Source organism: Anabrus simplex, chromosome 2 (assembly GCF_040414725.1).
Source record: "Anabrus simplex isolate iqAnaSimp1 chromosome 2, ASM4041472v1, whole genome shotgun sequence".
NCBI classification, from domain to species: domain Eukaryota; kingdom Metazoa; phylum Arthropoda; class Insecta; order Orthoptera; family Tettigoniidae; genus Anabrus; species Anabrus simplex.
The window spans coordinates 1,151,725,955-1,151,940,912 of record NC_090266.1 but is presented as its reverse complement, the minus strand read 5'-3'; the positions used below and the strand labels follow the sequence as shown (position 1 = coordinate 1,151,940,912).

Sequence of the window (214,958 nt, the reverse complement as noted above, 5' to 3'; positions counted from 1 at the left end):
AGACGCCGAGGTGCCAGAATTTTGTCCCACAAGAGTTATTTCGAAGATTTCTCCAACTAATCTTCCAGCAAATCTACCAACACGAGCCTGACGTATTTGACCACCTTCAAATACCATGGGAATAAGCCAGGATCGAACCTGCTAATTTGGGCTCAGAAGGCCAGCGTTCTACCGCCTGAGCTACTCAGCCCGGTTTGCGAATTAAAAGGATGAACTCAGAAAATTCATGTTTTGAGGAAAATACATTTGAAATTATTTCGTTCGGGTGAAGTCAACAAAATTGTGCACCTTTCAGATTTAAAATATTTTTTCAGAAAATGTATACCTGAATCATTTCCAGTTTATGTATTCTACAATTTTTAATAGTGTTCTACTCTGAGTAACAAAAAACGGTTGGCTGGACACCCCTGTTATAGTGAGGGATGAAAAGAGGGGTGAAAACCGGTCTAGAAGACAGTAAGGCGCGACCTTCACACCAGTTTTTTGTCCGATCAGGGTTGACTGTGCTTGATCACCCTCCATACTGAACCATTCTGTTCATGGTCGAAGAATGCTGATTTTATAATTATTATGGGAATTATATGAGACCACAAAGAAAGCGCCTTGGGTGGCATTTTATTGTGTCAGAGTATCTAAGATTGCGCGCTTTTCGTGAGAATGTAGCATCAGACGCGAGCTGAAATTTCTAGATGCTTATTAAAATTTATTACCCCAGCGAACCTCTTCACTGAAGCTTGGGAAGCACGCAGCTCCGAGAGATATCGCGGGAATTTTTACATTGGAGGGAAAGGAATTTATTTAGTATCTTCGATTACAAGATGACTACAGAGGATCGGATACCAGAACCGCACTCAGGACATTTTTCTGAAAATTTTGATATGCAGCATGCCTATAGTTATAATCATAATAAAAGTATGAGTACTTAATATGCATCTCGCGGGAGAAATTTTCCATACCGCGGGCGCGCCTTGGAAGCCCACCCACGCAGAGCTTGCTAGCGTGGATGCTAAACTGCTAATATATACGACCGACGAGCGCACTAGAATCATTTCACTGTGTGCATCGCTGTCTGTCACGCCTCTGCTCCGCGCAGAGAAAACCGCCTTTATCTACAAGCAACGCAGTCAGGGTTCACCTTATACTTGGGAGATGTAAGTAACAACATTGATAATAGAGATCAGAACTTTATAAGCAAGTGTTCACTTGTTTCCTTATGAGAATATTCTGCTGTTAGTAATGCTGTTCGTGCATAGTCACACTGCATAATCTGAGGTTCATATTGTCCTAAACGAATGACACATACTAGTGTAGGCTCAGATGATTGAAATGAATGTAATTCGGTCAGTAGAGAGAGCAGTCAAGAGTAAAGTGCAGAACAGTTGAGAATTGTGTATCTATACGGCTAGGCTAACGCTCAGAATGTGACCTGATATTACGAGATTAAAGGAAAAGGTTAGAAGGGAGATATAGGCATCGAACGGAGGACACAATTTAATGTGATTTTCCTTACAGTTTCTCCTACATCACGAGTGGATGGGACACTGCTCATACATCACGGTGAAGCGGTAATTGGGACCGAAGCTGTCGAGGATTCTTCACGGCATCGAGGTGCGAACCAAGACCGTTGGCGACGTCCAATCATCACGACATCGAGCAGGCGATCACCACGTCACCTGAACGAGCTGCAGAGAACATCACATCCGACCAGAATGTCACCAGTCGTCGAACCACGAGTGCAGTCACCAGCTTCTAACGCCGACATGATGGCGTAAATTCGCAATGTCCACTAGGAGAGCTGTTCAGTTATTTCGTCAGACACAGGTCAGATAATTCCATTATTTAAGCATGCAGCACCGCGATAATGGTTAAAGTTATAGATAGAGTTGGCTTTCTGCCAATATGTACATAGGTTAGGCTATTAATGCCCGTGTATATAGAATTTATGCTTCAGGATGCAAGTTTGGTTAGTTTATTAATTTGCATGTTTTTAATCTTATGTATTTCGTGTGTGTCACTATTGCAGATATTCTATTCAGGGTAGGAAAATTGAGTTCGTGTATTTCATTTCACCGGGACTTATACGGTCTTATATGAGTGTAACCAAGACAATCAGTTTAGGTACGATCCAGGTGCATGTGCAGTGTAGACTGTAATGTTAGTTGTCATATGAAGAAAACCTAAGATCTTCTATATCTCCTAAACACACTCGGGTTGGCGTATCAAGCTGAGCCAGTCGTATCATACGAAGCCTATCAGAATTGATAAATAATGTCATTGTGCCCAGAGTATTGAGTCGAGGCCCTAAAGAGAATAATAATAATAATAATAATAATAATAATAATAATAATAATAATAAAGTGATAATTTATGAATGTATGTGCCCATAAGAAGGCCGAGATATATATAGGAATGTGCCGCTGAGAGCACTAATGCTAAATACTGATCGGACCTGTTGTATTTGATTTTATCTGCGATAGAATGTTGAATTGGTGATATAAGGAATAAAATGGCCTGTAGTAATTATATTATAATGAGGGCAATATGTATGTTAGACTCATGAGCCGGAAAGAAGGGAAGAACGCACTCCCCTTGTCTCTGTTTACGTGCTGTCAGCTAAGGGAGATATTTATGGCCGAAGGGAGTGGTGGCTCAGTTGGTACAAAAAACCGAGGCGGTGAGAGGCTAATATAGGTCGTTTTTGACGTCAGAATACTAAAGTTAGAATGTTGAAACTGTAGGTTTGTCTGTCAAGAACTCAGGAGAGCAGTGACCTTTTTTATATTGGTCTGGAAGATTAAATTTTATACACGCTAGCTGATGTCATTCATAGAAGCACATAACTCGTACATGTATATGCATGTAGTAAAATATATGTTCTTCTCATATGTGTGTTGTCAAATGGTGGTACTTGGGAGAGTCTCGCGATCGACTCCCAGATAGTTCTGTGTATATTGGATGCTTGTTTAGAATTTGTAGGATAATTAGGAGCACTGAGGCATAGATTCACGTTAGAAACAAGGTAGGTTCTTAGCAGATAGGAGTTGCCCACGAGCAGATTTATATTTAAATTCATTTTAATTAACGTAACTATTATGGTGTTGTTGCAGCGCTTAACCTTTACATGAGGCCGACATCTCTTCCACAACGTTTACATGTGACGCAAGATACCCGTTTTGTAAAGAACTGATTAATTTCTTTATGGACTATCATGTCAGTTATATATATTTTTGATCTTTGATAATTATCAGAATTTTTAGATTATTGTAATAAAACAATTTGTTAAAATCGAATATGCAGCTCAACCGTTATTATTTTTTTAGCTATTGTTAGTTAACACGCACATTTTTTTCCTCTTCATTTATTTATTTTATTACGGTAACCCTTTCCTTACCCATTACCCCTGAAGATTCTGTTACGCCGGAGCCGATGGAGAGGATAGTCATGCAAGGTAAGCTATGTGCCAGATTGATTCACTTGGCGGTGAATGTATTGTTCACTATAATGCACTTGGTCCGATCTCAGCATTGGTTTGACGTGGACTAAGTCATTATAGGGCACAATACAGTCCTGATCTTGTCCCATATGACTTCGCACTCTTCCCAGAAGTGAAGATGAAGCTGAAAGGGCGGCGTTTTGCATCCGACGATGAGCTTCTGGCAGCATGAGATCAAGAGTGTGAAAATGTAACCGAGGAAAAGTGGCAGAGTTGGTTCAGTGACTGGTTTCGACGTATCGAGAAGTGTATTGAGTGTGGGGGAAATTATTTTGAAAACGTCTAAAGCGTTCACTCACATTGCAAAAGTTTCCTAGTGCCTTTTGTAGGTTTTCTCCAACTAATCTTCAATTAACAAAAACAAAACAAATCATGTCGCTTATGCGTAGTCAATCATGTCGTCAATCTTGTCATTTTCTTCTTGTTGTTCACGTGTTACAGTCGACCCTGCGGCGTCAATGCTGTCGATAAGAAACTTAATTAACGGCAATAACTCACGTAAGTTCTTTAGTTTCGCAGGAGGAATGGCAATGGGACGGTAGTTCAATTTTTGCAGATTATTGCCTTTCACAAGAGAGAATTGTTCAGGGACATAATTTTTGTATTTTTCCTTTTGAATTTCAACTGGTGTAAACGTAAACTAGAAGAACTCGCAGCCACACTGCACAAAAAACCTTTGCACCGTTTTCTTCAATGTTTATTATCATAAAGAAGTCCAGTCAGCGTAATGGCCTTCGATTCAAAGAGTCCCGGGTTCGATTCCCGGGTCTGTTGGGGATTTTAATCTTAAATGGTGAATTCCTTTGGCTCTGGGATGAGGTATTTTGTTCCCGACACACCATTGTCCCCCGCCGCTATAATACGCTGTTTCCTATACAGGGCAGATTCCGCCCACGCTCGTCGAAGTGTGTGTCTTACAATGGCTGAACCAGGGTAGCAATAGCCATAAGTTATTATTATTATTATTATTATGATTATTATTATTATTATTATTATTATTATTATTATTATTATTATTATTATTATTATTATTATGCTATTTTGCGTGGAGTGTTGGTAAGGATTGCAACAACTATCGAGGTATCTCATTGATTAGTATACCAGGCAAAGTATTCACTGGCATCTTGGAAGGGAGGGTGCGATCAGTCGTTGAGAGAAAGTTGGATGAAAACCAGTGTGGTTTCAGACCACAGAGAGGCTGTCAGGATCAGATTTTCAGTATGCGCCAGGTAATTGAAAAATGCTACGAGAGGAATAGGCAGTTGTGTTTATGTTTCGTAGATCTAGAGAAAGCATATGACAGGGTACCGAGGGAAAAGATGTTCACTATACTGGGGGACTATGGAATTAAAGGTAGATTATTGAAATCAATCAGAGGCATTTATGTTGACAATTGGGTTTCAGTGAGAATTGATGGTAGAATGAGTTCTTGGTTCAAGGTACTTACAGGGGTGAGACAAGGCTGTAATCTTTCACCTTTGGTGTTCGTAGTTTACATGAATCATCTGCTGAAAGGTATAAAATGGCAGGGAGGGATTCAGTTAGGTGGAAATGTAGTAAGCAGTTTGGCCTATGCTGACGACTTGGTCTTAATGGCAGACTGTGCCGAAAGCCTGCAGTCTAATATCTTGGAACTTGAAAATAGGTGCAATGAGTATGGTATGAAAATTAGCCTCTCGAAGACTAAATTGATGTCAGTGGGTAAGAAATTCAACAGAATTGAATGTCAGATTGGTGATACAAAGCTAGAACAGGTCGATAATTTCAAGTATTTAGGCTGTGTGTTCTCCCAGGATGGTAATACAGTAAGTGAGATTGAATCAAGGTGTAGTAAAGCTAATGCAGTGAGCTCGCAGTTACGATCAGCAGTATTCTGTAAGAAGGAAGTCAGCTCCCAGACGAAACTCTCTTTACATCGGTCTGTTTTCAGACCAACTTTGCTTTACGGGAGCGAAAGCTGGGTGGACTCAGGATATCTTATTCATAACTTAGAAGTAACAGACATGAAAGTAGCAAGAATGATTGCTGGTACAAATAGGTGGGAACAATGGCAGGAGGGTACTCGGAATGAGGAGATAAAGGCTAATTTAGGAATGAACTCGATGGATGAAGCTGTACGCATAAACCGGCTTCGGTGGTGGGGTCATGTGAGGCGAATGGAGGAGGTTAGGTTACCTAGGAGAATAATGGACTCCGCTATGGAGGGTAAGAGAAGTAAAAGGAGACCAAGACGACGATAGTTAGACTCGGTTTCTAACGATTTAAAGATGAGGTGTATAGAACTAAATGAGGCCACAACACTAGTTGCAAATCGAGGATTTTGGCGACGTTTGGTAAATTCACACAGGCTTGCAGACTGAATGCTGAAAGGCATAACGGTCTATAATGATAATGTATGTATGTATGCATATATGTATGCTTTACGTCGCACCGACACAGATAGGGCTTATGGCGACGATGGGATAGGAAAGGCCTAGGAATGGGAAGGAAGCGGCCGTGGCCTTAGTTAAGGTACAGCCCCAGCATTTGCCTGGTGTGAAAATGGGAAACCACGGAAAACTATCATCAGGGCTGCCGACAGTGGGATTCGAACCCACTATATCCCGGATGCATGCTCACAACTGCGCACTCCTAACCGCAGGCCAACTAGCCCGGAATAATAATAATAATAATAATAATAATAATAATAATAATAATAATAATAATAATAATTCGATAAAGTTGACTCACAATATTTTCTGTTCTCCATGGCTCTTTTTTTTATGAATTAAGAATATTTTCGTCCCATTTTGAGATTGCCCTTTATATTTGAAACATCTCATGTGCTGCTCTTCCTTTACCAGTTACCTGCGCAGATATTCGAAGCTTTAAATATTAATTTATAATGCCACTTGTATAACGTCCTTTCAGTTGTGTGTTACACCACATTACGCAGTCTGCAACGTGACTTCAAGGCCACTACTTAAACACGCAGTAAAGATAAGTTAAATGGCAAATAACGCGTTTAATCTGGCTAAATGACTCAGTTCATACTTTACGAGGATATGTTATTCTACTTTTCAGTCAATTCTTTTAAAAATAAGCAGGATAGCTTAATACGTTTCACCTACCATAGTTGATTACGCTTTATGTCACACTCCATGACATGACTAGGACGCTGTACCGTTTGGCAATCACAATGGGATACTTGTCAAAAGAAAAGTGCAAAGTGGTTCGAACTCCACTGTTATCAGCCCTCAAGATGGTTTTCCGTGGTTTCCAATTTTCACATCAGGCAAATGCTGGGGCTGTACCTTAATTAAGGCCATGGTCGCATTCTTCCCATTCCTAGATCTTTCCTATCCCATCGTGGCCGTAAGACCTATCTGTGTCGATGCGACGTAAACAAATTGAATAAGGAGCAAAGTGTCAAATTTATAAACAGTATGTTGTGTATGTTGGGAATTCAGCCCGAAGGCTGGTTGGATCCTCAACAGGTTCACCATTAGCTGTCATAAATGGCCTAGGTGTCACTGAAGAGGCGTACTAGGGAAATGAGGAGCGAGGTAGTTTCTCGTTGCTTTCCTCACTGAGCCAGAAGTTGCTATTGCACATCAGTCTGCCAAGCCCACTGAAATGCGTGCACCAACCGACCCTATGAGCGACATTTTCACACCATTCATAGCAGGGACTGGCTGCATAAGGAATGGCATTACTAGCGTCACTCACACCTCAGCCACTTTCATATTGTCAAAGCCAAGAAGAAGACTGAAACTGGTCAATGAAAGTAACAAATTTATTCTAGCCGATACCAGAAGACATAGTGCACTGTAAACACTACATCTTGCCAGCATAGGCCTAAAATGTTATCAATAGAAAATTGCCCCTGACAAACAATATAATGGATTTATTTTTAGTATTAAATCTGTCGCCGGCCCCGTGGTGTAGGGGTAGCGTGCCTGCATCTTACCCGGAGGCCCCGGGTTCGATTCCCGGCCAGGTCAGGGAGTTTTACCTGGACCTAAGGGCTAGTTCGAGGTTCACTCAGCCTATGTGATTAGAATTGAGGAGCTATCTGACGGTGAGATAGTGGCCCCGGTCTAGAAGGCCAAGAATAACGGCCGAGAGGATTCGAAGTGCTGACCACACGACACCTCGTAATCTGCAGGCCTTCGGGCTGAGCAGCGGTCGCTTGGTAGGCCAAGGCCCTTCAAGGGCTTTAGTGCCATGAGGTTTGGTTTGGTTATATTAAATCTGTCTCTCTTTTCTTTCTTAATCTGTTTACACTCCAGGGTTGGTTTTTTCCCTCGGGATCAGCGAGGGATCCCATCTCTACCGCCTTAAGGGCAGTGTCCTGGAGCGTGAGACATTGGGTCTGGAGATACAACTGGGCAGAAGGACCAGGTTCTCGCCCAGGCGACCTCACCTGCTATGGTGAACAGGAGCCTTATGGAAGATTGGAAGGGATAGACAAGGAAGAGGGAAGGGAGCGGCCGTGGCCTTAGTTAGCTCCCATCCCGGCATTTGCCTGTAGGAGAAGTGAGAAACCACGAAAAACCACTTCGAGGTTTGGCTGAGGAGGGAGTGGACCCCGTTCCAGCCCTGCCTGCCTCTTACCCGTAGTCCGCGGGTTCGATTCCCGGCCAGGTCAGGGATTATTATCTGTACCTGAGGGCTGGTTCGAGGTCCACTCAGCCTACGTGATTACAATTGAGGAGCTATGTGACGGTGAGATGGCGGCCCTGATCTAGAAAGCCAAGAATAACGGCCGAGAGGATCCGTCGTGCTAAACACACGACACCTCGCAATCCGCAGACCTTCGGGTTGAGCAGCGGTCGCTTGGTAGGCCATGGCCCTTCGGGGTTGTTGAGCAGTGGGGTTTGGTTTTGTTTTGGACTTACAGTAGATTGAGCGTCCGGCTCCACCGCGTGCTGGCCTTTGGTCACAGGGGTCCCGGGTTCGATTTCCGGCAGGGTCGGGAATTTTAACCATCATTGGTTAATTTCTCTGGCACAGGGGCTGGGTGTATGTGTTGTCTTCATCATCATTTCAACCTCATCACGACGCGCAGGTCGCCTACGGGAGTCAAATAGAAAGACCTGCACCTGACGCGCCGAACATGTCTTCGGACACTCCCGGCACTAAAAGCCATACGCCATTTCATTTTTTTCAGTAGATTGAGCAGTCCAATTACCAACTATTGTAAATACAGCACGTTCAGATACAAATTCACACATACCTTAAATAATTCAGATGCCTTAATACTACAATTTACAGTGGGTTGAGCGTTGCCTCACTATCACATAGAAATGTGTACGCAATTTACAGAATGATGATGACTATACTTGAAGCATCTTACATTTTTGGTAAGACAGCTGCAGGTAATGCATTCCAGTCATCAATTCCCCGATTTACGAACTTAGGTCTGAATATCTTCCTAGTCATAATGCAGTCTATTTGATACTTTCCAGCGTCCCCAGGTCTTGTTCACGTATACAGCCTTCATTTTTGAAGTTTGAACCAAGTATTGGCAAGGACTAAATTATGATCGGTGCAGAATTCTACCAGTCGAATTTTCCTTTCATTCCTCTGTCCCAGTCCAAATTCTCCTACTACATCATTACTTTTCTTCCTTGGCCTAGCACTGCATTCCAGTCTCTCATTACAATTAGAGTCTCATCTCCTTTTACATACTGTATTGAATCATCTATCTCTTCATATATTCTTTTTATTTCTTCATCGTCCGCTGAACTAGTAGCCATACAGACATGCGCTCCGTGGTGGGCATCGGCTTGATGTCTTTGACAACAATAATCTGTTCACAATGCTGGTCACAGTAGCTTACCCGCTACCCTGCTCTCTTATTCATTACTAGCTGATGTGCCCATGCTTCGCTACGGAATTCTAAATTGTATACAGAATTCTAGGTTAGGTAGTGTACACGTTGTGAGCAAGACTGTATTAAATTGCATAGCTCTTAACGTTACCCTGGAAACGCGACGGAGAAAACACCAACGTCTTTTCTCATATGAAGACTGCGTTAGGGACGTTTCATTGTAATGGTAGGCCCGCTTGCCTACCATCAGTCACAATCAGGTTGTGGAATTGCATTATAATGGCAGACACTCACTCTCCACCTGCCTTTTTACATTGTCAGAAAGACGGTCTTAGTGGTTTTCCCAACTGAAATGAACATAGGTCATGACGTCAGTAGGAATGGCTCGAGTAAAAGCAATGATTTCACATGAAATACTCAATCAAATGAAAAACCACACATTTTATCACTTTGAACGAACAGTACTACGCTGGTGATCTAACAGTCCAAAGTTCCAGAGCTGGAATGACCAGGCCGCAGACAGCCATGATCCGTGAACACTCTTAGTATTTTTTCGGAGTGGGGGGTTCGAATAGTGGAGAGTCCCAGGGCAAAAGCTATGCCCCTTTACTAATCTGTTTCCTAGGAGTACCCGATGAGTCGGAAAATCGCAATTCACTACACTGGCGGCGGAAAAATCTATCTGACTTGGAGGCAGTTTTTTCCTCTAAGCCAGAAGAGAAACCCCCTCTTCACTGCTAATTTGATTAAAATGAATGTAGAATTTAATAAAAGTAAAGAGGAAGAAGCTCTTTTAAGAAACGGCTCTTATCAGGGTTGAATTTTGAGTTATTTAGTGAATTGTGGTGCTATAATTTGGAATATGCCTAAATTGTAATTCTAAACCAGGTCATACTACTACTACTACTACTACTACTACTACTACTACTACTACTACTACTACTTGAACCTCTGCCTTAAGAGTGCACACTGCTCATTCAAAACAGCGCGTCAGAGTAGGGATCGAATAACTGGAATACCATGATGAACCAGTGAGTTACGTACCAGCAGTACGGTATCAGAAAATGTATGAACCAGAGGAATGGCATGCTAAAGAAGAAAGTTTTCTAATTCCCGAGCTATTTTCCGCCAATATTCATTCAGGTTGTTATACTCGGTACGCAGCAGTAATCCCATCTATCGGAGTTAAGCGACAGCATAAGAGGCAAAGAACATCACCACAAACAATGGTCAATGTAATGTTATTGTTGATCAATGTCATGCTCTTTCAATGTTGTAGGCCTTCACATTTAGTTTTCTTCTGACTCTGAAATACCACTCTTATCATAGTCGGGACGGTAAAATTGAATAAAACATAAATGGTCGGAAATTGTATTCTCTATAACTTTTGTTATGTAGTACTTTTCGATAGGACCAATAACATAGGTATTTAAAAATTACATTTTAGGCGCCTTCCCCTAAACTACAATTACATACAGGGCGAATAAAATTGTTTATAAGTTAGACTGTAGCTTTTTATTCCCCAAGTCTATATACCGACTTTCATTAAATTCGGTTAACCTATTTTCTCGTGGCTCGACGTTGATATGAACTTGGCAACAAAAATACAAATTCATGAATATCTGTTATCAAAGCCGGTACGGTAACAATGTATGATGTAAATGATAGGAAATTTAATTCTATATAACTTTAATTATGTAGTATTTATCGATAGGACCACTAATAATATAAATATTTGAGAATTTAATTTTAGGCCTTCCCCTAAACTACCATTTCACTCAGCATGAGTAAAATGATTTATAGCCTAGATTGTAGCGGCTCAACCCCCGACTTCACATACCGATTTTCATTAAATTCTCTTCCGCCGTATTCTCGTGATGCGTGTACATACATACATACATACATACACTGACTGACAGAGCAAATGCAACACCAAGAAGGAGTGGTCAGAACTTTATGCCAATTGCAGGGTAGACTGACGTCACTGAGGTATGCTCATGATGTGAAATGCGCCGCTGTGCTGCGCACGTAGCGAACGATAAATGGGACACGGCGTTGGCGAATGGCCCACTTCGTACCGTGATTTCTCAGCCGACAGTCATTGTAGAACGTGTTGTCGTGTGCCACAGGACACGTGTATAGCTAAGAATGCCAGGCCGCCGTCAACGGAGGCATTTCCAGCAGACAGACGACTTTACGAGGGGTATGGTGATCGGGCTGAGAAGGGCAGGTTGGTCGCTTCGTCAAATCGCAGCCGATATCCATAGGGATGTGTCCACGGTGCAGCGCCTGTGGCGAAGATGGTTGGCGCAGGGACATGTGGTACGTGCGAGGGGTCCAGGCGCAGCCCGAGTGACGTCAGCACGCGAGGATCGGCGCATCCGCCGCCAAGCGGTGGCAGCCCCGCACGCCACGTCAACCGCCATTCTTCAGCATGTGCAAGACACCCTGGCTGTTCCAATATCGACCAGAACAATTTCCCGTCGATTGGTTGAAGGAGGCCTGCACTCCCGGCGTCCGCTCAGAAGACTGCCATTGACTCCACAGCATAGACGTGCACGCCTGGCATGGTGCCGGGCTAGAGCGACTTGGATGAGGGAATGGCGGAACGTCGTGTTCTCCGATGAGTCACGCTTCTGTTCTGTCAGTGATAGTCACCGCAGACGAGTGTGGCGTCGGCGTGGAGAAAGGTCAAATCCGGCAGTAACTGTGGAGCGCCCTACCGCTAGACAACGCGGCATCATGGTTTGGGGCGCTATTGCGTATGATTCCACGTCACCTCTAGTGCGTATTCAAGGCACGTTAAATGCCCACCGCTACGTGCAGCATGTGCTGCGGCCGGTGGCACTCCCGTACCTTCAGGGGCTGCCTGCCCAATGCTGTGTTTCAGCAGGATAATGCCCGCCCACACACTGCTCGCATCTCCCAACAGGCTCTACGAGGTGTACAGATGCTTCCGTGGCCAGCGTACTCTCCGGATCTCTCACCAATCGAACACGTGTGGGATCTCATTGGACGCCGTTTGCAAACTCTGCCCCAGCCTCGTACGGACGACCAACTGTGGCAAATGGTTGACAGAGAATGGAGAACCATCCCTCAGGACACCATCCGCACTCTTATTGACTCTGTACCTCGACGTGTTTCTGCGTGCATCGCCGCTCGCGGTGGTCCTACATCCTACTGAGTCGATGCCGTGCGCATTGTGTAACCTGCATATCAGTTTGAAATAAACATCAATTATTCTTCCGTGCCGACTCTGTTTTTCCCCAACTTTCATCCCTTTCGAACCACTCCTCCTTGGTGTTGCATTTGCTCTGTCAGTCAGTGTACATACATACATACATACATACAGACAGACAGACAGACAGACAGACAGACAGACAGACAGACAGACAGACAGACAGACAGACAGACAGACAGACAGACAGACAGACATTACAGAAAAGTAAAAAGTGCATTTCCTTGTTACTATGGACATGACCGATACAGAAATACCATTTTTTTTCAAATTCTGAGCAATGTACAGACAAAACTCTTATCTATCTATATATATAAAATAACTTGTCCTGACTGACTGACAGACTGACTGACTGATTCATCATCGCCGAGCCAAAACTACTGGACATAAAGAAATGAAATTTTGGGGATATATTCATATTAAGGTGTAGGTGCTCGCTAAGAGAGGATTTTAGGATATTCCTTCGCTAAAGGGGTGAAAAGGGGGGTGAAATTTTAAAATGAGTGTATCTATATCTCAAAACTTTAAAAGTTTACAGATGTAAAAATTGGTATTTAGAATCTTCTTTAAAAACAAGGAAACACGTATTTTTTTGTTTTCAGAAAATCCCAATAGGAGGGGTGAAAAAGGGTGAAAATGGGGAAAATGGGTTGAATGCCTTTAATCAGGATACCGGTACTTATATCTCAGAAACTGAAGGTATTACAGACCTGAAAATTGGTACTTTTGATCTCTTTTAAAAATAAAGAAACACGTATTTTTTTTGTTTTTGGAAAATCCAATTAATGGGAGGGTTAAAAGGGGATGAATTTTTAAAATGAGTGAATCTATATCTCCAAACTTTTAAAGTTTGCAGGTGTAAAAATTGGTATTTAGAATCTTCATTAAAAATAAAGAAACACGTATTTTTTTGTTTTCGGAAAATCGCAATAGGAGGAGTGTACAGGGGTGAAAAAGGGGTTGAATACCTTTAATGAGGCTACTTATATCTCAGAAACTGAAGATATTACAGACCTGAAAATTGGTGTTTGGGATCTCCTTTAAAAATAAAGAAACACGTATTTTTTGTTTCTGGAAAATCCAATTAAGGGGGGTGAAAAGGGGGTAATATTTTAAAATGAGTGTATCTATATCTCAAAACTTTTAAAGGTTATAGATGTGAAAATTGGTATTTAGAATCTCCTTTAAAAGTAAAGAAACACGTATATCGTATATTTTGTTTTCGGAAAATCCTAATAGGAAGGGTGGAAAAGTTTGAAAAAGGGGTCCAATGCTTTTCATGAGTCTACTTATATTTCAGAACCTGAAGATATTACAGACCTAAAAAATTGGTGTTTGCGATCTCCTTTAAAAATAAAGAAACACGTATTTTTTGTTTTTGGAAAATCCAATTAAGGGGGGTGAAAAGGGGGTGATTTTTTAAAGTGTGTATCTATATCTCAAAACTTTAAAATTTACAGATGTAAAAATTGGTAGTTAGCATCTTCTCTAAAAATAAAGGAACACGTATATTTTTGTTTCCTGTAAATCCCAATAGGAGGGGTGTAAAAGAGTGAAAAATGGGTTAAATACCTTTAATGAGGATACTTATATTTCAGAACCTGAAGATATTACAGACCTGAAAATTGGTATTTGGGATCTACTTTAAAAGTAAAGAAACACGTATTTTTTCGTTTTTGGAAAATCCAAATATTGGGGGGTGAACAGGGGGGCGAATTTTTTAAAATGAGTGTGTCTACATCTTAAAACTTTAAAATTTACAGATGTAAAAATTGGTATTTAGAATCTCCTTTAAAAATAAAGAAACACGTATTCTTTTGTTTTCGGAAAATCCCAATAGGAAGTGTGTAAAAGGGTGAATAATGGGTTGAATGCCTTTAATGATGCTACTTATATTTCAGAACCTGAAGATATTACAGACCTGAAAATTGGTGTTTGGGATCTACTTTAAAAGTAAAGAAATGCGTATTTTTTCTTTTTTGAAAATCCAATTATTGGGGGGTTAACAGGGGGGGGTGAATTTTTTAAAATGAGTGTGTCTACATCTTAAAACTTTAAAATTTACAGGTGTAAAAATTGGTAGTTAGAATCTCCTCTAAAAATAATGAAACACGTATATTTTTGTTTCCTGTAAATCCCAATAGGAGGGGTGTAAAAGAGTGAAAAATGGGTTAAATGCCTTTAATGAGAATACATATATCTCAGAAACGAAAGATATTACAGAACTGAAAATTTGTATATGGGATCTCCTTTAAAAACAAAGAAACACGTATTTTTTAGATTTTGGAAAATCCAATTAATGGCGGTTAAACAGGAGTAACAAATTGGGGTGAATTTTTTGAAAGACTATATCTACAGAATATCTTGGAAACGTAAAATGTTACAGACGTAAAAAGTGGGTGTTTGGAATCTCCTGTAAATGTAAAGAAACAAAGGTGATTTGTTTTTGGAAACTCCACTTAAGGGGAACTCAAAAGTGGTGAAATTTTAAAATGAGAATTTTTACAGTATATCTAAAAAAACTTAACATGTTACAGAAGTGAAAAATGGTATTTTTTTCTCTATTAAACATAAAGAAACATGTATTTTTAGTTTTCGGAAATACCACTTGGGTGGAGCGGGGGGGGGGGTAAATGTGACTGAAAATGGTGTTGAATTCTTTTAGTTAGGCTACTGATATCTCAAGAATGAAGATGTTACAGACGTGAAATTTGATATTTGCAATTTGCTTTAAAAGTAAAACACGTATTCTCGGAAAATCCAATGAAGGGGGGGGATGGCAGAATTGAAAAATTGACTTATTTGTATGAGAATACATACATCTAATAAAAACTAAAGTTGTTACAGACGTGAAAATTCGTATTTGGATCTCCTTTAAAAACAATGAAAAGCGCGTTTGGGGGGGGGGGGGACCATCTTGGAGTTCGGGAGTGTAAAGCAGTTGAATTCCTTTCATGAGGACAGATAAATAAAAAACTGAAGAAGTTAGAGTCATGATAATTGGTATTTAGAAGATCCCTTATTATTAAAGAAACAAGTATTTTTGCGGGAAAATTCACTTGGGGGGGGGGGGGAGTAGTGTGAAATGAGGTGAAAAAAGTAAATTATTTTTATGGGGATACTTACATCTCAAAACTGAAGGTAATAGACGTGAACATTGGTGTTTGGAATCTCCTTTAAACATAAAGAAACAAGCCTTCTTTTAATTTTTTTGGGAGGGGGGTGGCGGTAAATAAACTTAACGGCGGTGGGGTGTAGAAGGAGGTGAGACCAATTGATTTTACTGTTCTTAATGTACTTATAAGGATCCTCTGTTGATCAGGCGGCAGCGCGCAGGCCTCTCACAGCTGGGTTCCGTGGTTCAAATCCCGGTCACTCCATGTGACATTCGTGCTGGACAAAACGGAGGCGGGACAGATTTTTCTCCGGATACTCCGGTTTTCCCTGTCATCATCCACTCCAGCAACACATAATAATAATAATAATAATAATAATAATAATAATAATAATAATAATAATAATAATAATAATAATAATAATGTTCCGGACCGTCGTCAAATGTGCGGACTGCGCTGGAAAAAGCTCCTGGACGGGTAATGACTAAGAATTCAGTCCGACCGCGGGTTCAGTGCCGCCAAGGCACCCAATATGACACCATACCGGATCTCCTGAAGGATTTTATCCATATTAAAAATGATTATCGGAAAAGATTGCAAAGATTTACGGACCCAGCTGACCGGGAGGAATACCTGAGCCTTGCCCGGGAAGTACGAAATCGATTGCTGGAAATGAAGATTGAAAAATGGGAGGAAACGTGCCGTAATCTAATAGATAACGAGTCAGATCGCGAATTTCGGCGGATTATATATCTAAAACAATAAGCATTCAATTATAAATTTCAGTATAATACCGTAGCGAAGCACGGGTATCTTGCTAGTATATATATAAAGTAGCTTGTCCTGACTGACTGACTGATTCATCATCGCCGAGCTAAAACTACTGGACATAAAGAGATGAAATTTTGGGGATATATTCATATTAACACGTAGGTGCTCGCTAAGAGAGGATTTTTGGATATTCCTTCGCTAAGGGGGTGAAAACGGGGGTGAAATTTTAAAATGAGTTGCTCTATATCTCAAAACTTTAAAAGTTTACAGATGTAAAAATTGGTATTTAGAATCTTCTTTAAAAATAAGGAAACACGTATTTTTTTGTTTTCAGAAAATCCCAATAGGAGGGGTGAAAAAGGGTGAAAATTGGGAAAAATGGGTTGAATGCCTTTAATCAGGATACCGGTACCTATATCTCAGAAACTGAAGATATTACAGACCTGAAAATTGGTACTTTTGACCTCTTTTAAAAATAAAGAAACACGTATTTTTTTGTTTTTGGAAAATCCAATTAAGGGGAGGGTGAAAAGGGGGTGAATTTTTAAAATGAGTGAATCTATATCTCCAAACCTTTAAAGTTTACAGATGTAAAAATTGGTATTTAGAACCTTCATTAAAAATAAAGGAACACGTATATTTTTGTTTTCAGAAAATCGCAATAGGAGGAGTGAAAAGGGGCTAAAAAGTGGTTGAATGCCTTTAATGAGGCTACTTATATATCAGAAACTGAAGATATTACAGACCTGAAAATTGGTGTTTGGGATCTCCGTTAAAAATAAAGAAACACGTTTTTTTTGTTTCTGGAAAATCCAATTTAGGGGGGTGAAAAGGGAGTAATATTTTAAAATGAGTGTATCTATCTCAAAATGTTTAAAGGTTATATATGTGAAAATTGGTATTTGGAATCTCCTTTAAAAATAAATAAACACACGTATTTTTTCGTTTTTGGAAAATCCAAATATTGGTGGGGGGTAAAAAGGGGGGAGGTTAAATTTTTTAAAATGAGTGTGTATACATCTTAAAACTTAAAAATTTACAGATGTAAAAATTGGTAGTTAGAATGCCCTCTAAAAATAAAGGAAAACGTATTTTTTGTTTCCTGTAAATCCCAATAGGAGGGGTGTAAAAGGGTGAAAAATGGGTTGAATGCCTTTAATGAGGATACATATATCTCAGAAACGAAAGATATTACAGAACTGAAAATTTGTATATGGGATCTCCTTTAAAAATAAAGAAACACGTATTTTTTAGTTTTGGAAAATCAAATTAATGGCGGTTAAACAGGAGTGACAAATTTGGTGAATTTTTGAAAGACTATATCTACAGAATATCTTGGAAACGTAAAATGTTACAGACGTAAAAAGTGGGTGTTTGTAATCTCCTGTAAATCTAAAGAAACATAGGTGATTTGTGTTTGGAAACTCCACTTAAGGGGAACTCAAAAGGGGTGAAATTTTAAAATGAGAATTTTTACAGTTTACCTGACAAAATTTAACATGTTACAGAAGTGAACAATGGTTTTTTTATCCCTATTAAACATAAAGAAACGTGTATTTTTAGCTTTCGGAAATACCACTTGGGTGGAGGGGGGGGGGGTAAAAGTGACTGAAAATGGTGTTGAATTCTTTTAATTAGGCTACTGATATCTCAAAAATGAAGATGTTACAGACGTGAAATTTGATATTTGCATTCTGCTTTAAAAATAAAGAAACACGTATTCTCGGAAAATCCAATGAAGGGGGGGGGGGGTGAAAGATTATTGATAAATTAATTGAATTAATTGAATGAGAATACATACATCTAATAAAAACTAAAGTTGTTACAGACGTGAAAATTCGTATTTGGATCTCCTTTAAAAACAAAGAAAAACGCGTTTTGGGGGGAAACCATCTTGGAGGGCGGGAGTGTAAAGGAGTTGAATTCCTTTCATGAGGACACAAAAATCAAAAACTGAAGAAGTTAGAGTCGTGATAATTGGTATTTTGAAGATCCTTTACTATTAAAGAAACAAGTATTTTTTGCGGGAAAATTCACTTAGGGTGGGGGGGGGGGGAGTAATGTGAAATGAAGTGAAAAAAGTAAATTATTTTTATGGGGATACTTATATCTCAAAACTGAAGGTAATAGACGTGAACATTGGTGTTTGAAATCTTCTTTAAACATAAGAAACAAGCCTTCTTTTAATTATTTTTTTTTGGGGGGTGCCGGTAAATAAACTTAACGGCGGTGGGGTGTAGAAGGAGGTGAGACCAATTGATTTTATTGTTGTTAATGTACTTATAAGGATCCTCGGCAGCGCGCCGGCCTCTCACAGCTGGGTTCCGTGGTTCAAATCCCGTTCACTCCATGTGACATTTGTGCTGGACAAAACGGAGGCGGGGCTGGTTTTTCTCCGGATACTCCGGTTTTCCTGTCATCATCCATTCCAGCAACACATAATAATAATAATAATAATAATAATAATAATAATAATAATAATAATAATAATAATGTTCCGGACCGTCGTCAAATGTGCGGACCGCGCTGGAAACGGCTCCTGGACGGGTAATGACTAAGAATGCAGTTCGGCCGCGGGTTCAGTGCCTTCTAGGCACCCAATATGACACCACGCCGGATCTCCTGAAGGATTTTATCCACATTAAAAATGATTATAGGAAAAGATGGCAAAGATTTACGGACCCAACTGACCGGGAGGAATATCTGAGCCTAGCCCGGGAAGTACGAAATCGATTGCTGGAAAAGAAGATTGAAAAATGGGAGGAAACATGCCGTAATCTAATAGAAAACGAGTCAGATCGGGAATTTTGGTGGGTTCTCGCAGAAAACGAGTCAGACCGCGAATTTCGGCGGATTATATATCTAAAACAATAAGCATTCAATTATAAATTTCAGTATAATACCGTAGCGAAGCACGGGTATCTTGCTAGTCTTATATATATAGATTAAACCAACTCCTGCATTTCCCCTCTTTGATTTTGTGTTGATAATTCTGTAGCCTGGCCACAAATCCTGCTCTCCCTGCTAACATACTTCACTTATACCAACTACATCCAACTTTAGTCTATCCATTTCCCTTTTCAGATTCTCTAACCTACCACAACGACTCGAACTTCTAACATTTCATGCTCCGACTCGCAGAATGTCACCAAATCTCTAACCTGAGGAAGACCCAGTAGATGTAGTACAGATTCAGAGCGACAGAAATTGGAGGACAAACTCAACAGCATACAGTAGACATTTTAGTTATTTTTTGTGTTCTCCGCACAAAGAGTCACCTTTGCAGTAAATAAATGTAGAAATAGAGCAAAGTTAGTTATTCTTTTTTTTTTTGCTAGTTGTTTTACGTCGCACAGTCACAGATAGGTCTTATGGGGACGATGGGATAGGAAAGGCCTAGGAGTTGGAAGGAAGCGGCCGTGGCCTTACTTGAGGTACATTTGCCTGGTGTGAAAATGCGAAACCATGGAAAACCATATTCAGGGCTGCCGACAGTGGGATTCGAACCCACTATCTCCCGGATGCAAGCTCACAGCCGCGCGCCTCTAACAGCAGGGCCAACTCGCCCGGTGTTAGTTATTCTAAACTCTAAACTCTTATTCGAATATCAAAAGTCTCACCATCGCATCGTTCTGACTGACAGTTAATTTGTTCATTGTTTATAGTAATATTTTGACCGTGATCTTGCGACATCACAACACATCCGCAAGTTCTATGGGAACGTATTATAAACTATATAAACTGTTATAATAAACGTTGTCATATTATTTATTTATTTATTTATTTATTTATTTATTTATTTATTTATTTATTTATTTATTTATTTATTTATTTATTTATTTATTTATTTATTTATTTATTTATTTATTTATTTATTTATTTATTTATTTATTTATTTATTTATTTATTTGCATGAAGTGTTATAGTTTTTTGGAGCGTGAGGATGAATTAATTTTAAACTGACTTTATGCAACAGTAGAACCTACTTATGTAAGTAGACGCAATGAAATAGCTAAATTTGCTGCATAATAATATTTATACATTTATTTGTGTACGCGAGTAATGAAATATTAATTACCTTTTCTTACCGAAGTTTCTACAACACGGTCAAAAAGTATAATATTCCCCATTTAAGAAAGTACGTATTTGTGAACATATTTATAGGCCTGCTAAAATGTCAAAACAGGTATGAACAAATTATTGCCTGCAACAACATTATGTCAAAAGGCAACGTTTGACACTTACGAAAAAGAAGAAGAAGAAAGTAATTATCCTCTTCTACACATTAAAAGAATTTAATTCCTGACAGATAGACTTGAAGAATGAAGTGAAAGTGATAATATAATAAGTCAAAATAGGTGTAGTGGCCCCCTACTTCACCAACATTACCGCAAAAGTTATGTACTTGAATAGTAGTAAATGAAATATATTTTGGCTGCAGGAAACTTTACAAATTCAAAACATTAAGAAAATTCTAAATACATTGATTTTTATACAGTAGGTATTTAAAAATTCATAACTCTTATGTGCAAGTTGTAAATGAATGAAATTAGCGTATAATACTGAGCCGGTATATCAATAAGAGCAAACTAAATATGACACACGGACAGCAATTTTTTTTATTTTAAACAATCACTTTTAATAACCATACAGAAATGTTTTCATGTTATCGAGCAGCTGTAAGATTGTTCAAACATGTATCAAACCCGTAAAGCCGCAGTTGTAAAACGACGCTGTGACGTCACGCGGGACCTACACGCTGAGCCAGGTAGAGGTAGTTCGAATAAGAATTGCAGTGCACGCAGAAGATAGGAGCTAATAATATACGGCAGTAGCATATCTGCGAAATATTCTATGATACGACATAAAAGCCGTAATAGTGTACAGTTTACAACATGGCTTGATACGCCATCGTAGGCTGCACAAATCACAGAACACACGCAAATGAACGGAATATATCGTTTCATTCGTTCGCTGAAGACACTGGCCTATATAAATGGTGGATCCATGCTTGTAAAAGACGTCATTCGTTTTCAAGAAATAATGCAAGGGTTTGTTCCGAATATTTCGCAGATGAATATTATCAACGAGATTTATAGTCAGAGTTATTTCAGTTAATCTCCAGACAAAAACTGTACGCAAACGCTGTTCCACACTTGAAGTTGCCATGTAATAAAGGTATCATAGATAATAATAATAATAATAATAATAATAATAATAATAATAATAATAATAATAATAATAATAATGTTATTTGCTTTACGTCCCACTCACTACCTGTACGGTTTTCGAAGACGCGGAGGTGCCGCAGGAGTTTTTTTACGAACCAGTAAATCTACTGACACGAGACTCACGTATTTGAGCACCTTCAAATACCACCGAACTGAGGCCAGAATCAAACCTACAAAGTTGTGGTAAAAAAAAGCCAGCGCTTCAACCGTCTGGACCACTCAGCCCGGCCAGGTATCATAGAGGCCGAGTTTCAATGAATACTAGACCGATAAAAATGACTAAGAAAGGAAGAAAATCAAAGAAACAATCAATTCCATTGATGCTATAAATCAGCGTGTTCAATAATATTATTTAAAACATATCAGCATAATTCTTTATGTACACTCTTCTTCTTTTTCTACCGCTTTTCCCACATCTGTGGGGTCGCGGGTGCGAACTGTGTCGCACATGTGGATTTGGCCCTATTTTACGGGCCCTATTTAGAATTTATTTCCTGTAATTTTGGTTGTTTCATTACTCGATTGTGAACATTCCCATTGGCATCCGGTTATGCATTATCCTCCTAATTTGAGTCTGTATGGGCTGTATGGAGGTACTAGGACCGTTTTTGTAATATCAGGAATGCTGCTTTGCATGCTTTTTGGTTGCATAGTATCAGTAAGGAAACTCATTTGGTTTGGGAAAGCCCATGTATTTAACGATTCTCTACCACTGCCAGATTTTGTTTTGTTCATTTTTTTTAAATTCTCTCCTAAACGAATCCCTGAGATTCCTCTTATCTTTTCTTAACTTCCTCAACTGCAATAGAAAGGGAAACCGCAGTGAAATTATACAACAGTCAAGTGAAAAGATAAGTAACTATTGTAACAGATCATTTGAGGTCCTGTCCGGCTCGTTGGCTGAATGGTCAGCGTACTGGCCTTCGGTTCAGAAGGTCCTGGGTTGGATTCCCGGTCGGGTTGGCGATTTTAACCTTCATTGGTTAATTCCAGTCTCGGGGAACATCCCTGCAACTCACACACCATACTTAACACTACTCTCCACCACAATAACACGCAGTTACTTACACATGGCAGATGCCGCCCACCCTCATCGGAGGGTCTGCCTTACAAGGGCTGCACTTGACTAGAAATAGCCACACGAAATTATTATTATTTAAGGTCCTGAAATTTACTTTACTATAATTCAAACTTCTATGCCAGGGATGGGTCACTAAGTGACACGCGATCACAATTTCGGTGGCACTCCTCATGAACATAATAATGTTTACGTCTTGTACTATAGACAATACATATCTTATTGTGTTTCACGTGTAAGAAGTGAATATCGAAAATCTCAATACTAGTTCCATCCGGACGTGCAATATGGCAACGCTGCTACACTGATAGGTCCGAAAGTCAAGTAAGATAACAGTGTCGTTTTCTGGTGGTTGTATACGGACCTCGAAAACATGTTTTCGGTGCCGAAAAGAACAGAAATTTAACAAAGGTAGTGACCAGATTTTTCAGGAACAGTGGACGAGGGAATTCGGACTGATAGGAAACTGATAGGACTGTTTGAAAACAATATTGTGTCCCTCACATTTAATGTAAAGCGAAATTTCGAGACTAATCATTCACATGTTTTTTCCATGCCAAATGAAGAAAGAAAAGAGAGTTCGTGTCACAAAATATCGAACATTACACAAAACAAACTAGTTCTTTTGTATCATCTTTTCGGCCAAGGAATAATATCAGTGCAGCTGTTTCCATGTGACTCACTGCATAGTACAGCTTGCATAGAAAACCGCTTTCTGACAGTGAGTTCTTGAAATAAACTTCCTTATTAATGTCCGACACATTATTTGAAAACTTCTCTAACAAACTACAAATAAGTAACAGAATGAAATGAATGCCAGCCAGCTGAACTGCTGCAATAAGAATGAGTGAAGGAGTTTTGGAGCAATTGAAAGCTAAGTTGGATAACTCCCAGATGTATGCAGTATATTTTGATGAAAGCATGGATCTGACCTGTGACCTTACAAGCAAGGATAGCTGTTTTCTTCTGATTTACTTGCGGAAATGTGATGAGGTAGAAATTAGTTAAATTGTTGAGCATACGAACTACGACAACATGAACAGATAATGAAGCTAATGGAGGAAGTGAAGTCCATTGGCAATATTAGTGTTTTGGATTTTTATATCTGATACTATTCATCTTTATACAATTTGTTTTGCGTCGCACCGACAGAGATCGGTCTTATGGCGACGATGGGATAGGAAAGGCTTACGAGTGGGAAGGAAACCGCCGTGGCCTTAACTGAGATACCTGGTGTGAAAATGGGAAACAACGGAAAACAATCTTCGGGGCTGCCGACGGTGGAGCTCGAACCCACTATCTCGCGGATGCAAACTGACAGCTGCGCGCCCCTAACCGCGCGGCCAACTCGCCCGGTAGTAATATTTAATGACGACGTGTGTTACAACTGGTGCTTTTTATTTACTTATTTATTTATTTATTTATTTATTTATTTATTTATTTACAAATAATATGTTTATTCAAAACTTACAGTATTAAAAATGTATTTTTTCAGTATTTGCGAAATATGAGCACGGAACATATAGTCAAATGTATTTTTAAGATATGTATCTAATAAATAAATAAATAAATAAATAAATAAATAAATAAATAAATAAATAAATAAATAAATAAATAAATAAATAAATAAATCAGTAAATACACAAATGAAATAAATAACATATTATGAAACATAATTAGGAATTCGGAAAGGACGTCGCCGGGGGGGGGGGATTCCTAAAGGAAAATAACAAGTGGCACAGCCAACAGTTGAGAATAATACACCAGACTTAAAATGGCACACTAGTTGGAAAAGGTTCGCCATCCCTGTTCTATGCTAATCACCTACACAAAGAAACTCAAATAAATTCATTTCATTAAATCACAAATAAAAGCCAATGAAAACATTGAACATGCTAATTTTTAAATAATAGCCGCTAAGTTTTTTAATTAAATTATATTGTAACTAGCTCACAGTGGATGCAACATAACCACGTGCTTTGTATTTTGCAGGTATTTAGCAACTGGCTCATCTTTCAAAGCACTGGGTTATTCTTATAGGATATCAGATGCTACAGTCGGAAGAATTATTCACGAAACGAGTTCTGTGTTATGGAAAACATTACACAGTGACCATACCCCATTCCCTTCTGGCGAGCAAATTGATGAGAGTGAATCACAGTTTTGGAGAAAATGGAAATGTCCGAATTGTGTTGGGTGTATAGACGGTAAACATATAAGAATCAAGTGTCCGAAGCAGTCTGAAAGTATGTATTACAACTACAAAACATTTTTCTCTATCGTACTGCAAGTAGTGGTAGGAGCAGACTACAAATTCATTTGTATTGATATTGGGGCCTATGGAAAACAGAGTGATAGTGGGATTTTTGGGTACTCAAACTTGAATAAACAGCTGGATCATGGTGCGTTAAAGGTGAAATGCTTGAAAGAACTTCCTGGTAGTAATGTAACTGTCTGATAGGGGACGGAGGATATCCCCTGAAACCCTATTTGATGCACCCTTATCCTATGACACATTTAACACCCGAACAAGACATGTTTAATAAACGTTTATCGCATGCGAGACAAATGGTCGAGTGTGCCTTCGGAATAACAAGCAATATATGGCGCATATTAATGAAAGCAATAGAAGGTTCACCCGAGAGAGCGGAAAACATTGTGGAATGTACTTGTTTATTGCACAATGTGATAATAGACATAGAAGGCTCACCAGAAATACGTCCTTCAACAGAATCGACTAAAAACCACTCTAGGTTTGCTAGCAGGGGTGAGAATAGGAGCAGTCTTAAAGCTACTGATGTGAGGGAAAAATTAAAGGCCTATTTTGCTAATAATCCATGATGATCATGAATGTTAACAAAAACTGTTAATCTGTTAATAATGTAAATAAATCTAAATATGAAATGAATAACATGGTAATTGCATAATATAATGTACCTGATTCTTCCATTTCAAGTGCAACTTCCTTCCACAACTTCAATTGCACATTCCTCATGTGATACTGAGGCTCCTTCTAGTACCACAGATACTTTTGTTCTTGAATTAAATTAATGAGTTTCTCACAATCCATTGTTGTCGTGTGTTGTCGCACAGAAAATTCCAACTGGACTGGATGTAATGCGGCGTCGCACATGTACGTACTACCAACCAGCTTCCAATGGACGAGCTCCCATCCCTCTCCATCTGTTTGGAACAGTCCTGCGTTGTCATGCGTATGCAGACGACACTTCATCGCTACTTGTCGCATGATTACGCATCCAAAGGACGAGAGGCCTAAGAAGCAGGCACGCTACCCCTACACCACGCGGCCGGGCTTTATGTACACTGCCGGGGGGAAAGAATATGCAGCATACTCGAGGACTATATTCCGTGGCTCCAGAGTATAATATGTGCACGCTGAGGGGTTGTTATGTTAGTGATTCATTTGTCACGGACATCGGTGATCAGATGGCACTCAGGAGGTTTGTCCGTGCGCACTCTGTTTTGACTCTGCAGGCAAACAGTGTTTGCAACATTCACTTTAAGGTAACCCATGAGTGAATTTTCGTGAAAATCGATGAAAAAAATTGAAATTTTGATTTTGACGTTATAAGATACCCCAGGCCTTCTTCTATCGAAATATTGCATCGCCGAACCGCAACCGCCATTTTTAATGTCCCTGCAGCGATTTAAATGTCTCGCGGAGCCCACTTCTTCAGTCCATGCATCACTTAGTTTTCATTTACATTTTCGTTGCATTGTGTTTGAATGCAAGAAGCGAGGTTCTACCAGTGGAAAGGACCAGAGAAAGAAGAAGAAGATTGCTAAAGCATCAGGAGAGCAGGAGAAAAAGAAATTTGAGGGCCCCACATATGTACCAGGAGGATTTTAGGGTGAGTAGTGCATGCAGATCTTTAATTGCTGTTTTCTCATACTTCAAATTTTCAGTACCTTCCTGCATATAAAATGTCCCTTGCGTTACAGTTTTTGAGATAGGCAGTTCAAACTTGCTACATTAGTTCACAGATGTACGATGAATTAAAATTGCGAACAGTTTTCTTCTGGGAAAAAAATTACTATTATTCTTTTTCAAATTACTATTTTTTTGCTGATATTTAAGGAAAAGTTTATGAATGCTAAATTTAAAAAAATTCTAGTGGATTATCTATCATTAGCACATTAAAACCAAAAGCAATTTTAAAGAGTGCATGTTTGATGAACATGTTGACAAAATATGGAGTTGAAAAAATCAAATTTGCAATACGAGGAACCTTTTCTATGGCATCCCATAAAAATGAAGTAATTTGACCATATCTTCTGAACCATTAAAGCTACAGAACTGAAAACTTATAAACAGTCCTCTGATATCATATTACATCTTTGGTATAAATTTGAAAAAAATAGCTTTGATAGTTTAGGACTTTTGAATTTCACTCATGGGTTACCTTAAGGTTCTTACAACCATGCCCCGTCGACGAGTACGTACTGCAGCCATTTGAACGGATTCGCATTGTGAGCCTGCGGAAAGCTGGACGAACGTATCGACGGACTGCTGCACATGTTGGGCGCAATGTATCACGGGTGTGTCGCTACTGTCAGCAGTGGTCTGTGGAACATTCCCACACCCGTAGACCAGGCTTAGGACGTCCACATAGTACAGACGCACCTCAAGACTGACGCATTGTGCGAACAGCGGTGGCCGACCGAACATCATCCAGGAACGAAATCCGGTCACCTGTTGCACCTGCTGTGTCACCAAGGATCGTTGGGAACCGGCTGCTTGCAGCAGGATTACGATAACGTGTGCTTCTGGCCAGGCTACAACTGACACCACGACACCGCCAAGCACGGCTACTCTGGTGTCGTGAAAACTGGAGAGGGAAATGGCGCTTTTTTGTCTTAAGTGACGAGCGTAGGTTCTGTCTGTGTGCAAGATCTACGGCGTAGATCTGGTGAGCAGCCTATTCCAGAGTGCATTCGTTCACGACATCCAGGTTCCACCGCTGGCTTCATGGTGTGGGGGCATCAGTTACAAGTCGCGGTCACGGTTGGTGTTTCTGCAGGGTAACGTAACCAGTGCCCGCTACATTGCACAGGTTGTTGTCCCTGTGCTACTGCCATTTGTTGACAGGAAGGTGACGTGCTTTTTCAGCAGTACAATGCACGTCCATAAACAACTGCTGCGACGCAACGTGCTCTTCGTGGCGTGCAACAAATGCCCTGGCCAGCAAGGTCACCGGAACTCCCGCCAATTGAACACGTATGGGCCGCGATTGTTTTTCGAGTGTATTTAAAATGCCCAAGTTAAAACCATCTAGGGCTGTTCATTTCAAAGTAATAATTTCGGAATTCAGTGAGGATATATTTTTACCACCGATGATGAAATTCTTTTCTGCAAAATATGTGAAATGAAAATGGCAGGAGATAGGAGATATATCGTTCAGCAACATACCGGTCGAGAGAAGCACATACGTGGAGTCCGAAATAGTAGCAAATGAAAAGTTTCTCAACTGTTACAGTCACAGTCATCCTCCGATGGCGATACTTTCTCTTCGCTTTGTAAAGACTTGTGTGAAGCTTTGGTTTCTTCGAACATTCCACTCTGGAAATTGAGCAACATTAAACTGAGAGATTCCTTAGAAATTCCGGATGAGTCTACTCTGAGAAAGAACTATGTATCCCAATGCTATGACGGCACAATAAGGAATATCAGAGAAGAAGTCTCCGGAAACAAAATATTCGTTTCAGTCGATGAAACTAGTGACGTAGAGGGCCGTTACATTGTCAGTGTTATCGTGGGTACGTTAGAAGTAGATAGGCCTGGAAAAATATTTTTGCACACGACCGAAGTTTTGCAATCTGTGAACCATTCTACAATATGTCGCCTCTTCGATAAATCGATGGGACTACTATGGCCTGAGGTTGTAAAGTATGATGATATTCTGCTTTTTCTGACTGATGCAGCGCCTTACGTAGTTAAAGCTGCCGATGCAATTAAAGCATTTTACTCAATAATGGCATATGTAACCTGTCTAGCTCACGCTTTTCACAAAGTGGCCGAAGAAGTCAGATTAAATTTCCCTGAAGTTGACTGCTTGTGTCCCTAACTAAGAAGGTATTTACTAAAGCTCCATCACGCAGGGAACTTTTCAGATCCCAAGCACCCGACATTCCATTACCACCGCAGCTTTGGTGGGGTTGGATCGACGCCTCAATTTTCAATTGTGACCAATTTCAGACAGTGAAGCATGTAATAGATTCTTTCGACGTACAAGATGCCAAGGCCATTCAAATGGCTCAAGAATTGTTTTCGGATACGCAAATGGAGGGAAAACTAGCGTGTATCAAAGCAAATTTCAATTCCTTGTCGCCAATTATTACACGTCTTCAGGAGAGAGGCGTGGCTCGAGAAAAAATTATCACTTTAATCAGAACAGCCACAGACGAATTAAATTGCATTCGTGGCGATTCTGGTGTGGCAGTGTCAGACAAACTGAAACGTGTTCTTGACAAAAACTCGAGTTTTAATGTTTTGTGCTCCATCTCTCTAATTTTGGCGGGTGAAGATTTCAGCATTATTGGCATTGAAGAAGAAACATCCAGTGATTTGGTGCACATCAAGTATGCTCCTATAACATCCGTAGACGTTGAAAGGAGCTTTTTAAAGTACAAAAACGTGCTGGTCGACAATCATCGTTCTTTTTTCTTGTGAGAATCTACGAATGGTCACAGTCATCTACTGTAACGCGGAGTGAGGTAAGCCTGAATAGCCTGTTATGTATTTTAAATGCACATTTTTCTTATTAATCCGATAAAGAATCCGAGTCACCTACCTAACGGTGAAATTCTCTCTTTTTTGTTCTTCAGATGTTGCAGCCTTAAAATTCCACATCCCATGAAGTGTTATTTTCCTTGAAGAAAACAACACGGAACTTGGAGTGCCAAACAATAGACTAAAATAATAACCAGTATTTGTGTGCAAATAATTCGTATTTGTCAAACTATAATTCAACTAGCAATTACCCGCGGCTTCGCTCGCGTGGATTTCGTAATTTGATCAAAGAAATCGTTCCTCGGCATTGTACTAAGGCATTATCTGCAAATTCCTAAAGTATAAAAGACTCACACAAAAATTGAGTTTCAATTACCCCAGAAATTCTTTGTAAACCATGTTTGACAGAGCTCGATAGCTGCAATCGCTTATATGCGGCCAGTGTCCAGTATTTGGAAGATAGTGGGTTCGAACCCCACTGTCGGCAGCCCTGAAAATGGTTTTCCGTGGTTTCCCAATTTCACACCAGACAAATGCTGGGGCTGTACCTTAATTAAGGCCACGACCGCTTCCTTCCCAGTCCTAGCCCTTTCCTGTCCCATCGTCGCCATAAGACCTATCTGTGCTGGTGCGACGTAAAGCCAATAGCAAAATAAACATGTTTGTGGTATTAACTTTTGGGGCTAAGACGACCATGCGGCAAAGGACTGCACATGTGAGAAACAGTCTTCTCTCAAGTCGAAAAAATAAATAGATGTTTCCTTATTTTTAAAGGAGATTCCAAATACCTATTCATACATGTGTAGCATATTCGATTTTTTAGATATACATAAGTATCCCCACAAAAGGAATTCAACGCCTTGATCAGTCCTTCCCCCACCCCCACCTCCATATAAGTGTATTTTCGGAAAACAAAAGTACGTGTTCCTTTATTTTTAAAGGAGATTCCCAATACCAATTTTCACGTCTGTAACATCTTGAATTTTTAAGATATAAGTATCCTCATAAAAAATAATTCAACTATTTTTCACTTCTTTTCGTCCCCCGTTAAGTGTGTTCTCCGAGAACAAAGAGGTACATGTTCCCGTATTTTTAAAGGAATTTCCGAATACCAAGTTTATTGTGTCTAACATGTTAAGTTTTTGACATATAATGCAGATATTCCGGTACTCATTTTCAAAATTCACCCGCTTTTCAAATTCTTATCAGCTCCTTAACTGAATTTTCTGAAAACAAAACAGAAGCGTTTCATTATTTTTGAAGGTGATTCCAAATACCAGTTTTCATGTCTGTACGTCTGTAACACCTTCAATTTTTTTAGATAAATGTATACTCATAATTCAACTTCTTCTTCTGGACTTACTTACACACCACTCACGCCTTAAGTGGACTTCCGAAAACACAAAAAAGTGTTTCTTTATTTTGAAAGGAAATTCAAAATAGCAACGTTCACGTCTGTAACAGATTCACATTTTAAGATATCAGTTTTTAATATTAAGTATCCTCATAAACATATTTCAACTCTTCATTTACTTATTTTCGACCCCACACCCCTAACCTCGATTGTCCGAAAACAACTGCGTGTTTCTTTATTTTGAAAGGAGATTCCAAATACCAATTTTCACGTCTGTAACATCTTCAGTTTTGAGATATAAGTATCCTCATAAAAGTAATTCAACTCCTTCTTCACCCACCCCCATTTCCTACCCGTTAAGTTGATTCCAACCTCCCCCAAAGTGCGTGTTTCCTTATTTTTAAAGGAGATTCAAAAACCAATTTTCACGTCTTTAATATCTTTAGTTTTTTAGATATAAGTATCGTCATACAAAGAATTCAACTAATTTTTTAATTATTTTTCGAAGACAAAAGAACACGTGTTTCTTTACTTTGAAAGAAGATTCCAAATACACATCTTCATGCCTCTTAACATCTTCAGTTTTTTCAGATGTGATTATCCTCATAAAAAGAATTCAACTCCTTTTTCACCCCAACCCGTTAAGTTGATTCCCCACCCCTTCCAAACAATGCGTGCTTCTTTATTTTTAAAAGAGTTTCCAAATGCAAATTTTCACGTGAGTAACCTTAAGTTTTAGAGATATAAGTTTCTTCATAAAAATAATACAATTTTTTCACTTCCTTTCACCCTCCCCCATTAAGTGAATTTTCCGAAAACCAAAAAACTTGTTTCTTTATTTATAAAGAAGCTAAAAATTCCAATTATCACGACTGTAACATCTTCAGTTTTGAGATATACGGCTCCTCATAAAAAGGAATTAATCTCCTTTTTCACCGCCCCCGCCCCCAAGTTGATTTTCCCTCCCAAAATGCGTGTTTCTTTGTTTTTAAAGGAGATTCCAATTACTAATTTTCACATCTGTAACATCTTAGGTTTTGAGATAAAAGTATCCTCATACAAAGTATTCAACTAATTTTTCAATGAATTCACCCCCCCCCCTTAAGTGGATTTCCCAAAGACAAAAGATTACGTGTTTCTTTACTTTGAAAGCAAGTTCCAAATACAAACTTTAATGTTTGTAACATCTTCAGTTTTTGAGATATAAGTATCCTCATTAAAAGAATTCAACTCCTTTTTCACTTCACCCCCGCACGTTAAATTGGTTTTCCCCCACCCAAAAAATGCGTGTTTCTTTATTTTTAAAGGAGATTCCAAATACCAATACCCAAATCTGTAACCTTCCGTTTTGAGATATACGTTTCTCCAGAAATAGAATTAAATTTTCTTACTTCCTTTCAAACTCCCCACTCAAGTGAATTTTCCAAAAACAAACAGTATCCGTTTATTTAACACAGTCTCCAAATACCAATTATCACGACTGTAACATCTTCAGTTTTTGAGATATATATCCTCGTTAGAGGAATTCATCTCCGATTTCATCCCCCCTTCTACCAAGTCCCCCCAAATGTGTGTTTCTTTATTTTTAAAGGAGATTCCAAATACCAGTTTTCACGTTTTTAACATCTTTAATTTTTTTGGTATGTATACATTCTCATACAAATAATAACTGAACTAATTTTTTAATTCTTTCACACACACCCCCCCCCCCCCCGTTAAGAGTCTTTTCCGAAAACCAAAGAATACGTGTTTCCTTACTTTAAAGGAGATTCCAAATACTAATTTTCACGTCTGCAACATGTTAAGTGTTTGAGATATACTGTAGATACGCTAATTTTAAAAATTCACCCCTTTTTCAGTTCCCCTTAAGTGGATTTTCTGAAAAAAATATATATGTTTCTTTACGTTTACAGGAAATTCCAAATACCAGTTTTCAAATCTGCAAAATGTTACCTGTCTTAGATAATTTGGAGATATAGTATTTTGAAAAATTCACCCCCATTTGTCACTCCTGTTCATCCCCTATTCATCGGATTATCCAAAAACACAAAAATACGTGTTTCCTTATTTTCAAAGGAGATTCCAAATTTCAATTTTTACGTCTGTAACATCTTCAGTTTTTGAGATATAAGTCTCCTCATAAAAAGTGTTCAACCTCTTTTCCCCATTTTCGCCCCTCTTAATGGGATTATCCGAAAACAAAAAAATACGTGTTTCTTTATTTTCAAAGAAGATTCCAAATACCAATTTTTACATCAGTAAACTTTTCAGTTTTTGAGATATAGATATCCTCATTTTAAAAATTCACCCCCGTTTTCACCCCGTTAGCGACGGAATATCCAAAAATCCTCCCTTAGCGAGCACCTGCATATGAATATGAATGTATCCCCAAAATTTCATCTCTTTCTGTCCAGTAGTTTTGGCTCGGCAATGATGAATCAGTCAGTCAGTCAGGACAAGTTATTATATATATATATATACACACTGACTGACAGAGCAAATGCAACACCAAGAAGGAGTGGTCAGAACTTTATGCCAATTGCAGGGTAGACTGACGTCACTGAGGTATGCTCATGATGTGAAATGCGCCGCTGTGCTGCGCACGTAGCGAACGATAAATGGGACACGGCGTTGGCGAATGGCCCACTTCGTACCGTGATTTCTCAGCCGACAGTCATTGTAGAACGTGTTGTCGTGTGCCACAGGACACGTGTATAGCTAAGAATGCCAGGCCGCCGTCAACGGAGGCATTTCCGGCAGACAGACGACTTTACGAGGGGTATGGTGATCGGGCTGAGAAGGGCAGGTTGGTCGCTTCGTCAAATCGCAGCCGATACCCATAGGGATGTGTCCACGGTGCAGCGCCTGTGGCGAAGATGGTTGGCGCAGGGACATGTGGCACGTGCGAGGGGTCCAGGCGCAGCCCGAGTGACGTCAGCACGCGAGGATCGGCGCATCCGCCGCCAAGCGGTGGCAGCCCCGCACGCCACGTCAACCGCCATTTTTCAGCATGTGCAAGACACCCTGGCTGTTCCAATATCGACCAGAACAATTTCCCCTCGATTGGTTGAAGGAGGCGTGCACTCCCGGCGTCCGCTCAGAAGACTACCATTGACTCCACAGCATAGACGTGCACGCCTGGCATGGTGCCGGGCTAGAGCGACTTGGATGAGGGAATGGCGGAACGTCGTGTTCTCTGATGAGTCACGCTTCTGTTCTGTCAGTGATAGTCACCGCAGACGAGTGTGGCGTCGGCGTGGAGAAAGGTCAAATCCGGCAGTAACTGTGGAGCGCCCTACCGCTAGACAACGCGGCATCATGGTTTGGGGCGCTATTGCGTATGATTCCACGTCACCTCTAGTGCGTATTCAAGGCACGTTAAATGCTCACCGCTACGTGCAGCACGTGCTGCGGCCGGTGGCACTCCCGTACCTTCAGGGGCTGCCCAATGCTCTGTTTCAGCAGGATAATGCCCGCCCACACACTGCTCGCATCTCCCAACAGGCTCTACGAGGTGTACAGATGCTTCCGTGGCCAGCGTACTCTCCGGATCTCTCACCAATCGAACACGTGTGGGATCTCATTGGACGCCGTTTGCAAACTCTGCCCCAGCCTCGTACGGACGACCAACTGTGGCAAATGGTTGACAGAGAATGGAGAACCATCCCTCAGGACATCATCCGCACTCTTATTGACTCTGTACCTCGACGTGTTTCTGCGTGCATCGCCGCTCGCGGTGGTCCTACATCCTACTGAGTCGATGCCGTGCGCATTGTGTAACCTGCATATCGGTTTGAAAGAAACATCAATTATTCTTCCGTGCCGACTCTGTTTTTTCCCCAACTTTCATCCCTTTCGAACCACTCCTCCTTGGTGTTGCATTTGCTCTGTCAGTCAGTGTATAAGGTACCTATTAAAATCACTTGAACATACGACATTGTCTGTTGGCATTTTTGTGTGATGTAATTATGTCAGTTTCAATGAAATTTTTAGGTCTTTTTAAAGTTTCTTCTTCTGTTATATATGTTTCGGCTAACTCTTCTCCATTAGAAATTTTAGGTTTCATTTTTGTTAAAATTCGTATTGCAAAATTTACCTGGAGAATAAAATTGTTTTTTGCTGAACACTTGTCTTGCCTTGTAATACTGGGGGCTGATTTCATGTCTTATACTGGTCTCGTGCTCGACATTCAGAGCAAGTCGTGTGCCTTCAAATTTGCTCGTAACCATAACATTCCTCTTTTAAAGTGTAATTCTGTGTCATGTTCTTCTGTTTCGTCTACCCAGGATGAGATGTTGTTAGATCTTAGACATCTACCTGAGGAACAGGCTGAAAGTATTCGTAAACTATGTCAGTCCTTTCCTGATGTATTTTCTGATACTCTTGGTGTTACTGACCTTATCTAATACAAGATTGAGGTTACGGATTCAATTCCAGTTAGTTTTCCGCCTTATAGACTGTCCCCACCTAAAATGAAGGCCCTTAAGGAGATTAGCGATCAAATGTTGAAGGATGGTACAATTCAACCTTCTAAGTCGGCATATTCATCGCCCATTTTTCTTGTGCCGAAACCGCAAGGTGGCTACAGACCTGTGATTGATTACAGGGCTTTGAACCGTAAGGTGGTGTTACAATCTGTGCCCCTTCCTCATCTTCACTCTTGTTTTTCATGGTTTCGGAAAGCCAAGTTCTTTACCATCCTGGATCTTAATCAAGCGTACAACCAGATACCTCTAGCTGAAGAATTGAAACATCTAACTGCTTTTGCCACGGATTGGAACTCGTATGAGTACAACCACGTGACTTTGATGCTCCCCACGGGGGCAGCTGTTCTTACTAGATTGCTAGATAGGGTCTTCTCGGACACCAAATTTGAATACTTGTATCACTACCTTGATGATGTCGTTGTATTTTCTGAGACCTTTGAATAACACCTAGATCATCTAAAGGAAGTACTCAATCGCCTTCGTAAGGCTGGGTTGACTGTGAAGTTATCCAAGGTAGCTTTTGCTAAGCAATCTATGTCATTCTTAGGGCATATTGTGTCGCCCGATGGTGTCTCCATTGACCATTCCAGAACACAGGTCATCCGTGATTTCAAACCTCCTATGGACATCAAAGGTATTGCCAGGTTGATCGGTATGGTGAATTTCTTCAGGAAATGTATTCCTAACTTTGCCAACAGAGCGGCACTGCGTAGGAGAGGTGTCAAATTTGAATGGAGGCTGTCTCAACAAGCCGCTTTTGAAGATATGGAATTGGGTCCTTGTAATGCCCCTGTATTAGCAATGCCAGATTTTTCGAAGAAATTCATTGTCCAAACCGACGCCTCGTCACCGACGGTTGCTGCTGTCCTTCTTCAGGAAACGGAACTCGGAAGGCGACCCATTTCCTATGCGTCTAGGACCTTATCAGCTCAAGAGTCCGAATATTCCATCTATGAACTTGAGGGTTTGGCAGTTTTGTTTGCACTCGAGAAGTTATGCTTCTGTCTGGAACATGTCAAATTCGACCTAGAAACGGATAACCAAGCCTTAAGTTGGGTATTAGCTAGGCCTCGTCGTACTGGTCGTATAGCCCGCTGGGCCATCAGGATTTCTGCTTTCCAATTTGATCTGATGCCTATTAGAGGATCTGAAAATGTAATTGCGAATTAACTAAGCCACATGTTTTCTCCCGAAGTGGAGAACGCCGAACAGGAAAATTGTTCTTCTCTTCCCACGCCCATACCTTCGGGTATTAATGCCATTCTAACTGATGCCCTATGTTATTTCGGGATATTGAAAAATACCCACTTGTAGATCCTGTGCTGGCTCCAATTATGGAAACCCTTTCTTCTGGGGAATATGTCGTCCCTTATGTGTCGAGAAACGGGGTTTTGTGTTGCCCTTCGAGGCACGCTCAAAAGATGAAAGTAGTAGTTCCAGCTGTGCTTGTACCTATGATCTTCAAGTACTATCATGAGACCCCATTGGGGGGGCATTTAGGCATCTTCAAAACTCGGGAAAAGATCCGAGAGATGTTTATTTGGAAAGGTATGGACGGTGAAATCAGAGAATTGGTAAAAGCTTGTAAATCTTGCTTGCTTAGTAAGCCCACCTTATCCACTATGCTAGGGCTATTGTCATTTCATCAAGCGTCGCGCCCCATGGAACGTCCATATATACGTCGGACCTTTCCCACAATCAAAGGGGAACGCAAGTAAATTTATTCTGGTGTGTGTAGACGGCTTCACTAGATTTTCCTGGTTATTTCCAACTAAGCTGGCAACCGCTCAGTCTACAATATCTTGTTTGAATACTATTTTTGCTTCCTTTGGTCCTTGTCAATTTATAGTTTCGGATAACGCTAAGGCATTCACCTCTAACTTATTCCATAGATTTTGTTTTGACCTGTCTATCTCACACGAAACTACTTCAGCTTATTACCGTCAACCGTCTCTGGCTGAGTGAGTCAATCGTAATCTCCGTTCTTCCTTAATTGCATCATCAAGATCATTCCAGTTGGGTTACGTCCCTGCATTGGTTAGCATTCGCTATAAATTTGGCTGTTCATGAGTCTCACAAGTTCACTCCAGCATATCTCATGTTTAAACTTGTTCCTAACACGCCACTCTCTAATCTTTGGTCACTTAATGATATATTACCAGAGACAATAGATCCCGATAATATTATAGATCTATGGAAGAAGGCTAAAGTCAATCTTAAAGCTTCCCCTGAAAAGGTTAGAGAAAGATATGATCGTGGACGGAGGCCCACCAATTTAAAAGTCGGAGATCAAGTCATGGTTAAAAATTTTGTTCCTGCGGGCAAGCTTGCCCCCAGATTCCATGGGCCGTGCTTTATTTTATATTTTCTAACACCGGTTACATTATTGATCAGTAACCTAGCCACGGAGAGGATATTTAGGGTACACCTCTCTCAGGTGAAACCTGTGTAAATTCATGGTGGGTTTGAATTCACCACTAAGCATTGGCAGAAGTCGAAGATTATCTTTCTTTTTAAAGAAGTGTCGTTTTGCTTAAAAATTATGTAATTAAATATGGTGGCCTCCTGCCCCTATTATTATTAGTAGGCATTTTGTGTTCACTATTGTAAAACCGTCCCCTCCAAGAAATTCCCTGTCAGCCTGTATCTGGTGGCCATTACCAAGCCCCGTCTTCTTAATCCTCGCATTGCTGACACGCACTATCCATCAACGCCGCCCGGCCCTCTGCCTCCAACGAATAAAAATTGTACTCGCATGCTCCAACAAAACTTCTCTGTCGCCCAGATAGTATTGTTTCAGTACCCCCTCAGCTGTCGGCGGCCGTACTTCAACATCTGGCGAGCGATACCGGAGTGAGGAATTGGCCCACTCCACTCAAGTGAAGACTTCTTCTGAACGGCGCGCTGGAGCTCCATCTTTCCGGCAAGGTCTGAGGTGCGGTAACTCTACCGCCAACCCATCTGGGGACTGATCATGTACATCTAATCTGCGGCGACCATCACCATGACTACACCTCTCACAGTAGCGGGAGAAGTGTATTTGAGGGTACTGGGGGGGGGGGGGAGTCCTGGCGACCTCACCTGGGTATCGGCAGCGGCGGCAGGTCTTGCTGTCAAACTCAATCGGCATATCCAAGAATTCTACGACGGCCAAAAGACTTCAAATATGGTTTTCCAAATTAATTTGCTAAAAATGGACTGTTCAGCAAGTTTTTCTCACCTATAAAAAATTTTCTGTGCAAATCTTCTTCTTTCAAATTTCTTCTGTGTCACCCCAAGGAAGGACCTTTGGAGGGGGGGGGGGAGGACTGTATCGGGAGGTACACCTCAACTCCGCACATTCAAAAGAAGCGCCTTAAGGAACGCTATCTCTCTAACAAAACGTGAAACCCCTACGGCATGAAGTTGAGCCATTGACTTGAAGATGTCACCATGGAAGTATTGACTAATTGTGTTATTGTGAAGTTGCCTAAACTGTCTGGATTTATTTGCTTTGAGTTTGTTTACTTCAAGAAATTTGAACTTTTCTCCATAGATGTCTTAACAAAACCTGTGGTCATGCACTCTGGTGTAAGACGGACTAATTTATGGTTTAAAGAAGTTTTGTGTTATAATGTTTTCTCAACTAAATTAACTTTCATTTATTTTGTTATTTCAAGGGTTGCAACACTTCCTTCTCATTCCGCCAGTTATGAATCTGGCCAATCAGGAATTTTCTGTAATAAATTTTCAACCAATCACGCATTTCTGGTTCATTTTGAATTTGCCAATAAAATTGAGAGGGTGAGTCGGGATTAGTCCAGAATTCTCTCGAACAATCCCCTCGGGTATATAAGCTGAGGCTTTTCTGGCTACCTTGTCTCATTGATCGTCGAAGTTCTGAGTATGTATGTTAAGACAGGAGGTGGGGCGCCTCATTCTACGGCAGGTAGAACAACAGCCCAGGTAATGGCCACCAATATTCTATCTTTCTAGCCGTCTCCGCAAACTTCTCCGAGGGGAAGTTTCGAATTTCTAACTATGTAACCAACCTTTTTCAAATGTAAATTTTCTTTCGAATAATGTAAAATTTCATAAAGTCTTTAACTGTAAATCAGGGATAGAGAGTGCGTTACCCTCTCGAGTTCCCCTTCAACTTGGTTTGAGGTGATTACAATTTTGTAACCGTTTTTCTTTCCTGTAATACATTAAATTAACCTCCATTCGAGTCACCTCAGTAGCTTAGGATTAGCCCCTGTATCATCGGGCTGAGAGCCCAATTAGGGTTTTAATTTTCTAGGAGTGCAAGTGTACGCCTCCATTCATTTTGTGTTCGGGCCAGTAATTTAAATTGTTCTTCTTTCCACGAAGGCCCAGTAGTTTGGGTAATTGAGACCTCTTGTGTAAACAAAAAAAAAATTAATTGTGCCTAGAGAGGTCAGAGATTGTAAGGTTTTGTGTAATGTTGCATTAAGCGGGCTGTAAGAAATTCGTTAATGTCGGAGAGCATGTAAGCTCTTTTCTAAGTTTACTGTAATATTGAGGGGTGCCTTTGGAAGGCCGTAAATTATTACTGCTCGTCAACGCTGTGTATTGGGAGATATCTCTCCTTATCTGACTAACGCAACATTTGCGAAATTTGTAAATTTGGAGCCTGAAGCTCAAAATTTGTAAATTACCTATTGTTGGGTTTCCCAATTTTTGTATCTCTATTGCTATTTTGTACCTAATTACTAGTACCTGATAATATTGTTTGTTAAATTTGAGATTATAAAAGAAATATAACCTTTATTTAAAGTTTTAAAATAAGTTTTGATATCGTAGTTAGACCCATTTAAGCCCGCACTTTGTTTCACCTCTCTGCGTTCCACAGATACCTAGGAACAATTATTATTATTATTATTATTATTATTATTATTATTATTATTATTATTATTATTATTATTATTATTATTACTTCATACAGATGAAAAGGCGCTGTGAGATGTCTGGGTTCAGATGACGTCTCAGATGGCTAAGCGTGGTGGGGAGACCTGGGCTGTATAGCCCACTAGACCACTGTGACTTTACCTTTTCACTTAACCCGTTGAATTGTAATTTGTAGTGCTCTAAAAATGTTTGAACATTTTTCAAACATTTTTATTCGATTAAATTTATATGATACCGTTTTAATTGCACAGTGGTGGTGATTATAGTTTTAAGAGGAAGTTCAAGTATGCAACATCCGTCTTCATATCGTAACTGTTAACGCTATTAGCTGCCGTGACCGGAGGCCCTGGTTCAAATCCCGGTACAACCAGAGATTTAATGGCAGGAGGGCTGGCATGGGATTAAAATGGCACATGCAGCTCACCTCTGAAATGAGCTGCACCATCTCGGGACGAGAACCGGGGTTTTGTCCGGCCCCATAGCTGAATGGTTTGATCCAAGGAGCCCCGGTTTCGATTCCCCGCCAGATTGGTGATTTTAATCTTCATTGTTCTGGTACAGCGTCTGCGTGCTTGTGCCGTCTTCAGCATTAGAATTCATCTTAGGTAGAGCCCCATCCTCGCAGACGCGCCGGTCGCCTGAAAAATGTCGTCTCCAAAGAACTGTATGAGGCCTCGCCGTAGGCCATACGCCACTATTATTATTATTATTATTATTATTATTATTATTATTATTATTATTATTATTATTGTACCGGGAGGTACACTTCAACTCCGCACATTCAAAAGAAGCACCTTAAAAAATTATATGTAGTAAATAAAACGTAAAACTGCTACTGAATGAAGTTGGGACATTAATCAGAAGATGTCACTACTGAATAATTGAGAAGATTGTCATTTCTTAAGTTTCCTAAACTGTGTGAATTCATTTTTGTTTTGTTTAGGTTTAAATCAAGATGTTTGAACTTTTCTCCATAAATGTCTCTACAAATACTGTGGTCATGCACTCTGGTGCAAGACAGAAGAATTAGTGATTTAAAGGAATGTTTTGTTCTTATGTTTCCCAACTAAACTAAGGTTCATTTATTTTGTTATTTCAAGGTTGGCAACACTTCTTTTTCAATCCGCCAGTTTTGAATCTGACCAGTCACAATTTTTCTGTAAATAATTTTCAACCAATCACACATTTCTTGTTCATTTTGAATTTGCCAATGAAAATGAGAGGGCGTGTCCGGATTAGTCCAGAATCCTCTCGAACAATCCCCTCGGGTATATAAGCTGAGTCTTTTCTGGCTACCTTGTCTCATTGATCATCGTCTTTCTGAGTGTGTGAGTTAAGACAGGAGGCGAGGCGCCTCATTCTTCGGCAGGCAGACCAACAGCCCAGGTAATGGCCACCTATATTGTATCTTTCTAGTTGTCTCCGCAAACTTATCCGAGGGGAAGGTTCGAATTTCTAAATATGTAACCAACCTTTTCCAAAGGTAAAATTCTTTCGGCTGATATAAAATGTTATAAAGTCTTTAACTGTAAATCAGGGATAGAGAGTGCGTTACCCTCTCGAGTTCCCCTTCAACTTGGTTTGAGGTGACTACGATTTTGTAACTGTTTTTCTTTCCTGTAATGCATTAAATTAACCTTCATTCGAGCCATCTCAGTAGCTTGGGATTAGCCCTTGTATCATCGGGCCGAGAGCCCAATTAGGATTTCCTACTTAATTTTCTAGGATCTCTAGTGTACGCCTCCATTCTGTTTGTGTTCGGACCAGTTATTTAACCTGTTTTTCTTTTCCACGAAGGCCCAGTAGTTTGGGTACTAGTTACCCCTGTGTACTAAACTGTAAAGTATAAGTTGGGCCTAAAGAGGCCAGAAATTTATAAGATTTTTGATGTAATGTTGCCTTGAATAGGCTGTAAGAAATTGGGAGCGAAATCTCCTTGGTTAATGTAGGAGAGCAGGTAAGCTCTTTTCTAAATCCATCTGTAATATTGAGGGGTGCCTCTGGAAGGCTGTAAAATTGTTGGAGCAAAGTGCTCCGTAATTGGGATTTTCCTGTCCTTATCTAAACATTGAGATATTGCAGACGTTGTAAATTTTGTAAACTGGAGCTTTTAGCTCAGAACTTGTAAATCTGGGGCTTGAAGCCCAAAGCTGTTAAATTCCCTATTCTGGGGGTTCCATCCTTGTAACAAAATTTGGCATTGTACCTGAGATGGTTTTTTTTTTTTTTCACTCGGTGGAAAATTTGTTAAGTTTGTGATTTGTAAAGAAATATAATCTTTGTTTTAAAGTTTTAATTCTTTTTGATATCGTAGATAGAGCCATTCTACCCAGCACCTTCTTTCACCTCTTTCTGCTCCACGGACACTCCGTAACAATTATTATTATTATTATTATTATCATTATTATTATTATTATTATTATTATTATTATTATTATTACCGGGCGAGTTGGCCGTGCGGTTAGGGGCACGCAGCTGAGAGCTTGCATCCGAGAGATAGTGGGTTCGAACCCCACCGTCGGCAGCCCTGAAGATGGTTTTCCGTGGTTTCCCATTTTCAGACCAGGTAAATGCTGGGATTGTACCTTAATTAAGGCCACGGCCGCTTCCTTCACACTCAGGCCTTTCCCATCTCACCGTCACCATAAGACCTATCTGTGACGGCGTGACATAAAACAAATTGTAAACAAAATATTATTATTATTATTATTATTATTATTATTATTATTATTGTTGTTGTTGTTGTTGTTGTTGTTGTTGTTGTTGTTGTTGTTGTTGTTGGGTAACCAGCCTCTATTAACATCCATCAGGATTGTGGAAGATGCCCTATCTTCGAAGAATGAAGGCATAGGGAAAAGAAGGGTCATGAAGGGAGTGAAAATAAAGACTCCTTAGACCTCGCAAAACTAATAACGTCGCGGTCGGAAGAGAACAAGAGTTGGCCAAGGGGGTCACATAGGAAAGATAAAAATGAGAAGACTGATACAACTGGAAACATTGCCAGACTCAGCTAGGGGAACCGTGGTTGACAACCTACGCTCCCAAACGGAGAGCCCCAGGCCCCCCTTCCAGTCACCTCTTACGAAGGAGAGAAGGTACCGTGGGTTTATTCTACCATTCCCATACACAAGATTTTTTCATTTGCTCCAAGGGTTTATTTAAGCCCCCTCTGCACCCCGAGGGTGGGCTATGTCCATCGTACGGTAAATACGTGCATAATACACTGACTGACAGAGCAAATGCAACACCAAGAAGGAGTGGTCAGAACTTTATGCCAATTGCAGGGTAGACTGACGTCACTGAGGTATGCTCATGATGTGAAATGCGCCGCTGTGCTGCGCACGTAGCGAACGATAAATGGGACACGGCGTTGGCGAATGGCCCACTTCGTACCGTGATTTCTCAGCCGACAGTCATTGTAGAACGTGTTGTCGTGTGCCACAGGACACGTGTATAGCTAAGAATGCCAGGCCGCCGTCAACGGAGGCATTTCCAGCAGACAGACGACTTTACGAGGGGTATGGTGATCGGGCTGAGAAGGGCAGGTTGGTCGCTTCGTCAAATCGCAGCCGATACCCATAGGGATGTGTCCACGGTGCAGCGCCTGTGGCGAAGATGGTTGGCGTAGGGACATGTGGCACGTGCGAGGGGTCCAGGCGCAGCCCGAGTGACGTCAGCACGCGAGGATCGGCGCATCCGCCGCCAAGCGGTGGCAGCCCCGCACGCCACGTCAACCGCCATTCTTCAGCATGTGCAAGACACCCTGGCTGTTCCAATATCGACCAGAACAATTTCCCGTCGATTGGTTGTAGGAGGCCTGCACTCCCGGCGTCCGCTCCGAAGACTACCATTGACTCCACAGCATAGACGTGCACGCCTGGCATGGTGCCGGGCTAGAGCGACTTGGATGAGGGAATGGCGGAACGTCGTGTTCTCTGATGAGTCACGCTTCTGTTCTGTCAGTGATAGTCACCGCAGACGAGTGTGGCGTCGGCGTGGAGAAAGCTCAAATCCGGCAGTAACTGTGGAGCGCCCTACCGCTAGACAACGCGGCATCATGGTTTGGGGCGCTATTGCGTATGATTCCACGTCACCTCTAGTGCGTATTCAAGGCACGTTAAATGCCCACCGCTACGTGCAGCATGTGCTGCGGCCGGTGGCACTCCCGTACCTTCAGGGGCTGCCCAATGCTCTGTTTCAGCAGGATAATACCCGCCCACACACTGCTCGCATCTTCCAACAGGCTCTACGAGGTGTACAGATGCTTCCGTGGCCAGCGCACTCTCCGGATCTCTCACCAATCGAACACGTGTGGGATCTCATTGGACGCCGTTTGCAAACTCTGCCCCAGCCTCGTACGGACGACCAACTGTGGCAAATGGTTGACAGAGAATGGAGAACCATCCCTCAGGACACCATCCGCACTCTTATTGACTCTGTATCTCGACGTGTTTCTGCGTGCATCGCCGCTCGCGGTGGTCCTACATCCTACTGAGTCGATGCCGTGCGCATTGTGTAACCTGCATATCGATTTGAAAGAAACATCAATTATTCTTCCGTGCCGACTCTGTTTTTTCCCCAACTTTCATCCCTTTCGAACCACTCCTCCTTGGTGTTGCATTTGCTCTGTCAGTCAGTGTATAAACGATCGGAAATTGTAACTGCTATGACTTTTGTTATATAAAGCGCTTCGGTAGATCTAATATTAACGGAGATATTAAAGAATAACTGTTTTGATCCTTCTATAAACCCATGAACATAGTAACACGGTTTTTAGTGACCTCAGATTGTAACATAATAATATTCAGTTAATTTATTTTTGCCTCATATTACAGTAAGTTTTACTTTAAGCTACTTTAGTTAGTAGATATGTTCTTTAGTTATCAATTTGATATATTTCTCTTATTGTACACTCTCTATTTATCCCATGATTTTTATCAATAGTAATCTAAATTAATTGTATTACTTTTACCCCTTATATAACTTACTCGTCATATCTCATAGTCAAACTATGATTACCATGATCTTTTAAATTAATGCTGTAAAAGTCTAAACATTAAACATTGTATGTAGTTAAGTGTAAGAGGGGGCCAAGAGCCCTAACTTCACCACATTATAAATAAATAAATAAATAAATAAATAAATAAATAAATAAATAAATAAATAAATAAATAAATAAATAAATAAATACTCCATGCGAAGAACTTGAAGTCATATGCACCCTACAACACACCCCTGAATGAGATTCTGAGTACGAAGTTTGAGTGTCTTATGTCACGCCGTTTTCCACTTTCAGAAACCGAAGCAGCAGACTCCAAAAGTAAAATCCTTCAGATGATCAATATTAGGTATGAAACGAATAATTATCAAGAAATGTTGTTGAAATAGTAAATGTACAGACACGTAAAACTTCCGACTTAATGTATATTGAAATCATATTAAAAGTCTGTGTTTTCAACACCAGTTTTACCGAGTGAGTTGGACGTGCGGTTAAGGGTGTACTGCTGTGAGATTGCATTCGGGAGACAGTGGGTTCGGATTCCACTGTCGGCAGCCGTGAAGATGGTTTTCCGTGGTTTCCCACTTTCACACCAGGCAAAGGCTGTGCCTTAATAAAGGCCATGGTCGGTGTGACATTAAGCCAATTGAAAGGGGGGGGGGGGAAAGCAATTTTCAGCGCTCGTTTCATCTTCATGGCCCTGCGGACACTGTTCTGAGTGATCTAACATTCACATCACCCCGTACTGTAAACGGCTTGCAGAAGGTTACAATGTAGGTTTTTACGCTGCTCTTGTATGTAAAGTAAAAGCTAAGTCATCTCCATAGAGGCTGTGAAAGCCCATGGAGGGGTGGAAGGTAAAGGTTTCCACTATCCGTAACCTCGACACTTATGGGGTATAGTGGTTAGCTCTACGTCCGGCCTCCTTTGCCCCCAGGAATTAAAATTAACCTAGTACTCATTTCTGGTGTAGGCTGAGTGAACCTCAGGGCCATGTGCACCTCCGGAAGTGGAAATCTCGTTTTTTACATTTTTCCACTTCCTGGCGGGGAACACTTTTAAATGCTACATTGTTATTACCTTGATCTATCATTTGGTCACAGTCAATCACAGCTACAATATCATTTCTTCCCTCTATTTGTACTACATATACATCATTCCTCCTGTTTGCAATAAACAATGTTTCATCTTCATTCTTATCTACAACCACTGCTTTCTCACCTACAAATCCTACTTTGAAACCTTTGCTGGTTAACTTACCAACTGTACTAAATTCGCACCTAAGTTTGGTACATACAACACGTCTGTAAATGTAATTGTGCATCGTGTTGACATTTTTACTTTCACCTTACCTATACCTTTAATATCCAGCTTACTTTTATCTCCTATTTCTACATTCCCGGTTACATTTGTTAACATATCTATAAACATCTCCTTTGTTGGAAACATATGATAGGACGCACCTAAATCGAACATCCAATCTCTAATTTTCTCAGTTCCTACAGAAACTACCATGCTCATTGTTTTATCTACTACATGTATAATTGCTGAGCTTACCACTTTTCCACTCGCATCCACCGCATTCACTGATTTACTCTCCTGCGATGATTCGTCACTCTTCATTGTTGGACATTTTGAATAATGTCCTGACTTACCACAATTGAAGCACTTTTGGGTACTGCGACAGTATTTAGATGCATGTCCCTGTTTACCGCAATTGTAGCAACTATATTTTCCTCGTCCCACGTCTTCTTTCTTGATATCTCGCTTCTGTTGAACAACCATGGCTTGAGCTTCATCCTCCTCACGTTTTCCAGTGTCGTAAGCCTTTCTTCCATTTTGCTGAAGTTTCCTTCTGCTTTCCCCCGTGAGTAATCTCGCCTTCACCTTCGAGATGGTCAGTTTCGTCAAATCAGCTTCCAAGGAAGGGATTCGAACTGCACATTCCTCTGTAAGATTTCCGATGATCATTCCTGCAACTTGTTGATCTGTGAACTCGTATCCAGATTTACTCGTTCTCCTCCACAGTTGATTTATTTTTGCGAAGTATTCTTGAACACTCATGTCCTTGGGCTTCACAAAATGAGTTAACTGTTTCATGGTCATAGTACCATTCACTAGCCCTCCGTCATTGCACAACTCGTCCAGTTTTTCCCATGCCTTTTTCGCTGATTCAATATCTGCAACGTCACTTTCAAAATCTTCTCCCACATATTTGAAAATAACCGCTAACGCGATCACATTGTTTCGCGCTCGCCGTCTTGTTTCTGTCTGAGGCAGTTGACAACCTGGCGTATCCTCATACCCTATTACTGATTCCCATATATCTTTCAACAACTGCTCTTGTTTCACCGTTAATGCCCACGAAAAATAGTTCTCCACTGTAACTTTGGCTAGATTCCTATTCAGTGTTTCTTCACCGGTCCACGAGGTCGCCATTTTCCCCGTCAATAATGTCACAACTTGCTCCGTCCGTTAATTCTCGTTACTCATTTCAACTTATATTGTCCGAAATTTACTGCGGCGTTTTGGCGCTCTGGAGCTCTGGCCCATAACCTGTTGATATTGTCTTCATTTCAGCTCACTTACACTGGTTTTATTTTACTTTTTGCTATTTGCTTTACGTCGCACCGACACAGATATGTCTTATGGCGACGATGGGATAGGAAAGGCCTAGGAACTGGAAGGAAGCGGCCGTGGCCTTAATTAAGGTACAGCCCCGGCATTTGCCTGGTGTGAAAATGGGAAACTTACACTGGTTTAGGACATCAGATTATACCACAAACACCAGCTTAATCCCACACATCCATTTATTACGAGCTGTTGACTACAACTAAGCATCACACCATGGCCAGACTACACTAAGGCCGTGACACTGAAGCTTGGCAACACTGTACTGCTGCTCCTTGGAGTCTTACTTGTAAAAAATGAGGAGTTAACCTTCAATTAGGTTTTCGCAAATAAAACGTTGCTGGAAGAGCCTTTTTTCATTGGATACATATGAAACAATGCGAAATTTGAAATAAATACGTCAATGTAAATATGAGAATAAACAAACATATGGCTACAACCAGAAAAACAGTACAATCATATGTCCCATGGACTTTGAAAATTCAACAACCATAACCAACGACAGGATCAAATTAGGGATAAAAGAAGGTTTTAGCTTCATCATACATATTTAATTAATTATTTATGACAGATTTAAGGGAATGAACAGTATCAAATAAAAAGTAAATAACAGAATAACATATTTTAAACTTCCATTTAGAAGAGAAAATATGTTGCGATTTATCTTATTATTATCAGAAATAATGCTAAGCACAGTAAAACCGCAATTTTGGACAGTACTTATAGCTTTTTTGTCAGGTTAGCTAAGTCATCACCTGTTAAATTGTTTATTGGCACCAGTGCATGTACAGCAGAAACACTGGCACTTTTATTGCTACCTCAATCTTTGGTACTGTACCTCATTGATTGACAGAGTGTAAAATTCAAATTCATTTTCACTACTTTCTGTCAACCATCTGTTTCCTAAACAGCCAGCAAGGGGTGTTTTACAATCTTTTAAGGCTACAAAATCTACAATTTTGTCTTGCTCAAAAAGTTTTTTTGGAATTCTTCCTACTCTCTTTTCTGAATTTCTTTACGCCTGTCATCTGGAATTTTTCTTGTAGATGGACTGGGTTTGGTTAAGTAATAGGGAAGGTTTGGGAAAATCCTAGCGAGAGCACCAGACTTTAATGTAGGGCTGTCTTTTGCTTGTTTTCCTTTCAACATTGTGATCAATGTAATTCTGAAATATTTGCATATCTTCAGGAGCAAAGTGTTTCGCACAGACTACACTAGATGAAGTAGGCTTGCAGTTGTCTCCGGGGATATATTTCAACAACGAATCTTTCACAGAATCATCCATAGAAAATCTGAACACTGAAATGTATCCTTCTCGATTAAAATCAAAATCATAATTGCTGGTGCACGAAGGAACATCTGAAATTATGTCTGGATTTATTTGTGTTGGTCATACTTGTGAAACGTAAAATAAAATAAGACAATCATGCCGAACTTTTAAACTACTGTAATTTGAAAAATAGAAATACAGAATGGCTTTAAAAACGATGTAGATTGTCACTTTTATACACACTGCAACATGGGAAAGCTCAAATTTGCCGTAATTTAATGTCGTTCCGGGATACCAAATAGCGTGTAGCTTCATTTTTTAAACTATAAAACACAAAATGTATTCAGTATACTCTGACCTTCAAACAATGCCATCAAGTTAATTCAAGCACAACACAAAATATAATGATATACCGCGTTAGACTTGTTCACAAATTATGAACACAGAAGTCACAGGCTTGACTTCAAGCGACGTTGTCTGATCTCCACTGTCACGGCCTTATAGTGTAGTCCGGCCATGATCACACACATCAAGCAGTTCAAACGTTCAAAGAACAACAGCAAACAAAGATAAACCACTCCACTCAATTATCTGAGCTACTGACACATAACCTCAATGTTGTTTTCCTTCAGATATTTACATGACATTTTATTTTTATGAGAAAACCACAGCATTCCAACAGAAACACTCCCTCTCCAGGAAGTACAGGAGTGGTGGAAGCTCGAGCTACTTAGAGCAATGACAAGGGAGGAGAGCTTCAAGCACGTTACATTTTTTCCCGGGTTTCAGATGGACTTGCCAGAGTGAAACAGGAACAATAAGCTGCAGGTGCGGAGTTACCACTGCTACGTTGCTTAATTGTTCGTGCTCTGGCAGTCATTCTATTATTTCTATATTATGCGTATTATTGCTGATGTGTCTATGAAAAATGCACAATAAAAACAAATTTCAGTAATATAGGCCTATGCGTTATGCGTTTTCCTCATTATTATTTAACGAAAGAATCCTGCCCGCGCAATTTTAGTGGGAAGAATCTTTGAGATAAAATTGTCATGGGGTGGGGGAACCCCCTCTTCCTTTCCCCCTCCCTGTGATTTCGCACCCTGACCGAGTATGCTGAAAAACGCCTCGGCCAGTGCTATTGCACGTGGCTACTCGAAGTTGGGATGTGCAGTAGACCTACCGTTAAGGTACTATGACATGTGGCTGATCAAACAATCCACCCTTGACTAAAATGTAGAGAGCACTTATTCTTGTACAAGAGGACAACTTGAGGCGCGATTCTTAATTCGGCTACTTGTCTCATGTGGGGATAATCGAGTACGCACAACCGTTATGTTCTGAAAAACTTCCAGGTACAAAAAAAAATTTACATCTCGGCTTGAACCAAATATATAATTTGAGACATTGAAAAATTCGAGTGCGGTAATATAACTTCGAGTTACAACGTATATAAAGGTCATTGCTCGTGAAAACATCTCATCTGGAGACATCTCCAGAAACAACATTGTTTAGTCTGTTGAAAACAGCTGTTAAGGCTTCCAGCTACCCGTATATCTTAATATTTACGGTCAACTGTCGGCATTTACTTGTCTGAATGGTCAGCGTTGAGGCCTTCGGTTCAGATGATCCCGGGTTAGATTCCCGACCGGATCGGGGATTTTAATCGCGTCTGATTAATTCTTCTGGCTCGAGAAACATTTTCCTCTTCATATTCAGACAGCACACCACACTACCAGCCACCACACAAACACGCATGAGATATTACATCCCTCCATAGGGTTGGCGTCAAGAAGGGCATCCGGCCGTAAAACAGGATCAAATCTATATGTGCTAAACATTTCGCAGTTAGCTTAATTTTCATCCTCTGAAAATTGCTCTCTGTTCCAACATTCAGCTCAGTTTGATCGTCGAGGCTCGACAGATTCGTTAGATTCTACCGATACCATCAACGGTTGGATGAATAACGCAGCAAATTACGATTTCGCATTCTGCACCCAAGGTTGCGTAATGGAATCCCAGAAGAGTTGGTCTACTTTTCAGTGCCTTCATTAAAAAGGACCCAGCGTCAATATGTTCATTGGAATGTTAGAGAATCTCTGTTAGGGAAAGATTAAGGTTCCCCATCATATCTTAAAGATTAGATCCGTGATAGGCGTAACGTCTATGCGTCGTACCTGAAGACCCTAGATTCAATTTCCGAATTGAATACCATGTTGCTGAAAGATTGATCTTGTTACGTTAATGGAAAAGCCTTCTTTTACAATTTCAATTTTTTTCGGAAACCTCTCCACCTCCTTTTTAGGAACAGCTTCAGAATTTTCCATTTAGTGGGATGTAAAACCAATTATTATTATTATTATTATTATTATTATTATTATTATTATTATTATTATTATTTGCTTTACGTCGCACCGACATAGATAGGCCTTAGGGGCGACAATGGGATAGGAAAGGACTAGGAGTTGGGGGGAAACTACCATGGCCTTGATTTCCCGGTGTGGAAATGGGAAACCACTGAAAGCCATTTCAGGGCTGCCGACAGTAGGGTTCGAACTCACTATCTCTCGAATAGAAGCTGACAGCTACGTGTCCCAAACCGCGCAACCACTCGCTCGCTCGATTATTATTATTATTATTATTATTATTATTATTATTATTATTAAAGCCAGATCCATATCTAGTGTAATCTACTGTAGTTTTCACAGTGCACCATGCCTTCTGGTATGGGCTAGAAAAAATTTGTTATTTACATCGATCAGTCTTTCTCATCTTTGACTTTCACAATGTGGAAGTAGCAGAGATATGAGCAATCGATAGATTAGTGTAGAAGTAATACCATTCCTCATTTTAGGATCGGATGGTGTATCCATTGGCAGACTGACGTGCAATACCACCTCGTTAGATGAGGAAGATACGTGGAATCTGTTTCATTAGTCAATTGTGTCCCTAGTAGGCCTATGCCTCTTCCAGCTGCCGAGAGAATTCGTCGCACTGACCATGCGTCACCTCGTAAAGCCTTCAAGCTGGCAGTGTAACAGTTGGCAATCTGGCCAGTATTTGGACTGAGGACTCAATGTACACATATTACACATAATACAACACTACTCATCTGGTCGCGTTGCTTCGACACAACACTGTTAACTTCTAGAATTCAGGGAAACGTAGGACGGGGAGCGGTGAGCTATCGGTGTCAACATTATAGCGTTACTTCATTGTGCGCGGCGAACGAGTACGTTTTGCTAGCCGTGAGAAGAGCTGGGTGGCAAGGGGGGCCCGGGGGGAGGGGGAGACCGCAGCCTTCACCTAGCAAGCAGCCTAAACAGGAGAGGTTAACTTAGGACGATGCCTGAGTATACGGGGCGTTCATGCTTACCTCGACAATTCCTTCGCCGGAAATGTACTTGTTTTGTTGTGGTTCTACTAGGTCTTTTCATCTGTATAACACTTTTAGCATTCCTAGCATTCGGAAAAACAGGAAAAGTTAGTTCCAGTCTATTACAGGTCAGCGTTGTAAGTATCTTAGATGATATCCTGACATCTTTCGGTGCATTTTTATTTAAGCAGGCAATATTTGTTCCTTCATTTTTAACGTGTTATCATTGTTCAGAATTTTAAACACTTTTCTGAAGTAGAGAAGTTCAGTCAGAAAAATCATTTGAAATCTATTCGTAATGTAGATCTGTAATATTTTGTTTGATGCAGCTCTTTCGGCATGGAGACCGGAATCCTACGGAGACATATCCAAATGACCCCTACAAGGAGTGGGCAGAAGGCTGGGGATCACTAACCAAGGTCAGTTACTCGTGACTCACTCTAAAGACTTGATGGAATTATTTTCACTTCACCAGATGTCGCTACCTGTTAGCGTGGCAATGAAGTGACGAAACCGTGACATCAGTGGCGTCAATTTCGAATAACCTCGTCATGACGACGAAATTATTTCTTTCGTCGCCATAAGACCTATCTGTGTCGGTGTGACGTAAAATAATAATAATAATAATAATAATTTTTTGCTAGGGGCTTTACGTCGCACCGACACAGATAGGTCTTATGGCGACGATAGGATAGGAAAGGCCTAGGAGTTGGAAGGAAGCGGCCGTGGCCTTAATTAAGGTACAGCCCCAGCATTTGCCTGGTGTGAAAATGGGAAACCACGGAAAACCATCTTCAGGGCTGCCGATAGTGGGATTCGAACCTACTATCTCCCGGATGCAAGCTCACAGCCGCGCACCTCTACGCGCACGGCCAACTCGGCCGGTATTAATAATAATAATTTGTTTAAATTCTTGATAACTTACCTCACATAATCCAGAGGGTGGTCAGGCTTGAAGGCTCTGCCCACTTTCTGAATGTCACATCTTCGACGGTTTTCCTTAAAAATAAAATGAATATCCTGCTTTAAATGGTAACATGTTGTTCTAATTTATAGGCCTACATACAGGAGTGTAGCTTAATGCATTAAATAACCCAAATATACTATATTTAAAGTGCTGAGCAGTGAAGAACAATTTGGAAGTTCACCCCCAAATTGAAAAAAAAACCACCTAAGTCCACTAGGCCTACTGTTCATACCATCATGCTATTGTAATAACGAATAATACTTAAAATGTATTATTATTATTATTATTATTATTATTTTATTATTATTATTATTATTATTATTATTATTATTATTATTTCTGCAGCCTTTGTGTAGGTGCATGCATATTTTAGAGATCACATATATAGTCTCGTATCCCATCTTTGTTTCCTTTGTTTGAATAAGAGGCTTTTGTGATGGAATAGAGAGACAATGAAAAACTTTTCCTTCTCTCTCTTTTTTTTTTTCTGTCTGCTTAAGTTTACATTAATCCTAGGCTTGCCATATTTTGACCTGCTGAAATAAGGACAAAGTCCATATTTCACTCTGACAAGGGACCCTCACGATTGCAAGTTCGCAGGTCACAGGTGCATGTCTAATAAGGGGCGTTTGAAAGTGCTGTAGTAACAATTGAGACAGGAAACAACACTAGCTGGTAATGAAGCACCATGTACAGAGGAGGGCGACAGTAAATGAGTGTCCAGGTGGTGCAGAGATCAACCTTCTATGGAAAGTATGTGTTACACTTCACAAAATGAACTTAATCAACGTTCACAAAATGTTAAAAACAAACCTATAACTTGCACCGTGAGCACTGAATGAAAAATGACACACCACAGTGATGACAAAAGTTAGTGGCAGGAAGATCAAGTGCGAATAAATCGTTCAGGATGATCTGCTAGGTATCCACTCTTACATAATGCATAGATAATCGTATTGATATAACGTGATGACAAACCTGATGGAAAGTGATGGCGTGCAACCGAATGCAAACCAGTCTGTCATGCAGTTTATTGTGAAACTGGCTATCCTTTATGGCGTAGCTGTAGATGGTGCGACAGTATGTTTTGTAGGTACATAAAAACAGACATCCAGAGGTTGAATTTGTTCTGCATTTCCAGTTAGTATGAATTCCATGAGGTATGGTTTTCTCTAACACAGTACAATATTATTTTTATAGGCAGAAGGGTAGCAAGTTATTTTCACCAGCTATGGGCCAAAAGCAATGTTCACACGATAGCTGTAGTTCTGGTAAGCCCATTTTCCCACTCTAGCTGTGACATAAACATTCCCCTACTGCCCTTGCTAGGTCCTGACACATGACAGAATCGTTGGAGGCAGACAACATCCAACTTCTCGCAGCACAATAAATAACTTCCCAGCTAATTTGTCATCCAGACTAAAAGTAGACATAATTGTATATGAATGTGTTAGGGCACTGATGTTCGTGGCTCATGCTATAACACTCTTGGTACCTTTAACCACCAGGGTGCCTTTCGTATGCATTTCCTCGTCAGATCCCGATTGGTCAGTGTTCAAAACAAATCTTATATGAAATCTTATCTTATAAAAGATGCTGGAAGTGTCGTCCTTCCTGGGTTATGCAGGCATTGTATCTGGTAACCACATTCTGACTGACGCGAGTGAGTTCTGCCACTGTAATGTTTCTGATTTCATTTATAATATTTCCTTTCAGTTCCTCCAATGTGTGAGGATTTGTTTGATACACTTTTTCTTTCAGTTTACCCCACAAGTAAAAATCACACACTTTCAGATCTGGAGAATGAGGGGAAATAGACCAGCACAGATCACTCGATCACTCTGTCTGCAAACACTTCCGAGATTGTAAGAAGGGAATCTTCTGCTGTATGAGCAGGGGCTGAATCTTGTTCCAGACACCCACGCGATTTTTCTTTTTACGTTAAGTGATGGAAGAACGGCATCAGAATGTCATCTTGGTACCTCTCTGCATTTACTGGTGTCTCGGAAAAAATAGGCCCAATTATTTGTCTTGCTGTAACAGCACACCAAACACCAATCTTCCTAGCATAATGAGGGACTTTATAAACACCATTAGGATTTTCTGCACACCAATAGCGAGAGTTATGACTGTTCACATGAGCGTTAAGATGAAACCAGAACTTTTACATACGAAAATACCGTGTTGCAATGGTAACCGTCTCACCATGTTAACAGCTGAGATTCAGACTGGCAACTTATGCTCACCAGGTCGAACACATGCAGACTGCTTGCAAGGTCAAGAACTATGCGTGCGCCTCCCATACTGCAGCTGCCGTAGTGCAGAGTACAAATACCATGCGTTCGGTCTGGGTTTATATGAGAGACCCTGTATATCAAGCTTGACAGCACAACATCATTCTCCATCCTGAAAATAGCACTGTCTTAAAAGCAAGTGGTGGACACTGAAACTCTGGTTTCAAAAAAAATTTTTTTTAAATCTCATGCACAAAGGTGTGTTTATTTAGTCCACGATGTCCATGTTCCATGCATAAAAATATGCAGTTTGCCATAGGTATGTGTTAATATGCATCTCATGTGAAATATGACATTGTTTTTACTGGAAATTTTTATCTCCAGTAAATCTTATTTAAAGTATAAGTAAATATTATAATGTTACTATGATAAAACCTAATACTTGGTCTCCTCATTTTCAAGAGCAATCCATGTAGTTTCTTTATCATTTGAGTTGACCCTACATAAATGTCGAGTTTGACCTTCCTACCAGAACTAATCCTTTGATCATACAGGAAGAAATTCAATGGATGAAGGCCTGGTGAGTCATCCCTATGGTGTAGGAATAGTGTACCTGCCTCTCACCCGGAGAACCCTGGTTCAATTCCTGGCCAGTCCAGGGATTTTAATTCAGAACCGAGGGCTGGAATAGGGTTCATTCAGCTCATGATACCAAATGAGGAGCTGCTGATACGAGAGGCAGCGGACCCAATCGAAAAAAACGCGCAACATAATAAGGATGTTGTCGCACTGACCATGTGGCATTATAGCGTTCTGCAGGCCATGTGACTGGGCAGCAGTCATCTTGGTAGGCCAAGGCCCAAATGGGCTGCTGCACTACGGGTTTATTTCTGTTGAATGCCTTGCGAATGAGACGGTCAGGAAACTGGCCTACCTCGTTGCAAGGCACAACAGTCCTATCATGAACACACCTGGCGACTAAAGGGTACTAGAGCTTCATTGCGCCTGAACCAGCAATAAGGGAATACAACCTATGGAATTATACCTAGCAGAGGGAAGTAATATTCTCAGGGGAATTGCAGCTAGTTATGGACTAATGCCAACAATGTGCAATGAACGCCTTCTTAACCAGTCTACCCAGTGATTAATGTTGCTTCTGGTTTCCCACAGTCACGGAAGAGCAAAAAAGGTTCGTCCACTATAGACGTTATGTTTACAAGGAAATGGTGTGGCTTCACCTAACAAAAAAAAAAAAAAAAAAACAATAAATGGTCACAAAGAAGCAGAAGATCATTTTAGATTACTTTAAGTAAATTCAGTTTCATTTTTTAACTTCATTTAATTGGTATTATAGTTTTTAATAGTTTAAAGACAGAATCTAGTTGTTGTTTTTTCCAGAAGTTTACTCTAACAAATAAGTGATTAAGTTGTGAAGTGAAAAATACAGCTGTTTGACATGACTGGATCTAATATTTCATATCATGGCAGATAATCACATTATATTTCTTTTGTGCTTAAATAATTTGTAATATTATAGATTACAGTAATTATACAAATGTTTTAAGGCTAATATGTATCAAAATATTATTTAAACCATGATAAAATACCTTAGATTAAAGTATATCACTATAAATTATTGGATAGTCCCTTTATTTTAATACTGTACTGTTGATTAAATCAGCCATTTTGTTATGTGACCAAGTCTGGTTCTGAACAGGCCGGTTTATTCCTTCTGAATTTTTAGTTTTATTTGAAACTTTGTTCCTTTGAGATGGCAACTCTCTCAATCATGTTTTGTGTCAGTCTTTCCGTATTATTGTTTTGTTATGTACAGATTTGTTCCTTCTGATTATGATTTTGGGAATACTATTTTTTCCAAAGGGCCAACATAGGTTTATATACCTTACAACTAATATAGAACTTACTTGTTCTAACACTAGTGAGTAGTTCATGTTCATTTACACAAAAAGCTGTTACTGGTAAGACTATTTTTGTTAAATTAATGTCTATGCTGATATGGGTTGAGATTGATATTTTAATTACTGGGTGAATCTGTAATTTTGCAGTCAAGACTTGTAATATCATTTCTAACAAAGGACCCTCATGAGTGCGAGGTCACGAACGGCCAATGGCATTGAATGTGTTCGAAGGCCCATCTATCATCTATGACGCATACGCAGTATTGGCTGCTAATGTCAAGAGGGGACGAACTGTAGGTATCCTAAAGTGAACAGAGTGTGAGGCTATGAGGTGCAGTTAAAACGGCACAGTCGACACGTACATCACAACAGTGCTATATTTCTCGTAGTCTTGATATAAACCAGTGCAATAGCAACCATAAACAAAGCAAACATTGCCTTATATCTACAGCAACAGTTGTGGACATTAACATTCTGCCAGAAAGGAACACAAGACCTTTTAGAGAGTGAGAAGGAAGTGGTAGATGATATATTAGCATTTTTGCAAGATGAGTCAATGGAATGTGTAGTTTTGTATACTCTCGACTATGTGGACACTGCACATGTGGACTGCACGGATAACAATACGAGTGAAAGTGATATAAAATTATATGTTCAGGCGTGTAGTTCATCTTTCACATTGGCAACACAACTCCAGGCTTCAGTGAAGTGTAGCAAAGAACAATCGTTGTCCAGCAAGCAGGTATAAGACATAATTATATACATGAATGACTATCCACAACACAGTAAAAAAACAATTACAGTACTAATAGATTTCGAATAAGTCCCCAGCAATATGACCATGTGGTGCATAAGAAAAACTATAGTACTTCAAGGGATGACAAGGGGAACCTGCTAAAAGATTGTCGTTTGCACAATTCAAGGATGCTTGAGACAATACAGGATGTGCATGATAGTGACCTACTACACTATGGGCATCAAATTGTGCAGGACATAGGTTACAGTGACAGTGGATGGTTGCACAATTTCAAACGGAGCTACAGCATTGGACGAAGCAAAATAACGAGATTCCAAACAAAGCGGCAACTTGGCAATGCACAGCAAACTGCAGGATTGGCTTGAGCGTTTGTAGATGAAGTAAACGACTTAAAGCAGGGCGGCTGCGCACGACATAAGTTTGACAGAGCAGCTCCCGTAGTGCAGAGTACATACACCGTGCGTTCAGTCTGAGTTTATATGGAAGACCACGTATAAGCAATTCTGTTAGCGATTATAAGTGAAAATGGCTGTTCAAAGATGTGTAAGAACCAAAGTTAGCTAATAACTTCTTAAGAAATAGTGCATTTCTAAGTATTTGCACAGTACAGACATCTGACCTGTACTTTCACAGACTCATCCTTAGTTGTCATGACAAGAACTGTTCAACAAGTACTGGTAACCAATAAGAAAATACATGGGAAAGAACTCATCTGGGAAGCCAGTTTGATATAGGGATTATGGTTATTAATTCAACTTAATTCCACCTACCCAAAGTGCTGTGCTAATCAATCAGTTTTAATTAAAAACTGTGTTCTTCTCTAGCATAGAACCTATGGACCATCTCTGCTCTGAAACACTTTTATTTTTCTGAAAGATAAACCTACAATTCTACCTCTACTTTTACAGCAGTTCTCATTATTTCAGAATTGAGGGTTTGGAAAAGGGCTTTTCCCTTTTAATGTCACTGTTGGAACATAACAAACATGATGGTTATTTTCATCAAACCATGCATATTATATACACATAGGCCTAGGTTATTTAACAATATGACTCAGAGTTACTGGTAAAAATATTTTATGATACTCTTTGACATCTGAGCAGATAGCAGATTGTTAGTTCAAGGATATTTATTTTAAATTAAGTATAAATATGTTTGGTATTGAAGGCATTATTATTATCATAGTCAATAATTAAACCTGAAAAAGAGGACTTATTTCACAGGTGGCCGGGACTACATATTTGACATGCCTGGTCTAGTTGCACTACACCAGTAGATATGCGAAAGAATCTTTGCCAAAGGAGTATGCATGGTATGGATGTTGTTCATGAAACATCACTGATAAAGGAACATGTACAAGTATCTAAATAATGCTGTGTTCTTGCTGAAGGAGGACATTTGGCAAATGCAATATAAATGCAATATTTACAAGATGGGCTTATTGGTTCAGTATCACTGGAGGCAAAAAAATGCATTTGTGAAACACATTTGCAATTTCTTCTCCAGTTTGAACATCTTCTAGCTACACAGATGGACTTTGTTGCAGAAAGCGATGATAATCTTGCCTGGAAAGGTGCACTGGGAAAAGATGCAAACTGATTACATAACTCTCTTCATTATCGCACAGGATGTTGATGTGAATGGGACCTCATAATTGCTTTCCATAAAAGTTAATTTCTGTCACCCATATGTGCATGTTGTGAATGTCTATGAAGTCAAAATGGATAAAAGAATTTTTTCTTTACATTCTGCCTTATGTTGCACAACACAGATATGTCTTATGGTGGCAATGGAACAGGAAAAGGCTATGAGTGGGTAGGAAGCAACCATGGCTGTACTTAAGATACAGCCTAGCATTTGGCTGGTGTAAAATGGGAAACCACAGAAAACCATCTTCAGGGCTGCCGACAATGGTGGGTTCGAACCCACTATCTCTTGAATGCAAGCTGATAGCTGTGCGTCTGAATCTGCACAGCTACTTGATTGGTATGGATAAAAGTGTCTTCTTAAGTAATTATAATATTTGGCTATTAAGGACATATCTCTTGTGTATCCATCGACAGAATTCCTGTCACAGTGGACTGAGTAGCTCAGCCGGTAAAGCACTGCCCTTCTAAGCTCAAGTTCATAGGTTTGATCCTAGCTTAGCCTGGTGATATTTGAAGCTGCTCAAAAACATCAGCGTCGTGTCAGTGAATTTACTAGCATGTAAAAGGACTACTGCAAATTTCCAGCACCTCGGTGTCTCTGAAAATTGTAAAGGTAGTTTGTGGGGTGTAAAACCAATAACGTTATGTTAATTCCTGCCACTAAAGATAGTTAATGGTCATTCATGCATCGACCATCTGTCCGGGATTTGGCTGGAATTTTTTCTGCAGAAATTTTGCCGCTCCAAACATGTGATATGTTTAAAAACTGCAGCTGTTGGGCACATGTTTCACTAATGATCTTTGGCACACATTAACAGATAGCACGATCCTCATTTGGATTATTTTCCTCTTGACAAAATCGATCAACACTGCAGACAAATGGCCCATATTTCTCTTGTTTCCTCTCTGAGCTGTAGAGCATGCAAGCACCTGGGTTCTCTACAAAAATCTTCTGTAGACAATAGCCATATCTCCTCTGTCATTTCTGCATGTCTGTGTATCCTTTCCAGAATGTGTACAATAGATGAGGAAGGCACAATGTTTTATGATCTCAGCACACCCTGAGGGAAGGACAAGTTCAGGAAGTCCATTTTAAATTTATTTCCCTATACCCTTAATAGTCTTTGGTCTGCATGACAGAAAAAATGAGGTAGAAATTGAAGAGCGAGCACATAAATATCGAAACAAGAAGTTGGCTGTCATCATCATCATCATTTTTTTTTCATCATCATTTCCCAACTCCAGTTTCCCGGGTGTGGTGTACAAGCGCTCGCCATCTCCTTCTGTCTTCATACATCTTCTGATCCAGTACATCCTCCCATTTGTATCCTCTCCCCTCCACATCTGATCTTACAGTCTCTATCCAACGTTTTCTTGGTCTTCCCTGTGGTCTTCTTCCTACGAGATTAAGGTCGAAATATTTTCTGGCAGGTCTTTCCCTGTTCATTCTCATTATGTGCCCATACCACTGAAGTCTGCGTTTCTTTATGACACTGATAATAGGAACCTCAATACCAGCTACTTTCCTCTTCACTTCATTTCTGATCTTGTCCTTTCTGGTTGTTTGGTTCATGGTTCTAATGAATCTCATTTCAGTTGCTTGGATTCTACTGAAGTCTTTGTTTAGTAGGGTACATGTCTCTAAACTGTACGTGAGGATTGGTACGAAGTAAGTGTGGTACATGATTGTTTTTGCTTTCTGTGGTATTTTGCAGTCCCAGAGGAGATTTCTGACTTGACTGTAGAAGTTCGATGCTTTCTGTGTCCTGCTGAGTATTTCCTGCCTAACAGTGTTGTCTTTCGATATTGTGCTTCCGAGGTACTTGAAGTGGGAGGCTGATTCGATTTTTTCTCCTTCCAGAAATATATTTGAGCTTGTTCCTTCCCTATTGATGGCCATTTCCATTGTCTTTGTTTTGCTCATCTTCAGTCCAAACTTTTTGAATGTGTTGTTCCATTCATTAAGTTTCTTCTGAACTTCAGCTTCTGTCTCTCCCCATAAAAGCACATCATCACCAAATACCAGGGCGTTTGGTTCACTGTCCATTTTCTTGATAGATTTGATGACCTAGTCCATTACTATTACGAAAAGGAGTGGTGACAGAGCACTTCCTTGTTGGACACCTCTCTTTGTTTCAAACCATTTTGATCATCTGTTGCCTATCTGGACACAGCTGTAGCACTTCAGGTATAGCATCTTGACTTTGTCAATTAAGTACTTTGGCACCTTTAGGTCTTCCAGACATTCCCATATCTTGTTTCGAGGAACACTATCATATGCTTTTTCAATGTCCACAAATGCAATCACAAGATTTCTTTTGTATTCCCAGTACTTTTCTGTCAGCATCTTTACTGCAAAGATAAGATCCACAGTACTTCGACTTTTCCTGAACCCGTGTTGTTCTTCCTCAAGCAAAGGTTCCACTATCTTCCTAAGTCTTGTTTCTATGATTTTTTCCAGCAGCTTCAGTGAGTGTGACCACAGTGTGATGCCTCTGTAATTTCCACATTTCCGTCGGTTGCCCTTTTTGAGCAGTGGGATGATGACTCCTTTACTCCAATCTTCTGGAATTTTGTTACTTTCCCAAATCACTGATAACACTCTATATAGCCAATTCAAGCCTGGTATCCCAGCTGCCTTTATCATGTCTAAGCTGAGATCATCAAAGCCTGGGGACTCTTCCCATTTTGCATGCTCGTTAGTGCTGTTTCTACCTAAAGCCATATTAATGGGTATTTGTTGTTTTTGGCTTCATCTACTCTACAATCATTGGTGGCGGTGTTGCCCCCATATCCATTTAACAGCATGTTGAAGTACTTCTTCACTTCATCCCTGATCCCTGGCTGTAAAATGACTAATCCAAGAAGAAAAGAAAAAAATGTTAGGATGACTTTACTACCAATACACTCAAGAAAGTAGGAAGCTACTGTATAAGGTGGTAAAATGTAAAAGAAGTGAATGTATGGAATCCTCGTTGCACTGGAAACAAATAATGGTAGTTTGAAAAGAACAGAGGAAGGGATCAGAGATGAAATGAAGAGGTACTTCAACATGTTGTTAAATGGAGATGGAAACAACACCACCACCAACAACTGTAGAACAGATAAAATCCAGAAATACCAACCCCATTAATGTGGCTGAAGTCAAAACAGCACTAAAGAACATGCAAAATGAAAAGTTCTCAGGCTTTGATGATCTCACCTCAGATATGATAAAGGCAACTGGAATACCAGGATTAAATTGGTTATATAGGCTGCTTTTGGTGATCTGGGAAGAAAACAAAATCCCATAAGATTGGAGAAAAGGCATCATCATCCTACTGTTTATAAAAGGCAACAGGGAAACTATAGGGTCATAGTGCTATTTTGACACACCCTGAAGCTGCTGGGAAAGATCATCGAAATGAGACTTAGGAAGAAAGTGAAACCTTTACTTGAGGATGAAGAAAGGTCGAAGTACTATGGATCTCATTTTTGGTGTAAGAATGCTTACAGAAAAGTACTGGAAACATGGAAAGAACCTTGTGGTTACATTTTTGGACATTGAAAAGGCCCACAACAGTGTCCCTCAGAACAAGATCTGGGAACGTCTGAAAGACCTCAAGGTGTCAAAGTACTTGACTACAAAGTAAAGATGCTATACTAGAATTCCTATAGCTGTGTTCAGATAGGCAGTGATGATCAAAATGGTTTTAGACAAAGAGAGGTGTCCAAAAAGGAGTGCCTAATCACCACTCTTGTTCATAATAATAATGGAAAAGATCATAAAGTCTATCAAGAAAATGAACAGCAGACCAAATGCCCTGGTATTTGCTGATGAAGTGCTGTTATGGGGAGAAACATAAGCTGAAGTACAGAAAAAAGTGACTGATTTGAACAATGTGTCTAATAATTTTGAGCTGAAGATGAGTAAAAAAAGATCACAGAAATGACCATCAGTGTACCACACCTACTTTGTAACAGTTCTCACATATGGTTTAGAGGCATGTAGTCTACTAAACAATGACTACAGTATTAGGCAACAGAAATGAGATTCACTGGAACTGTGAATCAAACTACTCGAAAGAACAAAATCAGGAACGAAGTCCCTAAGATAGCTGGTATTGAGGTCCCTATTAACATAGTAATGAAGAAATGAAGAAGCATAGACTTCACTGGCATGGGCACATTATGATAATGAAGAGTGAGAAACCTTCCAAAAGAATACTTTGACCTTACTGTCCTAATAATAAACTTCATTCCGGTTCCATATTGACTTTAAATATCTATATATATAAAATAACTTGTCCTGACTGACTGACTGACTGACTGACTGACTGATTCATCATCGCCGAGCCAAAACTACTGTACATAAAGAAATGAAATTTTGGGGATATATTCATATTAAGATGTAGGTGTTCGCTAAGAGAAGATTTTTGGAAATTCCTTTGCTAAGGGGGTGAAAAGGGGGGTGAAATTTTAAAATGAGTGAATCTGTATCTCAAAACTTTAAATGTTTACAGATGTAAAAATTGGTAATTAGAATCTTCTTCAAAAATAAGGAAACATGTGTTTTTGTGTCTTCAGAGAAACCCAATAGAAGGGGTGAAAAAGGGTGAAAAGGGGGTTGAATGCCTTTAATCAGGATACCGGTACTTATATATATCTCAGAAACTGAAGATATTACAGACCTGAAAATTGGTACTTTTTGATCTCTTTTAAAAATAAAGAAACATGTATTTTTTTGTTTTTGGAAAATCCAATTAATGGGAGGGTGAAAAGGGGGTGAATTTTTAAAATGAGCGGATCTATATCTCAAAACTTTTAAAGTTTACAGATGTAAAAATTGGTATTTAGAATCTTCATTAAAAATAAAGAAACACATATTTTTTGTTTTTGGAAAATCCCAATGGGAGGGGTGAAAAGGGGTGAAAAGGGGGTTGAATGCCTTTAATGAGCATACTTATATATCAGAAACTGAAGATATTACAGACCTGAAAATTGGTGTTTGGGATCTCCTTTAAAATTAAAGAAACACATGTTTTTTGTTTTTGGAAAATCCAATTAATGGGGGGTGAAAAGGAGGTGAATTTTTAAAATGACTGTATCTATATCTCAAAACTTTTAAAGTTTATAGATGTAAAAATTGGTATTTAGAATCCCCTTTAAAAAGAAAGGAACACATATTTTTTTGTTTTTGGAAAATCCTAATAGGAAGGGTGGAAAAGGGCGAAAAAGGGGTTGAATGCCTTTAATGAGGCTACTTATATTTCAGAACTTGAAGATATTACAGACCTGAAAATTGGTATTTGGGATCTATTTTAAAAATAAAGAAACAGGTATTTTTTTGTTTTTGGAAAATCCAAATATCGGGGGTGAAAAGGGGGGTGAATTTTTAAAATGAGTGTGTCTACATCTTAAAACTTGAAAAGTTTACAGATGTAGAAATTGGTATTTAGAATCTCCTTTAAAAATAAAGGAACACATATTTTTTTGTTTTCTGTAAATCCCAATAGGAGGGGTGTAAAAGGGTGAATAATGGGTTGAATGCCTTTATTGAGGATACATATATCTCAGAAAATGAAGATATTACAGAACTGAAAATTTGTATTTGGGATCTCCTTTAAAAATAAAGAAACACATTTTTGTTTTGTTTTTTGTTTTTAGAAAATCCAATTAATGGCAGTTAAACAGGAGTGACAAATTGGGGTGAATTTTTTGAAAGACTATATCTACAGAATATCTGAGAAACGTAAAATGTCACAAATGTAAAAAGTGGGTATTTGGAATCTCCTGCAAATGTAAAGAAACATAGGTTGTTTGTTTTTGGAAACTCCACTTAAGAGGAAATAAAAAGGGGTGACATTTTAAAATGAGAATTTCTACAGTATATCTCAAAAAACTTAACATGTTACAGAAGTGAAAAATGGTATTTTTTATCTCTATTAAAAATAAAGAAACGCGTATTTTTAGTTTTCGGAAATACCACTTGGGTGGAAAGGGGGGGGGGGTGTAAAAGTGACTGAAAATGGTGTTGAATTCTTTTGATAAGGCTACTGATATCTCAAAAATGAAGATGTTACAAACGTGAAATTTGATATTTTGAATCTGCTTTAAAAGTAAAGAAACACGTATTCTCGGAAAATCCAATGAGGTGGGGGGGGGGGCGGGGGTGAAAGAATTGAAAAATTAATTGACTTAATTGTATGAGAATACATACATCTAATAAAAACTAAAGTTGTTAGAGATGTGAAAATTGGTATTTGGATCTCCTTTAAAACAAAGAAAAGCGTGTTTTGGGGGGAAACCATCTTGGGGGGTGGGAGTAAAAAGGAGTTGAATTGCTTTCATGAGGACACATAAATCAAAAATCGAAGAAGTTGGAGTCGTGATGACTGGTATTTAGAAGATCGTTTACTATTAAAGAAACAAGTATTTTTTGCCAGAAAATTCACTTGGGTGGGGGGGAGTGTGAAAGGAAGTTAAAAAAACAGAATTATTTTTATGGGGATACTTATATCTCAAAACTGAAGGTAATAGACGTGAACATTGGTATTTTAAACATAAAGAAACACGTCTTCTTATATTTTTTTTTGGGGGGGGTGTAAATAAATTTAACGGCAGTGACATGTAAAAGGAGGTGAGACCAATTGATTTTACTGTTCATAATGTACTTACAAGGAGCCTCCGTTGATCAGGCGGCAGCGTGCCGGCCTCTCACAGCTAGGTTCCGTGGTTCAAATCCCGGTCACTCAATGTGACATTCGTGCTGGACAAAATGGAGGCGGGACAGGTTTTTCTCTGAATACACCAGTTTTCCCTGTCATCATTCATTCCAGCAACACTGTCCAATATTTCATTTCATTTGTCATTCATCAATCATTGCCCCAGAGGGGTGCTTCGGCAGCCGGCAAAATTCCTATTGTCGCCGCTAGATGGGGCTTTATTCATTACATTCCTGACCCTGTCGAATGACTGGAAACAAGCTATAGATTTTCAATGTACTTCTTCTGATCATAAACCGATCATTTTTAATCTTTCCTGGGTTCGTTTTCAACAGCCATCTTTTCCTTTGGAGAACGTTCTTAGATTACAGTAGATTCTCCTGGCATATAAATAAAAATTTAAACACATTTGAAATAAACGATAGGAATGAGATTGACCGTCAAATTTTCACCTCTATAATAAGGTCAATAATGCATGGAAGTATGTCATTCGTATCGCCAGAAATCCCACACACTTGCCTACACGCGACAATGGTGCTGGTCACATAGTCAACAATGACAATGGCAGCAGATGTAATTTACCGCCAAGTAGCGGTCTTGCATCTTGCTGTGGGGTCCAGAACATCTATAATAATAATAATAATAATAATAATAATAATAATAATAATAATAATAATAATAATAATGTTCTGGACCGTCGTCAAGACCGTCGTCAAATGTGCGGACCGTGCTGGAAACGGATCTTGGACGGTTAATGACTAAGAATGCAGTCCGGTCGTGGGTTCAGTACCTCCAAGGCACCCAAGACGACATCACGCCGTATCTCCTGAAGGATTTGATCCATATTATAAAAGCTTATAGGAAAAGATGGCAAGGATTTAGGGACCCAACTGACCGGGTGGAATATCTGAACCTAGCCCGAGAAGTACGAAATCGTTTGCTGTAAAGAAAGATTGAAAAATGGGAGGAAACTTGCCGTAATCTATTAGAAAAGGAGTCAGATCGCGAATGTTGGCAGATTCTCGCAGAAAACGAGTCAGTTTGCGAATTTTGGTGGATTATATATCTAAAACAATAAGCATTCAATTATAAATTTCAGTATAATACCGTAGCGAAGCACAGGTATCTTGCTAGTCTAAGATAAAATTCTAAAAGAATTTAAATGTATAATGTCCACCTGTTCAATACAAGATTGCCATTTGATAAATGGTCTGTCTAGAAACCTACATAGGACATGTTTTGATCTACCCTAGCTAAAATAACACTTGTATTCTCCATGAAGAAACTTTACAGATTTTAAAACTTCACTCCGTTTCCAGAAGCATGATAAATAGATAACATATGACATTCTTCAAAATTTTTAAGTATTCCTCCATCAGCCAGTAGTTATGATAAATATGGTTGGACCTAGACCTGTTACAACTAGATTCATCCAAGACTGAAGCTATGTTATTGCATTTGTTGATTGTATTTTATGTTTAAGTTTTTTATGTATCACTGTTTTTGTATATGTTTGTAATCTTTGTGTTATTGTCGCTGATGGTGACCTCTAGGCTAGGTCAAAATATGTCCTATGTAGCTTTCTAGACAGACCATTTATCAAATGGCAAACTTGTATTGAACAGGTGCACTTTATGCAATTAAATTATTTTAGAATTTTGTCTAACTGTCCAAGAAAAAAGTCCGAGAGGAAGAGCAAGGACATTCTGGATAGAGATAGCAAAATCAGATGTGGAGGAGAGAGGTTTCAGATGGAAAAATGTCCTGCAACAGAAGATGCATGCAGACAAGTAGAGACGGCGAGGGCTTGTACACCACACCCAGGGTATATTAGAGTTGGGTTGGCAAATGATGATGATGATGACCCTTGTATGGCTTTGACATAGTGGGAGATCCATGCCTGCTTGTCCTCTCTGCGTACCAACAGCTCAGCACAACTAAACAGCTGGTGTCGTATGGTCAATAATTGTGTGTTCATGTCCGTGCACTGTTTACAAAGAGGCATGTCCTATGCTTTGTCCTTGGGAATTCTGAATGTTAATATTAATGCTTTTCACTACTATTTTGTTGTTGCCAATTCAGTGAATTACATTGCAGGATCTATCAGATATGAAGCAGTTATGACTGGCCATTATCCAAAAAGTTCAAGGAAAAATATATGACTGTTGGCAGCCCCGAGGATGGTTTTCTGTGGTTTCCCATTTTTGTACCAGGCTGTGCCTTAATCAAGGCCATGGCCGCTGCCTTCCCAATCTTAGCCCTTTCGCACCCTTGCATTGCCAAAAACCTTTGAAGTGTTAGTGCGACATTAAACCACTAGCAAAAAAAAAAAAAAAAAACTGGTTGACGGATCCTGTCGTACATTATTGAGTACATATGCGCATAAATTTTCCATATCTTTATACAGCGGCAGCTCATGACCAAATTTTCAGGGGGGTTCACAACAAAATTTGTGTTCATGTCTCAAATATACTAAAGTAGAATGCAAGTATGTACAAAATCATTTACTTAAATCATTTGACTAAAAGTTCCATGTACGGTTGCTTCTCTACTCATAATATGGTAGAACCCTTATAACCGAGGATACATTTTTCCGAGACTAATTTGCGAGTTTACAAGAAAATTAAAGTTAAAATTACGACTGCTGGCCTGAATCGCTCAGGCTTTGGCTGAGGGTACGGCTCTCTGTTCCTGTGATTACGAACACCTGTTCAGAATTAGCTACTAGCGAAATCTTCCGGCGATGTAATGCAATAGTAACTTCTGAGAGCTGTGGCCAAAAGTAACAAAGGAGGTGGTGGACCCTTGTGGTCAACTGTAATACTATCTCCGGTTTGAGGGTGGTTATAGACGGAAAGCCACATTCCATACCGTGCTCCTTGCTTATGGAGATATCTGTGCATAAACAAATTACGTCATCTCTATGCGAATGGGTATAGTCTTAAGGCTCATAGCAAAATCCCCAGTGTGCTCCCTGGCGTTGTCAGCCGAAATGAACAGTTGTCAGTGTAACAGAGCTTCGATATAAGTTGACTGCTTTCGATCGATTGACGAAATCAGGTCGAAAAAAGGAAACAATTTTGAATACATGAATATGCGTTAGAACTGGGTGTTCACGTGCTCATGTGCTCTTAAAAGACCACCGCCACTGTCTTTGTAAATCAATTTATAAATATGTCTGTACACTTCAAAGTTTTACCTCATACCTTGTATTTACTGCAGATTTTTTAAAGGTTGAAAATAGGTTCAATTCCATTGTTTTTAATTTATTGGGGCAACAGCAAGTGAAAATGGTTTTACAGAATTTCTTGAAACTTGGTATTTGGGTTCAGGGGAGATGGTGGGTTCAAACCCCACTCTCAGCAGCCCTGAAGATGATTTTCCATGGTTTTCCATTTTCACACTAGGCTGTACCTTAATTAAGGCCATGGTTGCTTCCTTCTCAATCCTATCCCTTTCCTATTCCATCATCACCATAAGGCCTGTCTGTGTTGGTGTGACTTAAAACAAATAGCAAAATTAAATAAGTTAATAGATCTCAGATTGTGTTCGATGATACCAAATCCAGTGGTAGGTCTTACTTCAGCAACACCTGAAAACATGCTAAGAGGACAGGTAAACTGTTGATTGAGCAAATATAAACAACAAAATTATATAATCTACAGCCCCCACAAATAAATAACATAACAAAAATTACACTACTTATTGCATGAAATTGCCTGATATGCCACTATGATAACTTGTGGCTCAGTAGTAACACTTACAAAGTAGTTCCAGTCAATAAGTAAGCTCAGTGAGTTAGTAGCGCACTCATAGGAAATCTCCTTTCTGAAGATGGTATTCAAATATTTCTTCAGCTTATCCCAGGTATTTCTGTGGTCGCTGGAGCTACCCAGGCTCATTTTGGTTTTGGCAGAGGATTCGAGGCTGGATACCCTTCCTGACCCCACATGAATATTGAGATGAAAATCTTAACCCAGGATGGACCAGGATTCGAACCTCAGCCTCCTGGGTGATAAGCCAGCAGCTCAGCCACTGAGCTAATTACGTCCCTCTTTTCGAAGATGGTGTTAAGATTTCCAGCAGCACTAAAGCTCACTTTACAGATTGACTTGATGATCTACATGATGAGCACAAACTCCCATTACTCCCTATCTGTTTTCCTTGTATTAATGTGGAATCTTATAATGACTTATTCGAGAGTTTGTTATAGTGGGAGCCATTTTCTTTCCAGTTTCAGCTCAGTTATCTTCACTGTCTATCCCCTTCCAACTGTTAGGTTATTCAGTCTGCTGAAACTAATTTATGAATAAATAAAATTTAGAAACTACCTAAAAAAGAAAACATTTAATAAGATAATTATAGCTGAAAGAAAGAAACAATTCAATTAAAATAGAAGGACATGTTTAGTTCTTGAAAGAACATCATCAGATTCTAACAAACTATCAGTACAGTTCTACGAACAGCATTCATGCCACTGAAAAATGGTGAAATGGTAAAATTACCAGTAAACTAACCAACCTATTAAACACTCATTAAACAACCATAAATAATTCTTTCTTTCTTTCTTTCTTTCTTTCTTTCTTTCTTAATCTGTTTGCCCTCCAGGGTAGGCCTTTCCCTCCAACTGAGCGAGGGATCGCACCTCTACCGCCTCAAGGGCAGTGTTCTGGAGTGTGAGATTTAGGGTCAGGAATATAACTGGAGAGGATGACGAGTACCTCATCCAGGCGGCCTCACCTGCTTTGCTGATCAGGGGCCTTGTGGGTTTGGTTGGGAAGATTGGAAGGGGATAGATAATGAAGAGGGAAGGAAATGGTCGTGGCCTTATGTTAGGTACCATCCCGGCATTTGCCTGGAGGAGAAGTGGGAAACCATGGAAAACTCCTTCGAGAATGGCTGAGAGGGGAATCAAACCCCCTCTACTCAGTTGACCTCCCAAGGCTGAGTGGACTCCACTCCAGTCCTCGTATTACATTTCAAATTTGGTGGCTGAGTAGTTAATCGAACGTCGGTAAAATGTACAGAATGTACAGAAAAGAACTACGCGATTCAACCCAGAAAAAGAACCAAATATGACCCATTATTGACATTACAACTCCAATCTTACACTCCACCAGTAAGAAGCTCAACACGGGAAAGAAAAAATCCCATTTCAAATCTAACCTACTTCCGAAACCAATGATGAAATGTGGTTCATTTCCCAATTTCAAGCTGGTGCATTTGACACACAATAAAAACAAAGAATTTTCTCGTTGACACACCACCTTTGACAACATTCAGCTGCCACCTTTCAATCTAAGGGAACTAAATTGAAACAAGGATATTTAGGGAGTCTATTGCCTCTCAAACACTTGATATTTTAGAAAGTGTTTGTTATAGATTTATACTTTATTCACCGATAGCACTATATTAAAAATGATAGGCTTCATTCACATTCACTAAATTAGATAGCGGATAAATTCCTACCACTATTAAAGTTGATGTAAGTTTGAGTGAAGAGTAAGACTCTTAAAACTGTATTTTGATGTGTTTTAATGTGTTTAATGTGTTTTTCATAAAAGTCTAAGACAAACAACAAAAGTTTTTTTCAGTTTAAAAATCAACATTTAAATGGTATTCCTAATTCAAGAAGATGAAACCTAAAGAGTTAGGACTGTAAATTTATAATACAGAGCTTTTATCATTTATATCATTTGTAGTGAGTTTTTAAGGTTATTCATTTTAGCTGAGGATTGTTTTATTAAGAGACCAAAACAGGTACTACTGTAAAAATGAGATAGAATAAAATTCTACATAAATTTTAAAAGTGTTGATTAGGTGGAAGTGTCCTAATTTAAAATTGACTGATGCGGAATATCATGTCATTACAACTCCTTCCAGCTTTACTCTGTCCAGGGTTATATTAGTAGATATTCTATTGACTGACTGGCAACACCACTGTCTTGAATTGGCTTATTTTGAGACTGAAATGCTTGATTGAACTATTAGGTGGATTCTGAAATAATCAAAAGTGTGTATTGCACCTAATTGATAAATGATTTATTTTTTATTTCTTTTTATTTCACAGAAGGGAAAGATGCAGATGTTTGAAATGGGTGAAAAGCTGCGAACCTACTATGATGGATTTTTGAGTGATATTTATTCACCTGATGATATTCTCATATTGAGTAGTGACAATGATCGCTGCCTTATGAGTGCTGAAACATACCTGGCTGGATTGTATCCTCCTCATGAGTCACAGAAATGGCACCCAGACCTAAATTGGCAGCCAATTCCAGTACACTCAACTCCTAGGAATTTAGACTCGGTAAGAAACTATTTTTTGTTTATGAAGGAAAATTATTAAACTACCTGTAGTCAATATTTTTCAGTGACTTGACCCAAATGATTAAAAGAACTGATTTAAATGAATTTTGCAGGGCTGCATTACATTAACAGGAACTATTCAGTACTTCAAACTTCTGCTTGCTCAGTATTTCTGTGCTGTCGCTCATACTGAAAATGTAGATGATTGTTCACATATACAAGGCCATCTACCGAATCATGATGAAGGCCTTGTCATCTGTTGATTAAAATGTTTCCAGTAATACTGAAACATAATTTAGACAATGCATTAGTAAGAGGAATGCATAAAATACCACATGCCACACAGGAAAAGTTTGGAAGTCTGTTTTCTTGATTTTTCCAAAATTAGAGCCATCATATACCGCTTTCAAGTAAACGTCAACTTCATCTTCATCATCGTACCATCCATCGTAGCTTTCTGCACGTAACAAACATGCCTCTTTAACGGCGGGTTCTCAGTTCTCTTCTAGGACGCATATTTTCGGAAGGTCTGCACATAGAATGCAGGTCATCTATACAGGATGGTTGGAAACAATGTGATCTGAGCGAGTATATGAGCATTAGAGCATTGGTCATAACGGTAAGCAATTTGAAAAAATTACATTGATATCTCGTGCCATTGTCTTTTTATGAGCTGCTGAAGTTAGCCAATCAGATCGCTTTGCGGGTGAATTCAAGTGTGCTTTATGATGCGGTGTTGCTAATCTGCATGTGACTTGGTCGGGCCTGGGAGCCATGTTGAGAAATGAGCATCGAACACTAACACAGTGTGGGTTTCAGCCAATGTCACCATAGCGTGCTTGCTATGGGCTGAGCCTATCAGCAGGGAGGTCCTTGTTCAAGTCCTACCCCTGGAGAACTTTATTTCTTTTATTGTCGCTCTCAAGCCAGTCATGAGCCACGTGCAGATTTAGCAACACTGCCTCGTAAAACCCATCTGAAATCACTCACAAAGCGATCTGATTGGCTAACTTCAGCAGCTGGTAAAATGACAATGGCGCGAGATTTCTAATTATTTTTTTACTATTATTTATCAGTATGACCAACCCTCTAAAGCTCAAATACCCAGTTCACGTTGTTTCTGACCACTGATCACTGTCATTGTCATTCCTCTGGACAGAGTGAAGAAAGTCACAATTTCTTGCTTCTCTATCACGTGAATCCTTTTATTACATGAAAACAAAGCATGATCGGCAGTTTTGGAGTTCATACTATGGAGTTCGCATGTTTCTCCGATTGAACCTTCATGAGAGTGCATATGATGCTGCTGGTTGCCTATCTACCTGGAGTATATCTGTTTGGGACCGGAAAAGTTTAAGAAAATCAATGACATTATGCACTAGACTAGAAAGTTTTTGATTGTTTATTTCTCTGAAGCAGGCCACTAGTTATAAATGGATTCCAGCATGATTACTTTTGTGTCCCAGAAAGTCTTACATTCTTTTTGAAGAGTTCTTGGAAGCATCTGTATTAGACCACTGTGCTTCAAGAGTGTTAACAAGTTAATAGAGTTCAGGATTTCTGCGACATTTGGCATGTTCACGTCCTTTTCCCAAACATCAGCTTGAAAATTAAGATGCAGCACAGTTGAAATGCAGTGAGCTAAGCATGATGATCTGTCAAACAACTAATCTAGTGTTTCCTTAATATTTGCATCTTCTGTCACAAAAGGAGATTTTGTAAAAAGATGTGTCCAAGCCTAATTCTGCAGCCTTGTCAATTAGAACATTATGAATATCTTTTCCTGTATGTGGCTCACCTTTGGGAAACTCAATAGAATACATATCTCTACTTTGAAGTTTCCATCGAAAAATATAATATGCAGGTAATGTGATGATGCAGTTGCACGTGTGTTTGTCTGTCCAGCTATCAGGGGCACGCAGCTGTGAGCTTGCATCCAGGGGATAGTGGGTTGGTACTCCACTGTCGGCAGCCCTGAAGATGGTTTTCCATGGTTTCCCATTTTTACACCAGGCAAATGCTGGGGCTGTATTTTAATTAAGGCCACAGCCGCTTCCTCCCCATTCCTAGGCCTTTCCTGTTCCATCGTCGCCATAAGACCTATCTGTGTCGGTGCAACGTAAAGCAAATAGCAACAACAACATCCATCAGTTGTAAAAGCAAACACCATTTTTGCAGTCCGGTTTACACTTCTGACACACCTACTAATAGTGCCCCCTGGAGCATTTCGGGCATTGCTGTAGATACAGTAGTCGCATGTGGAACTAACTCTTCAGCATTAACCCTTCCATGTTGTATGCCCTCATCTATAGCAGATATAATTAAATTCAGCAACCTATGACTCTTCAGGAACACCAAAATTCAAAGATTTTTACAGAAGTAACTGCTCTGTTAAGAATTGCAATTTACACATACTGTACTTCCCTCAGAAAAAATTTCATCTCGTTCTAGGCTGACTTTTAATTCTGTTAAATCATGTTTTATCTGTAAGATAAACTCTTGCTTGCCTACAGAATTTTGGCAGATATATTTTTCACAAAAATCAATAAGGCTCTTTAACTCACTCCAGTGCAGTGCTGTACAGGAGGGATTTATAATTCGACAAGTGTACAGCTCTATTGTGAACATACATTCTTACTGGTAGATTTATATCAGTCTGCAAACTACACTGAACTGTTGGCACATTAGAAACATGTAGCTTATTATAAAACTAAACATAAACCCTCAGATACATGAATTTTAACCAATCAACACCTTGAAGTCTGTTATGTGTTGCTCATTTTCTTCCACCAGTCCATAATTCTTGCAGCTCCTTCTCTTCTTTCTTCTGCACCTCGTTTTCTTTCTTTCCTCTGGGTCTGTACATTTACATGTAGATGATGTAGGTCAACTTAAATAATGATGTACATTAGCAAATACTCTTGGTATGGTATTTTTATGTAAAACTAGTTTTCTTTGTGGGAATTCCTTTTTATTTCCATCCTTGTCTGCAAAAACCTCAGTGAGCTCTAATAGTCCTGATGAAAGTGCTTAATACACAAAAATGACCTTTCAGACAATTTCTGAGAATTGCTCAAAGCCACAATTTGCGTAGTTCCTCATTTTTTGGAAATAGAAAACATTGCACATATCCTACTCTTTGTGCTATAGTAATTGGATTTACACCAAGGAGCTGCACATGCATCAAGCATCTAAAACATGTGTAATAAAGTTATGTTTTGAAATGCAATTCATTTTCTGGATCCTGTAAATAAGTTATGATGAAACAGGCACTCATATTTTAAAATGGGTCTGATGTTTAAAAATTTAACTGAAAGAAGCTGAGGAATAGATTAAACAGAGTGGTGTGGCAGTTGGTTATGAGAATGATCAATGATTGGCTTATTACAACTTAATATCATAAAATATTGATGATATGTAAGGATCTGTACTTGTTAACAAATGAAGAATCCACTGCAAAAATGATGGATGTCATTTGGATCCACTTTCCCAGAAAATGAAAATATAAAAGCAAAGACTCATAATTCCAATCATAGGTATTTTAATGGTTAACTACTTAACCCAATCAATCACTACTGATCTGCATTTAGGGCAGTCGCCAAGATGGCAGATTCCCTATCTGTTGTTTTCCTAGCCTTTTCTTAAATAATCACAAAGAAATTGGAAAATTATTGAATATCTCCCTTGGTAAGTTATTCCAATCCCTAACTCCCCTTCCTATAAACAAATATTTGCCCCAATTTGTCCTCTTGAATTCCAACTTTATCTTCATATTGTTATCTTTCCTACTTTTAAAGACACCACTCAAACTTATTCGTCTACTGATGTCCTCCCACGCTATCTCTCCACTGACAGCTCGGAACATACCACTTAATCGAGCAGCTCGTCTCCTTTCTCCCAAGTCTTCCCCGCCCAAACTTTGCAACATTTTTGTAACGCTACTCTTTTGTCGGAAATCAACCAGAACAAATCGAGCTGCTTTTCTTTGGATTTTTTTTCCAGTTCTTGAATCAAGTAATCCTGGTGAGGGTCCTATACATAGGAACCATACTCTAGTTGGGGTCTTACCAGAGACTTATATGCCCTCTCCTTTACATCCTTACTACAACCCCTAAATACCCTCATAACCATGTGCAGAGATCTGTACCCTTAATTAACAATCATATTTATGTGATTACCCCAATGAAGGTCTTTTCTTATATTAACACCTAGGTACTTACAATGATCCCCAAAAGGAACTTTCACCCCATCAACGCAGTAATTAAAACTGTGAGGACTTTTCCTATTTGTGAAACTTACAACCTGACTTTTAACCCCGTTTTTCATCATACCATTGCCCACCGTCCATCTCACAACACTATCGAGGTCTCTCTCTGCAGACGCTCACAATCTTGTAACTTATTTATTACTCTGTACAGAATAACATCATCTGCAAACAGCCTTATCCCAACCCATTGCATTTAGTATATCCCCAGAAATCTTATCAATTCAAGCTGCTTTTCTAGTTTTCAACTTTTGTATCTTACTGTAAATGTCATTATTATCAGAGGTAAATTTTAATACTTCTTTAGTATTACTCACCTCCCCTATCTGGACATTATCCTTGTAACCAGCAATCTTTACATCCTGCTGACTGTATACTTCTGCCTTGTGAAGATCCTCGCATACACACTCCCCTTGTTCATTAATGATTCCTGGAATGTCGTTCTTTGAACCTGTTTCTGCCTTAAAGTAACTTATACATACCCTTCCATTTTTCACTAAAATTTGTATGACCACCAATTATGCTTGCCATCATGTTATCCTTAGCTGACTTCTTTGCTAGATTCAATTTCTTAGTAAGTTCCTTCAATTTCTCCTTACTTCCATGACCATTTCTAACTCTATTTCATTCCAACCTACACCTCCTTCTTAGTCTCTTTACTTCTCTGTTATAATACAGTGGATCTTTACCGTTCCTTACCACCTTTAAAGGTACAAACCTATTTTCACATTCCTCAACAATTGCTTTACACCCATCCCAGAGTCTGTTTACATTTTTATTTACCATTTTCCAGCGATCATAGTTACTTATTAAAAACTCCCTCATGCCTGTTTTATCAGCCATATGGTACCGCCTAATAGTCCTAATTTTAATACCTTCCTGGATGTTGCCAATTTCTGGGCAAAAGTAGTATAGACTTTTTTTTTTGACAAGTATGACTTTGTTTATAATGTAGGGCCTATATAATTCAGTAAGAGTATATTTGTATATGTATTTATAGTATTAATGCTTCTGATACGAATGAATGAATAAATAAAAATACCTTCCTTTTTTTTCACATTTAGTTTGAACTACGATAAAAACAGCTTCGTGATCACTAATACCATCTATTACTTTGTTTTTTTTATATAGCTCATCTGGTTTTATCAGCACCACATCCAAAATATTCTTCCCTCTAGTTGATTCCATCACTTTCTGAATCAGCTGCCCTTCCCATACTAAATTATTAGCCATTTGTTTTTCATGCTTCCTGTCATTTGCATTACCTTCCCAATTGACATTTGGTAAATTGAGATCACCTGCTACTATCACATTCCTTTCCATATCATTTCCAACATAGCTGATTATCTTATCAAATAATTCTGAATCAGCGTCAGCGCTACCCTTTCCCTGTCTGTACACTCCAAAGACATCAAGTTGCCTATTATCTTTAGAAATGAGCCTTTCACCCAGAATTTCATGTTTTTCATCCTTAACTTTTTTGTAGCTTACAAATTCTTCTTTCACTAGAATGAATACTCCCCCTCCTACCAGATATTTGTCGCAAGTGCTACAGGTATCACTACGATGGTATCCAAATGACATATTAAATTTCTCATTAAATATCTTCCTATAAAATTTGTAAGATACTTCAGGTAAATTTTTGTCTTTGTAAATTTCATACATCTTATGTTGTTAGCCATTTTGGAGGTATTTTCAGCAGACAAATAGTACAGAAAGAGCTGCAATATAAATTTTATGTTGTGCAATTTTGACACATACATTGTTTTTAGAGACAGTATCAAAATACAGAAGGTTGTTCGGGATCTCTAGGGGCGTTGTTTGAAGGGTAAGTAGCTCATAAATAGCCATGTCTCCATCAGCGATCATGCTCAATTGGAAAGCCAGCATTTCTAGCTATGCCCGACTAGCTAATGGTATTGAATAGGTGGACATTTCTCTACCGTTTGATAATGTAATTTCCATTGTAGCAGACTTTTTCGCAGAGCTAGCACATCTAACTTATCCCTGTCCTCCTGACAGGCTTTCCAGAGGCCAGTGATAGTGCGTAGATGTCTATTTCCTAAGGGCCTTTTTAATAGTCTAAATGCATAGAAGTCCATAGGTGACCCATCAAGTGCACACCAGAATGTCAGTAAAAGGAATTGCATGGATTCCAGTTTGCATCTCCATTCTCTCGAACGAGAGGTGTGGCTGTATGCTTTATCTTGATGTATCCATACCTGACTTTTTGCCTTCCCATACAGTGTTGGGATATCTGTGTTTTAAGTAGGTGTTTAAACCTCTTGCTGATATTATCTAGAGTTCACCTTCACATTATTACTGACACGGTGAATGGTTAACTTGCCATTGTAGCACCATCCAGCGATGATCATGAAACCCCTTGGGAAACTTTCCTGGCATTCTTTATACGATGTTTGATACACTTTTCTGTCTCTGGGGCAGTAGTAAATTGAGGGGGGTTTGTTACAGTCACTAAGGTACACATATGCTTCGTCTGATGTCATCCATCACATTTTTCCATTTGTCCCCTGCCAGATAGCCCTCATACAGCTTTCTTGCTTTAGTGAGACATTCCAAAATGTGACGAGGCAACAGCTTGTGAACTCAGCGCATATGCTGCTTTTCTAATTGCAGGTCCTTGTTCATTATGGTGTTAACTGTTGTCCTTTAGGGAGCATAGTTACCACCTAAGACAAGGACCTTCACTTTCCTCACCACTTCTGGTGTGGGGCTGGTGGCTGGTAGTGAGTTTGCCTGTTTTTCCCTCTGGAGTTAAGCCCAGTCAGCCTTTACCTTTTTTATTCAATATAGCACTGATCTTGTTCTTTGATATCAAGAAATCATGCTTCTTGCACATTCCTTGGATTGCAGAATAGCTATATTTAGTATCAGAAAGGGCTGTTATGTAGCCCTCCCAATAAGGGTCAATCCGCTTTGACATCGTTGCAACTAATGTCACAAAACCCTACTCACATATTCTCAGTACTGACATGAATCATTCTTCCCCATTTTGACATGCTCAAACTGATAACAGCGCCGCCAGCGGCCTTCAAACTCGTCACCAGAGATCCCAAACAACCTTCAGTATTTTAAGATTTTTTAAATTGTAATTTTTTAATTACATTTGGATGACAATTCCTGCATTTTAATTTATAATGTATTTGATAGTATATTGTTAATATGTATCATGTCCACAGATTATTTGGTGGCTTTTTTGGTCGCTGATGATGAGAATGAATTTGGTTCTCAAAACATATACGACAGTTTAATTAATACGGATTAAATAGCTTTTTATTATATTGACAAAGCAGACATATAACATTATCAGTGATTTTCCAGTCGTATGAACTTTACCATTTCTGGTGCAGTTCTGTCATGGACAGCAGCTGTTCCCAGCTTCATCTTTTTAACAGCTGTTCTCATTTCTTGATGAGTAATACATTCTGCATCATTCGCTTGCACATCTTCATATGGGCCATTCTCTTCTTCTGTTTCTCCTTCACAAGTCAATAATTTCCTGAAGTACTCTCTCCATCTTTCCATAATCTGTTCCTCATCAGTCAGGAGATTCCCTTCTTCAGAATAAAATTTAGTGCGTATTGCTTTGTTTCTGGAGATTTTTCAAAACTTTATAAAACAATTTTTGGTTTTCATAGTGTGACTTCTCCATGAATTTTCCAAACTTCTCGCAGGAACTCTTCTTGGCTTCCTCGACTGCTTGCTTGTGATGATCCTCTGAGCCTTATATGCACCATAGTCCTCAGATCTCCCTGTCCCCAGGTATTTCTTCCATTGTGCCTTCTTCTTTCTAACCTCAGTTTTCACTGAGTTGTATCACAATGCTGTCTGTTTCTTTCTTGCCAGATCTTGATGTTCTACAAGTTTCCTTTGCTGCCTTCACCAAAATGGTCTTAAAATTTACCCATGCTTCTTCCAGATCTTCTGTTGCTACATTCTCAAGTCTCTGAGCTTCCTGGGCTATATAATCTTGATACTGGATCCTGGTATCTGGATCCGTTAGCTTATACACCTTGATCTTGTCTCTTTCCTTTTGTTTCTTCCTCCTCTTTCTTCTTCTCTGTGAAGTAACAAGTACCATTGTCAATAAGAGATGTTCTCTGAATATCTGGGGACCCCATCTGACCAAGGCCAACTAGATAGACAGGCCATAAGGCTCCCCCTCCACCTTGGGCGCTACGTCACACAAGTGGCCGGCCGCTTCACTTCTCACCGGTGACCTGTAGGCTGAGCTGAACCTCACAGCAGTGAGGCTGTCAGTGGCACTGAATAACTTAAACATGTGTGAACATTGTTAACTATGACCACGTTGTGATGTGTACCTGGTTGTAGAAGCAAGTATAATTCAAAACAGCCTAATATATATGTGTTTAAATTTCCTACAGACTAGTTTTGGAAATGAAAGTGGATGTTAGCCATCCATCAAACCGAATTTGTCCCTTCAGCAAGCTCAGTTGTGTGCATAAAACATTTTGATGAACATTTCATAATCAGGGAGGATTCTGTTGAAAGACCTGATGGGTCTATTTTAAATGTTAAATGGAACCATTTAAAACTCTCAAACGATGCTATTCCTACTAAGTTTGAAAATGTGCCTGCATATCTGTCTAAAAATCTTCCAGCACTGAGGTAAACTCCTATTTAAAGACAAGAAGAAATTGAAAAAGGGGAAGATATACGTGCATTAGGTGACGGGGAGCAAGATATTAAAATGGTCATATTTGAAAAGTATCTGTAACTTCCTGTTTAGTCCTGCTTGTGACTCAAAAGTGACTGTCCACGACAAAATAGAAACTGTGAACAAAACAATCAATAAAATTGAAAGTGAAGTTGATGACTGTATCATTACTGATAAACTAGAATTTTGCAAGGAACAGTTAGATTTAGCCTCTGCAGAGAAAGTATCATGCTCCTGTATACTAATAACATGTATATGTGCCTTTGTCACAACTAGCAATCAACAGCCAGCGGCTGATATTGTTGTTACACTCATTTAAAATACTGAATATTGTATTCTTTTTCCTTAGACTGCTCCTATTGTAAATATGTTAGTATTAAACTTAGTAATTCTATTTCCTAGCATTCCAAATAATGTAATATTTAAATTTTCAAATCAGACCACTGCCACTAAGCACTGTATATGTACCTTACACAACTAGTAACCAATAGCCAACGGCTGATATTGTTGTTATACACATTAATACCGAATATTGTATTCTTTACCTTAGACTGCTCCTATTGTAAAAATGTTAATATTAGATGTTAGTAATTATACTTTAATTTTAAATCAGGAGCCTGATTTAATCCTGAGGAGGTACAGTGACTGATGATGCCTTCTATGAAAGTCGAAACACGTCTCACATTCTTAAGGTAACAATAATCAATTCCTAATTGAAAAAAAAATGTTAATGTTTTGAACAGGTGGTTAAACAATAAATTAATTAGCATCCTACAAGTATAGTATCTTCAATACGGAACCACAATGATATTTATCACTTGCAACATCAAAGCCAACCAGGCTACAGTAAAAACCAATAAGTACCTAAACCTCAAGATAAAAATCAGCAAAATTTTCAAAAATATCAACTTCCTAAAGGAATGTTTGAAACCAAGTTTAGTACCTACATTTTTGAAACCATTTCAAAGGAAAAACATTCCATCTCAAAAATTAATAAACACTCAAAACAAAGTTAATAACATCTGGTTGAAAAACGAAATTAAACAATTATACAGGAAAAAAAATCATTTTTGAATTTAAAGTTATATCGCACTCACTTAACTATTGCACATCATTTATCCCCACTCGAATGGAAATCATTCCTGAGACATACTGATTACAAGTTACCAAATGTACTGGGAAAGAAACAAAGAACATTAGACCTCAAACTAGCTTTCTGAAAGGAACTAAACCAAACATATCAGACCATAACAGAAACATCAAAACTACAACCACTATATCAAACAATACACCTACTACCATTAATTTGTCTGATAACACCTTCTCTGACAATGAAATGAGCCTCCTAAACCGAGGCTTAAAATACAATTGGCCAAACCCCCATGTAAGCTTTAGGAAAGCATTCTTTCTGATTATATTAGACATGTTTGCAAAATTAATAACTGGTTTGACAGAAGGCAGTTTGGGTTTAGGAAAGGTTATTGCACTGAAGCTCAGCTTGTAGGATTTCAGCAAGACACAGCAGATATCCTGGATTCAGGAGGCCAAATGGACTGCCTTGCAATTGACCTATCTAAGGCATTTGATAGGGTAGATCATGGCAGACTACTGGCAAAAATTAGTGCTATTGGACTAGAAAAAAGAGTGACTGAATGGGTGGCTCTGTTTCTAGAAAACAGAACTCAGAGAATTAGAGTAGGTGAAGCTTTATCTGACCCTGTAATAATTAAGAGGGGAATTCCACAAGGCAGTATTATTGGACCTTTATGTTTTCTTATATATATCAATGATATGTGTAAAGAAGTGCAATCAGAGATAAGGCTGTTTGCAGATGATTTTGTTCTCTACAGAGTAATAAATAAGTTACAAAATTGTGAGCGGCTGCAGGGTGACCTCGATAGTGTTGTGAGATGGACAGTAGGCAATGGTATGATGATAAACGGGGTTGACAGTCAGGTTGTGAGTTTCACAAATAGGAAAAGTCCTCATAGTTTTAATTACTGCGTTGATGGGGTGAAAGTTCCTTTTGGGGATCATTGTAAGTACCTAGGTGTTAATATAAGAAAAGACCTTCATTGGGGTAATCACATAAATATGATTGTTAATAAAGGGTACAGATCATTGCACATGGTTATGAGGGTATTTAGGGGTTGTAGTAAGTATGTAAAGAAGAGGGCGTATAAGTCTCTGGTAAGACCCCAACTAGAGTATGGTTCCAGTGTATGGGACCCTCACCAGGATTACTTGATTCAAGAACGGGAAAAAATCCAAAGAAAAGCAGCTCGATTTGTTCTGGTTGATTTCCGACAAAAGAGTAGCGTTACAAAAATGTTGCAATGTTTGGGCTGGGAAGACTTGGGAGAAAGGAGACGAGCTGCTCTATTAAGTAGTATGTTCCAAGCTGTCAGGGCGTGGGAGGGCATCAGTAGGCGAATAAGTTTGAGTGGTGTCTTTAAAAGTAGGAAAGATAACAATATGAAGAAAAGTTGGAATTTAAGAGGACAAATTGGGGCAAATATTTGTTTATAGGAAGGGGAGTTAGGGATTGGAATAACTTACCAAGGGAGATGTTCAATAATTTTCCAATTTCTTTGCGATCATTTAAGAAAAGGCTAGGAAAACAACAGATAGGGAATCTGCCACCTGGACGACTGCCCTAAATGCAGATCAGTAGTGACTGGCTGATTGAAATCGATGATATAGTCACCACAATCGCGGAGGTCGAATCCAAGATTAATAAACAAATCAACTTAGAAAACCAAAATGATGTTAGGTACGAAATGAAAAAAAAAAAAAATTAGCCACCATAGTTAAAGAAATAAAAACCAACAAAAATACCATCCTACAAAAAGAAAGAAAGCCGAGGAAGAAGATGACAAGATCAAGGACTTCAATGACATTAAATGTATTTTGCTGGATTAAATGTAAATTAGACTTTGGCAAAGTTTTCGTCAATTTTGACAGCCAAAGTCTCTGTATTTTCTAAATGTATATGACTGAGGAAAATATTCCAAAAATTGGTACTTCTTTGACATTAAACGAGGCTCTTAATTTTAAAGCCATAAAGCATATTTTCATCAATGATAACCCATATATACGTGCATTAGGTGACGGGGGGCAAGATATTAAAATGGTCATATTTGAAAAGTATCTGTAACTTCCTGTTTAGTCCTGCTTGTGACTCAAAAGTGACTGTCCATGACAAAATGACAAAATAGGAACTGTGAACAAAACAATCGATAAAATTGAAAGTGAAGTTGATGACTGTACCATTACTGATATACTAGAATTTTGCAGGGAACAGTTAAATTTAGCCTTTGCAGAGAAAATGGCATACTCCTATATACTAATGACATGATTCACTTCAATATTTTTTGCATTTCCTGAGGCATATAAGAAAAGACAGTAAGTGTTCTTATAATTCCTCACCCTGTGTATTTACGGTCTTGTACTGCAAAACTAGGGATGGGAAATTTGGGTATAGATGATTCACATTGGAATTATTTGAAAAAGAAACTAAAATTGTTAAATGAACATGAATGATTTTATAACTTGTTGTTGGATGAAGTCTATGTAAAACCTGAGCTTAACTACAAGGGAGAAAAGGTACATGGAATTGCTTTTAGTAGTAAAAGTGGAAAAAATAACACTACATTAGCTACAACTGTACAAACTTTCATGTTGTCATTCATTCTTTAAACAAATACTTTGTTGGTTTGTTCCCATGTCATATTTCTTAGAAGAACTAACTTTGCAAGTCCTTACAGTATTAAGAGATATAGGTTATAAGGCAGTATGCATAATTTCTGATAATAACAGTGTTAATAGGAAAATGTTTGAAAAGCTGTGTACACGCAATTTACAAACCACTTTTCAAAACCCATTTTGACGAAAGTACCCAACTTCATTAGAGCGACTAGATGTAAACCTTTGTTCTAAGCTGTTCGATGAGAAAAATGTCGCCGCTTTAAAACACTTTGATGAAGTAAAACATACAAATGATTTTATAAGCACAGCTGTATTTTTAGAAATAATTCTTCAGTAGTGGAAGATTGTTAATGTTTTCAAAGGTTATATATTTAACAACCCTCACTGTATCACAATATTTTCAGTTCATGACAACAGTGTTTTTAACGTGGATAATTAGGTGGGATAATCTGTCTGTTCAAGGGGAGATCACACAAAAAACAGTGTCATTATGGAAAACTTACTAATGAATCTCAAATAGACTTAGTTCACACTATAAAAACTATTTTGTAGTTAATAAATTTCTTGAAAACAAGTTTAGAATTTAAGTATGTATTGTTAAGGAAATTTCAAACTGACAAATTAGCCGCAAGATTTGGGCTGTACAGGGAAATGAGTGGTGCCTGCTACCATATTTCAGTGAAGCAAGTCCTTGAGTCAGAGCAAAAATTAAAAGCCCTAAAAGCTAAACACACAACCATCCCTATTAGCGATATTTCATTCAGTAAACAGGTCTATGTGGATTGCAAGAGCTCAGATTGTAAAAGTTTCAAATGTACAGACATTTCACATTTTGAAAATGTGGTAGTTGAGTTAAATGATTATATTGTATTGAAAACATTTTGTTAGGTCTAGTTTATATTTGTGGATATACAGGGTTATTAAAAAAAAAAGGAAATATACATTGGATATGAACAATCTACATACCAATGAACAATGGAAGGCTCAGAGTTTTGTTGACCAGCACTGCTTGGGTGGTGATAGTTGCTTACACGGCCGCTAGGGTGGTAGTTGCGTAAAACCGCCGCTTGGGTACTCGAGCCGTCTTGCTTCATCATCAGTTGTGAATAAGATGGCTACTATGCAGCATAAGGTTTTTTGCGTTCTTGAGTTTGCAAAATTTGAGTTGGTAGTTACAGTGCAGCGGGCTTTTCTATTCCAGTTCGGCATTGAACCACCAACAAGGAAAAGCCATTGTTCCAACATGCTCAGGTACGTTATTCCACTTACATTGTGTGCTGCGAAAATGAATGGTCAATACACTTTTGTTCATTATAAGGCACAGAACACGTTTAGCTTCGGCGAGTTGCTCTTGTGTTTGAATGCGAATATTGTGTTTATTCACATGTCCACTAAGATGCAACGTAGCTTCATCGCTAAAAGTTATGCACGATAGAAACACGTCATCTTCCATCATTTCTAGCATATCACCACAAAATTCAATATGCTTGGTTTTGTCATTTGGACAGAGAGCATGCACAAGTTGTATGCTCTGTTGGTTGATTACGTGGACTACAAACATAACTTACTTCTATTCGTCTGACATCATCCTCTGACACACTTGGTCAGGCCGGGCGTTTTCCTTTGCAGAGACATCCAGTTTCATGAAATTGCATACGTCTTTTGCTTTTTCTAATTGGTGGTTCAATGCCAAATCAGAGATGCAAAGCCCATTGGACTGTTCCTACCGACTCACATTTTTCAAACTCAAGAACACAGAAAACCTTTTGCTGCATATTAGCCATCTTATTTACAATTGATGGTGATTACAAGTGATGAAAATCATTTTTCGTCCGTATTGAAAGTTTCATAAACTGTATATAGGATAATATCTTTTGTTTATTTCCACCTATTCAATACATTACAAGAAGTTGGCATTTACTTTAAAACATTATTCAGATGAGACATGTTTCGCCTCTCACTGTGAGGCATCTTCAGTCATTATCAAAAACCTTATTATTTTACCAGGCATCTGGTTAAAGATATTCAAAAATGTGTTTGATGATTATAAGAGAGTTAAGATTTACGTTAGTTATAAACATGTTCATGAAGTAACTAAAAATGTAATATATTGATAAAAACATAAGTAGTTCTTTGTTGAATAGGACTTGTTTGATTGTACTATATAGTAAAAGAAGGTGGCTTGAAGCCGTAGTCATTAATAGATGTCTAATACATAGTGGAAGGCATAAAATATCAGTTCTATGAGAATATACATTACATTCAAATGATACTAAAAACTAGTGGATTCAAAGGTAGTACATATAAAATGTTCAATGAAATAATTATAGATCTAATAAAAAGATAAACACATATGTAGTTCTTTGTTAATTAGGACGTTGTAAGATTGTACGGCTTAAAGCCGTAGTCATTAATAGATGTCTAATACATAGTGGAAGGCATATGAAATCAGTTCAATGAGAATATATAATACAAACAATTGGTACATAAAAACTGGTAGATTCATAAGAGGTACATTTAAAAATGAAGGCGTCATGTGACTATAAAAGACAGTTGATGGCTTAAAGCCGTAGTCAAGGTTTGAAATGTAGGTCAAATAACTGCTAAATATATGGTAAAAAGATATAAGTCAAAATATACAGCTTAGTATAAAAAATATGAAGGAAAAACATTCCAATTGCTTGACAAAAGTTACTTGACGTTGGCATGCGTTTGTCCGTGATATTTATTGGTCAACATTTCGTAGGTTATTTTACATTTATTCGGCAAGATTGCGTTGACAAGAAGTTCACCAGATGTTTATAGTTGGCCTAATTTGTAAAAAGAAAGATGCAGAGATGATGATGGGTGGAAATTCTCAACGTTGGTATGGTTTTCTGACGTGAAGGTTGGAGAGCTGTTGTGTTCTTCTTCGATGACAATATATTTATAAAACGTTGATTGTAAATAATTTATACTATTGAAGAGTATTATGGAAGTTTGATGAAGCTGTTGAATTATTGTTGTTATAGAATGGTTCTGTGGCGTTGTAGTATCCTAATAGCGCCTCACACAGCTTGTTAAATGGGCCTACAACGCCATAGAACCATTCTATAGCAACAATAATTCAACAGCTTCATCAAACTTCCATAATACTCTTCAATAGTATAAATTATTTACAATCAACGTTTTATAAATATATTGTCATCGAAGAAGAACACAACAGCTCTCCAACCTTCACGTCAGAAAACCATACCAACGTTGAGAATTTCCACCCATCATCATCTCTGCATCTTTCTTTTTACAAATTAGGCCAACTATAAACATCTGGTGAACTTCTTGTCAACGCAATCTTGCCGAATAAATGTAAAATAACCTACGAAATGTTGACCAATAAATATCACGGACAAACGCATGCCAACGTCAAGTAACTTTTGTCAAGCATTTGGAATGTTTTTCCTTCATATTTTTTATACTAAGCTGTATATTTTGACTTATATCTTTTTACCATATATTTAGCAGTTATTTGACCTACATTTCAAACCTTGACTACGGCTTTAAGCCATCAACTGTCTTTTATAGTCACATGACGCCTTCATTTTTAAATGTACCTCTTATGAATCTACCAGTTTTTATGTACCAATTGTTTGTATTATATATTCTCATTGAACTGATTTCATATGCCTTCCACTATGTATTAGACATCTATTAATGACTACGGCTTTAAGCTGTACAATCTTACAACGTCCTAATTAACAAAGAACTACATATGTGTTTATCTTTTTATTAGATCTATAATTATTTCATTGAACATTTTATATGTACTACCTTTGAATCCACTAGTTTTTAGTATCATTTGAATGTAATGTATATTCTCATAGAACTGATATTTTATGCCTTCCACTATGTATTAGACATCTATTAATGACTACGGCTTCAAGCCACCTTCTTTTACTATATAGTACAATCAAACAAGTCCTATTCAACAAAGAACTACTTATGTTTTTAAAAATATATATTAGATTTTTAGTTACTTCATGAACATGTTTATAACTAACGTAAATCTTAACTCTCTTATAATCATCAAACACATTTTTGAATATCTTTAACCAGATGCCTGGTAAAATAATAAGGTTTTTGATAATGACTGAAGATGCCTCACAGTGAGAGGCGAAACATGTCTCATCTGAATAATGTTTTAAAGTAAATGCCAACTTCTTGTAATGTATTGAATAGGTGGAAATAAACAAAAGATATTATCCTATATATATACAACTGATGGTGAAGCGAGACAGTTCAAGTATCCAAGTGGTGGTGGTCAGCAAAACTTTGAACCTTCCACTGTTCACTGATATCTAGATTGTTTAGTCTAAGGAATATTTCATAAAATATAAATTAATTAAATTGGGTCCATCTTTTTGAATAACCCTGTATTTGTAAAATAATTATGAAAAATTGTACATGTAGAAATTGTCAAAATGTTTTATTGTTAAATAATGTAACGTCAGATGTTTTAAAGCCAGAGGACAATTATTATTTCAATATAATCAACAGGGGAGCTTTGAAAAATCCATCAGATTTTATTGTTAACATTTTGATCACACAGTTTAAATTATTTAGTTTACTTATAAGTGATAAATTTGAATCAGTGTTTTTACATGGAGATTCTGAGAGAAACATACTGATTTTGCTTGTCAACAATATTCTGGAAAATGGAAACGTCGCATTTGAAACATGCAGTGATTGCAGAAGTAGTTTTAAACATTTTGTTGACAAATGTATATACATCTTTTGTAATATATTATTGAATTACTATAGAAAAGTTGTTGCAGACAAACTCATGGCTAAGAAGAAGAAATCCTCAAGTAAAGATACCTATAAATCACCAAAGAAAAGAAAAATTGATAAACTGAAACCTTAGGAATTGTTAGATAAGTTTTTAGCTGAAGCCTATTTTCTAAGAACGGTTCCAGACTATTGTTGTGAATTGCTATCATGTATTTGCCTAGTAACATTCAAACTATTTTTATATACATTATGGATTTTAATCTTTTACATGAAACCATGTTCCGTTACAAATGACAGGTGTCAGCTTAATTTTACGTAAAGAAATGTACATAAACTGCCCTGCCAGTCCCCACCCCCGCTGCATAAAACTCATGTAGTACCCAAGCCTAAATAAAACCACAATTGAAGGCATGTTCAATTATATCATTAATGTTCAATAAATGAACAATATCATGGTGACAGTGAGTGCGGTCCGTGCACTGCCATACTGAACGTGGGGCCACTTTTGTGACATCACAGTCCGAGCCTTGCGGCCTTGTTCTGACCCAAGCATCACTCACTCTTCATTATAATGTAGTCACCATTGGATCTCTCATCTTTAGATGGCTCGACTTGGGTGTATTTGTGAATATCATGTTCTTGAACTTAGTGTTAGCAATGACCAAGTCATTTGCCGTACATAAATTAAGAAGTCACTCTCCGTTATTGTTAAGAACATCCTCTCCCTCGTTACCTATCACGTGCTCCCACCTTTCCAGTTCATTACCAGCATGTCTACTCAGATCTCCAAGGATTATCATTCTCTCAACATTTGTTTAATCTATTGTCCGCTGCAACAGTCCGAGGTTCTTGTCTTTCTCACCTTTATTTGGTGCATATGTTCTGATGAGTACCATCTCTAACCGGTCTTGTTTGATATTCACGTTCATAATCCTCTCACTGACAAACTTCTACTCTATCTAGATGCTCCTTGGTCACCATACAACCTACTCCTGCACATGCTTTATCACCATAGGTACCCTACTGTACAGAAAAGTCACATCACCTTCCAATGTCTCAATTCCTTTCCCTTTCTTATTCATTTCAGTTACGGCAACATATTTTCTTTAGTCTTCAGGATTTTGTTAACCAATTCGACCTCTTTTCCATTTATGCCTCGAATATTTCATGTACCAAAATTCATAGTCTATAATCCATGCCAGTTTCATCATAGAATATGTCCAGTGTATTTCTCTCTTTGACTTCTAATGAGGGGAAATTCAGGTGAACGAGTCTTTAGCCCATTGCACCCAAGGCGAGGGAGGGGCTGCCTCTTAACCGGTCTAGACTGCAGGATTCCTCTCCGGGTTTTCTCCCATAGCCTTTGGAGTCCCCCTACTGACTGCAACGTAGCATGTTGCCTCTAACACCAGTTATGCCATACCGAAGCCTATCTTCTCCCCCATCCCTGCTGTAGAGGACTTCACCCGAGCCCTGTTAACCGTCACTTTTGAAGGTTTCTGTAGGGCTTTCACAGTTACCATGTCTGCTCCAGGGCACATAAAGTCTCCCACTGCACATCACCCCTATAGGCCATCCCCTACTTCATGCCATTGTCTGTCTCCCATCACGTGGACGAGGGGTTGGTCTTCTGGGAGATACACCTAATGAGACGAGTGTATAATAGTGACATATAGCTACGAGAAAGTTATGTCATACTGTGTCTACTGCTATTTAGTCAGCAATGATGCTTTACTAAATGTTAGATGCCATTTGCAGGTTATATACATGTTTTGCATCAAATATAGCCAGTATGTAATCCAGTATCCTTGTGACACGCAAGTTCCATGGATGACCATACTTCATGCTTAATCCTTTTGCTGGTTTTTGCAGTCGTAATATAAGTACCACCCTTCACCTTCTCCGTCACAGCTTGCTTGTCCTCTTTTCTCTCCACAGACTTAAGGAATATGTGAACATGAAGTGTTAAAAATGAATTTTGGACATGTCCCCCCTTCCAGGATGGATTGCTACTGTACAGATGATATGAATATTATCGCCCCATTAAGTTATAAGTCCTGCTGGACAAGCAAACACAGCAGTGACACTGCTCATTTCTGGCAGTGCAGGCACGACTTGCTTTACTATGAGGGTAGCATAGCCTGTGACCTGAGATATTACCCATCCTTAGGAAGACAGTGAGTGAGAGACACGGTGAGTCATTCATTCCAACTGCTAACTTATGAATGTACCTGAGGCTGTACTAGACGGGTTGGCCCATTGCAGGTGTTAGGACACGACAGTCACAACATGATACTGCATTGGTAGAATATCTTATCAGTTCCATAATGTTATGTATACAGCTGCAGTGCTCTTTTCATGATTTCTGTTAAGTACACGTAGAACAGACATGGGTGCCTCACTTATTCTGTGAACCAAATGAATTCTTTGGTTATCTACCAGATTAGTGAAGAATGTTATTTAATGGAACCAGTCTAGAAAGCCAAGAATAACCACTGAGAGGATCCTTCATGTTGACCACATGACACCTCATAATCTGCAGGCCTTCGGGCTGAGCAGCAGTCACTTGGTAGGCCATGGCCCTTCGGGGGCTGTTGCGCCATGGGGTTTGGTTTGGTTTATATAATGGAAATGCATTATATACCGTATTTGCTCGCATATAACTCACCACCGTGTATAACTCGCACCCTCTTTTTAACATTTCAAATTGCAGGAGGAAATCCCCACACATAACTTGTATTCATTTCTGACGTTGTCATAAAGATATACGGTACATACACGAAATAAAGTTTGGGTATTCCGTGGACATGCCTACATTGAATATCAGGACTGTACCAATTGCTGTTACGGTACTTTGTATGTGACAGTACAAGAAGAAGCTGCATTTGTTTCTACCTGCAGAACGGTCAAGAGTAGCTGTTGTAACAAAAATACCTAACCCGCAAACCCCCGCCCCAAGGCCGCATTCCTAGCCAGTCAGTCACTGTCAGCCATCCCTCTCACACTTCCGTCTTTGTCAATTTGGTTATCGCTGCCCATTCGGAAGAGCTGATCACATGAACTGGGAGTGTTTCCCTGTCCAGGCAGTCAGGTGATCACGGTATTAGGTACCGTCCATCTGTTGTATTGTCAACAAGTACCAGTATTCTGTCTTAACGTTTCATTGTTGTTTCTCAGTTAAGTTTTCTTGTGTAGGCCAATCTTTAATTATGGAGAAACGTGTGAGTTATATGGCTGGGTTAAAACTCGAAGTGATGAAGTATGCTGAAGAACATGGTAACAGAGCTGCCGGTCAAGAATTCAGTGTGACTGAGTTTAATGTTCGCTAATGGCACAAACAGAAAGCTGCGCTAGAACATCTGAACACGTAAGGCATTCAGAGGGCCGAAAACTTGTAAGTTTCTTGAGCTGGAAGATGAGTTGCTTATTTACGTTACAGAGTTGCGAAATGATCGCTATAGTATCTTGCACGTACTAGCGATTAAAGGAGGATTCAGCTGTTCGGATCTGAAAGTGAGCCGGAGTTGGATCCGTAGATTCATGACACGAAAGGGATTGTGTCTGTGAAGCCGAACATCTCTCTATCAGAATACCAAGTGATTTCAGCGACAGAGTCATAGATTTTCAGTGCCATCTGATAGCAATGCTGAAGAAAAACAATTACCTCTTATCTCAAATTGGCAATGCAGATCAAACCCCGATAAACTTCGACATATTCACAATTAAGTATTTTTTATTTTCCACCTTGTCGATACATTAATTGCTTAAAGCAACTTATTGGTTAAAAGTGGTACATGTTTCATATATTATTAATAGGGAGCGGATTTTTATGTGCTAAAAATGTGAAAAATATTTATTTTTTATGTGCTGAAAAACTCTAAAATATGTGATAAAAAATTGAAATTATTTTCCTTTAAATATCACATAACTACTCGCGCTCAAGAAGTAAATAAGTATAATGTTTTGTATTAGAATATGGTGCTACCAAACGTGCTCCTTAAGGCAAAATGATGTCTGTGTATGGAAACGTGCTGTATGGTATATTCATTTTTGATATTCCAGAGTAGATATTATGAATGGTTATTTTTTAAAGGTAATGATTTGTTTAAATATGGCAAAAGCAACCTATCATCTTTGAAAAAATAGTACCAGTTCGTACTCACCCATCACCCGCTGGAATATTAGTTGCTAGAAGTAGTCTCAGAATTTCAGTGAACAACAAAGGTCATCTCCAAATTGTCCATCACAAATGCATGCCGATTATCTGTAAAGAACGCCTTATACTGCGAAAACGATCGCTCCACATCACAGGAAGTCAGACGAGCATAGTTAAAAAGAGGAATGTCACCAACAATAACATCATCAATTTCGCCAACATGAGCACCCTCTAATACATTAGAAATTTGGCACATTGTTTGAAATCCTCTGTTTTTCCTGAACAACTTTTGATATTTGACCTTTAACAGTCCCTGTACCTGCGAAGCCGGGAGTGAATCTAATTTATTTTCAACAGCGCGCACTTCCTTCACTGTTTCGGACAACAGGTTAGTGGATTTTTCAAGTATGTCTATAGTTTTACACAAGGAGCTTAGATTGGCAGATATAAACGCCAAATCATTTTTCAAAGAGCTGTCTTTTAGTATCTCTTGAAGAATCTCAATTGACGACGTGTCGTTTTTATCTAGCACGTTCACAACGGATGCAAAACTTTTCGAAATTGTCTGCGTAGTATACCACAGCGCTAAGCCAGGTACCCCACCGCGTAACAATAGGCAGAGGAGAAAGCGCAAGATCCGGGTTTTTCTCTTTAAAGAAATCGATTCTTGAGGGTGCTATTATGAAGACTTTTTTGCCATTAGACACTAATTTATCCACTTGAGGATACTGAACCCGCACAGTTTCACATAACCTGTGTAGAGCATGAACAACGCAAGTTACGTGTATCATTTTCGGAAAGCTTACAGAAAGGCCTTCAGCTGCCTTTTTCATGTAAGCTGCACTGTCAGTAAGGAAAAGCAATACATGGTCGTATTTTATACCTTTTGGCCAAAGTAAATGCATGGCTTCATTGAATAACCTAGCTACAGTGACATGGTTTGCAGCAAGCATTTCTTTACACGCTGAGCCCGCACAGTTTCACATAACCTGTGTAGAGCATGAACAACGCAAGTTACGTGTATCATTTTCAGAAAGCTCACAGAAAGGCCTTCAGCTGCCTTTTTCATGTAAGCTGCACTGTCAGTAAGGAAAAGCAATACATGGTCGTATTTTATACCTTTTGGCCAAAGTAAATGCATGGCTTCATTGAATAACCTAGCTACAGTGACATGGTTTGCAGCAAGCATTTCTTTACACGCTGAGCCCGCACAGTTTCACATAACCTGTGTAGAGCATGAACAACGCAAGTTACGTGTATCATTTTCAGAAAGCTCACAGAAAGGCCTTCAGCTGCCTTTTTCATGTAAGCTGCACTGTCAGTAAGGAAAAGCAATACATGGTCGTATTTTATACTTTTGGCCAAAGTAAATGCATGGCTTCATTGAATAACCTAGCTACAGTGACATGGTTTGCAGCAAGCATTTCTTTACACGCTAGCAAATAAGAATGTTCGCAAGCAGTTTTGTCATTCTTCAACACACCAACTACAACATTTCCTACTTTTCTACCACTTGAACAGGGCCGGATTAAGGCGGGGGCTAAAGGGGCTGCAGCCCCGGGCCCCGCGTGCCAAGGGGCCCCGGCCCTTGGCCGAACCTAAAATTGCATAGAAAAGCCTGCTGCTCCATCTCCGTGCATGTATATGAATATTTACGCTCGCAAAATATCGAACACCCACTCTTCCTTCCTTCTTATCAGCTGTCCGCATTAGTATTTCATCACTGCTAGAATCAGTATTTTGTAAAGTAAATGTCCGGAGACACGAATCCTCGCTACTTATGCACTGCAATTATTGTAAAGGTTATTGTTGACGAAAATTTAAATCTGGCAGCTTGCGAGTACGGGTAGAGTGGGAAGGGGGGGATAGATAGATAGATAGATAAGAAATGGGTGAGCCCTGTTTTTGCAGAGCTCCACACGTAGGTCTATGAAGACCCTTTGTGCCCCTTAAACGGGTTTGCCTAGTCCAGCCCTAGTGCTCCTATAAAGGATACCAGTGTCCGGATTTTGGCGTTCCTGATGTCCTCCAGGCTCACAAAATGTGAGCCCAGGAATCGATGTCTAGTGCTTGCAAAAGCCTCGCACTGACATAACACATGCGCGGAGGTCTCCTCCTCCTTACCGCATCTTCTACACATCGGATCCTGGGTGATTTTCATGATGTGTAGGTGTCTCTGTAAGGTATTGTGGCCTGTTAACAGTCCAACTACCATTCTCATTCTGGTCCTATTCAAATTCATTAGGACCTTTTTATAGCTTTGAATAGGCCCTTTGATAAGTTCACGTGCCTGTCTTGCTATGGTTAACCTCTTCCAAATATCTAGGTGAGACTGGTTTATCCATTGGGATATTGCCAGTCTCACACTTCGGAGTGACACTCCCAGGAAAGGCTCTGGTCCTATGAAGGAACCCATTGAGCCCTGTTTCGCTAGTTTGTCAGCTTCTTCATTTCCACTGATACCTGTGTGCCCAGGAACCCATAATAGGGTAACTGAGCTAAGCTCACACAGCTGATCTAACATCCTTTGGCATTCCCATACCAGTTTTGATGTTGTTTTAACTGCACATAGTGCTTTTAGCGCTGCCTGGCTATCACTACAAATAGTGATATGTCTTCTATGTCCAGGCATATTCCATATATTTACAGCACAGGCTAGTATTGCGTATACTTCAGCCTGGAAAACAGTAGCATATTTACCCATAGGAAGGGAGAGCCTTGTCTTAGGCCCCCAGACCCCAGCGCCTGTGCCCGTCTCCGTCCGCGAGCCGTCCGTGTACCACGTACAGCCCCCAGACTTAAGACGGGCCCCAGCGTCCGCGGCCCACTCCTCCCTTGTGGGTATCACCACTGTAAATTTATAATTCAAATTAAAGCTAGGCTTCATCAGATCCCCGATCATCATTGTCATAGGGCAAGTCTGGTGAAGCCTGGTAAGAATAGAGGCATGACCTCTATTCGGGTTTTTGAACGACCATCCTCCGAGTGACCAAAGGCGATAGGCACTCATTCCCGCTATTACTTTAACATATAAATGTAATGGGGGAAAGCCTAGGATGGCCTCCATTGCACATAATGGTGTAGTATCCAGTGCCCCTGTTATTCCTAGACACGCAAGTCTTTGGACACTGTTTAACTTGGTACTCACAGTTTTGCTCTCTGAGCCTGGCCACCAAACTATAGATGCATAGGTGATCGTGGGCCGTACAATGGAGATATAGAGCCACTGGACCACCTTAGGTCTTAGGCCCCAAGTCTTCCCGACGGCCCTACGACAGGCCCACATAATTTTGCGAGCCTTATCCACCTTATGATCTATGTGTTTCTTCCAACTCAGTCTTGCCTCAAGGATTACCCCTAGGTACTTAACCGAAGTTGTCTTAACTAATTTTTTCCCAAATAGGAAAGGCTCTGACAGTCCGTCTAGCCTCCTCCTCTTGGTAAATACCACGAGCTCCGTCTTATCGGGATTAACCGACAAGTCTGTCTCATGGCACCATCTTTCCACCCTTCGTAGAGAGCCCTGTACGAGTTCAGAAACCGTACTGGGGAAATTTCCTACCGCCATCAGGCTTATGTCGTCTGCATAGCCTTGGGCGTAGATTCCTCCAACATTTAACCTGGTAAGTAGTTCATCCACTACCAGACACCATAATGTTGGTGATAATACTCCTCCCTGTGGACACCCCCTGTCTATATTAGCTCTCAACATTACAGCGTTGAGGGTAAACAGAACTTGACGGCCCTGCAGTGAGGCCATAATCCATTTTATGAGCATGCTGCTCACTCCTCTTCTCTCTAGACTACGTTCTATGGAGCCCAAAGATGTATAGTTGAAGGCCCCTTCTATATCTAGGAATACAACCATGGCAAGTTGTTGTTGATCCAAGGCACTCTCCAGCCTAGAAACCAGCTGGTGCAGTGCCGTCTCAACCGACTTTCCTGGTTGATATGCATGTTGGTGGGAATGCAGGGGAAAGTCTCTTAATACTTTCTCCCTGATATGTCTATCCACCAGTCTTTCCAAAGTCTTAAGTAGAAAAGACGTTAGACTAATGGGTCTATAATCCTTAGGTCTAGTATATGAAGACCTTCCGGGTTTAGGTATAAATACCACCTTCGCCTGACGCCACAAGGAGTACACGTACCCCATAGTGAGACAGGCTCTAAAAATTCTAACCAGGTATGGTATAAGGACCTCTCCCGCCTCCTGAAGAAGCGCCGGGAAGATTCCATCCACACCTGGGCTTTTATAAGGGGCAAAGGATTCTAATGCCCACTTAACCCTTCTTGGGGTGACAATCTCTGCGGCTTCCCTCCAGCCACTTTTATCGGGTCTGAAGGATCCGCTCGATTCTACCTCACAATTCGTGATTACCGAACCTGGAAAGTGGGCATCAAGCAATAAGCTCAGGGTCTCCCCCTCTGTGGATGTGTATCCACCAGAAGGAGTCTCCAGTGAGCCCAGCCTTGCCTTTTTATCCAAGGTTAAAATTTTATGAAACCTTGCCGCTTCATGTTGACTTTCAATGGAGTCACAAAATTGTCTCCAAGATTTCCTAGAAGCCTTTTTGACTTCTGACTTGTACATTCTTTGTGATTCTTTGTAAGAATCTAGGCTTTCTTGATCCTGAAGTTCCCTGTATTTATTACAAAGCCTTTGTGTATTTCTCCTCAGGTGTTGAAGATAACTATTCCACTTGAAGCTTCCTGTTACTCTCTTTGCCTTAACAATAGGGCAGTTTAATTCATAAGAGGTAACCAGTGTCCGTGTGAGAAAACTCACACTGAGCTCCAGCTCCTCTTTGTTTTTAATTATGTTTGAGGGTCCTCCCTCCAGTCCCCTTCTCACATCCTCCCTAAAAGATATCCAATCAGTTCTTCTAGGGTTTCTGTAAGACGGGATCTCGATGGATCCCTCTATATAGAACACAATGTGTCTATGATCTGACAAGGAAGGCTCCAAAGAGACCTTCCAGTCTTTAAATTCCTGCATGATTCCCATGGAACCCAGGGTAAGATCTATGATCCCTTCGCTCCTATTATTAATGAAGGTAGGGGTATCACCAATATTCATGATCTCAAGATCAGTTGTACATAGAAATTCTATGAAGTGCTCTCCCCTTCGGTTTGTATTTTTGCTTCCCCAAATGCTATGATGAGCATTGGCATCGCATCCTACTATGAGGTTTAATCCTTGTTTCCTACAGTATATCACCAGTCTCTTGAACTCCTCCGGCGGGGGTGGAGATTCAGAGTCTCCTGGGAAATATGCAGAACAGACAACTAAGTCTCTTGGCTGTCCTCCCTCTTCATATCTCATTAGGACTGCTACCAGGTCTCTACTAATGAAACCCGGTATAGCCCAAGCGTTATGATCCTTAACTAGTATACAAGCTCTAGGCTTCTCCTCTGCTATTCCACTGAATAGAGTGAAACCTGCACATTTTAGTCCCATGATATGTCCCTGTCGAAGCCAGGGTTCTTGTATCAGGGCGACCGAAAACCCACCTCTCTGGATACTTCTATTAAGTACCCTAGAGGCCGCTATACAATGTTGTGTATTTGCTTGTATGAAAGTAATCATTCTTTACTTTCATAGAATACTTTACCTTATGCGGTCTCCGGAACTTGCAGCTCCGTCTCCCGCGATGGATCCTGGGGCTTGGCTGGCCCTGGTTCCTGTCCGGGCTCCAGCTCTTCGCCCCTGCTGGTCTCGGTTTTATCTGTGGTGGGGTTGGTCCTCTGCTTGTCACGCTTGCCCTCCACCAAAGTGAAGGTAGCCACGTGCACCCCGCAGAAGATCTTCCCCACCACTTTCTCCACATCCCTGGAGTCCATGCTGACCACAAGGCGGACACCTCTCTTCTCCTCCTTGCGGTCGTAGACCCTCCTGCTGGTGGGATTTAAGCCATAGTTCTGGCGTGCCATTCTTCCCAAAAGGACATTATTGTCCTTTGGTTGTCCTGGTATCCAGACCATGACTCTCTTGTAGGAAAGGAGTTTGTCCATGCCCACAATTGTGAGCCTGGCTCCTTCCCACGGTTGTATACCTGCAACAAGACTAGAAAGCCATGCTACAGTTTCGTTGTTCTCTGCTATGATGACGGCCGCACCCCTCGACAGATAGCAGTCCAGGAACTGAGGCTTAATAGGCCCCTGCTTCGGAAGCCCATCTATCAGATTGGTGATAGCCTCTTCCACAGCTTCCACCTGTTTCTCGGATAGCTGCTGGTCAGGATATCCCACAGGTACTATGGCCATCCTGATCCCAGCTCTGGCTATCCTAGCGTACTCCACCTTGGGTCTCTTGCGGGTCTGCCGATCTTCTTCTGGGGTTGCCCCCGACAGAAGTCGTTTCCCCGCTGGCATCATAGTGGGTGGGGTCCTCTGTGCCCTAGAAGCAGAGCCCTTTTCAGGGTCCCGCCTCTTGTGCCCATTGGATCCCTCCACTGTTGACGCTGTTGTGATAGCAGAAGTCCCCTCAGCCCCAGGAGTCAGGCCCTCTCTGGCCTGCTCCCGGGCCTTTAAGGCCTTCTTATATCTCCTTTTTTCAGCGCCAGAGCGCTGTTTCTTCTTCTTCTTCTTCTTCTGGACCTGTAGATTGCCCACCTCTTGAGTGAGCCCTCTAACTGTCGAAGATGAACTATCCGAGGGTATCTCCGAAGAGTCCCCTTCGGTCGTTGTTGTAGTGTTTCTCTCGGAGGCCCCAGAAGGGCTCTCCGGTTTATGGATGGCTACCGTATTCATACAAATCCCACGAGTAGCTAGGGAAATATATGTCCGCCCAGGCAGAGCCCCGCATACCTGGGTAAGGCTACTTACTTCGAGAGGGCGCCAAGTATCTCGAAGGCTCCGTCTAAGACACATCTCCCATGTGCCATGCACCCCATCGGCACGGGTCGCGTTACAGGAAGGGGGGGAAGAGGTCTGGGAAGTGAACGGGAGGGGACAGGGGAAGCACGGTGGAATGCGCAAGCTATACTAGGCTATATCTTTGCATCAGGAAGAGAACTTCCAGTTCACCTCTAATTATTGAACCATTCCTAAGTTACAACTGTAATGTTCTTGTAAAATGGATAGAAAATATCCTAGTGGTGCCAAAAAATGTAAATTAAAAGAACAACATTTGAAAGAAATTCAAAAGTTGCCAAAAATATCAACATTTTTTGACAGGAAGACTACAAGTGCTTTGACGACTGAAGAGACTGTTACTGGTGAATTGGAATCTTCTACGGTAAGCGAATAGTGTAATATCTGAGTCTTCTGTTTTAAGATAGATTAGGTCTTTACGGAATTGAAAGCATGAGCATTAGGAAGATAGTTTTAGGAACAATGAAATGGGAGTTCTAATGTGTATGTTAAACTTCAGTCACATTTTATGGAATACTCAGGGTCGTAAATAATAAATTGCCGATCTCGTTGGTGTAGTGGTAGCCACACCCGAAGACCCAGGTACCTTCCCTGGCACTGCCTGGGGGGGGAGCTTGGTATGGGGTCTCATTAACTTGTTCAGGGCATTCCGAATTAAACCCAGACCCGACACGGTGTGGTCACACGTTTACTTACTTAGTAATACCGGTACATTATTTAATAAATGCGCGAATTAAAAAAACAATGGTCTACAGCCGCGGAGGACCTTGCCTTACCAAGTGACCGCTGTCCAACCTCTAGGACCTGCAGATTCTGAGCTGTTGTGTGGTCAGCACAATGCATCATCTCGGTCGTATTGTTCGTTTTCTTGCCTGGGGCTGTCATCTCACGTCAGATGACTCCTCGATTGTAATCATGCAGGCTGAGTGGGCCACTTACCAGCCCTCAGGTACAGCTGAAAATCGCTGACCTGGTCGGGAATGGAACCTGGGGCCTCCAGGTGAGAGGCAAGCATGATACCCTTACACCATGGGGCTGGCTAAATACACGAACACACAAGTAAAATTTTACTTGTATTCTTATGTTGCAGATTCAGGTTTAGTAGGCTTACTCAAGAATAAGGCTATGTGTGTCATAGAGCCTGGTTGCAGCTCTGCCACTGCTAATGACAGTCCTGCTTCAAATCTTCCTTCTGCTGATCTTGGTTATCGGCCTAAGTGCATGATGGATGGGTTTAGAGAGCAATGTATTCAGGTTGGGCCTCAATACTTCCAAAACCATTCAGTTACGGAAACGTACCTTGAATCTAAACAAGTGCAAAAATCACAAAATCGTTCTTTGTCAGACAGTTTGTTTATGCGCAAACTCAGAAATGGAGACTCTGTTGAAAGGATTTGGCTTGAATATTTGCCATCTGCTGGAAAAGTGTTTTTTATCATTGCAAATTACTTTCAAATGACAAGATGAATTCTGCATTTTCTTCACATGGTTTTGTAATTGGAAAAAAGCAGACGAAGCTGTCAGTAGCCATGAAAACAATATAGAACATAGGAATGCAATTAATTCTTGGCTGTATAGGAAGAAAATTTCCTCACGAGTTGATAGTCAGTTAGTTAAACAGATAACTTTAGAGTCCCAGTACTGGGGCGAGGTGTTGAAACGAACTGTGGCAGTCATAAAATTTTTGGGTGTGCGAGGACTAGCATTTCATGGAGAAAATGAGATTTTTGGAATGTATAATAATGGGAATTACTTAGGAATCCTTGAACTAATTTCCCAGTTTGACTCTTTTCTGAAGGAGCCCATTTCAAAACACGGTAATGAAGGAAAAGGGAAGCCTTCGTATTTATCAAAAACAATTGCCGAAGAACTAATTCATTTAATGGGGGAAAAGGTGTTAAACACAATCCTAAGTGAAATAAAAGAATCAAATACCTATTTACTGATAGTAGACTCTTCCCCGGATTGTGCTCATGTAGACCAATTGTCAATTGTATGTATGTATGTTCAGTCCGTTAGCGATTCCGCTGGTGGGATCCTCAATAGCTCTGCCATCGGCTGTCATAGATGGCCTAGGCTTCACTGAGGAGGCATACTAGGGAAATAAGGAGTGAGGTAGTTTCCCATTGCTTTCCTCACCGAGCCAGAGTTGCTATTACATATCAGTCTGCCAAGCCCACTGAAATGCATACATCAGCCGACCCTATGAGCAACATTTTCACACCATTCATAACAGGAACTGGCTGCATAAGGATTGGCACTACTAGCATCGCTCATATCTCAGTCACTTTCATATTGTCAAAGCCAAGGATAAGACAGAGACAGATCTATGAAAGTAACAAATTTGCTCTTCTTTTTGCTAGTTGCTTTACGTCGCACTGACACAGATAGGTCTTATGGCGACGATGGGACAGGAAAGGGCTGGTGTGAAAATGGGAAACCAGGGAAAACTACTTTCAGATCTGCCGACAGTGGGGTTCGAACCTAGTATCTCCCGAATACTGGATACAGGCCGCACTTAAGCGACTGCAGCTATCGAGCTCGGTCAAAATTGTTCTAGCCTATACCAGAAGACATAGTGCACTGTAAACTCTAGGTCCTGCCAGCAAAGGCATCAATTGTATGTAGATATCTTTATTCTGGGGAAGTCAAAGAAAGGTTCCTTTGTTTTAAGGCTATAGAAAGCCACACAGGAAACTCATTGTTTAATGAAGTAAAATCATTTTTGGATAGCAAAAGCATACCTTTGGGTCAAGCTAGAGTTCTTTCTTGTGATAATGCGGCAAATATGTCTGGCCAGTACAATATGTTTCAGGCACAACTAAAGAAGGAAAATAAATTTGCCCCATTCATGCCTTGTGCAGGACACTCATTAAATTTAATCGGAGTAAGTGCTGTTGAATCCTGTCGTGAAGCTTCAAAGTTTTTCGCCTACCTGCAATGACTGTATGTTTATTTCTCAAGCTCTCCTCGTAAATTTGTTATGTTGTCGAGAAATTTGTAACTGCACATAAATTACAAACTTCTTCACCTGAAGAGTTTGAGTCAAACCAGATGGTGTTGTCATTATGACGCAGTGAGAGCCTTGCGTATCAACTATGACAATATTTTGTGTTTTAGATATTATGTGTGAGAATGCTGAAGAAAAACATGAGTCCCGGAGAGAAGCAAAATCACTGAAAAATAAGTTCATGGAATTTGAATCGGCTTTCATGTGTGTCTTTTGGCATGAAATTTTGGAAAGATTTGATAAAGTTAGTGTGAGTTTACAGAATCCTACACTAGACTTGTTAACAGGTTGTAAACTTCTGGAGTCTGTGGTTATTATTCACAGCCAATGAAAGAGGTAAATTTGACAAATATGAAGAGGAAGCTAAAAGGTTATGCGAAAAATATCCTACAGGTTTTGAGAACACATCTGAAAGACAATCAAAGAAGAGATGTGCTGGTGGTAATGCCCTTGACAAAACTATTTTGAAAGGAAGAAAAGAATTTGAAGTAGAAACATTTTTGGTGATAATTGATAGTTTATGTAGTGGACTTAATAATCGTCTTCAGTCTTACAAAACATTTCAGTCATTGTTCCAGTTTCTAGTAGACTGTAAGTCTTCATGCACTGTGGATGAAACTTCCCTTAATAACTGTTTACGTTTTTATTGAGATGATCTTGATGAATCTTTGAAACTAGAAATTAAACATTTTTATGATTTCGTTAAAAGTGTAGATGTAGTTACTTGCCAGGAGATAGCTAAAACATATAAAAATGATTTGATTAGTACATTTCCAAATGTATTTGTGGTATAAAAATTGTATTTGGTAATTCCAATAACCAATTGCGAAGCAAAGCTTTATTTCTCTAAACTGGCACTAATCAAAAATAAATTACAGTCAACCATGCTTCAATCAAGACTGGACAGTTTGAGTATCATGTCTTTAGAACATGACATAACAAATGAGTTGTCATTCGGTGATGTTTTACAGTCATTTGCAAATCTGAAGGCAAGGAAAAAGACGCTTTTAATGTAAAAGTTATTCAACTACAAATTAGGTCAGTTCAGTACAGCATCGATTATCCAAAAGAATTCGGGAATGGGAACGATCAGATAAGTGAGTTTTTGGGTAGCCGATCATTAGCAAAAAAGTCTGCTCCTGCGCCATAAGAGCAATGCAGTAGTACTGAACACTTTCAAAGTTCTTTTGTTTCAAGCTTCCATCCTTATTGTCAAATGCACTTATAATTTTCGAATAGGTATCACTCTTCATTTATATTTTCTTTACTATGTCCTTCCAGCTCCAAATTCTTGAACTAATCTTGATCTGCCAACACCAACTTTAACTAGTCTATTTTAAATTTATCGGAAAAACAGAAAATGACCTGTGTTCCTTTAGACGTCATTGCGAATTGTACAATCATTCATTTTATTTCAATACCTGCCACAAGCGAAGATTCATGCACCACTGATGGCAACGGCAGTATTGTTAACTACGTCGGAGTAAAAATTAGGTAAGCTTTGGATGAAAAGAGCTACAATTGGCTGAAATGGACCTAGATTACATTTATAATATGTTTTCATGATATTTCTGTATTTTTAAATGCAATGCTGCTGATGTAGGAAGGAGGAAACGTTACTTTGTCACAGCACTTGCGGATATACATAACGCAGATATTTGAATTTGCTGACTGGGACACTTTCTGTTAGCCGATATTTCTATTTATCGACAATCGGGTAATCGATACTTTACTGCACGCAGGAATGAGTTCGCCAATGACATAACGAAGGACATTGTAGTATTATGACTTGTAAGAAAGAAGTACAAGTCATAGTACTACAATGTCCTTCATTATCTCATAATACCACTTGTGCTAGCTTTTACATGTTGATTTAGTTTTAAATTTCAGATTTTAAATACACGTAATGCCAATAAGATAATGAGAATGAGATCGTCGTAAGTTCTATTTTGTATTTCGATTTGATAGTGATGATGAGACAAATGTAAAATATGTTTTGGCATTATGAAATATTAACATGAAAAATAGAGAAAAATTGTAATCTATTTCAACACTTCCCTATCCATCAATTTAAGTGGAAGTAGTTCTATAACGACTTCAGTATGCTAGTCTTACGTGATGTTACAAATAAGGGGCCCCACATTTTTAAATAGCCCAGGACCCCCAAACACCTTGATCTGGCACTGCACTTGAATCAGTGGTTTCGTCAATGCTCACCCACAGTTTTTCGCTATCACATGCTGCCCGAATTCTCTGTAAAGTTTCTTCGTAACATTTTGGGAGATAGTTTTTCCTTAATGTGGATTCGTCTGGAGGCTCAAAATTAATGTACTTTGTTAGGAAATTTCTCAGTCCCAGATTATTTATTTTACCAAGAGGAATGTCGGCGCAAACAAATGCTCTGCACACATCTAAATAATACTGGGAATATTTAGATGGGCCTGCATTTGAAGTAGCTGATTCAGCTATTAGTAATTGTCGCGAACGCACACGCGAAGCAGCCGCAGTATGCTTATTTCCAGACAAATGCTGGATTACTTGAGAACGTTGATCTGCACGTACTGTTTTACCACACGGTTGGCAAAATAATACTTTTCCATCGGTAGTGAAAATGCTTTTAAATTCCACTACATATTGTTGAAGACGTGACCTTGTACTCGACTTCTCTTTTGGCGTTATTTTGCAGGTTATGACACACGCATTTACGGTGAATCACTGTTTCAATAAAAAGAATAGCAGCGGACACTGAAGGAAATATTTCTTATAAATCCATACAAAATCACACGACCACGGGAATGATATATGGACCCGAACAGCTAACCTTACTCTTAGGAGTGATGAAATTCCACTACCTAATGGTGGGGCAATATTCTTCCGAGTCTCCCATGTCGTAACGGAATTACGTCACCTTATCTCTCCGTGATTGCCTTTCTCTGATATTCTATAAACAAAACCCGAGAGGGCTGACTCATAAAGAGTTGGAATGACATCATGCAAGGAAACATCTTGTGCAGCAAATCAAATCGCTGTCTAAATGTAACGACGTAGCCAGTGATCAGCAAGTTTTAGAACTTATGGAGGGAAGTCCATAAATAGTCGAAACATTCAGATATATTATGTTAAATACACTGTTAAAAACAATACCGTAATCATAAAATGAAAATATGAGCATTGTTTTATAACACAGAAGCATTTTAAATTTTATTGATCAACAAATATTGGCGATTTATGTGCTTATTATAGATTTTCTTAAAATATGTATTTACATTTTTAAAATGTGAAAATATGTGTTTTTATGTGAAATAAGATTCAGTTTTTACACTTGGGGATGCACAATAGGAATAATGAACTTCATAACTTGCGTTAAAACTTACGCAAAAAAAAATATGTAATTACATAAAAATCCGCTCCCTAATTATTAACATCTCCAGCTACATAACACTGTTTAGATGAAAAATTTATATACTGACGAAGTATCAATGCTTGAGAGGAAGTGTCCTTAAAATTAACATATGTTATGTTCTTATATTCTTGTGTTAATTTTAAGGACACTTCTTTTCAAGCATTGATACTTTGTCAGTATATGAATTTTTCATCTAAACAGTGTTATGTGGCTGAAGATGTAAATAATACACTAAACATGTACCACTTTTAACCAATAAGTTGCCTTAAGCAATTAATGTATTGACAAAGTGGAAAATAAAAAATACTTAACTGTGAATCTGTTAAAGTGCGATACGGACCATGAAGCTGATTTTATGTAAACTTCGACATGTTATGCAACACTACCATCAACAAGAAGGGAGAATCTAGCGTGCTTCTACGTACAACTGGATGTGAAAAATAGCGTTGTACTGTCATGCTAGCAACAACCGCAGTTGGAAGAAAGTTGCCACAGTATGTTATTTTCAAAAGAAAAACAGTGCCCAAAGCAAAGTTTCCCAAAGGCATTCATATACGGGCTCAAGAGAAAGGATGGATGGATACAGCTCATGTCCAGGACTGGGTCCGTACGGTGTGGGGAGCACGGCCAGGGGCACTGCTTCGACGCCCAGCAATGCTAGTGTGGGATAGTTCCCGCGGACACTTGGTGGAAGACATGAAGGAACGTCTTCAGGAAATGAAAACTGACCTCGTTGTAATTTCTGGTGGCCTCACACATTATCTACAGACCTTAGATTTTTCCATCAACAAGCCCTTCAAGGACAACATGCGTAAATTGTACGCCGAATGGATGGCAGGAAGGGACCACGAGCTGACACCAGTAGGCAAAATAAAGAGGCCATCAGTTGAACTCGTGTGTGTGATTGGGTTATGCGGTCATGGGTTATGGTGTCGACAGACGTTATTGTGAAGAGTTTCTTGAAGACGGGCGTTGCAAATGCGTCAGGATGATGCAGTATAGGATGGTGACCAGAATGATGCACGCAAGAATAGCTCGGAGATTGAAGACAGTAACAGTGAATAGGGTAAGTATGCCAGTTGTCTTGTTTCGACAGCCTAATGCAATTTTTTTTTTTTTTTTTTTTTTTGGAATACGACCTTTTGCATACAAATCCCCACATATATCATGCACTGAACTTTATTTATTTACTTATTTTTGGTCAAAAAAGTGTGAGTTATGTTCGAGCAAATATGTTATTGCCTTTTTGTATGGGCTACCTATTGCTTGTCACTTTCTGCAAGCCAGGCTTTGTGGCACAGTGGTTAGTCGTTGCCCTGCTGTTCAATCATGGCTGAGATCAGTTACATTGGATGGTTTTTAAATGCAACAATTTTATGTTGATTTCTCGTACGTTAAAAAACTCTTCCGGGACAAGACTCTGATGCCTAATTTCTCTTAAAACCTGTAGTATATGAAGGGACATAAAACAACTAACATTGTTATTTCTGTCACTTTCTTCATTACAGTTCAGCATGTATCCAATGAATTTAATTTCAATTTAACATACCATTATATATTCCTCCAGAGACCTTCTTGGGATGTATAGGGATGACTTTGCTTTGCTTTGTGATAATGAAACTCAAAAGTTGTTGAATCTCATATTCACTAATTGGAACAAAATACAAGTGGCCCAATTACCTCACCTCTCATGTTTTCTTATGTTGTAGCTTATTGTGGTAAAGAAACCATGTCCAAAATACGATGAAGATTTGAAAAATGCCTACAATTCTCCTGAAATTGCTGCCCTTAATGAACAGAATCAAGAACTGTATGACTACCTGAGTAAGAATGCTGGTCAGGAAGTGCACAATATAACTGCTGTGGAATTTCTGTTTAACACGCTTGAGATAGAGGTAAGAATAGATTTCAACAATATTATTTGGTGAATACATTTGTAAGTGGAACCTTGTGTGAGATATAATTGAAGCTATGAATTCCATTATTTGCCAGGTCTATTTCTATTTTAGTTTTAAGAAAAAAGAAAATAGAGTCCTTGAAATGAGCACATATTAATTTTTTCCAATAAAGTTTACAGATACAAAATTTGGAAAATTATAAGTATTGGAAAGTAACAAATGTCAAGTCAAGTCATGTGTCTCTCTTTATATGACTTAATTTGATATGGCTGTCTCATATGATGTGATTTGATATGGCTCTCTTCATACGACTTGATTTGATATGGTCTCTTCATATGACTTGATTTGATATGTGTCTCTTCATATGACTTTATTTGGTATGGCTCTCTTCATATGACTTGATTCGACACTTGTTTGTTCCCTTCCAATATTTATATTATCCCACTGGGATCCTTTTTTCTCATTTTGTGTTTGTCCTGTGTTCCTAGTCTTTTGCTGCCTGCTTTTATCTTTATCTCATTTCTCTTCCCTTTTCACATCTTTTGTCTTGCCTTCTTCTTCTGTTATACTTCCTGCATCAATACTGGAGATCTGTCAACATGGTCCCTCAGTGAGTGTTGATGCCTGTCCTCTTGATGAAGCTGGGAAGCAAAAGCAAGCTCTTCAGGGTCTGAGAAGAGATGGATGTAGAGGAACTTTGACTGAAGAGGAAAGAGCCAGTCTCTTTTTGAAGGCAGCAGTGTATGAAGATGTGGAGTTTGTCTGATCCATATAATCAAATTCTTCTGGGCTATTCTGCTGTGGTCCACTCCTCTCACTCCTGCCAGAAGTTTCGACTACTGCTATGGTAGTCATCTTCTGTGGCGTCATCTAAATACTCTCTCCTGTGTCTCGCTGGTGACTGAGATGGTCGCTGGGGAGGTAGCTGTATTTATATCCAAGCGTGCGGCCTCCGATTGGTTCGGGTCGTGCAGTCTATCATCTGATTGAATATCTGAGCGCATGACCTCCGATTGGGTCGCGCCAACCAGTCTGTCATTTGATTGGATCTCGGAGACAGACAGACTGCTCGGTGTGACCCAATCGGAGGTTATGCACTCAGCAATTCAACCAGACGACAGACTACACTGCGTGAAGCAATCGGATGTCGTGCACTCGGATATTCAATCAGACGACAGACTGCACGGCGTGAACCAGTCGGAGGCCGCACACTCGGATATAAATACAGCTGCCTCCCCAGCGACCATTGCAGTCGCCAGCGGAACACAGGAGAGAGTACTTAGATGATGCCACAGAAGATGACTACTGCAGCAGTAGTCAAAATGTCTGGCAGGAATGAGAGGAGTGGACAACGGCAGAATAGCCCGGAAGATTTTGATTATATTGACTCCATCTGTGAAAGCCTTCATACTTTGATTGTCTGATCCATTTGTGTTTAGACCAATGACCTAGATGTTAGGCCTCTTTAAACAACAAGTATCATCATCACCATTTGTGTTATCTTTCTGGTGCTCCCTCTTCCTACACAGACCTGTTAGTATGTCCATATTCCTCTTTGTATGACTTAAGTTGGAGAATTAATGAGTTCTTGAAGGCTGCAAACTAAATTCTATCTGCATCTGAGGAGAAGTCACAGCAGCTTGTAGGTACAGCACGAGTAAACTTCAGTCATGACAAAAAATGAATCGATGCATATTCATTATCAAACTGTTCATTATGCAGTAAATGTGTGTAACTAAGGCACAATTGCACTGCCACTTTGAAACTTCACGACAGCACCTCGGTTCGTGAGAGTCACCGCGGACGGAACAGATGTTTATTGTCGGGCCTCGAGACTTGACACAGATGCATGCGCGGCAGCCACGCTTACCCCTCGCATTTCTTACCCTGCAGCTTCTCGTCAGATGACCGTAGTACTCTAACACCCCAAATTCTACATTGGACTATGCATCCAAAATTTCAAAAAGCAGAATATTCAAATCAAGCAAAACATAGAATATTTACATGATGCAGGACATGAACACATGGATATTTAATTTTCTTAAAAGAAAAAGCATCAAATTCACACAATATCTCAATTAATTCAGAATGATCAAACATTTTCGATCAATTTTTTTTTTTTGCTAGGGGCTTTACGTCGCGATCAAAATTTAATTAATCGCACAGTCACCCTTCATTTGCGGTACTGTCAACGTTCTTGACAATGAAATAGTCACCTTAAAGAATGTTGTACTTCCTCTTAAAACAATAATCACCACCATAAACAATGGCACACATTATTAATAATAGTATTTAAATAAACCTTCATTATGAAAATTGTACAAAACAAAGAATCCTGCCTTTGATCACAATTGTACTGCTGGTGGTACAATTCTGATCACACAAAGTACAATTTTGGTCACACACATTTTCCATACACAAAGTATCTCTTTCCTTTTTCCCCAATACATACTTCATAATACCACGCATTGCAGCCCTGGCATTGAATCCATGGTCCTTTTATCATGTAATTCTCATAATTATAATCTAAATGACAAAATCCCACTCTGGTTGTCTTTGAATGCTCTTGTTAAGATTTATCATCTTGAAGATTTGTTCTGCTTGATATGCTCGTTATATTTTGATTTATGTTTATGCTGTTGTCATTCTTAAAGAGAGATTTTTTTTAAAATTTAGCAATCTGAAAATTCTGATCAAATGTTCATTGGGATGAAGATTTAACCTTTCATTTTTTTGGGCTGGATTTCTTTTCAGATGATGGTAACATTTTTTTCATAGAGTCGTCAGCTGATACAGCGCTTGTAGCATTAAAAGTGAAGTTCAAGCAGTTTCCATGATGGTTGAATTATATACTGTTGAATTAGTACTTAATTGCAGTCATTCATTACATTCAGCAACAGGATGATGATTCATTTTGGGTTGACTGTTTGAAGGAGTCTCAGGAATTTTAGACAAGGGTATTGTTTCTTTGATAAACAAATGACTGAAGGTCAATGAAGGTGCATAACTGACCATTTCATATAAACATTCTTCTCTGACTTTCTCTGCGGCATCTCCAGTGAGAAAAATACAAACATTTATGATCGAAATTGTACCATTCCATCCGATCGAAAATGTACCGCATGTACTTCAACAATGGATCCATAAATTAGTTACAGAGAAATATAAGAGATAGTGCTTGCAGTATCATACTCCTGTCTTGAAGTGCATAAATATAAATTATAAATAGCACTTTAAACTTCAAGGATAGGTCCAAGAGTTTAAATAAGATGGCTGCAAACTTATAAAAACATGAAATATACACACGTTCATGAAAAACAGAACACCTTGAAAGACTAGAGATAGGAAGTTCATATTCACAGGACATGTTCATTAGTATGTTCTGCAGAAACGATTAGGATTTCAGTCACCTAGGTTCAGCAAGTGTCCTGTTGCCTAGTAGGCACTGGGTCCTCCATGGGCACTGATAACTTGTTCTATGCGTGAAGGCATTGATGGGTATAAGGTGCGAATGGCATCCTGGGGTATAGCCTTCCATGCTGCATTCACCTGGTTCCACAGTTCATTTTTGGTGGTTGGCATTGGGTCACAGCGCCGCCGCACCAGTCGTTTCACCATATCCCGCATATTTTAGATTGGCGACAAATCTGATGATCTGGAGGGCCAGGGCAACTGTCTGACATCCTGTGACAACAAGAAGGCACGTGTTCATGCAGCAACATATGGTCGCGCATTGTCCTGCTGAAATATGGCGTCCGGAGTGTCGTGCAGAAAGGGTATGGGTGTGGGTCGCAGGATGTCATTCACGTAGGTCAAACTGGTCACAGTGCCCTGGACACGCACCAACTGTGATTTGTGGTTGTACCCAATAGCACCCCACACCAAAAGTCCTTGAGTTGGTGCTGTATGTCTTGTGCAATTTCAGTCAATGTGATGCCCCTTCCCCTGTCTGCGGTGAACCAAAATGCGGCTGTAATTTTCAAATAAACGGAACCTGGATTCATCCGAAAACACTATCTGTTGCCATTCCTGTCCCCAGCGACGTCGTTCCATATACCATTGCAGTCTAGCAAGTTTATGCACATTAGTCAAAGGTAGGCGGAGAAGTGGATGACGCGCCGGTAACCCAGAATGTAATAAACGGTGACGGACTGTCATTCCTGATAGTGTACGATGTGTTACACTGTTCCAGAGCCGAGGAGGATGCAGATTTGTCCTGCAATGCCATTAGGATGAGGTATCGATCTTCTCGGGGTGTGCTCTGGGTGTTGCGACCAGACAATCTCGTCATGTTTTACGGCCTTCTGTGAACCATTCTGTACACACCCGTTGCACTGCCAACACACTTTGTCCCACACGAGCAGCAATTTTCCAGATGGATGTATCACATTCTCTCATGCCAATAATGCACCCTCTTTCAAACTCACTCATTTGACGGTACGGTTCTTGCATACATCTGCGAAGCATCCTGCACATCTGCTCAAGTCACACTGATCCATTATCTTCGCTTTATAGTGATGAGAGCCACAGGCACATTTAACCAGTCGGTGGTGGTGCCCTGAGATATCAATGTGGACCTTGAACCTGAGGGCCGACATGGTTCAAATGCTAATCATTTCTTCAGAACATACGACTGTACATGTCTTGTGAATATGAACTTCCTATCTCTAGTCTTGCAAGGTGTTCTGGTTTTTATGAAGATTAGTGTGCAAACAAATAGAAACAGATGTATTATTTTTCAGATTCACAAACTACCTACTTTACTCTTCCCACAACTGGTCACATGTAAGTGATACTAACAATGAAGAATGAAATATAGTGGGTTTTCTAAATTTGACCGGAATTGTACTTGTACCAAAATTGTATCACCCTACCCTAATTCAAATCTTTTACACAAAATGATTTTATCTCGTCACCATAAAACCTATCTGTGTCGGTGCAACGTAAAAGCAGGTAGCCGAAAAAAAATTTTTTCGTATACTGAAAAGCTTAAAATCATGGGGTACTTGTCGTATATTGTCTAGGGATAACTTTAGTGTGAAAAAGTTCAGCAACTCGACATGGCATTGATTCTACAAGTAGACAGACAAACTCTAAAGAAATGTTCGTCCATGCTCTCCAGAAAACTTCACAATATTCATTGTCATTTTTGGGTGCAGGATCTTGGGTGTAAATGGATCTTCTACCACACCCTATAAATGCTTGATTGAGTTGATTTATTTGAGATGTACGGAATTCTCCTTGAATCAGACTTTACCAGGCAAGCTGGCCGTGGGTTTAGGGGCACGCGGCTGTGAGCTTGCATGCGGGAGATAGTGGGTTCAAATCCCACTGTCGGCAGCCCTGAAGATGGTTTTCCATGTTTTCCCATTTTCACACCGGGCAAATGCTGAAGTTGTACCTTAATTAAAGCCACGGCCGTTTCCTTCCAACTCCTAGGCCTTTCCTATCCCATCATCGCTATAAGAACTATCTGTGTCTGTGCAACGTAAATCCACTAGAAAAAAAAAAGAATCAGACTTGGACAACTTTGGCCTGATGAAATGGTGTGTAACAGTTTCTGAAATGTCTCGTTGTTGTCAAGAAAAATGTATTCCATGAAGGGCTGCAAATGGCCACCAGGAGGGCTTTATACCAGTACCAGACATGGCTTGACGGAGCAGTGGATCAAACTTGTGCCATATAAACACATCTCACACCAGTGCAGTATCACCACCAGCTTAAATGATGCTTTGTTTACTTGAAACCATCACCTCATTGGGTTAGTGCCAGACTCAAACCAAGTGATGAGCTTGAAACAATTGTATCTTGACTCATCAGTCTATGCCATAAGTTTTCTGTCCTCCAGAAACCAAATAGCAGTCTCACAAATCCAGGTGAGGTGTTGTTCCCTGCATCATACTGTTAACAAGGGTACTGTGGTGGGCCTTCTACTCCCACATCCCACAGAGGCTGCTGATACCTACCTCATTGAATGTGGCAGTGATTTGAGCCATGGTTGCTGTTCTGCTCCTCAGGATATTTCTAGGATGATGTTGCTAGTTATGAGCATTATGTAACTCTAATCAGCCACTGCACTATCCTGCGATGTATCATAATGCCCTCAACGAGCTATTCCAAGAACTTGTGTAAAGATATAAAATGAGAAATACTGAATGCATCCATATCTTCAGATACTGAATGTTCCATCCATCTTGCTCTGTTCAAACTTGGAAAACTCAAGTCTTTGTCTTGTATACATATATTTTAGGTATCACATGATGTGTTTAATTTTTATTTGGCTGAAAATGGCCACTAAGTGGCTGAAACTAGTCCCAAAACTGATGTAATATTATTCAATTGATATATTGTATTGAAAAGGTGGGACCCTCTTGTCAATTTATTTCTTATAATATATATTGTGATGAACAGCTGACTGATTTTGAAGCTAAATAGCGTGAGCACTTCTTGACAATTAAATACAGGTTTAGGTATTTTAAAGAAGTCTTGGCATCCAGAATGATAAACAATTTCAAGGTGGACTGCCTGTTTGTTCATGAAAAAAGGAAATAGATTGACAGTACCACATCAATGAAAGAAATACCACAAACTTTATTAAACAGAATGCAATACTTTACAAACCTATGTAGGCCCATAAAAGTAGCAGTAGAATTCTTTGTTATAAAGTCACAAATTTAAAAACATAAACAAAATGTCTACCATCATTCCTCAATCAATAAAGTATGTCACTGATGAAAATAGTCCACACATCATTGTACAAGTTACTAAAAAAGCTGCTCTTCCCAGAGAGTAAAAGGTAATTAATACTTAATTACAATATAGTCCATCAACACCCTCTAATCTGAATTTTGTACGTTAGACAAACTTCTACTCTGATGGGTCACAATCACAGAATTTTACAAATTGAGTTTCTTCAGTAGCTTGACTAAGTGTCCTCATACAGCCTTTTTCAGCTCCGGTGAACAGTCACATTCGGAGCATTTGATATCCTCCTTTTTCGAGTTTAAGGCATCACTGTCAGTCCACAATCCAAATCCACTTCATCAGCAGGGCTGCATAGTCAAAGCACCTGAGCTTTGCCATTCTTCCGTGGGATCAGTTCTTTAACAGCAAGAGGGCATTCTAGATTCTTTACGTTATTGGCACCAACCAACACAGTTTCTTTTGGCTCATGAGTGGGTTTCCTCTTGTCCCAAGTCAACTATCCAAAGAACTCAGAGCAAAATCTCTTCCTTAGTTGGTCACACAAAGTTTGCATCTATCACAGCCTCCAATTCCGGTTACTGCTTCATAGGTGTCACAGTCTGGGATATCAATCTGCTGCATGTCTCGAAGGAACTTGGTAGGCATCAGTGGTAAAGGATCCTTGTCACTCTGTGATATACAGGTTAGTGGTCTTGAGTTGACCTGAGCTTCCACCTTGGAGAGAATGATCCTCAACTCCTTAACATTTACTGCTGCCTTGCCGAGAGTTCTTTTCAGCAGATTCTTCGCAACTCCAGTGAACTGCTCTGAATGTCCTCCCCACCAACTCACAGAAAGGGGATTGAATCTGCAGTCAGTCCATTTGGCACTGCTGTTCTCCTGAATTTTTTTCCTAATCTCAAGACTGAAAAACCATGTTTGCACCTCTAAAATGGATCCCATTGTCACTCAAGGTCACATCTGGGCATCCTCGTGTCACAATGAACTTGTGCAGAGCCTGGTTAAAGGCATCTGTTGACATCTCGAAGTGTACAGCTCTGTACACAGAACAAGTGAATAGCAAAATCCAGATATTCTGTTCCTTCCACAGAATCAGTGGCCCAGCCATATCCATTCCAATGGTTTGGAAAACTAATTAATCCTGAATATGGTGTTGGAGTAGAGGAGGGTGACTCCCCATCAAAGTAATCAGCATTGTACCGGTTGCAGAAGACGCATTTCCTCACCACTTGATGATTGAACAGCCACCTTTTCAGAATCCACATCTTTTCTTGGACTTCATCCAACGACATTTGGGCTCTGATATGGTTGTTTTTGTGCAAGTCACTTGCACATTTGATTGCAATTGGACTATTTTGAATCAAAACCGCTTGGAATCAAAAAAACTTACTCGTCGTATCGGTTAGTTATTTTGGTCTGAAGTTGAATCACACAGGGAGGATCAATATAGGGTCATAGTTTGTATAGTCTCTCATCTTCTGAGGAAAAGAAAGCATCTTCTTGTGCCCACCTCAACACAATGAATTCTGCAGCATTAAGTTGCTACACTGACAGATTTCCTTTTCGTGGACCAGTCCTACTTCAACAGTTGCTCCAAAACCTGATGAATCTTTCCATCAAGTGGCAGTCCTCTTGAAGCTCTGAAATGGTTTGTACAATCATGTCTCAGTTCTTAGGTTGTCGATCATCACCAAGATCTCTTCAACCTCCCTTCTTTGATTTCTGATGCCTTGTAAAATCACATCACTGAGAGGCCATTCACTCTCATCAGATTTGAGCCAATTGGGGCCCATCCACTATTATGGGCTCAGAAACTGCTCAATACTACACCTTCTTGAAGGTAGGCTAGCTGGGTTGAGTAATCCTGGAACATGGCCCAGTGTACATCAGAGGTAAGCTCTTATTTTTCCTTGATATGCCTTTGTACAAACACACTCCACTCTTCCTTATGCTTTATCCAGGCCAAAACCGTTCTCGAATCATACCAAGCATAGATGAAAATTGCAGAGCATCTTTCTCAGATTTCAGCAATCGAGCTCCAATAACTGCACCCAACAGTTAGGCCCCTTAAAACAACAAGCATCAAGCAAGCACCCAACAGCTACGACCTTTCCTTTTCGGAGGCATGACATGTAACTTGACTGGCACCAACATAACTACCACATACCCTACTGCAATCTCACACTGAAGAAAAATGCAGGCAGCATAGGCCTTGGAATTTGCATCTGTGAACAAATGTAGTGAAGCATTGAATCCAATTCTGGCATATCGGGGGATAAAAACCTGCTTCAGCATCAGAATACTTTGTACCCAGTTCTCAGAGATTTTCCTGATATCAGTCTTCAGAGGTTTATCCCAGTTAACAACCTTTCCCTCTCACAAATATTGAATCATTATCTTGACGAAAATCATGGCCAGTGAGCTAAAACTAACAGGGTTGAAAATGCATTGACATCGATTGCACGGTTCATTTTGTGATAATGCTGCTCTGCATCCATTTCTCCAACCAATCCAAACTGAAGCTCAAGACTTCTTGCTCGCGATCTCATGTGAAGCCAACTAATGAACTTTCATGGTCTCTCTTTCTATTATGGGAGTACTCCCACAATCTGAGGTTTAAATCTCTTCTAGCCATCACATTAGCAGAAATCTTCCTTATATCTGCCAGCAACCTCAGACAACTTGACGCTCATTGCCAAATTATCCATGTAGACAGTCTCAAAGCACACTCAGCCACTCAACTTCTTTTGGGATTAGATCAACTAAGTTCTTGCCATATTTACACACTTGTACAACTAAATATATGTTTTTGAATTCCCTCTATGTCTCATAAAATTTAAGTATGTCAGTAAGAATATTTCTTCTGACAATTATTTTCATCTGCTGCATGTAACTGTAAGCCCCAGAGTGTCAGTAACACTTTTTATTTTGAAAACTTTTTCCTTTGTGAAAAGCTATGATCATGAATATGTCTTTCTATAAATGAAACTCAGATATTGATATCAAACAATTTATTTGCATCATTTCACAGAGATGGGTACTGAGGTTCTTTTTAACATTTTTTCTTCGGTATAGCACGCCTTGAAGCAAACATCTCAATGAAAGCCTAGTTTCACTGCAAAAAGTTTGGAGAAGAAGTGGATTTCTCTTTGCCTTTCTTTGTTCTGTCTATTACTGTACTGGTAATATTCCAAGTGTGTGTCTACATGAAGTGTGGTCAGTTGCCTTTCATCTTGACTGAAAAAAAAAATACATTCCACAGACCATAAACTGGTACTTTATAGACGTGATATTTTTCAAGGGTTGTTAAAAGCTTAAATGATGCCATTAATGTGTGCTGTTCTTCGAATAAACATTTTGAACATATCCGGCATACGAGTGCAAAAGGTTAATATTTATGTGGCTACCATAGCCTGGGTGCTGACCTTCTTAGCCAGACCATCCATGGAGGGTGCATGATGTCTACTGTGTGAGATACTGCATGTATTTGTGGTGGAGAAACATGTTACATGTTATGTGTGAGTAAAAGAGAAGTGTGGAAACAGTTCAAACATTCAGTCCCTGAGCCGAAGGAATTTACCGCCCATGATTAAAACGCCATGTCTTGGCCAGAAATCAAACCTGAAACCCCTTGGATTAATGCCAGAATGTTATCACTCAGCTTTGGAGCTGGATATATGGAGCTGAAGTAGAGAAAGAACAGAAAACAACTTCTAAGATTGGGTGCGATTGGGATATTTTCTCACATCTCTACTCAGTTGTATTGCCTGAGGCTGAGTGTATCCAGTTACAGTCCCTGAAAGCAATCTTTATTCTCTCATTATTGGCTGAATCAGTTGCAACTGTTGTACGAGGCAGATGGTACATATTAATTTAATAATAATAATTATAATCCAGGTCTAGAAATCCAAGAATAACAGCCGAGAAGATACATCGTGCTGACCACATGACACCTCGTAACCTGCAGGCGTTCGGGCTGAGCAGCAGTCGCCTGGTAGTCCAAGGCCCTTCAAGGGCTGTAGTGCCATGGGGGTTAGGGGTTGGTTATAATTATAATAGCACGTGTAGGTCTGTCTGTGTGAATTACATCCATTTGGTATGTCCTAAAAAGAACCTTCTGCTGGCGCTTACTCTGGGGCTTACAGTAACATGCAGCAGATGAAAGTAATTGTCAGAAGAAATGTTTTTTGATGTACTTAAATTTTATGAGACATAGAGAGAATTCAAAAAAAATATTTATTTGTACAAGTGTGTGAATATGAAAAGAGTGCCGTGCCTTATTATTGCAAAATATTTTGAGTATTCAGACAAACATCAGCTGGTTTTGAAATGTATGACCCTCAACAGGAGTCCAGGCATGAAATATCACAATTTCATGTTGTCCACAAATCGCTCAGTAATGTCGAACTGTGTGATAGAGTCAGAAACTTTGGAATACACAAAGTGCTATGTTGCATTCCTCGCAGCTTTAGACAGTTTTCCATTATCTTTTTTTGATAGTCACCCAACACATTGTTTCCTAACTCCAGTTGGGGATTTTCAGATATAAAGTTCGAGCAGTAGTCATTGCATTGACTCTTCTGAAGTTCTCCCAGGATATTCTCCCAAGATTTTCAAACTTCTCAGACTATAGTATTCGTGCCAACTACACGGCTGACAGTTATAGGAAAATATGTAAAAAGGCAAGTTGTGGTCTGCTCTAGGATAGATTAAGTCTTTTCTCAAACACACTAATAGATGGCAGCAGTAATTATGAGGGGGGGGGGGGGTGTCAGATATAAACGGGATTTTATTTTTTATTTAAATTTGTTTATTGAAAAACACAAGGCAATTACAATTTATTTTTCCACATAGTTTCCTGCTTTGGAAATGCATTTGTCCCAGTGCGTGAGCAACTTTTTGATGCCCTCATCATAAAAAGAACAGGGTCGTGTCACCTGCCACTTGCGCACGAAGTCTTCCACTTTCTCGTCATCTTCAAATCGTTGCCCTCCTAGAGCTTCTTTAAGCGGTCCGAACAAATGGAAATCGCAGGGCAATAAGTTTGGGCTGTAAGGAGGATGATCAAGTGTAGTCTAGTGCATTTCCTATAACTTGGAGACAGTTAGAGCTGCAATATGGGGCCGCACATTGTCGTGGAGGAGGATGACCTGTCGAATCGGTTGGTCTCGTCTTTTGCGGCGATATGCAACCCTCACCTTGTTCAACACCTCGCAGTAGTAAGCAGTATTGATTGTGCATCGCTCATGCAAAAAGTCAATCAGCAAAATGATCGAATAAAACGGTTGCAAGAACCTTGCCAGCTGACAGTCGAGTCTTGGCTCTCACTGTTGATGCTTCCCCTTTCTTCTGCCACTCCTTACTGGCTTGTTTGGATTCGGGAGTGTAATGGTGGACCCATGTTTCGTTGCAGGTGATGATCCAACTCAAAAATGCATCACCTTCTTCCTCAAACCTTACTGTAAGCTTCTGACAGACCTCCAAACGTCTCAACTTCAGATTTTCGGTCAAAAGGCGAGGGACCCATCTGGAACACACTTTACAGAACTGTAGGTCATTTGTGATGATTGATTGACAGCTCCCATAACTGATTCTGACTTGTTCTGCAATTTCTGATCCTCTCGCCCGTCGATCGTTGTCAATAATGTCTTTAACCGCACACATTTTTTCGTCTGTAATGCTGGTCCGAGGACAGCGATCGTGTTGCTGATTTTCCACACGTTCTCGTCCTTCCTTGAACTTTTTATGCCAGGCAAACACACACGTCCTTGACAAGGTTTGATCACCGAACTGTGCAGTCAATCTCTGGCAAATTTCTGCCGCTGTAACTCCTTCATGAGCAAGAAAGTTTATAATTATGTGTTGCTCCGTCATCATGAACATTACTGACGAAACGGCAGGAAATATCTAATAGCACACTCTCCCCACTCCTAATGGTCCTGCCTAAGCATAGCAGAAGTGCGGGGCCAGTCCTACCAACTGTTGATGTTCAGGAACAAAAGTCCCGTTTATATTTGATTGACCTTCGTACAAATAGCCAGACGCCTTTAGGCGGCTAACCCAACATAAGAATATGCTGGAATGTTACTAACACCTAAAGGTGTGAAGCCCAAGACAGTTGCAAAACCTGTGAACGCCTATAGCTTAAAACTGAAAATTCCTAGAATGGGATAAGCATTACTATCTCATTCTCCTACCCTATACTATTTACTTGACAACCATGCAAATGAAGTGATTTTGAATCACATTATATATGCTTATAGAAATGTTCTAATGGAAGTTTTCAATTGATCATTTCATAGATAATTATGCTTTTTGTACCTGCCATTTCACTGCATTAATTCATTACTTCCCAACATGGCCTCTCAGTTTTATCCATTAACAGTTGTATGATTTTCATTTTGTGTAGGCTTCTCATCATCTTAAACTTCCAGACTGGACAGCAAGTGTTTTTCCTGATAAAATGAAGACTCTTGCAGCTAGGAGTTTGGCAATATTCACCGAAACAAATGACATGAAGAGGTCAAGAGGTGGTACGTATATAACTTTCCCTTATAAATTTAATTTCTAATGTGGTAAGCGACCTTATCAACCCATTCACCAGAGAATATACCATATAGTTCTCATTCTGCACGTCTTACAATATTGAATGTAAGCAGAATAAGCTTAGTCCTAAAATGCCCTTCCCACTCAAATCTGAAAACATCTTTCTGCCAGTCGATGTGCCAACACTGGTTTTCACCATCTCCCTACTTCATTATCATCATCTCACCCCCTATTGCACAAGTCGCCCATGAGTGTCAAATACAGGGTCTCTCTTATAAAACCAGACCGAGTGCACGGTGTTTGTACTCTGCACTACAGTAGCTGCCTCAGCCCAAGTTACATCGCACACGGCTGCCCTGCTTTAAGCATGTATACAATATCACGAGGCGTGTATTTAAGTGATGTTTTGATATAGAAAAAAAAGTAATGCAATTTTTTATTTTTTTTTTCATTTCATGTAAGCCTGTACCTTAAACTACTTCTCAACATAAGTTCCAGGCATATTAAGGGACTTTTCATATCCTAAAGCCAGCTTCTGAATTCCATCCGCATAGAAATTTGCCGCCTGATGTACAAGCCACTGCCGCGCGGTCCTTTTTAGGTCATCATCATCGTCATCGTGGCACTGACTTCCTAAACGCTTTTTCAGGTGCAGGAACAAGTGGTAGTCACTAGACACTAGGTCACGACTATACGGAGGATGATCAAATTGTCCCCAACCAAATGAAGCGATGAGGTCTCAGGTTCGATCGTCCGTGTGAGATCGCACATTGTCATGAAGCAAAAGAATCCCCCTTGTGAGCATGACAAACCGTTTGTTTTGGACTATGTGGGCACAACTTCAATAATCTAAGAATCCTTACACAATTTCATAATGAACACTCCTTGAAATTTAATGTCGAAATCTCAAAGCATCTGTTTTCTCAAACCTTTGTATCAACTTTTTGCACCAAGTCTTCAGTATTGACAGACGGTCGCTCACTACCCTTCTCGTCGTGGACATAAGTACGGCCTTCTTTAAATGCTCTGACCCATTTTCTTACCATTCCTTTGCTCATAGTGTGATCTCCATACACTTCACTAATCTGCCGATGAATTTCAACAGCTTTCACACTTTTTCCATTTAAAAATCGAATCACAGTGCGTACTTCACACTCGGCGGGACCGTTAATTGTCAGAGGCATTTTCAATACACGCAAACAATCATAAATATGGGCGAATGTTTCCATAATGGCGGTTGTGGCTAGCCTACAGATGTACGTACAAAGCACGCATGCTCTGAATGACGATCGAAGTGCTGCAGCAGCCATATTTAAAAATGGTACTTACTTTTAAAACATGCTGCTTATATGAAATCTTACCTGATAAAAGATGCTGGAAGTGTCATCCTTCATAATGAGGGACTTCATAAACACAATTAGGATTTTCTGCACACCAATAGCAAGAGTTACGACTGTTCACACGACCATTAAGATGAAACTGCTGTCATTGTTGCCATTCTCAACATAAGTTCCAGGCATATTAAGGAACTTGTCATATCCTAAAGCCAGCTTCTGAATTCCATCCGTATAGTAATCTGCCGCCTGATGTACAAGCTACTGCCGCGCGGTCCTTTTTAGGTCATCATCATCGTCATCTTGGCACTGACTTCCTAAACGCTTTTTCAGGTGCAGGATCAAGTGATAGTCACTTTGTCACTAGGTCACGACTATACAGAGGATGATCAAATTGTACTTAACGACCTTTCGTTTCAACTACCCCGAAATTTTGCCCAAACATTACGACACCCAAACAAGTTTCCTTCCACGCCAGCCAAATTCATCGTTGCTTATGGAGCCATATTCACGAACCTGGGACTTCAACCAGACAGCTTCCAATATGACTATCTCCTAATAGAACCTCATTGGCAATTTTTTAAAATGTTGGAATATTTTTCCTAGCATTCCAATAATTATGAAATGAGGTCAAACCACACTGCATTTTACTGGGTAGTTGCCTTGTCAATACTGCAATCATCAACCAACGGCAGAAATAATGTGATGCACTTTGGTGCCAGACATTTGGTATCCTTTCTCCCCAAACTGCCCCCATGTAAATATGTATATAAGCTTGTAATTTCCCAACTTTTCAATAGAGTAACGTCAATATTACTGTGTAGTTGCCCTGTCAAACTGTGATCGTCTACCAACGGCAGTAATTATTGTTATGAACATTGGTGCCAGACACTTTGTATCCTTTCTCCCCATATTGCTTCCATGCAAATATATATATAAGCTTAATAATTTCTTAAGATTTTCTAATAGAGTAACGTCATTGATTCTTCAGACCACCACTGCTGGACACTGCTAAAATGCCCTGTGGTTTTACGCATTGGTGCTGACTACTGTATCTGTAAATAAGTTAATATAACCCTCTTTTAACTCCATATATTAATGAACATTGTTTCTCATTGAAATTTTAGTAACTTTTACCAACATTTCTGATAATGAAACATCAATACTTCATATGGACCACTGCTGCTGGACACTGTCAAATAACCTGTGGTCTTACCTATTAGTGCAAGTCTCTTTCACTTAGACTGCCCCATTGTTAATATGTTAAGTTTCCTTTGTATCTCTGGTAATTTACAGCCAACGGCGGATATATTGGTATCTATATCATCAATGAACATTGTTTTTCTCTTTGACTATCCCTACTGTAATATATCAAATGAAGCGGTCCGTTCCAAAACTCGTCTTATCCTTTAAAAAAAAAAAAAAGATTTAGAGGTAGCGTTGCCTTCTTGGTGATGTTTGTGATAGTTCTAACACAAAATTAAGCTCCAAAACTCGCCTTTTCCCATATTAATCTGTCACCAAACTTAGGCTGTTGTTCCATAACTCGCCTTATCCACGGCGCTTGTCGTTCCAAAACTCGCCTTATACAATCAACCAATAGGAAGGGATAATTTCAGCACGTGACTCACGCTACAACTTACCCGCATTTTGTGCCATTCTTTCCACTCTTTGAGTTGTTCTTGAAACGTGTTAGTCTTTCATGCAGTTTTGTGCTGTGAATAGAGTGTATTAAGATGACGGAAAATATTGCTCCGGTTGCGGAAGGTAAAGGGAGAAGAAGGAAGAGTGATCCTGATTCATGGAGAAAAACGAAGGGAAAAAAAGACAGGTCTGCTATGAATGTTACATCCTAATAGTTTAGTTGAGAGCTGCTACTTTTAAAATACAGTGAAACCTCATAACATGTTTCCTCAGGGAACAATCTTGTCTACTGGAAGTATTTTAATTTTGTCTTCATTAGTTAACGATATAACAATTTCTCTTCTACATCTCAACTTTCTTGTCAGAACACTGAATACACAAACCCATAGGAACAAGGTGTTATAGTATTCACAAACTCGACGAGCTTCAAGGTCAAGCTACCTGCTTGTTATCTCGCAAACTTCGTCCGTCCTGTGGCTTAGACAAGAGATCAAGGGAGGTTCACATTCCACAAGGGATGGACAAAGAATGCTTTCAGGGCTGCATAAAATGTTATCACACTAAGCAATAAAACGTATGAGGAAGGAACGAGGTTTCACTGTAATGAGAAGTTGCATATTGTTGTATTATGAAATCTTAAACATCAGCAATTTTGCGATATACAGTACCTTGATGAGAAATCATTCATTTTCATTGCAGGCAGACTACCCACAATGTAGTCACAATGGTCCAACCTTCAAATGTCGTAAATTGCGGATGATTGACATTCAGCAGTTTCATGGAAACTTTTATGAATGTAACAATAAGATTCAACAAGATATATTCATTTTAAAGTGTCTGAGTATAGAGAAGCCCAAAAGGGAAAGAACTGTCAAGGAGGGAAGTTCAAGAAAAGGTGTCAGTGTTCAGTACTATATAAAACTTGCTAATACAGAACAATTTCACATTCAGGTCTGCCAAAAGACATTCTTGAATGTAATGCATGTCAGCAAAGATCAGGTTCAGAGGATTGCCAGAAATCACTTCACGACAGGGAAACTTCCAACAGAAAAGAGGGGAGGGGCTAGGATCAAACCAGAGTACACTGAAAAGAGGCACTCCGTGAAATGTTTCATTGAAAGTTTGCAGTGTTGTGAAAGTCACTATTGCCGCGGAAAGTCACCGGTCAGACAGTATCTACCCGGAAATTTAAGCATCGCTAAGCTTTACAAAATGTATAACAACAAATCGCCTGAAGAACTCAGGGTGAAGCGGTGGTTCTTCCGTGAAATTTTTACGCGTTGCTACAACATAGGATTCGGAACACCAGTTACTGACGCTTGCTCAAAGTGCATAGAGCTCAAGGAAAAAATTAAACTTGAAAGTTTGAACGTAGCACTGAAGAATGATTTAATCTTGGAACTTAGAGTACACAAACTAAGGGCTGCAGCTTTCTTCAAAAAGCTCCAAGAAGAAAGGGACAGCATGGCAATATTTTCATTTGACTGCCAAAAGAAACTTGTGAATCCAAAAGTTCCAGATCAAATTGCATATTACAGTCGTCAATTGTACACCTATAATTTTACCATTGTGAGGGGTACCTCACATGCCAAGTTGACAAAGGAGAATGTTTTTACATACACATGGATGGAGCATGAATTCAAGAAGGGGTCTAATGAAACGTCATCTGCAGTTTACCATCGGTTATCACAAACTGATTTGTCAAACTTCACAACATACGACTTTGTGCAGATGGCTGCGGAGGACAGAACCGCAATTCTACAATGATTGCAATGTGCTCATATTTTTTGACACACACAGCTCTGCCTAATATAGAAAGTGTTGAATTGGTCTTTCCTATAACAGGCCACTCATTTCTGCCCTCTGACAGGGTATTTGCTCAAGTCGAGAGAGAGATACGAAAATGCCCTATAATCTGTAATCCAGCAGAATATGAAGACATCTTTAGCAAACATGCTGAAGTCTTCAAGTTTGGCAGAGACTGCTCGGTGAACAATTGGAAAATGTTTGCTGAAAATATGATGAAAAAACCTGTATCTTGGCACTTTAAATTTTCTTCAGTGAAACGATTTGTTATTAGCAAAGACTCACTGGGAAATGTCACCCTTAGAGGAGAACCTCATTACAACTCAGACATCGGTTTAGGAAAATCGGTAATGAAAAAGGGAAAACGCCTGCGAGATCTGCTAACGCCACCTGAATTATTGCCAGGAGTAAACTTGAATCCCGCCAAAGTAAAGGACGTAAAAAGTTTGCTTGAAAAGCATTTTGGAATGGATTGGGAAAGGAATGAGTTGCTTTCTTTTTATAAGAATCTGTTCACCTCAATTTCTGTAGACAAAAACAATCTTGTTGAAGAAGCAGAAGTTCTTTGTGATGGATCTCAAGAGGAGAGAACAGATTTGAGAGTTTGATTAACAACAAAGTGATGTTTTATTGTTCAAGTTACTTCTATTGTGAGTGCAGTGTAGCCAATAAAGGAAGAATTCTCTCCAAATACTATGGATAGGATGTAAATATGATAAATCATACTGTTGTGTTTAATTCATTAGTGAATATCATTATACTGGTAGCAAACAAGTGGAATAGTGTACTGGTGAGTTTTATTACAACATTGTATTCCCAATTCTTTCATTTTCCTTGTTTTAAAATAAGTTATCCTTATCCAAAATACAAATGTAATTTATTGACGTTCTACTAATCTATATATATAAAGTAGCTTGTCCTGACTGACTGACTGACTGATTCATCATCGCCGAGCCAAAACTACTGGACATAAAGAAATGAAATTTTGGGGATATATTCATACTAAGATGTAGGTGCTCGCTAAGAGAGGATTTTTGGATATTCCGTCGCTAAGGGGGTGAAAAGGGGGGTGAAATTTTAAAATAAGTGTATCCATATCTCAAAACTTTAAAAGTAAAAATTGGTATTTAGAATCTTCTTTAAAATTAAGGAAACACGTATTTTTTTGTTTTCAGAAAATCCCAATAGGAGGGGTGAAAAAAAGTGAAAATTGGGGAAAATGGGTTGAATGCCTTTAATCAGGATACCGGTACTTATATCTCAGAAACTGAAGATATTACAGACCTCAAAATTGCTACTTTTGATCTCTTTTAAAAATAAAGAAACACATATTTTTTTGTTTTTGGAAAATCCAATTAATGCGAGGGTGAAAAGGGGGGTGAATTTTTAAAATGAGTGAATCTATATCTCCAAACTTTTAAAGTTTGCAGATGTAAAAATTGGTATTTAGAATCTTCATTAAAAATAAAGAAACACGTATTTCTTTGTTTTAGGAAAATCGCAATAGGAGGAGTGAAAAGGGGTGAAAAATGGGTTGAATGCCTTTAATGAGGCTACTTATATCTCAGAAACTGAAGATATTATAGACCTGAAAATTGGTGTTTGGGATCTCTTTTAAAAATAAAGAAACACATATTTTTTGTTTTTCTGGAAAACCCAATTAAGGGGGGTAAAAAGGGAGGAATATTTTAAAATGACTGTATCTATATCTCAAAACTTTAAAAATTTATAGATGTAAAAAATGGTATTTAGAATCTCCTTTAAAAATAAAGAAACACGTATTCCTTTGTTTTCGGAAAATCCCAATAGGAAGGGTGTAAAAGGGTGAATAATGGGTTGAATGCCTTTCATGAGGCTACTTATATTTCAGAACCTGAAGATATTACAGACCTGAAAATTGGTATTTTGGATCTACTTTAAAAGTAAAGAAACACGTATTTTTTCGATTTCGGAAAATCCAAATATTGGGGGGTGAAAAGGGGGGGTGAATTTTTAAAATGAGTGTGTCTATATCTCAAAACTTCTGAAGTTTATAGATGTAATAATTTGTATTTAGAATCTCCTTTAAAAATAAAGAAACAAGTATTTTTTGTTTTCGGAAAATCCCAATGGGAAGGGTGAAAAGGGGTGCAAAATTGTTCGAATGCCTTTAATGAGGATATTTTTATCTCAGAAGCTGAAGATATTACAGACCTAAGAATTGGTGTTGGGGAGCTCCTTTAAAAATAAAGAAACACGTATCTTTTTCTTTCCGGAAAATCCAATTATTGGGGGGTGAAAAGGGGGTGAATTTTTAAAATGAGTGTATCTATATCTCAAAACTTTTAAAGTTTATAGATGTAAAAATTGGTATTTAGAATCTCCTTTAAAAGTAAGGAAACATGTATTATTTTGTTTTCGGAAAATCCTAATAGGAAGGGTGGAAAAGGGTGAAAAAAGGGGTTGAATGCCTTAAATGAGGCTACTTATATTTCAGTACATGAAGATATTACAGACCTGAAAATTGGTGTTTGAGATCTCCTTTAAAAATAAAGAAACACGTATTTTTTTGTTTTTGGAAAATCCAATTAATGGGGGGTGAAAAGGGGGTGAATTTTTAAAATGAGTGTATCTATATCTCAAAACTTCTAAAGTTTATAGATGTAATAATTTGTATTTAGAATCTCCTTTAAAAATAAAGAAACACGTATTTTTTGTTTTCGGAAAATCCCAATAGGAAGGGTGGAAAAGGGTGAAAAAGGGGTTGAATGCCTTTAATGAGGCTACTTATATTTCCGAACCCGAAGGTATTACTGACCTGAAATTGGTATTTGTGATCTACTTTACAAATAAAGAAACAGGCATTTTTTTGTTTTTAGAAAATCCAAATAATGGGGGGTGAAAAGGAGGGTGAATTTTTAAAATGAGTGTGTCTACATCTTAAAACTTTAAATGTTCTTAAAGATGTAAAAATTGGTATTTAGAATCTCCTTTAAAAATAAAGGAACACGTATTTTTTTGTTTTCTGTAAATCCCAATAGGAGGGGTTAAAAGGGTGAACAATAGGTTGAATGCCTTTAATGAGGATACATATATCTCAGAAACTGAAGATATTACAGAACTCAAAATTTTTATATGGAATCTCCTTTAAAAATAAAGAAACACGTATTTTTTTGTTTTTGGAAAATCCAATTAATGGCGGTTAAACAGGAGTGACAAATAGGGGTGTAGTTTTTGAAAGACTATATCTACAGAATATCTGAGAAACGTAAAATGTTACAGACGTAAAAAGTAGGTATTTGGAATCTCCTGTAAATGTAAAGAAACATAGGTGATTTGTTTTTGGAAACTCCACTTAAGGGAACTAAAAAGGGGTGAAATTTTAAAATGAGAATTTCTACAGTACATCTCAAAAAACTTAACATGTTACAGAAGTGAAAAATGGTATTTTTATCTCTATTAAAAATAAAGAAACGTGTTCTTTTAGTTTTCGGAAATACCACTTGGGTGGAGGGGGTAGTTAAAAATGACTGAAAATGGTGTTGAATTCTTTTAATTAGGCTACTGATATCTCAAAAATGAAGATGTTACAGACGTGAAATTTGATATTTGGAATCTGCTCTAAAAGTAAAGAAACACGTATTCTCGGAAAATCCAATGAAGGGGGGGGGGGGGGGGTTAAAGAATTGAAATATTTAACTGACTTATTTGTATGAGAATACATAAGCTAATAAAAACTAAAGTGTTTACAGATGTGAAAATTGGTATTTGGATCTCCTTTAAAAACAAAGAAAAACGCGTTTTGGGGGAAACCATCTTGGGATGTGGGGGGGGGGGGCTGGAGTGAAAAGGAGTTGAATTCCTTTCGTGAGGATAAACTGAAAAAGTTAGAGTCGTGATATTTGGTATTTAGAAGATCCTTTACTCTTAAAGAAACAAGTATTTTTTGCTGGAAAATTCATTTGGTTGGGTGGGGAGGGGGAGGAGTGTGAAAGGAAGTGAAAAAAGTGAATTATTTTTAAGGGTATACTTATATCTCAAAACTGAAGGTAATAGACGTGACCACATTGGTGTTTGGAATCTCCTTTAAACATAAAGAAGCACGCCATCTTTTCATTCCTTTTTGGGGGGTAAATAGACTTAACGGCGGTAGGGTGTCAAGGAGGGGAGACCAATTGATTTTACTGTTCGCAATGTACTTACAAGGAGACTCCGTTGCTCAGGCGGCGTCTCACAGCTGGGTTGAGTGGTTCATATCCCAGTCATTCCATGTGACATTCGTGCTGGACAAAACGGAGGCGGGACAGGTTTTTCTCCGGATACTCCGGTTTTCCCTGTCATCATTTATTCCAGCAACACTGTCCAGTATCAATTCATTTCATTTGTCATTTAATAATCATTGCCCCGGAGGAGTGCGACAGGCTTCAGCAGCCGGAACAATTCCTATTGTCGCCGCTAGACCGGGGGCTTTATTCATTCCATTCCTGACCCTGTCGAATGACTGGAAGCAGGCTGTAGATTTTCGATGTACTTATTCTGATCATAAACCAATCATTTCTAATCTTTACTGGGTTCATTTTCAAGAACCATCTTTTCCTTCGGAGAACGTTCTTAGATTACAGTAGATTCTCCTGGCACAAAAATAAAAATTTAAACACATTTGAAATAAACGATAGGAAAGAGATTGACCGTCCAATTGTTCACCTCTATAATAAGGTCAATAATGCACGGGAGTATGTCATTCGTATCGCCAGAAATCCCGCACACTTGCCTTGGATCGTCGTCAAATGTGCGGATCCCGCTGGAAACGGGTCCTGGACGGGTAATGACTAAGAATGCAGTCCGGCCGCGGGTTCAGTACCGCCAATTCACCCAAGAAGACACCACGCCGGATCTCCTGAAGGATTTGATCCATATTAAAAATGCTTATATGAAAAGATGGCAAAGATTTAGGGACCCAACTGACCGGGTGGAATACCTGGACCTAGCCGGGAAGTACGAAATCGATTGCTGGAAAGAAAGATTGAAAAATGTGAGGAAACTTGCCGTAATCTATTAGAAAACGAGTCAGATCGCGAATTCTGGCGGATTCTCGCAGTAAACGAGTCAGATCGCAAATTTCGGCGGATTATATATCTACAACAATAAGCATTCAATTATAAATTTCAGTATAATACCGTAGCGAAGCACGGGTATCTTGCTAGTTATATTTATAATTCTTCAGTAAGGCGACCCTATGACATTGGACTTGAACGCGTCGTAATACATTTAAGCAAGTGAGACTTATATTACAAAAATTACAGGTTTTTCGCTTTTCCTGAAAAATCACTTATGGTGGATAAGACGAGTTTTGGAACGGACCGCCTCAAATATTATATCTTAGTATTTACAATTTAATTACAAATCAGGTACCTGATTTATGCCTTGAGGTAGTACTATGACTGATGATGCCTTCAGTGAAGGGTGAAACATGTCTCATTTGGAAATAAAATAAATTCATAAATGTTAAAAAAATATAATGTGACCTAATAAACTATTTAGCATCCTACATGTGATAGTAATGCGGAAGAAAAACAATTATCTCTTATCTCAAATTGGCAATGCAGATCAAACCCCGATAAGGTTTGACATGCGATGCAACACCACCATCAACAAGAATGGAGAATAAGTGTGCTTGTACGTACAACTGGGTGTGAAAAACAGCGTTGCACTGTCATGCTAGCAATAACTGCAGATGGAAGAAAATTACTACCATACGTTATTTTCGAAAGATAAACAGTGCCTAAAGCAAAGTTTCCCAAAGGCATTCATGTACGGGTTCAAGAGAAAGGATGGATGGATACAGCTGTTCTCCAGGACTGCTTAGGTGTGGTGTGGGGAGCACGGCCAGGGGCACTGCTTCGATGCCCAGCAATGCTAGTGTGGGACAGTTTTCGCAGACATGTAGTGAAAGACATGAAGGAACATCTTCAGGAAATGAAAACTGATATTGTAATTCCTGGTGGACTCACACATTGTCTACAGCCCTTAGATATTTCCATCAACAAGCCCTTCAAGGACAACATACGTAAATTGTACGCTGAATGGATGGCGGGAAGGGAGCATGAGCTGACTCCAGCAAGCAAAATAAAGAGGCAGTCAGTTGAACTCGTGTGTGATTGGGTTATGCGGGCATGGGTTATGGTGTCTACAGACGTTATTGTGAAGAGCTTCTTGAAGACGGACATCGCAAATGCGTTGGACGGAAGTCAGGATGATGCAGTATGGGATGGTGACCAGAATGATGCACGGAAGAATAGCTCGGAGACTGAAGGCAGTGACAATGAACAGGGTACGAATGCTAGTTGTCTTGTTTCAATAGCCTAATGCAAATGATACTCTTTTGGGGGGGAAATACAATATTTTGCACACAAATCCTGGCATATATCACACACCAAAATTGTTCACACTTATTTTTTTGTCAAAAAATTGCGAGTTTTATGCGAGCAAATATGGTAACTTTTACATACAAAAATACAGTGTTGCAATGATAACTGTCACACCATGTTAACAGCTGAGATTCAGATAGGCTACTGATGCTAGCCGCTAGGTCGAACACGTGCACACTCTTTGCAAGGTCAGGAACTATGCGCGCACCTTCCATACAGTTGCTTAGGTCTCCGAATGTAGAAATGCCGCCGGACGATCTGGGTTTATAAGAGAGACCCTGTAGAATGTTCTGCACTAGGTGAACCAAACATGTCATCGGACACTTCCAGCCCTAAAAGTCATATGCTAAATAAACTGAACAAGAATATAATTTTTGATAAGGAAAATTGAAAACAAAGCAAGCAAGCTTGTAGGTTAACATATTTTTGTTATTGTGATCATAGCCATGGGACTTCCAATTTTATATGGAATTCAAAGTCAGAGTAATGTGAATTTCCATTTCCAAAATCTCCCACATATGGCTAGGATTTAAATCACAGTTAGATAGATAGATTGATAGATAGATAGATAGATAGATAGATAGATAGATAGATAGATAGGTAGGTAGTGGCAAAGTTAGGGCTCTGGGCCCTTTATTACACTTTACCACTTACCTCTATGAATGGCCACTTTTTCCCAAGAAATTAATTTGGTACTCATTGCTTGTGAAGGCTGAGAGAACCTCAGGGTTTTGTACATCTCCAGATGTGGAAATCTTGCTTCAATATTTTTTGACTTCCTGACAAGACAGTGGCTCCATTGTCGGATGCGTCTCAGTGAATCCACATCCTACTGGCAAACCGAGTATGCCTTTACTGACTCGGCTGGACATCCTTATATTTCATCACTAGACAACTCCCTTTGTACAGTTATCCCTAGTTATAATGCCCTTTTTTAAAAAAAAAGTGTAGTTGGCACATTAACACGTTCAATGCGGATCACGCGCTGGGCGCGTGACGCTATTTTATAAGCAGGTGCGGAGCACGTGCCTAGTGCGTCATGGGACGGCTGCTAGGAAATGTAAATCACAGGTTTTCCGCATGGTGAGAAAGGCTTTAATTGTCATCCCGCACATCGTGTAAGTCCAGTCTACTAGCAGATTCATCCGTAGCCATATTTGCGCATGCGTATTCCATTTCCCGCATATTTCCTCTCCAGAGTTGTCGTCATATGTCATCATTCATTTATGGGATCTTTGAGCAGCAAGACCACTTCAATGCGAGCTAAGACACCACATTTTCTGTTTATTAATTCTTCAGGAGAATTACGAGTGGTTCCGCTTTTGAAATAAATAAATTTCACTACTGCAATACGTTCAGTAAAAGAACTGAACTTGTAATTGTCATTTATTCTTGCATCATATATGTGTATAACACGAAAGAACTTCTAATTGTCGTTTATTCCTAATCACATTTATATGTAACTTGAAAGAACATGCAGTAATCATTTTTGACTGCGTCGTGATGCTTATGTTATAATTTTATTTATATTTATTTTTTTGATGGCCGACAATGTGGTTCTTTCAACATCACGAGACCTACCCAATTAGCCAAAGTATTTCATTTTTGTTTGTCAAATTCTGTAATAGAGAAGTCTAATTTCATAATTTATGTCTGTAACATACTTTATGCATTTGTTTGCTATCCGAGGTACATAATGCACAGTAATCTACTGACGCGCGTGGCGCGTGATCCGTCTGGTGATCAGTATTACTTCGCGATTTCAACCACCGTGCGGGTCATGCACCAGGTGCGTGAGTGGGATAAGTCCACGAGTTCAATAGAACTTGTCCCACCAAGGTACAAAACTTCGATAATTACAACTTTTAAAGAGTCCCTCGTAAATATTTTGCTCAGGTTGGCGAGTGTGTCACGCTCTGCTAATACGCAGTGAATGTGTTAAAGAGGGTGGTGTTGAGGTCACCTTTTAAAACATTAATTTGAATGACTTATGCTATGTAGTGATATACTATACAGGGATTTTCTGGAATAGTATTACTTCAACATTTAATTTACGTAGGTATTTTGTATTCATACAATACCATGACAGATGTTACATGCAAATTTTATACAGTTATGATAAGCAAAGCAAAGTACATTTATTCAGTGTGAAAAATGATTTCAGTTGAGCATACAGATACGCAGACAGGACTGAAGTTTGTAATAGGTCAGAGTGAGCTACTGATAAGCTCTTTACCTTCAAGTTGGTTTGTTCAGGGTTCCAAAGCTATTCTCAGACAGCCGACAGTGTTATGCCATAAGGAAATTCCTGTTCTATGCCATTATTATACTATTATACTGTACATCCAGAGCAGGTACAGTAAATCCCCTGGTCTATGCCCATTGTCATAATGAGCTGCTAATGAGGGTCTGTAGCATCCAGCCTGTTCACATTCCTAAAGGATTGGGTAAAACCCATGTTCCCATTTGAAGATAAATCCTCTTGGCTCCTGCTGATTTTTAAATCAACAGTTGGCAATATATTGAGTACACTTTTAACACTGTATGACAGTTCTGTACCTGTACTGCGGGTGGCGGTTGGCAGGGGTGGCATTATATCGAGGTAGTTACTATGCTACTTTAATTGGGAATATCTATTAGTTGTTCATCATGGGCGACAACTGAGGGTGGCGGTATATAGGGGATTGACTGCATTTAAATAAATCCTTGTCAAATTTGAAGGCTGACCACTCTATTCTACTTTGTGCTGAGGTTGCAGGTAGTGGAAGCATTAACTTTCTACTTCTCCAAGGGCCTTCATGGTCTGTATGGAAATGAATGTTCTCATATTAATTTTAGACCTACGGGAGGGTAGTATAGGTTGGCTTTTAAGAACTATGCAATGCACTAACACAAGGCTGAGAATTCCAGTAAATTCAGATGTTTTGTGGTAAAGAACACACAGTTTCATTACATAGATGAAGTACATTTGTTTGTTTACAATTTGCTTTACGTTGCACTGACACAGATAGGTCTTATGGCGATGGCGGGATAGGAAAGGCCTAGGACTAGGAAGGAAGTGGTTCTGTCATTATTTAAGGTTCATCCCCAGCATTTGCCTGGTGTGAAAATGGGAAACCACAGAAAACCATTTTCAGGGCTACCGACAGTGGGGTTCCAACCCACTATCTCCCGGATGCAAGCTCACAGCCACGTGCCCCGAACCACACAGCCAACTTGCCCAGTGAAGTACTTTGCCTGAGGTAACCTATTGAGTTTTATCGCATATTATACTTCATTGAATTTAGCTTTAAACCATTCTGTACTAATGGCTTGGGGTCTATAGGCCAAATCAGATAATGTGAAGGGTTGTGGGGTAGGATTGGCTGCATAAGGAATAACCTTATGATAGACTAATGTTAAGAATCTAGGATGTTTAACTTTTCCATAATAGTTCTCATTATCTCTGTTATTCAGACACATTTTCCCTACAGGCTCTACTGTCAATCTGAAAAATTGTACTAGCACATCGTGTTACAAAGTTCATTAAACTGATTTGGAAACATTAAGTTGTGGTGAACAACAACAACAACAACAACAACTACTACTACTACTACTACTACTACTACTACTACTACTACTACTACTACTACTACTACTACTGTGAACAAATATTTGCCCCAATTTGACTTCTTAAATTCCAACTTTATATTGTATTATGTTCTTTCCTACTTTTAAAAACTCCACTCATATTTATTCTTCTACTGATGTCACTGCACACCATCTCTCCACCGACAACTCAGAACATACTGCTTAGTCGAGCGGCTCGTCTCCTTACTCCCAAGTCTTCCCAGTGGCATTTCTGTAATAGTACTCCTTTGTCGGAAATCATCCAGGACAAATCATGCTGCTTTCCTTTGGATCTTTTCCAGTTCTTGAATCAAATAATCCTGGTGAGGGTCCCATACACTGGAACCATATTTTGACTGGGGTCTTACTAATGACTTTACTACAAACTTTAAATACCCTCATAACCACACAGTCCACACAGAGATTTGTAACCTTTATTTACAACCTTATTAATATAACTACCGCAATGAAGATCCTTCCCCATATTAACACCTAGTTACTTACAGTGATCCCCATGAGGTACTTTCCCCCCATCAACACAGTAATTAAAACTGAGAGAACTTTTCCTCTGGATGAATATTACAACCTGTGGAAGCCTTAACTTTCTGCTTTTCCAAGGGTTTTCACAGGTATATCAAAATTACTCTGTTTTTTTAAATCATGTGATATACAGAAAGCATTATTAAAAACAAAAGGCAAATAATAATAATAATAATAATAATAATAATAATAATAATAATAATAATAATAATAATAATAATAATAATAAGGCCGGGCTGAGTGGCTCAGACGGTTAAGGTGCTGGCCTTCTGACCCCAACTTGGCAGGTTCGATCCTGGCTCAGTCCGGTGGTATTTGAAAGTGCTCAAATACATCAGCCTTGTGTTGGTAGATTTACTGGCACATAAAAGAACTCCTGAGGGATTAAATTCTGGCATCTCGGCGTATCCAAAAATCGTAAAAAAGTAGTTAGTGGGACGTAAAACAAATAACATTAATTAATCATTAAATAATAATAATAATAATAATAATAATAATAATAATAATAATAATAATAATAATAATAATAATAATCCTCAGCTTGAATGTTCCATTTTACTCTAAGGAAAGGCAGAGAAATTGGAATTTTATTGGGTAACCTATTGCTGAATTTTAATTATTTAATGGAAAGGAACAAATGAGTGCAATTCAAGTCAAATGTAGAAAGACAGGAATAATGAAAGAATTTTAATTAGCCAGGCTGAGTGACTCAGACAATTGAGGCACTGACCTTCTGACCCCAACGTGGCAGTTTCAATATTGGTTCAGTCCGGTGGTATTTGAAGATGCTCAAATACCCCAGGCTCATGTCGGTAGATTTAATGACAAGTAAGATAACTCCTGCAGGATAAAATTGGCATTTCCAAAAAACGTCAAAAGTAGTTAGTGGGACAAAAAAACAATAACATTATTAGAATTTTAATTATTAGGTAAACTTGAAATCTCTTACACACCAACATTATACAACATGACTAGGGCCCGGATTTATATGCACTAAAAAACCTGAAAATATGCATGCAAATATGCACTAAAAAGTTACAATATATGCCCGTAAAATAAGGAAATATGCTCTTAAAAACATGCAATTTTATTCACTTACCTATTTACAGGTATCATTTATTGCAAAAAGAAGCATCACAATAGGTAACTAGTAGTCTTTCAATGTTTTCTGGAGACAAACTATGTCTGTTGTCCATCAAAATGAGTTTATAGGCTGAAAATGATCGTTCTACATCAACTGACGAAATTGGACAGTACTTATACATGGGCACCAACGTTTCGGAGCATACATCTGGCAAGGATACCCTAGTTCCACTCAAGTATTGACTAATTAACTTAATCTTCTTCAGTCCTGGGTTCGAATTCAACACCTTTTCTAACTTGCATTTAATCTTCTCGCCAATTTCGCCTGGAGCGTAATTCAACGAAGATGCAGCTTTTTCAACGAGATCAAGTGATTCATGGAGGGGAGTGCCAGAAGATTCTAAGCTCTCAATGGCTTTTGGAAGTTTAGAAAAATGTGCATGAATGAAATTCACAGCTTGATAAACAGTAGCGGTTTCAAACACACCTTTTGCATTACGGACACACGCAATATGTTCATCTTCAAGTTTTGTAACCACTTCTTTCACTGCATTAAAATGTTCCTGATAAAATGATACTGCAGATAACCATGTCCCTCACCTAGTCAGGACAGGTTCAGGTGGCAAAGGAACTTCAGGTAGACAATCTTTGTAGAGCTGGACATGAGCTGGTGCTTTCAGAAACAGTTTCTTCCCACATCCAATTAAATTGTTAACAGCTGGGAACTGTGTGCACGTATTTCTTCTGCAATGCGGTGTAATCCGTGCGCTAAACAGGTTACGTATATGAGTTTTGGATAAAATACGTGGAGGGCCTTTGCTGCTTTCAACATATACGAAGCTGCATCTGTGAGCAGTACAAGCACTTTACAACAATTAGTCTAAATTTCAGATGGCCACAATAGTCGCAGAGAATCATTTACAAATTTTGCTATTGTGCTATGGTTGGTTTTCTCTAGTACTTTACAAGCAAGAAGATGTGGCTTACCGGGTTCGTCTGGATGTAATTTACCAACCACGAAATTTGCTATGTAACGGCCACACGAATCCGTTGTCTCATCCACCGATATCCAGACACAGTTCCTTCCGATATCAGAACGGATCAATTCCAGGGTAGATTCATATAGCGGAGGTAGGTAATTTTTCCTAAGAGTTGATTCATCTGGTATTTTTTGATTTACGCAATATTTCTCGAGAAATGATCGCAGCACTGGATTGTTTAATTTATTCCATGGAATGTTGCTGCATACGAAAGCCCTACAAAGATCATTTGAAAATGTATTAAGACTACAGGACTTGGGCTTTACCTGTGTAAGAAGTAGTTGTTGTGGTGTGCTGTTCTTCTCCTCCTTTGCTTTAATATGTGCAGTTGTTTTTGAAAGCTGTTCAAGCTGAAATTTCTTTTCACATTTCACTTCCTTTGAGCAAACTTGACAGTACACGATGACACCATCTGTTGAATAGTCCCTATTACCCGACACCCACTGATTTAGTAAATCTCTTCTGCTGCTCTTTTCCTTAGGCATTTTTTAAAAACTAACACTTTTAGAAATGAGATGCAGGGCATTAAAATGGAACGTAACTAGTGAACTGAAGATACTTCTGTCCTGACCAAGTGCCCAGCCCCCTGAGATTATTATCTGCTGTGGTAGAGAAAGGAATTCAGGGAAGTCCAAGCCTGCCTACCCACACCTAAGCTATCTGTTGCCATTGTCAGTTGTGAAAGTAAAGTGCCATTACACAGACAGTCGAAAATACCAACTAGCGAGGGATGCACATAAAATAAGCAACTAGCTAGGGATGTACAAAATAGTTTTATTTTAGTACTTGTAATTATCCTTAAATTCAGACATTATATACCGGAATATGCTGTTACGTCTAGAATATGCACTAACCCTCAAAATATGTCAAAATATGCAATTGCATATGCGCATATGCATTTTTAAAAAATCCGGGCCCTAAACATGACATACTGAATGGACATGTTCCAGCCCTTTCAACTGCCAGGTTTGAATACAGAATCTTGGGATGCTGAAGCTGGCACTCACCCTCTCACTCACAGAGAAAATTTGGCAAGTTAAGTGAAGTTTTTCCTTCAGTTACTTAATGGGTGGATGTATGACTACAGCTCCTCATCACATTAGACAGATTTTTCCTCCTTGATATCCTCTGATGTAGAAATCCCATATACAAAGTATAGGTTGAGGTTAGCAAGCAGTGGCGTGCGGTGAACACATTCGTTACCCCAGCGGCAAAAATGTTTTTTAAATATAAGCAATCATAGCCCCACTACACTCTCTAAAGTCAACATTACCATGTTATAAGGCTGCATTTTTCATGGAAAGGTCTACCTCAGAAAGGTCTTTCAAGAATATTTTCAACCACAAACTTGCACATATTTCCAAATTGATATTCATGGCAGTGATGACGCCATCATAACTTAATCTATAGCAGATTTTAAACAATGTACTTACAGTTTCACCCGGTGACACTTTGTGATAGCACAGTACAGTCATGGTTTTCACGAAAATACACTAGGACTATTTGTTTTTAACTTAAAAACCTAACCGAAACTGAATCAGCAAAATTTAACTGGTATTTTAGTGTCGCCAAAGTTGTATAGCTTCAGTCGCTTATGAGTGTACATGCATCAACGACAAACATGGGACGATATTCGTCATGTCGAATAACACGTTATATTCATGAAAAATGGCACAGAACTCATGGAAACTTTACTTATAATTCAAGAGGAACACTAAAAAATTCACTATATACCACCATCACAGACAACCAAATACAAAATTATTTTACTTCGCGCTTAGTTCTGTGTTCATGCTGGGCAACCTAAATATTTTTCTGCAGCTATCGGAAAACATACTCTACACGTGGCATCAATGAATTGTTCACAAAAACTTTATATATGCCGAAATCCAGAAATAAAATATATTCTTCTATATTACAATTCATTTCATAAACTGGCTCTATTTTTCTTAGCAAGACAATGTGCAAGTGGCCATACTGTTTACATGTTGATATTTTTCTTGTAGTCTCTAGGGTGTGGTGCTGAAGTCTTCGAGTGTCAAGTATTAAAACTAACATACCTTTCCCAAGCTAACTGGCCTCTCCCCGTAAATTGCTGTCGGGGGAGTGCCCACAGCCCTGCTCCGCTCCCAGGACAATGAAGCTTCAAGTGCATGCGTCAACCAAGCAACTTAAATTTCACTTTGGAGCTCTCCTTCGCGCCTGCAAGAAAACCCAGCTCGCTGGAGAACCTGAACTGTGGTAGAGCAAGCGGATTGATGAGACAGCTGTACTTGGCTTTTTAAACTTTATAAATAGTGTTTGAAGGAATAATAAGAAAATGTAAATACAAAGTTATTTACCCCTGCAGCGCGGGGTAGATGGAGTTCTGTGCACGCCACTGTTAGCAGGTGAGTTAGGCTTTAAGGGTTTCCCATTTAAATGAATTTTATTTAAAAAGGAGATACTAAATGTTTGTACTTTAGAGAGATACTGTAGCTTAGTTTGAAATAGGACAGAGTCCCTCGACTACTAATGTTCTTATATACTGGGATAAGGGTGCTATTCAAGAGTTAGTGGACATGCAGACAAACTTGAAAATGTTTGGCTTTCATATTTGCTATATTCTTGAAATAATATCAACCTGAGCTTGAATCAAGCCTGCAATTTCTTGGTTTTAAAAACACATTGTCAGTCAATGGATGCACTGAAGCCATCTGTAAGAATGAAAGGCATGAAAACACACTTCTTGCCTTAGCCATCATAAAATATTTTTATAGACATTATGAACTTACATTCCAGTCTCCCGATACTATAAACTGAATTTTAAAATCAAGATGCTGCACTTGTATGAATGGAAAGAAAGTGAGGGTCTCTTCAAGGAGGAGTTAGTACATCTCAGTAGAAATTATGGTGTTGGGAATTAATTGTTTTCAATAATGTACAGTACTGTGAAGAGTTCTTTAATCCTCATAAAATTTGCTGTTTGTTTTAAGTGACAGTGACACAGATAGGTCTGATAAATGGGAAAGCATGGGAAACCATCTTCAGGACTGCCAACAGTGGGGTTCGGACCCACCATCCCCCGAATGCAAGCTTACAGCTACATGACCCAAACCACGTGGCCAACTTTCTCCGTAAACCTCATGAAATGTATGAAACACAAGAACACGTATGAGGTAAACACGACGATGTGTCCGTGTGGGAAGAGGCAACATGGACAAACATACTGGTATTTCTATGTATGACTATTTATATCTCCTTCTGTGAGTGCTCTGTGTTCCTAGTCTTTTCCCACCTATATTCGTCTTCAGCTTTTGTCTCTTACCTTTTCCTGTGGCTCATCGAAACTGAAGTTCTATCAAAATGATCCATCAGTTAGTGTTCGTGCTTGCCCTCATGATGAAGGTGGAAAGCAGAAACAAGTTCATCACAAGCAGAGAAGAAATGGATGAAGAAGATCTGGGTTTGATGAGGAAATAGCCTTCTATTTGAGGATGACAGTCTGTGTGTGAAGATGTGTCAATTATCCTTGTCCTTTTGTGTTTCCATATTTGTTCCTGTCTCCTTTTCTATTGTTCCCTCTTCCAATGCTAATCTGTCATTGTGTTTATCACATTAAGTGTTCCCATCTTTTTAAATATAACTTGATTTGTCTCTTGTTTGTTCCTTTCCATTACATATAGACCACATAAAAATAAACTAGAGTAAAATCTCGATAAGATGCTGTCCAAGAGACTGCTTGAATACAGGACATTAATCTGCATTTAGGACTGTCGCCCAAGTCGCAGATTCCCTATCAATTATATACCCAGTCTTTTCTTAAATTTCAAAGAACTTGAACATTTATTGAACATTTCCGTTGACAAATTATTCCAATCCCTAATTCCTCTTCTGTAAATTAATATTTGCCCCAGTTTATCCTCTTGAATTCCAACTTTATCTTCATATTATGATCTTCCCTATTCTTAAAAACTCCACTCAAGCTTATTCGTCTACTACTGTCAATCTATGCCATCTCTCCACTGACAACTCAGAACATACAACTTAGCCAAGCAGTCAGTCTCCTTACTGCCAGGTCTCCCCAGCCCAAAGTTTGCAACATTTTTGTAACACTACCCTTTTGTCAGAAATCATCCAGGACAAATCTTTCTGCTTTCCTTTAGATCTTCTTCAGTTCTCATATCAAATAATCCTGGTGAGGGTCCCATACACTGGAACCATACTCTAGTTGAGGTCCTACCAGAGACTTATACACCCTCTTTATATCCTTACTACAACCCTTAAATACCCTCATAACCAAGTGAAGAGATCTGTGTCCTTTCTTTACAACCTCATTAATGTGATTACTCCAATGAAGATCTTTCCTTATACTAACACCTAGGTACTTAGAGGAACTTCCACCCCATCAACACAGTAATTAAAACTGAGAGGACTTTTCCTCTTGGTGAAACATACAACCTGACTTTTCATCCCATTTACCATCATACCATTACTTTGCATCTCACAACATTGTTGAGATCTTCTTGCAGCCACTCATAATCCAGTAATTTATTTACTAACTGTATACAGTATAAAATCATAAGGTCCGACTCGTTGGCTGAATGGTCAGCGTACGGGTTTGATTCCCGGCAGGGTTGGGGATGTTAATCGCTTCTGATTAATTCTTCTGGCTCGGGGACTGGGTTTATTTGTCTGTCCCAATACTCTCCTCATCATATTCAGACAACATACCACACTACCAACCACCACAGAAACACGCAATAGTGATTACATCCCTCCATAGAGGGTTGGCGTCAGGAAGGGCATCTGGCCGTAAAACGGCCAAATCCACATGTACTACGCACTTCGCACCCGCGACCGTACAGATGTGGGGGGAAAAAGCGGTAACAAAAGAAGAAGAAAGAAGACAGTATAATATCATAAAGCCCGCCTGGTGGCCATGATCGTTAAGGTGTAAGTCTAAATGGTCTGACACCGTGGTTAGCCGGTTCGAATCCCGTTGGTCGAAAAAATTTCTCCATCAGAATGTTGGCCGGCAGGGTGGAGGAGGTGGTGGTATACAATTTCTAATCACTAGATTGTGTGCCAAAAGCCTGGATTAATTCCAAACCTCTCCACAGTGCTCATGTGGAGTGAGGGCATATGATGCTGTTGGTGGTGATTCGTCTGTCGGATGGAGACGTTAAGCCTTGAGCAGCCCCCTCGGTGTTATTTGACGGGAACAGGCAATGTGGTGACAATGGGTTTCACCCTCTTCCTTCCTACTATCATATATCACGTCATTCATTTCATCTCATTAACTCCTCTGATGGGGTTGACATCATGAATGGCATCCGGTCATAAAAACCTGCCACGACAGATACACCATAGAGAAACGAGACAAGGATTGGACAAACAAACAGTACCTACAGTAAATATGTGGTGAGGTCATACTACAAATCCTAGAAGACCAATTGCTATTACAGCATAAATTATATTGAGTGTACCCAAAGCTTCTTTCTTTCCAATTTCTTGGCTAATAATGTGTGATACTACACCAAATCCTAAAAGAGTTGAAATATAAACTTCTGGGTGACCAAAAAATCAGACAAGATCCCCTGGCTGGATCAAAGAATGAGGTGTTTAAGTTTCAGTCAGTGAGCAACATAGTAATTGCTCCAACAAGGATGGGTAGAGATAATAGAAGTAATAAAGCTGTAATAGCTACTTTGATATCATTTATATAGAGAGTTTGGAAATAACTGAGTGCAAGTATTCAAACTACTTGTAAGAAATACATATCAGTAACTTTTCTTCTTCTTCTTTCCAATGAGGCCAATGAGACCACGTGCCGATTTCATTTCAATTCTTCATACTTTGTTGTTTTCTTTTCCGTTCCTTCCAATATTCTTTCATCCTTTCGCTATGCTGTTTCTTTCTGTCCTCGGACCACATCGCACCAGGTTTCTTGTTCAATCTTCCTTGGAATCCTTCCATATTTACTACCCTCTTTCTAAAAATCTCTCTGTCCATAGCTTCTTCTTCTTCTTCTTCTTCTCTTATATTATTTCTTTCTAAATCTTTCTTTACTTCTTGAATCCAGCTAGTTGTTGCCTTTTTGTCCCGAAGGTACTTGAAAATCCTTTTTGTTAATCTGGAATCATCCATTCTGTAAATATTCTGTAAATAGTAAGTTTTATTTATAATTGCTACATTTTACAAAATGTAAATTTTACTCATAATTTATTTCTTGAAATAGAACTTTAATCGTTGTATTCTAGTAATTGATATACATCACATGGAAGCAGAAATATGAAAAAATTAAATTTACAATGAAGTTTTCCATTTCTGATAAAGCAGAACTAGTAGCTTCACCAGTGCTGGATGAGGTACTTTCTTACCTCTCCAGGCTTCAAAAGCCATCAAACTTATCCCACAATACCCACCACTGCTGAGAATGTCCATAAAACTAAACTCAGGTATTTCTTCAAGTGCCCCCGTAGAGTGTCTTTTCGGCAACCCAGGATTTTTGGAGAGGACGTTTGTTGCTTTCTGTTTCACTGTTTCTTCTACAACCCCTCGAACTGTTTTTGTCAAATTTAGCAAATGACTGGTGTAAAGGAATCCCAACTGCTTCCAATGATGTAATAGCTTCAGGAATAGGCCTACAATGAAAATGAGCCGTTATAAACACAGGGTTACTTTCTAATTCAGTGCTTGACAAGGTTTGTTGAGCCAACTCAATAGAGCTGCTTCATTAGAATCAAATACCTTTACAACTTCTTTAATTTTTGGTAAATGTTCAGAATAATAGAGCGCAGCCTCAAGCCATGATCCTCAGAGTATTAAAACAGGTTATGGTGGTAAGGGATTATCAGGTACTATTGCTCTGAATATCTCAACCGGTGACGAAGCTTTTACATATAATTTCTTAACAGGCGACACTAACTTGTCCACTAATGGATAACATGAATGAATAGTTTCTGCTGTCCGATGGAGTCTATGTACAAGACATTTTCAAGTGAATTAAATTAGGGAAAATACCTTTTAATGTTGTCCCCTATGTAAACATGTAACTGTGTCCGTTACCATGAGGAGTACATTGATGTATCTAATACCATCAAGCCCCAACAATTTCATTGAATCAATGACAAACTGGGTTACTGTTGTGTTTTTAGTGACCTCTAGCTGTCCTACATTAAGAAGATATGGAGTAGTTGGCTGTACTTTACTAAGGGCTCCAACCACTATACTTGTTATGAAACAACCTTCATTGTCCTTTGTTTTATCAACACTATCCCACATGTATTGATTTCTTAGACTTCTCAATATTGGACATTACTTTCTCGTAACACAGGCTGACATAGTTATGCATAAAGTGCTTTTATCTGGAATATGTTCATTGGTGTATTTGTGAAGGAAATTTCTGAATGTTGGATTGTTGAGCTTAAATGGAGGAATATCTGCAACTAGAAAGGCCTGACTGAGATCTGAGGAAAACTATGGTAGCCTACTCCAGAAAAACTCCACAAGCTGTTTTTGCATAGCAGAATTTGTATTATGTTTCCTAGCGACTGATTCCTTAATAATGTTATTGACTTTACGCCCCACTAACGGCCTTTTTTGGTTTTTGGAGACGCCAAGGTGCCGGAATGTTGCCTCGCAGGAGTTCTTTTACGTGCCAGTAAATCTACTGACACGAGGCTGACGTATTTGAGCACCTTCAAATACCACTGGACTGAGCCGGGATCGAACCTGCCAAGTTGGGGTCAGAAGGCCAGTGCCTCAACCATCTGAGCCACTCAGCCCGGCGACTGATTCCTTATGTTTGGATATGTTTATATTTATATGCTGCAATACTTGCTACCATTTTTCACTACCTACTTTCTTATCGCATGCCTTACAATATTGTATTTTAGAATCTGTAGAAATAAATTCAGAAGAAGCCTTGTCATAGTAACCTTTAAGCCTACCTGCACTACTAAATTGAGTTTTTGGCATGATGTACACTATGTGAATATTAAATAACACTGCATAGACACATTTAACACTTAGCCACATTTCATAACTCACATGTAATGCACTCAGCATTGTTAGGACAAGTAGGCTAAGCAAAATATCCAATCAGCCACAACCGAAGCTGCGTCACGACTGTTGTGAAAGACCGATTTCCACATGAAGCCCTCACATTGTGATCCCCAACAGTGTTGTCAACTTCCATAAAGAGAAAGTTGCTGCTCGGCAATGGAAAAATAGCTTAATTCCTATACCAACAATGATAAATCAATTTTTTGTAGCTAAAATGTCTTCAAAAAGTAGCTAATTCCCTACACAAGCAGTATTGAATTTTCAATTTCTTGAAGCTAAACAATAACTGAAGGGTACACGGGAAAAAGGGGGAATCTACTACAAACTGAGATAATTAAATTTGAATGTTTCAACCTTTAATACTGTCTACAATAATACATGTACATAAAGTATTATATTATGTAATGTTAGCCTTATGTATTGGTATTGTAAATAGATAATAATGAAAATATAGAATTAAGTTTTATAATTGAAAAAAAAAATGGAAAATGAAGTAAATACACATTTGTCACGAAAATAAAGGGGAATGTCACTTTTAACAAAACCTAACAAATAACCTGTCAATTAATAGTGAGGAAGTGTATCAATGAATGATCTTCCCTCTGGTCCACAAAATGATCTAAGGACGCGCAGATCAGTAAATTTTGCTGTAGAGATTGGATGTAAACCTGAAATAGAAATAAGTTACATATTTAAAATCTCAATCTTACCAGCATGTTTGCAAATGTAGAGCAACTTCATGTACACTAACTCTTGCATTTACGTTCATAAGATGCCTCTGGAAGAACAAACTCACTAACTGGTGTTTCTGGGAAGTGTGGAGTTGATTTTGGAGCATTTACAACAGGTTGTTCCCAATGGCCATTGTAACTGTCTCTGTATTCCATGAATCCTGGATGCTCAGTGGAGATGACAAGTTCCCTTATAGGTCTTGTTTTAAAAGGGCAAACTTTTCTGTACAAGGGAATAAAAAACTTGGTCCATAGACGAATCATTGGTTGATCAACTTCGATTACATGGAAAGGGAAGGGCTTATTTCTGGCACTTCTAAAATGATCCGCCCAGTCTTCTGGCATTTCAGCTGCAAATTTCTGATTAATTAGTGCCATGTTTCTATCGTACTCTAAGTACGAGTGCCCATGAAGTGGGAATATTATTTTCACAGACTCGAGGCATTTGGCATGATGTACTATAAAGTGGAGACATCTAAAAACAGTCCAGTTCTTGTTCTGTCCACATGCAGAATCACAGAAGATTGTCAAGTGTTTTACCTCGTCCCCAAGTTCACAAAATATAAAAAGATGTAACACAGAACACACTTCATCTGCTGCTTTATGTCCAACTGTATCTGGGTATGTATAGAATACGGAGTGTCCACTGGACAAAACATGTATATTGAAGGAGAACAGTGACAGCTGTCTACGGTAATCATGTCGTTAGTGGATAAATTAGGTATGCGTAAATTCTTTTGGAAATCCATCGCTATTGCCACATACCAAACTGACATTCCCCTTTTATCAATTGTACTTGTATTCTTAAACTTGTTATATTTCCGTGACAATTACCTTTACTTGGTTGTACATTGTCTTAAACTATTCTCCTGACCAATCAAGTATATATGGGTAGTGTTAATTCATTTTTTTGTTTTACATTGACATTCCCCTTTTTTCCCATGTACCTTTCAACTCAAAACCATTTGGTTTAGTGTAAAATAGCAAGATTAGCAACACTGATTCCCATGCGTGTGTGGGGAAACGTCGGGATTGCATCATAGACAAGACATCCAGCTTTGCGTGTCAAGTATTGTTCGTGAGTCACGCTATCCTGTTGTTCCTTGCTGAAGCATATTTCCCACACCTCCATACTGTGCAGCTAAATGCTCATTTCCTATCTGAATGAGCCCTCTTATCATTGTCATTAATCGCATCCCTTGCACTCATGGAACATTTTACACATTAGTAGAAACTGCCAGGGAATGCATTTATAAGCATAATATCTTTTTTAATGTGCCACTTTATGGCATAAAACCCAAAATATGGTGCAGCTATTAAAAATGCACTTTTATGCACAATGAAAATGGTCATATTCCGTTCAGATATTAGTGATTTGCATAAATAAGCTGCCAGCATATTCATACATGTTGTTGTTTGAGTCATCAGTCCATAGACTGGTTTGATGCAGCTCTCCATGCCACCCTATCCCGTGCTAACATTTTCATTTCTACGTAACTATTGCATCCTACATCTGCTCTAATCTGCTTGTCATATTCATACCTTGGTCTACCCCTACCGTTCTTACCACCTACACTTCCTTCAAAAACCAACTGAACAAGTCCTGGGTGTCTTAAGATGTGTCCTATCATTCTATCACTTCTTCTCGTCAAATTTAGCCAAATCGATCTCCTCTCACCAATTCGATTCAGTATCTCTTCATTCGTGATTCGATCTATCCATCTCACCTTCAGCATTCTTCTGTAACACCACATTTCAAAAGCTTCTATTTTCTTTCTTTCTGAGCTAGTTATCGTCCATGTTTCACTTCCATACAATGCCACGCTCCACACGAAAGTTTTCAAAAACATCTTTCTAATTCCAATATCAATGTTTGAAGTGAGCAAATTTCTTTTCTTAAGAAAGCTCTTCCTTGCTTGTACTAGTCTGCATTTTATGTCCTCCTTACTTCTGCCATTATTAGTTATTTTACTACCCAAGTAACAATATTCATCTACTTCCTTTAAGACTTCATTTCCTAATCTAATATTTCCTGCATCACCTGCCTTCGTTCGACTGCACTCCATTACTTTTGTTTTGGGACTTATTTATTTTCATCTTGTACTCCTTACCCAAGACTTCCTCCATACCATTCAGCAACTTCTCGAGATCTTCTGCAGTCTCAGATAAAATAACAATATCATCGGCAAATCTCAAGGTTTTGATTTCCTCTCCTTGGACTGTGATTCCCTTTCCAAATTCCTCTTTGATTTCCTTTACTGCCTGTTCTATGTAAACATTGAAAAGGAGAGGGGACAAACTGCAGCCTTACCTCACTCCTTTCTGGATTGCTGCTTGTTTTTCAAAGCCCTCGATTCTTATCACTGCAGACTGATTTTTATACAGATTGTAGATAATTCTTCGTTCTCGGTATCTGATCCCTATCGTCTTCAGAATCATAAATAGCTTGGTCCAATCAACATTATCAAATGCCTTTTCTAGATCTACGAATGCCATGTACGTGGGCTTGTTCTTCTTGATTCGATCCTCTAAGATCAGACGTAAAGTCAGGATTGCTTCACGTGTTCCTACATTTCTTCTGAAGCCAAATTGATCTTCTCCCAGCTCAGCTTCAACTTGTTTTTCCATTCTTCTGTAAATAATACGTGTTAAAATTTTGCAGGCATGAGATACTAAACTAATGGTGCGGTAGTTTTCACACCTGTCAGCACCGGCTTTCTTGGGAATAGGTATAACAACATTCTTCCGAAAATCGGATGGGACTTCTCCTGTCTCATACATCTTGCACACTAAATGAAATAACCTTGCCATGCTGGTTTCTCCTAAGGCAGTCAGTAATTCAGAGGGAATGTCATCAATTCCAGGTGCCTTGTTCCTATTGAGGTCACTCACAGCTCTGTCAAACTCTGACCTCAAAATTGGGTCTCCCATTTCATCAGCATTAACAGCCTCTTCATATTCCAGAACCAAATTATCTACATCTTTACCTTGATACAACTGTTGGATATGCTCCTGCCATCTTTCTGCTTTGTCTTCTTTCCCTAGAAGTGGCTTTCCATCTGAGCTCTTAATATTCATACACCTAGATTTCCTTTCTCCAAAGGTTTCCTTGATTTTCCTGTATGCAGCATCTACCTTTCCCAGGACCATACAGCCTTCAACATCCTTGCACTTCTCCTTCAGCCATTCTTCCTTAGCTAGCTTGCACTTTCTATCCACTTCATTCTTTAATCGCCTGTATTCTTTTCTGCCCTCTTCAATCCTAGCATTCTTGTATTTTCATCGTTCATCAATCAGGTCTAGTATCTCCTGAGTTATCCACTGATTCTTGGTTGATCTCTTCTTCCTTCCTAACATTTCTTCAGCAGCCCTACTGACTTCATTTTTCATGACTCTCCACTCTTCCTTTATAGTGTTTCCTTCAACCTTTTCATTTAGTCCTTGTGCAACATGTTCCTTGAAGCAATCCCTCACACTCTTTTCTTTCAACTTGTCTAGATCCCATCTTTTTGCATTCTTTCCTTTCTTCAATTTCTTCAACTTCAGATGGCATTTCATGACCAACAAGTTGTGGTCAGAGTCCACGTCTGCTCCTGGGAAAGTTTTGCAATCCAACACCTGGTTTCTGAATCTCTGCCTAATCATAATGAAGTCTATTTGATACCTTCCAGTGTCTCCAGGTCCCGTCCACGTATACAGCCGTCGTTTGTGGTGTTTGAACGAAGTATTGGCAAGCACTAAATTATGATCAGTGCAGAATTCAACCAGCCGACTTCCTCTTTCGTTCCTTTGTCCCAGTCCAAATTCTCCTACTGTACTACCTTCTCTTCCTTGGCCTACCACTGCGTTCCAGTCTCCCATCACAATTAGATTCTCATCACCTTTTACATATTGTATTAAATCTTCTATCTCTTCATATATTCTTTCAATTTCTTCATCATCCGCTGAACTAGTAGGCATACAGACCTGCACTATTGTGGTGGGCATTGGTTTGGTGTCTATCTTGATGACAATAATTCTTTCACTATGCTGGTCATAGTAGCTTACCCGCTGCCCTATTTTCTTATTCATTATTAAACCAACTCCTGCATTTCCCCTGTTTGATTTTGTGTTGATAATTCGGTAGTCGCCTGACCAAAAATCTTGTTCTTCCTGCCAATGTACTTCACTTGTACCAACTACATCTAACTTTAGCCTATCCATCTCCCTTTTCAGATTCTCTAACCTACCACAACGATTCAAACTTCTAACATTCCACGCTCCGACTCGCAGAATGTCAGTATCCATCTTCCTGATGATCGCCCCCTCTCGTGTAGTCCCCACCCGGAGATCCGAATGGGGGACTAGTTTACCTCCGGAATATTTTACCCGGGAGGAAGCCATCATCAGAACATCATTCATACAGAGAGAGCTGCATGTCCTTGGGAGTTAGTTACGGTTGTAGTTTCCCGTTGCTTTCAGCTGTGTAGCAGTATCAACACAGCTAAGCCATGTTGAGTATTATTACAAGGCCGTATCAGTCAATCATCTAGACTGCCGCCCTTGCAACTACCGAAAGGCTGCTACCCCCTTTCGATGAACCATTCGTTAGTCTGGTCTCTCAACAGATACCCATCCGATATGGTTGCACCTGCGGCTCGGCTATCTGCATCATTGGGACATGCAAGCCTCCCCACCGCGGCAAGGTCACATGGTTCGCAGAGGAGGATTCATACATTGCTAGGAAAAATATATGCAAATGCATGAACTTCTGATCCCTAAAGTTACATATAGTAATTTGTATATTTCTCCTTGTAAAGGAGGCTATACAATGACAGATCATTTAATTGTAATTGCATACCCACCAGTTGCTGGGACGTGATTGGGTTGCTCTTCGGTGCACGAGGATCTCTCACAAAATTTTCAGTTAATTTCTGTTTTGCTTTTAAAAGATATTTCTTTAGATGTTTGCCGTATTTCACTGTCAATGGTAAATCACCGTTTATATGGTATATGCAAAGAAAAATAAAGTATTCATTGTTGGGGATAGCTGAACAACAGGGTAATTCCAGAATTAAAAATCTATAAGCTCTTTTAACCTATACGGTAAATACTGTATGAAAATTTGACTGGCATTACAGTACTTACTACCACTTTGATGTTGTTACCATACAGTTCCTGGCATCGCAGCTGTAGCGATTGAATTACAATTTTGAATGTCTTTTGTTTTTTAAATATAAGGGATGGAATTCCTAATGAATCAGCAAGCTGTTCCTGGTTAAAATTGGTGTTTCTTCATGATTTCACAACATTTCTAATTTATCCGACACTCATAATCGCAGACAAGGTTCAATACACTGAAAACAATTGAAAAGCAATTTTAGAATTGTCCAGGTAAACCAGTAAGGGATGTGATGAAAAGGTTTCTTCTCTCGCTTCCTTGCCTGTGATTTCTTGTTTCCTGGAAATCCTAAATTGGCCTCAACTCACCTCTGCAGTATTAGTCCATCTGTACACACTACAGACTCCCTGTGGCAAAATTAACATAAGCTGATTGCCAAGTCTGAATGTTAGTATAGTCTACAGTAGAACCTTATTTGTCCAAACACTGTAAGTCCAAAAACCTGCATAGTCCAAACCAAAATCAGCAAAAATTTTAAATTACAAATGTGCTGAAATGGATAAATACCAATGACAAACTCAGATACAGTTTGAAAATATATATAGTATATTTTACAGAAAAATGAACAATAAAGCAATTACATTTACTTACAGATGATTTTAGATGATCAATTTACAGTAACATATTGTACCGTAATACTTTTTTTGGTACAGAATCAGTCATTTTGGGTTAGGCGTAAAGAATCAAACATAGCAGATGACACAATGTTCTTCCATCGCCTCATAAATATGACGTCAACAGCTGTAGCATTAGCATTCTGCTCTACTTATTGCAGGGCTGTTTCTAATGCCTTTGCCATTTCAGAGTGGGAAATCAGCTGAGTTGAATCATTTGCTTCATCAGCTGCATCTGATTCTTCATCAGATTCCCATGTAACAAGAGAAACAATTACTTCTTCTGTCATAACTTGATGATCTTCTGTATCGATGCCTAACCTTTTGTCCACGTCAGTTTCTTTTGTCCCTTCACACCCACGAATTTTTTTGCATATCTTGCACATCTGCACGCTCATTAATTTATTCAGTGCTCTCATTGTACGTTGAGGAGGGCCATAACTTTGGCCATGATTTTCTGTTTAATTATTATTTAACATTTCCCCATGCTTCATCCACCCAGTAGATCACATTTTTCAGATTGACCTTCCCAAGGACTTGGAATATGCTTAAAAAAGGGTCATACTCTCAATCAGACATCTAAGAAGCATTTTTTTATATGCATATTTTGGAAGCACCTGCTGATCCATTGGTCGCTGCAGTGGAGTAACATTAGGTGGCAGAATAACAACTTTGATATCTCCATTGGTAAGTTCATCTGTTGTATCAAGACCAAGTAATGCCCTTGGTGATAAACTATTTTCTTTATCGAACTTTGGTACTGAAGGGAAAAACTGATTATGAAACCAATCCTTGAATAATTCATTGGTCATCCATGCTTTTTTTTTATTTTTATGCATGTAGATCACAGGAAATAAATTGACATTTTTTTAAACCTCTGGGATTTTTAAATTTGCCAATGTCCATAAGCAGTAACTTCTTATTCCCAGCTGCATTACTGCACGCCAGTGCTCTCATGTGCTCCTTCCTCATCTTGAAACCAGGTGCATTAAGTTCTGTCTTTGCAGCAAAGCTGTTTCTTGGCAATTGCTTAAGATTAAGTCCAGTCTCATTGCAGCTGTACGCGAGTAGTTTTAGTTTGAAATAATGTTGGCAAATTCTGAAAAATAGGCTAATGCAGCCGGATGATCTGACAACAGTGACTCATCAGTAATTGAAAGCTGGCATATTTTACCATGCCTCGTTTTCCACCGGTCTAACCATCTTGCAGTAAAATTAGGGTTGCCATTCATGAGTTTATTCAACTGTCAGGCTTTTTCCTGAATTAACGGGCTACAAATAGGGGTGCCTTTTTCCCTTTCCTGGGCATACCGATCTATTCAAACAATCATGCATAAGAATTTGTAGCGCTTAACATACAATAATATTTAATACTGCACTGTTATTTGTACAATACATAAATATGGGTATACAATATTGTACAATGTAATACTGTACTGGAATTAATTTATGGTTTTATGTCCTATTTAGGATTGTAAAGATTCAACAGTGAATTAACCCCGGTAATCCAAATTTTTGCCAATCCAAACTGGTCTCTGTCCCAATTAATTCAGACTAGCGAGGTTCTCCTGTACTTAGCCTTCAGCTCCAGGTAAACGTTACTGTTTTCTTCAGGTCTGTTAGTATACTTATGATGAGGGAGTAGAATTTTCCATTAGTTCTGAACTTAGCTGAATTTAACTAAAAATATTCCCGGAAAAAAGTGTCTTATACAACAGTGAAGCTCGATGTAACAGAATATTTTGTAATGCCTTCCTATAGGAAATGACTGGGGATCAAGCCAAAAGTATGTATTACCTGGGATAGCCTCATGAACGGGAGCATCTTATCGAAATTTTACTGTATTAAGTAAATTGAGTGTTGTTTACTTTGAGAAAGTAGCAGAAGTTACTTTGAGAAAGTAACAGTCTTCTGGAAATGTCGTAGTTTGTAAGTCTTTTGTACTGGTCATGGACAAGTAGCTTAACTCAACAAGTTTGCAGGGTCAATGCATTCAACAGTCCTGGCTGCTTTGTAGTTCCAATATCAAGAAAATCAATATTATTTTAGGGAGCACATTTATTACTTTCAGTGTCACTGGAAATTCAACTTGTAAGATTCCAGCAAGATATAGCAGATATTTTAGATTCAGGAGGTCAAATGGACTGTATCACTATTGACCTAACCAAGGCTTTTGATAGGGTAGATCATGGAAGATTACTGACAAAAATGAGGGCAACTGGACTAGACAAAAGAGTGGTTGAATGGGTGATTACATTTCTAGAAAACAGAACTCAGAGAATTAGAGTAGGTGTAGCATTATCTGATCCTATAATGATTAAGAGGGGTTCCTACAGGGCATCATTATTGGAACTTTGTTTTCTTATATATATCTAAATGATATGAGTAAAGATCTGGAATCACAGATTAGGATATTTGTGGATGTTGTTATACTCTATAGCAGGGCCTCTCAAACGCCCAAAATCTCACGCGTGCAGATCGAGGTGCAAGAGCTCCATGCACTGTGCATCGGTGCCGCTCGGTATGGCTCGGATCAATGCTTCGTCTCCGGGCTACTTGGCTAAGCTCGGCTCTACTCGGCTATACTCGGCTCAACTCAGCCCGAATTTGGTGCGCTACGGCCCAAGTGGGGCAGAGGGAGACAGGCGGAGCGAGCAAGACAGGCGTGAGGAAAGAGAGAGTAAGCGCTGTTGCTCCAAATCGAGGAGTGGGGGGTCTGCACTGGTCAACCAGGCCAAATCGTCTTTTGCACCGTGCACAGTGCATGCACCACGCGCATGCACCCTGAGAGGCCCTGCTCTATAGAGTAGTAAATAAGTTGTACTGGGCAAGTTGGCCGTGCGCGTAGAGGCGCGTGGCTGTGAGCTTGCATCCAGGAGATAGTAGGTTCGAATCCCACTATCGGCAGCCCTGAAGATGGTTTTCCGTGGTTTCCCATTTTCACATCAGGCAAATGCTGGGGCTGTACCTTAATTAAGGCCACGGCCGCTTCCTTCCAACTCCTAGGCCTTGCCTATCCCATCGTCGCCATAAGACCTATCTGTGTCGGTGCGACGTAAAGCCCCTAGCAAAAAAATAAAAAAATAAGTTGCAGGATTATGAGCGACTGCAAGGGGACTTAAACAATGTAGTGATATGGACAGCAGACAATGGTATGAATGTAAATGGGATGAAAAGTCAAGTTGTAAGTTTCACCAAGAGGAACCTCTTAGTTTTAATTATTGTGTTGATGGGGTGATAGTACCTCATGGGGAACAATGTAAGTACCTAGGTGTTATTATAAGGAATGATCTTCATTGGGGTAATCATATTAATGAGGTAGTTAGGAAGGTTACAGATTTCTTCACATGGTTATGAGAGTATTTAGGGGTTGCAGTAAGGATATAAAGGAGAGGGTGTATAAGTCTCTGGTAAGACCACAGTTAGAGTATGGCTCCAGTGTATGGGACCCTCACCAGGACTACTCGATACAAGAACTAGAAAAAATTCAAAGGAAAGCAGCACAATTTGTTCTGGGTGATTTCCGACAAAGGAGCAGTGTTACTAAAATGTTGCAAACTTTGGGCTGGTAAGACTTGGGAGTAAGGAGATGAGATGCTCGGCAATGTGGTATGTTTCATCATCATCATCATCATCATCATCATCATCATCATCATCAGCCAATTCTATCATTACATGATGTGGCCTCTTTAAGTCGTGAACTCAGGTAGGTTTTTAACAGAACTCTCCAGGTAGAATGGTCTCGAGCAGTTCTCTGCCAGGTAGCACCAGCTATTCTCTTTATGTCTTTGTCCCATCTGTCTGGCGGTCTTCCTCTAGGCCTTTGATGATCTCTTGGACTCCATTCCAACACTAGCTTCGTTCATCTGTCATCTTCCCTTCGAGCAATATGTCCAGCCCATTGCCATTTTAAGGTGGCTATTCTCTCAAGAATGTCATTAACTTTAGTGATTGATCTGATGTCATCTCCTCTCTTCTTATCTTTCCTTGTAAAACCCAGCATTGACCTTTCCATGCCTCTCTGCACTGTCCTAAGTTTCCCTTTCGTAAATTCGTTCAGTGTCCAGGTCTCACAGCCGTAAGTCAGCACAGGTAGAATGCACTGATCATAAACTATTTTCTTCAAATTTACTGGCATATTTGATCTGAAGACAGTTGAGTTTCTTCCATACGCCTGCCATCCTAGCTTAATGCGTCGAATAATTTCTGGTCTTATATCACTTTTCATATTCATCAACTGGCCCAGATAGATATATTCATTGACCTTCTCTAATGGCATGTTGTTGATGTTCACACTTCCTGCTGTGACCCACTTGTTGGACATGACTTTTGTTTTAGAAAGGTTCATCTTCAAGCCGACTGACTCACATTCCATGGAGAGATCAGTAACTAATGTCTGGAGTTCATTATTGTCGTTTGCCAGTAATGCAATGTCATCAGCAAATCTTAAGTTATTAAGCCTTCTGCCATTGATCCTTATACCCTTTCCTTCCCAATTTAACTTCGACATTGCCATCGCCAAAACAGCTGAGAACAGCTTTGGAGAGATTGGATCACCTTGTTTAACACCTCTTCCGATAGGGAATTCCAGAGTTGCTTCACCGACATTAACAAAGGCTGAAGAGGACTTGTAGATGTTGTTGAGAACTTTGATATAAGCCACCTCAACTCCCTACTCATCTAAGGCTTGTAAGATAGCTGAATGGCTGATTGAATCAAATGCCTTTTCAAAATCAACAAAGGCTATGCACGGAGGCATCTGGTATTCATTTGCTCTGCTAATCACTTCACGCAGAGTCAGAATGTGGTCCATTGTGCTAAAGCTGCTGCGGAATCCTGCTTGTTCAACTGGCTGGGCTGAGTCAAGGGTAGAGCTGATTCTGTGTAACAAGATCTTCATAAAAAGTTTGTACAAAACAGAGAGTAAGCTTATAGGGCGATAGTTTTGGATATTGTGAGTACTTCCTTTTTTATGCAATAATACTATCTTTGCTTTATTCCATGATGCTGGGATTGAAGCATTGTGTAAACAAGAAGTGAAGATTTTAGCCAAGTGGTTTACTGTTTCATTACCTGTAAGCTTTAGAATATCAACAGAAAGATCGTCATCACCGGCAACAGTTCCTTTCTTCATGTTGTCTATAGCATATCTGACTTCCGAAGGAAGTATATCTGGAACTTTAGTTACATTTTTTTTTTTAGGTCAGGTGCTATAGAAATTTCCTTTGTTTTGCTATACAGACTGCTATAAAAGTCTCTGATAAAATTCAAAATCTCCTCCTTTTCAGTAATTCGACCATTGTCTCCATCAGTTGCTATGATCTGTTTTTTTTTTTACCAATTGTGAGCTTACGTTTAGCTGCCTTTAAACTTGTCTTTTTGTCGCCACAAGACCTATCTGTGTCGGTGCGACGTAAAGCCCCTAACAAAAAAAAAAAAAAACTTGTCTTGTTCTCTACACTTGTTCTTAAGGTTTCTTTGTTGAACTTCTGTACATCAGCTTTCATTTCTCTTCTTAAGGTCTTACATAGCTCAGAATATTCTATTGTGTCTCGATCAGTTTGAATTTTCATTTCTCTTCTCCTCCGTAGGAGGTCTTTGGTTTTGTCACTGAATTTATTTGGTTGGTCGTTATTCTTACATAAGCCACCTACTTCTTGTGCACTTACAACTAACATTTGTGCTAGGTCTTCTTCCTTTGTTATCTGAAACTTTCTTTGGATGACTTTTTGGAATTCTTCTTTGTTTTCTTCTAAAATTTTGAGATTGATTACGTTTCTCTTCCTTTTTAAGAGTTTTTTTCTTTCATCTCTTACATTGATTTCAATTCTTGCTCTTACAAGTTGGTGATCACTGCCAGTATTGAACTTGTTTAAAACCGAGACGTCTTTCACAGTATGAGGCGTGTTTGACAGAATAAAGTCTATCTCGTTTTTGACTCCATGTCCATTTTCAGTTAGGATGCTTTTTGAAGAATGTGTTCATTATTGGCATGTTGGTATAATCTGCAAATTGGACTAGTCTCTCATCTCGGTCGTTACTGTCATCAATCCCGTAGTTGCCCACCACTGAATCGCCAATTTTATAGGTGCCGACTTCTGCATTAAAATCACCAATGATCAGTTGGAAATGACAATTTCTTCCTTTTTCACAGATTTTTTCAAGGCTCTCATAAAAGGACTCAACTTCTTCATCGGAATGGCTTGAAGTGGGAGCATAAACTTGTACAAACTGCACTTTGTACCTTTTTGACACATTCAGAACCAGTCGAGCTATTCTGCTGGATACTCCTTCTAGTACCGATATCTTGTCAATGATGTTCCTGTTTACTAGAAACCCAACTCCATTCAGTTTTCCTTCTGGCTCGCCACAGAAATAAAACAAATTTCCCGATTTTAAGAGGAGACAGTCTTCTCCTTTCCGATGTATTTCACTTAGACCAACAATACTCCAGTTGATCTTCCCAAGTTCTTCTTCAATCTTTGGCATGTTTCAGAACTAATATTTGGTTTAATGATCCACCCAATCAATACATTTCACTTTACGAGTGACAATACACTTAATCCTAAAATATTTTGTGTTCTATGGCACATGTTTCGTCTTTTATTTAAGACTTCTTCAGCCATAACATCTCAAAAATTATTTTATCTAATTAAAATACAAAAATATTACTGTCCAATAAATTGATGAACCCTTGTCCTTTCTAGAATGTTTAACAAACACACAAAAATCAATACACTCTGTTTTTCTATAATACCATCCACCACCTTCTTGGAAAAATAATAATTTACATGTTAAAATTTGATTCATAGCATTAATATTGCTTGAGGTTTGCCATAGCTTCAGTGTACTGAATGAGGTAGAAGTTAAGCTTTGGCCTCGGGAATGGGAGAAAAGGACCTTATCATTTCTTAATTCGTCAACTGGAGAATACTAAATCTTTCAGTCTGATGAAATTCAAGAGAAAAAGTCCTCAAATTTATGTTCCTCCCTACGGCTGGTTCCTATCCGAGCCTAGCTCTGACCTGCTTCTTGCCACATTACACACTACACATCAATTTGAGGACCTTGTCTCTTGAATTCTATCAGATTGAAAGCTTCAGTATTCTCCAGTTGACGAATTAAGAAATGATAAGGTTCCTATTCTCCCATTCCTGAGGCCAAAGCTTAATTTCTACCTTATTCAGTACACTGAAGCTATGGCAAACCTCAAGCAATATTAATGCTATGAATCAAATTTTGACATGTAAAATATTATTTTTCCAAGAAGGTGGTGGACGGTATTATAGAAAAACAGAGTGTATTGATTTTTGTGCGTTTGTTAAATATTCTAGAAAGGACAAGGGTTCATCAATTTATTGGACAGTAATATTTTTGTATTTTAATTAGATAAAATAATTTTTGAGATGTTATGGCTGAAGAAGTCTTAAATAAAAGACGAAACATGTGCCATAGAACACATAAAATATTTTAAGATTAAGTGTATTGTCACTCGTAAAGTGAAGTGTATTGATTGGGTGGATCATTAAACCAAATATTAGTTCTTAATTAAGCTGTATTGATACGGACCTATATAATGACATTTGCAAATTGCAAATATACGGTATGTTTCGAGCTGTCAGTGGTGAGTTGGAGTGGAATGACATAAGTAGAAGAATAAGCTTGAGTGGAGATTTTAAATAGCATAATATGAAGATAAAGTTGGAATTCAAAAGAACACATTGGGGAAAATATTCATTTATAGGATGAGGAGTAAGGTATTGGAATAAATTCTCGAGGGAAATGTTCAATAAATTTCCAAGTTCGTTGAAAATATTTAAGAAAAAGCTAGGTAAACAGTTATAAATAAATGTAAATATGAGGTAAGCAATTGATAGGGAATCTGTCACCTGGGCAACCACCCTAAATGCAGATTGATTGATTGTCCGGCTCCATGGCTAAATGGTTAACGTGCTGGCCTTTGGTCAGAGGGGTCCCGGGTTCGATTCCCGGCAGGGTCGGGAATTTTTACCATCATTGGTTAATTTCCCTGGCACGGGGGCTGGGTGTATGTGTTGTCTTCATCATCATTTCATCCTCGTCATGACGCGCAGGTCGCCTACGGGTGTCAAATCAAAAGACCTGCACCTGGCGAGCCGAACCCGTCCTGAGATCTCCTGGCACTAAAAGCCATACGTCATTTCATTCATTTCATTGATTGATTGATTGATTGACATGGTGGTAGTTCAGAATGGAAAGTCTGGAGAGGGTTTTTGTCAGTATTTGTAACGTCTCTGTTTTCCCATGTTCTTATACCTTCCTTGGTGATAAAACAAATGCTCTTCTCTTTGGAGAAAGACAATTTTTCACAACAAAGATGGCTGCCAAGTTTAAAATTACATACTTTTCAGAAATATTTCAAATTAACAAACAATTCATTTTTAGAAATATAGTACAGATTTTTCTCTTTTAATTAATGTAGACCAAAAATCAATAATAACAGAAAGCTTAAAATCAACTGTCAAGTTTCATTGCCATGAATTATATTAAGTACTGGTTCACTTTTGAACATTTTGTCTGTCTCCATAGAGTAGGACATATGCCACATACAGGATTAAAGGAAAACAAAATATACTACATGCCTTGTTCATGGTTATTTAATTCTCTCATAATTCTCACAAAGTAAATTAATATATTGAATGCAATTTCAGGACCACTGGTGAAGCTGATGACTGAGCACATGACTGCAAAGAGGGCAGGTACTCTCAAACCTAACCGAAGAATGTTCCTTTATTCTGCACATGACATAACTATCGTTAATGTGTGGCGGACACTTGGCTTCTCTGAGCTTCTCAAACCAGGATATGGTGCTTCTCTTCTACTGGAATTGCATCTAGCCAACCATGGAACTGACCATGAAGTGAAAGTATGTTTTGAAATAATTTGCTTTTCTTTAAATATGGTTATGTGACAGTGTGCAGCCATTTCCTTTGTTCTCTAATAATTGCTTAATTGATATTGCCTTTAGAAAGTAGAGACCCAACGTCTGTGTCTTTTGTTGCAACTTCCCTTTTTAGCAGACAGTGTTTTGTTCAAACTTTGAGTTTTCTCATCACTGACTACCATTCACTCTCTGGTTTACTACTGATGTTAAAAATTATTATATTCACCATATACTACAAGAAAGTCAGAAAAATATCCATGATATAAATTCTTATGTTGAGGTAGTTTATCAGTACAGACTGTGCTGTCCAATCAGAGGCTCTGCAGATATTGGAAAATCATGTGGTCAGAATGACGACTTCCTTAGCCATATTGCATGCTTTACTTGACTAAGTCTGCTGTTTCTCATATTAGACAACTCAATTAGTTGGTCCCATGAGGCTGAGTGAACTTCGTTCATCCCTCAGTCCAGGATTAAATTCCTTGGAAAGGTTGGGGATGGAACCTGGGGCCTCCAGATAAGAGGCAAAATGAGGAAGTGACATGATTTTAGATTATAACTTTACTTGAATAGCTTTTCAGATAAGAAACAAGGTCAAAAAATGACATGATTTTATATGACTGCTTTCTTTAAATTAGTCAAGAACAATTCAAAATTCTGGATATCCTCAGGCCTTCATTCTGTATCCATATGGTTTTCTAGATGGACAGTGCTACTTCAACTCATTATGGAGATAATTTTGTAGTTCTGTTAACCATATAGGAAATGAAAATGTTTTAAAATGGAGAATTCAACTGGGAAAGAGTTGTTGTTGCAATGTCTACGAAGTTTGAATTATTTCCATACGTGCAATGACTGCTCTGAATTCCGTCTAGCTTGGACCAGATCCCTCTGGACAGATCACAGTCAGGTACCTTCAAGTCAGTAGATGGCATGTCATGGAATTCTGAAGCAACGAACAACCTCCAATCAGATGACCCCGGTTTTATCAAGCAAAATGCCTCAGCAACTAGTTGCTGGGCTGTACAAGTAGGTGGGTGCTCTGATTGGAGCCCAGATTGCTGTGAATTCATAGATACTGACTTCTACAGATATTGTGGTTCCCTCAACGAAGGGGTGTCAGAAAATAACCGGAATGATTTTTGTGTTTCAATAATCCCACGCTGGAGTTTGCAGGTGGTAGTACTGGAATGGTCTCACATTGAGTGATACAGTGCGAAGCACATCACTCACCTCAGGCTTCTCAGTTGCAGGGGAGCAGCTGACGAAGAAGACCGTATTCGCTGTACCCAACATGGATCTCAAGTTGCAGCAGTGTGCTTCAATTAATTTTGTGTTCTCCTGGACAGAACTCCAACACAAACAGTGGAAATGTTGCAGCAAGCTTACAGAGAGGATGCAGTAGGAAAGACGCAAGTTTTTGAGTGGCACAAGCGCTTTAAGGAGGGTAAAACTGATCTTGAGGATGCTCCGTGCCCCTGAAGACCCTCAACTTCGAAAACCAACATCAATGTGAACACAACTGATGTCATATTGCGGGAAGACTGCCGTTTAACCATTGAACAGATTGCTGAAATGATAAACATCTATGGATCAGCCAAAGACATTATACGCAATGTTCTAGAGCGTAGAAAAGTTTCAGCGAAGTGGGTGCCAGGTGTGATGAATGATGAACACAAGGTTCATCGTGTGATGGCATGTCAAGAATGGAAAGGGAGACTTCGGCGAGAACCAGATATTTTGGACAGGGTTATCACATGTGATGAGTCCTGGTTCCATCATTATGACCCAGAGACAAAACAGTAAATTGCTCAGTGGAAGCATCCTTCCAGTCCAAGACCAGAAAAGGCCAAAATTTAGGCGAGTGCAGGGAAAGTCATGCACCCTGTCATTTTTTATAAGCAGGGTATTGTGTACGATCATGTAGTGAAAAAGTAATGTACTGTTACTGCAGATTACTATTGTGAAGTGTTAAAGGGGCTACTGAAAAGAAAAATTGCAGGGAAAAAAGACCAAACTTTGCTCAAACGGGATGGATCCTGCACCAGGAAAACGCACCTGTGCATCAGGCAATCAAGACACAATAAACGAATTGGGCATTGAGGTGATGCCTCATCCGCCTTATTCACCGGACCTAGCACCATGCGACTTCTACCTATTACCTGCAGGGAGAAAGGAACTTTAGGTAGTCATTTTCAAAGTGATCAAGAAGTAAACAATGCAATTTCAGGTATACTCAACAGACTATCAAGAAAGGGCTTCGGGGAGTGTTTTGAACAGTGGACTGAACGTTGGAACCGGTGTATTTTGTCTGAGGGAGAATACTTTGAAGGTCTGTTAGTGAATTTAAATAAAGGTAGCCAGTATTTTACTGTAATACAATCGTTCTGGTTATTTTTTGACACCTCCTGGTACAAAGCATTGAGTCATAAGCAATAAATTTTGTTGTGGTCCGTATTGACGAGCGATCGCTAACAAAGAAGGGGAAAGGAAGGTCCACCTATTCAGTACCAGTTAAATAAAATCTAATTATCTTTGAATGATAACATTTGTTAGTAAGCATTGAGTCTATGAAGGTGTGACAGATGAATGTGACTCAGAACAGGAAGCCACTGATTTGTTGTGGATTTTATTGTTCAATCAATCAATAAGTCACTACTGATCTGCATTTAGGGCAGTCACCCAGGTGGCAGATTCCCTACCTGTTATTTTCCTAGCCTTTTCTTAAATGATTGCAAAGAAAATGGAAATTTATTGAACATCTCCCTTGGTAAGTTATTTCAGTCCCTAACTCCCCTTCCTAAAAATGAATATTTGCCCCAATTTGTCCTCTTGAATTCCAGCTTTATCTTCATATTGTGATCTTTCCTACTTTTAAAGACACCACTCAAACTTATTTGTCTACTGATGCAATTCCACAAAATCTCTCCACTGACAGCTCAGAACATACCATTTCTATAGATGTTGATTCCCATAGGGAACCTGAAATATTTGTCCAGAATGAGTAAATTTATAATAATATATAAAGTTATAATGTCCAATAATGGACCATTTACATACCACTTAGTCGAGCAGCTAGTCTTCTTTCTCCCAAGTCTTCCCAGCCCAAGCATTGCAACATTTTTGTAATGCTACTCTTTTGTCGGAAATCACCCAGAACAAATCGAGCTGCGTTTCTTTGGATTTTTTTCAGTTCTTGAATCAAGCAATCCTGGTGAGGATCCCATACGTTGGAACCATACTCTAGTTGGGGTCTTATCAGATACTTACATCCTTACTACAACCCATAACCATGTGCAGAGATCTGTACCCTTTATTTATAATCATATTTCTGTGATTTCCCCAATGAAGATCTTTCCTTATATTAACACCTAGGTACTAACAATGATCCTCAAAAGGAACTTTCACCCCATGAACGCAGTAATTAAAACTGAGAGGACTTTTCCTATTTGTGAAACTCACGATCTGACTGTTTGGATAGATTGTACAGTTGAAACACAAATTTTTAACTACTGTTGGCATTTACTTGCAAATTACCTTAAAAAAAATGGAAAAAGAAACTTCTAATATAAAACTATAAATATAATACCTCAAATATTGCCATAATAAGCCCGTAACTTTCAAAGTATGTAGAGTAAAGGTTCACAATCACTGTAGTTTATGTTGCATAAAAATACCTGAAGATACTAATTGTTTTCCAATTAAATGCGCAGAGTGAAACCACAATGCCTATTGGGCAACGTGCTAGCACCAGTGGGAGATTTAAGTGGGTAACAGTGAATGGGTTAATACTTTCCTCTTTTCCATACTCATTTTTGTCACAATGCTATGGTTGTTCTACCAGGTTTTCCTAGAGCTCTTGTATACTGTAGTTTCTGTTACTCATGAAACCAAACCAAACCAAACCCCACGGCACTACAGCCCTTGAAGGGCCTTGGCCTACCAAGCGACCGCTGCTCAGCCCGAAGGCCTGCAGATTACGAGGTGTCGTGTAGTCAGCACAGCGAATCCTCTCGGCCGTTATTCTTGACGTTCGAGACCGGGGCCATTATCTCACCGTCAGATAGCTCCTCAATTCTAATCACATCGGCTGAGTGGACCTCAAACCAGCCCTCGGGTCCAGGTAAAAATCCCTGACCTGGCCAGGAATCGAACTCGGACCTCCGGTTAAGAGGCAGGCACGCTACCGCTACACCACAGGGCTGGATTCTGTTACTCATAGCTGAATATATTTGACTTTTCCATATCTATCTTGTGTTGTACCTAAGAAGGGAGACAGATCCTGTTTTATAAAAATTCGCTATCTTACTTAACGTACCACACTGACTCGCTGGCGACACAGGTTTGTAAAAACTAGCAACGGTTTCAAGTGTTTACTATAATGCTGTATGGAAATATGTACAGTACCAGGCTTACGTGTCCCTTCCCACCACAGTGAAATTGTGGCTACTGGTGAAATATACTGTTACCATCTAGTGGTGCAGCATGAAGGGAATGTGATAATATAGCCTGAAGAGCCTGTCGAGGGAAGGACCATATTACATTTTAAGTGTTCTGATCCCACGATATCATCGCATTTTGAACCAGTCATACCTCAATGTCCCTCCTCATCAACATCCACCTGCTATTGCTAGCCCTGTTCTTACATCACTTAATGTAATCAGCCCTGCAAGTTTTGTTCAGTGCTCTGCCAATGACAAAACCAACAATGAATGTCCTTTCATTGATTATCGTCCTTTTCCTCTTCCTAAAAACAAGTGTCTTTTTGTTGTGTCTGATTATGATCTAAATTCTCCCTCTGACTTGAAAAACAGTTCAAAGGTTCTATCATCCAATGAAAAACAAGGAGGAAAAAGCACTGTGCTAGATTTACCAAAAGAAATAATATAAATGAAATGAAATGAAATGAAATGAAATGAAATGAAATGAAATGAAACGAAATGAAATGAAATGAAATGAAATGAAATGGTGTATGGCTTTTAGTGCTGGGAGTGTCCGAGGACATGTTTGGCTCGCCAGGTGCAGGTTTTATGATTTGACCCCCATAGGCGACCTGCACGTCGTGATGAGGATGAAATAATGATGAAGACGACACATACGCCCAGCCTCTGTGCCAGCAAAATTAACTAGTAATGGTTAAAATTCCTGACCATGCCGGGAATCGAACCCAGGACCGCTGTGACCAAAGGCCAGCATGCTAACCATTTAGCCATGGAGCCGGACAGGGCATCTGTTAAAAAAATATTTACTGAAAGAAAACTTGATGTTAATTGGGAGGTTGTTAGGAAATACATTAGAAAAACAGAAGTCAATCAAAAAGCTGCTAGGAAATACAATGGAAGTAAGTAACTGATCCCATGGGAAACAAAATCTTCATAGGGATTCAAGTATGACTGCAGTACAGATTACAGCAGTGACATCGTTGTTGCTATTGGCGAGAAAGTCGATTGCAAGTGGTGTCATGCAAAGACAGTGGAAAGAAGAAAGCCTCAGTCTGTATTGTAGGAAAGGAAAGGTACATCTCCCTCCTATTGAAGAGCCTCCCCATCCTCTACATAGCCTCCTTACTAATGACCATCCTCAGTCTGAGCATTTCTTGAGAAAAAAACCAAACAAACAAGAAAACAATCTCAATAGCTTCATCACGTATAGCTGCAACTTTGTTGGACGGTAGGAAAACCGCACATTCACCTTTCAAATTCCGTTTTAACTTGAATTTCTCTGAAACTCCTCTGTTTAATACTTCAAAACAGAGTGATACTGCTTGGGTACTTAAAAGCGTGCAAGTTGGTAGTCTGGGATGAGTATATTATGGTACACAAGGGAAGAATTGAAGCGTTGGACAGGACTCTCCAGAACATCAGAGTAGTAAACATCTGATGGGTGGGATGACTGTATTACTGGCCAGGGACTTCCAGCAGACACTAGGCACACACACACACACTGGTGAGGTAAAAGCTTGCCCCAGTCCACGTACTATCCTTGCAAGTCAATATGAGGGTCCATCTCAACGGCACTTTGAAGGCTGAAGAGTTTTCCAACTTCCTTCTTGATTTGAAAATTTTGTGGGATAAAATTTACCTTGGCTTGACCGATTCACACTTCAAAGGCCCAAATTAGCTTTAAGAGTGAGCTATTCTCATGCCTGGGAATGACACTGCAGTAAGCATCATTGATTCCTTATTGGGCAAACTTCATATTAAGATGGTGAGATATAAGTCTGTGGACTCCATGGTGAAGATAGAGGATATGGTCTACTACCCTGTGAAGTTCCTCCACACTTCAAATTCACCAGGTTTTCCACCTCACAACCTCAGTCTGAAAGTTGGAGCACTTATAACAATGCTGCTATGGAATCTGATATCTGATATCTCCTGCAAGTGAAGTCTTTTCATAGTAACATAATCAAAGCAACCGTCTTCATGGGATGTGGTGTGGGAGAAACAGTTTTCATCCCTTGCATTCCTTTGATTCCCTCCAATTACCGCTTCTTATTCAAACAATTGCAATTTCCTGTTAAACTTTGCTTCGCAGTGACAATAAACAAAGCTCAGGGGCAGTCATTAAAAGTTGCTGGTGTGAATTTAAGAAATAATTGTTTTTAACATGGGAAGTTATACATAGCCTGATCACATGTAAGCTCTTCTGAGAGCCTTGTGATTCTGCAGCCACAGGGGTGAACGAAAAATGTAATTTACAAGGAAATTCTGTGAAACAACCTAACTTCAACAACATAATTTGAGCAGCGGTAGAATTGAGTTGTGACTGGCTGTAGGCAAGGGAGCCTGCCTTTATAATGAGAACTTCAAAGTCGAGTGTGACCGGCAGTAGGCTGGGGACCTGCCATTCTAATGAAAATACCCAAGCTTGACTGTGACTGGCTCTAGGCATTCTAATGAAAACACCTCAGCTCGTTGGTGACTGACAGTATTCAAGGGGCCTGTTTTTATAATGAAAACTCCAGAACTGGATTGTGACTGGCATTAGGAAGTAGGGGCCTGTCATTATAATAAAAAACTCCCCAACTCAAATGACTGAAAGTAGGAAAGGGGGCACCTTTGTAATGAAATCTTCCCAAATCAGTACGCAAGGGGGCCTGCCATTATAATCTTAATTTCCAAACTCGACTGTGATTGGCAGTAGGAAATGGGGCTTTCCATTATAATGAAAACTCTCCAACCTGGACATTATCTGAGAAACGACGTATGGTGACCTGCCCGTGGTGTTTTTCGGGTAAAGCTAAGAGCGATACAATGTAATAAAATCTTACTTACAACATGCATTGTATTTTACCTAGAAACCATACACAGTGTAGAATTCTGTAGCAAAGCACGAGTACATGACCTAGTACTGTATAAAAATGATCAGATGAATTAAAATTAAACCTGTAAATTTAATTATTGGCTTCTTATACACTGGAAAATATAGCAAATGATACATAATTTACATACGGAATAGAATGGGTCTTCTTGATACCCTCTGTTAAATATTATATGAAATAGAGACAGAGTATATTCGTTAGAAATACACTCCTCATCTGAAAATATACTTAAAGGCATCCTCACAGTACTTATCTGAAGATTGAATTTCATTCACCACTTGTTTATTTTGAAGAATGATACAAATTCTAGTTGAAGTAACACTGCACCACAACTTCTATAGTCACTCAGAAAATGAAAGAGTGCATTGTATTGCATGTTCCTCACGTTTAATATTTTATCAGACTTAATTTTAATTATTATAAAAATATAATTCACCTCCTATATAGATACAAACCCTGTGGATACCCACAACAAACTTTATATCTAGAGATTCAGCTTTTTCTGAGAAAAGTGTACCTGCGAGGTGCTTACACAATACTGTGGACTCATTCTTTTTTTGAGTGACTGCACATTGCACTTTATCAGTCCCACCCAATTGATAACGCTTTCTCAAAAATGCGAACTGAATTTTTAAATCATTAGTAAAACCACATATTCTCTTTGACATTTACTGCACTTAATTTAATCCAGTGCCTATACGAAATTCAATAAAAGGTTAACAGCAGTTATAATGGTGATTAATGTTTATCAGAAATCAGCAACCTCGTTCCTGTACATAAAACAGTTTCTTCTATGCATAGTCAAAATAACAGTGCTTATGCATTTTGGTAAAGTTAACACTATACCTGACACTAACCTTGAGAACATAATAAACAATAGTAGGAAAATAAAAGCCATCTACAATGGTACGTACAAAGACAGACAGCAGTGTTGGCAATTTTGTCTTTTAGTCTGGATCTACAAAAGTCCTATCTGCAAAAGTATGAAGCCATGAAAGTTAGATGCTTTACATCGCACCAACGCACATAGGTCTTATGGCGATGACGGGTTAGGAAAGGGCTGCGAGTGGGAAGGAAGCGGCTGTGTACTTAGTTAAGGTACAGCCCCAGCATTTGCCTGGTGTGAAAATGAGGAAATCTTGGAAAACCATCTTCAGGGCTGCCGATAGTGTGGTTCGAACCCACTATCTCCCGAATACTGGATACTGTTAGTACTTACAATTCTTGTATTTATTATCCACACCAATTCAATACATAAAATGTTTACTGTTCTAAAGGGACATTACAATAGAAACATTAATTGGTACATGTTTCGCTTGCTGTATCAAGCCTCTTCAGCCATCTTTTATACTATTGTCTCAAGGTTAAATCTTTCATTAAGTCCTATTTACAATAAATTTACACATTAAAAATGTTTTACCCAATAAAATTTGTCACAATTAAAGAGAAAACAAGAAAAATTGACAGTTAAAATGTCTCATTAATTGACTAGATGTTAATAACATTATATTGATGTCCAAGTCATAGTAAATATGCCAATTACATTGGAAGATTTGGCTAATTCTCGTTTGATTCTTGATTTTTCCAAACACTGTTAGTGTATTTAGCCGGCCCCATGGTGTAGGGGTTGCATGCCTGCCTCTTGCCCGCAAGCCCTGGGTTCAATTCCCGGCCAGGTCAGGGATTTTTACTTGGACCTGAGGGCTGGTTCGAGGTCCACTTAGCCTACGTGATAAGAATTAAGGACCTTTCTGACGGTGAGATAGCGGCCCCAGTCTAGAAAGCCAAGAATAATGGCCGAGAGGATTCGTCGTGCTGACCACATAACACCTCGTAATCTGCAGGCCTTCGGGCTGAGCAGTGGTCGCTTGATAGGCCAAGGCCCTTCAAGGGCTGTAGTACCATGGGGTTTGGTTTTTTGTTTTGGTTAGTGTATTTATCGAAGTTTCAATGTTCATACGAAAATAGTGCAATGGTTGTAGCGTCCGCTATGTCGACTTGTTATGGGTCGGGCTTGTCAACGTATTGGCCCACCTGCTTACGCTTCGACCCCACCAATCACGAGCGAGAATTAAGTGGTAGATCGGCCCCCTCTCTCTTCTGTCCGTGGTCGCCCGGCTTGGGACGATGGAAATAACAAGACGATTAATCTGGAGTCTTCCATCTCGCGAGGTTCCTGGATACATCTAGCTTTTTTTTTTTTGTTATTTGCTTCACGTCGCACCAACACAAATAGGTCTTATAGCGACGATGAGGCAGGAAGGGGCTAGGAGTGGGAAGGAAGCGGCCGTGGCCTTAATTAAGGTACAGCCCCAGCATTTGCCTGGTGTGGAAATGGGAAACCACGGAAAAATATCTTCAGGGCTGCCGACATTGGGGTTCAAACCCACGATCTTCCGAATACTGGATACTGTTTAATGTCAAAAACTTCATTTTTAGTCCTATTGAATCCAGATTTACATTAAGGAGTGAGGGTAATTGTTTCCACCTATTCAATACTAAAACAGTGTGACGTCATTAATACATCACGTATTTATTACATTTCAACATTGGGACCGGTTTCGGCATTTGTGTTTGCCATCATCAGCCAAAGGAAAATTGTTACAAGGCTTTATACAAATCATTATTAACATAATTTTAAAATATATGTATATACAAATTGAACCATAGTCTGAAATTATTTTGTAATTTGGTGTAGGGCCTATACCATTAAACTTTTTATTTGAAATTACTAGCATATTTCTTATACGATATATTATAATTTGTTAACTCTGTACAATCTTTTTGGATATGAATAGTTAAAATGTTGTCAAGTCCTATATAGTTATTACAAAATGCTGATTAAGCATCTAGTTCAATTAAAATCAATCTCTTAAAAAGTTTTTTACAACTGCTTAGACCTTAAGGGCATATGGTTTTTCTTGACCAATTATACTTTCTAGTTACTAATATACATTAAAATAAATTTGCCTACTGTCATATTTGGAACATTAAACATATTTGTACTTGGTATGGAAATTCATTGCAGTATAAATCTTTGGTAAAATCTATCTCTTAAAAAATTACAGGTGCTTTTGACATTAAGAGTATTCACTGTCTCTTGGGCAATTATACAACTTGGTTATTGACATGCATTAAAATAAATTCGGCTGATGTTATTTTAAAAACATTAAACATTTTTATGTTCGGTATGGAGGTCCATACATAACATGCTCTGCCCCTCCGCTAATGCTCGCGGTCTGTTGTCTGCCATTTCGGAAGTCAGTTCCTCTCTGGCTTTACTCTTGACAACTTAGTGCTTGAGGTGAGTTTCTACTTACAAATAAAAGTAGTGCTTTCCTTATCTCAGTTTCTGTTACGCTAATACGTTATATATTTCTACTCTTAGGTCCGTCTTGGATCGGGATATTTCTAGAATCTCAAATCCTTCGAACGTAATGTTTCCAAGAAACCAGGTTCACCAGTCTACTGTTATCAAGTCTATCCACAATTAAGAACACTACAATGAAAACATAGAATATTACGCACATTAATATTATTTAACGGCATTGTATTACAAAGGATTGGCATTTAACTTTGCATTCTACCAAGACAGAGTGAATCCTTTTTATAGTTCGCTAACATTCATTTTATGAGGAACTGTTTTTCACTGAAGATCTTTACTACAATTGACCTCCATACTGAACATAAAAATGTTTAATGTTTTTAAAATAACATCAGCCGAATTTATTTTAATGCATGTCAATAACCAAGTTGTATAATTGCCCAAGAGACACTGAATACTCTTAATGTCAAAAGCAGCTGTAATTTTTTAAGAGATAGATTTTACCAAAGACTTGTACTGCAATGAATCTCCACACCAAGTACAAATATGTTTAATGTTCCAAATATGACAGTAGGCGAATTTATTTTAATGTACACTGACTGACAGAGCAAATGCAACACCAAGGAGGAGTGGTTCGAAAGGGATGAAAGTTGGGGAAAAAACAGAGACGGCATGGACGAATAATTGATGTTTATTTCAAACCGATATGCAGGTTACACAATGCGCACGGCATCGACTCAGTAGGATGTAGGACCACCGCGAGCGACGATGCACGCAGAAACACGTCGAGGTACAGAGTCAATAAGAGTGCGGATGGTGTCCTGAGGGATGGTTCTCCATTCTCTGTCAACCATTTGCCACAGTTGGTCGTCCGTACGAGGCTGGGGCAGAGTTTGCAAACGGCGTCCAATGAGATCCCACACGTGTTCGATTGGTGAGAGATCCGGACAGTACGCTGGCCACGGAAGCATCTGTACACCTCGTAGAGCCTGTTGGGAGATGCGAGCAGTGTGTGGGCGGGCATTATCCTGCTGAAACAGAGCATTGGGCAGCCCCTGAAGGTACGGGAGTGCCACCGGCCGCAGTACATGCTGCACGTAGCGGTGGGCATTTAACGTGCCTTGAATACGCACTAGAGGTGACGTGGAATCATACGCAATAGCGCCCCAAACCATGATGCCGCGTTGTCTAGCGGTAGGGCGCTCCACAGTTACTGCCGGATTTGACCTTTCTCCACGCCGACGCCATACTCGTCTGCGGTGACTATCACTGACAGAACAGAAGCGTGACTCATCGGAGAACACGACGTTCCGCCATTCCCTCATCCGAGTCACTCTAGCCCGGCACCATGCCAGGCGTGCACGTCTATGCTGTGGAGTCAATGGTAGTCTTCTGAGCAGACGCCGGGAGTGCAGGCCCCCTTCAACCAATCGACGGGAAATTGTTCTGGTCGATATTGGAACAGCCAGGGTGTCTTGCACATGCTGAAGAATGGCGGTTGACGTGGCGTGTGGGGCTGCCACTGCTTGGCGGCGGATGCGCCGATCCTCGCGTGCTGACGTCACTCGGGCTGCGCCTGGACCCCTCGCACGTGCCACATGTCCCTGCGCCAACCATCTTCGCCACAGGCGCTGCACCGTGGACATATCCCTATGGGTATCGGCTGCGATTTGACGAAGCGACCAACCTGCCCTTCTCAGCCCGATCACCATACCCCTCGTAAAGTCGTCTGTCTGCTGGAAATGCCTTCGTTGGCAGCGGCCTGGCATTCTTAGCTATACACGTGTCCTGTGGCACACGACAACACGTTCTACAATGACTGTCGGCTGAGAAATCACGGTACGAAGTGGGCCATTCGCCAGCGCCGTGTCCCATTTATCGTTCGCTACGTGCGCAGCACAGCGGCGCATTTCACATCATGAGCATACCTCAGTGACGTCAGTCTACCCTGCAATTGGCATAAAGTTCTGACCATTCCTTCTTGGTGTTGCATTTGCTCTGTCAGTCAGTGTATGTTAGTAACTAGAAAGTATAATTGGCCAAGAAAAATCATATGCCCTTAAGGTCTAAGCAGCTGTAAAAAACTTTTTAAGAGATTGATTTTAATTGAACTAGATGCTTAATCAGCATTTTGTAATACCTATATAGGACTTGACAATGTTTTAACTATTCATATCCAAAAAGATTGTACAGAGTTAACAAATTATAATATATCGTATAAGAAATATGCTAGTAATTTCAAATAAAAAGTTTTATGGTATAGGCCCTACACCAAATTACAAAATAATTTCAGATTATGGTTCAATTTGTATGTACATATATTTTAAAATTATGTTAATATTGATTTGTATAAAGCCTTGTAACAATTTTCCTTTGGCTGATGATGGCAAACACAAATGTCGAAACCGGTCCCAATGTTGAAATCTAATAAATACGTGATGTATTAATGACGTCACACTGTTTTAGTATTGAATAGGTGGAAACAATTACCCTCACTCCTTAATGTATATACTGGATACTGGCCGCACGTAAGCGACTACAACTATCGAGCTCGGTAAGATACATCTAGCATCCGGACTGTTCTAGAAGAGACAGCGCCGGTATATAAGAGAGGACTGGCTTGCCTGGAGTGAGTGAGTGAGAGTGAGATTGAGTTTGCTGGTGTGAGTTAGTGAAAAGTGCAGGTGTCAGCCTGATAGAGTATCTGTCTGTTGGAGCCGAGGACTTGTTCCTGTTTCCCGCATGTCGTGTTTGTGAGTCTCTTGGGGCCGGCTGCTGGAGAAGAACCTTGGGTGTTCTGGAGCAGCGCGAGGGGAACACTGGGTGTCGACGTGTGCAGACTGCGAATGGAGTTCAACAGATTGAGTGAACAGTGCATACTATCCCGAGCTGCGAGACTGACGTGTAGGCTGTGGACCGTGACAGCGCTAACGAGTGTGACTGAGTGAGTGTAGTGTAAATAATCGAAGACTCTGTGTGTGTGCCATTGCAGATGGAACATGAGAAACTAAGAGAGAGAGAGTGAACCATGTAAGTGTGTATCCATGTACTTGTGTACGTTGTAAACTCGGCAATTTGTATGTGTGTGTGTGTGTGTGTGTGTGTGAGTGCGCGTGTGTGCAAAGTAATTGTAGTGCTTAGTTAATAAATCTTAGAAATAGGACGCTACCATGTTCTGTACTCATTTATTTACCCCGCCAACACATCACAATAGTAAAAGTTAAAAGATTAAACTTGCAGTATTTTTCCATTGTGTTTTCATTAGTTGAGATCTATGCCATTATTAAGGGATGATTCATTGGATATTTATACCCTGTTGTATGCATCATTCTTGGATTCAACTGATTTGAGTCAGCCTGTTATTTACTGGTCAGTTTGTTATTAAGCTTGGTTTAAAGGGACGTCATAATTATTACACAGACATGATGTGTTGTATACTGTTAAGGATGAATGTGTCCCTTTGTTTCACGCTTGTTTGTTTAGTTGTGCTTGTTGCAGTACTAAGGCTATTTGTCCTATAGTCCTACTAAACAAACACAACTAAACAAAAAAGGGTATAAACATCCGATGAACCATCCCTTAATAATGGCGTAGATCTCAACGAACAAAAACATAACGGAAAAATACTGCAAGTTTAATCTTTTAACTTTTACTATTTTCATATTGCACCCATATTCCGAATTAATGTATAAATACAAAATCTTTTTATCCAGCATTTGGTAGATAAGACAGCTAGCACTGCAGATGTTTCACTCAGGCGGCGTGTGAGGTCCAATATAATTTTGGGGACCGAAAATTGAGCTCCAACATGAGTCTTAAGGCACGTTCTGGGACACAGCAAAGTAATTGCACTTGCTAACAGCCCTCTAATAAACTGAGGAAACTGACAACTGCACACTTCTATTGTCACTTTCTCACGGGAACCAGAAAGTAAAATCAAATCAAAAGCTCTTTATTTGCAAATGAGGTGTCTACCTTGGTGGCAAATGGTACACTAAAATACATTATTGTCAAGCACTAAATTTTAAATTAACAAGAGACGAAGAAAATTTTCAAAGAATACACTATTATACAATTTATGCTACTAATTTTTTCTGTTAAACACACACATCATCCTTAATAAATTTATATTGTTTACAAAATTCTACTTATAATATCTCCTCTACTTACAAACATAGTCAACTCATATACAGTATGTGAAATTACTTCTAATAATACTATACAACTGGTATAAGATTAAAATTAACATTGTATATATTTACATATTTATATTTTACCCATTTTGGAACCTAAGTAGCATAATGACCTGCTGCATCTTAACCAGAGCCCCTTTTGCCACCACTTTTCAGAGTTCTGTAGTCATAAACCGCACCCTCGAACTAACAAAGGAGCCGGGGATGGAGAGAGACAAAGCAGTGTGAGGAACATTACCAAACACCCCTTGACAACAAGCGGTTGAGTCCATCCAGAAGTACGTCGCATACCTTCAGGAAATATTCATCCAATGGGAACGCTTAAAAATACGCATTTGAACCAACACCTTAAATAATTTAGTCAATCTTGGATATCTGAACAATGTAAAAGCCAAAGCAGGGTGATCCCGACAGCAGGAGAAAATTGCAGATTTTCCATGATATTTTTGTAATTAATTACTTGTATAATAAGTTTAATTGAGAAAGTGCGTTGGTGAAAATCAGATCCCGTGCTCTGAATCACGTGTTGTCAGTTTACGCTCAACTACAGTGCATCGTCAAGAGAAAATAGTGCCATGGACGCTTACAAGTCAATTAAAAACACTACGATCGTTGGTTAATGTAATGTCCATCAGAGTGTTTGCAGTAATATTGTGTCTTCGGAAATACTTGTAAAAATAGGTGTACGACATGTATGAGAAATATTATTTCTGCTGATGAAAGCCACACGCAAATGCGGACGGATACTAGTACGTAAAACCCCTTAGGGCAGGAAGCGGAGCCCCGTGGTGGCCCAGAACAAATAAAATAGAACCGCCTACCACACTCTCTCTCAGAACCTCAGTGTCGTTCAAGAGTCTCAGTGGTGCTTCTCTGCGCAGAGTGTGCTGTATCAATGTATTGTAATTCGCCAACTCAAAATATTTTCAGCTGTTGAGTAACCTACTTATAAACTTTAAAGTATGGCTGTGCTATAACATAAACTGTGAGGGGAGCATTCATTTCTAATTTGCTGTGATAACACCTAGACAAGGACTGAAACGTTATCTTTAGTCACAAATGCGACAGCACTTCATGCTGCCAGGTCTCCAGTAGAAATATAAGACAGATCCAATAATAGGACGGTGGACGAGCAACAAAATATGGAAGGAGAGACTTGCTAACTATTATTGTTTCGTCAAGTCAGGTAGCTGCCAGAAAAGGAATGTGTAATTTTTAGACAGTTCATTCAGGCTATCAGAGTTCCGGGAATTGTGAGGTGGTCAACTTCAACACATAAACAAACAAGCAGGAACCTCGTGAAGGGGTAGGTAAGCCGAGATACCATTACTACAGGGGATAGCTATTGCCCAGCTATGCAGAACGGCAACGGAGTATTTTTGTACTGTCTTCATGGTCAGTGTATTAGGGAAATTGTATGCGAAGCCCAATAATGCCAGTTATAGTGTTAATCAAAAATTTGTAATTAGTGTATAAGCACTAAGAGCCAGTGCCATGTGTGTAAAAAATAAGTGTGTATTTCAATTATGCCTGGATACAGCAAGATTCTAAAGGCATCCTACATCTCTACAGCCATGGTTTAAGCTAGAATTGCCACTGGAACGATGAGAGAAACGACCGGCATATCTACAATCAGTAAGTGAAAATACAAATCTAAGATGTTGTTTATTTTAATCCTGTAAATACAATTAGTTTAGGACGCGAGTTGTCTAAGATTTTAGATCTGTAATTTAATGATCACTTACGGTTAGTCATGTAGCATTTACGTCGCAGTTGTCACCTTGTAGATAGCTTTGTTTACAGTTCACGCACAAGTATAGTGATGGTTATATTGTACTGGAGATATATATTTCCACATCAGCATTTAACTCTGATTTTGTACTATGAGTTACGTATATTTCATTATGGTGATTTTTCCATTAGATGGTACATTCAAATATGTTAAGTTCTGGAATTTTTATTATCGTGGTGTAATGTGATTTTCATTCTTATGGTGGAATGTGGTAATTGATGGTGATTATACAAATTTATTTCGCGCAGGGAGATATATTTTTGTTGTTGTGATTTTCCAATTTGTTTTGGGTAGGCAATCCCTCTACTTGCGATTGTGATAGTCAGATTAGCATATTTTACGCGATTTCCAATGATCACAGTAGGCCTGGAAACCAACTGATATTGTTTGTTGTCCTTTTAATATGAATTAAGCTCAAGAAGCTATTGCTGCTTCATCCAAATTGATGAATTGGCTGTGGATGGTTGAACATTATTTTTGCCCGTTATGAGGAAGAGTATGAGGATTCGTCGCGACTTTAGTATCCTGAGAGAAATAAAGATATTTCTAGGTCAGCAGTGTAGCTGAGAAATACGTGATATAAAATGAGAGTAAAGAAGGAAACTATGTGTACACCAGCGGTCAAGCTGTGAGATAAGTGATAATTCGAATAATAAAGGTATAAGAAATGTGCGGAGCTCTGAATATGATGAAGTACGGTAGCGCAGTTGTTTATGAACTCGAGATAATGAGTGTAATTAGATGTCTTTGACTATATGATTTTTTTTTTTTTTTTTTTTTTTTTTTTTTGCTAGTTGCTTTATGTCGCACCGACACAGATAGGTCTTATGGCGACGATGGGACAGGGAAGGGCTAGGAGTGGGAAGGAAGCAGCCGTGGCCTTAATTAAGGTACAGCCCCAGCATTTGCCTGGTGTGAAAATGGGAAACCACGGAAAACCATTTTCAGGGCTGCCGACAGTGGGGTTCGAACCTACTATCTCCCGAATACTGGATACTGGCGGCACTTAAGCGACTACAGCTATCGAGCTCGGTACTATATGATTAAGGATAAATAAGAATAAGTGGAGAATTAGGAAGTTATGAGAATGCTCAATACTACGATGCAAGGCATCAGTTGAATGATCATCCAGCACAACTAATTATCGAACATTTAATTGTGTGGTGGATAAATAAGGCACACAGACACATGCAGCATAGATAAGATGGTGTTTTACAATAATATCAAATGGTTTCCATTTTTATTTTTTATTTTGAAATTTTAGATAGACTGGGATGTGCCCAAGATCCACTAATTGAGGTTGTGTTAACGTCATTCGAGTGATTTCTATTGCGCCATGTCTGATTTTGCACATTACCCTTCATTTTGCCATGAGATGATATTTGAGTTTTATAGAGCAGCCGACAGCCATGAATAAAATGAATCTGGATCATGGTCGCCGCAGATTTCAATGAAGGCATCACTGGACATTGAAATCAACACGCGGTGTAGAATATTATGTAAATTACTGTCTACTTAAATCTTGTCTTGGTTTCGACTATGTGCGTGAATCGGTGTGTATATAAATCAGTGTAGAATATTTGCATATTCTTGTCCTTTATTTCAGAGGTATTTCCTTGATGGGGTTTTTGTCTTATTTAGCATAGGTGGTGACTGACTGTGATTTGAATTGTAGATAGCTTTTCTGTGATTAAGACGGAATAATTTTCTCTGTGTTTAATTTAAGGTTAGGGTAATGACAGTTCGCATCCACAAAACTAAACAACATTTCAGAATCACTTTTTGATTAGATACATGTAATGGCAAGCATAATAATTTAGACATCACTGAACAGCGTACCTTATGATAATTTTTTTAAATTATGTGTTGAGTAAATAGAGTTGATCCAGAAATAGTGAATATGTGAAAGATATTTCGTAATATCTAGATACGCTAAATTTGGGCCCCTGCGAGGCCGAATATGATTGACATTTGTCAGGTAGAAATGTTTTAAATGCAATAGCTGTTCAGTTGATTAGATACTTAAATTTAACTTGAGGTAATTGACCTCCCATCTTATGATTTTACACAGTGATGTCTACATTAAATTTGTAAACTTAACATAGCCATTTATTGACCATTTTTGTTCTGAGTAACTTTGAAATGTCAGATGGAGACATTCAGCCATCAGAGATCAGTAAATAAATGTAAAGATTGATCTAATTTTCTTTTAGGTGAGGTTGGTAAAGCGGATTATTTAATCCCAGAAATTATTGAATGTTCTGAGTTATAGAATATGTGTAACCCTATTAATACTTAGTAAAATGGTAAAGAATAATGTTGTTTTTAAGTGAACAATCTCATTAGGATTTCAGGCAAGATACAGAGAAACGAGTAACCATTGAGTTAAAGTTACCGTATAAGGACGATTGGTGTGCGTCATGCATTTGTAAATGATGTGATTACATGGAGTATATTTCCATTTGATTAACTGCTTTTGAGTGTATTTAATTAATGAGATAAGTCATTTTAGCTATCGTTATCCTACTTTGAATTCATCTGGTATGGAATCACTTGCCTTTGTATATGTTAGTGGTTGGTTTCTCTGTCAGGTGCACAGGTCACATCACACACACACTTGACTTAATATTTTTTTTTGTATTTATGTCATAAATATGTCAATCTTTTTTTTTCTCTTTTATAACAAATTATGTACATATTTTTAATCTCAGTCTGAGCCAATCGTTTAGTTATTTCAGTAGTATAGTTAGCCTGGTAACCTTATATCCCTATTGCTGTAGCACCCCGACAGTCTAGTGAACGTCACCACCCCTGAGGAAGAGGATCATCAACGGTGAGTATTTTTACTTCAGTGCAGCCAAGGCAGAACCCAGGATGAAGGAATCACCGATCAGGTCATCATGCAAAGGGTGCAGTATGAACATTGAAACTTTGATAAATACACTAACAGTGTTTGGAAAAATCAAGAATCAAACGAGAATTAGCCAAATCTTCCAATTTAATTGGCATATTTACTATAACTTGGACATCAATATTATGTTATTAATGTCTAGTCCATTAATGATATATTTTAATTGTCAAATTCTCTTGTTTACTTTTTAAGTAGTGACGACATTTTATCAATTTTATGTAATTAACATCTAGTCCATTAATGAGACATTTTAATTGCCAATTTTTCTTGTTTAGGCCTACTCTTTAAGTGTGATGACATTTTATTGTGTAAAACATTTTTAATGTGCAAATTTATTGTAAATAGGACTTAATGAATGACTTAACCTTGAGAGACAATCGTATAAAAGATGGCTGAAGATGCTCGATACAGCAAACGAAACATGTACCAATTAACGTTTGTATTGTAATGTCCCGTTAGGACAGTAAACATTTTATGTATTGAATTGGATAATAAATACAAGAATTGTAAATACTAATAGTAAGTTCAATACGGGTAAAAACATGAAATTGGTCTTATGCAATACTGGATACTGGCCGCACTTAAGCGACTGTAGCTATTGAGCAACGTTAAAGAACAAGCAGCCATCCCGAAAATGTTTTCGGGACAACGGGACATATGAGCGGAAAACTGGACATTCCTGAGAACTATAATGACTATTCCTGTATGGTTTACTGAATAGGAATAATAATTTAGACATCACTGAATGTGTATGAGACCACTCCTGACCCTTCCCTTCGAGAGTGTACAGAAGAGAAGAAAGTAAATTCTACAAGGTTAACTTTGATCTGCTTGGTCTGATTTGTTACCCACTGAATGCCAGCTTCCTTCATGTCTGCTTAATGATGAATTTAAGCATTGGTCCAATAATTGTGGGTAAATCTGCTACAGGATAACTTACAGTGTCTGTTTGATTTCATGTCTCATTGTTTCAACATAGTCTTACTGTATATTGTGTTATGCACAATGAGATCCAAGGTGATGAAATGAAATGGCGTATGGCTTTTAGTGCCGAGAGTGTCCGAGGACAAATACGGCTCACCAGGTGCAGGTCTTTTGATTTGACGTCCGTAGGCGACCTGCGCGTCATGATGAGGATGAAATGATGATGAAGACAACACATACACCCAGCCCCCATGCCAGCGAAATTAACCAATGATGGTTAAAATTCCCGACCCTGCCAGGAATCGAACCAGGGACCCCTGTGACCAAAAGCCAGCACGCTAACCATTTAGCCATGGAACGGGACATCCAAGGTGATGATAAAGGTTATCTCATTCTGCACTGTGAGTGAGTAGAACATGGCCCTGATGTAATGGCATTGTTACCAAACCTTTCTTGTGTCTATGCCAGCATTTCTCAAATGTTCAAGCCTGTAACCCACAAAACATAAAAATAAATAAAATTAATATTACACGAACCCCATGAAAAAGCTTTTCCCGTTAATAATAATACGTCTAATAATATCAACAACAAATTACATGAGCAACTAGTTTTAACTGTTTATATGCCTTGATAGCGAAGTGTTTGAATATGCCCTGTTTAACTGTGATTGTTAGGAGAGGAGCAATACAGGAGACAGCGAATGATTGAGATCTCAGCTTTTAGTGTGTACTTAGTAAAAATACTGAAATATCTTTTCTTTAGTTGTCAGTGCGATATGGATAAATTTGTGACAAAATGAAGCAAGCCACCTACATCCTGTGAATTGGTAAATAAGAAGAAGAGACTGTACAATGATCTTTGTTTTTGTTTTTTTTTTGTTTTTTTTTTTTAATGGACTTATTTCATAGATGTTAAGCCACAATGTGTTGTTTGCTTTCAAGTCCTATCTGCAAAAGTATGAAGTCATGAAAGTTAGTTTGACACTTGGAAATCAAACATCCATCTTTTCAAAACTAAACTTAGGAATTTTTTGAAAGTGAAATACATATCTTGTTATTTCAACAAGCTTCTGTTTGTAAAGCTAGCCAGAATGATAATGCAACACTTGAAACATCCTGCCATATAGGATTAACAGTAGCTAAGATGCGTAAACCCCACACAATTGCAGAATGATCACAACAAACTCAACCATCACATGTTAAAAAGTGGGATTTTGGACTATAGTTTTAAAACAAATTTGTTCTTAGAAACGTGTTTTAAAGTGTTGTTGTAAATGCATTTTTCCAATTATACCTAGGAAATGTATTCTGATATGTATTCATATTTTTTTTCGGAAAATCTTCTGCATTTCCTTCACATATATTATTTTTTTATTTCGTGATCCCCTTTATATAATAACCCTCGGCAAAGTGGGGCTCCCAGTTTGAGAGATGTTGGTCAATACTGTACCATTTAACTACTAGAACTTCGTTTCAATCCAACAGCACCTTCATGATATTTAGTCTTATACTATGAGTAGTTTTTATGGAGTTTACATCTGACCTTTCAAATATTCTTATGTACAGTTTCTTTATTTAAGGTTGGTCAGGTCTTCTGATCAGCATGTAATAGTATTTTTAAAGCCTGAAGGTGTATATTCTTGAATCCTGCAGATAACTGAAAATAACAGGATATAATATGTATTATATGATCTGTTCCTTCATTTGTTGCCAGATTCTGTACATCAATGATACAACTACCAAAGATCCTCAAGCCTTAAGTATACCAGGATGTGAATCTCCATGTTTGCTGGATTCATTTTTGGAGCATGTGAAGCCAGTGATTCCTGATGACTGGGAGAAGGAGTGTAAACTTACTTGAAAACAGACTGTGAAATGAAGTGTAGCTCACAAAAGAATGAGATCCTCGGCAGTAAAGCCAGCCAAAAGTTTGTGAGCTTATACTTTTAAAGAAACCATAAATATATATTGCTGTAACATCCACAACCTTTTTGTACACATCACTGTATTACATACTGAGTTGTAATTAGAAAAAACACTTTCTTCAGTATCCACTTGACTATTTTTAGAGACATTTCATCTGTACCATTTGAAGTGCAATTAAACAAAGGTGCTCTTGTATTTGAATCTTTAGTTCAAGAAAGAAGTTCCATTCTAGTGTTGTTATTCCATCCTGACTGAAAAGAATCACTAGTTCTCTCAGAAAATTACTGATATAATTCAAAAGTTAATTTAATTATTGTAAAGATATTACAGTAATTAGATGTAGAAACCTGAATGCTTTAAAATCTGTAATTACAGCAAAATAATTTCAGTTTTCAGTTTGAAATCAGATAGAAAAATTACTAACATGACTGACATCGATGATAAAGTCAGTGAGCTTGATTATACCAATATTCCTGAAGAAGTCATTCCAAGTCTCTGCACTTTTCTCCCAGAAAAGTTATTCTAGTGACACGAGTTTACAATAATTCTATAACTTTTCAGATGATCTGATGCCAAGTGATGACTAGAGTAAGGAATTTTAGCTTATCTCATTATCTTCTGGAACTGCTCAACCCCATCCAGATTTTGGCTGGAGGTTTAAGTCCAGATGCTTCTTTTTGACACCATGTGATTTGTCAGGGAATAATTGCACCCTTCAGTCACCAGGATTCAAATCTCTAAGGAAACAGAAAATGGTTGTCCACTATTTTGAAGTTGTGCAAGTTGATTTTAGTGTAGGAAAGATTGACAATACTTCCATAAAATGTTTAAATATTTGACGAAAGGAAGCAAATTTACCATCTTGACTGTAAAAACAAATGTGCCTACTCTATAAAGCATAACTTCCTGTGAATGAAACATCTAATTATGGTCTTCTTTCAAGGCTGTACCCATGGGTTGGTGGGTAGTGGGAAGGGGGGGGTCAAACCCCAAAGTGAACTTGACAAATTTAAACAGCACACATGGGTTTTCGAAAATTCAATTTTTTGCTAGTAGCTTTACATCGCACCGACACAGATAGGTCTTATGGCAACGATGGGATAGGAAAGGCCTAGGAGTGGGAAGGAAGCGGCCGTGGCCTTAATTAAGGTACAGCCCCAGCATTTGCCTGGTGTGAAAATGGGAAACAACGGAAAACCACTTTCAGGGCTGCCGACAGTGGGATTCAAACCCACTGTCTTCTGGATGCAAGCTCACAGCTGTGCGCCGCTAATTGCAGGGCCAACTCGCCCGGTTGGAAATTCAACCAATTAAGTCAAAACTATTATGAAATCAAGAATTTGGAAAATAAATCAGTTGAATTTAATGTACAAAAACTGTACAGTTTTTAAATGTTTCTCTATGAATATAGTTGACAAATTTACTGGGGAAAGAAAAGTAAGTGAAAATTTTAATCTGGTGAGATTTGTTCGTTTTTAATTTTCAAAAAATAGATGTTGAACTATCATTCAATTTTTCACTCCGGACCAACTTACTTGTGTCTAAAATGTATTGCTTGGGCCTTTTATTAGCATTGTATAAATACAGAAAATGTAAAATAGAAAGTACCGGTATCTTGTCTTAATATTATAAGTGTTGAAATACATATTTGAATGGTTATAAGACAAGAAACTTATGATACATTTTGTCTTCAGTTTTAGACACATTTGTTATCAGTCCGTGTGGATCATGTTTCATCTACACTTAGATGCCTCTTCCTTTCTGGCCTTATCTGGGAAAAATGAAAACCCACAACCTGTTCTCCAGTCAGTGAGCAGGTCAGGGATGGAATGAATGAAGAATTGTGTCGGTTGCCAAGACCTGTCGCACTCCTTTGGAGCAATGATTAATGACTGACAGATGAAATGAAATAATAGTGGAGAGTGTTGCTGGAATGAAAGATGACAGGGAAAACCGGAGTACCCGAAGAAAAACCTGTCCCACCTCCACTTTGTCCACCACAAATCTCACATGGAGTGACCGAGATTTGAACCACGGAACCCAGCGGTGATAGGCCAACACGTTGCTGCCTGAGCTACGGAGGCTTCAGGCCTTATCTGGAATAGGTACCAATGTCGATTAATCCCTGCTTAACGGATGTCGGATGTTCTTCCCAATGCCAACCCTATGTTGGAGCGATGTATTCACTATTTGCGTGCTTCTGTGGTGGTTAGTAGTGTGATATCTTGTGTGTTGGTGAAGATGTGGAGTAGGTTGATCACAAACACCCAGTCTCCGAGCTAGGAGAATTAACTGAACGTGGTTAATGTACTCGGCAGGTCCTTGAAACAAACCCATGGCCCTAAGCCAGTAAGCTGACCATTCATCCTGGGAGATGGACTTTCAGTTAAGAGCCTGAAATAAACATTCTTAAGATAATTTTCTATACTTTATAGCAAAGAATTAAAATAACGATTTATTTTGGTAACACAACATTCAATTCTTAATCTCAAATTTTTTAGTCCTACAAGACTTCGTCCCCAATAGTTATTGCCCATTCATGCCGGTAAATAAAGTTTATTATTTTTGAACAGTTCGTGGTGGTCACTAAAAAGTTCATCATTTTGAATTTTCCTCAGAATAATTGAGTTTATAAAACCATTACCTGAGTCAGTTGATTAACAAAAGGCCAATCCATGACTCAGAAGCATGAATAAATGCTTGCAGAGGGAACCTCTTAGCATAATAAAAACCCAGCAGATATAGTACAGATTCAGAGCCACAGAAATTGGATGAAGAACCTACAGATGTGACACATCCATTTCCTAGCATACATATTTTAATTCTTTTTATTATTCTCACCTTAAAGGTCATATTTTTAGTAAATAAATGGAGAAGTCTAAAATTGTATTGCAACATCACAAGTCTCACCATAGTATTGTTCTGACTGCCACTTAACTTGCTAATTCTTCATGTTCATAATTTGATAGTAATCTCGCAAATTACTTATTCTAACATTACAACACAACCACAAGTTTTAATGGAAACATATTTTAAATTATATGAATTGATATAATAAACCTTATTATCATATATATTTATTTGCGTGAAGTGTTATGCTGTAGTTTATTGGAGTGTGGGGATGTACTGATCTTAAACTGATTGTATGTAACAATATACATATCATGGAAGTAGACACTACGAAATGGTTAAATTTGCTGCGTAATGATATTTATACATTTATTTGTGTACACGACTGATGAAATATTAACATTTTCTTATCAAATTTTCTTCTATGCAATCAGAAAGTATAATTCTTCCCATATATCCAGGAGCTTCTATCAGCAGTGTTGTGGAAAACGTAGAAGCAGCAACTAGGAACTTCGGGAGCGGCGATGCAGTGCTTATCATCGGTGGGACGAACGACGTAGCTCATGACGACGCCAAGAATGTAAGATCACAACTTAAACATACACTAGGGAAACTGATCCACACTAACATTTTTGTAGTGAACGTGCCCCATAGGCATGATTTGAGTAGAGACTCGTGTGTGAACATTGAAGTGGACGAGGTCAATACAGATATTGTTAAAATTTGTAAACATTTTCAGAATACTCAGGTTATTGAATGCAGCAGTTTTGAGAGATACTGTTATACAAAACATGGCCTCCATCTAAACAATTCAGGTAAATGAAAGATAGCAAATATTGTTCTAGATTTTATTAATCTTAAGACATGTACTGTAAAACAGGCAACTCCCTTGAGTTATAATACTGACCAGGAAAACTAGTAGAAAGAGCCAGCTGTACTTCAAGCTGGCTCAGTCAACTAGAAAAAGAAACTCAGGATAGTAAGGAATTTCAAGTTACCCAATTGCAACAGTCAAGTTTTAGGGAGGAAGGGGGTCTGAGATTGCTCTTGGTAAACTGTCAAAGTGTAGTAAATAAACAATTAAAATTCGGTACATTGATGGAATCTTATGAGACTGATGTGGTGATAGGAGTGGAATCGTGGTTGAGAGAAGGGGTGGGTAATAGAGAAGAATTTCCAGAAGGGTACACAGTCTATCGTAGAGACCGAGGAGATAAAAAGGGAGGGGGGGGTGTTTATTCTGGTGAAGGAAACTTACTGTTCACACGAATGGTTTACCGATGAAAGGGATGAAATATTAGGGATAAAATTAGTTTGTGATAATATGAAGGAGGTGGGAATTATAGGAACATACAGGCCTGGAAGAGAGGAAAGAGACATGGAAATCTTTGAGAAAATAATAGATTATACTCGTAAAAACAATAATAATGATATGGTAATAATTGGGGGAGATCTAAATTTGCCTGAAGTTGAATGGAAAGGAGCTGCAAGTGAAGCCCATGAACAGAAACTGGCAAATAAGTTAATTTGGGAGGGAGGATTTACACAAGTAGTACAAGAACTGACTCGTCTCAATAACTTACTAGATGTATTCTTGGTTAAACCATGGGAAATTGTTGATAAAACTGAGGTAATTGAAGGAATAGGAGACCATAAGGCTGTAATAATGGATGTAGGACTCGTACCAAAAAGGCTTAATAAGAGGGTTACACAAGACAAGAAATTGTACAGAAAAACTAAAGTTGATGAATTTGGGACTTACCTTAAATCACAATTCAGTTGTTGGATAAGTGAAGGGAGTAACGTGGATACACTTTGTGCTAAATTTAAAGGAATCATTTGGGAAGGAGAGAAGAGATTTGTACCTGTTAAGAAGGGTAAAATGACCTCAGACCCTGTTTATTATACAAGGAAAATAAGAAAATTAAAAAGAAAATGTAGAATAGTAAACAGGAAAATCAAAGAGGGTAGGGAGAGTAGAGAAACTAGAAAACAGCTAATGAGGGAACTGAACAGAGTGAAAAAGGAAGCAAAAGAGAATTATATGAATGGCATACTTCAAGAGGGTAATGACCACAAAGGGAAATGGAAAAAGCTGTATTCATATATCAGGAAACAAAAAGGAAAAGGAATCCAAATTCCTACACTGGTGAGAGAAGGGGGTGAACACTATTTAACAGATACTGAGAAATCAAACCTATTTAGTAGGGAATTTAGAGATTCGGTAGATGATTGTCAAGAGTTGGAAACCGAAACAGAAGCTTCTCATTCACAAATGAAGATATTTTCAGAGAAATCCAACTGCTTCAGCAAGGAAAAGCAGCAGGAAGTGATCAAATTACTGGGGAGGTATTAAAGACAATGGGGTGGTACATAGTGCCTTATTTAAAATTTCTCTTTGACTATGTCATAAATAATAGTGTAATACCAAAGGAATGGAAGGAATCTATAATAATACCAATTTATAAAGGAAAGGGTGATAAAAGGAAACCAGAGAACTACAGACCAATCAGCCTGACCAGTATAGTTTGTAAAGGAGCCAGTATGGATTTAGAAAGAAATTTTCTTGTGAGGCACAACTGGTGGGATTTCAGCAGGACATATCAGATCAGTTGGATTCAGGAGATCAGTTAGATTGCATAGCCATAGATCTTTCCAAAGCCTTTGATAGAGTGGAACATGGAATATTATTAAAGAAATTGGAGGGAATAGGATTGGATGTAAGGGTTACACGTTGGATAAAAGCAGTTCTAAATTCAAGGGTTCAGAAAGTCAAAGTAGGAAATAATGTATCTCAGGAAGAGAAAGTTTGGAAGGGAATTGCACAGGGTAATATAATCGGTCCGTTACTTTTCTTAATATACGCAAATGATTTAGGGAACAATATAACATCAATAATAAGATTGTATGCAGATGACATACTCGTTTATAGGGAAATAAACAACATTGAGGATTGTTCAGAATTATAAAGGGACCTTGAAAGTATCCAACAATGGGTTGAAGAAAATAATATGAAGGCTAATGGAGGCAAATCAACTGTTACAACTTTTACAAACAGGCGCTTTAAAACTGAATTTGAATATACTTTGGATGAGGTAGTTATCCCAAAAGATGGCAAGTGCAAATACTTAGGTGTGAGATTTGAAAGTAATTTGCACTGGAAGGGTCATATTGATGACATTGTTGGGAAAGCATACAGATCGTTACATGTCATAATGAGGCTACTTAAAGGATGCAACAAAGAATTAAAAGAAAAAAGTTACTTGAGTATGGTTCGTCCATTATTGGAATATGCAAACAGTGTTTGGGATCCTCACCAAGAATACCTAATAAAAGAAATAGATAGTGTGCAGAGGAAAGCAGCAAGATTTGTAACAGGGGATTTCAGGAGAAAGAGTAGTGTATCAGAAATGTTAAAGGAACTGGGTGGGAAAGTTTAAGTAAGAGAAGGGAGAAAACTAGACTTATAGGATTATATAGAGCCTGTACAGGAGAAGAAGCATGGGGAGATATCCGTGAGAGGCTTCAGTTGGAAAATAATTATATCGGCAGGACTGACCACAAATATAAAATTAGAAGGAATTTTAGCAGAAGCGATTGGGGTAAATTTTCATTCATTGGGAAGGGTGTGAAGGAGTGGAACAGTTTACCAGGGGTAGTGTTTGATCCTTTTCCAAAATCTGTACAGATATTCAAGAAGAGAATAAACAGCAACAGAGAAAATAAATGAAGTGTTAGGGGGCATTCGACCAGTGCAGGTTATTGTAAATAAAAAAAATGTGTGTGAATAAATTAATTCCATCCCCTGGTCTAAGGAGTTTGGACAGCCAAAGTAGGGGACTGCCTGTAGGAGTGAAGTACAGTGGGGACTTTGAGGGCCCTGGGACCTCTACGGTAGCTGTGAAGGCCCTTCAGGAACTCTGAAAAGTGGTGGCTAAAGGGGCTCTGGTTAAGACGCAGCAGGTCGTTATGCTACTTAGGATCCAGAACGGGTAAAAAAAAAGGTAAATAAATAAATGCAATGTAAATATTAATCTTATACCGGTTGTATAGTATCATTTGAAGTAATTCCACATACTGTATATCAGTTGACTATATTTGTAAGTAGTACAGGAGATATTATAAGTAGAATTTTGTAAACAATATAAATTTATTAAGGATGAGCTGTGTGTTTAATAGAAAACAATGTTAGCGTAAATTGTATACTGTAATATTGTATTATAGGAAAATTTTCTTCTCTTGTTAATTTAATATTTAGTGCTTGACAATAATGTATTTTAGTGTACCATTTGCCACCGAGGTAGACACCTCATTTGCAAATAAAGAGATTCTTGATTTTAAAAAGTATGTCTTAGCAAATATATTTATACTTAAATCTCAAAATAGATATGAATAAATTAATGCATACAACATTATGTCAAAAGACATCTGGTACTTACAAAAAAAAATGAAAAGGAATTGTCTTCATGGACATATTATTTGAAAAATTAATTGGAGACATATGGACTTGAAGAATGACATGAAAATAAAAAATATAAATGAATCAATTTTTTTTGCTAGTTTGCTTCACATCGCACCGGCACAGATAGGTCTTATGGCGACGATGGGACAGGGAAGGGCTAGGAGTGGGAAGGAAGCGGCCGTGGCCTTAATTAAGGTACAGCCCCAGCATTTCATTGGTGTGAAAATAGGAAACCATGGAAAACCATTTTCAGGGCTGCCGACAGTGGGGTTCGAACCTACTATCTCCCGAATACTGGATACTGGCCGCACTTAAGCGACTGCAGCTATTGAGCTCGGTATATATAAATGAATCAAAATTATATGAATTGATATAATAAACCTTATTATCATATATATTTATTTGCGTGAAGTGTTATGCTGTAGTTTATTGGAGTGTGGGGATGTACTGATCTTAAACTGATTGTATGCAACAATATACATATCATGGAAGTAGAAATTACGAAATGGTTAAATTTGCTGCGTAATGATATTTATACATTTATTTGTGTACACAACTGATGAAATATTAACATTTTCTTATCAAATTTTCTTCTATGCAATCAGAAAGTATAATTGGAGCATTACCCAAATGCAAAAATTATATACATTAATAGTAGTAAATGAAATATATTTTGGCTATAGGTGTATGTCCAACCCTTGTCCCGTTTCTCAACGGAGTTGGGTATGAAGTGAGATGAATCTTCGTAGCGAGTATTTTAACACTAGCCAAACCAAACCAAACCCCATGGCACTACAGCCCTTGAAGGGCCTTGGCCTACCAAGCGACCGATGCTCAGCCCGAAGGCCTGCAGATTACGAGGTGTCATGTGGTCAGCACGACGAATCCTCTCGGCCGTTATTCTTGGCTTTCGAGTCCGGGGCCGCCATCTCATTGTCAGATAGCTCCTCAATTCTAATCACGTAGGCTGAGTGGACCTCGAACCAGCCCTCAGGTCCAGGTAAAAATCATTAACCTGGCTGGGAATCGAACCCGGGGCCTCCGGGTAAGAGTCAGGCACGCTAACCTTACACCATGGGGCCAGCATATTTAACACTAGCACCACCGGAATATATTATATACCTTGAACCGCCGATGCAGTCATTTTGACCGCTATTGAAATTATTATATTTTTGTTCTCGATACCCACAGTTCCTCATTATTATCATTTTGCCTCTGTTTCTGTACATTGCTTTATGAGTTTTAATATTGATTCGTCAATAAAAAGAAGCCATGCACTCGTTACATTGTGGTCAGAAACATGCCGCTTTGAATATGGATTAAGTCCTGGATTTTCTTTCGAGGGGGTATAGCAAGCAAGCCTACCAGGTGTAGTCTTCCCAAAGTCTGCTACAGTCCACTTTATGATGCCATGACGCATTATCTGGCCATGAGAGACTTTTACCTTGGTTGTCACATCCCCTATGATACCATGCTTTATGGGTTACTGTTTCTACGCCTGTAATAGAATAATTGAAAACTTGTCAGTACTCAGCCTATGCGAGGCATTATTATAATTTGAATACGGTATAAATCAAGGAAGTTTACCAAAGTTGTTATGCTGATAGTTATAATAATACAAATATCAACTTACCTCCAGCCTGAACAATCTGGTTTTAAGCATGATCTGAATCACTGCTTTCCGAGTTATCCTTTGATTGGTAGTAATCTCGTATATATTTTCTCTTCTTAGGTCCTTTGTATCTGGACCACATTCTACATCAGACATATCTTCAGAAATGTCATGCAATAGCCTCAGCAACTGATGGATTACGAGATATATTTACTGTACTGTAACAAGCTTACGAAAGACAACACTACCGGAGATGCAGCGAAAATAATGTTTGTACAATTCGTAATATATCAGAGTTCCATTTTTTAGTTTTTGGACATTACCCTTGTTGATAGGAGAGCAGATGATTATATCTCAACGAGAGATATTTGTTATAATACCTTTTATTACGATAATTAATACAGTGGTCAAAATGTCCGCTCCGGCGGTAGTAAGTATACTCGTTAGTTACATTGTTGCAAAATTAATTATACTTAATATGGATTTTTCTGACCACTAATTAGGAAAAGTTACTGCAGTTCAATATCCTGTAATAAAAACTGTAGTCAAAATTGAGTTTAGAAAATGTGTAGCGGTCCTTTTGACCGCTCCGGTGGTTCTAGTGTTAAGATCGCATGCCCTTCCTGACATCAACTGGCACTAAGCCTACTTCTGTCGAATAGCACCTATGGGGTTGCTCAAGGCTTGGAATTTAATCCAGGCTTTTGGCACTTAACCTAGTGATTAGAAATTGTATACCACCACCCACCTCTCCTACCCAGCCGGCCAACATTCCAATGGTGAAACCTTTTTTTGACCAACAGGATTCGAACCAACTAACCACGGTGTCAGACCACATAGACTTGATGCCTTAATGATCACTGCCATCAAGCGGCTTTATTTTGGCTATAGGTAACATTGCAAATTTAAAATATTATAAAAATTGTAAACAAATTCATTTTTATGCAATGTTTAAAAAATGCATAAATCAATGAATGCAAGTTATAAATTAATAAAATCTATATATATAAACAAGAACAAACTATTAAATATCTGCAGATCTGTGTGTTCAACACTATATGGGACTTTTCAGGATGTGTCTCTGTTCACATGCGCATGCACGCAATGTTAGCTACACCTTGTGTGTATTTAACACAACAAGTTGTTTTCCTCACACCGATGCAGGTAAGTATTACGGCGATGATGAGCTAGGAAATGGCTAGGAGTGGGAAGGAAGCATCCGTGACCTTAAGGTACAGTCCCAGCATTTGCCTGGTGTGAAAATGGGAATCCACAGAAAACCACCTTTAGGGCTGCCAACAGTGGGGATTAAACCCACTATCTCCCAGATGTAGGCTCACAGCTGCATGGCCCTAACCGCACAGCCAACTCACTCTGTATATATACAGGGTGAAGTGTAATTCGCGCACTCGGGCGTCGCAGCGCGACTCCTCACATGCCAGCAATAAAAAAATGTCTCTTACAAATTTTCATCTTGCGAGTATATCCAGTAGAAAACGGACGTTGAAGAGTAGCGATCTGGCAACACTGTAAACATATGTAGGGTAACTACCGCTGTCAACACGTTCTCGACGTGCTGTACAGTTGGTGCAGTGGGTAGAGTTTTTGGTTGGCATGCAGGAGGTCGATGGTTCGATCCTGGGTTGAGGTGCGTTTTTTATTTGCTAATTTCCATCTGACATTACCTACTGTAATACAGTAAGACACTGTTTCTGAGGTCACATGTATCCTACATTTACAAAATTTTGTAACGCTGAAACAACAAATACCTGGTTAGACTAATAAGAAATAGACAGCTGAAACAAACAGATTTCACATCTAGTAGATGAAGTGGTACGAATAAATTCACGCTCACGACGTGGAAAGGGCGCCTTTCAAAGCTGACCAATGAAAACGATTGTTCGTCCATTTCTAGGATCATAGTAGGCAAGTGCAAATGGTTTCTAGAGGACGCGCTGCAATTGCTGTTGGCGATTATGATGCCGGATACCATACCACCTGGACTACATTTACGAAATGGAAAACATACGCCTCAACCCAGGATCGACCACTCGACCTCCTGCATGCTAACCCAAAACTCTATCCACTGCACCAACTGTATAGTACGTCTAACTTCTGCTGACAGAGGTAGTTACCCTACATGTGGTTATAGTGTTGCCAGATTGCTACTCTTCAACGTCGTTTTTCTGCCGGATATACTCGCAAGATGAAATTTTGTAAGAGACATTTTTTTATTGCTGGCATGTGAGGAGTCGCGCTGCGACGCCCGAGTGCGCGAATTACGCTTCACCCTGTATAACAATTGTGTTTGTCTAATCTGGGTCTTCTGCTTCTCCGTGGGATATAGAGTATTATATACTGAAAATATGAGTACCTTATTGTTGAACATTGATTGTTTCAAGAACTATGTAGGTACAGTGATAACTGATGATCACATGTTTGGTATCACAATGGAAAAAACAAATAGGAGTTTAAAAAAAAATTATGTTTGGGTAAAGGATTGTGACAAAAGCATTCACAAATGATTATTTTTTCTTTCTTTTTCTCTCCCCACACGTCTTCATTGATTCATTTCCTGTCTGTCATTTATAGTACGGTATGCATTGGTGTAAGAGTTGTATTGCGACTATACATGCTACAGGAACTAGGGTGGTAGCGCGGTATTGATCACAAAACAAGAGTAGTCATATATATATGGCGTCTAGCACACTGAACAAAGGCCATGTTTTTGTATCTGCAAGGAGTTTTCATACCGCCCACTGCTAAAAGCAGCAGCAAATAAAACCACTCGAGAGGCGATACTCTATCCATGGATCACGAGCTTGAGAAGTTGAGAGCTTGTACTTTACACTGTGCATTAATTTGTGAACTTGTTTTGTGCTCTTCTTGTGGAGCGCTCTCGAAATATTCAAATTCCATTTTCTCAGAACTGAGTACAAGTTGCAGCTTGCAATTTGAATCAGTGAGGGTACTCGCCGTGGCATGCATGTATATTGAAAATGGATCAAATTGGTGGGGTCACGTTGGTAAGGTCTCCTTGTTAGGCTTGGACGATAAAGTCGTGTATATCCTGAGAAAGTGAGCAGCCATAAGGATGTTGGGAAGTTGTTACTTGATTGTATTACAAAAGACACAAAGTAAAATATTACAGCACCAGGGAACTTTTTTTTTTTTTTTTTTTTGCTAGGGGCTTTATGTCGCACCGACACTGATAGGTATAATGGCGACGATGGGATAGGAAAGGCCTAGGAGTTGGAAGGAAGTGGCCGTGGCCTTAATTAAGGTACAGCCCCAGCATTTGCCTGGTGTGAAAATGGGAAACCAGCACCAGGGAACAGTTCACTTATTCTGGTGAAAGTAACTGATCTCAAAAAATATCTAGTTGCATTACCAAATGTAAGAATAGGTTGTAGCACAAGGGGTTTAGGTGCCAGGAAGATATTTGATTTATATATGTAGTACAGTCATTAAGTTCTGAGACTGACCGCATGATGGCGCTGTGGTGCACTATAGTGCATAGGTGGCGCCATGGTAATGAACCCATAATTCTACGATGAGAAAATTATTTTTTATTTTTCTCAATATTTATTTCAAATAACAAGCTACTTTTATTTTTGAGAGCAGCCATGTTGCGTTTCAAGAGCCTCGCTGTCGCGTGGGAACGAACTCGCCCCGTGTCTGGCCGAGCCGCAAGCTCGTGAAATACCGTGACACGTCGGTGGACTGCGAATATTCAACAATATTTTATATTCACGGAATTCTTCGTAACGAGAGATTTTGGCAACACAGTAAATACAGAAATAAATAATCTAAATTATTCTTAAACCCTTCGTGAAGACAGAACCCCCAGGGTAAATATAAATGCAGTTAAGCCTAGGTACAAATCTGCACCCGATCAGTGGACTAGCTCCACGTGCCAAGGTCAATGGATGAAGAAAACCCGCAAAACGCCCGGGCAGAAATAATTTATTTCACCTGTTGCGAGTGTGGTAAAATTATGAGAGTAACAGCTAAATAAATCGCAAGTCTGTCCGGAATTCTGGAACAAGTTTCATGAAAATCGGTCTATTGGACGCGAAATTAGCAGATTGCATAATCAAGCTTAGTGGTGTGAGTGGAGTCACCTCATAAGACTATAAAAGAAACCCCCCCTCTGCATATTTCTCAGTGTGTCTGTCTGGTTTCTGAAGCAGCGGAAGCTCACGCCCGTCGTCGGCAGAAAAGTGTATAAGATTGATCTCCAACTAACTTAGTACATGTTCGTGGCTATGGTTCACATCTACTGTTAGAAAGGGAAGGTGATAGAAATTTTTCTGAACTTTCGCCGACAAAACTGTGAAAGCATAGGCGTCTGTTTAAATACATAGCTGATTTTATTGTATCACCTCGTGTGTGTTGGAAATTGTTAAGGGAGTTGGGAAGCTAGTCAGAGTAGTTCTGATTTAGTTATCTTTGGAACACCTGTTGTATTAGGGTGAATGAAAGCCGAGTCTGGGGAGAAGGGAGACAGTTGTGGTCGACTGCAGAACGAAGGAGGTTTGCTGTACAAAATCATAACGAAGGAAGTGCGTGATTTGTGTGGTCATTTAATAACGTGTGAAAAGGCAGTATTTGTAAGATAGATATATATAAGAAGATGGTGTTCCTTGTAGCCATGTGTGGCTAAGCATGAGGGCAGCTGGCTAAATGTAGCCAGAATATGTGAAGATGACATCAATGCAGGTCTGTCTATATTTTGTACTAGCAAGATACCCGTGCTTCGCTACGGTATTATACTGAAATTTATAATTGAATGCTTATTGTTTTAGATATATAATCCGCCGAAATTCGCGAACTGACTCGTTTTCTGCGAGAATCTACCAAAATTCCCGATCTGACTGGTTTTCTTTTATTTCACGGCACGTTTCCTCCCATTTTTCAATCTTCCTTTCCAGCAATCGATTTCGTACTTCCCGGGCTAGGCTCAGGTATTCCTCCCGGTCAGTTGGGTCCGTAAATCTTTGCCATCTTTTCCTATAATCATTTTTAATATGGATAAAATCCTTCAGGAAATCCGGCGTGGTGTCATATTGGGTGCCTTGGCGGCAGTGAACCCGCGGCCGGACTGCATTCTTAGTCATTTGTCCAGGAGCCATTACCAGCGCGGTCCGCACATTTGACGACGGTCCGGAATATTATTATTATTATTATTATTATTATTATTATTATTATTATTATTTTTATTATTACTATTATGTGTTGCTGGAATGGCTGATGACAGGGAAAACCGGAGTATCCGGAGAAAAACCTGTCCCGCCTCCGTTTGAACCACGGCACCCAGCTGTGAGAGGCCGGCGCGCTGCCGCCTGAGCAACGGAGGATACTTATAAGTACATTAATAACAGTAAAATCAATTGGATACACCTCCTTCTACACCCCACCGCCGTTAAGTTTATTTACCGCCACCCCCCCCCAATTTTTTTTTTAAAAATTATGCTTGTTTCTTTATGTTTAAGGGAGATTCCAAACACCAATGTTCACGTCTATTACCTTCAGTTTTGAGATATAAGTATCCCCATAAAAATAATTTACTTTTTTCACTTCATTTCACAATACTCCCCCCCCCCCCCCCCGAAGTGAATTTTCCCCTCAAAAAATACTTGTTTCTTTAATAGTAAAGGATCTTCTAAATACCAATTATCACGACTCTAACTTCTTCAGAGTTTTTAATTTATGTGTCCTCATGAAAAGAATTAAACTCCTTTACACTCCCGCCCTCCAAGATGGTTTCCCCACCAAAAGCGTTTTTCTTTGTTTTTAAAGGAGATCCAAATACGAATTTTCACGTCTGTAACAACTTTATATTTATTAGATGTATGTATTCTCATAGAATTAAGTCAATTAATTTTTCAATTCTTTCACCCCCCCCCCCCCCTTCAAGGGATTTTCCGAGAATACGTGTTTCTTTACTTTTAAAGCAGATTGTAAATATCAAATTTCACGTCTGTAACATCTTCATTTTTGAGATATCAGTAGGCTAATTAAAAGAATTCAACACCATTTTCACTTTTACCCCCCCCCCTTCCACCCGAGTGGTATTTCCGGAAACTAAAAATACACGTTTCTTTATGTTTAATAGAGATAAAAAATACCATTTTTCACTTCTGTAACATGTTAAGTTTTTTTTAGATATACTGTAAAAATTCTCATTTTAAAATTTCACCCCTTTTGAGTTCCCCTTAAGCGGAGTTTCCAAAAACAAATCACCTATGTTTCTTTACATTTACAGGAGATTCCAAACACCCACTTTTTACGTCTGTAACATTTTACGTTTCCAAGATATTCTGTGGATATAGTCTTTCAAAACATTCACCCCAATTTGTCACTCCTGTTTAACCGCCATTAATTGGATTTTCCGAAAACTAAAAAATACGTGTTTCTTTATTTTTAAAGGAGATCCCAAACACCAATTTTCAGGTCTGTAATATCTTTCGTTTCTGAGATATATGTATCCTCATTAAAGGCATTCAACCCATTTTTCACCCTTTTACACCCCTCCTATTAGGATTTACAGGAAACAAAAAATACATGTTCCTTTATTTTTAGAGGAGATTCGAACTACCAATTTTTACATCTGCAAATTTTAAAGTTTTAAGTTGTAGACACACTCATTTTAAAAAATTCACCCCCCTTTTCACCCTCCAATATTTGGATTTTCCAAAAACGAAAAAAATACATGTTTCTTTACTTTTAAAGAAGATCCAAAATACCAATTTTCAGGTCTGTAATATCTTCAGGTTCTGAAATATAAGTAGCCTCATTAAAGGCATTCAACCCATTATTAACCCTTTTTCACCCTTCCTATTGGGATTTTCCGAAAACAAAAGAATACGTGTTTCTTTATTTTTAAAGGAGATCCTAAATACCAATTTTTACATCTATAAACTTTAAAATATTTGAGATATAGATACACCCATTTTAAAAAAATCACCCCCTTTTCACCCCCCCCCCCCCCCATTAATTGGATTTTCCACAAACAAAAATATGTGTTTCTTTATTTTTAAAGGAGATCCCAAACACCAATTTTCAGGTCTGTAATATCTTCAGGTTCTGAAATATAAGTAGACTCATGAAATGCATTCGACCCTTTTCACCCCTTTTCACCCCTTTTCACTCCTCCTATTGCGATTTTCCGAAAACAAAAAAATACGTGTTTCTTTATTTTTAATGAAGATTCTAAATACCAATTTTTACATCTGCAAACTTTAAAAGTTTGGAGATATAGAATCACTCATTTTAAAAATCCCCCCGTTTTCACCCTCCCATTAATTGGATTTTCCAAAAACAAAAAAATATGTGTTTCTTTATTTCTAAAAGAGATCAAATGTACCAATTTTCAGGTCTGTAATATCTTCAGTTTCTGAGATATAAGTACCGGTATCCTGATTAAAGGCATTCAACCCATTTCCCCCAATTTTCACCCTTTTTCACTCCTCCTATAGGGATTTTCTGAAAACAAAAAAATACGTGTTTCCTTAATTTTAAAGAAGATTCTAAATACCAATTTTTACATCTGTAAACTTTTAAAGTTTTGAGATATGGATACACTCATTTTAAAATTTCACCCCCTTTTCACCCCCTTAGCGACGGAATATCCAAAAATCCTCTCTTAGCGAGCACCTACATCTTAATATGAATATATCCCAAAAATTTCATTTCTTTATGTCCAGTAGTTTTGGCTCGGCGATGATGAATCAGTCAGTCAGTCAGTCAGTCAGTCAGTCAGTCAGTCAGTCAGTCAGTCAGTCAGTCAGGACAAGTTATTTTATATATATAGACTAGCAAGATACCCGTGCTTCGCTACGGTATTATACTGAAATTTATAATTAAATGCTTATTGTTTTAGATATATAATCCGCCGAAATTCGCGATCTGACTCGTTTACTGCGAAAATCCGCCAATATTCGCGATCTGACTCGTTTTATAATAGATTACGGCAAGTTTCCTCCCATTTTTCAATCTTTTTTCCAGCAATCGATTTCGTACTTCCCGGGCTAGGTCCAGGTATTCCACCCGGTCAGTTGGGTCCCTAAATCTTCGCCACCTTTCCCTATAAGCATTTTTAATATGGATCAAATCCCTCAGGAGATTAGGCGTGGTGTCGTCTTGGGTGCTTTGGCGGTACTGAACCCGCGGCCGGACTGCATTCTTAGTCATTACCCGGTCCAGAATATTATTATTATTATTATTATTATTATTATTATTATGATTATTATTATCTTTAGGGTGGGTGATACCAGTTGGATTTCAGTTATTATTATTATTATTATTATTATTATTATTATTATTAGTAGTAGTAGTAGTAGTAGTAGTAGTAGTAGTAGTAGTAGTAGTATTTTATAATAGATGTTCTGGACCCCACAGCAAGATGCAAGACCGCTACTTGGCGGTAAATTACATCTGCTGCCATTATCATTGTTGACAATGTGACCAGCACCATTGTCGCGCGTAGGTAAGTGTGCGGGGATTTCTGGCGATACGAATGACATACTTCCGTGCATTATTGACCTTATTATAGAGGTAAAAAATCTGACGGGCAATCTCATTCCTATCGTGTATTTCAAATGTGTTTACATTTTTATTTATATGCCAGGAGAGTCCACTGTAATCTAAGAACTTACTCCGAAGGAAACTATGGCTGTTGAAAACGAACCCAGGAAGGATTAAAAATGATCGGTTTATGGTCAGAATAAGTACATCGACAACCTACAGCCTGTTTCCAGTCATTCGAGAGGGTCAGGAATGAAATGAATAAAGCCCCATCTAGCAGCGACAATAGGAATTGTGCCGGCTGCTGAAGCACTCCTCTGGGGCAATGATCGATGAGTGACAAATGAAATGAAATATTGGACAGTGTTTCTGGAATGAATGATGACAGGAAAAGCCGGAGTATCCGGAGAAAATCCTGTCACGCCTCCATATTGTCCAGCACGAATGTCACATGGAGTGACCGGGATTTGAAACACGGAACCCAGCTGTGAGAGGCCGGCGCGCTGCCGCCTGAGCAACGGAGGCTACTTATAAGTACATTATGAACAGTAAAATCAATTGGTCTCACCATCTTTTACACCCCACCGCCGTTAAGTTTATTTACCCCCATCCTTCAAAAAATTAAAAGAAGGCGAGTTTCTTTATGTTTAAAGGAGATTCCAAACACCAATGTTCACGTCTATTACCTTCAGTTTTGAGATATAAGTATCCCCTTTAAAATAATTCACTTTTTTTAACTTCCTTTCACACTCGCCCCCCCCCCCCCTCACAAAGTGACATTAAGGCAAAAAATACTTGTTCCTTTAATAGTAAAGGATCTTCTAAATACCAATTATCACCACTCTAACTTCTTCAGTTTTTGATTTATGTGTCCTCATGAAAGGAATTCAACTTCTTTTCACTCCCCCATCCCCCAAGATTGTTCCCCACCCAAAACGCGCTTTTCATTGTTTTTAAAGAAGATCAAAATACCAATTTTCACGTGTGTAACAACTTTAGTTTTTATTAGATGTATGTATTCTCATATAATAAAGTCAATTAATTTTTTCAATCCTTTAAACCCCCAAACCCCATTCATTGGATTTTCCGAGAATACGTGTTTGTTTACTTTTAAGGCAGATTCCAAAAATCAAATTTCACGTGTGTAACATCTTCATTTTTGAGATATCAGTAGCCTAATTAAAAGAATACAACCCCATTTTCAGTCACTCCTCCCTCCCCCAAGTGGTTTTACCGAAAACAAACATACATCTTTCTTTATTTTTAATAGAGATAAAAATACCATTCATCACTTCTGTAAGATGTTAAGTTTTTTGAGATATACTGTAGAAATTCTCATTTTAAAATTCCACCCCTTTTTAGTTCCCCTTAAGTGGAGTTTCCAAAAACAAATCACCTATGTTTCTTTACACTTACAGGAGATTCCAAATACCCAATTTTTACGTCTGTAACATTTACGTTTCTCAGATATTCTGTAGATATAGTCTTTCAAAAAATTCACCCCATTTTGTCACTCCTGTTTAACCGCCCTTGAACTTTCCAAAAGCAAAAATATACGTGTTTCTATATTTTTAAAGGAGATCCCATTTACAAATTTTCAGTTCTGTAATATCTTCAGTTTCTAAGATATATGTATCCTCATTAAAGGTATTCAACCCATTATTCACCCTTTTACACCCCTCCTGTTGGGATTTAGAGAAAACAAAGAAATACGTGTTCCTTTATTTTTAAGGGAGATTCTAAACATCAATTTTTACATCTGTAAACGTTTAAAGTTTTAAGATGTAGACACACTCATTTTAAATATTCACCCCCCCATTATTTGGATTTTCCAAAAACGAAAAAGTACCTGTTTCTTTATTTTTAAAGTAGATCCCAAATACCAATTTTCAGGTCTCTAATATATTCAGGTTCTGAAATATAAGTAGCAACATTAGAGGCATTCAACCTGTTTTTCACCCTTTTCCACCCTTCGTATTAGGATTTTCCGAAAACAAAAAAATACGTGTTTCTTTATTTTAAAGGACATTCTAAATACCAATTTTTACATCTATAAACTTTAAAAGTTTTGAGGTATAGATATACTCATATTAAAAAATCACCCCCCTTTTACCCCCACCATTAATTGGATTTTCTAAAAACAAAAAATACGCGTTTCTCTATTTTTAAAGGAGATCCCAAACACCAATTTTCAGGTCTGTAATATCTTCAGTTTCTAAGATATAAGTATTCTCTTTAAAGGCATTCAACCCCTTTTTCACCCCTTTTCACCCCTCCTGTTGGGATTTTCCGAAAACAAAAAAAAATACGTGTTCCTTTATTTTTAATGAAGATTCTAAATACCAATTTTTACATCTCTAAACTTAAAAACTTTTGAGATATAGATGCACTCATTTTAAAAATTCACCCCCTTTTCACCCTCGCATTAATTGGATTTTCCAAAAACAAAAAAATATGTGTTTCTTTATTTTTGAAAGCGGTCAAAAGTACCAATTTTGTGGTCTGTAATATCTTCACTTTCTGAGATATAAGTACCAGTATCCCGATTAAAGGCATTCAACCCCTCTTTCACCCTTTTCACCCCTCCTATTAGGATTGTCTCAAAACAAAAAAAATACGTGTTTCCTTATTTTTAAAGAAGATTCTAAATACCAATTTTCACATCTGTAAACTTTTAAAATTTTGAGATATAGACACACTCATTTTAAAATTTCACCCCCTTAGCGACGGTATATCAAAAAATGCTCCCTTAGCGAGCACCTACATCTTAATATGAATATATCTCCAAAATTTCATTTCTTTATGTCCAGTAGTTTTGGCTCGGCGATGATGAATCAGTCAGTCAGTCACGACAAGCTACTTTATATATATATATATATATATAGAGAGAGAGAGAGAGAGATTATGTTGTAGTTAGACTGTTGTTTGTCCCAACCAATTTTTCAAGGCGAGTGTCGGGTTGATATTTGTAATTATCAGGCGAAAAGTGTTATAATTTTGGTCAGCGTGTGAAAGTCTCTAGTGTTGTAAAATTCATATCAAGAAACTATAAAATGTGACGTTTATATCTGGTGTTAATGTTCTATGCGATATTGTCCAGAGTGAGGAAAATTAGGAAAGTGATAATGGTAAAGTAGTCGTGGCGAATGTTTTAATTTCAAATATCATTTGAATTCAGAAATTTTTTGTCGAAATTAATAATAATAATAATAATAATAATAATAATAATAATAATAATAATAATAATAATAATAATAATAATAATAATAATAATGTCTACTGCGGGATACAATTTTTCTATGTTAAAAGTGCATTTAACAAGTATGTTTTACCAGGATTGCAGGCATTTAGAAAATTCCAGTGAAATTCGATAGAGTTATGTATAATTCATGAGAAGTAAAAATTTTGTGACGTTGTCTATGTCGATGATACGGAAAATCACGGTGTGTTCCTGTATTCCCGAGGTCCGAAAGTTGTAGTAATAGTAAAAGAAAGAGGTATATTTTTATAACCGTTGTTGTTTTTCACAAGAGGATTGAGATTTGAAAAAGGTCTTGAAATATAAGAAAAATGGATTGAGAGCGAAGAATTTATATATGTGGAGATAAGAGTTGTATGTTGAAGGCAGAGAAACCCTATATATATATTTCATGTAGTACCGCCATGAGAAGGCGATGAGAATGAAATTTTGAGACAGGCTATAGTTGTCGAGAGCTAAGAGATTTTGGGACAGGCTGTAGTGTATTCCGCTAACAATCCGAAAATTGAGACGAGTACTGTGTGTTGCACAGTAGAGTTCAAGTAAGATCCCAAGTGAAAAACGATTCTAGTAAAGATTAAAAATCTTGGTAGTAAAAGTCAAGCGACTAGTTAAGTGAAGTCATTATGAATATTAGGATAATTGTGACCTCAAGGATAAAAGAGCATTTAGAATACACGGTTGGTGTTGTGTGACTGTGTAAATTTATTGAATTTCGTTTCACTGGATAGTCATGGATATAAATATTTGGAAATGACGGTTAGGCGATTTGAGGGTTTCCAATGCGGTGGTGATGATTATTATTTTTGGACAACATCCACTAAATGGTAGATGTGTGTTGGGAATTATTATTCTTTCCTAAAACTTCATTGCGCATGCTGAGATCGTGTTTGAGTTGGGGGATTGTTCGTCACGTGATATTTATTTTTCAAGTTCACGTTTTTGTAACGAAATAGACTTACTGCATTTTCCGACTTACGTTCGTTTAATAGTAAGAGACGTTGTTCCGTTGTGTGTTATTAGTCTGACCAGGTTTACAACAAAAATGTCAGGGTTTGTTTGAAATTGCTAGTTCACCTGATGTGCCAGGGAAAGCGTATACGACCCAGTTTCCGCCCGACAATAGAATTAGGACGTCACATGTTATCCTAGGAGTATACTGATGATGAGACGTCCTAGTTCACACTCGACGATAGAATTAGGAAGGTATTGTGTACATAGAGATTAGTGTTAGGGTGTACAGACTTTAAGTAAGCCCGACAATAGGTCTGGGATGTTAGCTGTACATAGTCAAGTCTCAGATTAGATGTTTTTGCGTAGTGCCTTGACCGAATGTAGTGCCTGTAGTGATATGCGAAATGAAGAGAGTTAGCTTGATAATAATGAAGCCAAACTTACTCGCAGCCCTCAACAGCTGGAAGATGTTGACCTAAGATTACGGGACCCCTGACGGCGTGTATAATAAGGGTTGTCCAACATTGGATATCGAGCCAATGGTGATTGAACATTTTACTACAGTTCTCCACGCGTGTTGAGTTCAAATAACTTCGATATTTTATTTTATTTTACGGAACTAAGTGTTTGGCATTCTGGTGTTCATTTTTGCTGTGGCAGTGTGCATATTGACACTCAATGTATTAGTGTGAGACTTGAGTTGCGAATGCGGATTCGATTCGTCAACCAGTAATATTATTTTTATTTTCAATTTTGTCGTTCTTGCATTTTATACGTATTTGAGTTCGATCAAGTGATAACTTTGTAGGTAGTGTGTTGGGACAAACAATAAGTAGATGGATCTGTAATGGTAGTCATTGTTTAAGAAGGAAAGAATTCCTTAAGTTTGTTGTATTTTTCAATGTGGACTGGTAATTTTATTAAGCGTAACGTAACCATTTCTAACCTGAAAATCGGTTTGATAATAATATTTTTCAAGTGATTAACCACTTTTTAATTAACTTCAGTGTTTGGCATTTCTTATAAATGCGTGATGAATAAGTGTTTCCTGCATTTCGTAGTTTTGTTCCTTCAGAACGACGTAACGTAAGATCCTCGCGGATCGTGGTGTTGTTGGTTCCTTCTGAACAGCTGTTTGGGTGATGCACGTTTAGCATCGGGATTATTTTATCACTTAAGAGTGTCATGAATGACAAATACATGCTGGAATTTTGTTTCAATTGTGAATACTGCTGTTAACTCGTATTGAACACCATGCTTTCCCGTAATATTTTGCAACCTATCCAAAGCAACTGATAGTCAATTTGGTTCGATTAAGGGTCCATTCGGCGGGTGGATAACCTTAATTGAGAGGAAATCAGGCGTTCTACTTGCTGAAAGTCAGATTTTCCACGGATCGTGTGGATTAATTCTCAGTTATCGTTTGGAATAATAAGTGCCCGGTTTTCAGGTTTTTGCTTTTTCAGTTTCGCTGTCCACTAATTTATTACTTTCCCCGAAGCAACTCTTCGATATTGTGAGAAATAAATCAACGCTATGCAATGCGACTGCGTTTGAAACATTCAATAATTTATAATTTTTTTATTTCAATGATTTATATAAAATAATAATGTTGTCGTGCCATTTCGAATTTAATAAAAGTTAGTAAGCACATATTTGCTCCTCATTTCAAGGAGTTAGGCTCTCTTCTGAACCCCATCGTTTGGTTAAGATCGTGACCGAATTTCTTCCCGCAACGACCCAAGATTTAAGAGTTCAATATTGCTCTACTGTAGCAGCTGTGGCCGACCAACAATGGAATGGTAAGTCCAAGGGTTCAGTATGGTACCATGTCAGTTAGTCTCTCGTCCCTGCAAGAGACAGTTGAGTGCGTGCACTGGAGGCAGACATACGGTCGTTGTTGAGACGGTGATTTGAATGCGCTAGTCGGACCTTGACATGACACAGTTTGAGCAACGGGCAAACATCAAGTTCTGCCAAAAATTAGGCAAAACCACTGCCAAAACGTTTGAAACGATGCAGCAGGTTGATAGGAAAAACTTAAAACGGTCCACCTTTTCAATACAAAAAGTTATATTTTATTTATAACATGTATTTGTACTTGGAACTAGTTTCGACGCTGTGTTTGCGTCATCATCAGCCAAAATGGGAAACAGGCAAGCATGTAGGCATTTATGTTACACAAGGCGTTACATTAAACAATACACATCTTACAAGGAGATAAAAACAGGGACGAATATAGGAAACAAATGAATCGTTGAGAAAATTTGTGCATCTACAGAATGGTTGTTAATGAAGCTATGTAATATAGAGAGAAATTTTCAAAGGTGGTTAAATGAAGAAGTTATATCATGTTCAAGATCATGCTTCCACATCTCTGCACAGTATTTAAAATACAATTTACCGTTGCTCTTTTATAGCTATTGTTGAGAGTTAAAGAGAATTTCCTGTTGTGTATGTTTATCAGGAACTCAAGGGAGACTTCTTTAGTTAGTTGGAACATAGAAAGAATGATGAACTCTTCTCAGAAGAACTCTTAAGGTTTCACCTTACCTTTTCCTGCCTGCTGGCTCTTTAGAAAGTGTGTGCGTGCATCTTGTATTCAGGATTCATTCAAGACAAATATTTTCGCACTGCAAGTTGTGTGGTTAAGCTTATTTTAATATGTATAATTTTTGCTTTCTCAAAAATGCATTTGTTTCTACATTCGTCCCTGTTTTTATCTCCTCGTAAGATGTGGATTGTTTAATATAACACCTTGTGTAAAAAATTGGGTTAAATGAAGGAGTTATATTATATTCAAGATCATGCTTCACGTCTCTACACAATATTTAAAATGAAATTTACCGTTGATCTTTATAGCTATTGTTGAGAGTGAAGAAGAATTTCCTGTTGTGTATGTTTATCAGGAACTCAAGGGAGACTTCATTAGTTAGTCGGAACATAGAAAAAATGATGAACTCTTCTCAGAAGAACTCTTAAGGTTTCACTTTACTTTTTCCTGCCTCCTGGCTCTTCAGAAATGTATGCGCGTGTGTTTTGTATTCAGGAATCATTCAAGACGAATATTTTCGCACTACAAGATATGTGGTTAAGGTTATTTTTAATATGTATAACTTTCCCTGTTTTTTATCTCCTTGTAAGATGTGTATTGTTTAATTTTCCTGTTGTGTATGTTTATCAGGAACTCAAGGGAGACTTCATTAGTTAGTCAGATCATAGAAAGAATGATGAACTCTTCTCAGAAGAACTCTCAAGGTTTCACCTTACTTTTTCCTGCCTGCTGGCTCTTTAGAAGTGTGTGCGCGTGCGTTTTGTATTCAGGAATCATTCAAGGCAAATATTTTCGCACTGCAAGTTGTGTGGTTAAGCTTATTTTTAATATGTATAACTTTGCTTTCTCAACGATGCATGTGTTTCCACATTCGTCCCTGTTTTTATCTCCTCGTAAGACGTGTATTAATTAATGTAACACCTTGTGTAAAAACTGGGTTATCTGAAGGAGTTATATCATGTTCAAAATCATGCTTTCACGTCTCTACGCAATATTTAAAATTTTACCGTTGTTCTTTATAGCTAGTGTGGAGAGTGAAGGAGAATTTCCTGTTGTATATGTTTATCAGGAACTCAAGGGAGACTTCATTAGTTAGTCGGAACATAGAAAAATGATGAACTCTTCTCAGAAGAACTCTTAAGGTTTCACTTTACTTTGTCCTGCCTGCTGGCTCCTCAGAAATGTGTGCGCGTGTGTTTTACATTCAGGAATCATTCAAGAAGAACACTTTTGCACTGCAAGATGTGTGGTTAAGGTTATTTTTAATTTGTATAACTTTTGTTTTCTCAACGATTCATTTGTTTCCTATATTCGTCCCTGTTTTTATCTCCTTGTAAGATGTGTATTGTTTAATGTAACGCCTTGTGTAACATAAATGCCTACATGCTTGCCTGTTTCCCATTTTGGCTGATGATGACGCAAACACAGCGTCGAAACTAGTTCCAAGTACAAATACATGTTATAAATAAAATATAACTTTTTGTATTGAAAAGGTGGACCGTTTTAAGTTTTTCCTATCATCCTTCTCAGTTCAATACGGACAAAAAATGAAATTCTTAGGTTTAAATGCAGCAGGTTTACGCTGAGGACGCATTGAGTCGCAGTGTTGTGTTTAGGTGGCAATGACGTTTTGTGCAAGGACGGGACAGTTTGGAAGATGATGTGCGTACTGGTCGGCCACAAACAGTTCGAACGGAATGCAAGATCCAAGAAGTTGCAATGTTGGTGCGTGCTAACTGCTCCCAATCGGTAGACTATCTCTCAGCAGCAATAGGGGTCAGCCGTGGTACTTGCCAAAAAATTCTGACGGATGACCTCAGCATGTCTCGTGTTGCCCAGCACAGTGTGCCACGAATCCTGTCGCAAGACCAACGTGATGATCGCATGACGATTTGTGAACTCAACAGTAGTGCTGACGGTGATCCAAAGTTTCTCAACCGGATAATAACTGGAGACGAAACATGGTATTTCCTTTCAGCGGTGCTTCCAGCAGCTATCCCAACGTTGGCAAACGTGCACAACGGCCAACGGCGACTATTTTGAGGGTGGATGTGGTTCTGTGTAGGTGTACGCTGTATAATGCGGCATCATGTGCAACATACAGAGTCGTGCGGGTGCCTATTCTCCAGGCGTCAAGTCTCGGAACTTAATGACTGTACTATGTAGAAGTCATTAAAAGATATAAACTTCATTTTTGTTTCCGTATTGAACTGGGATCACAGAGATAAGTTTTTTAACGTTCAACCTTTTCAATACAAATTGAAAATGTTGAACCTTAAAAAACTTATGTCTATATAGAAGTCTTGATGCAGAAGGTATAAATGATGAGTATGAGTCCAGTATACAAAGTATCTGAAATGACTGATTTTCTTATGTTCAAACCATAAAACATGACGTGGAGTTATAAATAAGCAGATTTTTTTATTTTATACAAATAAACATATTAAATGAAAATATATTTGGAACATTATAAACATGTCTTGATATTTGAGACAACCATTAAAATTATTATTGTTTATAACATCATGTTTTTGTTGTGTATACAATCAAGTTCCTTTTCAGATATTTGTCTTTCTATATGTTGTTAGTATATAAAAATCTGTTGTCTCTACTTCTGTCCATCTTGTATGAGCACATAATTTCAGACATGTTTAATTATATTACTTTTTTTTAAACATGTATTTATTTATTTAAACCAAAGAGCCTGAGCTCCTTCAAGGGATGAACACAAATCGGTAAAAATAATCACATAAGACAGCATTTTCATTTGAGGTCAAACATTAGTCAGAAATGTTTCCAAAATTCAGCAACTTGAGAATATGGAGAACACTACCTAAGGAGCCATCTTCACTTAGTGGTCACCTCAACAAACGGCCATATTTCTCTGGAAGCAATTAATTTTCCCATAAAGTCAGTGTTCATATCCACTCCTTTACACAGTCACCTCATATCACAGTGTCCAAAACATTTCGCTAACTGATCTTAATGCCCAGTCACAATCACTCTGAATATTTTGTTCCTCCCTGAGACACTCATATAGTAATAAAGTTGACCTTTTTCACATCTAGTACCATAGTTTCTCTTTTCTAGGTACAATAAATATCATCCTTCTTCCTCATCCTCTCTTCTCTACAGCCTACCAGTACAAGGTTGTAAATTACACACAACAATGCACGGGGAAGCATGATTGACCATGCCCACAATATGTACACTCACTTAAGAATGATTTTGTTTGGAATAATATTTGAATGGAGTGTAGTACTGTTACATCAATTGGCAGTTTGGTGATTAGGTTCAGTTTTTGTACTGTATTCAGTCAGTGAACGTGATAATTCAAGGGTTGATTTAACGTTGGAGGAAAAGAGAAAAGTGATTCTCGAAAGTGAGAAAGGAGTTTTCAAAGCCACCAGGACACAAAAGAATAATGCAACATACAGCCACTATGTCACACTTTAGATTAAAAGTATGGCAAAAATACAGTCTTGCATCTGAATAAGCTTTTAGAATTTTTTTGAAACTTGTGCCACCAAGAGAGATGTGGAAACACTACACAACACACCACACTGAGATATGTTACTTTAAATCAATTGAATTAAGGAAATGTCATTCTGCAGGACACTGTATACAGAGTAGCCTATTTTAAGAGGCAGACAGAAGTATTCAAATATGCAGCTTTAAATGTTGAATTAATGAACACAGAGGGAGGAATTATGTATTATTTTGTGATTCCACTGATGCATTATTGTGTTTCAAACACGTATCTACCAAGCTCGATAGCTGCAGTCGCTTAAGTGCGGCCAGTATCCAGTATTCGGGAGATAGTGGGTTCGAACCCCACTGTCGGCAACCCTGAAGATGGTTTTCCGTGGTTTCCCATTTTCACACCAGGCAAATGCTGGGGCTGTATCTTGAGGCCACGGCCACTTCCTTCCCATTCCTAGACCTTTCCTGTCCCATCGTCGCCATCAGACCTATCTGTGTCGGTGCAACGTAAAGTGAATAGCACACACACACAAACACATACGCAGTACACAAATAATAAGAATACAGGTGTATTATTCAACATGTGATTTTCCCTTAATGTTCCGTTACCTTATGACACAAGTATTCAAATGCGCTTTATGATACATCAGTAACACACAGTAAACGATGGAAATGTTGACATTTGTACCTTCAGAACTCCTCATCCACATGTCTGCTGGCATAGAGTATACAAGCAACTTCAGTTACGAGTGGCAGCAGTCCAAATGGGGTTGATAGGAAAAGAGACGACTCTAAAGGAGACAAAAATCATCTTGCGTATGCATGAACAAAATAAGA

The 214,958-nt window shown here is 39.0% G+C and overlaps 1 protein-coding gene across 1 annotated transcript; it reads left to right on the top strand.

Annotated features, from left to right (window-relative positions):
* The first annotated feature begins 52,222 nt into the window (after positions 1–52,222).
* On the top strand, positions 52,223–186,626 carry LOC136863362 (testicular acid phosphatase homolog). The gene is made up of 7 exons (XM_067139756.2): positions 52,223–52,655; positions 52,848–52,937; positions 72,819–73,058; positions 109,647–109,832; positions 122,950–123,073; positions 163,795–164,009; positions 186,207–186,626. Exons 1-7 carry the CDS (start codon positions 52,488–52,490, stop codon positions 186,351–186,353), a joined length of 1,170 nt encoding a protein of 389 aa, XP_066995857.2. The 5' UTR covers positions 52,223–52,487; the 3' UTR covers positions 186,354–186,626.
* The last annotated feature ends 28,332 nt before the right edge of the window (positions 186,627–214,958 follow it).

Bases quoted from the DNA above. Each gene is read 5' to 3' on its own strand.
- LOC136863362 (XM_067139756.2), top strand. From the start codon at position 52,488: ATGCCTGAGTATACGGGGCGTTCATGCTTACCTCGACAATTCCTTCGC. The intron at 123,074-163,794 runs GTACGTATATAA...ATGCAATTTCAG, and splicing joins CATGAAGAGGTCAAGAGGTG to GACCACTGGTGAAGCTGATG. The intron at 164,010-186,206 runs GTATGTTTTGAA...ATTTGTTGCCAG, and splicing joins GAACTGACCATGAAGTGAAA to ATTCTGTACATCAATGATAC.